We start from the raw sequence: 244,784 nt of genomic DNA, 5'->3' as shown, positions 1-244,784 counted from the left end.
CTTCCCCAAATATATCCTTGCACCCTCTGCCTCTCTCTGGTGCATGTTGCCAGTTCAGTGTATGGATTAAATCCAACCGAGTTATTAGTTGGATTCTTGTTAATTAGCCTCTCCATCTATAGGAATTAATTACAGTCAATATACATTCCTTGTGAAATGTTATTTCTTAAACTAGGCATTGCTCCAGAAGCTTTCTTGGGAAGAAATTAAATCACATTGCACCATGAAGTAAGCAAGGCAGTTATCAAAGGTAGGAGACAATGCTGTGACTTACGCTGTAAGACATGGTGTAGTGGGGAAAATGATCTTAAATCTGCTCTTGGCAGTTGGAATTTCTACATCGTGCCAGTAACACTGTAAGGATGGCAGTTTTACAATTCATGGTCAGGAAGTTCCCCTCTGTTTGAAATTGTTTTGTGGTTCCTTTTACCATTCTGATGCCTCAGAACCTTTGCCGCCTTTTGTCTTATCACTTTTCCTCTGTTTCTGTGTGAGATACTTATGGATTTGGAGACCAAGTCAGGTTCGGCATCTTGCCATGTGTTACTGATGGTCAGAAATGGAATGAGAAAGCACAACCTTAAACCCTCTCCTCATTCAGGCTGGGATGAAAATGAACTTGTAGGAGATGCAATGCTGTGTTAGTCCACTCTTAGTCTGCATGAATATATAAGTGCAGCCACTTGAACAGTCCTTTAATGAGTAAATCCACATCTCTATTAATTAAGATAATCCTATCACAGTTACATAAATAAGAACATGAAACTTCGTCAATATATATGTCATTTAAGTAACTCTTGTCTAAGTAAGATGAAGCATTTGGAGATTGCTATCTTTATTCTTTGGCACCCAAACTGTTTGGTTTGTTACTGTTTCAAGGCAAGGGTTTGCTGGGATTGCATGGTTGCATCCATTTGGTTGGGGGCAAGAGATTGCATCCCTAACTGCGTTTTTATGTTAGAGCTTGTGTGAAGACAAAAACAGTCTTGGCACTTTCTGGTGATCTTTTGGGATGTTTGGTGCATACAACTGGGAGTTCAAGCTCACTGTTTATGTGAGTGTATTCCCTGAAAGCCTGTTGCGTTTTAAGCTGATACCTTTTGTAAGAGAGGTGGTGAAAGTTGCAGCACCTCTCTTACAACTTGCAACTCTCCACTGTCAAAATTAAACAAGAGGTTTCAGGCAGTTGAGCTGATGTGGAGTTAAGTCAGTCTGGCTGGATGGTGTTCAACTGTGTGTCCATTCTTAGCTCGAGGATTCTACCAACAGCTGATCTGCAAATGTGTCTAGATCTGTAAATAATTATTGCTTTTGGATTCCAGTTCTCTAAAATCAGTTTTTAAAGGTTAGATTTTTAGATTATCAAGTGCCTCATTATTCAGGCTTAGGTTAGGAGATCTTTTGATGTATGTTGAAAGATTTTGTCTGTCCTCAAGAGACTAATTCTACAAAGTTGGGGAATGTTTTGCTCGTTGAATGGAAAATCCTGATCTTATTCTATCCTCTCTGCTTTGCTCCCAAATAAAGGTTTATATTTCACTTAGACCACAGTTTGGTATCTTTTGGCCTGTTTGGATGACTGTTAAGGACAAATGAATACTTGGCTCTGTTTCCTAGTTACACATAATTTTTCTCTGCTTTAGTATCCAATAAACTTGGTGACACAGCATGGGAAAACAAGGTGTTGTTTTACTGAAGAAATTAAATTTGACTTTTAAGTTAATTGGATGAAGACATCTTTGTGTAAACTTGTCCTCATTTTTGGACTGTTAGAAGCATATTTGGGTTTTTGTGAAGCTTAGAAAAATGGCTGAAACTACAAGATAACAATTAAAACTTTCATAGATTAAATAAGTCTCTGAACAGCTGTAGTGACCGAATTGCCTGAGCTAAGCTGGGTGCAGGAGTTAATGTAATTGGCACAAGAGAAAAGAATGATAGCTCATTCTAGCCTCTTGCAAGAAAACTTCTTAGAACAATAACAAGTGTAACAAAATTGGAGAGGAAGTTTGGTTTGGGGTTTGTTTTTTTTTTTTAGTACTGTCCTTAATAGAAGGGTGTTTCCTGAGGCTTCCTACCTCTGCTGCTCTCTGACATGGGTCACTTATTCCCGGAAAACATTTGGCTCTTTACTTTAACAACATTGCTCTTGTCAGTTATTTAAATGGGCTGTAAACATCACTGACTTGTTTCAACTTGATATGGAAGTCTCAAAAAACCAAAACAAAAGTCTACACAAAACTAGGACGTTAACTGGAATCTGAGCTACCTCAGTGTACGTACAAGCATCAGCATCCCCACAAACTCTTTTTAGACAGCTGTCATTGTTGCAGTGGTATTTCAAATATATTGACTTTACTCTTTTGCTAGTGGGCTGGGAAGTGAGATATTGATCTGATGGTAGTTACCAAACTGGGAGTTAGAGAAAAGTTGGTTATGCGGTTATGCTAACTTGCTCTTTATTTCCAGCTGCTGTTTGAAATTGCACGTTGGTGGACAAAAGAGCCAAAGAGACATGGTCAGACTGTTTCACCGCTACAGAGTGAATCAGAGCTTGCTCTCCCTCAACAACTGGAGCTACCAGAAATAGGAAAAGGAGTTTCTGAAGGAGGAATGAGGTAGAACCACCATCATGTCTTAGAGAAAACAGTTCCAAGTCAGCAGAGGGAGGCATGCTCTAGAAAGGACGAGAGTAGTCTCTCTTCCTAAGTGAACCTGGTTTTAATGGCAATATGTTCATTTGGAGCACTTCTGCCCTGACTAACTGGAAAAAACTCTGTCCAACCTCTGGCCTTGAGAGGAAATAGCTTCCATCTGTCCTCTCTAAAACAAAAGCAGTGAAGAAGCCAGTAGACTATGCAATAACAATTAGACTTGTCACTGAAGTAACTAAACTCATGCTTATCCTATGTGCTTTACTCCTCTAATACACCCTGATAGACTGCTAATTAATACTATAATGTTGTTTGACATACTGTTAAGGCTAGTAGCTAAAGCCTTTGAAATTACATATCGCTGAGAAGGGACAGGAAGAAGCTGAAGTCATCTCAGAAGACAGGTACTGCTGTCAAATTTTGCTAGCAACAGATGCTGTACCACCAAACAGTGTTTTGCTCCTCATGAAGGCCTAGTTCAGGCTGAGGAAGGTGGAGGGAAGAGAAGTCAAGGATGCTTCTACAGGGCCTGGTCAGTGAGGAGATCCCTCACAGCAGCATTTGTTCACGCAGAGGTTGTAGAGTGCTTTGTGGCCATGCTCTTTTGTGTGAAGATTTCAGGTTTTCTGGAATAGGTTTCCAGATCCTTGTTGTTCTGTCCTGTCAGAAAGGCTAGAAACAGTCTTATTCAACAAGAGGTGTTCTCAGGTAATACTGTTCCAATATTAGGATTCTAAGAACTTATCCATAACAGAAAAAATCACAAGAGTTGGCAAGGTCACATATCCTGATAGCGCTTCTTTGATTCTGTTCTGCATCTTGTCTTAGATGTAGGAGGGATGCGACTGTGTATTACTTTTTTATTGCAAACAGATTTTATACACTTGATATTGCAAGAGGAACTCCACTATTTTTGGCATGCATCAGGGTAAGATGAGTAACAACATTCACAGGAAGCTCTACTCAGTAACGCACACCAAACAATCGGCTTTGGAGTTGGATTCCTCAGCAGGCAGATAACGTGCTTAGGACAAGCTGTTTGAGTAGTGGGTATGACCGGTGAATTATGGAGTTCTGGCTTGCTTTTTGAGTGTGTGATGGTATATTCATGGAGGTTTATTGGTGGCTGGAATTCTGTACTTCAGCTTCTTTGACTATCCTTCCTAAAATGTCTTGCTATCAGAAGGTGGAAGGAAAGTCTCTTCGGAATGGTTGAAGTGGAAATAATAGACAACTCTGTCAGCCTCTGAGCTAATTGTCTTTAGTTTCTTTTAGGATGTGTCCTTTGTCCTCTCTGCTTTTATGTTATATTTCTAGGATGTGGAAAGGAAGCTTCATTTTTATTTGTATTTTTTAATTAAGGCTTTCAAGAAATCACAACATGGGAATGCTTTCATGTAGGCTGCTAAAATTGGGAAGAGGAGAATCTTGATCCTTTGATATTTAAAAGCTTTTTCACATAAACCATAATAGGTGTGGAGACATTTTACAGAGAAGAAGGTCTGGATGCTGTGGGACTGATTGATACCGAGCAATTCTAACAAGGCCTTGAAAAAGAGACCTGAAAGATAAACAAAGGGCAGTTCGGTGAGGAGAAAAGACAGCCTTCTGATAAGCAAAGGCCAGCTGAAAGGAATACAAGAGCTAGTTCGGTGGGAACAAGTACAAACTGAAAAGAAAACAAGGGAAGAGAACTATCAACATAGTTAATTTTAGTGTAACTTGGTTTCTTAGCTTATGTGGTAGTTTATCCAATAATATGTTAGTAATAGCTTTATGGACACCTACCTTTAGCCAATAATACACTGTAGATAGCCTCGTGGGCACCCAGTTATGTAACTAAAAAGGGTTTATAAAGAAACCGCTAACTCAATAAAATGTCTTTGATCCATTAGACTGACGTCTGTGTGATCAGTCCCCTCAAATAGGGACGTTCTGTTATGATTTTAAACCCTGCAGTTCAGAAGGAGTTGCTTTTTCATTTTCTGCCAACACACTTCATTCTCTGAGTTAATTTTGAGGAAGACTCAAGGCCTTTCTCAGCCTGTTTAAACCACAGAGAAAGTCTCAAAAAGGAGAAAATATAACAAGAAGCTAATAAAATATTCATCTGCAAGAGGTGGAGAGGTTTTCTCCAATACCTGACAATGGCTTTACAAAATTTTCCTACCAGTTCTGGGCCCTAGTAAATGGATTGAGTTTGCATAGTTTTGCTTTGAGATAATATTCTGAAGGTGGAAATTCAGTTTTGGGTGGCTAAAAGTGATGAACACCCTAATGATTCTCCAGGAACTGGAGATGGGAAGAAACATATATCCTCATTTGTAGGGAAGCGTCTCTGTTTCACATGACTTTTTTTTAGCGGATCTTTTATTTCCCGAACTAAGTAGAGGAATTTTTTTTTTCTTTGCAGTTTTGCTTCTTTCTCTGGTCTGTTAGTCAGAGTCTAGGACTGTAGTGACTCACTATTGATTCACCATGTGAAATAGTTTGGCATTTTTCTTTTGTTACTGTTCTTATTTAAGATTTTTCCCTTTTTCTGGAGCCTGAGTGTGCAGCATCACAACTGCAGGTGACTCTCTTGTTCAGGTGTGCTGCTCAGTGGAGCAGGTTAACTTGCTTAGTTCTGCGTCTGTTGTGGGACAGGAGAAATTGCACAAGTGGTTGTTGTAGCATGTCTGATATGGGGAGGCTGCATATCAGTATGAACAAAAACATCAATTAAAAGGCTGCAAAGTAGTTTCAAAATTATGCTGGTCTACCACCTGCATGTTACAGATTTGGTGAGACAGCTGGCATTCTAGCCCTATGGGGAGGCTTAGGATCAGATAAAGAAGCAGTTCCTTCTCTAACCTGCCCAGGTGTTTACAGAGAACAGTGCTGGAGAGCCTTGAAGGACTTTGTGATGTAAATTATTTTGAAAAACTGGAGTTTTTCTCCTAAAATACTTATGTAAGCAACATTCTCTACTCGACTTTTCAAAGTTTTGGGTTACTGTGCAGACTTGCAGTGATTGAGTGGTCTAATAGGTCCTACTGCATCTCATCACTGCTGAAGCTGTCTGCAGCTTGATCTGTCTTGTCCTTGGAAGAGTTTACAGAGCATCAAAGCTCTTCTGCATAGTTTAAAATAAACTTTAATGCCCTGTTCAGGGGAGAATTTTCAAGGAAGACAGTAATTGGATTTTAAATTTAGTTTATTTTTATCTGTGTGCAGATGGAACAAATCAAATAAAAATAACTGAAAGCAAAGCACCATCAAAAAAAATCTAGCTGGCTGGTAATCATCTAACCTTGTACTTCCAGTGTTTGTTATCCTGTTTGAAGCATCTGTTAATCTACATGAATACAGTTTGGGATATGTTGTGATTTGGGAATACTTCCCATGCACATCTTGTGATTTGTGTCTGATATTCTGAAATTAAATGAAATCCATGTGTTGAGGAGGGGATATCTTTGAGTATGAGATTTACTTGCTTCTTGTGCTTCTTGCACCCTTAGCAAGTTTGCAGACGACACTAAGCTGAGTGGAAGTGTCGATCTGCTGGAGGGCAGGGAGGCTCCAAAGGGATCTGAACAGGCTGGACCGCTGGGCAGAGTCCAATGGCATGAGGTTTAACAAGGCCAAATGCCGGGTCCTGCACTTGGGGCACAACAACCCTGTGCAGTGCTACAGACTAGGAGAAGTCTGGCTGGAAAGCTGCCTGGAGGAGAGGGACCTGGGGGTGTTGGTTGACAGCGACTGAACATGAGCCAGCAGTGGCCCAGGTGGCCAAGAAGGCCAATGGCATCTTGGCTTGGATCAGAAACGGCGTGACCAGCAGGTCCAGGGAGGTTCTTCTCCCTCTGTACTCGGCACTGGTGAGACCGCTCCTCGAATCCTGTGTTCAGTTCTGGGCCCCTCACCACAAGAAGGATGTTGAGGCTCTGGAGCGAGTCCAGAGAAGAGCAACGAAGCTGGTGAAGGGGCTGGAGAACAGGCCTTATGAGGAACGGCTGAGAGAGCTGGGGGTGTTTAGCCTGGAGAAGAGGAGGCTGAGGGGAGACCTCATTGCTCTCTCCAACTACCTGAAAGGAGGTTGTGGAGAGGAGGGAGCTGGGCTCTTCTTCCAAGTGACAGGGGACAGGACAAGAGGGAATGGCCTCAAGCTCCGCCAGGGGAGATTTAGGCTGGACATTAGGAAAAAAATTCTTCACAGAAAGGGTCATTGGGCACTGGAACAGGCTGCCCAGGGAGGCGGTTGAGTCACCTTCCCTGGAGGTGTTTAAGGGACGGGTGGGCGAGGTGCTAAGGGGCATGGATTAGTGTTTGGTAGGAATGGTTGGACTTGATGATCCGGTGGGTCTCTTCCAACCCGGTTATTCTATGATTCTATGATTGTTAGCGAGCATATCCCTTCCCTGCTGATTCAAACAAAGGCACTGGAGATAGTAACTATTGGTAAGGATTACACCACCTTAGTATAGAGAGTTGGCTAAAGGCAGAACAACTGATTGATTTGCTTCTACCTCTTTTTGTAGAGGCTGTATGGAAAATGAAAAATAGCAAAGTGTAGAATGACCTCTGCTATTTTCTATCCATTATTGCTGTTTCTCAAAAAGGTCCCAAAAAGGAATCCTTTGATGGGAGAGACAATAACCTGAGAAATGAGCACATCATGCTCAGCAAATATAAAACAAGGATGGAAAGGAGCAAGTTTCTGAAGCTCACGCTGTGTAGTTCTTCTGTTCCTGTCTCCTGTTAGGTCTGGCTGTCTCCTTTCTGCAGCCACCCTAAAGACAGCAGGGTAGAGATACTTAAGGCCTAAACGGTTCTTTAAGTGCTCTGTGCCCACTGACTCATTGTTGATAGTGATACATGTTAAGAGCCATTCAAATGTTTCAGAATGATTTCAAGAATTTATACCAAAAATCTTGGCTACTCAAAGTATAATTTTGGTGAAATGGAGAAAACCGATGCAAAATTTTGTCAGCATTTTGTGTTCTTATTTTCTGTATAACCAGCTCAAGAGGTTTTTACATATGTTTCTAGCAGATGAGATTTGAAAAAGTTTCATACATTTAAAAAGAAAAACTTGAATGTCTTAAAATAATACAGTGGTTTCCAGAATCTTTAACAAGACAGACATGCTTACCACCTTTTCAATGTTTAGAACTGCCAGCATTTCTCAAAACAGAGCCATTTTCTCCAGTATATGTGGGCAGGCATTTTTCATAGTAGGTCATACCTTAAGCTCAAACTAAGGTCCCTTTTCTTTATCTGACTGGTCACAGACTTTGCTGTTCTATTTGGCTTCTCTCTAAGAAACTTGGAAATCTTTGTTAACTTTTATTGTAACTAGGTCTTGTTTCAGGTTTTAAAGTTTTGAAGCTTTTAGAGAGAAGACTTCCAAGTCATACAAAAAAAGAAAATAATAGCTAATTTGACAGGACAGTCTAAGAGTCAAGAAACATCAGTATAGAGCAATTTATACATAATCTTGACCTGTATTTAGCATATCAGTTATTTAACTGATACAGATGACACATGTTTTCTAGTAAGAATATCAGATTCAGGTGTTGATGACCACAATTGCACTTAGGTCGTTCTCTTTCTATACCTCATGCATATTAGTATCCTATGCAAACCCAGCTGATGATGTGAAAAGGGTGTAACTTAATTCCAGAGTTCTTGGGAACAAGATATGAGTGGCTTTGCTTTGCTGCTTCTCCATCATGCAGTTCACTTGAATTCGCTTATCACAGTTTATCAGCTTTAAGGCTTTCCTGCGAAAGTGTTGTTTGCAACCACTGTCTGCTAGATAATTTGTAGTTCTTACGTAGCTGCCATGCTTTGGAGGGAAATAGTCTTGCTTGGTTTGGCTAAGTTTTGGTTAACTTAGGTCTTATAAGCTGCTTTGTGAGTTTCTGAACAGATTTTCATAGTAGGTGTTCTGGAGCCGGGGGGAACTTGTCAAATTCTTTAAAACCACGGGTCTCTTTGAACCACAGATTTAGAGCTAAGCTTCCTCTTTTTTCTTTGAATCTGAAAAGAAAATCAGACCTGTTATGGGAAATCAGACCTGACTTTTCTGTAGCTGTATTTAGATTAGTTCACATTGAATGCTCAGTGTGCACTCAGTCAGCAGACTTGACCTTTGCTATAGCCCAATAGGACTTTGGACAGGTCATCAGCCTTTCTGTTCCTTGGTTCCCTCTTTTGAAATATATTTACATCAAGTAATTAATGGCACACTTATGAAACTTAGCTCATGTTTGCAAAGCGCTTTGACTTCGATGCTAAACATTAATCTTTTTACTTCCTTGTCATAAAAGAATTAACATTATCATTCCAGCCTTAATGCTTGCGCCAGATAATGTAGATGCTGGTGAGCACCTGTATCTCTGAAGGTCACTGCAAAAAAACCTTTTGGTTTTTTTTTCATTTGCACCATAACTCTCCATCACCTTAACAACTTCCAGATACTAAGAAAAAAAAAGTCTTCTTCCTAGTTTCTAGAATTGTTTGATTTAAGTTTTGGTCATGATTTGCAATGATTCACTATTGTCCAGTATAATTAGTTCACAATAACAGTTTTGATGTTTGAAAAGAAGCCTGGTTCTTTTTCATTTTAAAAAAGAAGGGGGGGTGTGTGGAAATCAGTATTTTTAGATTCTTTAATGTCCTTCCTGCTTCAGGATGATAGTAGTAAGGAAATTATTTATCCTCAAACTGAATACATGAGTCAGTCTTAGAATGTTGAAACTATTTTAATAGTCTATTTGTATTTAGGCTAAAATAAGCATGGGACTTAAGAAAGAAAAAGAAAAGTATAAGAATAGGAAGATATTGTGAAGATTGCCTTAGATTCAGCCATAGCAGTATGATAGAATCATAGAATGGTTTGGGTTGGAAGGGACCTTAAAGATTGTCTAATTCCAGCCCCCCTGCAATGGGCAGGGACACCTCCCACCCCAAGCCCCATCCAACCTAGCCTTGAACACCTCCAGGGATGGGGCAGACACAATCCACGTTGTACAGGTAGTACAATGATGTCCTGGCTGTCTCTGCAAAACTCTCAGGTTGCACAATTATCTTGAAAAAAAATAATTGCAAAGTAAGATATTACAGTATAAAAGCAGAGTCACTGGAAAGGAACATGTGAATGCTTCATCTGCTTCAGTGGCTGTCGGGTGTCTTAGCTGCAACTGATGGGAAATGTATTTTGAAATAATGTAGAAGGGTTGGTGTAGGTGAGTAGCTTTCATACGTTCCCTTTTGGTGTTTCTGAGTCAGGACTGTGACAAACTTCCCTCCAGATATTCTGTATCTGTTCATCAGAATAACTCTGAACAATCCCACTTGATCATTCTGTTGCACAAAGTATCTGTCGAAGACCATGGAAAGCTTGATTTCTATATAGTTTTTTTGTGTGGAGCCTTGTTTTTTAGAAAACGATTTCTCAGGAAGCAACTGAACAACTGAATCATAGAATCATAGAATAACCAGGTTGGAAGAGACCCACCGGAATGGGAACAGAATGTCTATGCGTAGAAAGAAATGGAAAATACCTTTTAAAGCTTTTTGAAGTATTCCAAAATGAAGAACCAGAAGTGGCCAGCAGTCCAGGTCCTGTAAGGCCCAATTAGCAATGGGATTTAACCCAGACTCACATTACATGTTCCTTAGAATTTAAATTTAATTTAAATGTTATCCTGAGTGAATGAAGCGAATGTATCTGAGGGAAAGTAACCTGTTGATTTTTCAGTATTTTTAAGGAAACAAACACAGAAATCACCTGGTGTTAGGATGCATCTGGGTCTGGTGGCAGGATTTCCTTAGCTCCCTGGTTGATAATGAACCATTCATTCTGGCAGCTGGAATTTCTGTCCCATGACAAACCTTATTAATGTAGCTCAAGCCATGAAACACAGTGCCGCAGTCTTTCTTAATTCCTTACTGATTGTGAGCTGGATGACCAGAAGCTGATTCAAGAATTTCTCATTCTCCATTGCTCATCACACTGAAACTGAAATTGCGTTGTACGAGGTGCTGCACAGACATGAACTGAGTCAAACCCCATTACAAAGAGTTGAGTCTGCGGTCATGACTTGTGTAGGGTATGTGACTTGAGTGTAAGGTAGTGATAACGGTTCTCTATTAAAGATGAGGAAAGCATATCACAGGCTGATGGCTCAAAATTGTAGGTAAAGGCTGTGGATGACTCAAGAACTGAACCCAAAGCAAAACTTCCACTAGCGACTGCTTTGTATTTTCTGCAGTAAAAGAGATTATATGTAATATCTGATGTTAAAATACATTGTCTTCTAGAGAAGGATTCTTTTCTAGTATGTGAGGCAACTTTTCCATGTAATGCTATTCCTTAGAATAGTGTGTTATGATGAGTAAATATTTTCAGACAAGTAATAGGACAAACCCAGACTGATTTTTCAGCCAGTTTGGATGAGGATCATCTGGAATATTGCCTCAGCTGCCAGTGAGGGTTGATTGAAGAGCAGTTTCCAATTTCTTCTGTAGTCTGAAAAGTCCAGAAAAATGTTAATGTTGACACAAAACTATCATCCCTCATGATTCCACCTACAGTTCTGCAGAGCCTCATGGAAATAGCAACTGAGAAGTCTTCATACCTTTATGATCACTTATGTCTCTTTCCTGTGCAGACTGTTCATTTCATGTCGTGCAATGTATTACACACAAGGAAAAGTGCTGTGACTAAAGAGGGCTCTAGGTAAGCTTAAACCACGATTTATGATTTGGTTACATCTAAATGAACCAATTTTGGGGGACAAATGAATAAAATCTCTGATTTCAAGATTTTTTTAATGGAGAAAATGGAAATGGAGAAATGGATATTTTGATTTTTTTAATAAGGGAGTATTTAATTCAAAATGTATTAAGCAACTTTCATGCAGGGTTCCTAGCTCTGTGGCTAGCAGTTTAACCTTTTTGATTACAGGACTGAAGGGTGTAAAAAATATTTTACATCTGTTTTATTCACAGGACCTAAGTGTGTAAAATGTATTTTGCTATCTCTGTCATTCACTGAGGATTTGTTGCGTGTCACAGAGGAGCATGTTTGGAGTGATCCAGCCACATTGAAACCGCGGAGCAGTATTCCAGCTTCCATGGTGTGATTGCTGGCCTCTAACGTAAGAGCTGGGTGTAAGATTTATGTTGGGATATTAATATCAACATTTTTATTAATAGAGGCTATTTATTTGTGTTTATACTACTGCATTAACTTTAATAACCCTCTTTTTTTTGCCTTGGGGTAGTTTATCATTTAGTGTGCAAGTTTACAGCTTGCAGTAAAATCTGTACAGCTTCTTGAAGTAAAAATATTGAGTTTTTTAAGAAGTAGATTAATAAGGATGATCTACACGTGAGCACACGAACTACATACAGACTCAGGAATGTTATCTTTGTATCTCTGACCTCATTTAAGTCAATAAGAGCTGAAGTAGAAAGCCAAGTAAAGAAGTAGAGCATTACCTGCTTTAGGCATTTGGTACTGAACAATGCTGACTTCAGTGGAATGGTTCTAATTCTTATGGCAGAAGGAAGACCTGCTGGACTGTTCAATGAGCCTGTTCTGCTTGGGCAGATACTCTGGAGTCTGATTTGTTTCCCTTTTTTTCTTTCCAGCTCCGCTAGGATGTGGTTAATTCTACAAAGTTGCAGTGCGGCTACAGAGGCAATTACTGTTTGTGTGAAACTGGAGAGAAATGGGTGGTTAAGGTTGCTTCAGATGTGATTAAGTCTGAAATGTCTCAGTGGTCACATTAGAAGCACTAATTTTAAGCTCTCTTATTGGTTTAGGACATAGCCATTTGTTACATTAAAAAAAAAACACCAAAGGGTTTGTTGTCCCTCAAATGACTTTCTGTGGGAATATGAAAAGTGTTGTTCAAAGCATCAAGACAGTAATACCCGCTACAGACTCCTTGTTCTGCCAAAATAAACTAGTTAAGAAGACCCAAACCATTCTTTGAACAGAAAAAGTATTTAATTGTCCTTTTTTGTCCATCAGTGAAAAAAACCATGCCTGCAAATTCATCCAATTGGTGACTATTTCACTACTTGTGTTCCAAAGATGGGCTTTTAATGTCAAATTAGTCATGCAGAAGTTTAAATTTAAATTAAACTCAGGAGTGCATCCTTTCAATAGTTTTTTCCTTGCACAAGATAGTTTAAGAAGTCATTTTCTCCTGCCTTTACCTTGCAAGTTTCCATGTCCTTGTATACATTGATGCAACTCTTTGGGTTGTATGTGTTGCAACCAATTTTGATTAAATTAGATCTATCTAAAAGCACAAAACCAAAAAATATACCAGGAGTGGGTAGGAAAGGATGGAAGTGTCTTGTGTGGAATTGTTAGTAGGAGTATTTTTGTCATGCTTGGTCCATCAGTGAGAACAAATGAAACACCAGACACAGAATTAGCTTAAATTAATGTGTCCAGAACTAAAATACCAGAACTTATATATTTTGAAATAGCAGGTAGGGAGAAGTCTGTTTTATGCGTTCCCTGCCAGTGACCTTGGGACCTAGTGCTTGTGTCGTGGAAGCTTGCTGGTTCCCAGCACAAAATAGATGTTTCGGGCTGTTTCAGCAAAGTGCAGAATGTATATAAAAAATGTTTAAAACTGACCGACTGCATCAAACAATTGCTGTGAAGGAACGGCTTTGCATCTGCTGATTCATTGCAAACAAGAATAGTTGGTTGATATCCTTGCTTTTCTTGAGGCACCTGGGAAGGTTTGTGGAGATGTTTAAGAATCCTTCAGCTTGGAAACCTTCCTCATCCAAGTGCAGGAAACCTAAGGGTGAAGAGGCTATTGCGGAGAAATAGAAACTGAGCTCGTCCTTTGGTGATGGGCACAACAGCTCATCCAGGAGAATGGAAAGTGAAACTTAACTTCAGGGATTTCATCAAAGTTAATGATAAACAGAAATATGAGTTTTTACCCAAGTTTGAACTCAGAGTTGGCTCAACTCCTACAAGCTGTTATTCTGCTTACCTGCTCTCTGCACCTACAGCAGCTAATGACTCAAAACACAGGAGCCAACAGGTGATGAAAAGCCTGTCTGCAGACTGTGCTGCAGCTTGCCCACCGCTGAACTAAGTATGCCAGTTCAAAGCTATTTCAGTTTAAAGTTGCTTTTTTATTAAACTACCTGTGCAAATGTATTAAAACATATATTTATTCCTTTTTAATGTGATGTTTGGATTCTCGGTGAACTAGATAGAGACCTTTTATATTAGCTACTTTTGAGCCTGGATGGGTTGTGCCGATGCTAACTTGAGCTGATGCTACTAAATGGTTTCGTTTCCCCTGCCTTGCAGCCTTCAGAAGTTAATTTCACCTTTATATGACACCACATGCTGATGTGGTGATACCAAACTGTTCACTTGACACAGGTTATGGAATTAAGCCTAAATATTGTAAACACAATGAGGTTCATAATGTTCCATCTAACATAAAGAAAGCCCTACAAAGATGTCTGTAAAACCCAGTTCTGTAATCTTATGAGTACTTCAGAGAGATTAATTACTTGGCCTCCAGGTGGTGGCAGCTTCTGTTCCCCTTCTCTCCCTTGGCAGAACTAAATAAACCGCTGAATACATTTCTAAGAAGACAGTGCTAGCAGAAGAATATGAGATTGCAAGTCAAACGAATGATAAATAACTGGAAAGGTGTAAGGGACATATCAATAACAGCAAAAGTCAGGAACTGAATGTATCTAGAAAGCCAGCCCTGGGGTTTATTCATTTCCAGGACATTAGGCACATACATGCCTTTGCTTCTTTTATAGTTCCCTGCTGTTCTCACACACAGTTCCTTGAAGCCTCTGACAAGTTTGGGTAACAGGACAGGGTGTGTGTTTTTTTGCTTTGCTTTTGCTCCACTCCATCTCCACAGTGTTAAATTCCTGAATTTGGTGCAATAGAAGCAAAGACTTCATGGAAAAAAGTTTAATAATTTTTTTTTTTTTTTTTTGTGAGGAACCAGACTACTTGATATCAAGGAATTTGTTTCTTTCTGGAAGTTTTCCTACAAATGCCTGCTGTCAGATTACTGAATGAGTATCCACTCAATTGATAAATCAAATTAAACATGTCATCAGTGTAACCTCCAGAAGCTGAGAGAAGGGCATTTTTAGCTGTTGAGAGAGGTTAGATATCAGATATCTGAGATATCCAGGAGCCAGATACACTAACAATTGTTCGGTATCTTTCCCTTTTTACTAGCACAAGGCGTTTTTGGAAAATGAAAGAGCAAAGCAAAGGAAACCAACTAAAGAACTGTTACAGTTTTTTGGAAAACAACCCTTTGATTCCGCTGACATCTGTGAGTTGCTTTCTGAAGCTTTATTGCTGATCACGTTCTTACTTGAGCCATTTGGTTTTCTGCTTTCTCACTCCTACCCTTTGTTTATCTAATGTACTTTGACATGATTTCCCAGAAAGGATTTAATCCTAAAACTAAAAAGCAATTGGAGCGGTTGAGCCCTGTCACATTGGTACAGATCTGCTTGTCTTTTGCCCCTTCCCCATCCTGGGTCTGTTCTGCCTGCTTAGATGGGGCAGTACTCATACAGCACCTACTCGTGACCCATGTTAGTTTTAGGGTCTTAGACCTTCTCTACGAATCAGCGCTCAAAGTGATCAAGTGGGAAGGAGTAGGATGGAATGAAGGAGAAGATTCAAACTTCAATTTCTCTTTGTTTTCTTATAGGTTTGTGGGTATAAATTGATGATGGTGTGGAGCAGTAATGCAGTAAAAGGAGAACACCTCTGGACTCGAGGTCAAATAAGACAGGAAGTAGAATATTAGGAGAAAAAGGACGACGCCTTATTTAGTTACAGCAGCCAGAATATGCCAATTAGTGTTGGAAGTATCCTCCTATCTGTCCATTGTTCCTTGAAAAGGAGAAACAGGTATTTATGCCAAAACCAAACTCATCTGTGAGTCCAACTCACTTGGATTGTTTGATATCTTGTCTTCTAATCGCTGAAGACAGGTCACAACATTCTTGGGATGCTAACATGCATCGGGTATTCAACTTTCACCATGCAAGGGGAAGCCTCAGTAGTGCTGGGAGTAGTTAAACATATAAAATTCTCTTCTAGGAGTAGAATTCATTCACCTTCTTACCTAGAAAATGTCCATTTATGCCTTTTGTTCAGGCAGGCACCTCTTGAAGGCCTTGTTTCAGATGACCCATGTTACCAATCACGTGCCATTCTGTGACAGCACTTGTTCTTTATCAGCCTATTAAGCATAGGCTTTCAGCCAATGAAAACATCAGAGATTTGGCAAAGCATTTATAATTAGTAAGTGTTGTGGCAGAACAACAGAATCTGAGGTCTCGGAAACTATCAAGTGTGTCTGTTTCCAGCTGATAAGCTCATGGAAACAACAAACTGCAAAGTGAAGAATACCAAATCAAAGGAGGCAGTATGCAGTGTTTCGATTTACTACAGAGTATCTTGCAGCAATCCAGACTCTTTCCAGAGTCTGATAATTTGTGCCTGAAGAACTTGCAGAGAACAGTATTTTCTCCTCCTATCTTGCTTGTGTTTTACAGGCTTTACTGTGCCATCTTGTTTGTACCATTTGTCCCTGTCTTGTTCAGAAATCTTTTTGTGTTTTGAAAAGAGGTGCACTTGGGGAACACATTTTCATAATTTTGAAATAGTTTGATGTTGAGGACATGGTCACATTGTCAGGAGGGGAGGCAGAGAGAGGCTTGAAGAATGATTTCTCTAGATGTGCCTATGCAGATATTTGCTCACTCTCACCATTTATAAAGTGGAAATCTTCATTTGGCTGATGGGACTGTTCTGGCCAACCATCAGCCACTTTGTGCTCACAGGCATGGGATATCAGCATGACCGTTTTCTGTTGACCGTGTTTTTGTTTTTCACTTTCTTTGCACGCGTTTGACAAGCTTACTTTGGCATCTACCGTGTCTTGCTGCCTGTTTCCTAAGAAGTGGCTTCCAAGCTCTTGACATTCTCTGGCTAGATGTCATTTTCCCATAGCAGAAATTCTTCTCCCCTCACATCACTGTTCATTCAGTATTGAGAACTAGCCTGTACAGCTCAGACAAAAAGCTTTTCTACACCCAACTCGGAGAGTCTGAAGACAGGGCACTCCAGTGGCTTGTTCCATTAAGGCACTGCTACCCTGTTGAGCCAAGTGGATTGTCAGTGTTTGAGATTTGGTTATTTTATACTTTTTCTAGAAGGGTACAAAGAACTGAGGAAAAGCCTTTGTCTGTGTACTTGTTTACTTGCAAAGAGGTTCAATGTCTTCATTCCACGAATAAAGAATCAAGTGACAGCAGCATGATTCCATGTCAACTTCAGATGCTCTGCTGTGGGTCCTGGCAGGCCATTCTCCCTGGTGTCTGCTGTACAGCCCTGCCTCCTTCTCTCCATTTATAATATTGCTCCTGTGGTGTTGGTGAGGGATTTAATCTGCCTGAACTCAAACTAGAAGAAAAAAATTCCAAAATAATTTATTTCTTCTTGCTTTGCCAGATCTTTTTGTCATAGAGCCACATGAACTTCACTGCTGGCACAGAAGAGAGATGGGGAGGGAGGGACAGGCATAGGATCACCACATCTTGGCTAAGGTTCACTTACGCTTCTGTGAAATCTTGCTCAAAACTCTCAGCATGTCCCAGGCCACGTGTGCCAGGCATGTGCTTTCTCTGAGCTACAGTCTTTACCGCTGCTGCTGCTTTCTGCTGCCTTTTGTGACTACTGCATCAGTATCCAGTTCAAAAGAAGCCCTTCAGAGCTATGATTTATTCCTTGTCAGGACTTGGTATGTGCATCAGGCTGTAGCCTGCTTTTGTTTTTATCTGTCATACAAATATTTGCATACAAAGGGGCACGATTGCATCTGTTCTTAGTCTGCAGTATTGAGTGAAAGATGCTGACCACATCTGGGAGATTTTGCACTGGGTAGGAATCAAAACTGTGCTTGTAAGCAGTCCTCAACAGCATGATGACAATATCGTTCCCATTTGAAACAAGGTCTCAAATCACATGAAACGGATTTCTAAATGTTTGAGGGAAGGGAGAGGAGGGAAGAGGTAGGAGAAAAGCAGAAGGCCTTACTTTTGTGTCACTGTATCCAGTGTCTGTATATCCAGTGCCTGTCCAGTATACTCTTCTGCTTTTTGTTTTGTTTCAGTTTGTTCTCTGGAGCATGAGGGACAGTCTAGAGAAGGAAGATACTGTCTTGGCAGATGCGGCGTATGTGGCCCAGGGACTCAGTTCCAAGGGCGAAAATTATCATTTTTCAAATGCTCTTTTCCACACTGAAGTAACAGGCGTGACTGCGCAGTTATATTTATGCTTTTCTCTCTGAAGTCTCACAGTGCCTCCATCTGCTTCTTGCCCACAGAATCAGGGGCCAGTGCATTTGAGGTGCTAAGGGGTATGGTTTAGTGTTTGATAGGAATGGTTGGACTCGATGATCTGGTGGGTCTCTTCCACCCTGGTTGTTCTATGTTTCTATGATTCTATGAAACACGCTGAGGTGCAGACCAGCCCCAGGCTGTGCTGCCACAGCAGCAGCAAATAAGTTGGAGTGAGCACTGGGGGTGGCTGGCAGGTCATACGAATGTTTTGCAAAACTTTAAAAGCAGGAGCAGCAGCATGGGCTGAGTACAACTGTATTAGAGTAGTGTGGGTGATAGGATTATAGGCCAGGCTTTTACCCTTGTGCCCATCAACTCCACTTAGTGCTTTGTTTGTTAAAGTTGACGTGAAGCTCTTCTCCCTGGTGAGTATTTGGCCCAGTCCTAGATGTTAGGGTAACTTCATACAGAGAAAGCCCAGTTGTGATTTGTAGTGCTATTTTATTTTTAGGGCTTGAGGGAGATTGGCACGAGCACACTTGATGGGAGTGCAGCGTTGGAAAGAAAGAATTGCAGGTTTATTTAGCAGGGTAGTTTAGCAGTGGTGGCCAGTACTGTAGGCTGGATCCGACTAAGCCAGCAGAACTGTAGGCTTATTCATTTTCCTTGCCGAGCCTGTGGCTATACCACTTTAACCTTGATAGAACCAACAGCTATGTCGTAAAAATATGTCTTATGAGAATGTAAACCTCATCCTGTGGAAGAAAAACATGAACATAAGTTGTGAAAGTCTTTCTGATTTATCGAGTGTAAGCCAGAAAAGAGCAAATATTTATAATATATTGTGAGAGGAAGCGTTTCCATGCTTCAATTCTCAGTTTTAATATGCTTTGAAACAAGATGAAATCAATATCTGTATAACCTGGAATTATAAGTGAAAGACAGCAAACAGATAGCTAGAAAACAAAGGTTTTTTTCCTCTCCATAAATTTGTTGTGAATCTCTGGTAACTACAAAATTAAGCCGTCTTTTAAAGCTGTATAGTGCTTCTGGCAGTGATGCATGGGCATTTATGTAGGAATTGTTTTACCAGAAGTACAGATGGAGGAGGGAGGGATACATGAGAAAAGAAAAATCAATCCATTCTCATAAATAATATACAAAATTCTCAGCAAGATCTAAATTCAATCCACTTAAGATGTCACCAGGGTTCTAGGCCTCACTGGCCAAAGAGCTGGGAAAAGGTCTTATTTAGTTCTATTGCTGGCAGGTCTGGGTGGGTGTGATCACCCTTACTGTCCATCACAGCCTCTGGAGAGAAGACTGTTTCTCTCTCTGGATAGCTGAAAAATCAGTAAGTTGCTGCAGTAAGACCTTTGGGGAGGGCAGAGTGTTGCTCTTACCTGCTTAGTCGCAGAGAAAAAGCAGAACAGCCAGGGGGATGGACTCCAGTAATAGATTTGCTACCTTCAACTGAAAAAATACCAGACTTGTACAAACACAGAAGTTGCCTAGTTTCATTCAAGAGTTGACATGGTAGTGGTTTGACACTAAAAGAGGTTTGATGGGTCAACAGCTTTAGTGTTCAAATCAAAATTTACAGCAGACCTTGTTTACTGGAGTTGGGAGTTTATAACCTGCAAATCCAATGTTAATTGTCCCATTTTAGATCTCCCCTGCCACTTTTCCTCTGTATTTGCAGAGCAAGATAACTGAGATACAGGGTTTTTATGTAAAGGCCATATAAAATGGCAATATATTGAATTCTTTTCTGGATAACTGTCTAAATTGACTTGAGTACACTCAAATGGGAAAATGTTAAAATTTTGCTTGTCTTGGACTTCAATGCCTTTATCAGAAATTTCATCAGTTGTTCCATAGCCTCATTTATGATGTTTGTTTTAATTTCTGTCTTAATATGTTGCAAAAGCATGAGAGTTTACATATAGCAGTATAGGGAAAACCAGCATATCCTAGGCTTTCCACCAGGTGTAGTTAATGTTTCTACTGATTCTAAGACTAATTGCCTGTGATGGCAAACTAGGAGCACATGGGCTGTTTAAATGGGCATGCACGTTCAGGTGTTCCTCACTGAACCTCCTTTGAGTGGGAGCTTGTTGGGTTTTGGTGGGGAGGCTGTGATTGCTGAAGTAAGTGTGTTGCTGTCGGTGCTGCTCTCTGAGTGGTTAATCTGTTGTTTATCAACAGAAGTTATAATACAGCAAGTTGAAGTAATAGATGGTTAATTTTCCAGGGATAATTGAAAAAGAGACAGGGTTCTCTGCCTCTTGGGTGACGACTGCTGTGGGATAGCAGCTGGACCTTTAACAGCAGACCTGACAGAACTGCATCTTCCTATGAATTTATCCTGCATTTCTCAGCTATGCTACAACTCTTGCATAAACTTCTGCATAGATGTACTGCTATCTCCCTCCCTCTGTCAGTATGTAGTGGCCGACCTCTGCTGTTGACACACACGTCTGCACACATGCACTCACATGTATGCAAAAATAGCCACCCAAACACACACCTTCAGCGCTCTCCACCATCTTCACCCACCTTCATTCGGCTGGCTCACAGGGCAGGGAGCATCATGTCTTATGGTTCTTAAGAGCTGAGTTGATGCTGGCTGTTGCTTCCCAAATATGAGGTGGGCCATCTCAAATAAATCAAAGTTCAGCTGCTTGTACTGTTTCCTCTGATATTAGACAGGTAGAGAAAAATAGAGTAGTTTCCTCTCTGCTCAGAGCTGCAGGTCTTCAAAGGGCTGGAGGCAGCGGATAACTCCAGTGTTTCAAGCTTTGTAGCAAACTGGATTGGAATTGATGAACCTGTTGAAGCCTTCATGGCAGGAATAGTAGGCAGAAGAGGCAGCACAATTATATGAACTTCATTTTCTCAAAAAATCAAGACAAAATAGCCAATACATTCTGGCAAAATTCTGTTATGTGCACAAGCAGCTGCCTAATTTGAAGTGAGAGCCATTCCACTGACATTTCATGGCTGTCCCACGGACCCTCAGTTCTGCCTACACTCTGTTTCTCCTCCAGCTGTTCTTCTGCCCTTGACATTCTTTCTGATGTAAGCTAACTCTTCCCACCCCCCAAAAAAGCTAACAAACCCTCCCTTATCTTTTTCTAGAACTGAGTATGTTGCAGGTACTTTTGATGCCAAATGTTCTTCTCTTTTGAAATTAAAGCCTCTTCCGTATCTCCAGGCTGCCAGATCTTTGAATAATGGACTTCTTTTCCCCCTGTACTAGAAACTTTTTTTACAGCTATTCAAAGAGACTTTGGCAAATACGTCTCAGTCAGGCAGTAATTGAATAAAGACCCAAGTTGCTTGATGCTGTCCCTCCCTTTTCCCCTGAGCTTTTTGTATCCATTGCTTTTTGCCTATAAATAACACAGAGATAGCTAGAGGTGATATCGTCATCTGGCAGCTACCCAGTAAGGCCCTATTGGCTGTAAGTCAGTGCTGAGCTTCCTTGAGAAAAAGAAAGTCTGATGACAGTTAAAAAAAAAACAACAACAAACCAACCCCCAAAACCTCACTCTCTTGTGTTTGCTGTTTAAAGGAAAAGGAACAGAGAATGTTTAATCTTCCTGTATTAGCCAGCATGGAAAGACTTCAGTGCTGCCACTGAAAGCACTTCTCCATCCCTTTTATCACTGGAGATTATGTGGAGCTGTGGGTGGTGCTTAATGGCAGATAGACGAGTGTCAAGCAAACTGGCAGCTGAAGCGCAAAGAGCGGTTCTAGGTTTTTGCTTATGCAGTGAGCTCCAAGTGCTGGAAGAAGCAACTTCTCAGCACTCTGTGCATCTGTTTGAGTCTAAGTTTGCATTTCCCTTGACTCTGTGCTTCAGCTGCAACACCACTGTTAAAATGAAGAACCCAGCAGGATAGAGAGTTTTGTGATGTTTACTTATAGCCGTAGGATGTCTTTTATGCTATTCTAAGTCTCTGTGTTCAAAAATAATACAGCAGAAATCTTGTGTGCCTATGTACAGACCACAAAATATGCATAAGTGCCGATTTAATGGCTGAAAACATAGCAGTTCAGCTCACTGCCACTAGGTAGTTATACTTGTCCCTGCCTAGGAACTGAAATTGTGGTGCAATGATCTGTTCTGGCCAACTAGGCACCCCAAAAAAACCACTAACTACTTTTCCCCCATCTTGTCCTGTTGTTTTCTTAGACGCATTCATGCTATGTTTCTGAAAGAGCCTGACTTGGTTAGTATTACTTCACTACATATTAGGATGTGGTATTAGGATCATTTTTAAAGATTCTTGAATTCATGAGCTCCTAATTAGAGTGAAATTGTCACAATGACTTTGTGAAAATGGCCTCTTTCCACCTTAAAATTTTAAAAGATGAAGTAGCAAAGTTAATTACTACTTAGTCAGATGGATTTTACTTCTTTTCCCCTCACTTCTCTGCTTAAATATAATGCAAGGGTATTAGAACTCAATCAGGCGTAGTTGTATATAAGTTATTGAGTTTAACAATTTCTCTGGCTTCTCTTTGTTACGTAGAATCTTACCTTGAATTTTCAATTAGATATTAGCATAGATATACTAAGATTTTGGAGGAAGCAAGCAGCACAAAACTACTCCCCATTTCAGATAGAATCCCAGCCTGAAAATAACTGGTTATGTAGTTTGGACATAGCCAAGAGCTCATTGTAAATTTAGATGATTGTTTCTGTAGGCCAGGAAAGAAAGGAAAATTGAAAAAAGAAACAAAGTTAAAATCAAGCACTAAACATTAAGTTGGTCATTAGGTTGTAATCAGATTTGGGCTCAGTCAAATAATAATTCTTGTTTGAACTTTAACTCCTTGTCCACTGCCTCCTATTAAAATTCAGAACTCTGAAGCACAAATGAGGTAATAATAAGTATTTGAATTAAAATAAAATCAGTATATCCACATGGTCATTTATGGCCCAGTACCTTCAAACCCCTAATGAGCTGTGTAAAGCTCTTCTCCAATTCTCTCTCCCATGCATCTTGCTCTGAATGTGAAGGCAGCCTTATACCAACTGCAGATGTTTCCATGTAGTCAAGGACTTGAGTGCTGAGGAGGTTTTTTGATTGCAAGAGATTTCTGATTGCGTCTAACTAGAATCAAGACACAAAAGCTGCTACTGGGAAACAAGGAGACCATATAACCCATACAAGCAAACGACCGACATGAGGGTGATCCTGGCTAGCCAGAGTTATATGAGCTGCCACCTCCTCCCTCCTATCCGTATAATCTTTTGACTATACCAAACCCGTGCATACTCCAGTGTCTGCATCTTGAACGCAGTGGTAAGATGCACCTCACTTTCTCTTATTCTGTGTTTTCCCAAGGCATTTGTGGTTTGCACCAGGATGAGGGGAGAACAATCAGAACCTATGTGAGCTAGAAGGAAATAATAGAATGGGATGAGAAGTGTCTGGAGAAAGTTAGGCTCATCCTCACATCCAGCAGCTAAGCAATTTTGTGGAGATGGCTTGGACTGTTACTTGGCATTTGAGCTAGAGATTTGTGGTGTTGATGTAACTGAAGGACACTTGCAGTGTTGATGGGATATCTGGTGTGGATGAATCTATGCGCCTTAACAGTAAAAAAAATAAGTTCAGCAGAGACTTCAGTAGTGTAAAAATAGAGTTTTTAGTGATTTAGAAGTTAAATCATTGCTGCTACTTCCTCCTTTCTGGTTAATATCACCAAAATTCCCTAGGAAACGTTTCCTGAAAAGGGACTCTCCGCTTCTATTTCTGCTAATTGTTTGCATTTTATTAAATGAGCACATAATGATTTGCTTAACTGAGGCATTTGGAAACACTGCAGTAGCCTCTGATTCATCAGAAGGTGAAATTTGCTTCTCTTAATTGCTCTTGGGTAATAAAGTGTGACTGTAGGCTTTGTAACCACATCCCCAGTCCATGATAAGCAAATATGGCAAGGCCAGGGAATAATTGGAGTTTGACAGTCTTTTACTGGCATGATAAGGAAATGGATTTCTTTGTTAAAGCAGGTACAGCTCAGGGGGTTTTAATGTTTTTTTCCTTGTAGCATGATGCTGCAAGGACAATGTTGAGACATGCAAGTATGTTTGGGGAATACAAAGCCCTACCACATGGAAATTGTAAGCTAGGACCAACACTTGATTATCATAAAGAAAGGAACAAAAATAAGCCACATTTTCTGTAACTTCATAGCAAGCCAGTAGAATGAAGCCCATAACAGAGAAATATTCTCTTGTGTAAAGCAATGCCAAGATGGGAGCACTCCCTTCAGAGCTACGCAATCCTTGTCCAGAGAGGGAGAAAGAGAGACTTTACTTGTTCACTTTTGAGGCTGAGCTCAGTATAAGCATTGTGACTAGGGGAGGAGAAAGGTTCCTGTTCTTTGTAAAATAAAACAGTGTTCTGTGTACATTGCGGTCTCGCTCAGGATCCTCCTGGCTCTGAAAAGCTTCTGTGCCTCAAGGAATGTTCCTCACAGTGTGTGAGCATTCCCTGGGCTCCAGCTGTCCTTTAGAGGCTACACAGATGCTGACAAGCTGTAATTGCACCTCCAGATGTGAATGTGAGTTGGGGAGAAGAGGGAGGATTCATTTTCAGGCAGAGGTCTATTTTCTTTTTTTTTTAATTTTCCCTGTTTATTTTGAGTATTGGAAGTAAGCCAAGAGAAATCGGAGGCTAGTGCAAAGGGAATTTCTCAAATCACTTTTTAGGAGAGAGAGAAACTGCCAGAAAGACAGCTTGAGAGTACGGCACACAAGTGGGTTCGGCCTGTATAAATGTGAGATATGTGAATGTGCCCATCTCTCTTTTCAACAAAGCATTTTAGCAAAAGCTGACTAAAGGGGAACTTCTGCAACAAGATAGAAGGCAGCAAGAAGTGAGAGGGTAGTAGGATGGCAATGAATGATGAAGAGACCAAGAAGGTTAGAAAGATACTGAGCAAAGGCTTTCAGAAGATTTCCTGTAACTTCTCAAAGAAAGCTTACCCGACTCATCCAGCATCCCACAGTCTGTCTGAGCTCTGTGCTGTGCAGTGAAATACCCATGAGGAAACAGTAACTAAATACTTTCTCAATGAATTTAAATTTGAAGTGCATCTCCAGACTGGTGTTTTGGGGATAAATAATGCGTAAAACTAGAGACCCTAAGAGGTGTAACAACATCTCTCGCAGAAGATCTTATAAAACTCTTCATGCATGTGCACAGTCTATGTGGTGGGCCAAGAGCTGGGTAGCTTTGGTTCAGGCAAGCACAGAGTAGAAAGTTATCAGTCAAAACAGTTAAAAAAATTATTTGACTGTCATCTGAGACAGTTTTACTCCCCTTAACCTTCTTTCCTCATTAGATTCACTTAACCTACTCCTTATAATCTCTTGAGTAGAAACTGATGGATTCAAACGACTAAGCAAAGTCAGTGGGCAACTTGTTGCAGACTGTATCTTGTTGTAAACTTGATATTCTGTATTTCACTGAATCGTTTATCAAGAAGGAGCCTTTTACCGTGACAGAAGAGGTCTAGCTGTTTCTGTTAAAGTCTACAGAAAATTTCCCTTCTAGCTGCGATTTCAATTGTGATAAACGCTGTTACAGTATCTGAGGGAAGTCCTGTGAAATCAACAGGAGTTACTTCCTCCTGACTTGGTGGAAGCTACGGTATCTTGTTAAAGAAATCAGTGCAGACGCTGTAGTTCATGCTAAGATAAGGTTTATGTGGTTTGAAATTATCTGTGCTGACCATAGTGCATCACCACACAGCTGAACGCTGCAGAGCCTGCGCTGATGTTAGTGTTCAGGCTGCGCTGATGTTAGTGCAGCCTGAGGCTCATGAGGCTGTTCCTCTGCTGCACAGTAGCTTGATGATCCTCTGGCTGCTCTTTTATGCTCTGGCTAGTCTATTACTCTGCCTCAAAACCAGTCAGTCTGTGACCATCGTTCTGCATTTAGTCCTTTATTAAGGCATTGATTAAAGAACGAGGAGACTGTTCAGACAATTGCAAAAAGCCTTTGTTAATAAAGCACTGATCATGCAGCGCTTTTATCAGAAAGTGTCCCAAGGAGACAGGTAGGTTTTGCATCCTTAGCCAGCTGCTGCTTCCTGTCTTCCTGCTGTAAGAAATCTCTCCATTCCCAAGGACCTGGTTTTGTTGCAGAGGTGTTTCCGTGTTAAAGATATTGGCCACTGGATTAAATTCTCCCAGAAATTAGTACAGGCTTGCTACTCGAACATTTCTAGATATTTATCTGATATGTCTATTTACATATTTCTGGCTTCTCAGCCAGGCAGCACCCACGCACAATTTAAATTAGTTCATTCTAAAGGTGATTACATTTTTTGGCTCTCTAAGCTTTTGTTGGGAGTAGAACAGTTGTCTGAGAAGCTTGATAGAAAGTTTGGCACCATGGTGTATACAATCAGAATACAAACCACTTTCTATGTGGTGTAATTATGATGTGTGTCAACATTCACACGTATCTTTTCTGCTGAGATTGTGTTCTGTAGGCTTTGCCATCCTGTTTAAATACTGCCCAGATCAGGCTACCTACAGGTGCTTTTCCTTGGAATTAGAAGTGTTATGTCCTATTTATCCTGGTACGTTACAAAGCAGGTTATGCTACCAGGCAGCCTGCCATGAATGCTACAGAACAGAATAGAGAAGCAGAGGGGGTGTAACACAGCCGTTAGGATCCAAAGCTAAAATGCCACACCAAGCAAGGTCAGGGAGAGGAAAAGGCATGTGAAAACTAGAGGGTGGAAGGGAGGGTGAAAGAAGGAAGGGAGGGTGAAAGAAGGAAGGAGAGAGAAAGAGAGAAAATGAATGAATTATGAGACAGACAAGAAGCCGTTGCTGAAAAAAAATGGCTGCATATAATCGACCCTAGCGTGCAGGATGCTCAGCATTATCCAGATTGAAAGCAAATGGCAGAAGATTCATAGTGACCAAAACAAGTCCAAAACTTCATTGACTAATGGTTCAAAGAAACATTTACTGTGCCATACAAAAACATTTGGGTTCTGTCATCGTCATGCTTCAAACCAGATCAATCATTGCTGGAAACATTTGCTATATAGCAGTTATCTGGGAAATTGAAGCAACCCATGATGAACTGGTTAGCAACAGTATCTCTGACTGTCTCTGATAAGAGAGAACTCAACCTGTAACACTAGTCTGGAAGTGTATAGTGGACTTTCCACTACATCCAATTTCACTGGCTTTCTTAAAGTGGCTTTGTTTCAGGCAAGGTTTTTTAATTCCTCACATTTTTCTTATTTCTTTACAGTCCATCATACCACTGAAATTAATTCTTCTCCCTAGATAAGAAGAAATTTTACTGCAATTCAGACATCTTCCTAACACAGTAGCGTACAACAGATTCAGGAGTGCCATGTCCTACCAACTCAAGAGACTTGAACCAGTAAGTGTGTTTCTTGTTACATATTGCACTGTAAGTGGTGTGAAACACGACTCACTAGGGGTTTTTATGTACCTTGAGTGCCTGCTGGGTGCTTTCATCTTGCTAAATCAGTTGCCTTTCTGAATTCTCCTTCATCCACTTCTAATGAAAGTCATACAACACGGGAGTTTCTGGTTGTAAAACAGTCTGTTGCAGTGAGAATTAAAAGATCTCCTGGTCTGAGCCACAGCACTCACCCACAGATTTTCTGTTTGTCTTTGTCGTTAGAATGGTTTAATGCTGTACTACATAGAAAGGTGATTGTTATGGCTGGCAAAGTAAATACATACATCTATGTTTATAGGTGAATTGAAAATTAGTTTCAGTTTCTATTACTTTGTGGGTTTGGATTCTACCCTCACCAAGAATAAAATGTTTAAATACTGAATTGAAAACAGAGCTCAAATTGCTGTTCTTTTGTCTATGGACTTCTACTTGTACATGAAAATTAGCAATTTTAAGTTCAGGGAGGTGTAGTTCCACTACTTGATTCCAGGTAAGACAGAAATTTGTTCAGACTTGATGAAATTTGAGTGAAAGGATTCTTTACTTAGAACATGCTCAAATGTGATTGTTAGGCTGACAACTGCTGGTAAGCAGAGCAGGCATAGGAATGTTTATGCTTGTGTTACATGCTTAGTGATATTGTTACTGCAGGGGTTTTGAAAGGGCAGAGTTTAGATGTCTGTGAGGTATAAGCTATAAATAGATTAGTAAAATAGATTATACTTCCAGTTTACCATCAATTTGTCACCATTTTCTGTCCTAAAGAAAAGCTGGTTTCTGAAACCATGGCTACTGCAGCTACCCATACTGGTATAACTGATGCCAAAACCAGTTGTGGTCTTTGAAGAAAATAGGGATTTTTATGTCTGTATCCTCAAACTGAGGAAACAAAGAAAAGTGTTTAGTAACCTATGGGAATCAGAGATCCCTTGACTGGCTTTCCTGCAGGAGACAGTGTTTTTCTCCTCCCAGTGCAGAAACAGGAGAGATTTTTTTTTGTCCTTAACTTTTCTGCTTTAACAATCACTGCTGCCCCTTGACGCCTGCCACGATGCCACCTGCACAGCCACAACACACTCCTTTACCCTGGTGTCTTCACCCTCCACTTCCCCTTTCTCCGCTGCTTGCTCATCACATCAGAGAGCTTCTGCCTTTGTCAAATATTAATAAGAAGACCACATTTCTATTAAAACCATTGTTGGGTTTTAAGAAGTACTTGAAGCAACCATAGAAAATTCTGATCAATTCTCAGAAATGAGACTGAATTACAGAAATGCCTTCAGTGGAATCGTTTACTGGTGTGCTGCAGCATCAGTGCAGCCACCATGGCCATGCAGGGGATGTGAGGACATGGCGTAGCTGTGGGAACACCCTGCTGTATCGAGTTGCGCTGCACAAAAAACCCAAGCAGTTGTATTTTATAAGGCTCCTTCCTATGTTCTATGTCATAGTAGCTCAAATGTGTAACCTGGAACACTTAGTTTATGAATTAATCTTCTGAAGGAAAGGACAAGTATTCACAGGAGGACTTTTTTAACACCCTGCTTCCAAAAGCTGTAAAGTTCTGTGTCTAAATTTAAGTACAGCCAAGGTGTAGAGATATACAGAAACACATGAAGCATAGTGACACAGTGCTCTCCCAAACTAAATTATTTTGCTTGAAAGCAACCTCTGAAGCAAGTTTTTCAGCACAGCAATGGTTTATACACCAAAACCTGTTCTACAGTATCATGCTTCTGTGCAAGGGCTTCACCTGAAAAGAACTTGCCTTGCAGCTGGAAAATCAAAGCAGCACGATTTCAAAAGGAGAGGGGACGATAACCAGAGGGCAGTCAGCTTAAAAGAAAACCAAAAACCAGGCAAAATGTAAAATATTTCTTTGGATTTTATTGGTATTTACACAGCGCTCTTCCAAGACATTTAGATATATCCACAATGACTACTGGTTTATTGTGGTATGTGTAGGATGAGCCATAGTGTCTGTGTGTTGGTATCAAAAGTTAGTGTGGCCTGTGATTTGAGCCTTCCACCCCGAGAAACAAGGGATAAGTGACAGCTTAACTGAGGGATTTAACATGCTAGTAGAGATGAAATCCTGGGAATGGGGATCAGAGGATCTGAATAAAAGGGGTGAACCAAGGGCAGATATGGGCCTGTAACTATGAGTTCACTCTGTGATTGGCAGTGAAGGGTCTTGAGGAATAAAAGTCTGATGATTCATCAAATTACTGACTGGCCTGGAATGTGTTTGGCTTGCAATGTAACAGTAACTCAGGATGTAGTGAGAACCAGTGCATTAATCCCCTCACTACTGCCTTCTCTTCAGCAGAAAAGAAGCCAGCAATGTCAGTCTTGTTGAGAGAAGCTGCAGAGCATAAGTGACAGATTTGATTTTTGTGCTGCATCTCAAAATCTAGCTGCTAATAGAGGTCAGAGCAAAAGACTATTTGCTTTTGAAGGAACCAGCTGTGCAAGGGCTGCAGGCTCTCTCCTGTCGCATGACGGAGGGGCAGCACTGACTCAGCTCTTCTCCTGGGAGCCGGGATCATTTGCAAGAAGTGTGTCAAGCCAGCACCTGGTCTGGCTGCTCCTGTCTGGGAACTTCATCCAAGCATGAGTGCTGGAGTTATATTGGTCTGCCAGGCCAGTGAGTTGGGTTTGTGCCTGCTTTGGTCTGTTTGAATTTACTGGAGTTATTCAAGGACAAGCATCACACCGTTATACCCAGCATCAGGTTTGCAGATGGGAGAACAGGGAGGTGTGGGTAGGAGGGGAAAAAGAGCCTCCTTCCTCCATATTATCAAGCAGATAATGACCTCTCCCCCAGATACCGTAGATCAAGGACTGCTAGGATTTAATGAGGCTTCTCTTCCTCTACATTTAATAAGTCAAAGGTTTCATTCTGAGGGGTGTGCACATAAGACTATGAGTCACTTTTCCTCATCTTACTATTAAGCACTTATGAATCTCCCATACCAACAATGTACTCTGTGCTCTTCTCACTGCTTTAAAGCTTTGACCCTTCCTGGCACCTCTTCTGAGCAAGGAAAGCACTGGCCTTAACTTCCAGGCACATGGCAATTGCAGTTCCTGCCAAAGGGCAGTGTCTGGAGCAGGATACGTAAGATGGTCCTGGTTTCACTCTGATTGGCTGCACTCTGCAGGGAATGTTTCCTTTGTGGCAGATGCAGAAAAGTCAAAAAACTCCCTCCTCCAACTTCAACTTAAAAATCCAGCTCCATTTTTTTTTCCCAAATCCAAACCCAGCAAATGAAGAATTCTGGCCAACATGCTGATTTTACCCACTGGCCACAAATAACAGCATGAACAATGCACTCGTGGTCCTACGTGACACTCAGTCCCAAAAGACTGTGGCCGCTTCCTTATTTTTAACAAGCATATTTATGTGCTCCAAACCTCATCCACAGGAATGAAAACAGCATCAGCTTAAATTCAGGTGGTGTGAGCATGAATGGCTTCAGCTGGAAAAAAACCCAAACAAACAATAGAATTTGCTTAGATTTCTAAGTATGCTTTACCAGTTAGCTAAATAAATCTTTCTTGGAGGGTAAAGCGGGGGCTTCAACACTCCCCACCTCCCAAAAGAGCACAGATTGCCTGTCGCAGGAATGAAATAGGCTTGATGCCTGGTGATAGAGATCCCAGCTGTTTCAGGATTTTTCTTGGGTGGGTAGGGACTCACAAAGCAGTCATGTTTGCTCAGGGATGTATTGTATCAAGAGCAGGGAGAAGAACTTGATGTTTGTCCTGGCATAACAATGGCTTGGCATGGGCTCAGTTCTGCTCAGCGGCTTCGTTTCTGGGGCCAGCCTGTAAGCTCAGAGGAAAATAACTAATCAGCTGATCCAGCTGCTGCAGGGCGGTTTCTTTTTAAAAACTCCCATCAAGTTATAACATGTGCATGTGATTTATCTTCTAATGAAATAACATCCCCACCCTTAAATCGTAATTTAAGGACATAGAGACTCTGATGAGGTTTTATAAATAACATTCACGAAATCACTCACGTGTCATGACTGTGCTGGAAGATGTAATCCCTTCTTTTGAGAGGAAGAGGCTGAGACAGGATTGAGCGTATGTGTGCTGTCACTCCAGGGAAGTGTGATGCATAAGGGTGTTGATTTGCCGTACATTTTTTTGCATCCCAGTCACCTGAGCTGGAAGAGTTACAAAACTCGTAAGCTGAGTTCATGCCTAGCAGTTTCAAGGGCTATCTGGGCAGCTCTCTCTCTCTCTCTCTTTTTTTAAACTTATTTTGTTTTCCAATTAAATAACAATTAAAAAAAGGTAGAAATTAAGAGATAACTGACATTGCAAATTATAAATGAGTGATAATGGTGAAAGTAGGAGTGCTGGGGACATGGAGTAGTTGTCAGGGTACAACAGAGCAAAGAAGCTTGAAAAGGAGTCAAGGAACAGGAGGTTTACAACACGCTCTCTCAGTCTTGCTGAAGCCTGCCTGTACATGTGATCGGAGAAGGTACTTGTGACTCTAATCAGACCCCTATGGCAGTATGCTACAGGGCAATAATAAAATTGCTTTCAGCTAATTATCAACTGATGTCCTTTGCTGACAGAGTGCCAGTCGTGGGAGGCCCCTGAGTCGCTCGTGCCGTGTTTTGCTGACCACGTTCCAGCAGCGCTCAGGAAGATTTCCTCACAGAGCACTCACAGCTGTGCTGGTGATCGGTTGTGCTGCTCCCTGCTCATTTGTGGCCTATTTCTAGACCCAGTGCTCTTGTAACTGATGCACAACTAGGACTTCAAGGGAACTGAATTTCTCATTCCGGACTTCAGTTTTAATCCCTGTAGAAATAAAGTATTCCTCCCTCCTCTCCCAAATACAGACATGAGTTGCTGAGGATCTGCCAAGTAATATGTCAAGCTGGGAAGGGGAAGCCTGAAGGGATGTTCGTGTGTACCCACAGCAGAATGGAGCAGGCAGCTGCACTACAGGTGTTAATGGCTTTCCAAGGAAAACAAGGCATCCTCAATATCCGGAGGCACCACCTAAGGAGCAGGATGCTGGCACATCTTTGCCATGAACTCGGAAAAGTCCTTGGAAAAGTCCTTGGAAGAGAGAGCAGTGTTAGGAATAGCAGTTTCCCTTGAAAAGAAATTCAAATTCCTATAAATCATACGTTCTAACACAAAAAACTGAAGTAAACCATATGCTACCTACTCTTTTCCTTCTTCATCTCAGTCCATTGTTTTTCAGAGGCCAAGTTTGCCTCAGGCTGTGTCTTTGCTTTTTCCTTCAATCAAATTAATTCTTTATTTTCTTCTTGGAAATAGCCTCCCTCATCCTACATCCATATTTTTTTCACCTCCTTTCTCCTTTCCTACTCAAAAAGTGCAACTGAAAGAGCTGGCACCACCACACAGTGCCTGCTTCTGGGGTAGGAGAGACTAGTAGACACTGGGATATAGGAGACCAGAGGTGGGATTCCCATCCCTGGCCATTAGCTTCTTACAGCATGGAATTACATGTGTACCCTAAGCTCCCTTTCTAGTCTGTGGAGAGAAATACGCATTTTGATGGCACACATGTTCCAAAGTTTGTTATATTACGCTAGATTATGCTTTAGTTTGAGATGAAACACACCTAGACTTCTTTAGTGTCCAGATCAATCAGGGTCGTGACTATATTTAATCAATACCTCATTCTTTGAGTCTAGCACTGACCTAGTGGATGAGTTAGGCAAGTCAGTTCCCAGTCTGTAAAGTGGAATAATGTAGTGATTTTACTAAAGATTATAATCTGGTTAAGTTTTACTTTGGCTACAGCATAATTTGGCTTCGTGCAGTGCCGTTCTTCTATGTTACTTTTGCCTTTTTTTTAATCTTTGGACTGTTTTGCAATAGGAAATTGTATTATTTCTTTAATTGGCAAGGACTGGTCCAACATCTGCGGCCACAGGAATCAGAGCTGGAGTTTAAGACCCCTGTCTTTACAGGCCACGGCTTCCCTTGTCCAGAGGTCAGCCTACCCCTCTCTTCCCAAAAGGCGGCTGCTGTTTTGGGGAGAGAGAACAACAGAGGATGTTGAGTGCTTTCCTCTTTGCTTAGCGGGAATTTCCTGTTCTCTCTAGTAGAGGACATTAGTAAGGTTCACTGTGTGAAAACAGCCACCTGCGCTGTGGCAGGTAGTAGAGGTGGTAGCAAACTGGCTAGGGTTTGGCCCTTGTTCTTGTCTCCTTGCAGGAAGGTGAGGGCAGGTCAGTTGGAAGCATCAACAGGTCACATAGTGCCCGGGGTACTGCAGCTGGGCAGGAGCATCTGAACTCGGACAAAGCGCAAAGCATGGGTGAAGGGCTAAGAATGCTCAGCAGAAAGCCTGCCTGATGCAGTGACTTTGGCAACGTTATCAGGTTTCTCAGTTTCATCAGGGATTCATAACATTTACTGATATAGAATTCTCAGTCTGTTCTCAAAACCAAACAAACAAATCCTCCAAATAAAAACAAGCTTTTTTCAAGGAGAAAAAGCTGACAAATACAAATATGAAGTCTGAGACTTCAGAACAAAAAATGCTGTTTGCCAGCAGGATCTAAAATTAACTGAAGTTTCACATTTTTACTCAATCCTACCAATTTGTACGTCCAGTTTAAAGATTTTGAGAATTCCTAAGCCTCCTCTGTTCTCAGGAATACTGAGTGTTAAGATGCATCAAGGTTACCCCATGGTATTTTCTCTCGCACTGCTTGCTTTATCCCATTTTTTAATTGCATCTCAAATCTGAGGTCACCAAAAGTAGCTGTGCTTGCTTTTGCACAATTAATGAACTGCAGATTAGCACAACTCAAGCCATCCTGCTCTTTTCACCCGTGCTGACTTTTACCCAACCACCTTTATATTCTTAATTTTTTCACCGCATAGATTTACCAAATTTTTCTCTTGCCATGTAGTTCTCTGCTAGGTTGGATTCTACCATACATGGTTTTCCCCACTGGAACATGCTGGCATATAAAGGCAATGATTCTTCATCCTCCAATTTGGTTTACCAGCACCTCAGCTTACAGAAGCTGGAATGTCTGGCATGTTCAGCTCCATGATGAAATATCAGGATATCTACTGGTTTGTTTTCTTATGCACTTTTGGTAGAGGTTGTACCCAAGGCAAAGATGCTGCTCAGTCATCATTATGGTGACAGCTTTATACATACACTCACTGTGGAGGAACTTGCAGGGGCTCCCTGGTCTTTCACCTCTTCCTGAAAGGTAAGAGAGCTGCACAGGTCAAAGCACCCACAGTTAGCAGGTGCTGTGCTGTTTTAGAGGTTTGAATCTAGCTCGTGTGTGTTAGACCACAGACAAGAAATGTCCTGCACCTGTAAGACCATTAACATTTATATAAGACATGATGGTTCTGACAGTGAGCAGTGTACTGTGGGACAGCTTTTCTAAGCTCGTCAGTCAGTTAGGTCTCTGGGAATTTTTACCCTTGTTAGCCCAAAAGTTTACAACTTTTGAAGTGCATTGCTCGAAAAACCTCATGCGGTGATGGTGCAGAGAAAAAAAAATCATGAGAAAGAACATCTTCTCAATGCAAACCCATTTGGTTACATCTTCTCTCCTTTCACTTCCTTCTCATCACCTGAGCAAAACCAAACACAGAGCATCAAGGACCACAAAAGCAATTGTAGTGCAGAGAAGCTGCTTATAGGTCTCACTCATTTGGCTAGTTGTGTTCTTCCTACTGGTGCATTCAAGCTAAAGGAGATGCAGAAGATGTTCCCCATATCCTCAGATTTTTGGCAGCTGCACACACTAAAAATATAGATGAGAGAGGAGGACATAGTCTAAAAGCAGCAAGGACTGCCTAATTTTGAGGTTGCAAAGTGAGTTTTCCTTGTGTCATTTGGGAATGGGCACTGGGGCAGGCTGTGTCTGTTAGAGAGTTTTCTCTAGTTACATTTGAGGTTGGGACATATACTGGTGTAGCTGTTCTAACCAAGTAACTGCAACAGTATAAAATCAGGCTTGATTAGTCCAAAAGTTAGTATGGAAATTCATTAGTGGTGGCTGACCTTGTAGAACAGTTTGTGCTTCAACTTCCAGGTCCTGCACAGTTATCTTTCTGAATTGTCACCTTGTGAGGTTCAGAAGGCTGAAAGTCAAACGTTTAGAAGACAGGAAGAACTTAATGGATCTTTATTGTAGACAGACTTTTGATATACATTTATCTTTGAGACAACTAAAATGGTTTAAATGTTTGCTTGCCGTTTATCCCATCAATGCACAGGTTGGATTTTGTTTGTTGCTGTTTTAGGCCTGGTGAAAGGCATGGGAAAGGAATGAGATACGAAGCGATTCGGAGACAAGGCTGAGAGCAGTAAGCAGAAGAAAAAGGAATGTCCCAGCTGAACGATAACTTTGTGTTAAAGTCTCTCTCTTTTAAACCACAACCAAATCTCTGACTTGCCCTTCGTGAACTGACAGTCCTGTGATTAAAGGAGGATCTGGTACAGTTCAGAGCAATCCAATGTAGCATTCCAGAAATCCAGGAATCCATTTAATTGCGTTTTGATATTCAATATTTTCTCCACCAGGTTCATTTAGAAGTCACTTACTAATATCCAGCCTCTGTTTGAGTGCCTCTGCCCTTTTAAGCTTGGACTCCAGTGACAGAAATGTACTGTTATATTGACCTTCTTCTAGGACTCTGCAGCATGCATTCTTCTTTTATGCTAAAACAAATAAAGAATGCTTTTAGAATAATAAAATAAGAAAATGTTTATATTAAAATAAATGCAGGGGAATGGGAGCCCTTGTAGGGTTCATAGATCAGACATCTTACTGAGTATTTTCAAATTAATATCAAATTCCTTCTCATCTCAGACCAAACTGTATCTAGTAAAATGCCAAAGTAAGGTAGGGATAACAGCTTTACAATGGCTGTTTTCCTGGAAGCTGCAACTTACTTACCTGTGTACTTTATTTTTTTTACACCTTCTTTCTTACTTCCTTTGCAACCCTATTTTGATCATAATATTTTCATATTACCAGTCTCCTTTTTTTTTTCTTCTCTGTATCTATGTGCATTTACCCTGCTCTTCAAATATTAAAGCAGTGTCCTTTTAGTTATAAGTTAGCTAAAAGTACTGTATATTAGTTTCATTGACTATGTTCTATAAAAAGCTGTTATAAATATAGCTTTATCCAAAGGAAGTGTAAGCAAGCTAAGAAATTCAAATACATCAGATATAAGTATAAATATCCATACTCAGGAAGCTGTGAATAGGAATATTCACCATGTGAGTAATTTCAGTTTGTGATTTACTAGAGCTAGACTTTGCATGTTTTATGCTGAAGGTGAGCTTGATACAAACCGAAGGCCTGTGTCGTTTTGTCAGTAGGAGTGAGTGGCACGGAGAGCAACCTAGAGTGAAAATAGGAATGATATTCAACTTGCCTATGGCACAGCCGCAAAACTTCCCCTTCCCTCCAGCATGCTTCCTGCTGCTTTTTCCAATAGTTTTAACTACCAGATAAGGGTTATTCCTCTGGCACATTTACCAAAACTAGTTAACTTGAGTGCTACTGAGTTTTTTCCTTCTGGTGATGTTGAATTCTTTTTGCTTACTCTTCTTTTGCTCTTTAATCTCTCCTCCAGACCATCCATCCTTTTACTATTTACTACACCGGGTGTATTTCCTCAGGACAGGAGGGATTTCTGTAGTCAAGAGGAGTTTCAACCTGCATCTGAATGAGTTATCTGCTTACCAGATTAACACCACTTTGCATACTCGCCACATCTCACCAACAAGCTGCTTTGGCTGAATGTCTGCTGGATGGTTCATGTATCCACCTGACTGGAAAAACTTGCATGGGAGACAGGACGTGTGTGTATGTGGTATAACCTGAGGTAAATATAACTTCTGTTCCCAAAAGGGCAAGTGGCATGAGTTCTGATGGGCTCAGCACTAAGGCATTGCAGCAATACATTTCTGAATATTCCTGGTAACAGGGCTTGAATGAAATGTTTTGTCCTCTACAATCAATAGGTTATTTCCTTCTTCCTATACTCAGTCAACATATAAGTGTGTAATCCACCTTTGATCCTTGTTATCTGTTGCTAAGATGCAGATCACGTCTCAAGCTGTTGCCAATTCCTGTCATTTCTATAGTAGCATTGAATTAGCTGGTCAGGGAACAACTTAGAAGAACAATACTATCTTCTGCCACTTTTCTTCGCATCACGGATATGTTTGCTCTAGTGTGACTTTTTTGTGATTATAAAACAAAACCTTGTTCCATTACTGATTAGTTCTGCTGCTTAAGTCCAGAGTTTCCTCTCTCTTACTAGTGAAAGTATAGATCTCCAGAAATGGGTACAGGTTAACTGGAAATGGTCATTAGAACAAGAAATTTGGATATAGGAAGAAAGTAAAGTGTAAGTGAAATGTAAACTACTTCTGAATATTGATGAAGCTGGCACTTACTCAAAATGTTTGGACTTGAGGGGCACTGGTTAGAATCATTCAATGAGGTATGACTTTTGGATGTGGGCTGAAAATAGCTGAGCCTGGAGAAAGCTGTTCTCAAGTCCTGGTTAAAGACTTCAGCTTAGAACTTGCATCTTAAAAGCTTCCATCAAAAAACATTTCAGCTCAGCCCCAGTCAGACTAGGCTGCAGAATACCAGGGGTTGTTTTGTTACTTTCTATGTTGCTTTCCTCTCCTGAATGGGGTGAAATTCTCAGCATGGCAGTACTTTGCAATGAGATTATTGCTTAAACTAAAGTTTCATGTGTCTGGATGTGCTTCAAAATCTCCCTGAATTTTGAGGAAAAAATGATATTAGTAGCAATCAATGCTCTCAATAATCATCACAGCTCTAGAAAGCTGCCAGTGAGGTGGCTTTAGAGCCCTGTGTTTTGCAGAAATCAACACCAAGAAAAACGCTCACTTAGTTTACTGAGCTTTAATGGAGCTATTTTGGGACCTGGAACTCCTGCTTATGAGCCACACACTCCTGGGCTAAATCATTTTCTCACCAGATTGTTTCCAATTAATTCTGTCTCTAATGGATTGTGGGAATTGTAGAGTAACTCTGGTTTGAATGAACAGACTCCACCCAAGTGACTTATTGCTACACACACCTCTGACTTTATGTGTATTTCTGATATCAGATAGTACAATCAGCCTACATGTAGGCTAAAGAGAAATCTGCTGTTCCTTTCTCTTGTTCTCAAGCCTATTGCCTGAAATCTCTCCCATCTGCTTGGCAAAGCTAAGTTAAAGCTATGTTCTTCCTGGACACCATATCTGGAACACAGCCTTGTTTCTGTACACTTAAAGAAATATTACTACAATAGTGAAGGCACTTATGAGTCAGATTTAGCCTGCAGGACACTTGCTCCTGGTTTGCCATTTCTCCCCATAGAAGACATTGAAAGGCTAATAAAATAGCAAGTATTACCTAGGCAGCCAAGCAGCACTGTAACAGGAGTTAACCAGAGATCCAGGGTACTTGTGGCTGCCAAAGGGAGTGATGGAGGGAGGGAAGGAAGGAAATGTAGTGCAGGTAGTGTAGTCACAGCTGCTGCTGTTTGAGAGCTGGTATCTCCCAGCAGCGGTGCCAACGTTGCTGAGCGTATCTGCTTGCAAAGGAGGGAGTTGCAATCAGGAAGGAGTTGGGACAAAGGCAGTTGTAGTTCTCTGGAATGGGAGAAGACCAGGTGTGTGGAGGAAGAAGTCTTAAAATCCAAACTGACTGACACAGCTGCTGTAGGCAATAAAGAAGGGTTATAAAGAGGTCACTATGCAGCTGCAGCAAAGCTTTCACACATCCTCAGCTGGACCATTCCTATAAAACACCATTGTGCTCTATAGGGAAAAGAAAGCTCGTGTGCCACTTCTCTGACCAAGACTGATATGTATTTCTCTCTTACTTAGCAACCCTGCAGACCTGACAGAGAGAGGGCTGCATCTAAAATCTGCACTGACCTCCACAAAACCTTGGGTTTTTTTGACTTTATGTGAATCTGTTTGTATAGTCGTGAAATATCCCAAAAATTGGACAAGTTTTACCAGGATTTGGGACCCTCCTTCTATGCAAGGTTGTCTTCAGGACTCTTTACAGTACAGGTTCTTGAATGACAGCATTCTTTAGCCTGGGATTGCTGTTGAAGATTTTGGTGTATCTCTCAGTACAGAAGGCAGCCTCTTGGCCAAACTGCACACATGTAAATTTTGACTGGTTTACTCTTTATATTTTTTAGTTCTCTGCATATAAACCCAGGTTCTCTCTACACAACAGTGGAAGCCTTTGAGGGAAAAGGAAAGTTACAATGATTTCCTGTTAGAAATCTTTTAATACTAACCAAAAACAGCTTAATCACAAGCTGTGCTTTGGCAGTGTTAAAATGCAGTTATCTTTACTAAAACAGGTGAGTCAAAGGAAAGCTTTCGATCTTTGACAGATTGAAACTCCTGTCTTCAACTGCTATTTCTACTCTTGGTGCTTCACTCTGTGATTACAACAGATGAGGCAAGTGAAACTTAAGGAAATAGTCCACATTCGCTGATGGTGGGGGGAAAAGAAATAGTTAGTGGGGTGACTCTTATGGACAGGGCAGGGGTGCGGTTATGCCCTTGTATGTCCTGTGTGGACAGAGCAGAAGAGCAATTAGTTGTATTTGTATTATGATGCCACAATACACCGCAAAGCCATCACCCTATTTGTAGCATAAACATAAATATAAATATGTATGTAACATTTCAGAAAACAAATTAGCTAAATTTTCAAATGCAATCCAAATGCAATAATTTGCCATGCTACAGTCCTTTGCCTACAACCTCACCCTCCCAACCCTGTCACTGTATTTCTAAGAATATACCACTTTTGGCTTTTTCACGTGCTGTTTATACTGAGAACTCCTTAGAAGTTTTATACAGAAATCAGCTTCTCCGCAGTGCTAACTGAAACCGGGCTTGTCTCTGAGGCCATTTGATATTTCAGATAATTTGGATCGTGAGAACTATCAGTGGTAACACATTCATAGAATCATAAAATCACAGAATCACCACGTTGGAAAAGACCCACTGGATCATTGGGTCCAACCATTCCTATCGAACACTAAACCATGTCCCTCAGCACCTCATCCACCCATCCCTTAAACCCCTCCAGGGAAGGTGACTCAACCCCCTCCCTGGGCAGCCTGTTCCAGTGCCCAGTGACCCTTTCCGTGAAAAAATTTTTCCTAATGTTCAGCCTAAACCTCTTCCACTTTCAGTGCTCAGGTCTTTGAGTTCATGCTGTGTGTTTCCAGGGAGGGATCAGGCCACCCATCTGCATAGCTCCAGTTGCATCAGGGAGACTGCCCTGAATCTTCAGCGGCTGAGGCTCTGGCCCTGTCTACTAAGAATTTTTTTTAAATTATGTCCAGACTTTAGTAACACCAACTCTTCCTTGCAAACCTGATGCTTCTGAGGGAAGAGGAAGGGAGTTTCCTGAGGCCACTCATGTATCTGTTGACAAGTTTCTCAAAAAAAAGAAGTAGGATTACTATAACCCATTTACAAGCCTGTTAATAGAAAAACAGAAACTGAAATTACCCATGCAGTTCTGCAAATGAGAGGTTTGAGATTATTTTGTTTTAATCCAATGGCCATTTGACAGGAATGCAATCCACTGACCCCTAAGATCTTTGTTTATTTAGAGTCTCTAAGGTGAAGTAATTTTAAAAAAAAAACAAACAACTTTCTGAGTTTTCTTAGGCATGCCATGCCACTAACATGTCACTTGAATCACTTGATAAAAACCCAGTGTCAATCTAAAATAACGTTAAAAGTAAACAGTGAAATGCTAGAAAAAGACAGCTATCTTACTGGAAACTCTTCACCTAAGGGCTATTTCTGCTGCATAGGCTCCAAGCAGCTGCTGTACAATGACGTGATTATCTGAAAGGCTATACCTTGGAGTAAAAGGAACACTATTGATTTTCATTTTGAACAGTTACTGAAACCTAGGAGGAAGGGGAGTGAGGGATTGGTAAGGTCCAGGTAAAGTAAAAGAGAGATAATGACAACTGCAAGGAAGGCAAGTGGATGGGCAGCCAAAATGTCTGGCTGACTTTAAAGCTGCATAATTTTGTACTAGCAAACTTCGGGGAAACAGTCAGGTTTGTTTTCCAGGAAGAGATAATAATGTAGAAACCTCTTTCTTGTGGCTTTCTTTAATCACATGGAGGGATGGTGTTAAAAGCCAAACGCATACAGAGAGGCGCTCCCTTTGAACTACAAAAGCACAACACATCCCAGGCTCAGTTCACTAAGCAGGTGCTTTACTGAAAGTTACAGTCATCTCTCGTGTTGAGCTGACCTCCTGTACCTCTTTTAAAAACAACTATTTTGGCAGCCTTTGTAGTTACAGTATTGTCAGGTCAATTTGAGAGTGCAGAGAGCGTGTCACTGGAACTGACATCAATGTGCATGTGCCATGTTGCCTGTTTCTCTTCAAATGTTTTTGAGCATATTTAACGATGGCTGTGCAAATCCATTTAAAATACTTTCTCTAGCTGAGAAGTCATTTCAACAGAACTATGCCTGGGAACATTTTGTTGATGGACCATAAGTATCCTCTTTCATTTGAGATTTGTAAGTCACCGCTTGCTTCTAGTGCAGAGTGAGCTGTCACTCTTTGTACGTACGGGCACAAATGAATCCCTGCCATTTATCCCTTTGGCATTTCCTAGGGGGGCCGAGTTGTTTGGTGCTGTGTGCACTACATCTGGAGCACATTTAGAAAGCACAGGTATACCAAGTTCTGCTACAAGCAGAAGCATGGAGACGCATCTATATTTCCAGCAGGGATCTTTCTGTCACAGAATTGCATTGCTACTCTGCAGAATAATGAAAAAAATCATTTGTCCTGCCCCAGCTCTGCAAGGGCTGATGCAGTTGCATTGAGATGAGGTTAAGACCATATTGTGACAGAGCAGTTGCTTTGCTAAGTCTGAGCTAACAGGGGGAAGGAATTGCAGCTCCTTTTGTTCCCCCTCTGGCCCTCATTAAACTTATGCTATCTTCTTCAAACAGAAGGAGTAACAGAAGCACAGCACAACACACACCTCCCCACTGCTCCCCTACCTGGGGAAGAACATCTCTCTGTGAGATGCTAACAACTGCCCTGTGGGGTTGCTCTTGCAGATGCCGCTCTCTTGCCTCAGATATGTTCCAAACACTGAGAAAGCTAAAGTTTTTGGAAAATATTCTGCAGCAAGGCGAAAGGACTTATGTGCAAGAAAGTAAGAGCATACTGGCCTAAAACCTGCTGTTTTTCTTTGCAGGGAATTACCAACAGGCAGATTACAGCAATCATTTTCCAAATTAGAGTAACGAACTGCTATTTCTCTGAAGATGATCTTGGATTCCAGTAAGAAAAAAAAAAAAAAAAAAAACCAAAAAAACTCTTGTTTCCTCCTCCCCCTTTTTTTCCTTCTTTATCCCATTTTTCTAAGAACTCCAAATTTTCTTGTAACAAGTAGTGGTCTGTATGTACAAGTCATCCAGATGAAGCCTTGTAGTAGTCCCGGCACGTGCCTGCTGTTGGCCAAAAGTCCTTGATTCTTCATGCACTCAGAAAAGACTCCGTTGTTCCTTCCTGTCCTGAGGCCTAAATCTCCACAGATCTTTGGAAACTTATTTGCCTTTGCCAATGGCCTTTGGATCAGATGCTCAGGCTCTTATTCATCTGCAGCCCTTCCCCTCAGGAGAAGTTAGTTTCTGGAAAGCCGACATCTGATGGCCCTGCCCATGAAATTACAAATTCATCTGACCCGGTGCACAAGATGGAACGAGGCAATTAAAACAGGCCATTTTTCTCCAACCCCTCAATCACTTTTTGTGCAAAAGGGATTTCTTATGTTTTAGCAAAAACTCGAATCCTTTTGAAATCTCTTTCGAATTTGGTTTTGCAATCGCTGTTAACTTTCTGCAGCAACTTCAGTGGGAATTTTGCCTAAAACAGTCTGAGGAAAACTGAGGCTTTAATTCTGAATTGATTCCTAATGCAGTTCACTGTAAATCTGAAATGTTCTTGGATTAGTCAGTGGCATGTTTTTTCTCTTGGTCAGTCTTTAATTTTACTCCATAAATATTCAGCCTTAATTACAGCTATTTTGGTTTGGTGTGGGGTTAGGGTTTTCTTCCAATGAAATCTAAATTTAGCATTTAAATTTTTTACTTATCCTTTCTGGAGAATTAACGGAGAGAAAGTTTTGTACTCAACTCTTTCCTGAGCAGGCTTTTCACCTCAGTAAGGCTATTCCCTTTTTGTGACAGAAGGAGCAAAGTCAGTCACTCCACATGTTTACTTGGATCCTACCTGCCACTTTATTAATAGGCTCTGAGTGTTTTCTCTTGTCTATTTGGTACATGCTTTCAGTTCAACATTTTATTTCCAGTATGATCCTGCCAAACTCAACAGCAGGCTTCTGCTATAGCTGTTCACTGACTCTGGTCTAAATTGAGAAGTTTGCCTTTTATTGACATTCTGCATGATTGTTTTCCCAGATGTGGTAAGCAAACAGGAGCTGGTAGATCCTAGAAGCTTTCCTTGTTCTGTAATACCCAAGAACACCCAAGGGTGTTTCTTAATTACAAATGTCGATACAAATAATAGAACATCCAGTAATCCTCAAATCTGAAAAACTCTAATCTACCCCAGTCATATATTCCTGCTGCTGTTTTGCACTGATTCTGACATTTCTTGGATGCTGTTTTTGCTATTTTAACTTCTTAATGTGACGTGATTGGATTTCCACCCTCTGCCCCCTAAGATAGCAAGTTGTCTTAGCTCTGGAAGATTTCAAGAGCCACCATAAAGGATGAGGTGGCATCTCATGGCCCAGGAGCAGGGAAGGAGAAAGAGAAAGGCCAGGTTGTGGGGGAAGTTGCTGAATTGTCTCAGATGTCTGTGACACCGCACTCTTGAGTTGTTTAAAAAACATCCTGCCTGTGTTGTTTCTATCGCACAAAGTATACAGCTGGCAGCCTTCTGGTTACTGGCTCACAGGAAAGAGCTAAAATTACTGAGAAAAAAATCACTTTCAGGAATGCACAATATAGATTGGGACTGGGTTTACTTACCAGGGTTGACCAACGTGCTAGGAGAGGACACATTTTGATTTAGAGAAACTCAATGGAAGGTTATACTGGCCACACTGTTGAGGGCCAAGCTAGTTGGACTAAGTCCTTCAGGTTACATTTAACGCTTCAGTGTGAGGGCTGCATATACAGTATGGATAAACCTGTTTTTTCAGGGAATGTCTTTTACCTCCTTATCAGTTTTCATTTGGAGGATCAACCACTCAGCCCAATATATGCATTACAGGAATGTACTGAAAGCATCACAGTGTTATGTAACTCTAGGAGGGAAATGGAAATAATTTTCAGTACGGGTAGAAAGAGGAGCAGGATCTGCCGTGTATGAATGGTTAAAGGAATTACGTTACATGTCCTTGGATGAATGAGGCCCTACTTCATCTCCCATGAGTAAATGCATTTGCCCTACCAAGTAGGGGCTTCAAAGTGTGTCAAATCACCTTCTTAAGGAAAATCATGAAAATTTCATGTAGCGACATCATAATGAGTGAATGGGCACCACTTACCCAATCTTAAATGTTTCCATCATTACTTTCAAACAGCACCAGCAATGTCTGCTTTAGCTCTCACTTTCCTGACTATATCCCTGTTACCTCACCAGATATGGGAAGTCATCAGCCCATTACCTGTCTGTGTGAGCATATCTACACCACACCCACCTCCTCTCCTTTGCTTCCTCCCAGTCACTGGCAGCGTGTGTTCCAGCTGGCACAGGTGCCTGGGACTCCTGCTCTCAGAAGTTTTGTCCATGGCAGGTAGATTCAAGCTTGCCAAATGCTAGCTGGGTGGCTGTATTTACACTATTATCAAGCCAAAATGACCGACGTCTGCTGAGAGCCAGAGAAGGCTGGTTCAGAGCCAGCTCATCCTGTAGTACATAACTTCTTACAGATGCTGCTACAGACACAGGGGGAGGAAGCCTACCTGCCTCGTTCCTTAGCTGTCATCCGGTCCAGCAAGTCCATACTTGCCCCCTCCCGCTCTGAAAGGACTGGGCTGGTTTCACAACTTCTGTAACAACAATTTTGAAAGTCCCACAGGAGGAGACACACAGATAAGGAAATGCCGTGATACTTTCCTTATAGATTTCTCCTCAGGAGGAGGCAGGAAGTCCCCCTCCACTTCCTTACAGGTGAGGGCACGGCCCACTTCACATCCAGATTTTCCAGCTTTTCAGAGTGAGGGAGCCAGGATGGCCACCCTTGTCACTCTGTTCTCTCTCCGCCTTGCTTACTTGCAACCTAGTTGCAATGCAGCAATTTTACAAGACTTCTGAAGCCAGCAGAATATATGTAGTACACAACTTTCTCTGATTTCATAGGATCATAGAATGGCTTGGGTTGCAAGGGACCTTTATAAGTCATCTAGTCCAATCCTCCTGCAGTGAAGAGGGACATCTTCAACATGATCAGGTTGCTCAGAACCCCATCCAACCTTACCTTGAATGTTTCCAGACATGGGGCTTCTACCATTACTCTAGACAATCCTTTTCCTGCATTGATGAAAGACGGCAGTGGCCTTCATGGGACCCAGTCCACCAAATTCTGGCATTGAGGAAGGGCTGCTATGTGCTAGCTGGAAATAAGAAGCTGTTTCACTCTTGGGAGTATGTCTCCATGATTCACAGCCTGCAGCGGATCAGACAATTTGATTGCACAGTTATCAGTAGCAATGTATGAGGCCACAGAGCATAAATAGGCCTACGCTGAACAACATAAATGTATGATGTATTTCTGTAGTGGACTAACTAACAAGGACTTCAAAGAAGGGGCCTTATCCTCAGAATGGGAGTCTTAATAGGTCTTAAGTCATGTGGCAAAGCAGTTATCCAAATGACCATAATGAAACCTGAAGTTCCTTGTGCATTAGGAAAGGCATATATGAACTGAAGAACGAAAGGATTACAATTCTGTGAAACTGAGGAATGGCAAAAAGGAAGGGAAAACCCTCTATAACACTAACAAAAACATGTTCAAACAATACTATTCCCAGGCAAATAATCTCTCCATAAGACTTAATAATCAGGTGTGAAAATCCTGAACTGGATATGACAATGGCTTTTAGCCATGTCCTTTGAGGGTTTCAAACTAAAACAAAGGAAAGAGCAAATTCCTGAAATGAAATCTCAGTGTTACTCATACCATGTGCTAAAAGGCAGAACAGAACATCTAAACATTTGAGCACTGGCAAGCTGCTGAAGCTTAAGAGCAACCAAGTTCAAGTTTATCATTGATGAGGTGGCAAATAGAAGACTAATATCCTGATCTGCAGTCTGATTCTCCTAAATTAGGTCATAGACTTTGTCCTGTGCAAACCCAAGAGCTGGCAAGGAAGCACTTCTGCCTTTCTTGTCTAACACCTGAACTTCCTGTCAGCTATTGACATCCTGTTTCTGTTACTGTCAGAGCCACGCAAGCACCTTACAGTCAGATCTGACTGGTGCAGGGTAGGTGGCATTATTTGGTGGACCATCATACAGTGAGTAAGCCTTTCTATTGAAATCAAGGCTCTTGACAAAGAAGAATTTCTCTTGTATCAGCGTGACACACACAGTTTAGTCCTGATTTGCTGCCTCTATGATCAACAGCAAAACCCCTCCAACTTCAGTAGAGATTCCTGGAAGTATTTAGCTCTTGAAAAATGCTCCTTTTCATACTTGTTCTGTTAGGAGATGGTTGTCTTAGGTATACGGATGGTCTTGCCCTTTCACAGTGTTCCACTGTCTAACACAAGAATCCTGAGGTAGTAGTTGTATTTGCCAAGAAATATATATATTTTCCCCCCAGCAGTCTAGCAGCCAGAGCACTTGCTTTCCAAACAGATTCAGTGCTGGAAGAGGATTTGGTTTGAGTCCTTGTTGCCTCCCTCAGAGGTGAAAGTCCTGCACGAGACTTCTGTGGAGGAGGGGAGGGTGCTTTGGTCCATGGAGGCTGTACAAACAGTAGTGCATCTGTCTGTGCTGAGCAGAGGAGGTCTGCAACCTGCTGCTCTGATTTCTTCCTGCACCTGAGAAATCCTGTGACTTAGCCATTAATCCAGAACTGCTTCTAGGTTTTATTTATTTACTCAAAGTCCTTATTTCTTCTGCTATGCACACATAAGTCTCCAGATGCTTAATTGCTTTTCCGGGACTTGCTCCTGGGTTATCAGCAGCATTTCCTAAGGTGGCTGAAGCAGAGGTGACAGACTGGAGTATTCATGAAGCAGAACTAGTGCAGTTCTGTGTTCCAACTTGATCATATGTGGATATTTCTTTCAGGAAAACTAATAAAATTGGACCAGATTTGAAATGTTGAGTAGCTCATCCTCCTCCAACCTCTTAGGACTGAACCATATAGAGCAGAAAACCAGAACTGATTTGTAAAGCAGAACCTGAGTTCAGTGAAAAGCTGGTTGTTCCTCATCATTAACATTAGTAAGTACTGTTTGATGAAGATGTTTTCCCCTTCTCAGCCTTTAATTTCCTGGAGGATCTTATCTGTGAAGGTGAGATGCATACTGTAAATGTGGTGGCTCTGATGTAGTTGTTTTACAGTAAAATTGTAGTTGTTTTACAGTAAAATGTGCTGCTTTTTGTACATGCTGCATGGAACAGGCCACTGGCTTTTGTTTGGACTTGTAAGCATTATGCCTCTTTAAATGATATTAATAGCAAACAGCATTGCCACATGCAATTTAGCTGCTTAGTAGTTACCAAGAGGAGGTAGTATTTATGCCAGCTTTTTCATGGCAGTCAATTATTTTGTTAGCACAGGCAACAGTGTATCTGTATTTTGCAACTCTTCCTAGGAACTGAACTGCACTGGAGGACAGGAAATCATGGGAAGCAGGACAGACTTGAATTCAACGGAAGGAATTTGTTTTTCTTGTGTTTGGATGCTAGCGTCTCTCGAGATGGGATAACATACTGTACCATCTGTGCTTCTCATTATGCAACTAAGCAAAAGGAAGACCTGCAAAAGATTAAAGTAAAAGTGAGTAGACTGTAGTTAGTTTGAGTCGAGTTTCTTTCCCTTGATCTGTTTTGACGCAGTGACACGTAGTCTCCACAAGTCAAACCTCTAGATTCTGGAATGATTTTGCAAGGTGCTATTTTACAGAACTTCCTGAGCTGCGCTTTGGCCAAAGCTGTCCTAATCTAAATGTATAAATAAGCACCTAACTCAATAGAGAGTATTTGAAATTCAGCCACTCTTCTATGTTTTATAACTGGTAGGGCCAATCTACTTTCATAATCTGTCTGCTACATAAAGACTTTATGACTCAGACTGGAGGAGTTTCATAAATACTTTGCTCATGGTTCTTTAAAAAGATGCTGTCTTATGAAGGTGTTTAATAGGTGTCTCTCCCCCCCTCCTTTTTTTTCTCTACAATCAGCACATTATCTTAATTGCAAAATTGTGCACTTAATGTGGAATAAACTTGAATAAAAGAGCATGCATTCATTTCAGCTTGGGCACTAGAGCCTGTTATAATCGACCTGCAATAAGTTCAAGCTTTAAAGATCTGGATGAGCAGTAGCATAATGTGTATGGAGATTAATTAAGTGGCTTCTCCAAGTCCTCAGTAAGGGATTAGGCCTTTACTGTTGTCAGTGGAAACTGAGCAGTTTTAGAGCTATGCTTTATTGTGTGACGTGTCTGAATGTTGGTGTAAAAAGCTCTGAGTTAGCTGCATAATTGTTCTGCACTTGGAACTCCTTTTTGTAACAGAGATTACAGCTGGCAAGAGAACTTGTAAGAACCACCTGTATGCCCTTGCAGCTGTAATTCCCTCTGTGCACTACTTTCAAAACCAAGCTAATAAGTTATCTGGCTCTCTTACATGCATTACTTCCTTCCAAACTTTGACCATCTTCCAGGATGCTTTCCAGTCTCCTCTGACATGATACAGCCTTTCCAAATTTCACACTGAATTTTCCTTCAGAGAGAAAACGTTTTCTCTCAAGGTTAGTTTTGAACTCAATTTGGTTTCTATTGATTTCACTAGAGAGCACTGTAAGAAACCCTAAAGACTGCTGGCCATTACTTAAACCTGGCATGTGCTTGAAGCTGGGCCTGCAGTGATTTTATTGCTTTTTTGTTCCACCAATGGCCAGCATTCAAGCTAGTGGAGTTATGCATGCATTCATAAATTTACTTAAAGCCTATTTATACCAGCTTGGAGTATACCTATGGATTGTGTTTAGCAATTGCCTTTGCTGGGTTTGTATACAATATTAATAGATAATGATTTGTATGCTGTGTAACTATAGCAGACTGTATGCAGCAGTCAGCTTTTCCTTTCACTTAGATCAGAAGTTCAGGTCTGGCAGATGAACTGTGGGATTTTAAACTTTAAAGTGTTAGAAGAGATTACCCTTCCCAAGTTGCAATGTCACTGTTAAAACCTGTCTATCTGGGCTTCCCGTCCCAAAACATGTTTTGGACTGATGTGAAATGTGTTGCGTTTTAAAATCACCACCTTATTAAAACTTTATTGAAATTAGAAAGGAAATTACATATGTGGGAGAACAAGGAGAAAATAATATGGATGGCTGAGAAAGGCAGCCCTGGACCGTGTAGTCCTCACTTTTTATTTAGTTTATAGACACAGCCTTACCTGTACTCTTCACTTGTGTCTTTTAATGAGAATTTGGAAGTCCTAAGCTATTTCAGTGATTGTCATTGTATTCACCTTGGTGATGACCCTGCACATGGTTTTGTGTGCATAAATTACACTTATCGGGAAGAAAGATTAGCTAAGTTTTAGTAGTTCCAAAGCACAATAAAAATATACATGGTACAGTTTGTACAATCACATGGAAAACTCCCTCCTCATTACGCATATTTGTTTTAGAAGTAGATATAAAATAATACTTAGACGTATGAGAAAATAATCAGCAGATGCTTCTTGATACCAAGGCCTTTGTACTTCTGTTTCCCAGAGCTGAAGGCTCTTCCTAAATTCATGTGTATATTACAGTAAGTCTTCCAGGACTAGAGCATGATACCTGCTACACAGGTAGGGGAATGAAGTCATAGGGACATTTATACACTCAGAGTTTGAATCAAGACACTTTTATCCTACTGTCAGAATGATGTAGAATTTGTTGTGGTTTCAGCAGAGCAGCTGTAAAAGTACTAGACAAACTTCACAACTTCACAGTTGCTTTATTTCAGTTAGGAGCAGAGAGCAAAAAAAAATCCCAAAATTCTCTGTTAATGAAGAACCTTTGTGCTCACAGGAGCATAGAAGGAGGCAGAACTCTCTAAGAGTTATAACTGGATTTATCATTATTCTGGGAGCTACAACAGTATATTTATAACTGAGATAAAAATGATAACAGAAAGCTGAGCCTACTTTGCCTTGCTAATATTATCAAGAAGAGCGGAATGAAGGAAGCTGAGCAAATGTGGCTTGCGGCACTGTTAGCTATTTGCTTTACTTTGTTTGGCAGTCATTCCATCCTCACAGTATCTGCTCTTTTCATAGTGAAGACTACTGGGTAATTGCTTTGCTATGCACAAGCATCATCTCTGTCACTCTTGTCTTCAACAACCACATCCACAGCATGTCACTGAGGTCCAGACAGAGGGGAAATACTTTTGGCATGTGGCTAACTCCTCTGTCAGTCAGCAGCTTGTATTCTGACTCTTTGGCCTTTGCTGCTTCGCTGTATTTGAGCAGTGGTTACATGGTGGGATAGGTGGGAAAAGCTGGGTTTTTTGCACTCCCTGCTGGCTTAGGTTTCTATGATTCCACGGTAACACAAAGAGCAAATTGGGCCCAGGTCTAACAAATTTGGCTGCTCTGTTGTGAAACAGCTGTGGAGGAAAGAGTCTGAGAGAGCAACAGGTCCGAGTCCTGTAAGCATAGCAGGCAAGTCAGTGACAATGAAAAGTCTTGAACAGGACTTCTGTGCAGCTGGGAAAACATCCTGGAAACTTACTGTGCATACAGTTGTTTGCTTTCTGTGCAAAGTGTAAACTGTGTAGAGTCCCAATTAAGTCACCATTACACAGGCTCTGTCTCAAAGCTGGAATTAATGAATAAATGCATTGCTCACAAAGCTGTCAGCACGATGAATGGAGGGGTGGAAGGAGAGCCAGGGACTGAATGGGAAAGGGCTGATGCTGGATGTGAAGGAGAAGGTTCAGGAGGTGGATACGCTGTTCAATAGAGGATTAAGTATTATATAAGCTGGGTGAAGAGTATTGATGGCTAGATACCGTCAGCATGTTGCCCTAGGGGACACTTTTTTTTCTTGGCTGTTGAAAATAGCATCAGTGCTGACTGCAGCTGAAGCCTCACTTCTTGTAAATGACTTCAATCATAACAGAATTAGTGTGACCACAGCTTCACAGTGGGAAAAGGTTATGCTTGTCGTTCAAGAGGCTCCTATTGAGATTCAGTAACTCTTCACAGCTAAATTAATAAGGTTTTCTGAACACCTACAGTTCTATTAATTAGCTCTATTCCACTGCAAGTGCTTTACAGCTGCAGCATGGTATGTAAATTAACCTACTCTGAAAGCAAATGTGTTTCAGTCTTTAGAAAGCAAGGAAGCCTCAGTCTTGCTGCCTGCAGAGTCACAGGAACCTTTGCACTGGAGTCCCAGCGGGGGACTCTGCTGTGCAATTCCCACCCTGCTGTGCTCTATGGGACAGAAACCCCGAGGTCCTTGTGGGTGACAAAGCCATGCTGCAAATGGTATTATTTTAAAGCTGTCCCTTCCCCACAAACTAGAAACGCAGCAATTTCTTTAGAAAACATGGCTTTGCTTTGCTCCTAAGAATTCCTGAAATTCTTCTGTAGTCCTTCACCAGATTGACTGTTTACTTCACTTTCCAGCCACAGTCAGGAGTGATAAAGGTCAGAGGAAAGAGCTGAGCAGGAGAGGGGGAGGGTCTGGAAGCATCACGTTTTGCCTACTATTTAGAAGCAAAGATGAAAATCACTGTAATATTATGTGTTTCCATTGCATTAGGTGCAGAACACAGCAAATTACCTATTCAACCTTGTTGGTAATTTATTAAATAGAGGATGAGAATTTTGACAGCTGGAATTACCACAGAAATCTTCAGGAAACTCCTGCTGTGCCCCTTACTGGTACAGAGTCCTTAAATCAGTGCAGGCTCCTTCATTAGCACTTAAGAGTGGACAAGTCAGAGTGACATTATGAACACACATACTGTGGTTCCAATTTCTCAGTTGCTTTAGAGCAACACACAGAAAGAGGATCTGCCTGGACACTGGGGAGGAAAGAAGGGGAAAGAGAAGATACCTAGTTTAAAAATACAAGCCAGCTTTTTCTCCTCTCCTTAGGAGACCTTTTATACATATAATTCTGACCTTCTTGTCCTTATTTAGTTTTCTTTCTTCCCCTGAGCTATCCCACATTTGCATTTCATGTTAAAAACAAAATGAAGGGATTTGGGCATTTCGTGTGGGAGGATATGGATCTTTTCTGCTAAACTTACTCTAAAGCAGTAAAGGGGAAAGAGAGAGAGCAAGTAGGTTTGCTTCTGCCAGGAAGAAAATGAATTGGGCTCACTCCTTACACTTTTCATTCCATGCTCTCAGTGGGAAGACCCTTAGCATATATTTAGGCCTAGTTTTCTTTGTTTTTATCAGGGGTAATGGAGAACCTTCTAAGCCACACTGTGCCTATTCTACCACTAATGCTGCCGTGGGGCATTCATTTATATAGCAAGGCAAGAGTCGTTAGTTTGGGGCCTGAAGGGTTAAAAGATACAACTGGGCTGGGAAAAGAGGACAGGGAAAGTGATAACAATCTCTGCTGATAGCAAACCAGTTTGGCAGCCTTCACTGTAAAGCCTTTTGTTTTTTCTTTCCCAATTTAACTTCTTAAAGCTGTTGACATCCTGGCGGCAGCTTTGCTCTGCTCTTCTATCTGCTGCACAGCACAGTATTCGCTATTTCCCCAATTTATATTGTTGCAGCTGCTGTGGGAAAACGCATCATTTGGCAAGTAATTCCAGCTTTAGAATTAAGGAGAAATGCTGTCTGCTAACCTCAGTCAGGGCTAGACAAGGGAATGGGAGACTGCTAGGCAGGACTGATCCAAAGAGCATTTTTAGGGAAGCAGCACAGTAACGGGTCACGTGATTCTGCCTGCATGCTTTCTTTTTCCATTTTTCACTGTGAACGATCCTTAGTCATGCTTGAGGAGGAAACCTACTTATTCCAAGAAACACCGATGATGTAAGAGCTGATTTTCTAGAGTAAATTAAACAAATTATCCCATAAGGAACACTATATAATACTCAATGTTTCCTAGAAGTGGCTTAAGCTGTAAAAGGAATGTGAATTACAGTAGAGGGAGACCTTTTATCTTCCAAACTCTAAAGACTACTTCATTTACTGCTTACAATTGCTGTAAGCACTGTAGCTCTGTGCTGACAGAGTACATTTCTATGAAAGACTGTGCCTTCTTTGAAGTGATTTCCTTCAGCTGGTTTTCTAAGTCAGCTTTTCATGGATGTCAGGAAATGCTTTGGGAAAGGGAGAATCACTTTATCACACTGCAGGTGACATTTTGCCAAATTAGGCATGTCAAGTAATTCACAGCTCTGAGGAACACTGATTTTGCATTTTATGCGCAGTTAGAAACCCAGTGGTGCCTTCACCAATTTCCTACAAATGGTATTACAAAACAGTCTATGTATTTTAACCTTCTTTGAAAATAGTTTAGACACTAGAAATTACAGCTGCAAATTTATAGGCTTAGTCTTTAGATCCTGTCATGGAGCTGAGCCATAAATTCTTCTAACATATCAAGTCTGTGCTCTGTAGATTACTAGTAATTTAAGACAAGAAACACCTTTTTGAAGTCTAGAGATTCCTGCAGCTTTGCCATTTTGTGTGTGTCAGTTTAGAAAGAGAGGAAAAAAAAAAACAAACACAACTATCTTTCTCTCAGCACATCATAATGACAGTGTTGATGGCCTTTTAAAGCGTGAATGGTATTTCTGGACAGTTTTAGTTTTTCCTGCCAACGTTTATGTGGTTTGGTTATGTCAGAAAGCAACCTCTTCTTACTTGGAGCGTTGTAGCTTTTGATAGAAATAAGGCAAGCCAGAGCCGGTGCAGTTAGCTCAGCTAAGGGTTCAAGTTACTCTTTCAAAAACTATGTACCGCTGTAGTTTTAACACAGTGTTCCTGCTCTCATGGATTTAGAGGGAGGCTACATTCCTGGGCAGAATCATCCCAAATACATTTTCTACTCTCTTGCATCTTTCCACTTTAGTTTTTTGGGGTCTGGAATCCTCTGTCTGCTGAATTACCATTAAAACAGGCTAGCTCAGGAGTAGGACCACGTGGAGACCTGTCTGTTGTCTGCACTTACACCCTCAGTTAGCAGTTAAAGTTTGTCAGCAGGACATGTACCAGAGCCTTTAAAAAAAAAAAAAAAAACAAAAAAGGAGCTATTTTTCTTTAAAAACTTTCACAATAAAGTTTATTTTAATATCATTAAAAATATTATAAAATAATAAAATATTCTGCTTTGCAGAAAAAATGTGCCAGGGTTTTAAAACCCCAGGTTTGTGCAAACAGTTTTTGTAAACATAAGTAGTCAAGTGTTCAAGTTCCATCCCAAAATACAGTAAATCGCTACAAAAATAAGTTTGCTCACTGTCAAACATTTTTAAAAACCCAAGAAGCTGGATTCTTTACGCATGTATCACATGTCCCTATACAGGTAATGCTGTACTTATATCTGAAATGGGAAGGATTTCAGATAGTCCTTAAGAACAGGATTGAGAGGGATCTGGTTTAAGTTGTCTCTTCCAAAAGTCTTCACAATGCTTTTCCGGCAGAGCTCCTGCAGGGGCTGCACGCGGACTTTGCGCAGTGGGGTAACCAGTACCTTCCTCGGGGAGCTTAGGTAATGTTCCAGCAGCTTAAAAAGACAGTCGAAAGTCTCTTTGCTGCCATCCAGGCTGAAACGCCCAGTCTGAAAGTTTATCCGGATGCTGGTGGGCCCAGTTGCAGTCTTAACACTGATGGCAAAGAAGCAATTCTTTTGCGTGCTGTCCCTGATGAGGAAGGTGCCCTCAGGCTCAGACTTCAGCTTCTCGTGGGCAGCGTTGACAGTCAGAGGTCCCCAGTAAAAGCCACAGGCATCCAGCAGGCTGCTTGCTCGAGTGATGCTACTAAAATCCGCTTGCGAGCGAAAGGTTCGAAAGTGCGTGTTGCTCTGGGCCTGCAGAGTGCTGGGCCGGCCTGGGCCGTGGTAACCTCGAGCCTGCGAACGATCCCGTGCTGGGGGGTCAAGGAGACATCTCGGGTCCGCTGCAACTGCATTATCTGCTGACACCTTGCTGTGCGCTACCATCCTACAGCCTAGACCAGCGGATGCGGGCTTCCATAGCGTCAGTGGCTACGGCAGGGCAGCTTTCCAGCAGCTATTCTGAAACGCCAAAGAGAGACACAACGTGAGATCCCCAGAGAAAAGCAGCTCCAGTCTCTGAATGACCAAAGTCTTCCATTCACAGGCCTCCCACCCATTACAGAATAGTAAAATATTCATTTGCCAGTTTATATTGGGCAAACAACTGCACGCTTTCCAACAAGATTAGCGGTCTATCACTATGGCAAAGTCCAAAGCTCCAGAAATATTTAGCAAGGATAATTAACGGCTACAGAGAATAATGCGGTTTCCCCAGAGAAGCGTGGACCACAGTGGTCCCCACAGGACCTAGACAAAGTCAGATGACCCGACCCTCTCAATGAGAGGTTATCTTGCACACATTCCAACAGTTCTCAAGTTTTTAAGAGAGCAAAGCAACAAGGTTTTTACAACTGAGTTACCAGTTTCTCTGCACCTCCCTCTACCCCTTCCCTTATCCAAACCGAGATGCCAGAACCATCATCACTTGGTGCACTGGGTGAAGGAAACGCAAGCTCTGCAGCTGGTTATGTCTGTAACCAGGCAAGAGGGTGAGGTATATAGGTGCCGTTGTGCCTCTCAAGTGTAACTTGGAAGGAAAGGATGTAACACTGCCAATTTATACAGTAATCCTAAAACTGCTTTCCTCTCCTGTTAACCTGAGGCTCAGCCATAAAAGGCAGTTTCCCATTCCCCCCAACTTTCCCCTGGGACAGCAACACTACAGCCTCACTAGCTTACACAAATCAACCTCTATGAACCCTTAAAGCATTACTCCTCAGCCTCTATCTCTTTTTTGTATTACATGCACTTAAAGTGGCCCGTTCTAAATTGCTTCCTATTGATAGATCTTTCAGCATGAGGGACTAAATTCATCCCTCGTGTTACTTCAAAAGAATTAGCAGCGCTGCACCAGGAATGAGTTTGGCCTGAAACATCTACCTCTGACAGCGTGGTTCGATACGTCTCCGCTGGCTGCCTTGACCTTACTGGCACGCATAGATTTTAGGATTTATCCCTATAGTCAGATATAGATCTGCAGCAGCAGCTTCTCGAGAAACCTTGAAGCCTTCTCAGAAATGAATCCCTCAGCCATCTTACCCGCTAATGAGGGTTTCAAAGAAAGTGCGCAGCTCTATTCCCGTCCGCGCTAATTTAATAACTTGACGTTTGGTTTCGTTTAGGTCGTTTCACCTCCCGAAACGGCTGTAAAATCCTTTCACGCTGGCAAAGAACAGGCTGAAAGCAGCACCGGGCTTTCTTTACACGGCGGGAGGAAACCCACGGCAGTTTTTCCAATCACCGGGCCAAGATTATCGCTCGGTATTTAAAGTTAACAAAAAAAAAAAATCAGATTCCGTGGCGCGCTGAGCCCGGGCTGTGGCAGCGGCTGCGCTGCGGGGCAGGGAGGCTGCGGGGCAGGAAGGCTCCGCGCCCGCCGCGGCTCCAGCGCCGTCCCCCGCTTCTCCTCCACCGGGCGCGACGCCCGGAGCCCAAACCGGGAGGAGAACGGCCCCGCAGCGACACGACAAGGTCCGAACCCCCGAAGCCGGCGCGCTCCCCTGGGAGCCCGTCCTTACCTCGGCCGGGGCGGGGGCCGAGGCGAGCGGGGGCCCCAGCGAGCGCTGCCTGTGCTCCCGCGGCGGGCGGGCGGCCGAGCATCCCCCGCGCGGGGCCGGGCCGGGCGGCGGCGGCGCTCTGCGACCCAGCATCCCGCCGCTTTCTATTTAACGCGGCGGCCGCGGCGCCGCCGGCCCCGCCCCGGCCTGCTGCCTTCTCCGAAAACACGTGGCCGCTGCCACTTTCGCTTTCCGAATGAGTCACGCGGCGCCGAGCCGAGCCCGAGCCGAGCCCGAGCCGAGCCGAGCCCGAGCCGAGCCGAGCCGAGGCGAGCCCGCGTGCGGCTCCCGGCGCCGCCTCAGCCCCGCCGCTGGCCCTCAGCCGTTTCTCCTCCCGGCCAAATGCAGTTTTACTCCGTTTCCCCTTTGTTTTCGGTGCAGGGAGAGCGAGTGAGCGAGCGGCGAGGGACGTTTGAACGTGAAAGCAGCTGCTCACCTCAAAGCTGACAGGTCAGTGTGAGAGGAATTCGTGTCTAACTTAGACGGGGAGCAGATTTAGACCAATAACCATCTTGAAGTGAGAAAAACATTCAGAGATCACCTGCGGTCCTTCCACTGAGAGAACTGTGCGTGCACCACACTGCATTTTGAGTCCTCAGAACAGAATTTCCCTGTGTGTTTTTTTTTTTTTTTTTTACAGGGTAATCAGATTTAAAAGTAACTGTTCAAATCCCCAGCTGTATTTAACCTTGCCACAGCCAGGCCAGGAGGCTCGGAATGCTGTTCTGCTGGCCCAGAGGGAGATTTGAAACCTCAACGTCAAACCAGTGTCTTAGGTGCCCCCTTAAGCAGGGCCCAGTAAAGCCGGCTGTTTCCAGAGAGGGTGTTTCTTAAAGTAGTAACTGATACCTGTTTAAAAAGCCAAGAAACCTTTCATCTGATTATTCCTTGTTTTATGGAAGCCAAGTGCCCTAATCTGTACCTGCACAGACATGTGCAAAACCACAGAAACTTTGGGAAGAATTACACTGCCTCCTGACTCTGGAATCAATCCATGAATGCACTGGGGACACGCGGTAGGACATACAGGTTTTGCAGCCAGAGTGCTTCTTTACATCAGGAGCAGAGAGAGGATGTTTTTCCCTTTGCAGTCGACATGATGTTTTGTGGCAATGAAAAGGAAATGGTTCTGTCAAATGATTAAGGGGATGGGAGCTGGCAAGGACTTGTGAGTTATCCTTTGGGATGAAGTTGAGGGAATGTGTTTCCTGCTTTGAGACTGAATATTCTTTCCAAAATCCAGTGTGGTCCCAGACTGAATTAACCTGACAGCAATACAACACCTTACAGTGATGTGCAACCAACAGACAAGAGGTGAACCTGAAAATCTCTGATGATGCTTTAGCCACTAAAATTTACTGCTTATATGCTGCCATGAGAGAGCATAGTTGTCATGAATTTGGAGAAACGGCTCATCATTAATTTTAAGACCTGGCACAGAGATTCACTTTGTGTTCAGAATCCTGTTTCAAACAGTTTTTGAGCAACTGAGCTTGAGCTAAGTCTTGGCATGAGCAGGTGGGGGAGGGAAGCTCAGCTGCTTTTCTGTGTAAAACAAAAGCATGAGGGATGGTGGAACTGAAACTTACTTTGAATTTGAACGTGCAATAGTGAAAATGTTTTGCCACTATTTGCTTTGGTGTAGTGCAGCCCATGCAGCGAGTAGATTTGAGAGCTGTTTTGTATAAGGCGCTGTTCACGTTCAGACAGGTAGAACAAGGCCCTGCTTTGACAGCTTAAAGTCTACTTAGGCAAAGCAAAGAAAAGAGATTTGAAGTGCTTAACTGTGTCATAATAAGGTAAATCAGAGCCAAAAGCACAGTTTAGATCCTCCAACTCTTCATCTAGCCCTTGGGGCGCCCAGGCAAGCTACCTTCCTGCTACTGCACCTCTGGTTGGCGGCAGGTTGCTGCAGGTGTGCCAGGAAAGCTGTTTCACTCTCATGTAAGTTTTAATTTTGTAAGATCACAGGGAAAAAAGAAAGATCCCCCAGATGCACGTGTAGTTTGTCTGCCATGTACTGAACAGCGCAGCTGACAAAGCGTCTGTCCTAAAAGTCTTCATCATCGAGCAGGAACGTGGTAGTAGTATTTAGTTGCAAAGCCTCAGAGCTTGGCAGGACTCAAGTGGGTAAGTGAGGTCCCAGTTGCCGAAGAGAGTGATGGAGACAGCCTGCCAGCTCAAACACCAAAAGCCAAGCGTGTCGGGCTGCTCCTTATGGAGTTTGGTACCACGTCTATGTGAATCACAATGACAGTGGTCCGGGGTGCTCTGTAATGCGCCTTCAAAAGGCTTGTCCAGGCGAAGCAGACATCGGTCGTTAACGCGCAAAGGTGACTTGTACAGTGAGTGAAGATTTTGGGATAGGAAGTGCTGGGGTTTTAGACTTGAGCATTGCACAAGCTGAGCTCTTCCTGGGATATCTTATACTCCCCACTCATATTTCCTTTTACACCCCCCCCCCCCCCCCCCCATTCCCATCCTTTTTTCTCCTTTCTTACCTCCTCTACGTCTACTTAAAATGCCCATAGTCCGTGCCTGGGAAGAGCTCCATGCCAGCGGGTTTGGGTACCAGGCGGCTTCTCCTCCCAGCAGAGGGCAGTGCGTAAACCTGGAGCCGGCGCGGAGACACCGGGGCTGGAAGGCGCTGGCCGTGCAGGTGATTCTCATCAGTCACTCAGCTTAATGAGCTCGTATTGCTTATTGCATGGGGAATGAGACACTCCTTAGAGTCTGTTTGGTAAGCAAAGCCTTCCTTGTGAATGCATTTTTTGGTTTTTTTTGTTCCTCCACAAAGTACAATTTCAAGTGGAGGAACAGCTTGTGTTCTCTTTCTTCTTTGCTGATGATTTCAGAAGAGAAAGGCAAAGTCTGGGAAGAAAGAAAATGACTGAGTGACATTATCCCATACCCTCTTCTCCTTTGTTTCTTGGGGCAGGAAGGGTCATGTGAGTAAATCTCTAAAGGCTGGGATAAACAACAGACTCCACTTTTGATAAAAATAAAAGGTCTTACTCCTGTTTTGTAAACATTGGCTTGGAAAATGACAGAACATTTGGAGGAATCCCTAGGCATTTGTGCAGCAGGAGCAGGGCTAGAAACAGGGCAAAGACTAGAGGGAATCTGGGAATCTGAATGCCAGGAACACTCTGCCAGGAGGCAGCCAAGGGAAAACATGGTTCTGAAGAGTGTTTTGCAGGTAGGAGAGTACTGTATCTGTGGGGGATACGCAAGACATTTGCCTGTTTGTTTTTCTCAAAAACCGCACTCAGCCCTGCTAGCAGCAGTGTGAGGCAGGCAGAGCTTCCTTCATTTATGCTCCAAGCCTTTTCTCACCCTTTGAAACCAGCAGGAGGGAGGAGATTGTGGTAGCATGTTTGGTATTCCCCAGTATAAATTCCCTTATGGGGCACTCCACGCCCCACTGAATTCATGCTCCCTGCAGGGACAGGCCTCTGGAAAGAAAAAAAATCTAAAAATCTTGAAAGGCTTAGAAAACCAGCAGGCACTCCCCATTTCAGCTTTGTTCCTAGTTTTTGAGAACAGAAGCAGACATTGATTCTGTTATGAAGCTCGATCACTTGGCAGGCCAATGTGTCCATGGAATAGTATGTTGTTTAGAATTTGGTATAGGAAGTGAGTGACCAGTGTGGGAATTAACATGGGAATGTTAAATCAGCTCAATTGTGTCATTGTTACAGACACTTGTAAATGAGTAATAAAAAAACTTTTTTTCCAAGCCTAATAAATTGCTATTTTCTTGTAAGAACAGTTCAAGTAAATAGGGTCACATATTTTATTATTAGTGTTCTGAGGTTAATGCCTCTCTTGTGCTGTTATTGTAAATGGTAGCTTTTACATGAAAGCCCTCATTATCTAAACTGACCAAATCAGCAACATCATCTTTAGAAAAGGGGAACTGAAGCACTAAGAGATTCAGTGATTTGCTTAAAGTCACAGAGATAGTTCGCAGAAGGGCTAGGAATGGAACATAATTCAGGTCTTCAGAGCCCCATACTAGAAACTTAACCACAATACCATCCTTCCTGTTTTAGTGGGTTTTGTTTTCTTCTGCAGAATCTCAATTTTCATTTAAATGAAACCCCTGAAAATGGAATTCTTTGATTTTGCAAGTAAGTTAGATACCACACTGTTTGTGAGTCTGCTTTCAGATGTGCTGAAACCAGCAGCACTGAGAGAAGTGTGAACCTCCATCACCCACTGCAGGTATTAAGGTCAGAGTTTGACATCTCTAAATGGGACATGCCCAAAAGAGATGACTATTGCACCTAGACATTTCCTTATACATCTCCATTTCCATATTATCCATTCTATGATTTTCTACGTTAAGAGATAATAAAGTGGACAAGCTGAATACAGCTCATCCTCTTATCCTTTTAGTCATTTACTTGCAAGGAACATGGCTATAAAAAAAGACTCACTTTATAGTGATGTTAATTATCATGCTAGATACCACTGAAGAACAATATATGTGTATATGGCGCGGTTGTCACAGCATGCACAAGTAATTATGCCAAGAACAAAATTCATTTTGAGATATCACCAGTTTGTTAGCAAGCCTTAATAAGCACCGTGCTTATGCCAAGGGAAGGGCTTGCCAGTTGATACAGAATTAACAATTTCTATCTGAACTGCAATTCATGCTGTTCTGCAGGTAATGTACAAGTCAGATCCCGTCCAGCTAGGGTGGATGATAGAAAGGTGATGATAAATAGTTTTTTTCTTCTAAAAATGATTACTGTATTAGTTGCGAGAAAGTGCACGTGTGCTGGCAGGATGAAAAGCTGTGGTTTTTGGAAGTTAAGTGAATTAAGCTTAACTGCATACTAAAACTGAGTAAGTGCTGAGCCTCTCCCTCCTGTAAGTTCCTTTGAATAGTCCAAATTGTCTGAAATATATCTCTCTAAGTGCTATATACTGTTGTGCTTCAACAGTAATAAATTAGCTGTGTAAGCCCATGAGTGAAGTTTCTTTCTAAGCTGGCTATTCTGGAATTGTTTATTTTAAATTACGTTAGTTCCTTCTTCTGGGGCAGTTGATGCTGATTTCCTTGCATTCAGTCTAGATGGACCCTGTCTGATGTTCAGTGGAAGTTCTTTTGTTGATATTAACAAAGTCAAATAAAGAGTCATATTTGTCTGAGGAATTCAAATGCTGAACAGTTAACCATACAAAAGTGTGGTTTGGGTTTTCTGCATTCTAGTAGTTTAGACATCCTTCTGGGTAATTAGCCAAGCCAAAAAGAAAAGAAGGAAAGCCTCAAGCCTCAAATTGTTGGTTAAAGCGTTTTGAAGGGACAGCCTGCTTTCTGGTGTTTTTTTCATATGAATGGGAGATTTATGTTGCTTGGGGTGGGGGGGGTTGTTTGTGGATACTCTGCGATTGATGGAGGAACTTTGGATCCCTAAAAGTAACGTTGGTGCTACTTGCAGAGGCAGCAGGCTGTCGTTCATACAGGGGAACTGCTGCTATAAATACTGAACTGGATATTTTAAAGCAGAACCATATGAAGGTAGTTTGGCTTCCAGATATGCTTACTGGACCACAGAGGTTTCTGTGCTGGCTGGAGGAACTCTTGAATTTCAGAGTCAGTTGCTAATTTTACTTCAGTCTGGCTACCGCAATACCCGATTGATCCTTTCCAAATTCAGCCAGTACAGCTCTCTGCTCCCTTTCCATTGCCTCTCTCGCTGCCCCGGCAGTTCTCTCCCTTCTTCTCTCTTTCTCCAGTTCCCTGTACTCATGTCTTTTCAGATCCCAAGCCCATGAAAGGAGAATGGTAACATGGCACAGCTATGTTATAGCTATCAGCTATGGCACTGCTATCAGCTATGGCACTGAACTATGCTGTGAGGTTTGGAGCCAAGGTTACTGTTTGTACGTGCAGTTAGAGTTCTCGGCCATATCCATATAATATGGGAAGGGGATGCTGACTGTAGAGGGAGAACAGGAGAGGTCATAAATTTCGGAGGGAATTTATTTTTGCGTGGAAACCTTGAGGATACCAAGCAAAACATCAATTTATAATCCAAAAAGGCCTCCAGCATCTCTATTACTGTTTTAATGGTACCTTTACCCTCTGCTCTTATAGCTTCCCATTCTTACAGGAATTTTCTACCACTTCCTTTTGTTTTCAATGCCCGTTTAGATTGTGTCCGGCATGGTTTACGTGATTATGAATTTGCATTTGCTTCTGAAGCTGAACTGTGTTGATGCCCTTTCTGGTGCTCCCATGATTCTATCTATTCAAACCACACGCAAATGCTGAGCTTCTGCTGAAGTAATTCAAAGGTTGTGGAATCAGTTACTGATGCATTTCATTCATGAGCATAATCCACATATGAGGAGATTTTTATGGTTGGGGTGAGGTGGAGCAAATGACTCAAATGTTACCTTACCTTTGGTTTTCAGTCCACAGAAACTGATCAAAATTCATTCTTAATATGGTCAAATGGATCCAAGTCTCAGTTCTATTTCCTTGAATGTAGAGAGACTCAATAGTCCAAATTAAAAGGAAAAAAAAAGTGGGCTTGTTCTTAAAGTGAACAGAGACATATGCAGGGATGTTACAGGAGGCAGAAATAGTGCATAGGAAGCTGAGGAATCAGAAAGTGATAGCATAGCAGTATCTTGCAGCTTCTCATACAGATTGGGGTGGAAAATCTTTTTTCTTTCACAATCCACTGAGCCATTTTTAGATGACTTGGTTGGACATTTAATAGTTGAAGTCATCAAGCCTGTGTCTGAAAAAGTCACTATTAATACTCAACCCTGAGAAAGCATCTTTTGTGGTCTTTCCTACTGCATGATGTGCTGGCCTCCATGTTCCTCCAGTGTTTACCGTAATCTGCGTTAATTGACAAATCATTTTTACAGTGGCAGTTGAATCTCAAAATCATAAACCACCCAAGCCCTTATGATGATGGAATATATTAGGGTTCTGCAGTATCTAGTAGCTCCTATGCACAACAAATAGAAACTAGTGAATGTGCATCTTGTATTTGACTGTATGGATAGATCCTATATAGGTTTTATTATTGCCTTATTGCCTTGACTAGTTATGTAACTTGCATCTGCAAAGATCTAGCCAAGAAATAGCTACTATGAATATAATTTCTCAGTTTTCACATCATTGAGAAATTAGCCAGATTTCTGTTTCTCCCCTGTCCCTGGAGAAAGGACAGGTACTGATGAGTGGCTCAACAATCTGCTTCAGAATACAAATGTTAATTCCTCATTTGCCAAGAAGTAGAAAGGAAAAAAAAATCCCCATCATAATTGCTCTTGTGGAAAAATAATTGGATTTTTTTTTCTTTAGACGTTCTCCCTCTCCATATTTACTCCAAACTTCAGCCAGTTTTATGTGTGAACACAATGAGCTGTGTTCAGAACAGATTAGTTTCACCATATTCCAACTCCAGCAGAATTTCTAGGAATTAGGAGAATAAGCTGACTATTTCTGACACAAGACAAAAGACCTTTAAATGTAGAATTTTTGGCATCTGTTGTTGAAGCGGTAGATTAGAAACATCATCCGAAGATACTGATTAAGCATTCTCTAATTTTACAAAGATCTACATTAGGTAGATACAGACCTCACCACACACACTTTGGATTAATTAAGAAGAAATATTGCACTATGTAAAATTAGTGTAGCTTACCATGCAGGCCTTGATGTCCCCAGTCAGTAAGTTAGGTAATTGAGAATATGAAAGTGGGACGAGTGCCCAGCCTGGAGGATTTCCTCCTGGAGATCTGGAGACATCTCACTGAATTAGTCTTGTCGGGAGGTTTAATGTCTGTGGCGATTCACTTTTTAAGGGCAGCTTTGTCCTCTGACACTGTATCAGTTATCTTAAACTGGAAAGAAATGCTATGCTGTATTGCAATTGCTGCTCCATTTCAGTTCATAATAACATCAAAATACTGGCAAAATGTCTGATAATGAGTCTAAAGGAAGTGTTAGACTTAGTCACATACACAAATTGAATTGAGCTTGCCAAGGTGACCTTCAAAAACCTATTGAACATATGAGTAGTGACATGAAATGGCCTCAAACCACAAGTCATTCTAATAGAACTTTACTCACAGAAGAAACTTTTGGTAAGGTGGCTGGAGCTATTCTTATATGCAATCAGTTTAAATCTGTAATTCTCTTTAGTTCTTCACTCTATCTGTCCTGTTCTGGCTCTGTCTCATAGCATGACTTGGAATATGGCCTCAGTAACCTCTCAGTTTCTGTAGTAGTACCAAAACTACGTCCATGACTTTCTAGGTTTACTTCTAAACAGAATGATGTGTGTATTCCTGACACTACAGCCCCATTCAGCATAAATTTATGCAGCCTTCAGGTGGTGGCTAGTTTAGTATATATCTAAGCTGAAGTTCCATAACCAGATTTCTCTAATCACCAGCTTGAAAATTCAGCATAACTTGGTGATAACTTGTTAAGAAAAAGCAGATATAATTCTTCATATGTCAAGTGTTGGGGCTTTTTCCCTCAAGAATTTTTAAAGGCAAACAAAGGCGATGGAGTACCTGCTACAATAATACCAAGAAATACCAATAAACTGATGAATGTGAATTTAAATCCTGTGCTCTAATGATTTCCCATATAATTAGGTTTATACTCTCTCTCCCTGAGTCTATAAGGAAAGGTTAAAATACTAACGGGGAGTATGGATTTTCCAGTCAGTCAGTGAGAGCTCTGTCCCTTCCTCATGCTATACGGTGCTGTATATGCTTTGATCAGGAGGAAATCTTTTGTGAGTTTAGATTTCTTTTCTAAAAGCTTGGCAGGAGCTTCACTGTAGCCCTTCAGAAGGTTTCCAGTTATAGTAGTATATAAACACAGTGACAATAGTACGATGTCTATGATCTTAGGATGTTTATCAGGAATTTTTTTCTTTGTTGAGCAAGGTAAACATTTTGTTCTGTAGTATGTGCTCCTTCTTTAATAGGAATGTGATGGACATGCCACAGCTACAGGAGGATGCAAACCTGACTTCACAGCAGACCTCTCCATCCAAAATGCTGCTAGTGGCAGCTGGGCAGAGATCTCCAGATAGAGGCTTTTAGCAAAATGGAAAAGCAGGCTGGCACCCAGAATAAAGTAGTGGGGTCCAGACCTTGGCTTTACTCCTAAAAATAACTTATTTTTGAAGAGGTGAAAACCAAAGACATTCAATGCTCACTTCTAGGTATACTTGTGTTACAAATTTTTAATTAAGCTCAAAGGATACCACCTAGCTCCTTCCATTTTCCTCCCTCCATTCTGGCTTTTTATTCCTTGCATATTTTACCACTACTTTCTCAGCACCCCATGTTCCCCTGCACAGTCACTGACCGCTGGGCTACAGACCAGGGAAGCCCAGGGCAAGGCTGTGCACTGTGCCAGTAGAGCAAAGCCAAGGGATCCCCGTGCTGGAGGGTTCCAGGTGTCAGGGCTGGAAAAGGCAGCTTGCCTGTTTCAAGCACTAGAAAAAAAGATGTCCTCATGTCTTGCTTGCTCATGGGCCTTACTAAAAATAGCTCACCACTGATAAGTCTGCAATATATAGCGATGTGGTATTCCAGCAGTAAGTTGCGTAGCGTTCTACGCTTGTCCTCCTCTGTTTCTCAATGAAACTTGATAAAAACTTAGCCACGCACACATAAATACATCTACTCTTAGTGGCTGCATTTACTATCAAAGTTGGTAGCGTTTCCTGAAATTGGTTTCCGATCCCCCTGAAAGACTGTGGGGTTTTCTCTTTTTTTTTTTTTTTAAAGACAAATTTCAGGGAAACTGAACATTCATGAAACTCTAAAATATCACTGTGCAGATAAATTGTGGTATCAAGGGTGTAATGCATGTGACCTCCCTCCAGTTCCCTGAATTCCAGTGAATTCCCAGTTTCCATTAGTGCGTGGCAGGCAGATCGGAGTGTGGTTATTTTCTGTTCATTTTGTGCCAACGTGTGGTTGTGGTGGTGGTAGAGGGGTAGGAGGTTGTGATTTGAGGGGGAAGGGAAACACTAGACTTGAGACAGGGGAGGAGAACACACTGGGTTTTACAGTGTTGCGCTTATTGGGTTGTTTCAGGTCGCATATGAATCGTCTTCATGTGACAGACCCGCTGCAAAAAATATCAAGAATGGTGCAGCCAGCGAGGCTTTGGCAAACAGATCATCTCTTGTGATTCATGCAGCATCCTTTCTCTGCTCTGCCTATGATCATCTCTCAAATGGGTGCCTGAAAGCCAGGGCTAAAGCTGAATCTGGTTTTAAAAAATGAGCCACAGGCAGAGTTTTGCACAATATAACAAAGAAAAAGAGATCCTGTGTGTCTAAAGCTGCCAGTGTAGATTTCCAAAGCAATTGCTGCTGGACTGAACTGGATGTTCTTACTGGCTATTTAGAAACTGCATTAAGAGACTTCCCTCTCTTAATTTTGCTCATACCTTAGCTTTGAAACACTGAGAATGTCACTGGCAACTTCCCAGAAGTCCTGTGACCAGTTCTAATTTGCATAAACTTTTCTGTGGACTGGGAGGAATGGGTCCAACCAAGTTATTTTCCTGTCTTTACATCTCTTCCCTTATATCCTCACAGTTGCTTTTTTTAGGGCTTGCGAAATATGATGGCATGTTTCCGCAGGGAGAAGCAGATTTTGAAGGGTTTGTGTCGTGATGTTGAGTTCACTGCACCAAGGAGCACTCCATGAATGGCGACAAGACCTCACTGCCAGGGATTCGACAGCCATCCCCTCTGAAAACAGGCTTTTTGGTGCAGTCATGAGGCTGTGCAGACACCCCATCGCTGTTCCAGAGAATCGTTACGCCATTTCCTTTTCTATTCTCCTAATTAGCACTTTGCACTTCAGTACAGCCCACACCACAGCCTTCCTCCCGTCTTGCACACTGGTGCACACACTGATGTTATGTGGTTTACAAAGCCAAGAACTGAAAAATTGAGCAATATCAGATTTACATTTGCACATGCAACCTGAAATCTGCCCTCTTGCGCATCTGTGCACCGAGTGACGCAGGGGTGGTGGTGAAATGTGTGATCTTGAGTCTTTCACAAAACTAGGACAATTTGCAGGAAAAGACAAGGAAGGCTCTGTCCAAATGTTATGCACTGGAATTTTAAAAGAAAAAAAATTTAACATAGTTTTCTGTAGATAATTCTGTATATTACAGAGAAGAAATATATAAAAGAAACTTCACTAGCATTCCAGATTTTTTTTTTTTATACAAACTTATTGTTGTTTTAATTATGTTAATTGCCAGACAGATGTGCTGTATGGGGGAGAACAGGACTCTACCTCCAAGTGCTGAGCATAGTGATCACTTAATTGAGTTGGAATAAGCTGACATAACTGTGCTTCCCTCCGCCTTTTCTGGAGCTTTGAGCTCCTGCCTTACTTAAGACTAATGGTGAGACACCAGAATCTTGAGACACTGTTCTTCTGCCACTGTAGCTGCCTGTGCTCCTAAGGTATACAGTGACAGCATGCTAGTTTCTAAACAGATACAGTTCAGCAATGCAAAGCATGCGTGCAGGTCAGGTATGACTCAAACAAATCAGAGTGGATGGAGGAAAGGTACTTTTATACTGGAGGCAGAAGGGTAGAAAGGGCAGGGTTTCTTCCATCTGTAGTACATATGTAGAAACCTCATGAAAAACCAACACTAAATATATATGGCCTTTTGGAAAGTGTCTCTGTGCAAATGCATCCACAGCATCTACAGTGATAAAAATCATCTACTGAGCTGAGTCGAATGGCATAGTTGAAGTGGAGCTGTAAATAAAGTGGTAGGCGGTTTCCTGCTAAAACTCCCCTGCATGTCCAAGAACCCACTGTGACTCAGCCTTCGCAGTCACTGGGAACTCAGCACAGACACCCTTTTCTAGTGGGGTATTTTTACTTCTCTTTTTGCACTGTATCAAGAGGGGCTCCATTCATCCCTGGAGGAACGGAATTGACAATGTGACCCATTGGCTTTTGTTGTCTGAAGATAATGAACTTGCAGTAGACCAACGAGACTGGACTTCTGATTATCCATGATTCATGCCTGCAAAGCAGTCTGTTCTTGGGACATGTATACTTCAACTGGGCTTTTACCTGCATCACTTGATGGGCTAAAAGTTGAATTTTCATTGCTTTCATTTCATGTGGAAGAAGACTCAGAGATGACTGGCATTTTTATTTTAGAGATTATGCATGTAAATGTGCTGAATGGAAGGGAGACGGTTATGTATTTGCTTGTAATACATTCCCTAATGTACTTACTATTCCTCCAAAGAATTACTATCTTTGGAAAGATGAACTGAGCTCCAAGAAGCTATGCACTTGTTAAAACGACAGCACTAGCAATATCTAGTAGTTTTTAGGTCAGCAGCACCTGGAGTCTCACTTGCCCTAGAATATTTTATGTTTAAAGCTGGAACATGTCATCTTACTCCTCTGGGCTCGTAGTTTTGGCACCTCTTTTGTCACTAAGATGCTGCTTTCCTTGGTCCAATTTGAACCTCTACAGATAGTTCCCTCTCCATGTGAAAAGTTCTGTACGCACAAGGCTTTAAACTTGGCATCGGCAAATAATAAAACAGATTTGGGAGATTTGCAGGTTCCCATGAGCTGAGTTAGAATGGGCTTTTCTGTCCTTTTCCCCTCTTTATCCTATGCAATATTTATTCTGTTGCTTCTTTGTTTCCTTTTTCATTTCTAGCCTGCCTCCTCTCCTCCAGTTCAAAGTCCTTTTCCTTATTTTTTTTAGTTTTTAATTTATTGTACTCCCTCTGTCCTAGTCCCAGCTAATTCCTTATTGGCTTCTTCCATAATACTGCTGGAAATTTGTCCCCATCTGACCTTTCTCTGTGTGAACAAATCCCAGTATCTCAGGTTTAAAATTTACTCCACTGGCCTATTTTCTGCTTTCCAGCCTGATGTTTTCTAATTGCTTCCTGTAATTTCTGTTTAATACCTCTTTTAGTTTCAAGATGCTCTCTGTCTTTTGCTTTCTTTCTCTCTCTGATATTAAGTCTACTTCAGACAGGGTTTTTTTTCTGAGAATTAAGTCTACCTTCTCCTCCAGAGTTTTCAGTTTAGCATCTGAAGGTTATCTGTGGTTCCTTGTTAGTGAACTTCCTTTCTGGGAAGTTTAGCCTCCTTGTATTTTGACTCAAGTCGTTAACATCAAAGAAGACTATTTTTTTTTCCTTGCAAATTCCCATAACTGCCCACCTCTCTTCTCTGTTCGTTTCCTCAGCCCTCTCCAGTACCACACACAGCGGAGCCATGCGGTGCATTGCTTTATGAAAGCTGAGATGAGGTTGCTTTCCCTCAGACAAGTCCTCTTTTGCTGCTTTTATAGCTGTGCGTGGTGGAGGATTTGGTAGGGTTGGAAATCCTGCTATCTGAAAAGCAGGAGTTTTTACAAAGTGCACCTGAAGAAGAGATACCCAAGTAGCTGGTGCCACAAAGCAGCTCAGATCATTGACCAGGCCAAGGAGAACAGAGAGGTGGCATTTGGGGGCCTGACATTGGGCAGTGGACCAAAAGACAGGGGCAGTGCTGAGAGTGGCTGAGGGTTGTGAGAAAGCAGCTCTGGGGCGATTCCAGGCAGGCAGAAAGGAAAGGTCCAGGAAGGGTGTGCAGGCCAGGGTTGTGGGGTCAGGGAACAGGGTGGTCTGGTGTGGAAGGCTGGGTATTTTTATTTTGTGAGAAGAAAGATGGCTCTATAGAGAAGGGAGAAGTTTTGTGATGAGTTGGAGAAGTGGGGTAAAGGATGTGGAGGACACCAGTTCTAAGGAACAAGGGAATTTAGGGAAATGAGTGGAAGCATTGCAGAAGTGGTGTGTATGAGGGGACTCAAAGGCATCCCCCTTCCTCCCAATGGCCTGCTGTAACCTTCACAGCCCATCTTTTTCTTCTTATCAGAAATGTGATGGTACACAGTATGTCAGTACATAGTACATCCACTTCCAAATAAAAGGTTTAACAGGCATCTGATATCTACACTAAATGATATTTTTGTTTCACCAGGTGACCAGAACTCTCTTCCTCCCTCATGTACTACATTTTGGAGTATGTTAGTACATAAGGAAACTTACTGGGCCACGTGGGTGGCGGCTTTCGTACCACACAGACACAGGGCAGCTGCTGAGATCCTGCCTTCAGAGAAGAGCTCACCAGAATGACCAGCGAGACCAGTGAGTGGGCAGAGCCCAGGCTGCTGCAGAGCGCTGCACCTATCAGCATCCCTGCAAGGTGACTGCTGCTGCGCCTGCAACAGGACAGCCCACGCTCACATCAGCGAGGGAAAGTGTTGTACCCTTATTGGTCATGGTGAGTCATTTGCACCTTCTGCTACATCTGGCATGAATTTCATTTTAAGTTACTCTAGTGCACTGGAACAGGCTGCCCAGGGAGGTGGTTGAGTCACCTTCCCTGGAAGTGTTTAAGGGACGGGTGGACAAGGCACTGAGGGACATGGTTTAGTGTTTGATAGGAACAGTTGGACTCAATGATCCAGTGGGTCTCTTCCAACCTGGTGATTCTATGATTATTTTCAATATTTGCTCCACCAGAACCTGGAGCCACTAAGGTGAAAATATTTACATTTACCAGAATCTGTCATTAAAATTGGCAGCTAGTTCTCGCTAGAAATAAAAGAATCAGATTTTGAACAGCACTGAACAGTGCTATTAGAGTGCTTATGTGTGGGGTAGAACTCTATTCATCAGAAGTAATAGAGTGAATATAATTTCTTGGTATTCAAATGCACCTGCCTGCACTTTTCTTCTATATGAATGTAAACTGAGCAAGGAAATAGTATTTGGGGGACAAATCCAATTAACTGTGAAAAAGAGGAGTTTTATCTGAAGACTGTTCTAATTTTGGTAGAAATTCCTGCTGTTCTTTTGTATTGACCTAACACTGTGTGCAACTTAACCCTAAATACTAGCTTTAAATATGCTTCTGTACACCACCACCTTGGCTTTCATCCATGGTTTTGGTCTCACCCATATTGTGAGGTTGCCAGTGGCTCTTGTGGCCACCCAGATTTATGCCTACTGTTTCAAACTACAGAACGATCTCAAATAGATAACTGTGCTGTAAACTGCTGGACCACTTGGATGACATAGCCAGCCTTCCAATATACAGCTGTGTGGTGTCCTGGAAAATTTTCCACCAGAAGTTTACCTAAATGCCTTCCTGTTTTTTTATTGTACATGGTACTGAAGTAGTTTAAAGCGACAGGTTTAATAGGAACTTAGACTCAGTTTTTCAAAGGAATTAGGAGCAAAAAATTTTCCACTTGCACACTGTGCCTGCCAGATATAACTGCGAGGGCTTTCTGCTGAAATGGAAAAGCCACTCTGAGAAGCAAAGGAAACAAAGACAGCCAGAGCAATTTCAATTGTGTGTGTTTATATTTGAATGTAGTTTGTAGGAAGTTCTGAGTTTATCTATAATAGTATGCAAGTTCCTATAAAAGTGAGTTTAACTTTAGTATTACTCAATATCCAAAGAAATAATTTGGTTTTGCGTTTAGAAAACTTACTGCCAAGCCCCCTCTACTGGATGGAAAAAAACATGTTTTCATCCCTGTGTATTGAAGACATATAGTGAAAGCATTCCAGCTTATTGCTGTTCAAGTAATTACAGGTTTAGAGTTCACAAGTTCATTACTGTCTATTATTATCTATCATTATCTGTCATGAGTTGAGCTTTAGAGTTAGGATGATTGCTGCAAGTGTGTTCAAATCCCTCCATTTGAAAGAGCATTTAATCTGTTGAAAATCCATTCTGTCATCTGATTATTTTGTCATCCGAGTTATTTTCAGTAGTGTCCACCCTCTTCACCCCCACTATATCTCATATGTATTATTTACATCTTTTGTCAGTGATGTCATTTGATGCATTTAGAGTGTACTTGCATAATATGTCTATACAGGAAATAATAAAAACCTAATTCCAAGAAGCACGCATGCTTTTCCAGTGCAATTCAAGCTGCAAAGATCTGCTTTGCTTGTCCTTAAAATGTGACAAGGGAAGTTTGTTAGTTAAAAGGCAATGCTACCAACTGTTTAAACTATATTGTCATTTGTGTATGACAAAGCCTTTTGCAGGGACCAGCTTTATATTTACAGATCAGGACATAGGCCCAGCAAGGAAAGACAATCCACTAGCTTGAACACTAAATTAGGACATGGATTTAAGCCCTGCTCTGAAACAGACTGCCTGGTGACCCCACACTAATTAATTATGTGAAAAGCCATAGAAGAGGTATGCCACAACATTGAGCATTGCCCAACAAAATGTTGAAATTTCTGAGATTAAGTGTGACCTGTATTACGGTCTCTGTGGTGCACACCGAGAGCTGAGTTTCCTTGAAAGGAGATCCAAAGCAGCCAGTATGCCACGCAAGCAGCCAGTAGGGAACTGTTGCTTACAGAAGTGTCTGAAGCTTTTCCCCCTCTTGAGCTGGTTCAAAAACTGGTCTTTGAAAAATACCAGTCCTTTAAAAATGGAGCGGGCTGGGAGAGTGTTGCTGGGGCAGCTGATTAATACTCTGAGAACCTCTTCAGTATGTGGAAAAGTGTGATTTGTGTCCCTGCTAAGCAAGAGGGCAGTGAAACTTTGAGTCCTCCCTTTTCTGGAAGGTGTCCTAACTAATAAGTAGAGGACTCTTCTCACTGAGAGGGGAGGAGGAGTATTTGTTAGCCAAGAGAGACTTGGAGCTTAACAACTAGAGCACTCACCTATGAGTGGGAAACACTGGATTCTGGTGCCTCCTCTGAGCACTGTTCATATTGTACATTAAACAGTTATTAGATAAGCTACACAAGAGGTGTTTGAAGCTCAGCCAGAATTCAGTGGCTCAGCTCTCCCAAATCAGTGCTCCAATCTACAGGCGTAAAGGCAAGTCCTGTTTTTTCCTGTGGGTCAGTGGCTCTTGAATGCCATTCTATGAACTAAAGCAAGTTCACGGTAAGACCAGAGAATGTTTCCTTCTGTAGGCTTGCGGTGAGGTCATTGTTTCAAAATGAGTTTGACAAGCATGCCCTTGAGTCCCTCTATGCCAGGAAGGGATTTGAGCCTGAATTTCCCACATTTAGGCCTGCAGCCCCCACATTCCCACAAATTATCTTACTGGGAAATGCCTGGATAAAACTGGTGAGGTTGAAAAGACAATGGTAACTCTTTAAAGAAAATGTTTCTGAAGGGAATGAGAACTATTACAAAGCTCTATTATTTCATTCAGTTTGAAAAAATAGTGACAATTGTCCTGTAAAAAAAAAAAACTAGCTAGGCTGAGGGAAGGAAAAACATATTTAATTGGTGTTTTATGTTAAAGAAATACTTTTTAATGTAATTGTATTTCAGATGAAAATGTGAACCTATTAAAGTTTCCTAGAATACACTTTAAGTACAGCATGTATCCCCATAAGGTTAAACAAGTATTGAGTCTTAGCTGTAGTAGCAGGTAAGTGCTAAAATTAGTAACAGGTTTAGACTGGAAAGAAGTCTATATATCCCTGAATTCTGGGGAAGTTAGAAAACCAAGCCCTTGTTTGGAATTTATGCCCAACCTTGTCACTCAGAAGGCAGAGGGTTAAATACGAGAAGTCTCAATTTTTCTGTATGCAACGTTTTGTGATTATGCAACCTGTCCTGTCTGCTGAAATGCAGCTTGCATTGCCTCCTAGGTTTAAGTCATCTGTTGCTCTATAATGGCAGCGCAAAAAGAGTTCCCTTTCCTTCTGAATGAGAAGGGTGTATTGCAAGGTCTATGCCCACTGAAGGAAGAAGAAAGGAATTAAAAAAAAAGGAAGCAGGAAGTACTTCAGTCCCAAGCAGCGGGTAATCAGAGACCGCTCTGCAACTGGGGTAGCACTCCTTCCTCCTGAGGCATTTGGCTTAGACAAACCTCAGTTTTCTAGGTCTGCAATCTAGACATCTCATCCCACCTTCACAGGAATCTTGTGCTTCTGTGATCAGAGCTAACCAGCTTCCACAGAGGCTAAACTGTGGCCAGCCGAGCTGTAGCACTTGGTAAAAGCTGGGTACAGGAGGCAGAAGCTCCCTCCTACCCGAGTGGGACAGAGGACCGGGGCTGACCCAGGATACGATTTGCCTTTTCATGCAGAGCCTGTTAATTTCTTACCTTCTGAACAGAGCTGCAACACAAAGATACAACTTTAGAGCTATTAAGCTGAAGTGCCGTATATTCAGACATTTACAAGTAGTATAAAAGTTTGAATGAGCCAGTGAAATGAAAGCCTCTATAGAAACTTGTTCTTCAGTATGTGCCTGCAGGAGAAACGGCTACCAGGAAAGATAAAAGCATCGCTCTGAAAGCATCTGTCTGTAACTTTACTGATGAAACAACAAAGCAACAGAACGCCCTTTCCTAATCTTGTACCAGGAATTTTTTAATGGGGCTTAGTGAAAGATTATAGACCATAAACTAGAGTTCAAGATCATTGCAAAACACGCAACCTGCTTTGAACTCAAGAACAGAAACTTAAACTTTCCCCACAGTTTAAGACTAAGAACTTCATGGCACTTCTTCTCCTATGATTTTACAAGTACTCTTTATGAATGTTTTCAGTTTGCAACACTCCACAGCTGTGTGACGAAGATTGCAGAAGTACTGGTGGAGGGAGCTTAATTGTTTCACAGCTGGGAAATGCAGCCGTTACGAGGAAATGCATCTATCTATTTTACTGATCGGAGGGTGAAGGAAAAAAATTCTTTAATTACTTTCAGTTCTGTTTCCTTTGGCTAGAATTTCTGTTTTCCCCAGCCAATCATGTGTCCAGCCAGAATCCAGGAGAGTAGAATGGCATTTATGAGAAACAGAAGGGAAAGTAGCCACAAGGAAAAGGGACGTTCACTGAATAGTGCCAGCTTTGAATGAATTGTGAAACTATTTAAATTAATACTCCTGTGTCTGTGAACTCTAGGCATTTTCTTAGTTAAGACTGTTCCTCCCAGCCTTGATTTTGCAAGTTGCTTATGACCATTACTCGATGCTGGTTTTACTGGTATATGAATATACATATAGCATATATATCATTCAACTGTGCCAGCTGAAGTATTTTATGAACTGTATCCACATTACAGATGTTGAATCTAACCTACGTACCCGAGTCTTTAATTCTACCAGGCAAGGTGGAGTAGTGGAACTGGGGCAGGATTGGGGCCAGCCCAGTTGCAGTTGAAAAATGTCTGCCCTAAGGTATTAATTCCTTCATTAATATGGTTAACCAATGCTAACTAGCCTGGATGGGGGCAAAAAAGGAGCATGGAGAATATTTTTGCCATTGCTTAAGTATTTGATTTTTCAGAAAGGAGTGTAAAATGGATTGCATCAAGTGACGGCTTGAATGTAGTACTGGCTGTGCTTCAGGCTCCTTTGCCCCCCCCCTCCAGTGAATGCTGAAGGCTCTTGTCTGGAGTGAACCAACACACCACTGAGCTCCCAGCCAAAAATGAGCCAGAGGTCCCAGGAATGCAAATAAATGAGTGGTCTCTGTCAAACAGGAGGTTCAACTGTTCAGTTGTCCCTCTGCCTTAAAATCTATGAAAACAATGAAAATGAAAATACCTAACCCACATCTGCTGGGTTGTCTGTTAGTAATCGCAGTATTGTCTTTTTAGAGTCTGGATAACGTATAGTCAGAGAAGAGAGATCTGTAGATAAGAAAAAGAAACTCCTTTGTGCCTTTCACTTTCACCCTGCAGTTTCTCGTAAATGAAGCTGTAACCGGCAACTGAGGGCCAAGTACTCTGACAAGCTTTGCCTTGCAAATCCAAGGTCCTGTGCCATCCTTTTCTGTCTGTTGCCTGAAATTCGCACAGGCTCAAATTGTAGCAGAGCTACAGATCTTCAAATGCTCCTGTACAAAATGTGAAATTATTTGAATTTAAGTGCTTGGTGTTTGGAACGTCAGAGCTGCAGAGGTGGAAGCAAAACCATGCACACTTATCATACCTGCTCTGCACAGTCACTTTATGCTATGCAACATTTGCATGAATCTTAGACACCATCTACACCCAACTGGTGTCTCCTAGTTGGCTCTTAAAGTGTTGACAGTTTCTATCTTGCATAAACAAGCCCTGTTGGCTTTTGTAATAGGGTGCACTACTGCAAGTCTGGTTCTGTGGGCTTGTGAGGTTTTGGAAATAAGGCATACTAGGTTTGCATTTATCATATATTGCTGCTTTTCATGGCAAGCTGAAAGCTTCCTAAGTTTTTGGCTTCAATAGTTTTGAATCCCTGAAGAGTTTCTTTTTGGTGGTATTTGATTTTGAGTCCAGGTTTTGTAGTTTAGTTTGGAGGGCTCGCGTACATAGAGCTAAATTTAGAAACAAACATTTTTTGGCACCTAGTTTTAGCTGCCTTCAGAAAGTCAAATATATATATTTAGTATCATTCACTGGTGAGTATTTCAATTTACTCAAATAAATAAATATTTGCATAGTTGCCTTGCTGCAAACTTCATCACAACCATTAGTTCAGTAGAAAAGTCAAGTCACCCGTACATAAGAAGTTATTTTAATATTTTTTTCCCTTGAAATGCATCCTTTTCACTATTTCTTTGTATGTTCCTCTGGTTTATTCTGTTTTCCTATTTAGTTCATAACATGAAGTCTAGAGTCTCACTGGAATGAGCTGATGAAAATCTTTTATCACTAGTAGGTATATTTACCTTAACAGAAACCAGGTCTCATGAGGTACTTGTGGATCAGTTGTCAGTGATGGCTGTTCAAGACTTCGAATGTCCACAGTAAAAGTCTGACCTTCCTTCCATCAAATTCATATTTGACCCTGCATATTCTGGGCATAGTGGAAAGAGGTGGATCTTACAGACTTTCAATATAGTTTTTAATATAGGGTGCTGTATAGACTACAAACTAGGACCTGTGATTAAAATCACTTAAATCAAGAGGTGGAGGCAATTTGTGACATTTTAATGCAAAATTATATTTTAAAATGTGACATTTCCATGTGAGTCGTCCAGGTCTTTCTAAGGTGAACTGATGAGATGTCTCCCAGTTGGCTCATGTAATCTTGTGTCTTTTGATTTTTTAATAAATTAGGCTTCTGCCTAAGAATGTGAAAACATATTTCAGCAATTATATATTGAATGTTCTGATGTAAGAACAATTCTGCGAATTTACATACCATTTTTTATCTTCTCTTAGCCCTATTAAGAGAGAAACAGGCCCTGTGTAGCCTATACACTAAGGTGACTTTCATCCAGAATTAATGCTACTATACATGCCAGCATTCATTGATTCATGCCAGTAGCTGGGGGAGCGAGCTGCTAGTTGTAGGTGGTATGGCAATAAATATATTGCAAGTCTGGGCTTGTCATACTTCCATTTTTGAACCTTGCTTTACAAAACACACATCATAATGTAAGAAATAGAAAAAATGAGACTTATTTAGGCCCCAGTCCATCTAAGCACATAAAACCATGTAAGTGCTATTGCTGAGCAGCTTTAAACAAAAGTTTCACTGCCATTGATTTCCTCTTTATATTATTTTTGCTTTTTCAGTCATTCAGCTGTTCTGAATTCATGCTCTGCTTCCCTGCTGCAGAGGAGCACAAGGCCAGCTGTTCCTTCAGCTATGATTTTAGCTTTTGGTTTACTGATGTACCAATACCAGTGCCTTCCTGCTCAGCACTTCTTCCCATTTCTGCTCTTCATCCGAGTGCTACTGCCAGTGCCAGGTGGGTCGGGAGACCAGTTGCTACAAGTAGTTTCCAAACAGGATGCTAGTGCTGCTAGTGCCCTGTGTCCAGCACAGGATCCTTCTTGTGTAGCATCCCCAGGCAATCCCATGAATAAAGCTTTAGTCACAGCTTCATAGAAAATAAATGCAGCCATTTTATATGAAGATTTTCTAATCTTAGAGCAAAATATGGTTAGTTAAGGACAGTCACCACATCTGTGTCTTAGGAGATACTCTATGGGAATATGAGTGAAAAAACAATGGCTAAAGCATAGGGCATAGTGAGGGGTATTCACTTCCCATACAAATTTTCAGTGACTGGAAACCATGTGGACTGGTCTGCTTGGCTGCATGACCTGTGGCTGCCACCAAACCTGCTATCAAATGTCTGTCTCCTGAAGACTCAGCAAAACACTCCCTCACACAGCAACAGAGATGTGGGCTTTCTCCTCTCTGGCTCCCAATGAACCCTTGGAGGTTCACCTCAAACTCTTCTCTTGAAGCAGACTGATGTTAAGCTTCCAAAAGTTTTTTACTGAATGGATGAACTCTGAACTCCTTTTAATCCTGCTCTAAGATTTTATTAATTTCAAATTATTAATACCTTGACTGGTGGTGGTATAGCTGTGATGTTTTTTATTTAAACAAGATAAGGCTCCTAGGGAGAGATGGTCACTTTGATTGGACCTGAGAAATATAGAATCATAGAATAACCAGGTTGGAAGAGACCCACCGGATCATCGAGTCCAACCATTCCTATCAAACACTAAACCATGCCCCTTAGCACCTCGTCCACCCGTGCCTCAAACACCTCCAGGGAAGGTGACTCAACAACCTCCCTGGGCAGCCTCTGCCAGTGCCCAATGACCCTTTCTGTGAAGAATTTTTTCCTAATGTCCAGCCTAAATCTCCCCTGGCGGAGCTTGAGGCCATTCCCTCTTGTCCTGTCCCCCGTCACTTGGGAGAAGAGACCAGCTCCCTCCTCTCCACAACCTCCTTTCAGGTAGTTGTAGAGAGCAATGAGGTCTCCCCTCAGCCTCCTCTTCTCCAGGCTAAACACCCCCAGCTCTCTCAGCTGCTCCTCGTAAGACTTGTTCTCCAGCCCCTTCACCAGCTTTGTTGCTCTTCTCTGGACTCGCTCCAGAGCCTCAACATCCTTCTTGTGGTGAGGGGCCCAGAACTGAACACAGGATTCGAGGAGCGGTCTCACCAGTGCCAAGTACAGAGGGAGAATAACCTCCCTGGCCCTGCTGGTCACGCCGTTTCTGATCCAAGCCAAGATGCCATTGGCCTTCTTGGCCACCTGGGCCACTGCTGGCTCATGTTCAGTCGCTGTCAACCAACCCCCCCCCGGTCCCTCTCCTCCAGGCAGCTTTCTAGGCAGACTTCTCCTAGTCTGTAGCACTGCTTTGACTGTTAATAAAAGCCTCTCCCTACCAACCACCAGAAATTTATCTCATGAATCTTTGAACAGGCCTTGAATATTGCAGAACTCTGCTGATGTATGCTCTGGAATGGCTATAACTTCTCAGCCTTACTGGCCTGTATGTCTATTTCTAATATTTAACATCTCAAATTTAAAGTTTTCAAAAACAAAATGCTGCTCTTCTGGTTACTTTTCTTTAGGAAAATTATTCTGCTCTCACTCCGCTGGATGAACTGAATGCTGATGATGCTAATCAGAATATCTTCATGCAGAGCCAGCAGCTGTCAAGGTAGGACCCATGGTCTGTATTCGCCTACTCTGGTTATAGGGGCACTCCAGTCCTACTAAGTTTCTCCTAAACATGCGATTCTTTTATGAAGTGAAATGAAGTTAGAAAGGCTGAACAGCTGAAATCTCCCTAGCTACTGGCTTCCCTTCAGTCAGCATGAAGATCTAACACTTTGGATGCCATTCATATTTTCTGTTTAGAAAGAGTTCTTGCAGGAGCTTGAATAAGCTCATCTGGAAGCCAGCTTTACAGACTATTTCCAGAATAGCAAGCAATACTGGTAAAGACTATGATTGATTCCTTTTTTTTTTTTTATCATGTCATAATCCTATTCCATAGAATGCTGATTTAATGTGGTTACATACCAGCATACTTATAGCATAGCAAGGAATAAACAGGTGACACCCACCCACTTCTGCAGAATATAGCTGGAGCTCTCTAAGCATTTCCTCTAAGTATTCTTTGTAAATGAAATGACTCAGCTAAGCTGGAGAGCATTGTTTTCACAGCCGGTAGGCTACCAGCAGTAGGGGTGTGCGGTGAGTGACAGGAACTGGTTAAGTTTGCATGACAGTAATTAATAATGTCTCATGTAAGGGTTGGCTGTACAAGGCAGGGTTTCCACCCTCTCTGAAGAGGTGCCTGGGCCAGATGTTGTTTTTCCTCTGCCACACACTGGGTGCAGCTGGCAGCTTCCGGCAGCTGCAGGATGACTCTTGCCATAACCTTCTACTGATTTCACTAAGCATATGGTAACTTGCAATGTTTAGCATCTGTATTGGCTTCTCAAGAAAAAAGAGCGCGAGCAGGTGCTTTGCTAATGCTTTACTTGACATCATTTGCCACGAAATTTAGTTCATCTTACCTTAGAGTGAATTCTGTGGAGATTTGGCAGGACAGCATTATGAGAGATGCCAGACTCTTGTTGTTACAAGTCATATGACAATGTCTGTCGCTCACATGTACCCGCCTTGTCCAAGTTACTTCTAAAATGTCACTTACTCAGAGCTACCTGATAACTAAAACTTCAGCAGGCTGCACCTGGAGTTTTCCTGTTTCAGCAGATATTTGCTTGGCTCTAGGTCTTTTGAAATTGCTGGTTGAACATAATTTAGCATCTGTATGGCAGACTGATCAGTCCCAAAGCATGAATTACAAGCAGCTGAAGTTCAGGTTAGGGATGACTGACTGACTTTCAAACCATTAATTCCAACCTATTGACCCATTAATTTCAAATCATTAATTGAATTTGGTGGTGATGAGATAGCCTAAAAAAAAAACCACCCTGAAGGTTGAGCATGGTGTTCCAGACTTCATCCAGCATGTCAGTGTGTCGAGGCTGCATCTTTATGTGTATGAAACAAACACCGGGAAACAAATTAAATTTTATATTCTTGTAGTTGTTTCATGTAGTCCTTTGTGCAGGATAAGAAAATAAGCATAAACTAGAGTGGATCTCTTAAAGGTGAAGCCTGACAGTTCTTGGCTGTGTTAAAAGTTGTCCTTCAGTGAAGTTTCATATGAATAGCAGGGAAAGGAAGACAGTTTGTCTCAGATCCCCCTTCTCCCTTAGGAAGTAATGCATTTTTACAGAGTATTGTTTTCTTATCTTCCTTCTGTCATGCTTAGCTCCTGTATACGGCTTTCTTTTATTGAAGGAGGATATAAAAGATGCAATCATATCACTTTGCAGTTTACTCTGTGGCTGTGGGCAGCCACTGTCTGCAAGAGATGCTAACACAGAGCGATACCTGCCAGCAGGTTGCAGAACAGGGCCTGTGGAGAGCTGCTGTGGGCCTTTCCCCATCACACTTGAGTCCCCTGAGCTTCTGGGCTGCCATGGGCAAGTTTTTCTATAGTATCTGTTTTATGGATATTTGTGGGCCATTCAGATATTACCATTATGATCCATGTATTTATCAGCTCCATGCTTCATGGCTTTTCTTCCATTCATCTCTGGAGCCTCCAGGTAGCCCTATTTCTAAAGCAAGTATTTAGAAAATAGTAAAAAGAAAATTAAAAAAAAAATCTTAATTGCTTGGATTCCAAATCATAAAAAAAATAATTAAACCAAGACAAAACTTTTTTTTGAAATCTAGTTAGTGACTTCTCAGTACTAGGAAAGAGAAACTGAGAAATAAAACTGAAGAACCTTCTCTTACACATTAACCAATGGACTGGGAAGATCTTTTTTTAAACACTTTTGGGTAGGATGAAAGACTGTAAAATATCAGAATTGCTGGCCAAGGAGAAGTAGTATTTTTCTAATTGTGTAATATCATCCTTTTACCCAAATTAGAGAGGAGAGCAGAGAACTGCTTCCATTTTAACTAGTACTGTGAGTGAAAATGCAAGATGTCTCAGCTGTACAGAAAATTTCTAGTTGCTGATTCTTTGGGAATCTCTTTTCATGGCTGTCTAGGGTCAAATTCTTTTCTAGGTTCTGTTGACGCCACACCAATAAAACAGCGCCAGAGTAACTGAGGGCGACCTGGCTCCTGTTATGCACCAGACTATCTTATCTATGTGTAGTCTGACTTTTTTTTACTCACCTCATGTGCATGTCTGTGTGAGGAACAGCGTCCTTGAAAACCGCTTAGAAGGGCACATATTGGAGTAGCAGGCAGAAGATTGATTCCTTCTTTTTAATCCACGCAAACCAAAACTCTGCCTCATCCAGCATGCTGTCAGAAAATGTGCTCAAGTTCAACCCAGTGTAATTTGCAGCCTGTCAGCCACCAACTCATTGCCTTTCCCAACTGTGTTTCTGAGCTACCCTTAAATCAGAGGATGATCACTGTGGGATCGTCTCCAGAAAACAGTCTGTTGAGGCATCAGATGTTTTTTTCTGCATCTGCAGAACGTGTCTCCACACTGAGCTGAGCCAGTTCTTTGGTAAGACCTTTGCAGATAGTTCAGTATAACTTTGCATTTTACTGAAAGAGCCAAGATTTTGTGGTTTACGAAAACAAATCCATTTCTTCGTGCAGAGTGCCAGTGCCCTTCTTCTCATAACAGTTTCTTCACAGAAAATCTTTTAAAAGAGACCTTTCAATCTCTCCTGCAGATTACACTCTTGTAAGGGTCCTGCCTTCATCTGTAGATTTAATGGCTTAATAAGCATTAGACCCTCATATTATACCGTAACAAATAGGAATACAATACTTTTATCAATATTTGGCACAATTATTTTTTTTATGTGAAACTAAATATTGATGCTGTCAAGTGACCATAGTGTAAGGGCATAAATTACAAATATTCTTCTCTTGTGAGCCTAGCTCAAATTTTGCATTCAAATACAGTAACCATCTAATGTCTTTCTATTCCTGTAAGCCATGTGATTTGATTGCCAGACTACATGATTCTGTATTGTGCTTAGATGTCAGTGTTTTTATTGCTGTTACCAATATTATCTTTTATTCTTACTGTAAATGGTAACAAAAAATTAACTGCTTCCTTACACAATAAAAGGAACAAAGTGCCATTTACAGAATATCTCTAAACAGAAAATATCTCTTGGAAAAAAAAAAAAGATATGCTCAATAAATAATGCATAACATGATAGTTGAATAGGAAAAAGGGTCTTTTGATATATTTTGCTACTCAAAACTTATTTAAATAAAGTAATTGGCTACTTTAATGGAGAACAAATTCTGCTTTGAAGAAGAGTGACTGCAGGGGAGTCAATTCTCTATACAGTATTTACCCATTTTGCGCTTTTGTAGGTACTAGAACTTGGGAAACTGAGGAATCCATCCCCTTGGTTTTCCTGATCCTTTTCTTTTTCTTTGTTCCATCCTCCTGTTTTTCCATTATTCCTTGGCTTATTTTCTAAATGAAATGTCAACCCGCCCACCCAAAGGAAACCTCAGCATTTTAAGGATTTCAGATTGCAGCAAAGGCAATCAGCCTCTGTATTATAAACAGACAGCAAATACATTCTTACAAGCCTTAGAATTAAAGCCTCCCAGCTTAAAATTCCATATACTTTCAGTGCATTATGCTTTCTACATAAACAGACGTCCTAAGAAAATCTGCATGGGCATTTTCTTCTTTCTCACGAAACTGGAGGATCTTCATCAACTAAACATCAACACTGAACGCTCATTTCTTGCTAAGCAGTGAGGCAATACCGTGGAAAAAACCTCTTGTCTCCAGCAGCCTGGGAGGAGGCGTGGGCTGGTGATCCCTGGGCTGGGGCCAGGAGCAGGACCAGGAGGCGAGTCTCAGCACCAAGCGATTTCTGCTCAAAACAAACCATTGGGTTTCATTTTACGCTGGTAGCTGCAAGTCAAGGAGTCCCTCCTGAACAGAATTATCATAGAATCATAGAATGGTTTGGGGTGGAAGTAACCTTAAAGATAATCCAGTGCCAAGGCCGTGCCGCGGGCAGTTTTCCCACCCGCTCAGGCTGCCCAAGGCCCATCCAGCCTGGCCTTGGGCACCTCCAGGGATGGGGCAGCCACAGCTTCTCTGGGAAACCTGGGCCAGGGCCTCACCACCCTCATGGTGAAGAAATTCCCCCTTATGCGTAGTCTAGACCTGTACCCCCGCCCCACCGCCCCGAGCCTCCCCACCTCCCCGCAGCCGGCTTGAGGGCGGAGGGAGCGGGGCCTGTCACGTGACCGCGCCGGGCGGCGCCTCATCACGTCCGGGCGCCAACGCGCGGGCCCGCGGGGCGCTGGCAGCGGGGACCGCGGAGGCGCCGCCGGCGTCTGGAGCGGGGCGGGTGCCCTTCCCTTCATCTCCGCGCGCGCCGCCTCCCCCTCCCGCCCTTCCCCTCAGCGGCTCCGCGCGCCGCCCCCTCCCGCCCTTCCCCTCAGCGGCTCCGCGCGCCGCCTCCGCGCGCCTGGTCCCGGCCGCCCCTCGGCGGGCGATGGCGGCGGGGCCGCCGGTGAAGGTGCTGGCCGCTCAGCTGCGCGGGGCGGAGCGCGGCGCGGGCGGGACGTGGCTGCTGTGCCGGGCGGCGTCGGGCCGCGCGCCGCTGAGCCTGCGCGCCGTGTGGATGCAGGGAGCCGTGCTGGAGCTGCGCGGCGGCGGCGCGGCCCGCCTGCAGGACGGCAGCGGAGCCTTCACCGTGCTGGGCCTGCAGCGGGTGCCGCGGGGGCGGCGCGGGCTCGGGGCAGGTACCGCGGGGGTGAGGAGCGGTCGGGGGTGTGGGAGTCGGGCGGGACGAGAGCGTTGTTCTCTTTCGAGCCGTGTCTTTCCAGCCGCTGTTCGCTCCCGGGAGATGAGAACGCCTCGTGTTCAGCGTGAGCTGCGCTGAAAGGCGGCTCTTCCGCCGTCATCGCGGTTTGCAGCCTTTCCCCGTCTCAAATGCGAGGTCAGGGAGCTGGAGCCGCTCCGAATTAGCGAGAGATTTGACTGCTGTATAATTTTAAAATTAAACTTTAGAAAGTAATAGGATACGTGTAAGATTTCTGAGAGAATTTATCCATAGGCGTGTGAGCGGGACATACACTGTAACCAGCTCTGTCTCTCTGCACACCATTGAGGGAGAGCGCTCCCTCCCATCAAGGACGTGGAACTGGTGGAGCGGGTCCAGAGGAGGCCACAAAGGTGGAGGTGGTCGGAGGGCTGGGGCACCTCTGCTGTGAATACAGGCTGGGAGAGTCAGGGTTGTTGAGCCTGGAGAAGAGAAGGCTCCCAGGGGACCTTACAGCAGCTTCCAGTACTTAAAGGGGGCCAACAGAAAAGCTGGGGAGGGAGCGTTTATAAGGGTCTGAAATGATAGGATGAGGGGAAATGGCTTTAAAATGGAAGGGTGAAGATTTAGATTAGATGTTAGGAAGAATTTCTTCACCTTGAGAGTGGTGAGGCGCTGGCACAGGTTGCCCAGGGAAGCTGTGGCTGCCCCGTCCCTGGAGGTGTCCGAGGCCAGGCTGGGTGGGCCTTGGCCAGCCCGGACCGGTGGGAGGTGCCCCTGCCCAGGCAGGGGGTTGAAAGTGGATGGGCTTTGAGGTCCCTTCCAACCCAAACCATTCTGTGTTGCCCAGGCCTGATTAAAGAATGCTAAAACGAGTCTTAGAGAGCTTATTTGTCAGCATTTTTGGTATCGTGAGTTCCTGGGGGTGGTGGCACTTCTATTGTGTTCACTCAACGCAGTGCACTCCTGCCCAGTCTTGCTGGCGTGGGACCCCTGTATGCTGGGACACTGGTGCTCCCGTGGGCTGGAGGCAGGAGACTGATGCAGGTCCACCGGGCACCTGTGGTGGTAGGAATGGTTCTTGCCTGTGCAACATGTGTTTGAGGGCACACTGAGCCTGCGCAGCTGCAAAGGGTGTGTTCTCACATGCAGTGTCATTCATAGAAGAGCCATCCTGGGAAAGCTGTGCTGCTGCAGCAGTCACAGAAGGAGCAGCGTGTGCTGCAGCAGTGCAGTGTGAGTGACAATCAGTAAAGACTTGTGTTGTCTTCCCATGTAAGTGCCAGTAAGGACAGGGCCTGTTCTCAGTTCTCCAGTTACAGGAAACCTTTGATCAAACTGAAGTGCTGCAGAGGCGAGCTGTGAGTCTAGGAACAAGGATAGCATTTTTTCTTTTGTCTTTTTTTTGGTCTTCAGTTTTCCTTTCCTTCACCAGTACTAATAATTCATCTGGAGAAGTGCTGGACTGCAGCATCACAGGAATTGTTGTACAAGATAGCCATACTGCTATCCTTAAGTCTTCTAATTGTCCTCCCGCCACTTGCATGACAGAAGGAGGAAGTGTGTGCTGGTTTTGACTCTCGCTGTATGTGAAAAATGTAGTAAAATCTACTGTAAAAATGGCTGTACAAATGATGAAGCGTTTTTTCTGAAATTTAGTGCTGTGCAATCTTAGTTCCTTAAATTTTCTTGCAAATTTTTGCAGCCTTAATTAAAACTCTTTAGCTGCTTGTTTTTAAATATTTTGCTTTCTGAATTAAAATGAATATGAAAATACAAGACTGACTTAATTAAATTTCATGCTTGCTTGTTCTTTTAGGGATGTATGTAATGGTGATGGGTGTGGTGAAGTCCTGCAGTCCTGAGCCTGTCCTTCAAGCAATAAAGGTGACAGATCTTTCTGAAAACCCTGTACATAAGGATATGTGGAGCCTTGAAGTGGAAGATTTGCACAGAATCATCCCCTAGATACTTCTTCTGCCTAAAATAACTGGAATTGCACTTTTTTTAATCTTCTTTTGGTGCACAACAGTGGGCCATTATGTATTTGTGGCTTCAAGCAATGCCCAGGTACTCTTGGAGTAAACTGAAGAGAGAAGTCAGGCTCAGGGTTAAGTGGAGGGGTCTGTGCATATCTGATAATAATCACAACGTACATCTCTTTCGCAGTCTCTTTTTTGTACCAGCAGGTCTGGAAAACATTTGAGGCTTTCTGAGTACCACGTTTATGCTATCAGGAATACAGCGTGTTTCTATATGGGTTAGTTGCTGTTTCTGGGAACAAGTGCTTAGATAGTCATTCCTATTGCAATTTGTTCTTGGCAGCAAGACCTGCACAGAACTCGTGTGAACTTGGTACGTGGAATGGCAGCAAAATGTGTTTCAGTCCATTTAGATTGTGGTTGGAAATAACATCTTCACCTGTAGTTTCTCTTTCAGTAATAACCACTTGCAAGACAGATGTTTCTTTCTAACTGTAAGCAGAGTCTTGTACTTTAATACTTCTCTGGTTTCTGTGTTTCTGAAATACTGAAAGTGGTACAGTAAAAAGCCCGTGTATTTAAGTGATACTTAAAAATCATTTGGATGGATGGTTGCCTTGGTTCATTAAAGGTTTTACAAAGTTAATTTGAAGAACTTCTTTATCTGTGATGAACTACTGCATGTTTATTGCTAGTTATTTTATGAACAAGCATGAAAAATAGATTGCCTTTCTATTAACACTAGTAATGTGTCTTGCAGATAAGCAAGGCATACTTGCTACTACAAAAAAATGGAGATGTGACTATCTTGAAAGTTACAAATCAATGCTGAACTCAAATTATGAACAAGGTATTGAAAAGCACATGGTATGTTTATATTCTTCTAGTCTGTTCTGTGTGAATGGTGCTGTGCACAGACATTTGTTACTGGTCTAAGATGATATTCACTGTTGATGTGGTCAGGTGAGTGTCTGTCAGCCCTTAGAACACCCAGGTTCTCTTGAGCAGGGCTCCGGCTCCAACTGCAGTGACCCAGGCTCCAGCTGAACTCGGTGGGCTTCAAGTGTGTCTTAGAGGGCCTGGCTGAGTTTATGCCTGTTATGTTTATCTGGACACAAAACGTGTATTGCATAACCTGGGAACATCTCAAGAGCCATGTGGCAGCATGCCGAGCACAGTAGTTCTAGTTCACAATGTTTATGGGTGTTCAGTATTCCCCGTGCAATGCTGTATGGAGCTTCTAGGAGATCCAGTCTCTGCATCCATCACAGTGTTGCTGTTGACAGCCAGTTCTCTGTCTGTAGATCAGTACAACTTTATTCTCGTGGGTAATCAGTAAAAAGGGACCCCAGCATAAAAATGAGGTCAAATGTTTATTATTTCATAGTTCAGAACACCATTATTTCAATGTTTGCATATTATGCAAAGAGAGCTGAAGGATGTTGCAGTGTTACTAAGGAATAATTGCATTCCCAGTACTGTGTGGAAAAATATAATGCATTCTGTTTTAATCAGCAGACTTTCTATATAGAAAGTAATATATGAAACACTCTCAGACACCAGTGTCTGTAACACCAAGACTAGTTTATGGATAGCATAAGTATCAGTCACCTTTTCCTAACACAGAAACTGATTTCTGAGAAGGGGGTTCTAAAGACAAAGGGAGAATATGAAACTTGTGAACAGATACCAAGAAGGCTATTTCTCATTTAACAATGTATGCATTAGTAAGGGAAAAAGTCAACCAGCATAGCAATGAGAAAATGATTTAATGCTTTCAACTGTTTAACCATCGTACTTCTGTCTTAGCCCTCTTGCGTGTTGGGGCACTTCTCTGGAAAAAGGTCAGTTTCTCCAGAATTTTCTGAACAGCTCAGTTTCAGTTCTGGAGAAAAAAGAAGTCAGCAACTCTGCACATGTTCAAAGCCAAGATGCTGCTTTCACAAAGAAGTAATCCATTTATACCAATCTGAGCTGGAAAAGACCTTTTGTTATATTTTGAATGTATTCATGCTATGGTTCAAGGTGTGCAAAGAGGCAACAAAGAGGCAATTTTGCCACTGAATGCAAGAACTGTTTTCAAGTAACTTTTACGTCAGATTTCTTCTGGTTGATGACAGTTTTTTGTCACTGTGCTGAAATCATTCCTCCTGACCTCAGGCATTTCCAGGTGAATAGCTTTCCTTTTATACCATATATGCTTCATTATAGTCATAGTCCTAACACTAATTCATTCACACTTTTACTGTTCTCCTTACTATTGTTTCTAACTTGTCAACTTCAAGCAGTTGTTCTGTTTTCAGTGCTGAAAGGGTTCTTCCATCTTCAGGACTGGTATCTCCCATTCAGAACTGTCTTAAACTGAAAGGAAGAGATGAAACCCAGTTAAATGATTAATAAATACCTAAAGGATGGTGGGTAACAAGTGATATGTAATACAAGCTGTTACTATGCTGAATTACAAGAAATCTGTGAAGGGAAAAATAGCATCAAATACAACATCAAAATGTGGGGAAAAAAGTATTCTAGAATTTTAGACACAGTTTTATCTTAGACACACTAAATGAAATCAAGAGTTAAGGTTCTTTCTTCATGTTTGATGGTAAACTCACATTTAGGAGGAAAAGAGCAGCATTACGATTAAAGTAATAACTAGTTCAACTATCCAGTGGCACATACTTGACAAGAATGTATTTCTAGCAAGTACTGCAGTGGTAGTTATTACTGACTGAAATTGTCTCTTGTTCTCATGACCTTAGTGGCTATCGGTTACAATGTGTGACTAGCATGACCATTACAAACTCTTTCACAATACCAAACCTAATACTCCCCTACTGCAATTTGGTCTGTTACACTTCCTTCTCTTCAGTGTGTTTACATATTTAAAGACTTAACTCATGGCCTTCCTCAACTCTTCAATTTTTTTTCCACAGAGATACCTCTGGACTTTTCTCAACTGGTTCACAACATAACTAAAGCGTGGTATCCAAAGCTGGATGCCTAAAACAAGCTGAACAGAGAAGAATTATTTCTTGGCTTAAATATGTTTATTCATGCGTACATACCCAGCATGCTTTAATAGCATGTTATTGTTGTTAACTGAGCTTGTGATCCGCTGTGGTTCCAATCCCTTTCCTCAGAAATGGTGTGATGTAAACTAGCATCACTAACTGACTTTAGTCTTTTGGGTACTGAGCCATTCTAAAACTCTGTTTAAACTGAATGTTCAGGCTCCAATTAAAATAAATTTGTCTCTATTTCATATTCATATGTTGAGAAGTTTTATATAACTATTGGAGCTAAACCCATTTACAGCCTACAAGATACTACTCAGAAATTTCTTGCCCATCTGCTGCTTATGCAGTGGGTGAACTGAATATATCAGGTAGACAATGACACGTGGCTTTATTGCTGAATACGGGAGTGTATGCACCTGGTGAACTTACAGTGAGTGTTCTTTTTCTAGGCTTCTATTTTACGAGTAATACTGTCATCTACAAAGATGGCTATTCCCTTTCTTAGTGGGTGAGAATTCAGCAAATACTTGTAAATGTACTTGTAAATGTGCTGGGTTTTTTTTAAGCATGCCATAAATATGTTTGTAGTCACCAAATCACTCTTCTGAGGTGGTAGTGAATTTACAAATGCAAATGAATAGTATTTCATTACATATACTAAACCCCCTACCCTGTTTTGTCATTACCAAGCCTTAGCAAAGCATGGAGCATAAAAACTAGGAGTGTAAACTCAAGTGCTTCATCCCTACCAGAACCATAGTTGGCTCTTCTGCACGATTCTGTCATTTGCTTACAGTACCTGTTTTCATTGCAGTCTTGTAAAAATATAGTTACATATTAAGTTATTGTAATGTAGATGATGAAATAAGTTTTAGGCACATTCTTGGTCATTTCTCTTAAGACAGCAATATGTGAATAGTCAACAATATTACTCAACCGGTAAAAGTTACCATCGTTTATAAATCATTATTTATATAGCAATAAGTATTGTTCAAAGAAGGCACTGCACCCAGAATATCCAATAGAGACAGACTATAGAAAAGATACACAGTATAAACTAGTGAACGTGCAGCATACAGAAAGCACCTAAATATGCAGCAGCTGTCTCCCCTCAGTGTTAAGGTGTTTGAGATTACTACAGTTCCCCAGCACAGGCAGCTCTTTGTTCTTCAGCTACTTAGATTGCAAAAGCGCTTAGCTGGACTGCGGTGAGAGAACACATTGGAAATGGCAACTGTACAGTAGCTGATGTAACTGCAGTACTAATAGTGCAGTTGCTTTGGAGAAAACAAGAGGGGACTGAATTTTATTATTAACAATTATTTTGGGGCTGTGTGCTTAAACAGGTTGGTTTTGTTACACAAGAACTATTTCCTTGAAATTTTGCACTTACCAAATAATACAGATCCAGCTAGCAGAACACAACTCCTGTCTCTTCTAGAGCCACAACTGTCCTGATCTAGTTACTGCAGCAGTGTGCAATGCAGAAGTGTGTGCCCTTTCAGCAAAAAGTGTTAGTATCCATAACTAATGTGCACAATAACAACAAAAATGGGGAAGGATTGCAATCCCAAAAATTTCAAGCCGGCACTACTGCTCCTTTCAGGCTTTTCAGCTTTCTTTGCATTTTTAAACAGGTTCTCAGAAGACAAGTATCTGAATGAGAGCTGCATTAAAATACAAGTAGTAATAATCTTGAAGTCCTAGAGTAAGTTTAAAAAAACAGATTTCATTTAAAAAGGCTGAACAAAACCAGGTCATTGAGTATGTTCTGTATGCTTATATAATAAGTATTACTGTTCATATTAATCCAAATGCATTATTGAGACAAAAAAAAGATTGAAACAGAAGTAGTATCTGAGAAGTGGAAATCCTAGGGACGCTTCACCCCATGTTCTGCAAGTATCCTTCAGCCCTCTTCAAATAATAGCAAATTAGGAGGGAAGAAGAAAGCCATGAGAGTAGGAATTGAGTGGGTTATGGTGAGTGAACAGCAGGAAGGGAGAGACAAGGAGCAAGAATAATTTCAGGAATAGGATCATTTTGCTCATGCCCTTAGTCAGATTCATTAGCTGTATTTTCTCATGTGCTCTCGAAGAACAGATACAAGCACTGGAGCGATGCAGTCAGAACGTTCAGGATGGAATCAAACTTACCACTGAGGAGGAATTTCCACAGGGACAAAATTTCGGTTGCACAAATGAACAAAGGCTGCTGCTAAGCTGCAGGCAGCCTTCAGCTCGTGTGTTCCGCAGGCATCATGTGTACACATGCTGTAGAATGGTTCGGGGTCCACCTGGAACACAAAGGGTGGTGGTTCAGGGGTGTGGCGGGCAGGGTGCAAGCACACATCTCTTCCCAAGACACCAGTCTGGCAATACACCTGTGGGTAAACTGAAAAGGAAGCTTGATTTGTGTCTCTTTGCCCTTGCTAGGACCACTCACAAACCTTTATTCTCTTCCCAATACTGAGGGGTTGAATTGTATTTCCAAATTCTAGACCTGTATGTTGAAGAGTGGTACAAAGTCATGCCACTGTTTTGTTTTGCCGATGTCAAGCACCTTAATTTATATCTGTGGTGATAAACCTTTTTCTGTCCGGATTGTTGTTCTGATGACTTCTGAAGTTACTAAATTTCTATATCCTCGCAACAATCGTGTCCTCCTTTTGAAGTATGACATTTGGGTATTCAGATAGTTCTTTGGTGGCTGTGGTTATACTTACTACTTTGAAGCAGTTCCTAAGAACTGAATGTGATTCTTCAAAAAACACTTTACACACTTTTTGCTTCGCTGTAATTGGACATGGCTTCACTTTCTTCTGTACAAGACTGCACTTGTTCACCTGGGAAAGCAAAATTTATCAAATTAGGGGTGTGTTGTGTTTGCTTTTTTAAGCATCAGTTTAGCTTAATATTGAGAAGTACCTCACATTCTTCATAAACAAAAATGTATGTCTCAAACATTAGAGACATTCTTTCCTTTTTCCATTGTTTTTTTTATTCAAAGGATTTGGCGGGTGGCCAATAACGTAGTAAGTAGTTGTCTTAACTTTTATTATATATGACAGATTAGAGCTGTGATTTTACTAGATCTTTTTGTTGGCGAAAAAAAAATCTTCGTATCTTGCTGGGTTATTCATATTAAAACAAGAGTGCTTTAAAAAAAATCCCAAACTCCAAACTGAAGGTCCCTACAATTACAAGGATTTTGGACAAAATGTCAATGTATGCTTCTCCCTCAACACACCGGTCAAAAGCTGATGATACCAAATATTAACAGGACTAGTGATATTGCTGAAGTTTCTTTGGATTTGTTTTGCCTGAACACTGGTTTTAGTATTCTCTACCTGATCAACAACTTACTATTTTTTTAATCAGTAATTTCCTGGCAAATCTTTGAGTTTAGAAGTTCTTCAAGCAAGTATAAACTCAAGTTATTTTAATTACCAAGAAAAAATAACTGCCAGTTTATTCCTTCAGATAACCCTCCTCATCCTGCACAAGTCGGACATCTGCAGGTTGTCATTAGCCTCCACATTTTGCACAGCAGCTGGTCTAACTCTAGAACTTCACTGATGTCATTGGAAAGGTCAGTGTGTGACACAGGCTCCTGGTAGCGAGTTGCCAGTCTGGGTTTATACTTTGATACGAGGTGACTCCAGCGATGCAGAGTGACTGACTGCTTTTATTTCAGGCTTAGATACCTGGCGAAATACAACCTGATTGTGCGTTCGCTTTCTGTGTCACATATAGTCGTGTTAGAACTGGTCAGGAAGGGTTTTGGCAAGCTCTGTTTTATCAGCAGAGCTGAACACACTGCCTGTTTGAACTGGGTTATTTCCACTGTGTTATCTCTTCCTAAAACTTTAGAAAAGTTTCTAAGACTCTGCATGACCTCCTGACCTGGCACATCTCTATTTCTGGCCATTGCTTTAATGATGTATGACAACAGTACGTTATTGGCAAGTCAGACTTTTTGTTAGTTATTTTTCTGAATGAAATACGGCTGCAAACGACTCAGAGTTCAGCTGGGGCCATCTATAAATTTTCCTTGGCAGATCCAGCACTGCAAACGTGCCGTGGCCTACAAACGAAATGTACCAATCAATAGTGTAAGCACAGTCATTATGCCATCAGCCACTTAAAGAACAACATACATGGATTCTCAGCTTGTTTATGACAGTAAGATTCTTATGTATTGCTTTTAATTTATTATTTTTAGTTCAACTTCTCGGTAGTTTTGCATTAGATGGTTGCATTTTTATGAATATATAAGAAGTTTAATATTTGTAGTAACTAAGAAATTCATACCTACAGTCAGTCTTGTCATGGCCCTGCCCCATTATTAACATAAACATAGGCTGCAAACTCATTAGATACATCTCTCCAACAGCAAGGAGGAGTACAAGTTTGGGGTTTTTTTAAGTAAAGTACTGAAATAAACCTGAATATTCTGGGCATTTCTGTGCCCAGAACTCAGACATTTTCTGATGTGAAGGTAAAGGGAAGAGCCACAAAATCTTAGTAGTAATAAGATGCTGGTTTCTTTTTGTTTATAATAGATTCTCAAATTAGGCTTGAGGGTATTTAGAGGATCCTGTCACCATGGCTTGAGAGCACAGTAAGGCTCTTTCTTGGGTTTGGTCAGTTGTATTCACAAATGGCTATTGACAACTGCATGTCTTCCTATGTAGCTTATTTTCAGCTCAAAATAAATTATGTGAGTTAAGGTTAAGTCTCTGAAGCGAAGAGGTATAACATTTATTTAAGATAGTTATAATAAATCCTTCTATGCAAGTTAATAACTCAGCTAACCCAGCACTTAGTGCTGCAGGGATGAAGCACAATTTTATGAGTTACTGGTTTCTAAAGTTTTGTTCCTTGATAAGATGTAAAGCAGGAAGAACAAAAAAAATTAAGAGGCTGAACATACCCAGCTACAACAAACAGCTCTAAAGAAAACTTCAAGAGGGAAAACTGCCTGGTACAAACCGTGGCCTGACCAATCACCATGGGTATTTGCCCCAGACCAAGGACCACCTGGCTCTGCATTCCAGACAGAGGTGTCTCAAGTACATTAAAAGACACTTGGTTCCAACATCAGTTCCTTCTAATAGTGGAAGCAGCCTCCATGTTTTGGTAACCTGCATAGAGAAAAGTCCTTCAGGTTGTTACCTGCCAGCTCTGTGTGAACTCTTGCATGTTGTCAGTGAAGGAATGATTAGGAAACATCCATTCATTTCCAGCTTCATTATCATTGGTACCAAAAAGCCCCGCTGAAATACCTGGAAGGAAATTGAAATGGTGTAAAACAGTAGTTGTCACAAGGAGACATAGGAAAATTTTAGAAGCTGTCTCTGGGCTCTGATTGCTCTGGACAGCAGAGCTCAGCTGTAATGCAGAAAAGGGAAAATATGCCCAGGCATCCTATATGGATTTTTCTCAGGCCATGTTGTTATTTCATTTGTTAGCTGTTCATTTGCTTCTCCCAACCAAAGGCATCACAGCCCTTCTCTGCTGATCGCGGGAGTCTGAGGTTTAGAATATCACAGGAGATGTATTCTGAATATACCAAAAGCTCTGAAAGCTTTTAGGCCTCCCTCTTCTGTGCTCTTGCAGGTTTGGCAAGGTAAGCCTGCTACAGGACAGTGACTCTCAGGCCGGGTTTGGGGCTGGGCTGACTGGATTACAAAACCTGCTATTTCTATCTGCCTTACTGCACTGAAACAATAGTAACCTAGTAACAGCTTGCTGCTGTTACTGGAATGGTACATACTGTGCTTTACTTGCCAATAACTGACAATGCCTAGGGCCATTTCCAGAGTGTGTAAATGAAGGTGGGAAAAGCAAGTGAAAGTGCCTTTGTGGCACTACAGGTTGTGATACCTTGAAGACACAAAAAAAAACGACTAAGAGCTGACAAAAGCTGTATGATCAGTACTCACCATGGTGCCAGCCAGCCAGAGTGACAGTACAGAGATCGTACTGGAAGTCACAAGAGAGAGAAACACCTTTCTGGTTAGACACTTCTATTTTGTTGGTTTCTCTCACTGAAATACTGGTATTCTTTTCAAGGGATTGATCCAGTCCCTGGCAGTTTTCTTCCATACGGGAAATGTTATACATCTTGGCTATCTGTTTTAAAATGAAAAGGCAATGTCAAATATGTTACAATGAAAGTTCAATGACAGGCAAGCTAGTCTGGGTTTGCAGGGGGGCTGGGGTCAGCTTTGCTCAGCCCAGAGTTAGGGAATTATTCCAGGTACACTGAGGCTATGGGCCCAGTTTGTCCTCCAGCCCTCTCTAACTACCATTCTCTTGGGCATCCTAAGAGGAAAGCTGAGAAGTTCACTAAGCCTCTCTTATTTTAAATGCCCAGAGAGCAAAGAGGCGGCCCTTGAGCTAAAAGTGATTTTGTTTTGGGGAGTTATTTCCTGATTAAAAAGTGGTTACTTTCCAGCATTTACATCCGAGAGGTGTTCTGAGCTATGTTTTGAGCATTAACCTTTTGAAGACTCTTTTATTTATTTTTTTTCCCCCCTGTTGGTTGGTTCAACGTAACTTCTGTCCTGGAAAAGAAGAATGTTTGATTTTCCTCCTACCTTCAGTCTTGGGTAGATACTGATTACGGTCTGGTTCATCTCCACGTATAGTGATCTTGAGTTACTAGTTTCCTCGTTTAGTATTACAGTGAAAGAATTGTGAACAAAATCCTTGGCAAGAAGTACACTGCACTTTGAAGCCAAATCATAAATTTTTCCATCAAAAGTCATAAGATGCTTGGTTCCTATTAACATGGCTTGGTCTGGAGAATGATATTTCAGAGGAAACGATATTTCAGAGGAAACGTCAGTCAGTTTCCACACAGCTTAAAGTGCTGTTCTACTGCTTGTGTACTGCAGCACAGCCAGCCTCTGGCTGTCACACTCCTAAAATAATTTCCCAGGCTACTACTACATTTTAATTAATTACAAGTTGCTCTGTTTTTCCAGGAAAAAAAAAACAACCTAATGACTTCTTTTTCCATTATAAGCCACCTGAGTGTCCTAAAACTTTGAGAAATGTGAATTCGTATTCAAAGCTCATCTTGATTTATAGTCATGCTATTGATGGCTGTATTTGTAAGCCCCCCCGGCCCTTCCACACACATTAGACATTCCTATGCAGAAAACAGCAAAAGTATTGCCCTGCCAAACCAGAGCATCCAACCGGGTCACAGTTCAGGAAACCTTTCTGATGTAGCACTTGGGCTATTTGGTAACTAAGATCTACTTTCAGTGGCTGCCACTGTGCCTGCCTACTGGGAGGAAGCCATTAAAAATAGTTCTTTCTGGAAAAGCCATTATCTACAAGGTACAGGTGGGACTGTTAATGCCGTCTTTTAGCATTTAGCAATACATTTTCAGGCAGTATTGTCCAAAGTTTTGGTAGGGCAGAGCTTTTTCATCCTAGAATCAACAGAAGTGATGTTACCAGTTTCAAAGTATGAACAAAGACTCCATGGCAAGACCCAGGGATGACTGACGCTGAACCGCAGGGTCAACTCACCAGAGCAGGGAGACAAAGACAGATAAATGCCACCTGCTGATTTCTAGTCTCAACAGTAGGAACCATGAGTATTAAGTAAAGAAGCGTTTATTGCCTGTCACGTTTACTCAAAGTGTTGATATTAGACATACACGTATATATTACATACATAGGGGGCCTACAGGAAAGCTGGGGAGGGGCTGTTTATCAGGGTGTGCAGGGATAGGACGAGGGGGAACAGTTTTAAGCTGAAAGAAGGGAGATGAGATACTAGGAAGACATTTTTTTCCTGTGAGGGTGAGGAGGCACTGGCACAGGTTGCCCAGAGAAGTCGTGGCTGCCCCATCCCTGGAGGGGTTCAAGGCCAGGTTGGATGAGGCTTTGAACAATCTGGTCTAGTGGGAGGTGGGCTGGAACTAGATGGGCTTTAAGGTCCCTTCTGACTCGCAGTGTTCTATTATTCTATGATTCTTTGATACAAACATTGTTTTACAAGAAAATTTATAGGAAAATTATTAATGACCATCTCTATGTAAACTACTATTCTAAATACGATTTAGAACTAAGTGTAAACAGACTTAGTCACAAAACAAAGCGGCACTCTGAAAAGGCTTACGTTCAAAGGGAGTCTCCATCATCCTCCGTTTGAATCTATAATACTCTGCAACTATGTTGGTATTGTAGAGGTCTTGGAGAGGCCTCATTAGCTTTTCTTCAATGAGATAATTAGTAATATTTGCCAGATCCAGGGAGCGGTCTGCTTTAGGAAGTACTGGCAGTTTCACTGCCACTGAACAGTTCCTGGAGAATACAAACAAAACAGCACATGCCCTTATCTGCTGAGCTGATGAAACGCAGTTGTTTTGTTATTAGAAACGTGGAAGTGAAATATTCATAAGAAATGTAGTCTGGTTAGACTGACAAAACAAAGATATGCAACAGTCAAGACCTACAACACGCCGTGCCATATAAGGCCAGTTCTCACAGTTCCTGCTATTCTGTTTGCTGCCAAGACACTTCTTTTGAAGTGCAGCCTGTCGTGGTAGCTAACAGTGAACATTACAGCGTGATGCCAAGTGCCCAAAGCAAAGAATAGTCAGGAGGTTGTCTGCAACCTTACGAGCTGATACAAAGACTGACATATCCATTTAGAACACTATGCGGCAGCAGGTGTCCTGCAAAAAACACCAATTACCTGGCTGAAAAACTGTAAAGGTTGAGTAAGGGCTTCCGGAGTTTGCTCACAGCTCTAGCAAACGTGGCCTCTGCCCTCCTGAGCATCTGCTGTGTAGTCTGTTGGAAAGCCAGAAAAAGAGATTATAAGAGTCAGTACTTGATAATGAGTTTTAAAGCAACGCTCTTCATTTCAACTACAAAACCCCAAACCTACTGGTACATTATTCGCTGGACTTGCAGTCCCTCTTCTCTGTGGAAGAAAAGCAAAAGCTACATGAATGGCAGATTACTGCTGCTGCGATTTCAACCAAAACTTGTGAAACAACTCCTCCTCTAGGTGGAAAAGTACTGCTTTCAAAGCAGGTCAGATATTTAAAGAACGGCAAATTAGCTGTGCGCAAGCTTGTTCTGTAGAAAGACAACTGCACTGTTCCCATAAACAAAAATATTTTACTAGTCTTGTGCATCCGCTGTTCAAAGCCAAGATTAAATTTGTAGGTGTTATCTTTCAGATCATTAAAAATGGAGAACTGAGTTATACCAACCACATCCAAGCCTGTTTTCACAGCCTTTAATGCCACCTGGATTGGTTCCATTAGCCAAACATCTTTTACAATCCTGGGCAAAAAGGCTTGGATTTTTTTCATGTACTCTTCTGTCTTCTCTTGCCAAACTTCATCCAGTGGCTTCAAGGTGACATCGTAGTAGGCATCCTTTAAAGTTGTCAATGGCTCTGAAGCAAACAAATTACAGGAAACAAACCTTAGGTCCTATGTTATAAAGTGGCTGTTTGCTTGTTTGTTCCCCCACAGCTTCCAGCCTACGTGAAGGAGGGACACAGGCAGGAAAATGCAGCTTTGATTTCACAGCAGTTAGGCCCTCAGGACACTGTGTGTGACAGTGAATGAGGCATTTGGCTGTAACCCTGATCCACTCATACACCTTATATAATAAATACATTGAACTCTTTGCAATTCACCATCAGCGCTCTACAGCTCAACCCGCCCAAGGAATAACTGGACAGTTTGGTCACAACTGGTTTCAAACACCGTATATCAACTAAATCCCACTTTTGAGTGGGAAGAGTCTAGAGTAAGTGACGCAAAGTGAAGATTAAATCTTGTGAGAGTTGCAGATTCTCTCAGCTAATTACAGCTGATCACATTTTTCAATATGGGCCACAGTCCAGCTGACCAGTGAATTAGCAGCTGCTGGATAGAGTTGGAAAAAATAGAGCAAGTGAAATCCCATTAGTATAAGCATTCAAAACTCAAGGGTGGCTGTAAACAGCCCTTTGGGAGGAAATGCTTGCCAGCAAGCTGTTTGCAGAAATGCTTTGGCGTAGGAATTAAGGCTCTACTCTCTTCCAATTGAGCTCAGACTCCTGTGTCCACGCAAATGCCTCTTCAGTGATTTCATTAGAAAGGTGGGCACACTGAGGTTACGTACAGCTTATTGCATCAAGTCTCCTAACTCTGTAAACTAAGAGCCAAGGTCAGCACTTTTTACTAGATCACAACAGAAAAACGCGTGCTGTTCAGCACCTTTTATACTCAGTTTGCCCTGCCCGGCACTGACGTTGTCCTTACTCTCCCTGCTTTGCTTACTTTGCAATTCATTCTGCATTTGCTGGACGATGTCTTGAATTTTATCCAGGTAAAGCGGGAGCTTGCTTCTCAGCATCTGCCCGATTCCACTTTGTTTCCACACCTGGGCGACAGCTCTACCCACACTGTGGAGGAATCCTGCTACCTTTTGCAAGGCTATTGAGGGCCAGGCAGCTGCTTCAGACAGAAAATCAACTTGCTGCACCTACAGTGGTTGCCAAAAAAGAAGAAATATCAAAACACAGTGATCACAAGGAAAGCTTTGACTCTGTTCCAAGGCATTTCTGAACTCCTCAGTGTCAATGTCCCATGAAACATGCTTTTCATCTACCTATGAATTGCAGGTTAGCAGGGTTAACCACTTCAATGTTTGAGCACAACAAAACAACTGCATGCAATATAATGTTTTTTAATTAGCACTGCATGAAGATTTCATGGTCTTTTCACAGATGATGTACGTATACTTACCAATCTCTTGAATCGCCACATATATCCATCAAACTTCTTCATCTTCTCCATCAATTTGGCTTTCAGAAGGCTCCCAACTTCATTAAGTTTGTACTGCAAGATGAATAAAAATCTTGAATTTATGATTTAGAATTGGTCATAATGAGTCCAAATCACTCAAATTTTATACTAGTTTAAATGCCTATAAAGATCCAGAGTGGCCTCCCATTTTCTCAGGGGAAACACCTTATGTGTTATTCAGTGGTTAGAAACGAGAAGAGTCTACCGATGAAAAATCAAAAAACCTTCTCCAAGCAGAGAATACGTGAAACCCAATAAGAAGCAAAAGCACATTCAGGAACTCTAATCTTAGTTTTGTAACCAACATGCCAAGCACCCCTGGCACATTACTGCTGCTCTCGCTTTATTTGCTCAGCCTCCTCAGAGAACACAGTTTGGGGGAGGGGTCCTATATTTTCTATCCTTTCTAGGTAAGGATGAACATTTAATTCTTACCATGGTAATCTTTTCATACCAGAATGAAAACCAATGTTACTACAAGCTTAAAAATTGTGTAATTCCCCTTTTTGCCTGGTTACTCCCCAAAACTCACACCTGAGGCCTGTCTGGAAGATGCTCCATCAAACTGAAAGATTAAGCAATATTCTGGAAAAATTACTTCAGTTAACTGCCACTGAAGGGTCTCACCTCAGCCTTAAGAATTGGATCCCCACATCCATGAGCCAGAAAGCTCAAGCTTCCATTAGCAGCTGTTAGAGTCATTTGCCCCAAGTTTTCTTGCCTTTCACCATTGATACTGAGATAACTATTAATGGTAGCCACCTGATGTCCATCGGTGCAAGCATTGAGTTCCATTCCTTCTTCCAAATCTCCTTAAAGAATGAAAAAAGAGGGAGATCATTATTTCCCAGTCATCAGGAACAGCACTGACAGACGTTGTTTCAAAGTCAGCTTTTTAATCACTTAGGTACTTAATCAGTGTCTCAGTGTGTTAGGAGATCAAAAAACAAAAGGCAATAAAAAGGAGAAAATTAGATCAATGTCAGTGCTTGATTTCTCTCTTCTGTGTGGCTTGTGAATGATTCACAGATACAGATTTACTAGTGTAAAGAAAACACTGAATTAATGTCAATCTAAATAATTCTCTTAGTCACTGTGATTCACAGGCTTTTTTCTACCTTAGCCTTCCTCTGTTCTGATGTTTCAAAACCACTTAGACCATATGAAAGAGAGCCAGTCGCTCGCCCACCCATCACACACAAAGCTCTCCCTGCCCAAGTGCTGGTCAGCACAAGCAGAAATGGTTGACAAAGGACGCATAGAATCTGGGTTGAGAGAGTTGAGCTTAATAATTTCTACAAACTTATGATTTCAGTAACTCACAAACCAATGGTCTTAATCTCAAATACATCACAGCACCTAAAACTGATGCCATGAACCTGAGAGCAATTCCACTGCAGAAGTATGGAATGGCAAATATACGTCTGAGACGACAGCTGGGACTGTCAGCAAGAGGAGTTAGAGACAACAGTCATACCACCAAATCTATCTGGTTTGCACACAAATCTGATGTACTTGAAACGTGGATGAGTCACAACTGAAAGCACTTGCAGCAGGTTTCGTTTCAACTTCAGTCATCTAAAAGCTTAGCCCAGCTGAGCCAGCAGCCTGGTTTCCTCTCTGTTGTCAGTCAAGAACCTATTGCTGCTGAGAGAATCGCCTGCAGAGGGTGATTTCATACATCCTGTTTCATACATCTCCTTCAGCATGGGGTACACTCAGCCTCTGGAGGTGCCTTTCTCTTTCCCTTCATTAAAATTGGAATGTAATGGTTATCTTAAATGAGGCACAAAACTGTAAGATGCCTAAATCAAGATCCCCATCTATTATAACCCTCCCCTGAATAGCAATAATACAAATGTCTCTCAAACTGACTCTTGTGTAACAAGTTTCAAAGTTCAGCTTTTCATTATCTGAAAGACAATAGTGCCAGGAAACTGGGCTAGCTTGGCACTAGAGAGACGCAGCCTTTCTTACTGCCTCTTCGTCCTGATGACAGCTGTGAATCGCAGAATCATAGAACATTGCACGTGAGAAGGGACCACTAAGGATCAAGTCCAACTCCATGCTCCTTGCAGGACTACCTAAAACTAAATCATATGACTAAGAGCATCTTCTATGAAGGTACGTACCTTTCAAATACCCCGTGTAGTACTGAAAACACTCCTTTCCTTTAGAAGCAGCTACTTTGACTTTCTCTTTCTGATCAATAATCCCTTCCACCAGGATCTGGCTCTGAACAGATGAGGAAGTAGCAGTTCCTGTCAGGCCTAGCCAAATATCTTCAAAGGCTTTTAACTGCAGCCATAAAGGAAAAACATTTATTCAAAGCTACCGCACAGAATTAATGAATGTTCAGAGATGACACTCAAATATCAGTGCTTCCCACAGAAGGGTACGTGGTGAGGGGAGTGTTTCCCAATGCTTGTGCCCTTCACAGGAGTTACACTCTTAAGAGAGGCACAAATGTTAGGATGATTGGTTCAAGAATCGAATGACTGCATAGCACTAAGCTTGTGGACAAAATGGTAGCAATGAAAGAAACGTCTCTAACAGTCAATTCCCTGCCAGGCCACTAATTTGTGCCATTGATTCCAAAACAAAGAATAGAGAAAGCCCAAGTAGAGCAGCTTCTTTCATCTCCCCTCCTTCTAAAGAGAGAGGGAAAAATAATTTCATATTTGTCTTAGCCTGTTACTGATTAAATCATCGTCATCCTGTTCAGGGGTGGCCTATTGTCTCAGTTAATTACCACTGACTACTCACATTCCTTCTAATGAAGAGTTTGGATGGTGCTGACCACATTACTTTTCTGTCTCATTCTGTTGCCACCATCAGCTCCTTCGCCTTATTCATTTCACAGAAAATTAAAAGCAAGTGCAAAATAGAGGGGGAGAGAAAAAAGGAAGAGATTTGTTTCAGGATGAGCATCATATTAGCTGTTCGGTGCCTTTCTTAAAGCCACTTCGTTTTTCTGGCAAATGATGCTTTGTATGAGTCTCACATTTTGTTTCTTTTTTTTAATTTGCTATGGTGCAAAAAACCCACCGATTCCTCACCAAAGAGAGCAGTATTGCTGAAGGACGTGAGCTAAAATAGCACAGCCTCTTGAAACTTCTGCATACTCCAGTCAATACACACTTAGTGTATTTGTCACTGAGCTCCGCGGATAACTAAATGCTGGTGCTTCCTTTCTCTCTTGATCACACTGCAAGTGCATTGCTAAACTGCTCCTCTGAAAACAGAACTAAAGAAATCAGGAGCATTTTATGTTGCCTGTACTTGCCTGCTGTTTTATAAGTCACTGGCTGTACCTGATCAGTTTGGATAATAAATGGCAGTAGGCCTTTAAAATACAAAACCCAAAGCCCAGCACCACTAAAATAAAATAAAAACTCACTTCGATTTCCAAAGAATAATTCTTCACATCAGCTGTACTCCAATTTTTTACAGATACTCCAACCAATCCCTCTTCTCTCCCATGATCAGCAAGGTGGAACCTGCCCTCTGACTGCAGAATAATGTCATCTTTGTTCAGCTGGTGTTTTCCAGTGAAAACAATTACCTAAATATGAACAAAACAGGTGGTTAAAGCTTAATTCTTCCAAAGAAATGGGCTCTGCATAGAGTAGTAAGGGATTGTACAATGTCTGCAATCTCCTGAAATTACACAATGGAGCGCTGAACAAAACTTGTATTTTCAGAAACCAGAAACCTTCCACCTCACGGTGTCTTACTTCGCTATATCTTCAGTTTCTGTGCCATAACAAGTCACGTTCAGTGAATACAGCCTAAAACAAGATGAACGGCAGTAAGACAATTATATTTTTTTAAACAAGCCCATTTGTTTGGTCTTACGCTTCTCCACTACTCTAGCCAGGCATTTTGACGCGTGCCTTTGAAGAAAAGAATCCAAAATAAGACAGAGGCACCTGATTTTGAAGCGATATGCATATAATCTTTTTTTATCATTATAAACAAGCACTAACACATCTTGGCCCTGGAAAAAAGTTTTCACTGGCATCAGAATCTGGCTGCTGTTCCCCATTGCTAACAGGGTGTCACCTGCTCTGACAGTGCACGAGGAAACCAACTGAGATGTGTTTTAGTCACAGGGAACTGGGAATAGACCACGTCTACTTCAAGCTCAAACTTTTGTGTTTGTTGTGAATACCTACAGCTAACACTGGGGTCCAATGTGCACCTAAGGAAGATCATGGATGGGTCTTTGGTTTATGCATGTAATATAAAAATAAATGACAACTATAAGGTTACACTACGGCTCAAAAATCCATCATTACCAGCAAGGAAGCCATAAAACCCAGTGAACTTCGACCTACAGAGTAAGGAAAGCACTTTTATTCCTCTCCAGTTTCCTTTTTAGTCACTCATAAGCCCGTTTCAATATTCTTTAGAAACATGAAATTAAAGACCTTTGTGAGAAGAATAGGAAATAAAGAACATGGAGGAAGTGGGAATGTTTACAACTGTAATGACCTATAGAATATACTATAGTGGCAAACATGATTTTCTGCTGCAGCCCCTCAAAAGACACCGTTTATTTATGGTTCATTAAGTTACAGAAGTACAGTAATTCTCGTGAAAAGTTGCAGCTGAAGAAAACTTGAGTCTCCAAACCAGTAATTACATTTAAAGTGAAGTAGGTTCAATATGTTTATGCGACACTTACATTTGGGAGGTCACAGAACTCAAAGTTCATATAATAGTTTAGAAAAGATGAGTAGTTTGTTTCCATTTTACCCAGAATCTTCTGTTTGGTGCATGATGTCAGGAAAATATTTTCCAGAACAGCTTCTAACAGAAATTTGTCAGGATACAAGAATTGATTTCTCTGCAATGAACCAAGAAAACAAAGTTAACCTGACAACAGAGCCTTAAAACACTCCTCCATGCCCACTCACCCCAGCTCTCAACCTCATCCTGTCCCCATGCTGGCTATTTTATTCTAACAGCTTCAGGGATTTAACCTAACAATTCCACTTGACAATATTTCAGCTTACCAGCACAGTTACTGGTCCCTATCCGACAGCATCAACAGTTTCGCAAGTTTAGTGCACGAGGGAGGCCTCTAGTTTGTATGAACTCATTTTCTTTTAATTATGCTATATTCACCTTCTTTCCTATGCCACAAAATATGTAAAGGGTAAAATGAAATAATGGTATTTCACAGAAAGTGATACTCTACAGAAGCTTTCTTAACATCCACTCAAAATTACACATGAAAACTAAATAAATTCCCATCTATTAAGAACAGCTTCATAAAAATGGTGAGTTAACAGGTACAACTGCCTTCTCTTACCTCGTAAGTTAAATTGTGTTTGAATTTTTTGTCATCCCAGTTCAGATCTAGATATTCATTAAAAAACGCTGATCTTTGCTCTAGAGACCCACACGCATGCAGGTGTTTCACACTTAACACTCTTTGAAGCTGGAAGATGAAAAAAATGAAGACATGTATATTAGTAATTTTCTAACAATGCATTCAAGGTTATACTAGAGGAGCATGCTTTGTGGGCAAAAATATGCCCCTGTGCTTCAATCTCTACCAAGAAACCTAAGAGGTTGACGATTCTGTTCAGAGAGAAAACTGCATCCCAAATACGAACATATTCGGCAACATGAAACAGAATTCTTCAGAAATTTTATTTTCTTCCTCTCTGACGTGAAAGGAAGAAGTTGACTTCAAGTGAAAGACTTCATATGATATCAAGTGCAGAAAAAATTAATTCTGTCAGACTCAAAACTAGAAATTTAGTTACATCCATCCCTTCTTTGGCTCAAAGACTCATACCTGACCTGAAGAGAGTGTCATACAGCCATTCCAGGCAGTGATGTTCTTCTTTGATTTATCCTCCAGGGTTAGTTGAATGTCAGCAGGCTGCCCACCATTCCCTGTGAGCTGCAGCTGAAACCAGAAGAGAAGGATTTGTCCAGTGAACCAAGACTAGAACTAGCAGAAGAGCCTGCAGGGCAATCAGCAGAATGATCACTACCCCGTGAAGGAAAAAAAAAGAAGCACTTAAAGCTGCAACAGAACAATGTTAAAACTCCAGTGAACTCCACCTGATCTGGAAGCTCAAGGCCTTGGACAAACATGCAGGGAAACTGCACTTTTACAACTGAGGTAACAGAAGATAATAGCACTTGCTGCTCTCTACATTTTTTAAGGACAATCCCTGGTTCTGCAATTCTTTGAAATTTTAGGTACACTGACAGTAAATATGGTATCACAGCTTTGCATTTCCCGGCCCTTTCTCATGGTCTCACCTGCTGGTTGTACTTTCTGCCTCTTCTTTCAGACAGGGCATGGACCTCTAGTTGCTTCAGTGTGTAATTAAATGGATGGGCAACAGCAGCTCTGTAGCTCGTACGATCTCTTCCAAACTTCAGAGAAGATGACACTGATACCTGGTCCATATCAACAGATGTAAAAGGAACTCGTGAAGTAAAATACCTCTCCCATACTGACCTCAAACATACACCCAGTAAGATTTCCCATTACCTTTCCCTCAGACGAATTATGTGCGTGATAAAGTCCTTTTAATAGTGAGGCAAATTAATGTTCAAATAAGGACACTTTTGCTACGTGAATTTCCTATATGGCACAGCTGAAAGTATGACTGTTCTCTGTATTTTACTAAAATCACAAACCACGCTTAACTTTGATGAGGCTTAAGTTTGGTCTCATCTTCAGGCACTGTAGGCTCCACTTTTTTATTTTTAATATTCAAGGTTTTTTTTTAAATAAAACCAAAACAAAACAATAGCACTTGCAATTCTTCTGATATTTATTTCCTGTGAGCTGCTGTACCTGGTCCTTCTCGTTCCAAATAACAGTAATGCCATCCTGGTGAGTGCGTGCTGAATGCTTCACATACAAGTTGACCCTGGCATGCGATGGGAAAGGGATGGAGAGAGGATGGAGAAGTTCCACTAAAAGGGAAAAAAGCAAGTAAGTTTTCCCACCACAAAACATCACTGTTCATTTTCTGATAAAGAAAAAAGAAAATGGCATAGAACACATTCTCCCACAGGCAGCAGGACAACAGTAGGTTCCCAGAAAAAACAACAGGCACAGGGTGCTGATTTCTGGTGAATGAGGAGAAATGTAAGCAAAAACAGGAGTCTTTTCTTTACCAGCAAAACAATAATTACCTGCAATAATTAAGAGATTGACATCTATGCCCAAAGCAGCTTCCATCAAGAACAGCCAGGAAAGTAATCTTTAAATTCAGATGACCTTACACTGGGAGAGGAGCAGCTTGCATCTCTCAAACAAGTAAGGGCACTTATTTTCTCTATTGTCTGATAACACAGCCTCAACATAAGATTTAGCACCTCGAGGTGCTAAATCAACACTGGAAAAAGACTTGAGAAACCTACCCTGAATTTCATGACCTCCAGACAACTTCGGGAAGGGTCCAGCGTAAGTGCCTGTTACCTTTAACTCTTTGCCATCCCACAGGGCAATGTGCCTCAGCATACGTGTTCTGTTGCCTTTCTGGTAAACAGTCATAAACACAAGCTGCTTTGGAAGAATTTTTAACTGGAAATAAAAGAGGGGAAACCTATTAAATCCAAAGTTCTCTGAAAGTTTTTTCTCTTCTTTCCTATGTGCTCCATCTACAGGCGCAAACAAATATAAAGCCAAACAACAGCTTGTATCACTGGACACCCAACTCATCTCTAGTCGAATGTCTGCTAGTGCTGCTGGAGAAAGCAAGGGAAAACACCTCATAGCAGCTGAAGCTGTATTTGATCTCCACAGCACCAAGCATCCTGAATGCCTCATTCTGTAAACAGGGCCAGTCACAGCCTGTCTTTTGCCATCCGAGTTGATGATACCAACCTGGGACACTGTCTGTGTTATTTCAACGACGTTAGTGTAGCTGGTTCCAATGAAAGTTAGCTTGGCTGCAACACTGACATCTGTTTTCTCCGTCCTGAGGTAGAGTTTGCCTTTTGCTTCACTCATGTCATAATTTACCTTTCCAAGTCCCCATTAAATGAAGAAAAAAGAAAAGAGGGAAAAAAAAGAAAATAACTATAGTGCTCACATTCTTCACACACTATGTAATATTATGGTCCTCAGGGTCTGAGAGCTCTATGTCATTTTCCCTTATGTTCACATCACAGAAGGCACAGCTACAAAATAGCATAAACTGAATAACATATATAAGAAATTATTTCTTATGTGAACAGGAGTAACTGTGCGGCATTTGACTGACAAATAACCTCATTCACCTTCCTTGCCTATCCTTGTTGTTTATTTCTGCACTGCAACAGCCAATAAGAGCTGCTCTGTGCTCGGTCTCTTTTCTTAGTAGCCAGAAGAATTAAAAATGTTTCTGAGAGGAATCTACCAGAAGTCATAATTAATGCAGACGTACAGAAGCAGTCTCAAATGGAATAAACCCTTTCCAGTAGGCTGGGATTATTAGCATCTTTGAAAATACAAACAACCTCAAGAACAACAAAAAGGTCAGAGATACCAGAACTAGTAATAATGCAGCTCGACTCCATTAGACAAGTCTAATTGGAAGTGATGTATGTGACAGATAACTTGCAGATGGTTACCTTAGAAGATAGCTCTGCTGCCCTGGGAAAGTACTGTAGAAGGAAGGGATGAGTCTGGAGTGCTTTTATATTCAGCTCTTCACTAAAAGGAAGAAATGTTCGACAAGATTTCAGAAAATCCACTCTCTCAGAGAGCACAAGTTCATTGCAGTAACCTCTGAGTTTGCCACAGGTTTTAGATTTGTGTATAGCAGTACCTTCCACTGAACACTTACCCAGGTCACATTTTTTGATGCTTTCATGCGAAGGTAAAGGAGACCAAACAGCACTGAAAAATCTGCATTTGCATCCCAGGGACAGAATGTGGCTGACCGGATCAGAAGTTACTTTGGCTAATTTACTAACCATTAAAAATCAGATATTTTGGAGTCTGACTTTGCAAGCATTGCCATTGTTTCCGGACTTAGAATTTGCAATTATTAGAGAGCTTAACAGAACTTACAGGATCTTTCTGTGCAAAAGTCTTTTGCTAGAAACTTGGGAACTAACTTAACTATTCCAAGCCTGAAAATGTTACATCTCCTGAACACCCTCAAATGCCTATAGTTTGTTTATATACTATACCAAATATTTCTGTTCAGACACTATCACACACTTTTGAAGTAAAGAATTATTCTACTGATTTTACATTTCTTTAAAGAGCTGTGAAAGTTTTTAGAAGACACAAAAAAATGGAGAAATTAGCACAACTGACACAGCAGTACTGATAGCAGCTTAGAAAACTGAGACTCCATAATTTTACAAGGTTCAATTGTGTCAAAATGATTTAATAAGATTTAAAATTCTGTCAAGTTAAGATAGATTTTTAAGAATTTGTCTGGCTCAGCCTTAGAGTTTTCTGGATTATTTCACTGTCTGCTACTTTGATGCTGTGGGGGCAGGCAAAAAGTCCAGCATGTCCCAAATTCTGAGGTGGGGAACATCTCTGCAGCACTTCATAAACTTCCTGAGGGACACAGACAGTTTGGTGTGACTATGCACTTTATCAAAGATTTGTTATCCATTTCACCAGTGCTTTGATGAGTAAAACAGTAACTTTTCCCACAGAATCGCAGTGTCCCTATGACATTTTTAGAGTGCTCAGAATGATCCTTTTACCCTTGCTGGTCTTTTCTCCTTCTGATGGAAAAGGAGAAGTTTGTGTTTTGTTCACAGGTCAGTCCCAGTGCTCCTTCAATTTCATCTTCAGTCCAGACTTCTTTAATTGTCATCTGTGGCAGAAAAGAAATACACAAATCACACTCCATAGCTTTGACCCAGCATTTCACCTAAACTGAGCACAACTACAGAATCAGAGAATCACAGAATCGCTAGGTTGGAAAAGAGCTCTCTCGACTGACTAAAAATCAACATCTTGACTGAAGTTTATCTTCCAGACAGGCCTTCTAGATGCTTTCTAGACCTAAACTAAAAGCATCAAAATATGTCTTCCTTTTCTTCCACAGCTACTCATTTGCAGTATTGACACATATTACATTCAATGTGCCCTGGTTTAAGCCTAGAGGCACTGGCTCTTGTTTATGTCTCCTCTGCTCCTTTTTATCATATACTGTAAAGAAATTGCCTTTCCCTTTTTTTTGCTGAAACAGCTCCACAAATCTTTAACTCCAGGGCATTTTCTTCCTCCCACAGCTGCTGGCTCCTCTGCAGCTCTACCCCTCTAGGGCAGATGAGCACCATCTCCCACACTGAAATATCAAAACATGTTGTGTTTTCCAAAGTCTGCAGGAACAGTAATTTCGGAAGTTCCCATAATTACACTTACACCTTATACACTGAGGCATCTTTGTTCTTTTTTTTTCGCTCGAATCATTAGAGGATAAAGAACATTTCACTGAAGATTAAGGGGGAAGAAGCAGAGTATATATCTGATACCTTTTAATAAAATATTGGCAATAAATAATCACTTGAAACACTGATACTTAATATGCAGGTTTAATATTGATCTAATGTTTATATTTTTCAGCAAATTCTGCCTTTCATCTAGCTACATATCCTCTTATTGGAAGAGAAGGTGATGGATGACTTGGATGTGCTGCTCTGTGCATTACCCTCCAAATGAGAAGAAGGAAGTTCAACTAATACTCCTTTCTCCCAAAGGATGAAGAGATACAGCCTTTGCTGATCTTATCAAGTAGATTGGAATACAAATCTATTTCTTTTCATTCAACACTGCAACATTCTAGGTGTCTATGCTATAAATGGATTAACCAAGCCAAAGAATTCTTTAGGTCTGAAGGACAGCTGTTTTCTACCAAAATTCCTTTCTAACTTTAGTAGCTCATATCAGCAAGGAAGTGACAGTAAATGAGCGCCTTCCTGAAATGATTAATCCTGAAATCAGGCATTTTGGGTACCTGCTGACTTTCCTTGGAAACAGACTGTCAGCTGTGTACTTCAGTTAAACAAGGATTCAGATGAAGTAGGCCAAGTCACCTCTCACCCACACTTGCATAAACCTGGATTATTTTCACTGAGGCCACTGGAAATGCTCTCAATTCATGCTAGTGTAACACAGATGACATCATCAAAGCACAACAAAAGATCTACAGTTCTCTACCTGGAGAAAAAAGGGAAGTCCCAGATGATGGAGAAGTGATATTGAATGCTTCACCTCTGCCATGAATTCAAATGCACCACAGATTTGAAAGTCTGTGTCAACATCCACAGTCACAGTTATATCCTTGTTGTCATACTGGATTTCACAGACAGACTTGGCTTTGTTTTCTAAACAGCAAGAACAAAATAGTGACTTTTTGAGGGCTCATTTTTGATGAATTTCAGTGCTCCCTTTATAAAACTGATCCATCCAGTTTCTGGGTTAAGATATTCATTGTGACAGTCACCTATAAGGGATGATAAGAGCTTTGTTCTGTGGTTGGAGAAGTGCAGTTTTTTGGATGTTCTTGAGTTAACAGATTTTGCATACCCACGTACAAGCATTAAGGGACAAGTCAGCTCCCAGCAGTAATGTATTTTTACAGCTATAGCTAACTAGTTTATAAAGCCAATTGCAGCACTTGGCAAGTAGCAGCCACTTCTAGAGAAGAGCTCTGAGCTGTTTTGACCTCTAGTGATCCCCTCAGTTCCAGCTATAGCAGACCAACACTGCACAAACAACACAGCCTAAAGACCTTTCCCCCACCTTCCTACCAGATTTCACATTCGAAAAATAAATAATGACTGCAATCATACAGTAACCACTCTGGCGGCTGTCCTGAAAGCCAACTCTTGCTCTGCTGCTTTTTCAGAATAGGTGAAAGGAGATGATGCCACTAATATTAGTACTGATTCAATGCCTGGTATCCTCAATAATTCCTGCTCTTTGATGCTTTCACAGTTGTTGGGTTTTTCAACATGAATATCCTTCCATGTGGGCACTGAAGGTACTTGACCACAATGTAAACCAGCAGTTGACAGATATGCAGAAAGAATTTACATCAAGGCAAGTTTTGAGGATAGACTGGCTTAATTCAGAAGGGGTCTATTTACTAACATTCAAGAAAAAGTCCCTTTTTAGGCACTACCAGCAAATTATTTTGTAGCTGTTGAAAGAACAGTTGAAACATCCTCAAAGGGCTACTACGAAACATGAGGGCTGCAAAGAATGACAGGTACCTACCCAATTTCTGTAAACTGAGAATCAAGTTGATTGCGTTTGGGTAGCCAAATGCCTCTAGTGCCTTGCTACTATGTACACTTTGGCAAAAGATATCCACTTGGTGACCAACGAAATAGGAGTTTATGATGTACGTAATTGACGCTTCTCCAGCTGCAATGCGCATATATCTTTCTTGAGTAGCACTTCTCCCTTGAAAAAACATGTCTATCTAAAAAATGGCATTTAGATATAAGTTCTTGGAACAAGATTTAAATACTATTTAATTTTAAAACAAAAGATAAATCAAAGTAAAAGTTCTCTCCAGTTCTCTCCTATACTTATTTCAAAAATCTATCCATTAACAGAAAAATCTTAGCCTTTCATTAGTCATCTATGATTTTCCAGTATCAAGTCTGTTCAACTGAATGAATTTCAAACCACAGTAGCTTCATTGATTTATGTCAAATTCTCACTAGGTTCTCTTTCATCCCACAAACACATGACTTTTTATTTAAAGGAACCTTGAACCATACATACTGCCAATAATTAACAACAGGTAAGTACTCCAATACTTACCTGGAAAAAAGTTCTTATAGAAGTACTTTGTTAACTATAACATTGCTGTTAAAGAACAGAGGAGCAATATTCCAATTCCTGAAACTACTCTCCTTTAGAGTTACAATATCAACAATACACACTGTACTAACACTGATCAGAATGCAATAATCTGGTCCAGAAACTAGTAAAAAATTAATTTTCTACTTCAGTAGTTCAGGTTCTAGCCACCCATAGTTTTTAAATATCAGAAAATGGTCTCCATACTTTACAAAATGGTAGTTTTTATTTATGCCACAGGCTATTACATTGTAATAAAGGATAATAGTTCTAATGAAAAAAAAACAAACCTACCTGTAAAGATGTTGGTATTCTGGCTTGTAGCAGCCATGGCAAAGTCTGATGGAAATTCCCAGTTATGTTGGTACTTGTTTCGAACTCCTGGATTTGTCCTTCGAGAACCATTAGGTGAGCACCATAATGCACTTGCATACTCAAGCTTTTGATCACTTTCAGGTTCAAGACAGCCTGTGTACAACAAAGGTAAATTGTGAAAAGGCAGCTTTGAAAAATGTACAGCTCCTTTTACACTGGATTCTTTCTTTGGTTCAGGCAGTATCATCTCACAGATGTGTCAAAAAAAACCCCAAAACTTGTACAATTTAGTAACAAAATATAGTTACAGATGTCCCTTCTATTTTTAAGTTCAACATTTTATCATATATTGCCCAAAGAAGCTGTGGATGCCCCGTCCCTGGAGGTGTCAAATGTCCCAGGCCATTAATTTTGCACAAAAAATGACAGTTCACACATCCTGCAATGCACTTCCATAATAAATACTCCACCATACTTCAAATAACTATTGAAGGACAGAAGACACTGCTGCTCTCTCTGGCAACTGATTAAAGGTAAGGAAGACCCAACTTTACAAGCAGAGTGCAGATAAAGATGAGCACTGAGTCTAGAAATACTTACAAGTGTACCACCTCAGCTTTCATTCAAAACAACACAGGCACCTTAATTCAGAAGGATGCTCTATTGAAGACTAGATTGTATTTTAAAATGTTGAGAAAAATCTTTCCACTCGTACTCCAACATTAGGTAGGTTGCTTGTGGCTGTGGTTTGCTCCACCTGGGCTATATTTCATAGCAATAAGCTTTTTCTCCTGTATAAATCTTGACTTTTAAGTGAAGCAGTATTCTGAAACAACTTTGAAATCTGTGCTATGATGTTATGCAAGATGGCATAACAGAATAGGAAAGCTGATGGAGATGCCAAGGTTAACAACTGAATGAGTAAAGTTCTACCCTTCTTGACAGAAACATAAAAAATTTCAAATAACAAATGTAAAAAGTCGCATCTACACTCGCTGCCATCTGCCTTCTACAGCCACTGCTTCCATCAAGGAAGCAGGCTGGATTCACATCTGTGTGATAACTTACCTGCAGCTCAATCCTGTCTTTTATTTGCAAAGTCTGCAGTGCCTCTATGTTATGAGTCAGTTTGTAGTTAAGAGACACAACATCCAACTTCCGGACAAAGCTCAGTTCCTCTGTAATCTGCTCAGTCCAAATAAAATGTGACAAACGTTAACTGTGGCACAACTCTGATATCGAGATGGCTCTGATTAATTGTAATTGTTGTATTAACTACACATTAGAGTAAAATTAGGAAAACTATGAAAAATTTATGGTGAAAAACTTACTAGTTTTTTTAATGCCACAACTTTAACCTGTATTAGGGAATGTGCTGCACCAAGTGAAAACACCTGGTAAGAAAGGTTTGATACAGTTTGCAAATGGGAGTCACGGATGTTAAATTTGTTACTAAAAACAACGTATAGAGGCAGTGGCTGAAAAATATTGCCTTCATTTAATTAAGGCCTTTGAAACCAAATCAGCCCCTGCAGTGTTCCTATAAGGGCCTGACGCAGATCTATTTAAACAGAGAAACAATATTTACCAAATCAATTAGCTCACTTTAACCTCTATTTCATATCCTAACAATACAGACGAGGCACTTACTTGCTTGCTGTTCACACAGAAATGAATAATTCTTTTATAGATGTCGCTGGTGTTTTCTGATATCACATCAACTAACATCTTCATAGGAATGCCAAGCTCAGCAGCTCCTTGAATGTTATGGGTTAGCACGGCATCTAACTCCTGTCTATCCTGTTAATAGTTCACAGCATATATGGCAAAGCATGTATAGAATCCAACACTTGCTGCAATGGACAGCTCAAACCAGAATTTTAGAAAATCTGTCTGTCCTACTTCTAATACTAATAAAAACCAATTGCATTGAATTTAGGGAATTTACACGGGGTAAAAGAGAAAAAACAGATTAGATAAAAATCCATGTATTTCAGCTCCGAGGGAAAAAGGTGTAAATATTTCTGTCTGGTGGCAAAGAGCTCCCCCTAGCAATTTTCTTCTCTACAACACAGAATACACACACGCTACCAGTTATGGCAAGAAAGTGAACAATCACAAAGAAGAAGACATCTCTCCGTGTACTCTGCCCTCCTGCACTGATGGCAAGAGGAGCCAGACTTGTCATTGTCAACAGGACAGCAAGAGATTCACAGACTTTCTTGTGCTGCTGTCTTACTGAAGAAACAAATAGCAGCATCTCAATTAATCACTGCCTGTTATTTTGCAACATAAACCACAGTGATCACTATAAATCACTAGGTTTTCTTCTTGTACATCCCTGTAAACTTTCACGGTGAATGAAAAGTGTTATATTGGAGTACCTGTTGCACAGCTGGACTGAGATCAGCATTTGTGGGTTTGCATATCTTATCATATCTGCCATATACTATAGGGGACATGAAATAGTACAATAAAAATATGTATATACACACACACAAAAAAAAAAAGGAAAGCAAGGAAATTATTCAGGAAGTGCCACAGCCTGTATCCTGTTATCCTATACATCTGTTTTATTGTGCATTACAGGTGTCAGGTTTTAAAAGATTTTATTCTGGCATTTATTACTAAAGCTTAACTGTTTATTACTAATAGCACAGTTTAAAGTATATCACTCAGTATTTCATACATGCGGTCTAATAGTTTGCAAGATACTTACATCAGTGAGTTTTAGTATCAGGAGTGCTTGTAATTTACTTTCATCAACAGTGATCAACGTCTGTGAATCTAGGTTCACTTTATCCATCAAAACATAGCCTGAACCATCAATTTTTCCTGGCGCTCCAAGATCCTAGGCAAGCAAAGGTATATAACCCTTAGGATGTTTCCAAACTCTTGACAGCTTTTTATTGCATTTTATACATTTTGTCATTTCTATTTTGCATATGTCTGGCATATTTTTGATAAGCGAGTCGGCATAAACACAGGACAACGTGGCAACCCTTCCTGCTTAATTGAAAACTCAATTTATTTTCTCTTGGCATCACTTCTGTGGCCAAAAGCATCCATAAATCCAGTGAAAACAGCCAGTACCCATAGGTTCATCATGGCAGCTCTGTTTTTAGAAGAGGGAAGGTGAATGTCTTCCTTGTATATTCATATTTACCCTGACTTGTATATTGAATCCAGAGATCACACTATGATAACACCTCAAACTTTCAATATACCACTCTGTGTATTGGTCAGATCTGTGAGAGGCCAAGTGCTGTGACATCAGGATTTCCAACAACAATACAAGGTTTTCAGTAAGAAAGTCAGCGTGTAACCCAGCTAAATTTAGAACTGCTACTTCAGGAAATCCTGCTGCAGACTTTCTTCCCCTCTGCTTACCTGCAACAGTCTGGCCTGGGAAAACAAGCTATTAGGCTTTTCAGCAAAGAAGCTACTTTTTAGTTACCTTACTAGTTGCAGTTCAGAGTCAGGACCCTATTGTGAGATTTCCATCAAACCCTGAAGTTAACTCTCATTAATGAAACAGGAGGTGGGATTTGGTGGTGCTCAGTCAGCCACCTTAAGCGCTAAGGTTCAGCTCAGGGGCACTTAGATAGCCAGCATTTGCAAGAATTACCAGAGAAATGGCTAACCAGGGCTTTTCAAACCAGCTTGTTCCCAATGTTGCTGTTTGGATTTCAACTAAATTCTCTGAGATATTTCTCAACTGAGGTCTTACAGGAAATAACTGCTGTTTAATGCCAGCTTTTTCACTCTGCATGTTCTCCACAATGGTCATGATACATTACACATCTGCTTGTAAGCAACTGCACTTTTCTATAAAGCTGTATGAAAATTTCCTGGCCTGAAGATTATCTACTTACTTTACATATTTTAAAACTATTCCAGAAATTGGTTGTTAAACTGCTGAGAAACTGTAATTGTTGATAAAGCAAAAGACAACTTCGAATACTTATTATTTCTGGAGATTAAAACCCTGCAGATTTTGCAACTGTGCTTTTAAAAAAAAAGTATCAGGATAGTCCGAGCAAGTTCATTAACTGAAGATACTGATTCATAGAAAATTCAGAGTGAATGACTGTACACTGTACACAAGTATGATGTACACATGAAAAGAAGAGAATGTTTTTCTTATTTCTCTGCTTCTATTGAAATTATTAGACTATTTTCTTTTGACTTTGGTAGGTGCGAAGATACTGGTTTAGAGATATGAATTAAAGAGTAAAGCAAAGGAAACTTCTTTCCAATACCTGAATTGTTTGGCATTTGTTTTCTATAAATATTTTCCACTGAAGGTTCTTTTCAGGGTCAAAGTCCCCGTTCATTTGAAGCTCACAAGCACCTGTTTTCATTCCTATCCCGATCTGGTATTTTAAGTGGTTTCGTGCAGTGATGGACAGCTTATTTTCTCTTGGGATTTCCTTCATCTGAGGGAGGTCATGCCTGAATTGAATTTCCAGTGTAATCTTTGGCTTGCACTCTGCTCTTACTTCAAGATGGACAGTGTTACCTTCTGTTTCAAGGACACAGAGAAGTTCTGCTTGGCACTTGTCTTTCTGAATAGATCCTGTGAGCCGTGACTGAGTTGGAATATTGAGGTCCTATCAAGATTGAAAAAACACCTTAGGATTATACATATACTTTAAGACAAGTCAGAACTGAAGCTTTTTTATTCTCCCATTAACATACAGGAAAGGAGATTTCATGTTAACAGTATCACAGACAAAACCTACTAAAACTCCAAGCTTGTCTTGGAGTGCAACATCCAAAATGAAATGTTTCCTCTTATTCTCTCAAAATAGTTGTAAATAGACTGAAAATTCTACAATTTGCAATATTTTAAGTGGTTTTCATTCCCTCTTCACTATGTATGAAACACACTTTCCTGTCATTTTTCTTGTTATATTGCTACTTTGTAGTTGAAGAAGTTCAAACCGAGGAGTTAGAAGCAAAACACAACTATGAACATCTGGAAATAACCCCTAAATTCCCAGTAGTTGTTATTTCTAACATAGTCAGCGAGGCTAGATAGAAAAACGAAGGCAATTACACAATTTATGGTTGGACTCGATGATCCGGTGGGTCTCTTCCAACCTGGTTATTCTATGATTCTATGAATTTCTACTTCGATAAAAAAGACAGGCCTGAGCATATCTTCTTTGACAAATTCAAAGTGCTGTTGAGCCCTAGAGGGCAGTCTTGGTCTGTGAAGGTCTGTGAAGGCAGTAAAGACTGAACTAATTTCAGTCTACAGCAAACACCTACAAACAGGATACATTAGACACTTTCCTTGCCTAATCCTGTAAGACAGGTGTGTCTTTAGAGCGGCTTTCCAACGCTCAAATATTGTTATTTTAACTCAAACCCTATATGGCCTGCATTTGATCCCAAATCTCTTTAAAAGCCTCCCAGAGCTACCTGTAGAAGCTGACATTCTGTTTCTGTTTCCAATGTCCATTCAGCTTTGTTCTGAACACTGAGATCTCCTCGAGCCTTAAGTTTGCATTTGCCAGCCTGCAGCAGCAAAATTCCCTCAGTGTTGGCGTCCGTGGCTGCAGATAACAGGACAGAGTTTTCAAAAGGCAGCCCAAGCTGACTCAGCCAGGGAACTGAATGCCTGAGCAACCCTTGGAGAGTATATTCGTGTTCGCAGGAAGTGTCTATCTGCACATCAACTGTTCTGCTGTCACACTGGAGGTTCACTAACAAACCGATGTTGCAGATGTTCTGTTGAAATGAGCCCCCAAAGGCTACAATATGAGGCAATCCCATCCTCTGCAACACAAAAGATTATACTATTTAAAGCACACAAGGTAAAGCAACTGTCTTCCTAAATGGTTTCTAATTAATGCGAAAGATTTTCCTGACCCAATAGGCTTTTGGAAAGAACCATCCAGGATGGCTTGTTTCATAGTGAAATTGAAAGTTTCTCTGTAGAACAACAACAAAAAAATGGTACAGGCAAAAAAAAAAATATCCTACAACAACCTTTTCATAAGCAATGCAGAAGAAAAAGTTCATAACCCCAATGAAAACCTTCAAAATTCAAACAAAATTCAAACAGAAACGATGTGCTTTTCAGTAGATTCTAAGAGGAAAAAATGATTTTAATTAAAAAGCTATTATTAAGCAACTGTTTTATGGCAACAGCAGTAACGTTCCACTGTGTTACTCCAAATTCTCATCTTCAAACACACTCTCCTCTGCAAGTGCTCTAACTCATTGCTCTGCCAGAACAACTTTAATGACCAAAAGCGTCCTTTCCATAAATAATAGTGTCAGGAGACAGTTCTCTGTGACTCATTATGACCTCAAATACGTAGACTATAATGCCATAGAGAAAACAACCTAGGCTTACCTCTAGACTGACGCACTTGTTTCTAAAAGTAAGTGCCCATTCTGTATCTGTTTCATTGCTTGCCAGGCTCACTTCTCCACCAGCTTGTACACTGCAAAGCCCAAGGACAATACTAAGCATGCCCTTATACTTGTCATTTTTCATGGCTGAGATCCTCACTTGGTTCTCCCTGTCAATTCCCAGAGACTGAAGCAGAGGCGAAGAATGCTGGAAATCAATCTCCAAATGAGGCTGGATGTTACTGCTGGCATGGAGTTGCAGGCAGGCAAACATGTCATGAAAAGAAACATGCCCAAAGAAGATGACGGTAAAGTTGTTGGTGAACATTGACCCATTCAGTGAAATTCTTGCTGGAGTCTGAAACATTGCAGGAAAAAACTTCTGTCACATTTGTTTTCTTGTCAGACCATGTACTGTTCTTAAATGCTCATGTCACTAAAAGATAAAAATTTCCCTACTACCCTGACACCATTTTGTGTTCATCCTGATTATTTAAAAATGCCTAAACAAATGGTGAGATGGCCCAGAACATTTTAGAGTTCTATAATAAAAATAATAGACACCTCCCCGCCCAACTTCATAACTCTGTTAAAATAATTACTAATACCAGAAAACTCAACTGCTGTTGCTTTTACCATCCTGACTTCTGGTTTTACCTGAAGTAAACAGAGCTCTAGCGATGTGAGAATGTGTTTGACTTCCCTCAGACCTCAGTATGAGTGACCAGGTTGTACCCGTATTAAATGAGGGAGGAACTGAAATACATTTGTCTTTTTTAGCATTAGAACATACATGGGATCAGAGTCACTGTGATTACTGTCTTTCTAGAGACAAACAATCTTCTGTAATGTCACACATAAGAGACATTCTTAACACATTCTTGAGAACACATCAGACTATAAAGTGAATCTTTCTTGAATAGTTAAGAGCCATGGGGACTTTCACAAACAAATGGTTAGCGAGAAAGAACAGGAAACAGAGTAAAACCTAGCACACTGAGACATTCTCAGCTTGTGCCTTGCTTGCTCCCTCATCCAGTTCACATCAGGCTGGCTGCTCAGGAACAGAACACAACCATTTATACTGAGTTCAGTTCTAACTGGCCGAAGATCAGTTTGGAGGCTTCAGCTAGAAACATTAACATGATTCTTGCCTTTTGCATGGTGCTCTTATGATGTTAGTTTTCTGGTAGGTGCAAGATCTTGCATTGAGCTCCAAAGCAGCACAACTTGATTTTTTGCTGTAGGCCACAGGAATCTTGTCTTTAAAAATTGCACCTGTTTGATCCCTAAACATCCCTTACCTCTACTTGCACTCTGCACTTGGGGTACAACCGTGCACTAAGATGTACACCCGCATCACTTGAATGTGAGTTTGTTGACAATTCTGATTCAGAATAAATAAATTCACTGCCTGATGGTGAAACTGAGTTCAACCTGTACTGAGTGGACCTGTACAGTTTTTGATAGAAAAGTAATCTGATCTGTTAGAACCTGTGATAGTAAGGGAGTGAAAGTATCTGAAAGTGCGTGCAAAACTTCCAGCTAACTCAAATGCATTTCTACATCTCTGACATCTTCCAACACTTGGATACCCTTAGTACTTCTTGATAGGAAGGAAAGTATATTATTGACAGGAGAGATTATAAAGGAAGCCAATACCTCAAGATGATGAAATGCAATTGCTCCATTGCAAAGACCAGAAAGTTGTTTCTTCGCAGATTTTCCACTGCAAGCAACCTGTAGGCGTTTGATAATATTTGTTGATACAAAACACATTCAGAGCATGAAGAAAAGCACAGAGGCCTAAAATACAAAGCAGCATACTAAAAGGTTGCTTTCAGGATAAAAAGTGTAACGATACTGAAATATAGCTGTAAGACTAAAGGTTAGAGAGCAGTTTCAGAAAGATAAACAGTTCAGAAGACTCGAGAATAAATCATGCCTCTAATTCTGTATTATCATGCCAAAATATTATCAGCATAGACAAAGACAGAAGAATATCTTCCATCAGTAGGAAACTGTTACTTGCTAGACAGAACTATTTTTGATACTCTGGCTTTTGATTTCTACAGGAGATAGTGGTGTTTCTTATGTTTGGCACAGATAATACCCCTGTCAGAAATGTTCCAAATGCCATCAGCTGTGTCCCCGGCTGCAGAAAGTTCTCAGGGAGTTGGCTGCATAAGAATAGCTGCCGTTATTATTCACTCTGCAGTGAAGGTACATGCACCCACAGCCATGTGATCCACCTGCAAACCCTGCTCCAGTGAGATGGAAAAGTTGGGACTGAATGTTATTGTGCCTGGGCAAGCACTCCCTCCAGTTTAATGACATAAATGTTTTGTTAACCAACACATTTTGAAAAACTGCTCCTTTTATTGCTCAGCAAACATTTTTTAGGTTTTCTGAATGGCAAAATCTCTCTCCCTTCCGACCTGCTAACTTTCTCTCAAGAGGCAAATTCGAACATTTGAAAAGGTGCAGCTGAAAGCTACACTCAATACAACATGTAGCAGTATTTCTGCTAACCTCCAGTACACGTGGAACAATGTCAGTCAGTCCTCCCACATCATGGTGGAGTGAAAGAGAAATTTCCACAGCACTGCCAGTAGTTTTCTCTATTTCGATTTTGAGCTGTTCCATCTCCACTGTGGTTGTTATCCCTGCAGCAATCTTTGTGGTGAAATTCTATGCACAAAAGAAACCAAATCACAGAAACAAACAATAACATCCCAGCAACAACTGGCATAAAGCAGATCACAGATGTTAGTATGTCAGTGACTTGAGCCTTTCAGCATATGTTAGAACCAGCAAAATATTTGAACCCTTCTTTTATGGAAGGATGCTTTGAGATGCAAAAGAATCATGTGTTGTTTACAGACCTATAAGAGAAATGCAGATAAACAGAAGAGTGACCAAACAACGCTGTACCAGGAAACACGATCTGCAATGCTTATGTGGGCAGAGATTTTTAAACAGAAAGCCATACTAAACATTCTTCTGCTCTTTAGTGGACATTTAAAGGACGACATCAAAATTAGTTAAATCCAGTATCAGATGCAGTGCAATACCTAGGCTCACTAACACTTACCTGATGCCTACACATATTCGATCTGCTAGTCCACTTTCCGTTTACTGGGGAAAAATAAAATTGGACAAGACTCATGTTCCTATGCAGCAAAGCATTTCACTTAAATGAGAACTGAAGGTAGCATCTCATATAGTCTAGATTCAGCTCCAAGACTTCAGGTGACAGATACATAGTATGACAAGCAGCCAGAAAATGCCTTTCTTTCACATAGTAATTTAGCATATCCCAAAAACGCAGATGCTTTTGGAATAAGTTGCACAGGAATAATCTACAGTTATCAGAAATGGTTCTGCTAGAAATAAAATAATCACAGACAAACCTCTTCTTACCTCATAATAGCCAGCAGCTTCCACAACAAAAGGGATCCCACATTTCTTTATCTTTGAGATATTGTGCTTTAAACTCACGGATAGGTGGGATTTAGGAGGCTCTGTGGACAGTCTGTGACCTCCAAACACAGCACTAATCCTTTCACTGCCACTCTGTAGGGCTATAGTAACGGTGTGATTTCTTGTCCCACGGTCACACATGGCAGTAAGAATGCCATCTAAGGGCAATCCTATCGATAAGGAAGGAAGCAAAGTCAACACAGCAGTTTGAGCTTGTCATTGCAAAATAGAGAAAAGATGTATTACAGATTAAGAGAAGCCTTCTATAATTTTTCATAAGAGAGAATTTTTAAAAAGTGTAATCATCCAGTTAGCTGCACTTACTGATACTATAGTAAGAAAGGACATCATCTACCATATGAAAATCAAACTTAAAAGGACGGCCAAATCAAAATGTGGCATGCACTTTGGAAGTCAGGGGTTTTTATTTTCTTAATAATGGATATCTATGAATGGGTATTATGTCCAATTCCAGTAGTCAGCTGTTTCAAAACAGGTTTCCTCTGTCCAAAGGCACAAAGGCAATTTGCCCATCCAAGATTATTGATAACTTCAGTTCATGAAAACTGTTGGTCTTGCTTAGGAAACAACAGTTGGCATATTTTAGTCTTCAGTGTAATTTTTTCAATGTCTCAATTGTTCCCCGAGTCAAAACAGATGTAAAAATAAGCTTAGAGGAGCTGATCAGCATGCAGGAATACAGATGTACAAGAGAGAAATAATTTACTCTGAAGTAGTTCAAAGGGGGTTTAAATAGATCAATATTTTCCCAACTATGTTAAAAAGAATGTTGCTAAGATTGGATCACATTTTGTTCTGGTGTGAGCAATAGTAACTCCTCTACTTCCACTGGTCTGCATTCATTCAGATTAATTCACCTTGACACCTCAGTACACCACACCTTCAAGTCAGAGTTTTCTTCATACCTGCATTTTTAAAAAAGCTGATATTATGCGTGAACGTCCCAGTGACTCTGCGGTGCTCGTGACTCATGACACTGGAAAAATCTACAGAAAGAGCTTTCTCGTCCACCTGGAAGCTAGCTAGCCCCCTTTTCATCTCTTTACTCAGCTCCAGGTGGCCTTTCAGTTTTGCTTCCATCGGGATTGCCTGACTGCCATTCTGAAACACAGCAAAAGTGATATTGTGTACAGTGGTATTCCCAAACATATTTCTGTTCCTGAGATGGAGTCCATAGAGTGCTTTGTTGACCATCACATTGATGTTACCTGCAAAATGCAGAAAGGATTACGGTGGAGAGACAGCTTCTTCAGATAGCTGCAGACTTAGCAGACAAACACAAAGTAAAGAAGTACCATCATGAATGTTGTTTTTGCACTTCAGTAATCCATTGAGAGAAAGAAGGTGAGGTATGGCCTCCAATCCAGCAAATGTGTGTTGGACTCTTCCATTTAGGGACAAAACAAAACCAACTTTCTCCTCCCTGGCCCCCATGAAATCCACATGAAGTCTATTTTCATTTAGCTTCATCTCAGAAGATATCAAAAGTCTAAAAAGACAGAGATAAAAATTGCTAATAAGATTTTATTATTATGCTTAATTCATGATTGTCAAAACAACCCCCCTTTCACCGAAAGCAGAATCAATGACAGCAGAGTGCTCAGGACCTGTAGTCAGGTCTGGAGTATCTCCAAGTCTGGAGACTCCACAGTACCAGCTGTTCATTCAAGTTAACCCTACTCCTTGGAAAGCAATTAGGACACATCAAAATGACTTACACCAACATATGAAACACAAAGAGCAAAAGCTTGTCAATAACAGGGATAATGCATGAAAATACACTGGCTCAGCGGCTTCTGCTGCAGTTCTATAGAAGTAGTTACATTTAAATATGCATCACAGGACACTCTTCAGCTCTTCTATCAACCAAGATCCTGATTTCTCTACCTTGATGGAAATATTTTGCCCATGAGCTGGAACTGTATTGATTCTGGCTTTGTCAGGATTGTCTGATGGAGGAAAGCCCTCAATTCGACAGCTCGGGCTGTCTTCCTCTTTTCATTGTTCATATCAACCTCCAGCATCAGCACGTCCCTTCCATTGGAATGAAGATAAAGAGAGCCATTGAAATTGTTCTCACCGTAACTCTTCAGGGCCGCCTGGGCCTACACGTAGAGAAAAAGAGTAGGACATTAAGGAACTCAAATCATGATACAGGATACTGAGATATCAGTTTGAGGAATAAGACCGCAGACAACAAGTTAGACCTCAGATAAAAGGGTGGGGAGCAGAGGAGGAAAGCCCGTCACCATGCTAGAGCTTTCAACAAAAAATTCTGAACTACTTAGAATTTTAAGTATAATTTAACTTGACTTTCAGAGATTTTTGAATTTCAGCCAAAAAACAAGCCACATATTCCAACTGCATGTATCCACCTAGCCAGAACAAACCCTAACCATAAAAAGTTAACTGTTTCCCCAACAATTTACACCTCTCCACCACATTCTTTGAATTCCATATGAGCTGACCAGCTTTGTACCACACACATACATTTGTGTTCCCACAACTGAAAGTAGTTGCAAATCAATTCAGAGCACAAAGTTAAACAGCTCCCAGGTTGACACGTATTCCTAGTGCATGCAACAAGCAAGAAACTCAACACAGGCCTGAGTGAATGAACTGCAAAAGCCACTGCAAAAGCAATGAGACTGTAAAAATCAGGGAACTGACCTGTGAAGACATGTTGTTGTTGATGATGGCTTTTACACTCACATCATAGTCAAAGTATTCCAGTTTAGCCTGCCTGGAAAACAGCTCCCCACTTAGGCTCATTGCTTGTGGAAACTCAAGCTATTAGACAAAGTAAAATGTAAACATAATCACTGCATTCCTATCAGTCTCCTCATGTGATTTGATGTCTGAACTTTTAGCATGAAACGGAGGACGTGTATAAGCATGTGCGTGTAAAAAATTTCTACCGATTCCACCCAAACACACTGGAAAATAAATGCATTAAAAATGTATGAAAATGAAAAGTCAGTGTGTTTCTTACAAGACATCAGTGATACAGATTATGATTTGATCTGTTGAGACACCTAGAGTCTTTGTCAGGGCCAGGACTCTATCAAACTAGGAAGTTACCAAGTATAAAATTAACTGCAGTTCTAAAATCAATATAGTTAAAACAGCCACTGAGATATAAAAAATAAAATGCTATAATATAAATGAGAACTACCAATACCTGGAATGAATGTGTAACATCCATGTGTAAGAGATGTCTAAAATCTGCCTCACTGGATTTGTCCTGATATCTCCCTAGAAAGCTGAGAACATCTTCCTTATTGACCTTCAAGGTAGTCTCAAGTTCTTGCTTCACCTAGGTGTTAAAAATATGAACAAGAAAATTGTATCAAGTATTAACCCTGTCATTCCTACATAAGGTGAAAAATGAAAGAGTTGCGAGTGATTATGTGGTGGCTCAGAATGAAACAAAAGCAAAGCAGGAAAAAAACACTGCATTTGGTAAGAAAGATTAGTAGATACACATAGACAAGGGTGAGAACCCTGAATCCATTCTTTCCCAGTACTTATTATTATTAATATTCATGCATAATATTTTAAGTAATATAGTAAGTATTATCATAAATTACCACACGACATGTTATTAAATATTATTCTACTAAACACTGTATTACAGAGGCACCAACCACATCATTGCCCTCTGAACTTTTTGGTTGCAGCATTTACATGGTGAGGAACTAAAGACCTATAGCAAGTTCAGTCTGAAAAGACAATAAACTGGAAATAAATAGATAACAAATCTCTCCTTCTACCTGAATTTAATGGGAAATTTACTCACATTTTGATGACTTTGAGTTAAAATGCATATTTCAACATCTTTCGGGAACAATCTTTGGTTATAAGGATGAGTTAAGACAGCACAAATCTAAAAAAAGTTTGAGAGGAAACGCATGGAATGTGAGATACACACAGTAAATTACTCATTTGCTGGCTTTTTTGGTATGCCAGATTAAAGGAAATTCTGGTATAACTCACATAGGGTTTTTCAGGTTTGTAACCAAGTGTAAGAGTTTGAACTGTTTCCTCCACCCCATTTATCAAAACTTTTGTTTCCAAGGAATATTGCTTTTGCTTTTTGTCAACAGTAAATGTCTCCTGCAGAAGGAAGCTCTGCAGAATAGGCACTTTAAAAGGATGCCTGGAAAAAAGCAAGAAATGAGCAAAGCATAAAGGATCTTAATAGACAAACACAAAAAGAAATCATGCGGAGTTCAATCTAACTCCCAAATTTTCAGTTGCAGATGCCGTTAGGGTGTCATGTGCAGAAGCAAAACACATTGGACCAGGACTTCTATGAAATTACATAATTACAACTTCAAATGAAGTACACACATTTACCAGAATTTCTGGTAAAGAGCTTCCATCCGGGATTCAGTCAAATCTTGGAAGAGCATGGAACAGGGTGATACTCTAAAATTCTGGCACATGTAACATACTTTATATACCTGCGTGGCCACGACTGCATTTCAAATAGGGACAGTGTCCAAAAGCTTATGGCAGATCTGAAAATCTCACCTATCAAACATGTTTTATGCTTTCTGTAGAAACAATATCTGCATGCCAAGAATCCTATGCAACAGATGTTCAGCCACTACATAGTTCTTAGAGCAGTTTACTACTTCAGTGTAACGTTTCATGGACTTCATTAAATATTTCTGCACATTTACTTAGTTGGATGTCTTAGAAAAATGCATTAGCTTTTATAAGCAGACACTGGATTGCCTTTATACATGTTAGGATATCTGGTACAGCTCTTCATTCTACGTTTTTCCATTTTTTCCATTACTGAAAAGGTATCTCATGTTTTTTTTAGCTATCTCCAAGATGCACAGTGCCTCCTAAGGGAGCCTGTGCACTCCTGCTAACCCTACTATGCCTTAAGAAAGCTGAGATGCCCCCAGAGATAATCCAGATGTCCCAAGTCTGAGCATACATTTTTACCAAGGCCTTCAAGCTGTGTTTTGATAATGGGTAATGAAGAGAGAAATTTCAGAGACAGCCAATATCTAGAAGCAGCACACTCATTCTCACCAGGAAATGGAAACATTCCAAAATCTAAATAAGACCATTTGTTATGTGTTTTAAGAGGGATACCTTTGGCTTTGGAACAGATACATTAATCCTAAGGACTAGAAAAAAAGGCATCTGGATGGCACAGAGGGTCAGATCTGGATTTCAGAACTTCTCACCACTTTAAAGTTTGGACATCCCATAGATCCTGCTGTTTAAATGAAAGGAAGATATACAACCAATAGGGTTGTCAACAAACACATTGCCATGGCACACAAGGTCTGCTGCCTTTGACAACTTCACTCACTGTCATTTTAATAAAGGGCAAAAGCTAAACGGATGCAAATAACCATCCCATGAAGTCAGTGAGCTTGAGTAAGTTCAGACAGTCAGATGGCAGGAAGCGCAGGCTCTGCGTATGTGACACTTCCACTTCGTAAAGCCCAGAAGTGTTCCCAAGAGCATCAAGATGCACAATAAATTTAGGCCAAAACATTCTTCTGAGATAGAAATATGATAAGACTACTGAACCTGAAATGGAGGGTTCCACGTTTTTGATAGAGCATCTTCTTCTTCAGCTCTTCTATCTGACCTTCAAACTGTAGTATGATAGGCAGACTTTCATAATCTCTCCATACGATCTTCACAGAAAAGTTTTTCTTCTTAGGCTGCTCATAAATGATGAGACCAGAAAAGCAAAGGATAATTGCATCATATTCACTGCATTCATATTCAGGAATGTCAATATGGAACCCACATTGTTTAACAGGGTGCAGCAAGACTGTCATTTTATAGATCAATGCCCTTCTGCTTCAGTTTAAATCCTGATCTTCATTTACAAAGGATTAAAAGTGACATTAGTAGAAAACTGACTTCAGCAGAAGACAAATGCCCTATAAAGCATCACTTGAGCATAAAGTATTTGCAACATGAGCAAGGTTTAGCTCCAGTTCCAGTACATTTATGTACAAAAACTGATGGGATTTTCAAAGCAGGGAATATTCTGACCCAAAAAATACTTTTTGTTTTAAGGGATCCTCCAAGGAACTGATCAAATTAACTGTTCAAAGTATCTCTTTGGAGGACAAAGCCTTCCACATCTGCCATATATCTGCACCAATATGTAAGTAATCACATCTACAGCTCTCTCTCTAGCCATGTAGTCTCTCGTTGTCCTCTCCCCTGATTTTCTGTTTGTAGCTGGCCTCTCAAATATGTAAGAAGTACTCGTAACTACATCATGCATGTTTTTGTTTGCTTTCTTTTTGAATTTAGTTTTACTTTGCAAGTTTTCAGAACAGACAGAAATAGAAGCAGCCCTAGAAGTGTTTAAGTTCAGAACTAGCAGTAACTTCTCTCAGGAAGGCAGCACACACAGTGCTGAGTCAAAGAAATTGCATTTGTATTTCTTTCTTACCAATGGCAAATTCTGATAGTCTGCTGTGAAGTTAAGTTCCTGTTTTGTACTCTTTATCTTAAAGCAAAGGAGTTTGGCTTGTTCATTGTTCTCCAAATGAATCTCAGTCTTCACAAGCTGATTCCACAGAGATATCATTTCACTATAGCTATGCAGAACGTCCCTCCCAAGATGATTAAATGTGGATGCCTGAAAAATAAAAATGAACACATTAGTCTGCCTGAGTTAGGACAAAGAGAAGCCTATAGATAGAAAGAACAGCTCATCATTCAAGTACAGAAAACAGGTAGTGATTTCAAGATGCTCTCTCATAAGCCAGCACACAGCACATGAGTTTCTCAAACAAGCTACTTCACACAGCACACGCTGAACAAGCATAATTTCAGTCTTGTGTCAGTTTGGTATCCATCACAAAGCTCTAAGCTACAGGAGGCATCACGTTACTAACCTGCAGGTATGTGGTTGCTGGTGTGTAAATGCGAACTTTCCCTTCCTTTTCATTGCCTTGGTCTTTATAGAATAGTTCTGCTATGAGATTCTTAATGGAAAGAGCTTTCCCAGCTGTCAGTTCCATAGTCAACAAATAAGCAGATTGTTGAGGCTGATGTACTTTGTGAGCCATGTACAGATAGACCCATGGGGTGTCTACATTTAAACCACCTGGAAGGAACAGACATCAAAGCTCGCAGAGAAGTGAGATTTCAAGCTGCCTGGATTCTAACTCCACAACAAAGTTGGTAAGATGCTGGGTTTTTGGAGCGAGGCCAAAATGCTACTATCAAAACCTACTTTCTTCCAGTCATCAAAACTTCTGTATTGTATATAATGAAATGAATGTCCTTCACTAGCATAACATACCACATAATGTAACACATATGGAGGTTTGCTAATAAATGGAAATTTATGAATTCCAGTACCTAAATGGCATCAGGAAAGAGTTCTACTGCATGGTCTGCAATAAAATGTGAAATCTTTACTTGAACTATAAGTCCATAGCCATTATTCACATAATTACAATAATGGCCTTAAACAAAGCTGTTCTGACAGATGCCAACACAGAAATTCAGCTCTGCAAGACACACATTTTGAACAAGATTCGCGCATTATTTTGGAAACTAGTTTCTAGACAGCTCAGCGTATTTCTATCTGACAAGTTGCTGAAATATCATTAGTAAATTGTTGAAAGTTTGCTGGTTATTTATCAGATTACACTGTTCCCTCATACTGATACACCTCAGTAACTCACAATTATTTTAAGACAAACACTCAGAAAGTAATTTCCAAATTTTTAAAACTTCAGAATTAATCGAACCTTAGTTTGTTTCACTTTATCAAGAGAAAAACATCACTGAGTCAACTGTAGCAAGCCAGTTGTTTGGCATCAACAAGGATCCAAGGCAGGAGGCTTGTCTAGATAACCTCCAGGGTCTGTCTCTTCCAACTTACTTCTATAATTTTGTTACACCCATGCAAAACTACCTTACAAAATCCCAACAGCAACTTCCAATGCCTGCTTTTCTAATCACAGACTAGACATGGTTTGTGGTGCTTCACCTTCCCACTTCTTCAGGCCATTTCTGGATGCATCTTTCCACTGCAGCCCAACCACAAACGGCACGTGGTCATTATACTGCACCTCAAAGTTGGTGCTGCTCTGCAAATAAACCTGGGAGCTGTGTGAGTGCTGCAGCTGGGTTCTATAATTCACCTGCTTTTCCAGGACTTGCATGGTAAACTGAAAAACAAGTGAAGCAAATTTAAATAAAAGCAGCATGCCATATTCAGGGCTGTCTAAGCTAACATACATGTACACAGCAGCAGGAAGGTTACAGCTTGTGCCTCTGCTCTGCATGTTTGCCATTCATTTTATAGCTTTTCATGCAAGCTGATCAATTACAGATTGTGATTTTTCTAATACTCATTCGTTACATGTACTGGACATTCAAGAAGGAAAATTTTAACTAATTTTTAGACCATCTACTTTGTTAGGAAAAAAAAAAGTCCATAATTCTGGGTCAGTCTATGCTGGGACCACTGTTAAATTCTATGCTTACAGGTACTCCCTATGGAAATACAATAATAACAACCCACCTCAGAAAAGTATTATCCATTCTAAGACAATAAGAGAAAACCTGCAGCTTCTAACAAACACCACAAACATTTCCAGGAATAGTTACTGTAGCTTCTGTAAGAACTTTCTATAAATAAAATAAGGTACACCAATATAAATTATTATTTTCTTTCTTTTTGTAGCCCATAGGGTGTGCTTCAAAAGAAGACATAAACCCTCACTGAAGTTTTTAGTCATACTTTATTATTGGAAATTTTTTTACTGATCAAGGGTAGAAACCTATATATAACAAGGAAAAAAAATCCCAAACAAACCAAAACCACAGGTCTGATCTGAGACAGTTCTGCTAATGCATTGCATATGAACTTCCATATAAATGCTGTAATAATGTGAGTTATAATCTGCACTCTCCTTTCACATAGTGGGATGACAGTAACCTTCATAAATCTCTGTGAAGATTTAATATGTGCAAACACTGCAAAAAAACTCAGTCGACACTACACCCAAACTTTTCCAGTACTTGAAAAATCCATCTTCTGGTCTCTCGGTCATTTTAAATGTCAGTGACCTTTATGTGCCTGGGTTAAGACCTTGCCTAACTCAAACATCTTAGGTCTGGATTTCTGACTTTTATTATTAATATATAGCACAGAAAAAAAAGTACTAATAAATAAATTCTTCCCCAAATTTCTCAGTTTGCCTCTGAGATATTTGAAGTGAAGGTCTTACTATTCCACAAGATTACCTCCATGAAATAGTTGACTAGAGATGAACTGGAGCTGTTCTTAAATGCTTGGCTGATCAGCAATTTCTTCTTGTTGTTCTTTTCATCGTAGTGTTTCCCATAGCTCACTTCCATCTGGGAGGAAAGCCAAGATGCACTTGCTTCATGATTCAGGTGAACCTAAAGAACAAAAAAAATCCATCTTTTTCTGGCAAACCAAGCTTTCTCCTTTATTCACTGCTATTAACTGCCTGTGGAAATATTTCCAAGTAGCAAGCAAAAGTAAATCGGAACTTTTCCAAAGAAAAATCATGTTCCAACAGAAGATGTAAATTCAGTGTATAAAGCAAAGAGAAACACGATTAAAAGAACAAGACTGATCCAAAAATAACATCTTGGGTATTGTGTTTTTGTTTCATCCCCTCAAGACGTGAGTGACAGAAGGGTACTCAGCACACAAGTACACAAGTGCTTTGGTCCATGTCTCTACCTTGTGATTATAGGCTGGAGTCTGTGTACAGTGAAATTCATGCCCAATGTCAAGTTTGTACATGCCATGTGCACCTGTCTCCTCTTTAATCTTTTGCCGCGTACTACATTCATGATGAAGATTTTTTGCCTCTCCTGTTCAAGTTAAATCACAAAGTTACCCATTCAGATAAATCAGAAGTAAACTTTCAAAATGTTAATAGTATAAATCTACTGCTGGCTTCAAGGTTTCTATTTCTCAAAAACATTAAAGTGAGATTTGTCTACTTTTACAGATACATACTTGTTGATTTATCCTGTGAATCCAAAGGAAAACTTGCATTTAATTAACTTGCATCTAAGAACAGTAAGTTTGTATTTGCTAAATAAGTGATTTACATCTATGAAAACATATACAATCAACCTATAATGCTTACCATGACGGGCTACTACAAGTGTTCGATATCTTGATATAATTGTACTGAGGTTCACCTGCTTTGTCTAGTAAAATTAATACAGTTCATACACTGCAGCCAGGAGAGCATAGACAACTGTTTCCTAGAAACAGTCCCTCATACTTTTAAGCCTATGTATGCAACCATTCATTTTGTATAAACACCTGAGAATGCAAATTAATTAGGAGCAATTTTCATTGAATAAGTGATATTTAATCAAAAGTTGGACATGGTTGTGAAAGCATAATAAAAAAATGAATTATTTTTATGCAGACTCAAAGAGTTCATCCAAGTGAAAAGAGAAACTTGTCCTAGGTCTCAGATCACAGTTTGAATATCAACTAAAATCTTTCTTGTTAAGAGAGCGTCCTAATCATACAGGCAAAACACTTGCAGAAAAATGAAACAAACAATGCTTTTACTTTCCCTCTTTTTCACAGTACCTAGGAGGCCATATTTTATCCTCAAACCATGAGACCACAAGCCCTCATGTTGCTGGAGAAGACCGATGATATGAACTCCAAGAAGCCCTGGAAGGTAAGTCTCCCCTTCCAATGAGTACTGTCTCAGCTTATCACCAACCTTTTTCTCCAGAAATGCTACAAAAAAGAGAAGTGATTACGCAGTGGTAGAACATGCAGTTACTTCAGCCAGTAGAGGCAATACTACAGTGTGAAAGACAAATCCATTCAGTCTCATTCCATCTAACTGAGGAATCCCGTGATGTACTCCTTCTGTAGTAAGCAAAAAGACACAGCAGGATGTTCAGTCTCTTTCTCCAACTACATGTACAGCCAGTAGACCACATTTCGCAGACACCGCTTACAATTTAGTGAAATGCCACCAGCCAAAGCTGCTAATTCTGTATTAATTTACCTTTTAGTAAAGCCCTTACTTTCTCTCGTATTTTCCTCTTAGTACGTTTGTAAGGGAAAAAAAAAGGATTTCAAGTTTTTTAGAACAGCTCTTAAGAAACAACCTAGCTATATATACATGTTCATACTGTTTTGTACTAACAAAAATGAAAACCAGAAAATATTCTAAGAGCTGTTATTGTTTCAGTGTTTTTTTGTTAAGGGATACCTTTCATGTTACCACCTTCAACAGTAATCAAAAACAGAATTAAAATATAGCATATTTTATAATTCCTATTATTTTGAAATACGCGTTAGGACTAATTTATCAACAATAACCAATTTAGAAAGCAGTACTACTGATTTGAAAGAGAGTTTAGAAATACGTGTCCAAAATCAGGCAACCCTAATATATAAAGGCTCCAGAACTAACATTTATATGGCAAATACTTATTGTCCTCTAACCTGAAAGAAATGCAGCATCCTTCAATAAATTATTCAGGGATACTGAAAAAGCTATCTTCTTGCCAAGTTGTTTAGTGATGTTTCCTGACAGAATGACAGGACTGCTTTGCTTTATCAGCTTTACCTCCAGTTGGGTCATGTATCTCTGCTCTCCACTCAGCATCTGCAAATCTGTCATTCCCTAGAATAAACAAACAAACAAAAACCAAAACCAGTCTTTACTCTTGCTTTCTCAAAACTTAATCAGTTTGTACTGTTGCATGGCATGTTGAATTAGGCTGGGCTTACTCAGAGTCTTTACACATATACAGGTCAGAAAAACTATGTGACTCCATATGCACTTAAGGAGCCATAGTCCGCAGGAGTCAATGTGATCCTCTCTACTGACTTAACACTGGAAGCAACCCAAAGGTTTTGAGTACATCTGAATGTGGAAAAATTGCTGTAGATTACTTGCAGAAGTAAAGCTTTAAGAGTTCTTAAAACACAGCTATTTAGCACTAAGTCTATCTCAAAATGCCTAATGAAGAGAGAACTGTAATTTCTCTGATGGATTGCTCACAAAACTAAGTGTGGTTTTCATTCCCCTTCTTTTCTGTGTTTTATTTTAGTATTTACTCCAGAATGAGACCCCATGATCTGAAAACATACCTTAATGTAGTATACATCTCTGTCATCTACTATCAGCTCCAGGTGTCCAATTCGTGAATTTTTAGAAAACTCGATTCTCCCTTGGAAAAAATAAAACATTTCACTATTTCTGGACATACACCATTCAGTGATGTTTCATGAAACTGTACTCAAAGGGATAGGTGCCATTGTTGTGAACAATATATTTAAAGAATAAAACCACAACAAATATCAGAGCAAAGGAAAACAGGAACACGGCTTGCAAAGGCACTGAAGCGTTCTCAGAATACATATCTCATTTAGAAAGGATATGCTGAGAATACACACTGAGGAAAGGCAACAAAGCTGTCTCCAACAAACCAGCTTAGTTCTGAAAGTGATTTATACACTTCTACTAGACGTGTGCTAAAACCTGTAGGCACTGTTGGGCTGTGGGGACATTTCATAAGCTTTGTGTGCACTGTGCAGGTAAATCCATTTGAAAATAACCAGGACAAAAAAAAGAAAATCTGGAGGGACAAATTCTAAACATCTGGTACGGCTGAATACATAAACCAAAACATCACTTGACCAGCATGTCAAAGAAGCTGAAATATGTTGTCTGCATTATTACCATATATTTTTCAGTTTACATTTCATCATTGTGTTTCTTGATTTTGTTTTCTGTGTTACACTGTGAGCAAAATATTTGGGTTTTTTTTTGTAATGCGCAGCAATATCATAGCAGGTACTTAATTGCTACAAGTAATTTCATATCATAACTACCAGAATATGGCAAACTAAAATTCAGAAACAGTATGGCCAGTTCAGCATATGTAAGAGATTATAGAACAATCCTCTTCGTTTCTTAAGGCTTAACTTCATCTATACCAGTAGCAGCTTTCCTCTCTAACGTGAGTTTGTGAATGAGATACTGAACCTCTGACTGTGCAAAAGAGTCTTAACCAAGATGCAAAAACACTGGGAACAGCTGTTACGTGAACGGCTATCACACAACAACGTAGTTTTAGCATTATATTATTGACTGATATATATTGGTATATGTTGATTCTAATTAAGGTCTCCTAACTGACATTAACTGCTGAACTGGTTCTTACTTGAAAAACCTACCATGGATCTCGATTTTTTTCTTAGGTTGTATAAATCGGATTCTGAATTTCTTCTGTGGCATGCTAAAATTTAGGTCAATACCAACATCTCTTTTCAAGTCTGACTTTGGAGTCCCAATGAAGAAGTGAAGGACAGCTTCACTTGGGATCCACGCATTCTCCTGAAAGAAGGAAATGATAACCACATTTGCAACTGGCACAGCATTTACATCAATTTATCACACTGAGTCACATCACACAGTCATAGCCATCTTCACCACTACAATAATTTTTTATCTATCTGATTTTCAAGATTTTCAGCAAGAAATTTCTATTTTTCACAGGCTGTATTATCCATTTCCTGTCCAGAGCTTGTCTTGGGAAATGCTGTCTGAACATCTTGAATTTCAAAGCATACTGACATCCTCCTTAAATTATGATGAATCCTGCCAAATTTTATGAAAAAACAGACCACACTTCCAGTTTTTAAGCTCTATAGCTCAGGCCTAAGCGATTAGTATTTGGCAGAGCTGCCGTAAGCCCTTACACTCTGGTGTCAGCAGTGGATGTGCTATAAAGTCTCATGACCCTGCAGTGGGTGCCCTAGTGGATAGTTTCAGCCTCGCCCTGCCTACAGATATCAGATTCTCCCACAGAGAATGCCTTTCCTGTTTTTTTTTAGAGAAAGTCAGAAAAACAAAATCAAGGGAGTGTTAGCCTCTTCCAGCCTTTGCCCATGTTAAACATCTAGAAAAAGCCATTAATTCTTACCTTCCCCTGCAGAAAGTGAAAACCACTCCTTCCCCAGGCTTGTCCAAACAAACATATTAAAATAACTGCCAGCTGTTTGAAATGCCTAACTGCTGCTTTTATACAAAGTGTTTAATGTAAATTAATGCTTTGGAGTTTGAGAAGTTTTGTCACAAAGAGAAACAAGTCATTGAAGTGAGGCCAGGTTGTTTTAGTACTGGGCATCAAGTCAAAAATCCTGGTCTCTGCTCCCAGCTCTATCAGTCTTATTTAACCAAATGATTCTATGATTTATGTGCACTGTTTTGTGTATGGAAATAGTATGTACCTACTATCAGAATCGGTAATTTGTTTTCAACATATTTTCTCACTATAATGGAAATGGAAATAATAATAATGTAGCCCTCAAAAGCCAGTTAAGTTGAATTTACAGTACGGAGATATACCATTCTTTCATCAGCATAATAAACTAAAACTAAAGCAAAGTAAAGCATGCTATAATGATACCTGAGGAATATAGTTATATGCAGCTTCCAGAACGTACTGCTGCAGGCCTCTGTCTTGCTTACTTAATGTGACAGCCATTCTCAAAGGTCCAGTAAAGGGGAAAACCAAACCGCTGGCTGAGTCAGGATATGCCATTTCAGAACACAGCCGCCAGCCAATAATCTCAGCCACTGGTGGAAGAAAACAGTTGAACATTCAGTTACAACAACAAAAAAACCCATGCAAATTAATCTTTCGTTGAAGACCTTTTAGAAAAAGCAAGTAAAAAAGAAATCCTACTGAATAAAATAATGTCATGGATATTTCAGAACGATCAAGCTTTCTAAGACAAACACAACAGCTAGACTCACCTTCCTCCCTAGTGCAAGATCTGGTTTCTATGTTGTCTTGGAAAATATCTATACCTTCTGTCTCATCCACCATTGTGAAGTAGAGTTTAGAGCTAAAACCAAGAATGTCAAAGGGTCACTTAAAAACAACTATGCTAAAGTTACAGAAGTACACAAACAAAATTCTCAGTTATACGCCGTCTTCTCCCAGATGAGTAAAACGGGAAAGATTAAGTTCTGTTAAGGCCAGCCTACATTTCTACTAATTAGCATTGATTTTCATCCATTTTTCATGTTTAATCTGCCACTATCTTGAGATTCTTCTGCAGTTCTTCACAGTCAGTATCACATTTCTATGTTCTGAGCAATTTGGTATGATCAGCTTATTCCAGCTCCACTCACTTTCTGACCTCTAGACATATGTTTTCCCTCTTAGGCTATGTATGGGCATCAGTTTCATTCCAGTCTTGAAGTTCTTCCAGAACTTCACTAACCTGCTTGTACAAGAGTCAAGGTCTCTGTACTTGGTGAGAACAAGAGAGTTAATGCACTAACAGACCCTACAGTCAGTCTTCTTTTCAAATAATGCACAATACACACTTGTAATTATTTTTACTTTCGTTCTGGTCTGTCATCCATCCCAGATGACAGAAACAGAATTACATCAGCAGGTTTCCCAGAGTCCTAAGACAATGGATGGTTTAAATGCAAAGTCCAGAGTCTTTTAGGTCTTTTCTGAACTGCAAATTCTATAGTACACAGTATTTGAGGTGCGGTCTCACCAGTGCCGAGTACAGGATCAGAACACTTGATTAATATTATATTCCAAGTTACTCCAGTGTTTTGCTAAATACTACTCAGTACCCAGTTTTGCTAAATACCATCTGTAGAAGCAATGCTACCACCACTTTAATGCCCTGAACTAGATTCCTTCGACAATGACATTCGAAAAACAGCACTGACATTCACTAGGAAAAAACAGGAGAGTATGAAATATTAATTTACATCTTTTATCACAAGGCTTTGTTTTGAATGTATGTTTTCATGGTAAAACAATGTAAAATCCACAGAATAATGTCCCCTTCCTTTTCCCCTGAATGGTAGATTTTGGCTATGAGTCAACAGTTTGTTTTCTGACAAAATACATTTTTGCTCTATTATTGAGCCAGCCAGTTAAGTTCTTATTCAAGAAAGTTACGATGACTATTATTTTAGGAGGATGTCCTTGCTTAATCTTACCCGAAATTAATTATCTCCATAGATTCTTCTGGAGCGTTCAAGAAAACTTTCAGCTCTTGTCCTTTTTTTACCTGGATTCCCCCATCAAGACTTGTAGATGTCCTCATTCCTGTTAACCAGCTTAGGCCAGCTTTTCCCAGAGATCCCACAATTCCCATTTGGACAGAAAGCTGGACAAATGCACTGTTGAAAGATTCAAATATGTATTCTTCTACAAATAGCACTTTCTTTTTAAAGCACTTAATTTAAACCATAGGCTGCTCATCCTTTCCAATAAATACAGTGCTTGATGCTGTAACACAGCATATTCTAACATTGACATCATGATGACTATCTTGTTTCAGGAAATAAATGAAAAAAAATTAAATGTACACAGGCATACACTTTTAACATGAATTAAAGTATAGTTTTACTATATCTCCTAAGTGAGAGATTTGAACCCAGACTTCAGCATGAAATAGCAGGAAAGGGAAAATGAGTAGGAGGGTCATGGTGTGAGCTTATCTGTCTATACAGCACTTCATGAAGTTTAGCGAATGTACAGGTAAGGAAACACAGGGCTAAATCATCCATTGGTCTGTAGATACATAACCTGTATCTGCACACCTGATCCTCAGAAAAATCAGAAATGCCATTCCATGTAACAGGTAAAGCATTCAGAAGATCACCTGCATGCAAGTGTTTAAGAATTTGATTTAGAGATACAGAGGAATGTTCAGCTTAAAACAGTACTGGAAAAGCATAGCAATAGAGCTCAAAATCGAACAGGCTGGATAGGAAACCAGTGCTGTCCTCACAGCACAGTAATTAGTCAGCAATATAAGGCTTGAGTTCTTCAGGAATCTCTTAATTAATCACAATGGACTTCCACTAAAAACTTTCACATCAGGAATTAGTACTTGTCAACAGTTGAAGTGCCACATTTGCAGCAGTTATTACCTTGGCTTGATATAACCATTTAGAAAGAAATTTGACTGCTGTTTGAAATCTGCATTCCCTTTGATTTTTATGTTGACTGCTGCTGAGGCATTGACTGCCAGCTGAACAGGAACGCCTGAAATAGCTGGAAACTGCAGCTCTTCAGTGGCCAAACTCAGCCTTTTATTAAACTGGACCTCTTGCCCCTATGGTGGAAAAAAAGAAACAAATAAAAAATGGAAATTTATTTTGCATAATAAAGTCAGCATTCATGAATGTTTCCAGATAAAACTATCCACTGCATTTGTCTGATGTGAAAGTGTTCTTAGCTGAGCAGATTTGGGTAATAAAGTAGAAAGCAGCCTAAGCCTGCAACTGGCCAGGGTATGATTTAGGTACTAGTCCTACCCCAGCAAAAGAAAGTATTGTTTTTCATTTAAGCACGGACGGATCTGAATGAGGAAAGCAAGAGATAAGAACCATCAGACACTAGAACTTGCCTAAAGTATCAAATGCTGTTTCAACCAAATACATGCTGGTGTCTTTTAGAGTTCAATACAGAGAAACAGTAAGTAATATTTTGTATCTTTTAAATAGCTGTAAGAAAGCAGGTTTTCAAAGCATTTACTTTCAAATAGGAGAAAAGGTTCCTTTTACCTTTAGGAGTTTGACAGCCAACTCAGCTAGGTTTAAAGAATAATATTTCATTTGTTTTCTTAAATCTTCACAATTCAAGAAGCTAAGTTCATTTCCAAAGATCTTCATGCTTAGCTCACATTTCAGCGCCTCCTTTCTCACCGTTCTCTCAGTGAACTGACGTGATAACAAAACATATCAGGAAGAGAATGATATTTATACTAATTTCTTTTCAAACTCACAATAAACAATTCCTCAGTGCTGGCTATGTCATTAGTAAACAGACATTATGCTCCCTTCCATAAATATCTCAAGATCATTTAAGACCCTGTATTAGTACCCATTCTTTCCAGCTAAACTTCAGCTCCACACCACGCAAGCTGATTCTCACTGTGAACACAGGTAATGTCTAGTCCTAAGATGACTGGGCAAAAGAAGCAGTATTTGCAATACATGCCCACAAACAGATCAAGTTTTAAAAAATAAAATCTCAATTAATAGAACATTATTTAGCAGTCATGACACCCATAAATTGCTAAGAAGTAAAGATTTTATATTTTTCCTCCTTGTGAATCAATACAACAGCAACACAACATGAACATGAGCTTACATCATAAGAAGAAATTCTAAGAAAATAAGTCCCAAGAAAAGAGATGGTCTAAGACAAACTAAATAAATCATGGCCCCCAAGTTTTACAGATAATACAACAACTGCAGTCAATTCCCGCAGACTTCCTGTTACACATATAGAACTCAGCTCTCCAAATGTGGAGAAATTCACAAAGGGTCACTGTAACATCAAACTGGGAAGTCAGATCGCAAACAGTGTGACTCAGGAAGTTAACATCAAGCAGCTGTTTACACGGCTGCAGAAGTCAGTAGACAAAAAGACATCAGTATAAAGAGGGTCAGAGCTCAAAACAATGAGAGGAAGCCCAAAACACAGGCAACATATTCCCTTTGCTGAGAGTCATTGTTTTGAGACAATAAAACAATATAAAAAACTGAAGATCTGGCTCTCCATTGCTTTTTTATGCAGCTGTTAAGTTCTCAGCAAGCTGAGTGGAACAAGTTACATATGCTTCATGCAAAGGAGTCACAGCAGTTGTTCTACACTAGATGGGGCCCTAATTTTAACCGGGGGGATGTAATTAATTTTTCCAAGATCTACAGAGTCAGTTACCTTTTTGACTAATTGACTCATCTTACTGTACTTTCTACCAGGACAATTCTGATTAGCTTTTCTCAACTTTGGCTTGCTAGACTTGGTCACAAGATGATCAGCAGGGCTGTATCGCTTTGTAGTCAGCTTCCTCTGCTTGACTTTTCCTGTTGTTTCCACTGGGTTTTCTGACTTGTGATTTCTTTCATTAGTGTTTGAAAAAAAATAGTCACTGAAAGCAGCAGACTTCTGCCCAAAAATCTTCTGCATGAGATCTTCAGCATTCTCTACTCGTACACCAACCTAGGGGAAAGCATTTAGTGTTGAAAAGCCTGACAAAGAGATGCATAATCCACCTCCAGTTTTATAGGCAGAAATTAAGAAAATACATCAACTGGCAATCTTCAGGTTTTTTGTATAAAGAAAGATTTTCCACACGAGATCACAATGGTTTACAAAGTTTAGTATCCTACTGCATGCATCACACAATACTAGATACTTCAGTATTACATCTTTCCAGTAAGAATTCTTTAGTTTCTTATGCAAAGCTCAGTACAAATAAAAATTCTTTATTTGGTTATTGATTCATTATGCCATGGTGGGACAATCCGAGCTACTGCTATTTTAGCATCTTACAAACAGTATTTTGGTTGGAAAACAATAACACACCCTTTAAATGCATCTGGAATAAGAAGGTGTTTGAAAGTTTGACTAATACAACTAAAATAGTACTACTAACACATATAAATCCAGGGTATATGACGCTGAAAAAAATATTTTGTTCCCTTGCAAGTTTGAACTTGAGATCTGATGTATACATTAAATTCGTTCTTTCATATACACATTTTTGACTGCAATAAAGAGTCCGTATGCAAAACACAGCTTTCTTATGGAGGCATAGTAGAAGCACAATTAAAGACGATGAAGTTGCAGGCAGGTAATTTAAATATTCCAAGCACTGATGCTTAATGGGACTAAAACAGTGGCTTCAGTTACATATACATGACTCATGTCCTGCATTGAAGGAATGATGTACCCAAGCCATTTTGCACTATAAGTCAACCAAAGGAAACTTACTATCCTAAACAGGAGACAGACCAGTGTTTCAGAAAGCACTGACTTTTATCTTCCATTTCAATCAACAACATGAGCTGAATATAACTCACTTGTCTAGTTTATGGCACCTACAGAGCAAAGGTGGGTTTATTTTGACTAAGAACATTACACAAAGGAGTCACTAGTCTGAGTCAACTTTGCTGTAGCAGAGAAAAGCATACCTTGCTAAAGGAACTGTAATGGGAAAATAGAAAATATTTCTTTTTACTTCAATACACAAAATGTCCCTTGAGGAGAGAGATTAAAAAAAAAAAAAAAAACTTGCCTCCAGTAGATTTATAGCCTGCCCCATAAGGTGAACAGTCAAATTTGTCATGACTGATCGTGGTAGAAAAGATGCAGGAGAAAAGACCACTGATGCTTCCATATTTGCTCCTGCACCACCTGCAACAGAAAATATCAGATCTCTGTCATTTGGAGATCAGCTGTTGTCATATACTTCACACATCATTCTTTGCGAATGGCAACTCTATTGATTAACAACTTATTAAGTCAACAGGTGAAAGTATTTAACATTTTAGTATAGCAAAGACTTTAATGGACACTACTGAAAGCCTATTATCTGACTAAGAAAGGGATCAAAAGCTGACATTCACAGAAATACACTAAGAAGTTCATCAGTTCTTATCCTCCTCTCCCACAAAAGGCAAAGTTGCACAGTATCTAGCTTGCTGGAATTACATTTGATATACTCCAATTAAGGTCAGAGCAGAATCATGCCTACATTTGCATATCTGGATCCTATTAAATCATGTAAAATAAAATCCCCTGCAGCAAGATGTAAAGGATCAGAAAAGCCAGGCAGGATTTTAATAATCTATATGCTACAAAGCCATAATACTTAAAACTCCACATACCCAAGTGGAATGTGACATCGTAATATGAGGAGTACTTCCACGTCTCTCGATCAAAATCTCTGCTAAGGATTTCATCAGGAATAGAATCTCGAAGGTGCTCCTTCAACGGATCATCTGTCTCCAGGAGCTGAGAGAGATGACTCCAAACAAAGGAACCCACTTAAATAAGCAAAGAAAAGCATTTAGAAATATGAGAAAAATTAAAACAGTTTTAGAAACTGATACAGGGAGCCTTCTATTTATTTGTACCAAAATTAACCCTAAACCATTCCCGCGAACACAACAGAATTAATTCATTTTCAGTACCACTAAAATCAATCTGACACACCTATCATTACCATGGGCAACTTAATTAAATACTGCCTTATTCTTTCCACGGCAAGTGAGGGGGCATTCACTCCCTTGTTTTATCTATACTTCTCAGTTAACCTAGCAGGCACGAAGGTAAGGTTAACCTACTTATTTACTGTTTGCAAAGGATCCCCTACACCAGATTCAAAGGAATGATGAAAAAAAAAATTATACAACTGTGAACACAGATGTTAGAGGCACGCTGTGCAGCTCATATAATATTGGACTATATCTGTCCTTTCTTCAATGAAGAGATGCAACAGAATTATTTAAAAGATGGTTTTAAACACCGACTTTGGCAGTAGCACTTGTTCTGTTCTTGAAAATCACTGACCCACTGTACTGAAACATAAAAAATAAATTTAAGTCTGGAATAGACAGCAAACACATGAAAATCTTAAAATAACAGTTTAAAACTCTAAGCAGGAATAAGTAAAGCCTTCTGAAGGCGAGCAACTTTAAATACAGAGAAGTCTATTAGTCAGATACCGTACATGAACACTGGAAATATTGGTGTACTTGTATGAAAAATCTGGCAATAAAGTTTCTTTATATACAGCAAACAAATCACTCTAATACAAAGAATGTTTCTATACTGTGCTATGTGCATCAGTTCCAAAAGCTCTTCCAAAAACTCCCCCAAAAGCACATACAGCTTAGTAGTTGTCATTCAGAATTAATATTTCTGCATTGCACTGTGCTGATTCATGGTTTGGCCCTGTATACACTGCCTTGTAGGGGGCAAACGTATTCCATGTGTTCTGGAGTCTGGTTCATAAATGGAGGGGTTTTTTCCTCCTGAAGAGGAAAGGTACTAGGCTGCAGTGCAGAGGCACTGAATACTGACACAACCACATTTTTACAACAGAACTTTGTTTTTTATACTGCTTTTTCTGAACATGGCAACTAAAAACTAAAAACTAAAATCTGCTCTATGCCTACAAAAGCACTTGTTATTCAAAAGTCTATTATATAAAATATTTAGGCGTCACACCAATCAAAGACAAAGAAAGGAACAAAATTAATGAGTAATGCATTACATTGCTTAAAACATACAACATTTTGGATGGAGTTGTAGAGCTCTTTCATAAATCAGACAATTTATTTTTTCCACATGGAGCAAGGAGAGTCCCTGAGGGCACGCCTTGACAGTATTTTGCAGGCTGATGTAATTTCTACCTTTACTTTAAACAGAGGAGAACAAGTCCCCTCCAAACCCCAAGCTACATCATCAGGAATACAGTGCTGAGCTTGAACTCGTAACTGCTGCAGGATACACGGGTTGGGACATAACATCCTGATAAAATGGATACACGGCTTCAAGTTCAGAGCTGGCTAGGATCCAGACACACCAAAGTGCAGACAGAGCCTGCTTTCATCTACCTGCAACCAACCTCATGGTTACCCCTTTCATGTTGGCTGCTTCTTGACAGATTTAAAGGCAAAGGATTAGTGTAGAGGTATGCTTTGTTGGATGTGGTAAAACTATTCAGATAAAAATCCCTCTTTCACCCAAAACATGGGATTAGGTTAAACATCCGTGTGCTTTGGTTATAAAGAGCTGATAGGATTCTGTACTTCTATAGAACCTATGGTTGCATTTTATACCAGCACAAAAGCATCTCCTTCAGATAAGCTACTTCAATAAAACAAGTATTTTTAAACATATGATAGAAGGTTTTCTGCTTGGCATCAGTTCTCAGTTTAGCCTCTCATATCACTAATCTGGTTCAGATCAGACAATAATTGTTCATGGAGCTAAAGATGCAGGAAGTCTAAATCAGAACAAATTATCAGTAATTAAGACATTATATTTATGCTAACCTTTTCTCCAAATAACTGCTACGCTGTTAGCTGGCTATTATACATTTGGAGACAGAATTAACACCTCTCCGAAAATCTTTTTCACAATATTCCTAACACAACATGTCCCGGTCTCTGCATTTTGCTTTTTCCCCATATTATAAACAGTTTCTCAATGCCATTTGTTTGATATTAGGTTCTCAGTGCTCAAACTGTGATCCTTAGAGGACTTTCAGTTGACCTGAAAAATTGCTTCTGGCACAGTAATGAAGCGCCTGCCACTAGCCTTGATGCTAACTGCAGGAAGCCTTAAAGTTCCTAGGCATCTTAAATCATCTAAATGAAAATCAACAGGCTGTTCTTTGCAGTTCAAATCCCCTTAGTTTCTGTCTAATGCTATCTTTAAAATACTGTGATCAATACTAATACAAAAATTCGATGTAAAATAACTGCAGAAGGGCAGTACCAAAGAAAGAACATTGTAGTGAGTCCTTGTAATAAATATTTGGATTACATCAAGTAAATTAATAGTAAACGTGGAATTTAAAAGCATTAAAAATGGTAATTAAGAAATAGTTTACTTTATATCTGCAGTTTGCAATATTTTTTTCTGCCACTTGCTTCTTTCTCAGCTTAACAAAATGTGTTTTCCAGTTATCCATTTGTATTTCTAATGCACTAAGCATCAAAGAAGTGCATTTCCTTCTCAAGAGCATTCAACTAACAAAATCTTGCCAGTAGAGGGAACTCATTTTCTGAAGAGTGACTACAGGCTATTGTTAAAATTGCACTATCAGACTTCCAATACAAAATGTGGTGATCACACAAACATTCTTTTAAAAATGACCTATGAAGCATTAAGTAAAAATTCACATAGATTGGTACCATTACACCTGTAAAGTAAAAGTTACATTGAAGTATCATTTAGGAATGTGTAAGACTTCAGTAGTTGCTTGGCTAACCTTGACTGGATGTTTCCTTCAGCAAAGCCTTTTGTACTTGTTTAAATAACTCTTCACGTGGACATTTCATTGCTATATAATAAGCAGCAATCCTTATTTCTACATCTTCACTGGTTGCTTCATACAGCTGAACTAATACATCATTCTAAGAGAAAAAGAAAAAAAAGATAACCAAAAATAATAAAGGAAAAATCAAGTACTGTGGGTTTTCAGCCATAATCCACACGGACATAAGCTACCCAACTGAAGTAACTTTTAAGAAGGCATAAACATGACCTCAGCCACTGGATGTGCTACCTCAACTATAGCAAAGCATAGATACGACCGTTCATCAGGGTGATCCTACCAACCTCTCCAATAGCAGAGAAGCTCTGCTGGAAGACATATTTACACTTATTCCTTCTTTGCTTGCATATTTAATCACTACCCCCAAAAGCCAAAACTCTGGGACAGCACCAGGAAGCCATCAGTCACCTGCTGGCAATAAATCACCTACCCTGACAGAACAGGGAATGCGCCTGAAGGCCTGGATAGCAGCTAGGCGAATTTCGATTGGATTACTTTTCAGGGAAGCACACAAGCTCAAAACAGGAGCTAGAGAAGTTGCTGCCAGTCCTGCATTTCCAATGGCTTTTAACACCAGTTGCATCTGTAAATACAAAGCAAGATAGAATAAAAAGTTATCCATGCTTTGTCAACCACACATGAAATTTCACTGCATTAACACTTCTGTGCAAAATCCTCTGTTTAAAATTATCATTGATCTGGGGGGTTTACTGCAGCTCCTACTGTACTGGCTACACCTTGGCTTTAGTGTGAGGACAAGACTCACATGAATATGGACGGCTATTCTAACGTCGTGTAGCTTGTATGTAAAATCTGGCTTAGATCTGGCAGAAAACAAAAGCATTTTTAAAAACCTCCATTGCAATGGAAAAGCAGAAGTCATGAATTTGATGTCCAGTAGAAGTTTTTCAAGAACTTTGATATTTTGTCCCTTTTGATCACATACGTTCTGACTTCTCAGTGAGTCAACACAGAGTTCTGGACACAATAACCAATTTAAAATAAATATTTGTCAGCAGACAAGTTCCAGACCATAAAGTGAATAGAAAAGCAAAGCATTATATCATATGCTTTTGTATGACTGATACCTTGTTGAACTGTTCCGAATCTTGCACTGTACAGTTTCCTCCCAGAAATTTCCTAAGAGTGCTAATCACATCCTGCACGGCAGGTACATGATCACAAGAGGCAGCAGCTGAACAAAATCTATGTAAGAGAGCAGTTACTCCCAAGAAGCAGCTCTGGCTTGCTCCTGGTGACTTCAGCAAAGGCTGCAAACAAGCATAAGGAGGACTGAGTGTTTCAGAAAAGTCATTCTCATGATTACTGTAACATAGAAAACAAATGTATCCGAAAAATTAACATGCTAAAACTCAATCTCAGCAAGTATACATTCAAAAAACCCCAACAAGCCAACAAAAAAGGACAAACCTGCAGGGATATAGATGAAAATTCTTTCACCTTTACATAGAAATACATGGGATAAATTAATGCCAACATGGCCTCAGTTTTCTTCAGAAGAAATCATACCCTGTGTGCTTAGGAAGGAGTGCGAGAACAAATATAAACTATTTCCCAGGACCCTCAAAATAGTAAAAATCAAGCAAATCAAGCTCCAGTGGCTAAACAAGACTGTATCCTCTTTTAGAATCAAGATCAAAATAGCCTGTAGTTTTACCACACAAATTATCTGGAGAGAGATTTGCATAAAGGTGTGATAAAAAGACTGTTACTTTAAAATGTAAAAAGTATGAGCCAGCTAGATTGATGATAAATTTAAAAAAGAAAAAACGTCATCCACTCACAAGAAGAGACTCGATCATGCCTGAGGTGGGTTTAGGAAGGAACGCAAATGACCAGAAAAAATATTCTACTTTGTCTTCCTCAAGTTCTCCAGAAGATATAATTTCTGTCATTAGGACAACACATGCCTCTGTAGCACAAGATGGGAGAGCATCTATCAGGGGCTGCCTGTAACACAAGAGAAAAGTACAGGAAATCTGAAATGACCAGAATACTGAAGACAACAAACACATTGAGGGTGGGTTTCTTTCCCAGTAAATAGAAGTCCACCAGCTTAGCAAATGTCAGATTCCATAGAAATCAATATTATCCTTTGGTTTAGTGAATTTACAGAAATATGCCTCAGCCAAGATGTGATGAAGTCTATTAGTGTCTAAAGAACTCTATGCAACCAGGTTCTTAAGAAAATACTCATTTGCTTTCTCTGAAAATGTAGCCAGAATATATCCCAAGTTTGACTTCTAAAGACTGAGGCACCTTATAGCACTGAGTTTTTTATTAAGGTGGGTTTTCTTTTTAATTTCACCAATAAAAAATGAAAATATTAAAACTAACTGAATTGATTGGCTTTTACTTCCTGTGCTTTTTTAGACCTTGTCTAAGTGGAAAGATTACACCAGCATAACAGACAAGATGCATTTCAGCTCTTAAGAATCCCTCTGCAAATACTTTGTATTGTCCTCCCATATTGGTGGATGGACACTTTTACATTTACTACGAAGCAGTTAAACTAAGCTGGGTAAAAGCACTTGTGTCAGAGTAAAAAGGCAATTTGTATGGGATTCCTTTTAGCTCCTAAGTTAATAACCTTGTCCTGATTAAAATTACTCTAAAGTTAATATAGGAAGAGGCAGAGTAGTTTGGATTGCCTTCTAAAATCTAATAATATTAGCAAGACTATTTGTCAAAAGGGCTAAATAAACCTATGCCAAAACAAAATTTGCCACTTTTGCACAAAGTGAAGTTTAATATATTGTTGCAAACATTAAATCTGGCGTTAGATTAACTTCAAACAGGCTGATTACATTTTGTACTGTAACCAACTAAAAAACTTGAGAGTTTGTTTATACTTTTTGGAATGTTGATTTCAGAAGCAGCAAAAAAAATGTATTGCTTTTAATAATATTGGATTAGTATCTCTGAATGTCTCAAAACATTGGATCAGAACTATTCCTGACTGCAAAGGAGTGGAACCCTTGATCTCTAAAGCTGCAGTTCAATGATCGGTGTAAACCACCCCGTGATGAGGCTGCGGCTGAAAGATGTTGCTCCACCAGGCCCACACTCCAAGCCTAACATTTGTCTCCCCTCCCTCACTGGAGGCACAAATCCAGGTAAGCTTCTTCATAACAAATGGCAGTAGATGCTTGAAACCAGCAGCACTGATTTCCATCCAAGCCACAACTCAAATTTCCTGTTCACACCGTTCCTGCAATGGGAAGCCTGGATGCAGGATTAGGCACGGGACAGGAAAGTCTATCTTGTACCCATCTTTCATTCAGTAAGGAGAGAATATCATCCTTCTGCCACATACATAAGGTCCGCATTACACATTCTTCATTTAAAGTGCTACAAATATAAACCCAACATTGATTTAAATCATTCATCTATTTTAAATTTTTACAAAACACTTCTTTCCTTTATATATTTGAATGCAATTATTAGAGGCCTTACCAGTTGTCTCTGCATTTAAACGAAGATCTTTGCCATAGCGCTTTTAACGCCCCAAGAGAAAGACGTCTAAGCTCAAAGACAAGAGTCATGAAAAGGTCTGCAGCCTGTAAGAGAGCACAACAACTAATGCAGTATTACAGCTGTGCTGAAACCAGCTTTAGAGAACACAGCAGTAACTTTAGGGTTACTTCATTAAAAAAACTAAATATTTCAGTTGAAGCTGAATAGCTTTGTTAAATAATTTATTTGCATCTGCAGGGCTGAAAGATCAATTCAGAGCCGACCCACTCTTTTCTGTTAAGTGAAGTAGCTACCTATAGTAGATGTCACATTAGAAAACACCACTGCCACATCGCCCCTTAACTTACACAGCAGTATCAGTTTCCTACCAGCCAAAACAAATATTTTTCAGAAACTACTGCCTTGAGGTAGTTTTGGATGTGTATTGAATTACCAGCAACCATTTTTATTTTCTAAAATGTGATGCTGGAAATAAGATTCATTAAATATTGAGCTGAAGTGAACACAGAAGCCTTTCTAATTTTTATGCAGTACTAATCTTGCAGCGTCATCTTGATTCAAACCAGGCTCTATATTACCTACCCAGCCTGTCCTCTGCTGAGGAAGGAGGATCTTTTCTCCTTTTTTCAGATTATTTTTGTTTGCACATACACTATTCATCACATTGTTACCTTGGACTTAGTAGAAAGTTTTTGGAAAATGGTATTTTAAGAGCTAAATAGCATGTAAACACGTTCCACTGAGACTTGATCCAGAGTTCAAGAAGGAATAAAGGTCCCATTACTTGAAAATCAGCAGTGTTAAATACAGTAGCTTGTATGTTCACTTTAAACTAACTTTATAATGTACAGGTTTTAATCCTGGTCCATGTCATAAAGATAAATTTCAGTTCTTTATTCACTTCAGACATGAAAAGCTTAGACATAGGACTACTGTTTTGGTTCCAAAGAAAACATTTTTCTTCATCTAAAAGTCATACAAACAAAGTCTAATTCCACTAAGTCACATTTCCAGAGATCTGGGGAGAGACCTATGTTGACTTCCTGACCTTTCTTCCACAAGCTGCTTCCAAAACCCATGACAAATTGGAATAACACAGTGCCAGCATTTGATTTCAATTTAAGACTGCCAAGACATTTTCAGTAAAAAGCTGTCTTTCGGTAAGAAGATGGATTACCATGTTGTTTGATAGGCTAAGAGCATAATTTGTTAGATCCAATATAAACACTGTTTATGTTTTTGTTCTTTGCGACTTCTTTTCTTTTTAGCGATAGTGTATTAATTTCATCAAATTGAAATTTATTCTCATACAAGAAGCCCTACCTAGGTATTAATTGCAATGACATTTATGATTCTATAGCTAACATGCAGTAAGATCACACGTATTCCATTCCATCCCATCCCATCCTTACTTTTAAGAGCTATATTAAAAAGACATAACCAAACCCTGAACACAATGGAGTTAGTGAAATAGATTACACTTCATAGTCTACAAAATATTCAGAGAACTGTGCTTAATGAAATTCTTCAAAAGCTTTTGTAAAACACAGACCTTTCATGCAGTTTTACACAGGCAAATACAGTACAGGCAGCATGACTAGGGAGCAGGGGAGCCCCGCAAATTCCATAATGAGGAGTTGTGTGCGTAACTGCTGATGAGCTCAGATGCTCGTCAGCTGGAAGCTGCAGCACAGGTCAAGATAAAATTTCCAGACCGATGTATTTCCAGGTGATATAATTTTAGACTGTAGGCTGACTTCATTCTGCTTCACACCTGCTGACTAGACAAGTTCCCATCTAATAACTCAGTGCAAAACTTCACAGAGAAACAGCTATTTTTACTTCTTAATAATAAAGCAGAGAAGGACTTCTCTTCCTGGAAAAGTTGTTACTTTTACAGTCATACAGAAAATGAATACTTGCATTTGAAAAAACAAATTCACCCATGTAACTACAATGCCTTTCTTTATCTTGATAATCAGAACCTCTTCCTTACCTGGGAAAAACTCTGTTATATTCCTCAGACACACAAGTTAGAAACATGGAAGTCCTAACAGCCAACTAGGTAGTAACTAGCAATTGGAATGCTTTATGAGAAAAACAAATGGTGAGACCATGCCCTAAAGGTAAACTCTTCTGGGTCAGGCTGGGCTACAGGAGTTGAGCAGAGCGAATCTGGCATGCTCTTGTCCACACTACTTAATGCATCCATGGCCACATTCACTAGAGTTACTAATCCAGCATCAAAATCCAGACAGCAAATGTCAATGCAGCCCCCAGCAGAAGCTGTGTGACAGGCTTCCTTCTCTCAAGTGAGGGTCCTTTCTCCCCATCCCTTTGACCACTCTTTGTCAGTATGCAGCTTGTTCACTTAATGGTCCATTAGCTAATATACATCCACATTGAAATTCAACCTTGTCTCATAATAGCATTAAAAAAAAAAATAAACAAATTTGTTTCCTTGGAAATGACACAGTCTCCACACCCATTTTCTCATCCCTTCACTGTTTTCCCTGGAGTTGGGGATTTTCCCTTCCATTTATTCTTGGGGTTTTGTCCTGAAAGAAATGCATAATCTCACTTCATTCAGAGACAAACAATAAGGGGACAAACAAGCTATACACGGATAACAGCGGCTCCGTTTCCCAAGAAACGCTGTGGGCATTCCCATAACTTCTTTCCTGGCCCAAAGGACATTTTATCAGTCAGAATGAGGGATAATAAAGATCCCCTTTGAAATGTCTTGTCAGCAGAAGGAACACCCTGAAACAGTGAAAATGGCTGACAAGGAATCAAACCCTGTGCTGAGACAGGCATATGATGAATAATTCACCTCTTTTCGGCAGTGGCACAGACAGCAGCCACTTGTGCTAATCTTAGTAATTCACAAAACAAATTTCCCACACATGAAGCTAGTGGGCCTCTTTGGAGACAGACGTGACATCCCACTGTTACTGGGAAAAATTACCTACCATTCTTTCCAAGGCACTGAATTATGGCTGTTCAAAAGGAGGTGGGATTTAGGCAAAGTTTCTCAGGTCCACTGCAGTAATTGCTTTTTAAAATATTTTTCAAGCAGTACATAGCCCTCTAGTCTGTTCTTAAATGCCATTACATACTGTCCTCATATGACAGCCACAAAGAATTAAGCATTAGCGTATTCAAAGAGGCTGCTTTTATTCTATATTAGCAAGGATAATTAGAATCGTTATGTTTATGGCTCTGTTGGCTCTCTATAGCTCAAATCTTCCTAGCATGCTGCTAAAAAAGATGACAGCCTCGCTTATAACTGAGAGAGAAATCTGTCCCATATACCACCACCCTTATAGGCCACCTGCTGCTTCCTCCTCCACCCTGGGTAAAGGTCTTTGTCAGGCTGTGATACCAGGTCAGGCTATGATCATCATTTAATAGGTTGGGAGTAACCGCTGGGGCTGTAATTTACTGTAGCTGACTGAAGTGGCTTGCTTCAGTTGTGACAGTGATTCTTCTCCACCCTGTGCCTGTGCGTTAAGTCTCACGCCACATTACACAAGCACCTCAAGTGAGCTCATTTATCACAACTAAAGCTAACATAAAGGTGAATACAGAACAAATTAAATTCTCAACAGGCCTGCAGAGCTGTAATCCATCAGCACACTCTTCTCCAGTCCCTGTAAAGCCTGTACTCTACCACCCAGTACCTGGGTCCCCCCCAGGGAAGAGGCAGGCAGAACTTTAGTCCTTTGACATGGGACTTAACCTAGATAAAGGAAGGTGAAGTGATTTCTCCTAGGCTGGGTCTGAAACTTTTTGTTAACATCACTTGTACATAAATGTATTTCCAGGAGAGATCACAATCCCATTGCAGAAGAAATAACCTCGCTCCAAAGTATGAGCAATCTAACAAGACGAGAATATCCGAGGAGAGGGAATAGCAATACATCAGGAATGAGCTGACTAAACTCAACAGTGGCAAATTCATGGAAGCACAAAGGCCCAGTTCAGTGCTTTCCCCATTAGACCATATTTGTTTTCTAGTAATATCCTAACCAAGAATGACTTAAACAATAAGTGTGTTTTTCTGTTTTCAAATTTACCTTTTTCCCACATTGTTCTATGTAGGAACTTCATTACTAGCAAGAACCGCTGCACCTGGAGGATAATGGGATATGAAGTGCCCTCTCTTTTCGGTCATTGCCCGCAGTTCATCACAGGTCAGCAATGATTAAAAACCATCACCCGTTGATCCTTCTGCATTGTATATAACAGGTGTTCTTGATAATCTCCAAATTTCACAGAAGACAGGGGTATTAATTTCAAAGACAGTGACAAACACTAACTGATCCAGCTGCTGCCAGTATCAACAAAAATTACAAGACCTCAGTGAGCTAACAAGACAGATAGACGTCTTCTAATATGATGGTCACAATAAAAAAAAAAAAAAGGCCACTGCATGTTCCACATGACCAGAATATTCCACCATTTTAGCAGCATTCGCCAATGGTTTAAGTGAGAAGAGATTCCCTCTGGACCCAAGCAGCATCCCCAGAAGACATGAAGGTTATTACTAGAATTCATCAGAAGCTCACAGAACCAACCAGCAAAGATCCAGAGATAAGGATTTAATGTACAAACTGTTTTGAGGGGATGAGGCAACAGCAGAAGGACCATAAAACTCCAATAAAAATGGAAACAACAGCAGCATCTGGGGTAGTAGCCCACACTAAAGCTGTAGAAAAAGGTTTCTACAATTAAACATCAAAACCATCAGTGATAACCTAAACCAGATGCTTATTTTTGTTTGTTTTCTCACAGCAAAACAAAACTTCAGAACATTTTCTTTCAGGTTGATTTAGCACAGTTCAAAATGCTTTTCCCCTATAAGTAGGGGCCATATGATGTTTTGACTCTTCTTTTCAGTTTGATTTATTGTTTATATAGGAAAGTGACACTTGAAAGCATTTTATCTTTCTATAATTCCACATCAAAAATATTTCCAACCATGGAAGGCTTCAGTATTTCCAAAATCGCTGTTCTCCTCGTCACATCTTACCTGTGCAAGAGAACTCACAGACCACAAAGGGCCTTACAAGGAAATGGAGGTTATGTGAAAGCTTACCTCAAAACTTGCACTATGTGCTAAGCAAAGCTTCCACACCAGTTCAGTCACTTCCCCTCCAGTGACTTCCCTCTCAGTTTCTTCCCTTTCATAGAGCATGCCGGTGACATACAGACTCTCGGAGTCCACTGAAAAGACATAAGAAAAAATCAGATACCTCTCTAGTCTCAGTAAAGCCAAGGGATGAATCTGAACGCATGCAGTCAGGTTGAATGGAACAGAATAAAGGCCTAAAGACAAGCGTGACCTGAAAGAGTCAGAGAAACAGGACAAATATGATATACATGAAAACAAGTCCCACTTTCTATCAATATGCCTCTTACAATGGTCCTGCTATTTTATATTCACTGCCTTTTCCAATTTTAACTGATCACTTATCCCACACTTCAACCTCTCAAAAACTCAATAGGAGATCTAGGTGCCAAGAAAAATAAGTGGCTTGGCTCTCAGTCTCTTCCTGCAATAGAATCTTGTCATCATACATTGGGGATAACTATAAACAAAGTGTCCTGGAAACCTGGATTTTCCTTTTGAAAGGAAAATACTTAGAAGCAGACAAAAAAAAAAGTGTTTCTCAGCACTTAGTGCTCAGATTTAAAATGTTTCCTCAGGCAAGCCTCCCATTGACATCAGTAGAATCATTCTAAGAAGAAATACAGACTCATAGAATGGTTTGGGATGGAAGAGACCTTAAAGATCATCTAGTTCCCACCCCCTGCCATGGGCAGGGACACCTCCCACTGGATCAGGCTGCCCAAGCCCCATCCAGCCTGGCCTTGGACACCTCCAGGGATGGGGCAGCCACAGCTTCACTGGGCAGCCTGGGCCAGGGCCTCATCACCCTCACTGTGAAGAAATTCTTCCTAAGCACACAGAGCAAATAAGGAGCAAAACTGAAACAGTTCTCAGACACAGCATGTCCTTAGTTACACTGGGACTTGCAATTATTTAGGCTCCGTTTGTACACCAAATAAGAATTGTCCACAGACACAGGAAGGCTGATGCTCTGAATATATGGAGGTGAGGTCTGTAGAGTAGGTAAAAAGGAGTTGGCCATTACAGAAATCTGTCACTTTCGAAGGTGCATCCAGTTTTGTTATAGCAGGTCCCAGCTCTATAGAACAGACAGCTCTCAGCAGCCCAGCCTGCAAAAACATCCACTTTCACACAGTTTAATACATTAAGCGACACAACAGACGCAAAGAGTTCTCACAGGTAAGGCACATGCCCAAGATTTTTCTAGGAAATAAATTTACTTTGTTTTAGCAGAAACATGATGTTACCTTTTGTGTATAGTGTCTCTGTTTCAACTTGAAAGAGTTTCAGCGAAGACTGTGTCTGTGTCATTGCCCCATTGCCCTTCTGAGAGAACAGTGTAACAAGGTTGGAATCGGTACATTTGGCCTCCACCAGGACTCCATCCTTGATGCTCTGAACACATTCCAGTTTGGAGGACAGGAACTGATGCTCAGACTGAGAAGAACAAATACTTCAGATAAAGTCTTGATGATCTATGTCAGCCTGCCCTATCCTTTTTCTCCGAACTTCACCGAGGATTCCAGTTCTGTGATGCAGTGTGTAATCTCTTGCCTAGACCTTTGATAGTGCTCAGCCTGTGGAGGTCAATATGTTCTTCATATTCAGTCTAATTTTTCACTGAAAGTTTTCACTGAAATGCAACTGCTACTCGCTTCCTGTGTCAAGTGGTCTCAATTGACTGTATTTGCTGTGAACAATGAAAAGCTCTAAGTCTGGTTTTTAGAAATCTTCTATCTTTCCAAAGTTTTCTGCAAATAACAACATTCTTTGCATAATGTGTTTTTCTTATCCACATCTCTCTATTCTTCTCTTTCACACTCTACTTTCAGTTTACCACTATAACATATTTTAATGACAGCATTTAATCCAGGTGCCTAACAACCTCTTATATTTATACTATAATGTTCATCAGCTACAATGTAAATTTGCACTAAAAACAAATTCTGTGAAAAACAGGCATTACAGGGACAATAATATTAATTGTTTCTTTGCTAAGGATTCAAGTTTGAGCAGACACATACAACTCTAATTGCACGTAAGTGACTAATCAAAAATGTTTTCATTCACGTTATGATGCTTCAAAGAAATAAAAAGTCCTGTGAAAGAATCCGTGTAATTCCCCAACACTTACTGACACATGAGGAAGAACAACAGACTGCACAGAAGTAAAACCAGAATACCGATGAGAACAGAGGTTTAAGTCCTTTGTCTTGACAAGAACAGGGCCTCTTCGTTGATACCTGGTTGGGCATATTCCCAGGACATCCACCTAGGAACAAATGTACAGTGTTGAGTCACACATGCACAGACACAATACAAGCAGTTATTCTGGGCTATTACAATTAATTTTAATAATTTCTTTGTTGTAATAATAGTGCAACAGAGACCTATATTCTCCCTTGCAGGACACTGGCTTTGCCACAAAAGCCATGGAAAGGTAAATCATTTTAGAGACTTTGGTCAAACTTTAAAATAGCCCAAGTTTCTTGATTTGTTTAATTTCAGTGAGAATGACGCAGTGTACATCATGCTGAAGGTCAATCTAGAGACTGCTGTGCACAACAGAAGAGTGCAGCCATTGAGGTACCTCAGCTGCACTCAAACACATGGGTGATAGTGGGGTACTCTGGATCACTATTTCTGTGCAACACAGCAGAACTTGGGCTTAAGTATTCAAAAAAAAAATTGCAAAGACCTCTGAGAAGCTTGATCTTAAAGCCTCCTGAAATTAATGAGGAAAGACACAATGAATTATCATGAATAACGAGTATTGTATTTTCCCCAGAGATCAGGTAATCTGTGAGCCCTGGTGTTACAACTTCTCAGAGTACTCTGTAGTACACGGCTTTTCCTCAGGTAACCAAGTTGTGGATTCCAACCCTCAACAAGAATGTAAATTATAGGTAAATTCATGACATTCACTACAAAAAGCAATGAGATGACCATCACTGGTGGCTGACCAGTCACAAAGTGGCAACCCCCTTCATTTATTTATAAAGGGAATAGACCTAAAGCACACAAGGGCTAATAGACACCCTAGAGTATGGCTCTACTAGCAGTCTCACCTCTTCAACGACTGCAGTAGCAGTGGACACTTGTGATGTCTGCAGGACACTGAGAATGCCTCGTTTTATGTTCAGTGCCCAGGTCTTTTCACCACTCACGGGACAGAGCTTTAGAACTTTCCCATCATGGAAAGAAAAATGAAGAGGATGACGTTCTAGTATTTCCCTGTAAAGAAATAGTTTATAGTTTCTTGCTTCAAACAGTGGCTGCAAGTCTGTTCAGGATATTAGACTCAGATTTTATGAACGGAGCTTTTCCTCCACAACGGATCTGGTTTATTTTGTATCTCTGTTCTTTATAGCAAGACTTTATTCTTCACAAATTCACCCTGACTTTAAGAGCTCTTAAAAAAGAAAACCAAACAACTAAACAAAAAACCCACCAAAATTATCAAGTTAATCGCAGCATCTTCAACATAACTGTAATACTTACTTAAACCAACTCCTGGTAAATTCTTTACAAGCAATTATACTTAATGACAATGGTCGTTCTTTAATGCAAGACAGAAATTCCATTTCCTTGTTCAGGGTACCTTAAGCACTGGTAAGCATGTCTCAGTTGCAAGGTAACTGCATATTCCTCTTCAGCTGTGATATACACAAGGATAACTGCTCTCCAACCCACTCACCAACCCATGTCTTACTGCTCAGCTAGATGGTCATACTTGGGCTCTATCCCAAAGTTGTGCCCTAGACTTTGTGGTCTGTCTGCCCCCGATTGCTTCTGCTATCCTAGAGTACAGTGTTTTTCACTTTTGCAGGAGATCACTTTTTAACATTGATTTTCACTCATAATATAAAGTACTTCAATCACATATTTCCCTTTTAAGTGGCGAAATATAAGTCATCCACAGGAAGGATTCTATAGCAGCCTAATGATCAACTCCTATAGAGTCTATCAGCACATCAGCCGCGGAACTAAATGTTCATCTAATTAACCAGGTCACAAAGACAATGCACAAGGAAAACTCTTAATGCGCTAACATCTGGATAAAGTCTTCCCAGGAGAAGAGACTGTGCACTTGGGATTAGGGTTTCTGAACTCCTAGACAACTGTGGTGGCTTTTGCTGCTGTCTGTGGAAATTACATGCATGTTCAGAGGGCAAGCGGAACCATTGTATATTCACAATAGGCTGAGGCAAATACTAATAAGGTTCGCTCATCTGAATAATTATTTTCAATGTCCAAGCTCTACTGGATGCTTTCTTTACTATCTGTATTTTTTGGGCTTCTCTGCAAAGAAACTGCTTTTTCTTCTATGAAAATCCTACAAATAACTTCCTGGAAGAAGATATGCCTGTACTCCAATTTCAACCCTGATACCACTACACATACTGTGGAACACAAAGCTCTCCCTGATGAATGTATAAAGCAAGGCATTTACTCCAAACTTGCTCTTTTTGACTCTTTGAATTGAGTCAATTACCTCAGTTCTCAGTGTTGTTTAAAGGCTGAGAATCCAAGTGCGGGACAAAAAGAAGATTACAAGGCTGAGCTTAATCAGACAGCAGAATTGATTTTTTTTTTTGACCACATAAAAAGCATCAGCTCTCTGGGAAACTACCAGACCTCCACAGTTTGAAAAGAACTTTTTGTAAAGGCATCTTCACTAGATTCTGTACCTTTGCAAGTCAGAGGGAAACACACTGACATACGTTATGAATGAGCTACTAGAAGCAAAAACTTAAAAGGAAGAAAATTACATTATGTGAATAAATGCACTTTAAATACCACAGAGGAAATAAAACTCAGCACTTTGCATCGTGACAATCCTCCAAATCAAGCACTTCTGTAATGTACTTCAAAACTCAAGAATCCGTACAAGTAACAAATGCAACTCAGAGAACTATCAAGTGATCCGTGTATGCTGCTAGCCAGCTAGAGGCCTGACAATTTGTACTCAGAATAATTTGTCTACTCTCCAAATGCTTTTACATACAAAGGGATGAGAATTAGGTTTAAAAACGCCTATTTGGACCAAATGCCTCTCATTTCGCTGATGGTGCTTAAATCTTGATTCTTGCTTATTCAAAAAAACCCCCAAATAATACAGGCCAAACTAAAACTGAACAGGGTATGAAACAGAGTGATCGATGTCCAGTCAAGCTGCTGCTAAGCCATACAGCTTCAGAAAAGCCCCAAGAACTAGATCAGGTTAGAAGGTTTTCTACCTTAGACTGTCTATTTCCTTCAGAGGCTCCTCCCTGGATGCAAGATGTTTCTTAATCTGTACATCTTCTACCTAGGAACAAAGATTACAGAGCAACAAATATCACTGTCAATAGCAACTTGTGGACTTTGTCACATGAGGATGTCTACATAGAACATCATAGGCTATGAAAAGAGGTTCAGTCTTGCAAGCAACATAACCACAATAGCCACATCTCCGGGTTGCATATCTGAGATGGCTTCCAGAAATTTCTTCTGCAAATAAGTTTCACTCGTTATTAAATGCATTTCATATGGCATTGTTATATCCCTTTCATTTTCAAGCCAGAAGCAATCACCTACCCTTGGGTAAAGTAGAAGCCTGGATAAACATAAGTCCTTTCTACTCCTGTTGAGAAGCAAACTTACTACCTACCTCTGTTGACTCTCGAGACTATGCCTGGTAAAGTTCTCTATATCCAGTAGCCATTTCATAGCTTACTTTATTGAACTCAGAGGAGAAAATATATACTTAAGCTCATAATGGAATTTCCTAAAATACTTGCAATTTGGCTGGTTGTGGTAAGAAAGAACTGTTCTCAAACAGTAGATCAAAAATGGTGGCTCTCTGACCCATTTTAAGTACAGCATAGACTGCAACTGTTAATAATTTTTTATCTTAATATCATCTACTTTTTAATTTTTATAAAAACAAGCACTCAACCATGTACTATTTTGCATATCTTAGGAGGTCTTAAAGTAAGATAAAGAACTAGAAGTTACGGAATCCAGCCACTGATACTGCAAGACAGAAGAGAGTGATTCAGTCTGAAGACAGGACCCAAATTCTCGTTTTTCATGTAAAGTCACAGGATCACTGACCAGGTAATTTAATCCATATGGCCACATTAAGACTGGCATAACTATCCTATTCTTCTTCAGCCTCGTGTATATGTGTATATAGTACACACAAGTCAACCCCTCGCAGAACTCATGAATTATCCACTCTGTTAACCCGAAGGAAAACCAAGGCAGATGAGAGATGTTTATTTTCCATGCTCCCCCTGTTAAAGAACTGTAGTTCTCAAACTGCCCTACCACAGGGCTCACCCCAGGAAAAGGTCTGTAATTTGAAACTTGTCTGTTGCTCCTCTCACTGTGAGAGAAATCTCCTGTAGAGATCAGTGGAGTATGTTACAAGACTGAATTTTACCCTGGGCCAGGAATGGCATCAATCCAGTACATCATACATACAACTCAAGTTCTCTTTAAAATTTTAAAAATTATTTTAAAATTATTGCTGTAGCAATGAAAATGCTTAAAAATAGACCAAGTTCCTTTCAAAGAGCTTAGCTTCATCTCACACTTCATGTGGTGAAACACTGAAACGGTCATGCCACTTAGGAATGAAAACAATTATTTGTTTAATCTGCCCTTTAAAGTGGGCAAATACCTAATCTGAAGACATGTCGTATCAAAGCAATTCTGCAATTCTGAGATCCAGAAGCGAACTGGCTTTTAATTACTAGAAAAATAAATGTTTCAAATGTAGCAATAATCCCAAAGAAAGATCCAGTTCCACATCAACTCATCCCAATCACTCAGATGATTATAACAATACTTACTTTCAAAACCATCTGGCAATTCCCCAGTGCCTCAATGATCACTGTGCTCTCCAGAAAGATGCCACTGCTTTTATAAATACTTCCCTGAAGGAAAGTGCTGGTGACTGTTGAATACCTATAGCTGTATCTAGCTATTTTGGGGAAGTACGATGCACCGTGTTCTAAGAAACAAACAAAAAACGTTTTTTTATTCTATTAGGATCCCCTTTCCCCCTCTTTTCTTTCTACTTTTTAATCTTATGGCCACCACAATCAGCTAAACAAGGAACTGAATATTCAGGATGTTTCCTTCCCACTCGGACCTACAATTGAAACAACTGGGTTCCTGAAAGCACCCTGCATGTCAGTGATAGCTCCTGTACGGAAGCTGAAAAGAATTCCCCTCTCTCCTACCTGCATAACCTCACAACTTCCAGTGAGGCAGCAATCTAATTTCCAAGTGTAGAAAAGGGATGCAATGCATTTACAGCATGATGCTTCTCTGACACCTTTCAGAGAACAGCAAAGCAGGACCCTTGCAACAACAAAGAGGAAAAAGATCTGCTGATGCTGTCAGTGCTTTTCATGCCCATGCTGTGAGTTGCACATAGAATCATAGAATAACCAGGTTGGAAGAGACCCACCGGATCATCAAGTCCAACCATTCCTATCAAACGCTAAACCATGCATACAAACTAAATTATGTGTTTCACAAGTAAAGGACTTTGGTTCTGAAAGTCTGCATGAAAAGATCCCTGCTAAGGAAAAGAAAGCATGAGAAGACAGGAGTATTAGTATTTGTATGAAGACATTGTAATGACTGAGCAAGTCTATGGGTAGAACTGTCTTCTAGTAACTATAAAGTCAGACACCCTCTGGGGTGCTATAGAGTCTCCATCTTCCTCTAATCAAAGCAGGATCTCTTCTCAACCAGATTAGAGGAATTAACGCTGAAAGGATGAGAACGTCAGAGACATAATACCTTCAATTTCACACATTTTGGTGGCTGTGGTGTGTGAGAACCCAACATTCCCTTTTTATCACATACAAGGCCTGAACATAGTCATTTTACTTACCTACACACTCTTCAAAACAGGAAACTCCATAACTTAAACTCTCCAAGGATCCTGCAACAACAGCTAAGTTAACAGAAAAGCACTGAAAATTTGTATGCAGCTCAGGGCAGAATTGCTCCTTTTCAATTACAATGAAATAACTGAAAGCAAAACATGGCCCTCAAAAAGAAAAAAAATAATCCATGACAGTTTTTCTACCAAGGAAAAAGGGACAAGGCTTTGCTGCTGCCCCTTGTTGCACATCTATCCCACACAAATACATACACACATGCCTTAGTGTATTTATTGAGGTAGGTATGGAAATGCAATATAACATGGATTAACAGGCAAATGAACAAAAGGGGCTCTTAATCCAAGAAATACACATTTTGTACACCATACTTCTTCACATCCAGAAGGCTTTTAACGTTATTGCAGTTGGGGAAAATTTCTACAGAGCTAAGATTTTTGTTGCACCTGGCCAATTCAAGAAATAATAAGTATCATTTAAGGCAGAACAAGAGCAAGTTTTACCAACCAAGAAAAACTTTTCCAGCACCAGAACACTAAGAACACTTAAAACATCACAAGTCAGGGGCAGCAGTTGGTTAAGGCATCCTTTGACTCTGGAGAGCCTGCTCTCCAACTCAACTTTCATTCAGACATTGACTGGAAGGGCAGTGAATTCAAAGGGATGCAAAACACACACCACATGAACAGAATTGCTTCAGATTCGCATTGGCATGAACAGGAGAGACAGTTGTGGTTGCTGAATACAGAGCCTTCATTACTTATCTTCACTTTATGCACACACATCTAGAGCAAGACTCTCATTCTCGTGCTCTGATGCTGAACGACCTTCAGTAGGCCTGGCAGAATTACATTCATTAGTTATTGCAAGCACTGCTAGACAACATAATTATAAGTCCATGATAAAGTGGAAGCAAAACTCAGATTTCACACTGAAGTTAAGCAACAGTGACGTATTTAGGGTATCTATTTCCCGTGCATCGCTGTGATTGCCTCTACAAGCATGACAGCTGGGTACTCAAAGGGCTAGACTGACATAAACCATGCTACAGCACAGAAAACAAAACCACTGCAAATTGCTTTCACTCCTAGCAGATCCATAGGTACTATCCTAGAGACTGAACTACTGGTCCCAGTCTCTCGAGACATCTGCAATAAAACTGAGCTGAATTACAGGGATTTTGAGAGAGGAGCCTCATGATGGTCACGTGCGAGATGCACATTGCAGGACCTGATCCTGCACTGTTAACACTCCCCGGCACTCAACTCACAAAGTCATCCCAAGTCCTAGATACTGATAGGAACATGCACGTGGCAAAATCAGTCAGATCCCAGCTGCTTTTATGCTCTGCAATGATATATGAGGTACAGCCAAAACCGAGTATGTGATCCCATTGCACTCCAATACATGGCATTCACATGTACCAGAGTTAAAAAAAATGCTACTTTATTAATAAATTATGTATTACATTATTTAATTACTATTAGAAGCACCAAGCCATTGTTGATAGCTCTTTCTTAAAAATAACTCCCACAAGAAGCTCAGTAGTACGTATGGTGGCCCCCAACCTCGACGCTGTACTACATGCTAATGAACCTCCCTGCTAAGCAGTAACTAACATTAGTTGCTCAGCTTTCTCTCACAGGGAGACAGAAGTTAAAAGAGCCTCTTTATTATGGATCTGTGCTTTTGGATGTTTTATATATGCTACGTGCCTGAAAGAAGTGCTCTTGTCAAACTACAACATTTAAAAATCCACACTTACATTATTTATTGGAAACTTATTTCCCCTTCTCTTAATCTCTTTTTTTGAAATGTTAAAATTATTGGCAAGAGGAAAGAGGGGAATTCACTGGTTTTGTAACAAAAATAGGAAACTATTTGTTTTTTCAGCACCCACTCAAGTTAATATATATTTTTATTTCCAAGTTAGATTTCAAATTTCTGGAGAGTAGAATTACATTTTTCTTTAAGAGGTCTTACCCCACATTCACATTTTCCTCCCAACAAATACTCCTTTTTATTTTGCAGAATTATTTCTCTGTATGGAACTTCAGATTTTACCTTTAAACTATGAATAACACGCTATGTTCAAGAAAACTTGGTCTAGTGCTACAATTTCCGCGAAACTATAAAACTTTCTGGCATAGATAGACCTTCACACAAGAAATGAGAATTATCATCTGACCGTTAATTTTTATAAATATACCTATCTATACATAAAACATATGCATTAACTTTATATTCCAAACACTCTGAATTGAGAGAAGAAGAAATACACTTCTCAGTTTCCTTGCGGGGTGGAGGCTGGAGGGGAAAGTGATTCCTAAGTATTTATGAGATCAGGTAAGAAAAGGGCTATTTAGCTCACCCTGTTCCTTTAAACTGTGGAAAAAGGTAGGGTTAAGTTAACAGTTTTTAATAAAGAAATCAGTGCAACTTATTCAAGAACTTTAAAATAAATATGGTAAGACAAGCTTGGAAAATTCACCTCTTATGTTCCACCAGATTTTTTAAGATGTTGAGGACACCTCTCCAGAGCCAGATTTAAGAGCTCTCTCAGCTCCCTCACGGACACCTCGATGTTCTCTTCAGAATTTTTAGACACGCTTCTCACAGTCAGATGGGGCAGAAGGCTGAACACCCTGGGCAATCAGGCACTCGATCTTTGTTAAGGGGCCTAAATCTAGAGATTCTGATCTTTGCTTTGTCCATCTTAAATTTTAAATTTTCTCCCACAATTTCTGTTGGTTCTAGAAAGAGCAGCACTTCTCTCTTTTCAGCTGACAAGAGTAACAGCCACATCATTGACATTTCATGAGCCATTCACACTTCTCAGAATCCTTCTTCTGCCAAATACCAGAGTGAGTACAATTTTAGAACGTGATTTCAGGCGAGATGCTGAATTAACCGGCACAACCTCACAGTTTCTTTCCCTAGTGATGCCAAGGGAAGAGTCACTGTTTAGCTGCTCTCCCACCTGCCCAGAGCCCCCCAGATCACTCAGTAAAGCCAACCGCTTGCTAAAAACTACACTGAAAACCGAATCAAAGCTGCTACAAGAATTACTGAAAACGTGCAAGTTGTAACATAATTCACAGCATCTTAGAAATTTTGCTAGCGAGATCGTTCCCTAGCAGAAGTATATTGCATTGAGAGAGATTAAGTCTTAGCAGAGGAAAAAAGTTTCTTCTACTTACTCCCTGAAGCTCCTGCCACAACAGCACAGAGAAAAACGATGGCCTGGAGTCTCGTGGCCATCAAAATCATCTCCTCAGCCCAGGAGTTAACAAAACCACATCAGTTCTCCTCTCAAAGGCACCTCTGAGTAAGGGAGAAAAAGAAAATTTCCTTCACAAAGCAGGAGGCTCCCGGTTTGCAGCTCCCCTCTCGCAGGCAGAGGAGGGGCCGGCGGGGCAGGCAGAGGGGAGGGTGTGTCTGGGGAGTGAGGGGAGAGACAGGCACCCAAACAAAACAAACCAACCCCAAAAAACCCAGACAGAGAGAAGTTAACCTATCAGAAAGAATCTAATAGGATTCCCTGTTACCTGGTAGCTGCATCTCATGTTCCATTTTGCGGAAATGGACTTGCTCTGCTTTTTAAGTTGTGGCTCTAAATCACACTTGCCAAAATAATTAAATTTATATATTTTAATTTCAAGTTTTAGCCTTGCAGCTTTCCTTTTCGTAGGGAAGAAATTGTATTAATAAACAAGGAAGAAAAATATTTTAAAAAAGAATTTTATAAATCTGAGCTTGCTTGAATGTTGACTACTTCACACACCAAAGTACAAAGAAATTAAAAAACAGAACTCCACGGGGGGGTTGTCTAAAACATTTCAAATCGCTTTTTTTGATATATCACAGATTTGAGACCCTTTGTACTGAAACTTTTAAGTTAGGAATTCAATGCCTGATTTGCAGTAGACTCTGAAATATGTGCTGAAGCCAGATCTTGAAGATGAAACACAGAATAACATCAGTATCCTTTGTACCTGACTAACTTCACTTGCGTGGGTTGCAAAATGAAGAGCACAGAGACAAAAACAAGCTCAACATCTTTTAAGCATTTTTTCACTACCTCCCCTAAATGAAAGATTTCTAAAACACCAAACCATCACCCCAAACTCACGCAGGCAGAGAATCTCCTCAAGAGAGATTTCTATCCTGGTGCTGCCCTGGAGGAACACCAGGCACAGGTGCTGCACATGCAGTTGAATGGCACACAGGTGATGGACACTGGGGTTGGGCTGCGAGAAGCATTCCCTCCTTGCAGGGGATGCTGTGCTCGAGTTTGAAAATGGAATTCAATCAGCAACACCATGGAGAACACAACAGAGCCAGGATCTGCATGGGCACCTGGAAACTCAACACCGGCATCGCCAGAAAAATCTGAGCTTTGACAAACCAGTGAAGTCGGTTCGTTAAGGCCGTGAGAAACACTTATTCACTGGTAAAATATTGAAAAGGACAAAGTCTTCGAAGCAAAGGCAATAATATTTACAATTCAGTGCTGAATCAGATGCCCTTCTAAAAAAGGCATCCTGTCTCGCAAAAGCACTGGGTATATATAGTAATTTTAGATAAAGAACTGTGTAAGTCCCCAGATAATGTTTATTTAGGTTGTCCAACCATGTCTGGAGACTTCCTTCAGGTTATCTCTTCACCAAAGACAACTACATCTTACAAGTTAATTAAGCATATTAATAAATTCTTGCAGCCCTAAGACAGGTTCTCTCTTGGCTTAAACCAGCTACATCTTACAAGGTAATTAAACATAATAACAAATTCTTGCAACTCTAAGAGAGCATTTATCCTTTCAGGTTATTTCTCCATATCTGGAGATTGGCTGCATATTATGTCTTGAAACAAGACAGATTTATATTACAAGATACTTAAACATACAAACCAGCTGCAGCAAAACTTATCAATTAATTCTCAGACAAGTTAATTAAGCATATCAATAAATTCTCACAGCCCTGAGACAGATTCTGTCTTGACCTAAGACAACTACATCTTACAAGACAATTAAGCATATCAATAAATGCTTGCAAGTCTAAGAGAGCATTTATTCTTTCAGGTTATTCATATAATCTCTCTTGACATAAGACAGATTTGAATGACAAGATAATTAAACATATAAACCAGCTGCAGCAAAACTTATCCATTAATTCTCACAAGGACACACAAGTTCTTTCAGATCAACATTGTCACAAGTGTCACAAAGCTTTCATTTAACCCCTGAGCCAAAGGCAGAGGCAGTGGAGCGAGGAGGGGCCGCCCCAGAAGCAATGGGGGATGGAGGGGGACATAGGGGGAGGAAGATGAGGGGGATGTCATTGCGTTAGCCTCCAGCCTATGGGAAAGCTAGAGAGGAGGAGGGGGAAGGAGTTTAAGGTGAAAGAGGGGAGATTTATTTTAGATCTTCAGATTAGCACCACCAATACGAGGACAGGCTGAGAGTTGGGGTTGTTCAGCCTGAAGAAGAGAAGGCTCCAAGGAGACCTTATAGCAGCTTCCAGTACCTGAAGGGGCTACAAGAGAGCTGAGGAGGGACTGTTTACAAAGGCTTGTGGTGATAGGACCAGGGGCAATGGGTATAAACTGGAGTGGGGCAGATTTAGATTGGACGTAACAAGCAAATTCTTCACTATGAGAGTGGTGAGGCCCTGGCCCAGGTGGCCCAGGGAAGCTGTGGCTGCCCCATCCCTGGAGGTGTTCAAGGCCAGGTTGGATGAGGCTTTGAGCAACCTGATCCAGTGTGAGGTGTCCCTGCCCAGGGTAGAGGGTTGGAACTGGATCGGCTTTGAGTACTCTTCCAATACAAACCATTCTGTGATTCTTCACCATTTATTTTTATTTATTTATTATCCCAGCGTGAAAAAAATCTTCAGTGTTCTTTCATGAAGAGCTGGAGCACCTTGTGAAGCATGAGCCTGAGGTAACTTGTGTACCACCAGCCACCAAGACACAGAGCAAGCAAGACAGGCTCTCCCTTCCTCCCTCCCTCAAAAGTGCTTTAGAGGCTTCATGGAGCAAGAGATGGAAACAACTTTGCCCACGTCTTTGCATACCCAATACTTTTGTGAAATCCCTGTTGTCACATTCAAATTGACCATGGCTTGAGGTCCTAGAGCTGCATCTGTCATACATCCAATTAAGGCAGTAATCAAAGCTAGTGAGGGATTTTTTTGTTGTTACAAAGACCGAGATGTTGCATGAAGTATAACATCCAACAACAGGACTTCCAAAAAGCCTCCTACTTACTCTTCGTTTATTCTAGACTTGAGCAGCGCTACTTTTAGCATCTCCAAACCACACTGCCACCTGTTCAAACAGACATGAGATTTTCATTATCTTTAAAAAGTACATTCGTAACAAAAATCAGCTGTAAGTGTTAATAAGAAGCACTTCCTTTGAAACCAGTATGTTTCACCATGCACTTTTTGGTGTCCTGGTTTGAAAAAGTAGTAACACACTCACTGGAGAATGAATATGGACTGGATTCATGTCTGGCACATCACACACTAGGGTATTTACTTCAAAAAAATACATTAGAAGTCACCATAAAGATAATGAATTTGTATCACTTTGCAGGATCTTCTAAAGAAAACAGGACCATAAAGGTTAATTTCCTATAAAACACAATTCACTTGAACTATAAACACATCACATCTTTGTCACAGTACTCGCACTTCTGAATTTTTATTACTAGGATGACAGCGCATACTCCATTACTCACCTTTTGTCATTTACGAAAAATAATTAACAAAGTCTGAGTACACAAATCACAACTCATTTCTTCAAAAAAGAAGTTGTGGTTAGACTGCCAGAAGTGTTTCCACAAATGCTACAAAAAATAGCAGCTTTTTGAAACCACTCTGCTCTTGCTTAACAACTCCCTCCTGCAAGACTATCAGCTGCTTTTTACTTGTTCTAACAGCTTTTATTTTGGATCCCCTTTGCATGACAAAACAATTTTTTTTTTCCTTTTGGCTTAAGCCTCATCAGGTTTAACTGTGTTTGAACAATGCACAAGTTCTGTCAAAAACAGAACTGTAATGGAAATAACACTCTCAAAGTGTAACAGAAAGCAACATCATCCTGGAAAACTAACGATGGTGGAGGTATGAGAAGGCTTTGCCCAGATTTGTCACACAATGCTGGGGGATTTCAGATGGCCTGTGGCCCTTCCTTACTGATTTGTGGAAATAGCATGAGCTCATAAAGTCAAGTCACTTCTATATCTATCAACAGAGGAAAAGAACTATTTGTTCATAACTCAACTTGCTTATTAACAAATTAACCAAAATATTTTTAATAAAAATAATAAAAATCAATGCATGAGAACAAAATTGTTTGAGGTACTGACATTGCCTCCCTGTATTTTCTGTATCTTAGGAAAAAAAGGAAAAAGAAAAAAGTGCTCCAGACATTTAAAAAAGCAGGGTTTCCTTGCATTATTAATAGAGATTCTTTCCAACGGAACGTAACGATAGTTGATATCTGTTTTCTCCTTACCAGTCACTGTTTAGCCATATCTATGCATGTTCATTTAGTAGTACTGCATGTGAAAGTTGTATCCAAAGGAGTTTTAACTGAAGAAATATTTAAAGGGCCCGAGATGCAGGAAAACACCACATTTTCAAATGTGGCTCTGTGCTGGACTGCAGGCCAGAGAATGTCACTTACCAGAGACTTGAGTCAAGTAAGACAGAAAAATTTCACCCTGTGATTACATTTCTTAACTCAATTTTAACATTTCAGCCATGCACGTGTTTGGAAACATTCCAAATGTTATTATTTTCTGATTACAAGTACTAGATATGAAAGACAAAGTTTTTTTTTAATCAGTTTTAAAAACAAAAAGTAACTTCAACCCAATTAAACACAAAGCAAGTTATATCCTGCACTTGTCTGTCTAAAATAAGTGTAACAAAGCAAGTTGATTTGGCATATTCTGTAGATAATTCCATACACAAGAGAACACAAACGGGTTTTGTATTCAAGGAAACTGAAGTATAGAATGGGCAGCAGAAACTTTCGCAGAATGCTTACTGAGATGGAATAGCTGCCAACATTGTATGTTCTATTAAATTCCTCTTACGGACTGAGAAAGAGATGTGAATGGACTGTGCCCATAGCACAAAACAAAAAATCTCATGTAATTTTTTTTTGGTTGGTGTTCTTCTGCGTTCTGGTGCCACCACCTCAGACACTGCAGCCATCACTTCGTAGAGAAAAGAGGAGGCTAAGGGAATTACAATTTGAGGACTTATTCACCAAATGAATAACCGGAAGAATTATCCAGACCAGACTGTAATGGGTACTAAAAGAACGAAAAATCCTCCCCATCATGCCAGAAAACATCAAAGTTTGGAAACATCACATGCTTTATTGCTTCTTCCTGTTTTGCTCTGATGATAAAGTGAAAAAAAGTACATTTTCTGTGAAATCTGGCAGGCGAAATACTGCTGTGCACTCAAGCATGTGACTTGTGTAAGTTAGAATCAGTACCTGTGTCATCAGAACAGACCCTTAACAAAAGGATTACGGTGGTGCAGCAGACAGAAAACCACAAGCTAGTACTGCATCATTAAAGTAGAAAGCAACAAAACTGCTAGCTGTACCTCTACCATTCTCTTGGCAGTTAGCAGCTGCTGATGTAAATTCATACGGTACAGGAGACATATTATCAGAAATCTTTTCCAAAGGCCCAAGAAAGCTCTTAAACCACTTGCTGACTGACCCACAAGCAGCAGCAGTTTACAAAAACTAATTAACACAAGGCTAGAAGTTCTATTTTTGATCCACAGAACTCCTGGATTTCAAACATGAAGTGTTGAAAGACTTTTGAAAAGTTAACTTATACCAAGTATGTATAAAAAGCATATTTGGCAAGAACTGTAAATGAAGTATTTTTATTTGTATTTATTTAAGCTTTTTACTTTTACAGAGATTAATACAGTGTTAGCATCATAGCCTTGTTTAAACACCTGTGTTTTCTAGACAGATATCATCCAAACGCATCAAGAAGTTTTTTGGACCAAGTCTGCTGCTTATGTTATAAAATACTTTGACCTTCAGAGCCTCATTCCCAAATTTTTTGAGACCATCAACTCCAATAAACATACCCTGCTTAAGTTTCTGAAAACAGAACTTCTCTTTCTTTTAGAATCAGAGTACAAGTCTAAATAATTACCGGAGAAACTCCTTAACAAACTTATTACCTTCCTGATGAAGAAATAGTAATTAACAAACAGATCAACAAATAAAAACACAAGTCCTGTATCTGTGTTTTGCAGGTAGATTTCAAGCCTTAAGGTACGGCTGAGATTTGCTTATGATCTATCGGTTGACTTAGGTAAGTGTAAAAGGAAATTTTCCAATGCTATAATCAAGGTTCTATGACCTTTTCCTCTGAGGTGGAGAGAACACTTCACAGAATTAGAAATCAAGAGTAAAAAAAACTCAACCAAACAAAAAATGCTGAAAAAATATCTATTAAAAATTCCTGTATGAACATCTCTACTGCACAGCAGAGATGTGACCAGACTTAAAACTGGCAAGGAAATTCAGGTACTAGATTGAATCATCATTGATGCACAATAACCTGAGTTGTCCATTTGGTAAAGCAGCCTCCAAGAAGAAAGGAGCCTTTAGGTCTGGCTCTCTTTTGGCTAGGAAAGTTTTAAAGTGAATTTCAGTGCTCATGAAAAGATGCCAGCAAATCACTTTTTTTGTCAGAGAGGGGTGCCTGTCTTGAAGTCAAGAAACTCCCTACCAGTTTGTAAACAGTGCTGTTGCAAAAGCATCAACACCAAGCATGAGACTTTATCAGCCTCCATAGATGTTCTCCTCTTGGTCTGTGCCAAGACTGCGAGCAAGTGCACCAGTGTGCAGTATGACTGGGACACAATTAACTGAAGAACATCACCAACCTGTTTTGCATAAAGCAGAAAGGTAAAACATTTAGTTGCTATCAACTGGTGCTGGAGCGAATGGCCCATAAAGATTACATACACTTTTTACAGACCTAAGTCAGAAGCCCCTCAAGGAAATTCTTATTCAAACAATCTTGCAATAGACATTACTTTTGATTGGTTTCCAGTGAGAGGATGCACAGAAACAACCAGAATTCTCCAGGGAGCTTCAGAAAGGGCTTGTAGAGGTGCTAACCAACTCCATCAATCGATTATCTGTGTTTAAATACTGCTTATAAACGTTTGTAAGAACCAACAAGAGCACCACAGTTTGGACAGGTGTGATCCACATCCTTTAGGGCATCAATGCAAAAGGGAATTAAGCAGCAGCCAGCTATACACCTGCAAAGAAAAAACAACAACACTTATACTATCTGTTATATATACAAGAAGGTAAAATGTATTTCCTGCAAAAGCCATAAGTAAAACTGGTGCCATGAAGCTATAGGAAGAACATAAATGGCTACAGAGTCCATTGCTAGTGTTCTAGGGTTGCTTTAAGGTCCTAAAGGACTTAAATGCAGATATAGGCTATTAAAATCATAATGGGTCAAGTCCCAAACAGAATAAAAAAGCAACAAAGTTGAAAGCTTTTTTACTCCTTAGAGCTGTAAAAAGTCATGTTAGAAGAGAAAAATAAAGTGCAAATTGTAATCAACTTACCCCACCAGGCAGAGGCCACCACATGACAGCCAAGTCAAAGCTCCTGACTCATACGAGAGACGTGTCACTATCATCTGGTTACAGGAAGGGCAGCACATCTGAATTGGGCGGTCATAAAATACTATTGGCTGCTGTACGTACACTGTCTGAACTGTAACTGAACAGAGTAATAGGCTGTTTACCCAATGGGTAAATAAGGAAAGAGGATTGTCACGTAACACCTCCTTAACTGGAGGTACAGTAGAGTTTTTCAGGCTTACCAGGGTTAGGCACTGGTGCCGGCTGCCCCATGTATGGGGGAGGGTTCATTCCCTTCCCATGTGGTTTCGGGCCAGGTTCTGGGATAGGATAGGGGTGAGGATAGCCCACATTGATTCCTGTTGTTTCCTCATAAGAAGGTGGTGCAGATGGGACAGAGATGCCACTCGGAGCAGACATTGTATCTGAAACATAACAGAGAGAAAATTATAGCAAAAGACGTTATTTATTAAGGGCATGTGACAACTAATTAGGCTCTATTCAGATAAACAGCAAGAAGATAACTAGATTAAAGTGCACCTTTACCAGCATAAAATTTATTGACTGTTGTTTGTTCTGATAGTGTTAAATGTTAATCTTGATTTCATTGTTGCAGCTTTCTTTTCACAGGATAATTTTTACACATTTTCCAACTATCAATTCTTCCTTTACACATTAGAAGTGCTAAAACAGCTACATGGGGCAACTTTATTAGTACTAAGCTATCTGACAGTTTCTCCCAAAAGCAGTATTTTGGATTCCCTCCTGCCCCGTTCTGCTGAAAAACGAAACAGTATGATACGCCATGTAGTAGCTGCTAGCAAACATGACCCTGGTTTGTGGTGAAGCTGAAATATTTCTGTAAGTCCATTTACCTCTGCTGTGGTTTGAAATACAAAAATATTTATATGGAAGGAGAAAGAAACCCCAAACAATCAAGTACACCCAACTCAATTTAAAGTTCAAATAGGTCTACTGTTGCCATTTTTGCTGCTTACCAAAGTTTCAGTGAGTTTGTTAATGTGACTTTCCTCCACCAACAGTTATTTCATTACACAGTATAAGAATGCTAACCATTGCCTATTTCCAAGTTGAAATTATCATGATTTCAACGCAGACCTCCTCTCTTTCTTACAGCCTATCCACTTCCTGTACTCTGCCCACCAATTTCTTTGTTGAACAATCTCTCACAGCATCAATGCTGATTAAATATCTCCTTTTTACCTTCCTCCGAAGGGCCATCAGAAAGCTCTGAGAACCATTGCTGCACATTTGATGCCTTTGTATGCACCCAAGTCTTATCCCTCAGCACTATCTGGGAAGGAAAACCTGTATTTGGAATATTAATTCCATATTCTTACAGTAATATAGAAGCTATAATTAACCATAGCACTAACATGAATAAAACAAATAACAGAAATTGCACTGATCAGGAGGAAATGAAATGAAAAAAAAAAGTATGCTAAGAAGTATGCTAAGAAATAAAAATACCCAGAAAAATATAGCATTATTTTCAAAGCTTGTTGCTTTGAAAACAGCGGCTTGCTGGATATATATGCAGTGTCTTGTGGTGTAAGACACTAGACATTCTAAGCTGAACAATTCTCCCATTGTTCATATCACATCTTGGTACACCACTGCGTTGCATGGTGATATCAGAACCTAAACAGACACAACTTGGCTAACTTGAGAGTCACATGCTTCTGAAACTACTTGCAAGGTTCAGAGCCCAACTTCCTTCTCTATCTTATACAAAAATTACACCTCTTCCCAAAAAAAACTCAAAGAGGAATGTGTGGTTAAGTACAGAAACAAGCTAACACAAAGCTGAACATTAAAGATCAAAGTTCAGACCTGGTTAAACTCTCAAGACCCACCAGTGAACAATACTTTTCTCACAAGCTATGCTGTAGATTTCTACAATTTGAGAAGTATGTTGTAACTTGGCTGCCCAATATGCAGAGTCACTATGCAGAAGGACGCAGAAAAGAAGAGTGAAGAAGCCAGGAGAGTAAAATTACCCATGAAGACTTCGCTGGCTTTCTGGCCTAGAAGGTGGGAGGTGGGAGGGGTCTTAGTATAAAATCTGATTAAATTATTAAATTACCTTTGAGGAATTTATTTCCTGAGAAAATGGAAGATCACAATTGCTTTCACACCCAAATCAATACGTAGTCACAGCAGACAGCAAAGAAACAATCTACAACTGTTGTGAAATGACCTATTGCGCAATAGTTTCCCACAAAATGGGCTGAATAATCCTTTTACTTCTGAGAAAGAACGATTACTTTATCTGAAACTTATTATCTCAAAGCAGAGATAACTGTGGTGGAACTACGCATCTACAATCATCTTCTCCCAGATTACCTCATTCCATTCTGTTTATGTGTGTGGATGAAGTCCAGAACTTGTTTGCTGTTCTCAGTATATTCCAGTGCTTAAAAGCACCAGTTTAACAACCAATTGCATTAACAAGATTCATCCCAGGAAAGAATATAGCTATTTTGTGCACAGATCTGGAACTTTTCCACTGCATATTCTGAAAAACTATTTTCTCATTGCCATTTCAAGACATTTGAATAATGGCCACCCTGAGGTCAAAGCATTCAGGACTTCCAAACTAACACATGGAGTCCTACTGTTAGTGAGCTATGAAAGAACTGCCCAAGGAATCTCCTTTTTCCCTTGGTCTCCTAAAATCTAGCTTTTTGTACAGTTTAAAATCTATCTCTTCCACCTATCACTCAATAAATATAACACATTCTTCATTCAGAAGTACTGATCCCTTCAGCAGCTGGACTACAAAGAGGGATCCAGCAGATCTTCTTGAGCAGAAGCTGAATATAAGCCAACAGTGCCATGAAAATGACAGACAGGATGGAGGGATATGTAAACAAAACCAGTATCTGTATAACAGCTGAAAGTCCTGCTGCTCTGGGAAAGCCCCCATGGGAGTACAGAATCTAAGAAACAGAGAGGAGAACAGATTAAAAAAAAAAAGCACGAAGAACAATCAAAGGCTGAGAAAAAGCCAAAGAAATTGAGTTTTCTTAGTTTTCAAAGACCACAGAGAATAATGCAGAAAGACATGTAGCAAGGAAGAACAAAACCAACTCCTCTGAGAGCAAACTGTAAGGAAAATCATAAGAAAAACTTTAGCACAATAAGCTTTTCCCTATGTTTATTAATAATTTTCCAAAAAAAAGTTTGAAGAACGGTTACATATGTCAGAAATTCTGTCATTCAGCATTAAGTGGGTTAGAAAAACTCTTTACATCCCTTCCAACTCTATTTTCCATTATTTCCACACTTGCTTTTGAAAGTAAATGCAATGTCTTTTAATTTGAAACACTTGCTTTTATGTACACTGATTCAGAGGTGAGATGTTACATCGTCTGATGAAAGTAAGGTCCAATGCTGAACAAACTGCTTGCAAACCAAATCCCTGCCCCTAGAGCTCGTTGCAAGACTGCGTCTACACTTAACTGAAAACCAGCTTCCTCCACTTGAAACAAACTAACAAAAACCGAACACCCAGATGCCAAAGCAAACATGATTATAAAGAGTTTCTGGGTATCAAACTTACTATGTTATCTGAAACTTTAGTAACTGCAATAAGTTGATGTAGCAACAAGCATAAACCCAAGAATTAGACAGTAACGAAAACAAAGGAGAGGGATATTGTAGAAAGGATTTTCAGCATTTTATTTTACAAGACTTAATAGCCTGGGTTAGTAAGCAAACTGTGCGCTATACTTCACTACGCAATCTCTTAAGGCATTAAAAGACTTTGCATAGCTTCCACTGGCACTTTGTTCCCTGCAAACAGAGCAGCTTATAACTTCAATCATAATATATTTTACAGATACATTCTTATATAAAATACCACTGATAGAGGCTTGTCTGGGAAGAGGAACAAATGCAGAATTCCTGATATCAAAGAGGACATACCATATAAAAAGGGATAAAGAATCTTAAGTACTCATACAGGATAGGGAAGACTTGAATTTCAAATACCTTAACAAACTGTACCCAGCTACTTATGAAACAGCAGCAATTCACTAATCAAAAGATAAACAGGCACAAAACCTGATGACAGAAGCAGAAACTGAACCCACAAGTTTTATCTTCTTAAAGCAGACTCTCCTGTGCTGCTCCCGAATAGTTCAAAAGCAAAGACTGTTCAATGACGAGTATCTGACTGCAAGAAAAGGCCAAGGGTAAGATGGGCAACAAGGAAGTCAATACACCGAAAAGTTATCTGGAGGTAGCATAATATGCAAAACACCAGGCAACACAAAAGCTATTTCAAACCAGGATATGCAAACATTGAAAAACCAACAAGCACACTAAATGCAAGACCATGCCTTCTACACTGATAGTTTCCATTTACATCTGGAAGTTTCAGATCCAAACATAAGTAAGCAGAGAAGAACTGAGCAGTTCTAGCTTCTCTTCCCAGACTCTCACTACTCTTTTGCTGCAAGTCTTTAGAAATCCATGTGGTAAGACCAATGGCTTCAGCTGCCCATCCCATTCTGCTCTTCCCCCTCAAGGCAGAGTGGCTGGAATTGGATCTTTAATGTCACTTCCACCCAAACTGTTCTATGATCCTGTGATTCTTCATAACAAACCTCTTGTATTCCAGGTGCACAGGTGGATGCTGACTCACTGTGCCCAGCCGCACTCTGACTTTGAGCAGATGAATCACTAGGCTCCAGAGAAAAATTAATAAGGCAGCAAAAGCACCAGTTCCTTCCTCCAGATTTTTCTTTTTTTTTTTTTTTTCATTTGCTCAAGAGAAAAAGTAGCAAGTACTTAGAGCTACAAGCGATTTTCTCAGCCCAAATAATTCCCTTCGCAAGCACACATTAGAACATTGTCTCGGGGCAAAGCACCCTCCCAGTTCATTCCTTTCTGCAGAGGTCTATTGCTCTACATACAGAACGAAGTTGACACAAAGGCAAGGAAAAGGTTGGTAAAGGCCACAACATTCATGAACTACTGTATTCAAACAAAATGAGATTTGTTAGCTACACAAGCTGAGACCAGGAAGACAAGAAACAAATTCTACCAACAGAACAACGCAGGGATACCCTTCTCTCCAATGGAGAGTGCAGCACAGCTATGTGTTGCTTCTACAACTGTACTAGAGCCACATGAATTCTGGAAACCTTCTTAAACAGCTGAACCAGAAGCAGGGTCTGCATTTGCTCCCTATCCAGAACTGCTGATTTCATGCAGCGAGAAAATTTGCAGACCGTACCTCAAAAAAAAAAGCACAACACCTGGCTAAACTTTCCTTTTATCTTGCTGCTGATGGAAATTAATTAAGTGAATCAGAACTTCTAAGGTAACTTATCTGAAGAACCTATTAACCAAGTATTCATTATAAAGCCAAGAATCTTAGAGCATTCTATAATGGGCTTCAGGTCTGGCATCTGACTAAAATCATCCAAGATAAAACTTTGACCTGAAAACTGTAAGTACACTCAGAGGCAGCTACACATTACAGAAGGATTCAGCAGGGTTATATCTCACCAGCAAACTGTCCAATAATGTTTATGTAATTAATTACAATAGAGGCTATGACCTACAGCTTTTTTAAATAGGTGCATAGCGTTCCTCAGTACAACCTCCCACGACTTGGGTTTGTAAAACGTGGGGCAGTTTCTTCAGAAGGTGAACTGAAGTATCAAACAGTAAAACTTCGAGCAGATGAGGAAGACCAAGATCTTGCTCTGATCTTCTTCATCAAGATGAATACAGGCATTACAGGGAAAATAATAAAGAACATGTTTACCACAGTCCATAAGCTACACAGGTCTTACTTAATGTGCCCAGAACAACACATTGCCCTGTGATAACCTATACCTGCTGCATCTGTCAGACAATAGATACTCACACATTAATTTATGCCATTGTCTGTTCTAGGAACGGAAATGTGTTCAAGATTCCCTTTGTCCCAAGGGGCTGATTTACTGCAAGAATGCTAGGGCGCCATTGTCTGTGTCCTGCTTCCAAATGCAAAGATGCACAAAGCTACAGGGCTGCAGTCATCTTCCCCTCCTTTCCTCACACTCCCTTCATGATGCAGACCAGCCAGGGTCAGAGTCTGGCTCACAGCCGGATGTCATCACCTGGTGATAATCACTGTAACTACAAATTGTAGTTTCCACACCCAAAACTAAACTTATATTTATTACCATTTTCTCACCATAGGACACATCCTCCATCTTACGAAAATTTTTCAGTGTGTTAGCATCATGTAGTTTAAACCTGCAGCCTTTTTCTGAACACAGGATGCAAATGTGTATTCTAAGAATGCAGAGAAACACCTTTTGCCCACGGAAAAATGGCAAAAATAACTCAAGAGGGAACAAGTCAAAAGTGGAAAGGTAAGTCAAATCATTCATGCCTTACTCAACAATTACAGATGAATCATTAGGCAACAATTTTTTAAATCCTAGCTGGCTTCCTGACCTGCACAAGAGTCTTGCAGAAAGGGATTCCACAGAAGCAGACAGGTAACAGCACCTCAGGGATAACTGTCAGTGGATGATCTTTCTGCCCCTCATCAGGGAGAAAAAAAGGTCTGTGCCGTTCCTCACAATAGCACACCACATGAGCAGAAACTTATGAGCAGGAATGTTGCTCCTGAGAGACTCCTGGAAGGTGGAGGACACTGTAGAGTCAACCCTCTCTTCACACCAAACCTGAGACCGGCATCTGCTTTTGATGCAATAGTAAGTACTGCTCTTCGAAGAGTTGTACCTTACAGGACAATTTTACTTATCTGAAATCTTCCTTAGCCACTCAGGTACAGACCAAAAATGCCCTTTTTACTTATAAACAGGCTCCCCCAAAACTAAATAATTATGTCTTTATTTGCTTTGAGTCCCTCTGAAACAAACTTTAGTATAAAGAAAATACAGGCTTTACTTTAAATCAGAGTGTATGTCTGTTATAAGAAATTTTAATAAAAGATAAGCATCATAAGCTATATGAAAGTTTGAACCAAGAACATTTTCATTGTTTGGTATGAATTTACAACATTCCTGTTTTTATCAAAATAAATTTATATCCTGAAAACAGTGCAATCGCAAATGCCCTAAATCAGTCTAAGACTATTTCTACCAAATGAAACATCCAACTTGCCACTTCAGCTGCCTACAGCCATGGAGTTTGTTTTCAGCCACATCAGTTCCTTAGTCTCACCAGCATAAATACTACTGGTACAAGGGGATATGGCAACAACACTCAAGTAAGGGAACATAAGCAGATCATGAAAACAGACCAAACATCTCCGACCATCTGGTTTTACTTTCATAGAGCATCATTCCAAAACTCAGAATCAATACATATGCACTCTCAGCAAGACGAGGGATGTTTCCACTACATACATTTATTAGGATGCCTTAGAAAAGAAATACATAGTTTATTTTTATCTTCCACTATAAGGAATGTTACACCAAATTGCCTTCTAGAGAATTTTTACTGAGAGGTAAAACACACTAGCAAAGATGCCATGCCAGACAAGGCAAGGACACAAGAATAAAGTAAGCCTATATCTGGCTATCCAAGTGATGAACGCGGTGGGAATATCAGCAAGAAGGCATGCTCCTTGTAAGAGCATAAGAAGTGATTATTTTCTTAGATTTCTTAGCAGTTTTCATTTTTTCAGGGACTTTTATTGAATGGAGTATATGTTGGATGAAAAGAAACAAGACATATGTAAATCCTGTCATTCACATTTGGGTGCAAGACAGCACATCTCAAGCAGGGACATTCTAGCTTCTTCCCAGGAGGAAGGCATAGTGCTGGGCACCACTTGTTGGGAGCAGAGCAGAGGAGCTGGCAGGAAAAATGGAGCTGAAGGAAGGCTGCAAAACAGCATGGCGTGTGAGGGGCTTCAGCTGAGCAAGGGAGCAGACACCACTGAGAACAAAACCAGATGGTTGCCAGGAGCACAAGAGCCAAGCCACCGTTTCCTTGCCATTGCCACCCAACTCTGGAAGCTTGCAGCTTGTCTCAAACTCCTGGCAGACTCTTGACTCCTGCTGCTCTATATCCAGCCCAACTGCCTTCTACCAGATACAACATCCCTCACGTATTCCCACTGCCCAAGCTTATTCCAAGAAGCTATGCACCTTAATTTGAAAGACATTATCTAAGCAGGTCTCAAAGCAGAGAGTACAGCACAGCCTGCACAGGGCAGGGAGAGAAACATGGGGGGAAAAAGTCTCAGACACCAAGGAATTAAAAAAAAAAAAAAGGAGCAGATAAAAGAGGTTTGACTTACACTTGGATTGTTGCACGTTTGTTTACACACAGCAGTAAGTTGCTGGCTATAGACGACTGTGGTATCTGATCTTTTAAGTCCAGGAGAACGCCCGCTGGGAACACCAGTAGAATCTGCAGGCAACACGCACAAGGGCAAAGAACAGATTACTTGGAAGGAAACAGAAACTATGACTGGAGTTTTTTTACTAGAACAAACAAAAGGTATGGTAAAAGAGCCAGCTACTAATATGGACTTACCCCATCGGGACCAGAGCTGGCTGTAATTAATTCCGTAACAAGAACAGAAGTAGGAAACACTTCAGAATAGAAAGTTCTAACTGAACACAAACTTAAAGGGCCTTGATCAACCCCACCCAAGTAGGTCTTAAGCAGGTGGCTGATGCAAATGACCTCTGGAGATCCCTTTTCCAACCTAAATTACTCTATAATAACCCGGAAAACAGAAGTGAGGTTACTGTACTAGAAAAAGACTACAAAAGTCCAGCTCTAGTTTTACCCATACAGTAAAGACTAAATACTAAGTTACTGCAAAACTGATGCAAAAGACACCAGTCACAATGTAAACAAAACACATTTGTTTGTTTGAATAACCTCTTCATGAGGACAGTTCTCCAGAAAACTGCCTTAATTGCTGGGCTGTCTCCATTGCTGCCAGCTTGGTTCAGGTCAGAGAAGCACCGATTCATCCCCAGTGCAGAGACTGGCAGCAACAATAGCTGCTGTATGGCTGTTACACTTCTGCTCTAAGTGCTGTTGTACACCTCTGGAATGCAGACTCCGGATTGGTATCTTGACATTAAAAGGAAGCCAGGTTTTATTAGTGGACCTGACATTTTTTTTCCCCTTACTTCACAAGACATCATGAGACATATCTGAGAAAACCAGAATTTCAGACCATTTTAAGACAAACTTCATTTTCTTGTTCTTTTGAGATACCCTAGAACCTCCAGTGTATCATGGTTCCAAACGTTGTAATACGTTTAAGCCTTAAATCATAATCATCTTCTTTTCTATCTACATCATCCTTTAAGCAGTTATATATATATATTTATCTCCTATGCTCCTATCTTCTACTGTAACTTCTCAGCTACAGTTCTCAACTATTGCCTCCTGTCTGGTAAACTTCTGCTGGTCTGACAACGTCCACATTGCCTCCTCACCACTCGCATATGTATCTGTCCATGCCAACACTGGTGCCCTCCAGATCGCCCATCTTTTCCCTTCCACACAGTACCTAGGAATAATCAACTACCACCATGAGACAGCTAAGCAAGCACAGAGCTCAGTTCGGCAGCCAGTCACCCTCAGCACCTCCACAGTCGTGCGGGCCCATTCCTCTGCTGAGTCAGTAGCCAGTACTTACTTCCCCTACCATACATACCGCCAACACAACTTCTGCACACCAAAAAGAGAAAAAGTAATCCAAATTAGTTGTCGGTTCTTGCTCTGCTAAGCTATTCATTCAGTCTTTCCCTCACCATCTAAAAAATCACTCCCTTAAACCTTCAACTTCAAGGATAAGGCTCTGTGGACACACATCTCCAGGCTGCAAACCTCCAAGAAAATAAGTGTTATTTCTAAGCAACATAAACAAGGTCATTTGTAATCCACAAATGCTCTTCTCCAACCAAGCCAATTCCTGTAGTGGTTCCACAGTCATTCTTCAAAGCTTTAAAATAGGCCTCAGGTAGCATCTCTTAATTTTACACTTCTGACCAAGTCCCTCAAGTTATAAAGCCCTTTCAACAGCTAACAGACTCCTGCAGAGAACTTTAGGGGTACAAAAGACAACACACAAAGAAAAAGAATTTTGGGCTTAAGTATCCAATTAGGGCTGGAGTCACTGCATCCATACAAAGCAGAATAAGACCCAGCACACAAGCTTCCCAACAATGACATAAGCCTCTTCGCTCTCCTGGAGTGCAGAAAAGTCTCTGGAATACTGCCGATTGCCTTCCTTACACAACACAGCTTTCATCAGGATTTCAGTGACGTCTATAAACGTTTCTGTAACGAACTCATCACAAGTTTGTTCACTCTTCCAGGTTACACAGGACTAATCTGCTGATACATGAGTAAACACTACTAACACTTGTACCTTTCAGTACGCCCACGGCCTTCCCCCCAGACTATGCAGAAACGCGGAAAGTTTCATTAGAAAGGCTATTGTATACTCAGTATGTTGTTGGTTCTGGAGTAGCCACGTAGCTAGGATAAACACAGGAGCTGGTATGGAAGGGCAGATGTGGGGCAATAGGCGCAGTGTGTGCGCAGGAACAGTGATTGTGGCAACACATCACTTCCTTGAGCACAAGCACTGCTCTTTCACACTTCTCTCATACTCACACCACAGCTTTGACAGACTGGAGAGGGAATAAGACAGCAGTCAAAGATGAGTAAACTCTAAGCTTACGCAATGATATTTCTAGTATCAAATATTCCACAGCTGTATTTTTAAAAACCACTGACCTCCTGTTTTCTTCAGAAAAAGAAATTTCCCCTTGTGACTGAACTACAGAGCTGCTTATGCTGCGTGGACACTGTGCAACCAAACACGATCCTCACTTCTGCTTCACTGAAGAGCGAGTTCTAAGTCAACACCCTTCCACAGATTTTAAAATGGTCATGATCATAACTCCCAGCATGAATATGTGTAGCCTTGAGAATTAGCATTCAATACTTATATGCAAGAGCTGTTGCATTTTTCGTTTCCTACCACTGTCTAGTTGTGGACAGCTGGTTCAATTTAAAACTGACTGTTTTTTCTGCTTTTTTTCTCCCCCTCACCTTCCTGAAGCCAGATGCAAACAGGTCTCAGGTCTCTGCAGCGCCTGACAGCGTCCTTGGCATGGCAGCCACCTCTCCTGTGCCTTCCTTTCCTTTTCTCAAAGTTAAAGTTTCAGTTCTGAAGCACAGTAATATTTACCAAGTGTTACAGAGAATAGTATAAAACTACACCCAAGTATTGGTCCCCTTAAGTTATCTATCAAAACAGAAAGTCCTAAAAAAGAACAACAGTATTACAAAATAATCTCTTCAAAATACTGAGCCTAGTGGAGGTAACCACAACTTCAGCTTTTCAACTTAATTCTGTTTACGTCCCTTCTGCTTTAAATGCCAGCTTTGAAAAGAGACTTGAACTATTACTTCATACAGTCAGTGCAAACATGTGTCACGCAATCCTGGGCTCTACCTGAAGATTTGCCAGGGAACGAGAAAGAGAAGGCAATTACCCACCTCCCTGCTTTCTATTAAAAAAAAAAAGTATAAAAAAAAAAGAAAAATAATTGCTTTCTCATCCTAGCTTGACCAAGCAAATAAGTTGTTGCCCTTCCCTTACTCTTTTTCTCTTGCTAAGATTTAACATGATTGAACCCCTTAAACGATTCCTACTCAAGTCCTTTTCATTAGAAATTCCAGGTTGCTCTCCAACACCACACATAATTACAGGGGCTTCCTACACAGCAGGGTTTCTGGCATCTGGAATGAAACACAGGTTGAAGGCTAATCTTTTTTTTCTTAAAGGCTCAGGGAGGGCTTCCAGGTTTCTGGGAGCACTGGGGGTTTGGCCGTGCGGAGCAGCAGGCTGTCACAGCATTTGCTTGGGCCACCAACATGGTTACCTGCACTTTGGAGAACAACTTCCTAGCTTACCAGTCTGCTGAGGAATGTTAGAATCACAGGATACTTGGGGTTGGAAGGGACCTTAAAGCCCATCCAGTTCCAACCCCCCTGCCCTGGGCAGGGACACCTCCCACAGACCATGGTGCCCAAGCCCCATCCAGCCTGGCTTTGAACTCCCCCAGGGACGGGGCAGCCACCGCTTCCCTGGGCAACCTGGGCCAGGGACCCCCCCTCATAGCGAGGAGACTCTTCTGTACGTCCAGTCAACTCTGCTCCTCTCCAGTTCACACCCACCGCCCCCAGTCCTGTCACCACAAGCCTCTACGAACAGTCCCTCCCCAGCTTTCTTGCAGCCCCTCAGGTACTGGAAGCTCGCTAGTACCTGCTTAGAACTGCATCAATTCCTCAGGTGCTCATAAGAGAATAAAATTCATGAACAATTATAAAATACATTATCGTTACGCCCTCCGGGCGGCTTTCCCCCCGCGGGTCTCGCCCCTCTCCCCGCAGCCCGGAGCCCCCGGCTCGCCCCTTACCCGCGGCGGAGCCCGCCTGCCCTCCTCCCGGCCCGGCTGCGGCCGCCGTCCCGCAGCGCTCGCCCCGGCCCGTCCCCTCCCCTCCCTCGGCTGCCTCCTCCCCTTTCCCCGCGGGGCTGCCCGCCACGGCCCCGCGGCCACGGGAGAAAGGGGGGGCCGGGGCACAGGGGACTGAAGGGGAGCAGGGGGCAAAGGGGCAGGGGAGAAAGAGACAAAGGGGGAGCGGGGGGCAAACGGGGGAGGAGGGGCAAAGGGGGGAGCAGGGAGGGAAAGGGGGCAAAAGGGGAGCCAAGGGGACATAGGGGGGAGGAGGGGCAAAGGGAGGAGCCGGTGGCAAAGGGGGGAGCGGGGGCAAAGGGGGGAGCAGAGAAGGAAAGGGTCGGGAGCAAGAGACAAAGGGGACAAAAGGGGAGCAGGGGGCAAAGGGGGGATCAGTGGGCAAAGGGGAAAGCAGGGAGGGAAAGGGTCAGGGGAGCAAGAGACTGAGGGGAGAGCAGAGGGCAAAAGGGGCAAAAGGGGAGCCAAGGGGACATAGGGGGGAGCAGGGGCAAAGGGGGGAGCAGGGGGCAAAGAGGGGAGCAGGGAGGGAAAGGGTCGGGAACAAGAGACAAAGGGGACAAAAGGGGAGCAGGGGGCAAAGGGGGAGCAGGGGTCAAAGAGGGAGCGGGGGGCAAGAGACAAAGGGGAGCAGAGGCAAAAGGGTGCAAGGGGCAAAGGAGGAGCAGGGAGGCAGAGGGGCAAGGGTAAAGGGAGCAAAGAGGGGAGCAGGGGGCAAAGGAGGGTGAAGGGGGGCAGAGGGCACATGGAAGCCCACACTGCCTGGCACTCAGCACCTGCCTTCCCCACCACCAGCCTGGCTACCTCGCAGCCCTCACCCAGAGCTGCCGGGAAGGGCACAGGGAGCTGCAGCATGGGGAAAAAAACCTCCCCTGGGTCTGCTGCACTCCGACGGTACCAACATCAGTTGTTTTGGACAACAGCGTGTGCATGAAAACATGTAACAGGCACAGCGATTTTAACCTGTGCCCTTAGAGGCCAGTGACTGGATTCAGTCTTTGAAGATCCTAAGTCAGTCTGCCCAACACAACAGCTCAAAGGCAAGTCAGAAAATTACTGGCCAGACTCCTGAAAGAGATTCAGTAAAGACCCCTGAAAGGGATTCAACAAGGGCTGCTTCACCTGCTGTGGTTTAGGTGAACCAGTGGGCAAGTCCTGGTATTTAAGTGCTTTAATCCAGTTTAGACTGAAGGGAGTTGATAACCCCTGGGGGCTCAGCAGGGATTCTGCTGTTAGGCCTTTTGGCTGAAAGCATCTAAAATACATTCAAGTCCTGGTTTTGTGTTTGAATTCTTTCTTTTACCTCACCCTCAGTAATCTATATAAAGTTTCATTCAGTCCAAACTCATCTCAGAGCCCAGGATAGAACAAAAGGAGCTTTCCCCTCAAGTGACGATAAACCCAGCAGTGAATTCTGCAGTCACAGTGATCTACTGACTGCCCGCAGGTATGGGGACTCGGGATTTCATCAGGAGTGCGGGGGCTCTGGCAGAGTGAATAGTTAGTCTTCGGACCTGAGAGCAGAAATAGACTTAGAGGTGAATAAGTTCTTGTCATTATCAAGAAATCACATAATTTATTACGATATTTTTCTCAGGAGCAGAATATAAGTAATTTTCACTTTGATGCCCTGTCTTAATTAAAATTGAAATAATTGCTCTCTTTGTAAATAAATCCCCTTCACCAGGTGCTAAGAGCAGCTTAGAAGACACACGAGAGAAAAGACATGACTGTACATATCTCCCAGGGTGAAACAAACCTTCAGCTGAAAGCCACCTTACTCTGACTGCCATGCTCCCTCACGTTTTTTGCTTACATCTAGTCAGAGGCTGGCAGGTGCTACAGCTTTTACTCCTCCTTGGAGACCCCAATAACAGTGCTCCCTTGTGCCCACTGCTTTTTCCACAGAATGTCCAAATACAGCAGATAGTTAGCATCCATTTAGCAGTGCAAGAGCGTATTTCCTCTCAGTACCCTTTCTTCTTCGCACCTCTCTTACCATTCACCGGTTCCTCCCTTTCCAGTCCTTTGCTGGCTGACACTGGACGAAAAAAACATCAGTTTTAGCTAGCCTGTGGCTGGCCAGGCCACCGCAGCACCTGCGAGCTGTGCACAGCTTCCCCGAAGCCACCGGTGTGGTGGGACCTACAGAAGTTCTCTTCCTGCAACAGACCAAGTGACTGGGTGGGGACACAGGCAGTGCTTGAGGAAATGTGGCTAGAAATTAAGATAAGTCTTTATTACATCTGCTCCATGAGCTGTGTACCTATTACAATATTTTTGTTCTTAAGATTATAAACATAATTTGTTTCAAAAAACAGTAAGAGAAGAAAGAAGGCCGATGGCAACTGCAGAAGCTTGAAGTCAGCTGGAATGCAGTCCGCTGTAACTGAGGGAGCTCTGCTCCATCACCTGTCCAGCAGCATGATGAAGGGCACCCTGCCTGATGGGTTTGGCTGTTACGCTTTTCTCCACCCTCCTGAATCATCAGCAGAGCTGCTAATGGCATCATGGAAACAGAACTGTACACAGAATAGCCTATTTGTCATCACACTAATTGTGTGTATTGTATTACAGAACACCAGTAGATGTCAGTTTATCCCCAAAAATGAATGCATGCTTTTGCTTTTACAACAGTTAAGTTTCCATCAAAGAAACTAAACAAAGTTTAGAAGTTGATGTACATTTAAAAGCTGGTTAGCCATACTTTACATACCGTAATATGCCCTCAGTGCATAAGTCGCCCTTCACGTCACCCTGGTTTCCTCCTGCCTGGAAATCACAGGACTTGCATACACATAAATAACTTCCTTTTTTTTTGTTTTTCACGTCGTTAATACTAGATACTCAAGGAGAGTTCTGCCAGAGTGCAGTTTCAAACCAATAATCAGTGTACACACACAGATTTACAGTAGTACATCTTGCTATTACGTTATTTGATTTCTAGTGACTTTGGTCAAACTTTGCTCCTTTCAAATTGACCTGCATTTTAACCAATAATAAAATACACATGCTGTTAGTACCAGAAGTGAACATCAATAGACCATTGTACAGCTCCAGGGTACAAATGAAGATGTTCTGCTGCCTCTCCAGCTAACAGTAGCTCATCTTCAAGGGAGATCTTTGAGCAGCCAAGAAACCATGTGACATGATCTTTGAGGGTCACACTTCAAACCTCAAAGCTGAAAACATTCACATTGCTGAGATGTCCTCAAAGCACTGGTAATACTTCAGTGTCATAAACTGGGCACACAGTTTGCCCAGATAAGATTCAGTTACCCAGGCTGCTCCTCCATAGAAGAGGAGAGCCTGAAAATATGAATTTTGTCTGTCTGCTAAAAGCCCCCTGTAGACAGAAGTCAATAACTTGGATCTAGGGCTTAGAGCTTTAATAAAGACTAGGGCAGCATATCAGTTGATTTGCTAAATTTTAATTTATTTTTAAAAAAAAATCTGCCAAATGCTTCATGGGTCAAAGTAATTAGGATAGGAAAGAGCTACATTTTGACAGAATAATGTTTCCATGTAATAATTTTGTCTACTCTAAGTTAACTCAATTAACTTTAGTTCAAGAGAATCTTCTTTTGGTTCTCTTCAAGCCTGTTGGGCAGAGGAGCAATAGCTAAAGGAACCACTTAAGCCTGAATAAATTCTGTGTAGGGCGGTGGGGGTAGGGGGAAAAAATTGAACGCACTTCCCTCAGAGAACAGAGCCCTGCCTTTCAGAATTAATCTGCAAAGATAAATACACCCTGACTGACAGTATCAGCACTTAGGTTCATGTATCAAAATGAAACTATTGCTCCACACTAGTATGGAACTGATAGGGAAAAAACCCCAAATAAACCCTCATGATAGATAAATGATGACTCCAAGTCAGCTCTCAGACACATGATATCTTACAGAAAACCATCTTCTTTCTCAGTTCCCATTTTCTTTCAGTGAACTGCTCAAAAGTTTTGAGCTTTTAAATTGCTCTCGGGTCTCTCCATAGCAGCCACTCAGACACATCTGCCTGCTGCTCTCTGGTGAGGTGGTTTGGAGGCTGAGCTTTTCCTGGCAGCCGCTGTTTTCTCGTTTGAGGCTGCAGCTGTCCATTTACTGACATCTTGGTGAGTAGGAAACTCCTAACCCTAGAGCTTATCCATGTGCCAAGTAGATACATGGAGGTGGGCTTCCCTGCCTCCACGAATGGGATCAGAGCCTGCATCTCTTTCCAGTGAGGTTTAGTTTATCAAACAGCTCCTGATACTAAACATCTGCCATCCTCTTGCCATCCTTGCCCAAGTGTGTACCCTCCTCACTGTATGTGTCTTACTTAGCACAACCATTAAGGAAAAATTACTTATTTCTTCTTATTTCTTTCATCCACAAGTTGGTAATACATGGGGCAATATACTTGTGGAAGATTGGAATATTAATGGATTTGTTACATGAAACAGAATTAGCCTATCAAGTCTGAAACTGCAAATGATCCCCCAGTATTGCAATTGTTTGACAGAATTGGTAAGTTAATCCAAACTTTAATATTAATACTTCACTGTCCTTCTTTTAGTATTGCTTCCTTCTTAATTACCAAGTCCCAGCCTGTTATTTGATCATTGTAACAGCTAATAACAGCTGTCAGATTGCAAAATACTATTTCACTCTAGAGCAAAACATTTAAGTATGTAAATCATACAATCTCCCCTAGAGAGCGACATAGCAGTGTGGTGTCAAAAGCAGTAATGATAGATTTTTCCCAGAACACTTGGCACCTCATGTAAAGAATTACAAGTAGGATAACCATTGACTGCCAGTAATGGTTTACTTTGCATAAACAATCAAACCAAAATGGTTATAATAGAAGACCTTTGCATTTAAAAATTGTGGGTCTGTCCCTATTAATTCATCCATTATTTGATGGATTGTCCAATAACGCCATCAGGAAACAGAGAGAAAAATTATGTTTCTCCAGCCACTTACCCTTCAAATTCATCTTCCCACTCCCTTGACAGAGTACAGGAAGGATACGATTTTAAGAACAAAGCTGCCTGATTATATTTCTTATAGACAGAACTGAAGCATGATTTCAACTGCCATGATGTCTTTGCTGAATGAAGTGATGCCAAAATCACATTTTCTCACCCTTTCTCTGGAATAATGATACCTACTGTTTGTCCAAGTCTTGGCTGTAAATCATCTTTGCTGGCTCATGTTGTATCTGGCCACTGAAACCACCGATCCAAATTCCTATTGATTGCTTAAGGCAGTAGCTGGGCTTATTTTAATGAACAGCTTTGATCCAGCTCTGTGGATCTGAAGCTAGTAAGGAATGATACAGTAGTCTCTTGTGCATAATGTAATAGTGATATTTCACACTGCTGCCATATGGACACCAGAATTATTACAACCTTGTTGTATTACAATCCAGGCTTTCCTTAGGCCTCAAATATCAACTTCTCTGAAACTCTGTTCCCAGCAGCACTCGCCTTATGTGCAAAGCCAGATGTCACTAACTGTTTGTTTTCTTACGCTCCTCTCACTTCATGCTACAAACATTTGAACTTAGCATTAGTGGTACTTGCTGCAGTCTGGCAATTGTGACGTTACTGCTATTGAATTCTGCTTTGGTTTATAATCTCTAGTTGTTCTGATTTAAGTTACATGATTTAAGAATAGATTTGATGTAATGTTTAATGTTTCAGTTCCCCACCTCTGGCAGGACAGTTTTCATTAAAGGTCCTTTAGCGAATCTCTTAAGTCCACACATAAATTAAAAGGCCAACAGCCTCGGCTGGGAAGGTACCATTTCCTGTTCCAGAAACTTAGATGTTACACATCATACCTTGTCACTCGATAATGCTTGCAGGAAACAGCGAATCAGGAAGCTCACCATCTGGGGACAAAATCAGCACAAGCATCATAGCTACCAAGCCAAAATAATGATAGCAATGTGAGGAGTAATACCCATTTACTGAAACGATGACTAATTATGGTGAAACACAATCTCATCATTCATTGCTACACACAAATAAAGCACTTCACCAAATATCCTGGCAGCCTTAAGTGGCTTGTTACATATGGGCACCAAATGTTCAGGACACTCCTCAGCTGAAATGAGTCCTCTGTCTTTTCAGACTAATCCTTCATGACAAGCAAGGCAGTCAGTAAACAATTGACTATCCTTACAGACAAACACTAGCAGTAAAACTAAGTGAACAGAAACCCTCACACGATAGCTGAAAGCACTTTGAGATTTTGAGAGCTGGCTGATCTGCTGGAGGCATAGATTCTGCAGGTCTTGATTGTATCCACAGCTCCTCCTGAATTTGTCCTGCAGCAAAATCATGTGATCCGTGCCACATCCAGAACAGAATCTACCATAACTAAAAATAAACTGCTGCTTCACAAATTCATGGCTCAATTTAGTCCAGCTCATAAATAACTTCTCAATATCGGTCAGCAAGCACAGATCCTTATTATTACCACAAGGTGCATGACCTCATTTATCATCTTACAGATGGGTGGTGTTAGTATCGTCAAATACCTGCAACACTTGGTTTTGCTCCCAGATATTTGTTTAGCAAGTCACGAGTTTTCTTACCAGTTCTGTTCCCCACATCTGTATGTCTCAACAGCAGAGCCTTCTGACCCAGCTGCTTTGGCACTCACAGCTTTCAGTATTGCAGCAGTACCAGGCAACGTGGTGGGACAAAGCTCTTACCAGAGGCTGCTTACACCTCTGTAGCACTGGTATACATGAACAGAGGCAAACCTTTTAAATCAGCCACCTTTCCAGAATCTCTGCATGACTAAGTAACAAGAACATCTACTCTAAAGCTAGAAATGGCTCTGCCTACCTGCAGGACAGAGCTATCAGCATAATGAACGTGAAAGTTCCTCTAATCAACATGTGGTTGATACCATTTCAGCTGTCCAGCAATTCTTATTCATTAAATCAAATTTAAATTACAGTAATTTTGTAAACATAAAATTGCTTCTAACTGAGTTCAAATTAGATTTTAAATTAGGTTGATGTCTTTGAGGCTTTTTCCTAATAGAATCAAGCTGTTTTCAAGCTATTTTCAAACTAACAGCAAAAACTTCACCTCTGTAACCATCTATGTTTTACTTTTTACAGACTTGATTTTGGAAACATTTAACATAAGCTTGTCTTATTTTAAATTTTAGAAGAAACAAGCAGTGGTCTATCTCTAAAGGACTTTTATGAGACAACATCTCTTAATCTCTGATCTCTGCATGAAAAGGGAAGTGATCTTATTCAGCAAGCATCATATTTTGACAAATGTTGGAGGGCTTAGAGACTTCTGTATAAAACAGATTCTTGCTCCTTTTGGAAATTTTCAATCACTAAAGAATATCTTAATAGTTGTCACTTGCTTTCTACCAAGAAAGAAACAGACTAAGTAGCATAGATATCTTAATTTCAAACAAAAAATATTTGTACAAGCTGCTTATGTCTCTAAGAAGACTATTTTAACTTTCATTCTTGAAGGAAGAAAATTTCTAAAAATATATTCTTTTTAATATTATCAGCTTGTATCAATTATGCTACTTTGACAAATGCTTCTCAAAATTATTTCTGATTTGTTCCCAGTTCAACATAATTCTAGGTCATTGATTTAAACTTAATTAAGAAGATGACTACAAAGAATTTCACATTTGATAGTTTTAGAAGTGGTAACAAGTGATTCACATCCTGGCAACAGAAACTCAGCTTCCTCATAAGTAAGAGAACCAAGTAAACTCAAGTAACTTCAACTACAAAATCAGCATCCAAGATGAGGGATTGTTTGCATTGAGCTACAAATATGTACTGTTTTACATATGGCACAACTAAGCGATTTTATCACATGGAAACACACAAAATATCATGATCTTTAAATATTTGTCTCAAGAACTCAGATATAATGTGACTTGTCCACAAGATGGCATACACTGAGCCTAGAAAGAACTGGCAGCAAAACGTTTTACAACATCTACAGGACAAACAAGCTTCAACGTAGTTATCCTCCTTCATTTCATTATCCTTTTAGAAAAAGCACTTGAAAAAAAAATCTGTCTGTATTTTATTGCTTATATAATCTAAAAATCTGCTTTCCTCATTGCAAGCGAAGACTTCAGTTCACATAGAAAACAGTACCCGTCATCCAGGGGAACCAGGTTCTCTGAGATTTCAGGTGTCTGTAACCAAGTTAAATCATACACGAGGCAAAGGCATTGCAGGGAGAAGGATTGTAACCCTTACCAAGCATCTGGTTTTACCAGCGTCTGTTCCCCTGCCTAGGAGAAGCACAGAAGGCCAGCACAGAAGAGAAAGAGCTTAGGGCTCCAAGACTGACCAAACCCCCCAAAACTCAAAGAAAGATGGCAATGCTTCATAGGAAAATGGAACTAAGAATAGTCTAGAGGAATTTATCCCCACATATCCAGTAAGGCATCACATTCTCAGAGTTCTCACACATCACTCATGAGGTATTTTCAGCTATGTATATCTATGGTAGCTAAACCCCATGGAACTATAAATGCAGCAGTTACAACAGGTGGGAGAAGTACAGCACAACACTCACATGACAAAGTCCCTTTCTAATACTGACATCACAGTTGTATTCGCTTTTGATCATTTCATAGAAAAGAGCAAAGAATCACCAATGTGTTGATAGCTATAAATACAGATCGGAGAGCAAGGTTTACCCCGTGTCAGTACTGCTTCCTGCACCTGCTGCAGCTGAAGTTTTGAGAAGAAATCCACTGAGCGATAAGAGCGTTCAGAGCGAAAGGAGAAGGCTTCCACTAACACCAATAAGGGCTCAGCATGGTGACACTCAGAAGTTACAATGGGCAAACACAGAGTCAGCGTTTTGAGCTGTAAACTAGCCAATAGTGAGTGTGAAGAGGAAATGACACTTAAAAGGAATCTATTTTAAGGTTAACAGCTCTACAGAACATGTGAAAGCACCCAGCAGTGCTGTTAGAGAAAGAGATATGCACTAAAGACACTTTTTTGACTCTTAAACTTAAGATTGACTGAGGAAACTTGAGGCTAAACTTCATCTTACACAAAGTTAAGGCTCTTTGTGAGCGAGAAGAAATATTATTGCTTACAATTATCACTCACTCCTCCAACTCCCACTTTGCACCCTTATGCTTTATTCCAGATGATGAATTCTTTTAAGCATACATAGTCTGCTTATATGCTCGGGAAAAAAACCCAAGAATGACTGAAATCTCTCAACTACGAGTACTTGAAAATAAGAAAGCTATGTGAGGGGACAGCATTTAGGTAGAATAAAACATCAGCAGTCAGAATACCCAAGTTTAGCTTCCTTCCTCCTTCATGGTCTATACCTCCTAAATTGGTCTATACCAGAGCAGGTAATTCCACTGCGCAGTACTACTGCTAACAAAGTGAGATTAATTGTCTTTGAACAGAGCGCTCAACAAAGCTGACCTCCAGCAAATTACATGGCAAAGCCAAGTCCACAGCTGCAAGATGAGGGGAATCAATAAAATGAGAACATGGAAGTTCTTCTGTTGCAGGGGATTATTATGAGACTGTGTTTTGAGCAAATGTGATGGACAGTGCATTATTTATTAGTGTGTTTCATGACAAGCAAGAGAAGGGAAAGATCAATTTAAAAATCTCCCCAGATGCAGAGATGGGAGCTACACCAATTGTTCCTTAAAAATAAAATAAAACCCAATTCACTCCACCCTCAACCCCCCCAAACACCTTATATTATACACACTTACACTCACACATATATAAATATAACCTGCATTAATTATTCCACTTCTAAAGTGGGAGCTGCATGTCCTGTAATGTTTCTTCTCTGTTTCAAACACAGACAGATTTACACAGTGTGCAATGAAAATCCCCATCAGAAAAATTGTTTACTCAGGCACACAGAATTCACTTTGGTATTCCATCATGTTTGAAGTTACACTGCTCCATGAGATTACTGGTGGCTGTCAGCAACAATATCAGTACGCTGCCTATCCCAAGACGTTGAAAAATGAGATTAAAAGTTGCTTTAGCAAACCAGGCATTTTATTTTCTCTTCTATAAATCAGTATGCATGGACCTTTAACTGTGTATGATAATATTAACATGTCCTCTATTCATTTATTTCTGAGTTGGAATATGCCTACTTCATTCCAGAACGCCCAAATCATTCAATGTTCAGCCATTCTTGATTAGTTCAGACACTGGGTTTGGATACCCAGAGGAAAGGCAGAAATGTCAGTTACAAGAGCAGACTGGAGGAGCAATGTTAAACCAGCGTGAAATCAGCACCTAATTTCCCCATGTAAAGGAATAATGGCAATGCTACATACTTTTTAATTAAAAGTCAGCCTGTCTATATTTTTCAGATTAGTTATGAATATGAAAAATTCCTAAGAAAATGGAATTAAAATGGACAAATTGATGAAACTCCTGCAGACATATTCCATTTTCACTTTCAGTATCCTACCATAAGCATTCTAAGAAACCACAGCATATCTTTTTACTACAGTAATGAATCAACTTACAGATTCTGCATGCAAGGAATAGACCAAACTAATGTATTTATTCCAGATCTCTCAAGCCCGTTGCCACAGAATGTCTTTTGCTTTAGGATCATTGCCATTCCCAAATGCTTATGAAGCAAAAATGGTTGAGAGTGGTCCATCTCCTATTCAGAGATTATACTATATAATAAAGTGTGGGGTTTAGTCAGACTTTATTACAGATTAAATTATTAGTTTTTCTTGGGGGTAATGGAATGGATCCCATTTAATGCAAATGAATTAGTTATGGTGGAGAAAAATGGAAAAAAAAAAAGAAGTGTCTTTTAATGTAAGTTAGTAGGAATTGTGATTTCCCACCACTACACCTTGCACCTTCCCTGAAGAAAGGGCTCTGTACAGCAGATTGTGATCAGAAATTTGTTTCTCGCTGTAGCACCTTCTGACAGGGCTTATTGTTGCTACAGCATGGAAAGGTTCAGGCTTTTGATTTCTTTTCCAGTTTCACAGCCTGAATGCAAGAACTCTGTATATTTGGAATTATCATTTCAGACATTACACAAGATATATTCTTTGGGGATTATCATCAAGAATCTCCAAACACTTTGTACGCATACAGCTCAACGACATGCGTCTCTGGAAGTGGTAAAGTTACAGAGGTTTCAATCTTAGCTCTCTAGAAAAGCTCAAAGAGTCATGCTGGTTACAGTGCACCAGGAGACAACATGTAACTGCAGCTGGTGCAAGAATAAAGGACAAAAATGGAAATTCAGGAAAGACATTATGAAATTAGTATGTTCCATAGCAGATTTTAATTTTAGTAGTTCTAGCAGCATGTTGAGAGTTTGAAAGGAAGCAGTTAACTTTAAATGCTTCAGGCCTCAGTTTAAAAATCACAAGAAAAAACGAGTATACGTCTGCCAACTTCATAAGAGACGTGAATTTACTCCAAGGACTCTGCCTAATTTCCCAAATTCAGACTAATGAGATTGAGGCAGAGTTTGAGATGCCAACTGAGCCAGTTTCCATCGCATTCAGGGTTTTACAGGGAACGGAGCAATGCTGCAGAGCAGGAGACAGCTGGCATGAATCAGGAAGAATTTATTCACCTGGTATCATTTACTTCCACCCACCCTGCAGGTAGAAAATGGATGCAGATGTGATATATTGCATAGATTCAAAGATTTTTCCTTTTTTTGAGAAGAACTGACCAGTTTTGTGTTAGAGTAGGAGGGGCTGAATTTAGTCTACGAATAAACACACCGCTGTATTAACAGGCTGCTGCTGCACTATTTTAATTTAGTAGCAACAGTCCTGCATTGAAGATAGAATGTATAGTGTCCTAGTGTTAAACACTGAAGCTGCAATATCATCTTTCTGGAAATGAGGCTGTGTGTTCAACCATACATTATTATTCTGGGAACCACTGACCTGGAAAATACATTAAAAAAACCTGCTTGTCTTTGCTTCAGTACAAACACACTAGATGCTTTTAGCTGTGGTTATCTGAAGCATGTAGGAAATCTCAATGCAACTTGAAAAACTCCCTCTTTCTTCTGCAAGAGCTGCATTGAATTCTCAATTATACAGCAAAATCTAGATGGGTGATAAAAACCCTGCCAGGACTGTAACTGATAACTTTTTAGTTGCAATTCTGCTCTTTCAGCAGCTATGTGAAAGCAAACTTGGAAATACAAATGATTCATTGAAAACATTGCAGGATATATTAGTTATAGATGACATGTTTGGATTTCCAGGATAATGCAAACAGGCTTCAGGGTTAACAACTATAAATAATCACACCACCTCTTTCACTTGAATTAGATAAAATTTACATCTGAGAAATACAATAGTACAAAAAGATGCAGCTCCAGCACTTCATCTGAACAATCCATAGCAGAATCCTACCAAAAGGACTCAAGCATCAGCTTTTAGGTCTTCTTTCAGCCATTTACTTGCAACACAGGGTTCTTTTAAGTGAAAGGCCAGAATACTGCTAGCAGCTAAACCCCCAGAAGATTACTAAAGCTCATAACAGAAGTATGAGATCAGCACTAAAAGAAATGGGTGACAGTTACTGGAGAAAGCATCCTACTTGAGGAGGAAGGTAGAATCCCTCTGATTTTCTTATTTAAGAAATTTATTTCTATGAGCACCAGTGTACCTCCTGTATAGCATTATTTTTTACCTCAGTTGCTAGAGCTCTTTGTAGCTACCCACATCTATTAGTTTGCTACAAAGCAGTATTCTCTTCCATATCACCTGTGCTCCTTTTTATTTTTCAACTTTTACAAATAGATTCTTTGCAGATGATATAACCTACACTTTATTTGTGAGCTCAGTTATCTTTTTCTTCCTTCCACCTCCAACAGGATGGTAGAACCCTTTTTCACTTTAGACCCTTTATTAATTAGACAAAAGTGTATGACAGCTATTGGTAATTAGAGTATGACAATAAAAAGTGAACTTAATTCCCTTCCATCTTTTTCTTCCACCACACATGAGATATTATTCCCACTTTTAACAAGACCTTTCATCAACTCCTCATCCTTCAGTCATCTGTCCCCCACCTCATGCTCCCATGCCATCCCACCTCTGGGATGCATCTCTTCTCTGGGATGCATCCCACCTCTGGGCAGCTCTTCTATGTCCTCCATCCTGAGGCTCACAGCCCTGCCGGCTGCGGGGTCCTCGTCAGGAAAGCTGGGGGACCGTGGGGAGGCTAGACTCTGGCCCTCCGACCCTGTCCTGCTTTCCTCACAGCACCGCTCATACATTGCCATTACACAGGGCCTGCCTGATATTCCACCAGGTACTCTTTTTTCTTCAAACCATTAAATGTGTGTTTAGAGGTGAATTTATATTTCAAGGATCCCTGCTGACAACAGGATTTTTGATGGCTGCGAGTTACAGAACCTATTTGCTGCCAATTACTCTGCAGCTCTGGCACAGCAATTACTCTGACAGCTCCTCAATCATCTCTCTCAAAGTAACACTAAATGTATCAAAGTTCAATACCTGTTTTAAACCATGAAAGATTATATATAAGAAAAAAGTAAACACATGAAGGCATTCACATCGTCAGTAATACAGAATGTTATCCTCCCAGGCAATGAAAGTGGCTGAAACCCATCAGCTGCCTCTAAATAATTCAGAACACTGACCACATCTAAGCTCAGTGTGAATTTCTACTTTTGCTCTCCTCTTGAGTAAGGTAAAACTGAACATTGATTAATTCAGTGATTAATTTCAAGTAGAAATAAATAGTTTGAAGAGGGATGTAACATAGTCACAAGTGGATTTAAGCATGGTAGCACACAGTCATTTACCGATGACATTCAGTTTCAGTTTATTATGCTTTTACTTGGATTCACCCTGAACTGTGTACAAAAATCTTCCACCTTCTTTCCCTTTAGAAATTCACAGGCTAATCTATACTCTGTACACGGCATCCATACATACAGAAATCTGGAGAAGCTTTATTGTAAAGGGATGTTACAAATACATATTATTACAAATTAAGCTTTTTTTTTTTTTAAAGAAAAAAAATGGTTTTGCCAGGATTTTGAACCTTAAAATTATTACAGGTGTACCAAGCAACAACAGCAGATGAAAGAGGATTCACCAGTTTATATAAGAATGAGAATGAGAAAAGGTGTTCACCAAAAAGGAAAGTTTTATCCAAGGAGATACAAGAAAAGAGTAAGAGACTTCAGGGGAAAAAAAAATCTTAACTTTGCCTGTACAGAACACAGATTATTCTATAATTTAGGAAAGAATTTACTTATCATGCCCATGTGGATGCTTACTAAAGCCATGCCACAGTGAACAAAGTGGATAAAGCCCATGTATCAAAAGTAATGGAAGTAGCATTTCATCACAGATCTTAACATAGGCAAGCTTTACACTCTGGTGTTCAGTCCTCAAACAAAGGACTGCAGGACACATATTCCGAGTCATGAAAAGAGAGCACAGCATTCTGTGGGAATGTGGTTGTATTTCCACAAGGAAAAGCAACATAAAAACCTCTTCCTAAATTCTCAAAGGATTCTTAAAGGATGGAATATATACACCTTTTTCATAGCACCCTGCCAGCTTTCTAGCATTACTGAGTCATGAATGTTTTGTAAAGGCAATAAACATCCCCTGGTCCTCCTCTCCAGTTCCCATGTGCACCTAACTCCACCCAATATCCCAAGCTGTAGCAGAACACTGGCATCTGATCAGCCACTCCCCGGGGCAAACCCCCTCAGCTCTCCCAGAGCTGCTGGGCTAAGCAGCTCTTTAAAGTGGGTGATGTAATGGCTTGCAGCTGAAAGGTTCCCTTTGAAACAAACCCTTCTTTGCAGAGCTGTATACAGACTATTTACCTCTGTCCAATTCATCTGGAAAAGAAGAGAATACAAAAGTTCCCACTACTCTCCCATGGACTGCTTGAGTTACTGAAGTCCTGGACATCACAAAAAAGATGGACTGCATAATTTTAGGTGTTAGGTTTGCATATATTAAATTTTTTTCTTTTTAATCACAGGAAGAACTAGGGAGGAAATTTGAGAGATGAAAGGAGATGTCTTTATTAATTTTCTTTCCAGGGCGTGTAATTCCCCATCAAACATGCCTAGATAATGCCTTGCAGCCAGTAGCACCAAGACACACGCTGAGCTTTGTAGTTAATGTAAGCTGAGAACAGGGTAGCTGTATCTAGGACAAATTACTTAGCAATGTTTTAAATCACATTTTAAAACCTTCAATAAAGTGAAAACTAGGCTTTATGTATTAAAAGCCTGTTTACATAGCAGGAGGAATCGCTGTGGTCACCAGTTGTAGTAAAAATGCTAGTTTAACGCTAGTTAAAGTTAGACTAGAAAAGCAACATCCATTACATAGGTTTGCTTGGCTTTAGGAAAACTTGACAAAATTGTTTAAAACAGCTTTAAAGCGCAGAAGAATTGCCTCTCCTCATGTGTATAGCATTCAGCCAACACTTTCAAATACAAACCCAGAACACTACAGATAAATCTCATATACCTCTCCATTATGTTCCATACAACAAGACTGATGGTATACAAGTATCCCCCTTTCCAGATTTTTAATTATAAAATGAAAGCTTTCAGATGCAGTTCCTGAATATAGGAGTTAATAAATGATAAATACTCTGTGAAACAGTCCAATTAAACATTCAAAGGCAAAATGAGGAGCTTCAATTCCAAACCCTCTACCCAAGCCTAAACAGGTGAAATAACTTCTCCATGTTTTCCACTCTAAACGCCTGGTAACTGTAGGAGATTAAAATCATGGCTTTTTAAATGATGCCCTAGCAAAACCAGAAGATAGCACTACAGCCTGAACCACAGATAAATCAATTGAAGTCTTACAAGAATTATTTAAAAAAATAGGCTATTTGTATAAGGACACTTCTTAGTTACAGCCTGAAGCCATTTTTTGTTCTGCCCAAAATGTGAAGGCAGTATGACATATGATAACAACACATAATGACATCATAGGCTGAGTGGATTTTTTAATTTAGAGAAATTACTCAAGCTTTTCATAAACCAGGCTGAAGCCCTTCTGGTGTCATTCCCCATCATTAAGTTACAGCAAACAGTCCTGTATATAGTTCTGGAATAAGTACGGGCACCTGTAGAAAGTACTAGCGATTACTTATCTGCTAACATAACTCAAATGGAAACAGCATGTCTCTGTTTCCTCTTTCCAGTCAGTTCAAGTACCTGTTCAGTCAGAACTAACTACTCCCTTCTTCCACACAAATCAGCACTGACAGTACAGGACTTGCTGCAGTGATCACGCAGCACCCGCACTCGTACCTTAGGCAACAATCCAGCACGCACTGAAAATAGCAGTAACTCTTCGTTTGGTATAAGCCTTAAACATCAGTATATTTGTGTGTTTGGTTTCTTGCAGACTTTACCTTTGCTGCAGTTATTTTTAAGCACTGACATCACGCAGAGGTGTGAAACAGGCCTAAAACTGTAACATGGAACAAGTAAAGATTGTAGGAATTCAAAAATAATGCACTAGACAGGGTCATAAATTGGGAAATGAGCAAATTGTGTCTTTCTCCAGTATTAGACAGGACTGTACACATTCCTTAAGCCTCAAAGAATTTAATTCCAGAATTTGCATGAAGGGTAGAATCCAAACTACCTGGAGACACTTTGGGAACTGAAGGGAAATACATAAATGTAAGTTATTTTCCCTGTTAAAGGAGTTGCCATTCATCAACTCTCACATCATATCTGTTGCACTTGATTTCCTTAAGCATCTTCAGATTCTCTGGCAGAAAGATGGCATGGGGAAAGAGGGCAGCACAATAAAGTTGGACATCTAGAAGAAACAGGATCACTTTTAAAACCGTTCTAGTGAGAGCTTTAAGCTCTTCTACATTATATCCAAAAAGTATACTAAAGTCAGTAAAAAAAAGGTGTATTAATTTTGTTCCCTGTCTAACAAATTATATCTTCTGTTGGGCTGTAATTAAATCTGAAGTTAAATGACAAGCTTCATTCATGCTGCTAAGCTCCTAATGAGCTGCATTCCCAGCTTTCTGAATGAGGAATGAGATTCTTTTCCCACAGAAAATGCTGGGGAATGGAGGGGCAGCAGAGACAACACAGTAGTGGCAGAAGGACTGCATGAACTGCAGCACTAGCCAGGGAATGCAGAAGGCATTGGAAAAGGAACATTGTTTCCCTCACAAAAGAGGCAGTTACAATGACAGAAGACACACCAGTGAAGATTGGAGATCCTCACACCAAATGCACAGTGCTCTATTCATTCCTCTTGAGGAAATGAACTGCTTTCACCCAAGCACAAAACAAAAACTGGATTCCCTACAAGAAAAGTTTACTGCATGTCAAAGCCTACATCACTGATAAAAAAAAATTGAGGTTGATGGGTTGCAGAAACATGCAACTTCCTACATGAAATGGTAAGCAGGACTTTGCCTCCACACACCCCCACACATGGATGGAGACTGGTATGCTGTGTGCCCTCAACTCCACAGAAAACTAGCCAAATGCTACAGCAAAAGCTAAGATCTGTCACTTTCATGGTAAAATCTGTTCTTTGTAGACCTGTCTTTCAACTATATAAAATACAGCCCTAGAAGAAAGAGTTAAGGAATAATACCCCTAGAAATTACAAGTTAAAGAGGTCTCTTGCTTCACCGTTTTTTATACAGGGACTCTTCAATAAGCTAGACCGTGGTCTTCCCACGTCCATGAGCCATGTCTGCACTCACTGCTCCCATAAAACTGGGCACAGGGGTTCTAGATCCGCAAGGATTCTTACATAAGAGCTTGATTCAAGGTATGTAATGTGTTGTATCTAGGCCACGTTCTTCAGAGAAGCCCAAAATACAGACTGAACAGATAAAAACAATGACTATACTAAGCATTGGCTAAGATTTTCTGTCTCCCTCAGTTTATCACATCTTAGCTGGTCAGTTCTGAATGTACAAACAGCTTAAAAACAAATAAGCAAGGAATTTACTGAATAGTTTTGCACACGTTCTCACACTTCTTACAGTTTTCAATCAGGGGCTGCTTTATTTCTTTAACTCTACTAGGCAATTTGGAAGGAAACACACTGAAAAACTGTGTATGTTTTCACTGCAGACAGTGGAAGGGAGGCAGTGATACCTGTTGCTATGCCTCCCCTAGAAGCTCCTAAAACACGATGCCCATCAGTGTGAAGGAGCTACCATCTTCCTTCTTTCCTAATGTGTGAGTAATTTCTAACAGAGCCTACAGGACAGCAACAATCAATCCTTCAGGAAATATTTTGAAGGCAGACATATCTGATTTATAAAAACTTTCTATACCACATCATTTACACAGAGAAATGAATTAATTCGTATCGGCATTAAATTATAGGCTGTGGTAGCATTGGAACTCCTACTGAAAAATCTGCATTGTGCAGTTCAGCTGCTAATCAGATCTTCAGTTTAATAAAATTGTTTCCATTTCACGTTAATCACATTTGCAATTTGCTGCTGACAGTGTTTCTAATTGCTGTCAGTAAGGGCTTTCTGGACACTGGGGAACTGCACATTTAGTTCTTGATCTCATCCTACTTTGTGCTCCATCATACAATGGGCTGCTTAAATAATTATTTTTAAATCATCCTGTGACTATTCAGCTGGAGTTCTATATTACAGGATACAGGGACATTGGACGTCCTTTGAATATTAATGCAAAACCAGTAACTCTATTTGCTAGCAAAAATATTTATGAAAAGTGAATTTCAAAGCAATTCCAGCATGCTGACAACCTACGTGCGATCATTTAAATCACTGAAGTACCACCATAAGATTCTCAATTAAGCACTAGTGCCTAAATGCAGAGACTGTGATTGAAAAATTAGAGAAATAGCTTCAAGGTATTTCAAGATTGCATAAGTTTTGAATATATACAAATTTATAGAAGTAAATAAATAAGCACTAATTCTGTGTAAAAAGTCACTAAATTTAGAATAGTTTTCTCAAATCTTTGCATTTGTACCTCTGCAAAACTGTGGCTTGAGTTTTCCCTTTATACAAGAATTGCGTGATGAATAGAACAAACACCCCTCTTCTGATAAGGGTGCATTTGAATTCAGAAGTATTTCTTACACCTTGTGATTGAAAATGTATGATAAGAGCAGAAATTATTCATGGAATGCCACTAAGGCTTTGCTCAAAATACCAAACCTGTCCATGCCTTTCTTAGCAAACCTTACAGAAAATCTAAGTTCAGGCTTTGGATATAGAATTAGTCCTGTGTCAGCAATGAAATAACTTCTTCCTTATTTTTCCAATGGAGCCTTCAATAGTGGTTTGTCACAAGAACATAACTGGGCATGACCAGTCTTTTGAAATCGGTGAGAATGCTGAGATTTCTCTAAGATTGTTAGCCAAGTCTACTTTTACTTGTCTTGCATAAAAAATTCTAAACAAATTAGAATTTATTTATGCTAAAGCCTAAAGTTTTGCTATTAAGACATTGAATGTCCTGTGACTGACTCAAAATATTTTTTCTTGCTCATATTTGCAAATGTACCACTCCCTTCCTCTCTCAAAATACTGAAATTAAATTTGCCCTCAGCTCCATCTGTTTGGTTTCCACACATTAGAGCTGCATCTAGAACCGCAAGGGCCTTGTTTTACTCCATTGAAATCAATGCTATAACAGCAATTTAGTGCCCTAAAACAGGCCCTCAATCTTTGCTGCCTATTGAAGAGAGAAGCTAGGGAATGGGGTCTCACAGCTCCTGGCTAGCTATCCCTGTAGGAGCTCCCGCGTGACTGCTCAAGGTTTTCAACTTGATGCTGTAATGGCGAGAGCATTAGCAAAGAAATGGTAGAGACAGCCTGCCTCAGAATTTCTTCAAAATGCTTTGAAAAAAATACTTAAGAACTCATATTCCCTGCTCTTGCTGTTTGACATACTCAGTTACCGTCCTATCTTTATATTTGTGGAGATCTTTTTTTATTTTGCTATGCCAGAAGCTTCCAATGCCTCTTAATAAGTATAGGTGATGTTGACAGAGCTTCCACTCTCTCCTTTAATTTGGTTTTATCCTGACAAAGTACTTCCAGTGCCTGTCAGGAGAAAAGTCCTTACACACTGAAAACCATCAAAACATGTAGAATAGAATGCTAATACAACCAAAAAGAGAACAATTTAGTACCACCATCCATGTACCACGCAGCCATCTCCACTTGAAAAATCTAGCTCTGCAGCTCTGCTGTTCCCCCTCCCCTGCCTGTCAAGACAGTTTTAATAGACTAATGAACACCTGGCCAATCCTTCTGCCTTCTGTCCCTTCCCCCCAACACTTAAACAGTATCTGCTTTCACAGAAAATAGAATAAGCAGAGACATTCTTATGCTGTCCTGTAATGAAAATAAAATTTTGTGTATCCACCCAGCTATAACTAAACCATTTTCCTTAAGTGTCTGTAGAGATTTCAGCAGCACAGTGCATTTGTACTGTATACTGTTTATTTTTCATTTACTCACGCCTTTTGTTTTGCCTACAGCTGTCTGATAACAACACAGATGGCATTAAATTCATTGAGTATTCAGAAAAGCTTCTTTCCTCTGGGATGACAAAAGCCTCATTTCCAGTGCAAGTTTAATGCACCCTGCAGTCTGAAGAAGAGCTGTGTGCATTTCCTTGCACGTCCATAAAGACTGCAGCCAAAAGCCTGAACTCAAATTCCAGAACATGACCAAGGATGTTTGTCATGCTGTCTCCCACTTGGATTCTGTGCTTTAAAAATAAGCCATGACAGTACAGAAAGGGCATATATTTGCTCTGTTTGCAGTCAATACTTTCCTGGGAGATGAACAGTATTTTCTGTGTATGCCCCCAAGGCTTGTGAAATATTGCCATATGGGCACATAAACTTTTGAAATGGATAGAAAATCACTGTATCAAAAGGTTTCTTTACGTTAATATTCTACCTGACAACAACTATTAACCACTCCCTTTGCTATCATAGATGCACACCGACTCTACTGGACACAGGCCAGAGACATGCATGAACCATAGAATCAATTAGGATGAAAAAGACCCTTAAGATCATCAAGTCCAAATGAAGAAGCTTAGACGCACTGTGGAATATGTAAACATCTCTCTCAGTCTAAACTCTCACCTTCAGTCACATAATAAAACCATTGAAATTCAGGTGGAAGGAAAGTAAAAAAGGAAGGATTTTCTTCCCACATATGAAACCCCCAGAAATTCATTCATCCCTCTTCTGGAGAGAAATGAACAAAATACAATTGACTGTGATCACCAGGAAGAACCAGTCATGTTTCTATTCTGTGTTAACATAACAAAACCGAGGGGCAGCTACACTGCCAGGGCACAGATGTCCCAGTTACACATTAATTCACTCCTGTTTCCACTACCAGGTCCCTCTATAAGAAACCGAAATGTAAAATAAAATAAATTTCTCTCTTTACTTGGCTCCAATGTGTCGACACTGAAGACATCAGGACACTGAGTGGCTGACAGTCAGGGCTTACTTGTACATCTGTGTCTAAAGCGAAAAAATAAGCTCTATTAACATGTAAGTATTAAGGACTCGCAGTTTCCACTACAGCTGCTTGGTTTCTACTATGAACTTAACAGAGAAATGACATTTGATTGAGGCTTGGAGTGCTCATACTGCAAATATCAGTCTGATTCCCTGGCCACAGTGTCTCCCAAATACATTGGCAACATGTGACTTTTTATATAAAAAAAACCCAAATGCTAAAATAAGTAACAAAAGATTTAATGTGTTTGTATCACATTTTAAAGATAAATACAGAATCTGATATTCAATATTTCAATCTTAAGTGAAGAAGTCCCTTAAATAATATGGAGCTCCAGCTCTAAACATTACTAGTTACCTCATTTTTATTCTGACAAGCTATCTAAGCCAAAACAGATCACAGGAGTCTCTGTGACTTCAAGTATTAGTCACAGCTTTATTCAGGGAAATCACATCTTTGCTCTCTGCATGTGAGATGACCATGCCGTGCACCCATTTCGTCTGATAAAGTGGTGGTGGGTGGGTGTAACAATAGCAAATGAAAACTGCCTGAAATAACATCAAGCAAATAAGCCCATGAATCTTAAATTCTCTGCTGTTGGGTCAGAAACTGGTTTGCCTTTTGATGCTTCTTACCAGTTGGGGGATAATGATTAAGGACTTATTCCAAAGCATGTCAATATTTTGAATTAAGGCAGGTGAGCTGTTAAACATGCAGTAGGATTTACCTCGCACTCGATCCTAACACAGCAAGCACTAACTTTGCTCAGATGGCAGCCTGAGATCTTTCCTTTGATGTGAGATAATGAATAATGATACTTATTAGAGCCCTGACTGCCTTTAGACCACGAAAGATTAAGCAACAGCAGGAATTAAGACGTGTTTGCATACTCTGTTCTCTGCTAATATCCTGCCATTAGGCAACATACTAGCAATAATTCTTTGGCAGGATGAGGGTCCATTAGGATTTAATGACGATCAGTAACTGCAAATGGCAAAGCGGTTACTGCAGAAGTATGAGCAATATTTTTAGAGAAGAGGCTTTCTTTTAATGTGAGACTCTGGAAACTTCTATCTAAGCAACCTGAAATTTTGGAATGTATTTCCTTCTCCAAAAGTTTCCCAAATGCTCAGTCCTTTTTGCCTATCTGTAGCAACTTCTCCATCTGATCGGTTCTTTTCTTTCCTCATGCTTTTTTTGTTTTGGTTTGGTTTTAAATACAGGAGTTAATATCCTTGATTCAGAGTTGATCTTGGTTTACATTAATTGTCCTATAAATTAATATAATATTTTAGAGGTCTCAGTCACTGTCAGCTCCACCTCTTGCTATATTTAGTGTTTCTCTTAACCTAACAGTAGGGTTACATTAAAGCCCTTCCCTGTTTGACATTAATGACCACATTTATCTTCCTTCTAATTTCAGAGTCTTTAACAGATAAGACATAAACTGCATCTAAAGAGCTTTAACCAACCTTTCCCTTATCTTGTTTAAGACAATTACGGTTTTCCACAGAACGGTGAAAATATCAAAAGTATTTAAACAAAAAAGAGCAAAACCAGCAGAGGTAGAAATAATTATTTTAACGTTTTTGTATGCACTCATCTTCCAAATTCCTTTTTCAATATCTAGAACATTCAGGGTAATGTTACAAAAGCCTGAGGCTGCCTGAAGTTGAATTTCTTGGAAAAGAAACAAAACCAACTAAGCAATTTCTAAGGATCAAGTAAGTGAAATCAGAAGGTTTCACCCATTTTTAAATGTGCAACTTAATTTGAATTGGGCAAAAAATCAAGTGTCAAGAGATGATGTCTGGAAAAAACCAAAGGATTGGTTTCTGTTGTGTAACAGACTTCTGAAAGTCACATTCATTACCTGGACCCAGCATGCTAAATTCTGCTCCCAGTTGCCCTACTGTAATCTCAAAGTACATTCTGAAGAGTCAAACTCTGTTAATACAGATTTGTACTGTTACTTTTTATAAAGGAAAAAATTGTCCACCACTGAAGAAGAGCAAAGGAAGGATGTTTATCATCTCCTTTAGGAAAACTTTTCCAAGAGTGAGACAGACTATAAGATTCCATTTCAAATTATGATAACATTAAGAGACTGCACAAACAGGCTGCTTGCTCCAGGAAAGCTTCAGTGAAATAGTATCATGTCAGAAAAGACAGTTGGTATTCATGGGAGAGCAGAAGTGAGCAGTTTTCTCCTTGTCCCTAAGAATCTGTTGTCATCTAAGATTTATGGAAATAAATGCCTTTAGGTATTGTTTCCATTATTAGATGATGCAAACACAGTTGGGTGTATATAAGTGTAATGGCCTATATGAAGATCAGCAGCAGATATTCAGACTGATGCATTACAAAATGCAGCCTTTTATCTTGAGCTTTCAACATTGCTGCAGAGTATCTCTTAAGTAACAATGCCAGCATGGTCTAACTTTCCAGTTAGAATTCTGCTACCAAAATCACTTAATAATTGCCATCAAGAGCTGGAAAGAACTCAGCTACTCTTTCAAAAGAGTGCAAGATAGAACGCTGCTCTCATTTAATTACGTTCAGTGGCCACGTGAAGCAGCAGTTACCTGGAAGTCATGCATAGGGTATAATGATGTCATCACTTGCATGCATTTAAAGAAAAAAGGGGAAAAAACGAAGTCTGCTTCGGTTAGAACTAGTGTTAGGCCAGACCTGTTCAAACTGGCTATACTGACACAAAGAGCCAGAGCTGTGGAGGGGTAAGGGAGAACACAAATACAGAACACACTGAGCCCCCCCGGCTGCTGCCACACACTGCAGGGGCCCTGGGACAGCAGCTGGGAAGCCAGGAGCAACGTTGTCATCACCGAGGGCTCAGGCTGGGCAGCTGCGTCCTCCTTCAGCCAAAAGACACAAGGATTAAACCAACACAGCTGTGAGATACTCCCAACAATAACTAGAAAGCCAGTCTGAAGAAACTCAAAGCATAACTCAAAATCCTAAAACCTAAACAAAGACTGCAACTGGTGCAAATTATCTCTTTTCAGAAAAACTACCTCAAAACAAACACAAGAACAATTTCACGTGTACAGACATTAACTTAAATCAGATGACTACTTATTCCTTCTAGATATGACAGCTGCAGAATATAACTTTATCTTATAATTCATCTCCATCAGTGTGTGCCTGGTCTCCATTAAGGAATTATCATCCAGAATAGAAATCAGATCAAAGCAAGATTTCACATTTATCACAGAGCTGTTCAATAGTTCATATTACAAGGGCTTGATCTGTCTCCCCACGACTCCTATGCCACCTTCCAGTAGGTGGGAAAATGTGGTTTATTCCAAAATCTTAATCATACCACTTCCAACTTGGTTTGATATGAGAAAAGTTAACATAAAAGTAATAGTATAAAAGAATTTTGTTATGTCTTTTCATAACTACATAAAAAGCTTTTCCTCTGAGATTAGTCATGTAAGTGTATCTCCGGGGAGAAAAGGTTCCGCAATCAAAATTCTCTCTTCTAGGGTAAGAATTCAGATCTTTCTAATTTATTCCAATTAGGTGCTATTCATCTTTCTCTGAACAGTAGGCCGGTGAGTGCTGCACTATATTAAGCCATTCACGATCACAGAGGGGTTTAAGATTAATAGAAAAAAAATCAGCTATCATTAGTCAGTGCAACAGGAATGAGACTACCAGATTTTCTAATCATAATACTGTGATTTCTTCAGGTGAATGCCACAACCTCCGTGTGCAATACCCCAATCTAATTTTCAATCTAGAGAAGAAAAATTGAGAAGTCACAGTACTCCTTTTCATGTTTGCCACCTAATCATTGCTCACATAGCTGGAAGCCAAGTATATTTTAATTTGTAAAAATCTTGAGGTCTTTACATACATTACATTAATGAGCGACAAGATAAGAAACGCATTAGAAGTTTAGACGATGCTAGATACATCCCACTGTGAGATTGCTGGATGTGAATCAAGGTCATTCTTAGATTATTTGCAGCATGCTTTTTTTCCTTAAAAAACCGCTCAGTATTGTGGAATATACTGTCTACATTATTGACTCAATGAAACACAAACTGCCATCTGTTACGATTCATATTGCATTCCTGAGGATGATTGAGTAATTGAGAGTGATAGAGGTGTTGTCAACACTGGAGAAAAGTATAGTTTGAGCTCTAGTTAAAATATAATAAGATAGAAATTACTGAAGTTTCTGATAGAATGTATGGAAGTGTATCCTTCTGTAAAGAAACTTTTAACTTTTTTTCAGAATTAGGATTTTTACTCCTGGGGGATTTGGCAGGGCTTTGGTCTGCTCTGACAGTTATCTAGTTAAGACTTTTCACAATATTTTCTATTCTCAGTACATCCTTCTGTATTATATACATGCTCCAAAATATTTCTTCCTGAAGCACTGATACAAAGGCTGAAAAATAACCCTTGCTGTCCTTGGCTTTCTGGTAGAAGATCATTTTGGGTATTTTTTTTCTTTTTCTGTCCTGCATAAAGAAGGTGGATAGCTGTAGGCCCTATAATCTTTGCAGAAACTCCAGAATGTTGACAAAAATATAGAAAGAAGCAACATACACAAGGGGCAGAATATCTTAAAAGTGCTGAGAATGAACATCAGAACTTTGCTTTTTCAGTTAGGACATTGTGATGATACGTTGCCCGTGGCACTGGATGCGAGTGCCAGAGAGCAGAAGTCTGGTTGAATAGAAAATCCTACTTACTGCCTTGGTGGGTCAGCGTGACCGCAGTGTGTGTGTGTGTTAATTATCTGTGGTCACACCATAAACAGAATGGGATAGACGAAGACACTCTCTCTTTAGGCACTGACTGGAAAGCAGAGTGCAGGGCTTATGTTATACTCCACAGACAAGAAACTACACAGTGATAGTACCAAAAATATATTTCACACTTTCTCCTTGGTTTAAGAGACTCCAGACTTCTTGGTAGCATGGCAAAAGTAGAACAAATACACTGATTCTACTGCTTTATCCCCTCCAGTGTTAAACTTCTGATTCCTGTAGAAAGCAGGGCCAGGCAAGTCCTGGGCACCTTCTGCACACTGAACACTTTCTTGTCAAGTTCTGTGGAGCAGAAAATAAAAATCCATTCTGCTGGCTGAGACATTTTAAGCAGTGGATGAGGAAATGGAAGAGAATAAAAATAGCTTTATTATCACAGCCACTGAGAGGCTAAAGTGAAACACAGTAGGATTAAAGTTGTTATATAGATGAATTAAGAAAATTAAATCTTTTCCTCCTCCACACCCATATTTTAGGTGTTTATGTGTTTTCACTGAATATTTTAAGGTTAGTCTGGCAAGCAATGCATTTCACAGCAAAGCCAATTCTTTTACACCGGCAAAGACCAAATACACATCAATCTGGGGGCTTTTCTCCAGGAATACCACAAAAAAGCAGATTATTTCCTGTGTCACACAGACAACATGCCTGCAGTAGATTCTGCGTTGTTCCTTCCCCTTCCTCTACCCCACCCTCCTGTCTCCCCATCAAGTTTAAAGGTAGTGATAACTGTCTTCAGTCACAGATTGATTAATAACATTTCAGATCTCCTCTTTCCACATATAAATGCAGACTGTAGCTACAGTTCTGATTTGACCTGGATGATTGAGAGCTATACATCACAAATAATTTGTCAGTTCTAGTACTGTATTTTGAATACTTATCATCAAGAGAGAGTCTTCCTTCCAAATATGTAAAATTAAGTATTAACGCTTTCTAAAAATACAATTATTCAGTTTTATGTGAAAATAGCAGCATCCTTTGGGGATGCAAAAGCAAGGTTTAGTTTGGAACCAAGGCAAAATAAATGTTTACAACTGAAGAATAATAAGACAGCAGAGGTAAATCTGAGCAACAGGAAACAAGCATTTCCTTCTCTGGAAATTACAGAATTTTAGATCTAATACAATAGATCTTATTGGTGTTGACTTCTCAATACAATATCTACATCTGGAATTAAACATTACATGGAAAAAAGAGGAAAGTGGAAAAATAGCTAATCTTTGAGATATGGTGTTCAAAAAGGCAAAGTCATTATATTATCTAAAAGATGGAATTAAAAACATTTTCTTGACCAAAGAAATAGCAGAAATATAGAACTAGGCTTGAAAATTGCACTTTATTTTACTAGTTTATCTTTAGTTATGTACGAACTTCCTGAGGCCAGCACATCATTATAGAATGGTTTAATTAAAAACCTCTCATTGATTTTGTGCATGAAGCTCTACGTAACACAATATCTGTATTGGTAGAGCCAATATAGCTTGACCTACCATCTCTGCACAGGGTAGATGGAATACAACCAAAAAGCACATTAGAACAACACAGCTCAATAAATATTGGATTCTAAGTCCGATCCAGTTCCTTTCTTCCACCGAAAAGTCTAACAAAACAGAATTTTAATTAATTAAAAACAAATAAAAAGATGTATTATAAAAAGGACTGTTTTACAAATATAAATCCACTCCACTGAGGACTGAAAGATCTTCACAACTACTTGGATGTTATTGTTCCTCTGTTCACCCTGGGTTTTAATTCCTGCAGGCAGGATTATAATAACAAACAGCTGATCAATATAATGCATTTATTCAGATCTGCCAGTCACTAAGGAATAAGACTGTTCGGGAGCTCAGAATAATTTAGACGATCCACATCTTACATTACATGGTCATAAAAGCGTGTCCCCTTAGGATGCCTAAAAAGTCAGCACTTCAGTTTCAAGACATTCATAACATACAGAAGGTACATCACGCACACATTTATTCAAATTACTGATAAAGCAGTAGGAACACACCTCTCATATTTCATGCTTCTGTTACATCAGTGGATCAACAAGACGAAACCAGTAAACCTTTACTTTGTACTTTTCACTTGAAAGTTCGGAAATAAACACACTAGTATATTTTTAATAGAGCAATTTGCACATTTCTAGTTGCTGTGTAAATAAACACACTTTTTACAACACCTCACGATAACTCCAGGAAATGGGAATAGTGATGGGCAAGCTGATTTACACTAAACCCATAGGTGGCCACATACTGATTTTGTTAGAACAAGAAAACCTGTTCTGCCAATGTCTTAGCCGAGAGCTGTGCCTCCCACGGACTGAACTGGGTTTCCTTGCCATTTGCCACATCTCTAGGAGAGCCAAGTTTAAACTTCTCATTGATGCGTCAAAAGTCATTCTTTTGACAGTTATTTGTGAACAAGCCCCATTTAGGTCATACTTGCTGGAAATATTTAATAAGAGAACAATTTGATTGGATAATGTGTAAACAAGTACCCATCTAAATGGAGCAAATTGACCCCCTTTCACTTTTATTTCAGTCCCTGAGGAAGGAATATATAGTTCTAGCAAGAATATTTTATGAGCAACTATCTTTCCCCTCTGGTAATATAAACCTGCTTCCTTTTTAGTTGAACTGAATGCTTTCAAAGGTCGTGGCTTAGATCCCAGAAGCAAATTTCGTTGCCTCTTACTTTTTAATTCCTGAGGAAATCCACTAGTCTCCAGATGCTCTCCATGTTCTCTCCCCAGCATACTTAACTATTTGTTCCAACTGCATGTTAGAAGGCTTACTGGCCATCACTGTACTGCTGAGACTCAGACTCCCCGTGCAGTTCAGAACAGAGCAATGCTCATTCATCAGCTCCTTGGACATAAAAAAGAACGTAATCTCCTTTGTCTCTTGTCCTATCTCCACCTGTTTACTCATACCTACCACAGATTATGTCAGTTAAAGTAGGTTCATAAAGACTCAGCCATCAACTGATTAAGATTCATTCAAGACTTTAAGGGCTTCTTAAGTGAAGCCAGATTCATCCCTGGCACAGTTCCGTTGGATTTGCTCAAGCTACAAATGGGTTGTGGTTTAGCTGAATTGAAAAGTGTATTACTAACAAGTGTTGCAGAAAACTGTCTGTAATTAGTCCTGGCTCACACACACACATGGTACAAGGTTTGCATTATAAGGAAATTATGTATCTCCTGTTTGCTTTGGTAAAAAGACACTTTACAAGAGTCATCACATTTTTTTCCACCAAATCAACCCAGAAATTATCTGTCTTATCACTTACATTTTTGCTTAACTGTTACAGAGATCCATTGCAAAAACCAGAGGGATTAAGTTATCTACTGTTAACTGAAACTTCTGAACCTTCAGAGAACTGGTACTTAGCAAAAGGTTTTCAAGTGGATTTATATAGTATCTAATCTAGTTAATCCAACCTCACATCATCTTGATGATTTGCTTTTGTCAAATTATATGAATAGAATTAATTAAGATAATGCAGCACTCAATCTCTCATTATCATACGTTGATGTAGAAAATGTGACCACAGAAAACCTAAAGTCTTAGAAGATTCACATCAGAAGCAATCCAGATACTCTCAGACCTAGTTTATTTTTCAGGCTAAGATTTTCCTGCTCATAATTTCATACTTCAATAAATTTCTGCCTTTCTGATGATGGTGTATGTGTTGCAAAGCAGCTGCTTTTCCTAGGGCAAATCAGCTTCACCTGAAGACTTTTTTTTTCTAAATAACTTTTGCTGTTATTGTAATAAGGACAAAAAAGTCCTTCAGTATAAAAAGACTACATAGGGGAATGAAAAAAAGCATATGTATATGTAAGCATTTTTGAAGGATATGTTAAACAAAAGAGATATATTGAGCAGTTTTGTGGAAAGAAAAAGTGTGTTTGCTTTTCTATATTCATTTTTCATTCTCCTTTACACTCAAGAGATTTGATCATGACAAATTTAACCCACTTGGCTCAGTAAAAAGAAATAATATTAAATCCAGAGAAAAATCTTCTGGCTTTGAAGAGAATATTATATTCGTTGGCAGTGAATGCTTTCGTATTGGTCATCCTTTCTTTTTTTGTTAAAAGTACCCAATTTGAATGTTAGATCAGTTGGATGGTTGGCTGTCATTCAGCTGAAGATTATTGAGGCACTCCCATCCCTGTGGTGGACTGGATGACACTAGCCACTAAGAAGAAAGGTCAAGCTTAAATTCACTTACCTCCTCGGAAAAAAAAAAAAAAAAAAAAAAAAAAGAAAAAGGTAAGGGAAAGGGAAAGGAAATGCTGGTAAACAAGTTTTCCTCAATATTCCCTGTACACTGCCACTACCCTTTGGACATTCAAGCCCAGGCACTGACTTCATCCCCTCCAGCGCCACTGTTACAACCCCAGAAGAAACTTTGAAGCATTTTATGTGTATCAATAAAAGAAGGAAAACAAGTAATGAGGCCTAGAGGAATGTGTAGACTTCTCCCCTCTAACAACTCACCTCTTTTGGGGACTGACTTGCACACATAGATTTTTTTTCTGTGCAATCAATTGCTTCTAGCAGTTATTTTGTTGCTATAGGAGGTTCCACAGTTTCTCTGAGCTATGCTGATGCACAGTTAATCTGACTATTCAGCATCTCCTGTTAAGTCCATGACATTGAAATCATCTTAGTCCACGTGTTTTCATTTCTTCTACTTTCTTTGCCTGCTCCGTTGCATGCATGCACTATAGAAACCTCCCACGTACAGGGGTCTTGTTACATTCTGGACTTTTCCTGGTTTATTTGCTGAGCTTTTCCCCTAGTACATTAAAAGTATAATTAAAACTGCTCCTGCAGCCTCTTCATACCACTGACCTCCCTCAACAACACTTTTTACTCTGGTAGTTTTTAGTCTATTCAGTCAAAAACTGATTCAAAGACCACTTTCTAGTTTGCAATTTCTACCTCATGGTTCCCTCTACTGGTTCTCCTCCCTGCATTGGATCTTCATTTTCCAAAATCTTTCCTAATCTATCCCTACCTTATTTTCAACTCATATTCTAAAATTATATGATCCTATCTCTAATCTGCCAATTGTTCATATTCAGTTGTTCATCAGGCTTCACTGTTCACCTCTGCATTCTGGTGTTTTGCTTTCTCTTGTCCATCAGGAACAGGAAGGATTCACACGAAATTCTGCCATGGGATATCATCAAACATTTACTTAAAATTCTACTGTGTCTTTAAAAAACAACCAATTGATCTATATAGTTGCTGCTGCATTCAGATCACTGCCTACTACATTGGTCTTTCTTTCCTGCTCATCCTCTGCTGTCTCCTGCCATCAAGAAGAAGTTGGGGTCAGCCATCAGTTGGTTTGTACAGCACTTAGTATTCATATCTGAAACTTTGGAAGCCATCAGAAAACCAGTAAATCACGAGCACTGTTCCTATTGGTTATTAAGCGAGTACCAGCTGGGGATAGTCATATTAGTTCTCCCCAAAAAACAAAGGCCTGCTTATTTTCAGAGACAGGTTCCTGATACACATTATCTGGTTTTTAAAATAATTTTTTTTCCTCTAAACAAAATCTGCCTTCTTAATTCAAACCACAGTATTTTTGCTCAACATCTTTACAGAAACATTTCATCTAGTTTCAATAATCCTGTATGTAATTAAAACCTTAAGTACATAATATAGAGATAATTATGGAACAAAAGATCATGCTGTAATTAGACCAGCTGAAGTACTTGTCAAGTGCAAACAGAAGCATAACATCCATTTCAAACCATTTAAAGCTTTTTTAGCCTTCATAACACTGTGACCATTTTCTCATTATTTTTCCTTTTCACAAGATCTTTCTCTAAGCTAAAAACATTAGTAAACCTCAGACTACTGGGAAAGAGTATAATGAAAAAAGCTATGTGTGAAACTTTTGATACACTATTTAGTGGGACACAATAATCCTGTTATTACCCCTTGATATGGAAGAAATAAATTAACAAGAACTGATTTTGAGCAGAATCTCAAGTGAGTTTGTCATTCTGCTGTTATGACTACATCTAGGAACAGCTGACGGTGTTTGAAATAAACCTGCAAATTATGCACATAAAGGTATATTTCAGTTACAAAGAGGGAACTCAATAAGTTAAATGCTTAGTATTAAATATAGAATTATTGACAACATTAGTGTTTGGCTTGCTGGGGCCTTTTGCAGGTGCATGTAAAGAAGGCAGAGTAATAAACAGCAATATTTATAGACGGAACATGTGCCATATTGAATGGCCAGTATTTCAACCTTGACTTATTTCCTGTACAAAGGACAAGAAAGCACGATTCTCACTTCCTCCCTTGAGGTTGTCAGCACACTATTAACTTGAGAATCTTTTAAAATCAGCAATCAAATGGTTAGTCTACGACAAAACACGGAAACATCTGTCAAAATAATAACTGCAATACCCACTTTTTGAAATGCATTAGCAGACTTCTGGAAACCTATTGCATACATTATTCCTTGCTGTTCTGCATTCTTCTAAAAGACTATAGTAAGTTAGATAAATCAAAATTTCAGGGTTTGCTTGTGAATATACTAACTGGAGATAGGCCACTTGGTTGCACAGAGCTAGGTATGAAGCTCCAACATGCTAATGAGGTAAAACGCTTCACGCAACTGTGAGTGTGGCCAAAACTAAGAGATGCATAAGAATCAACAGTCACAAGTTGCAGCTAGGAAAATTTCTGTTAAATCTTAAAAAGAATTCTTCATGGTGAGTGTGAAAGACTGGAACATATTGCTAACTGGGGCTGTGCAATCTCCACCCTGGAAGAGATTCAAAACTCAACTGGACACGGCCTTGAGCAATCTGCTCTAATTTTGAAATAAGCCCTGCTTTCAGAGGTGGGTTGGACTAGACACCTTCTGAGCTGCCTTTTAACCTGAATCATTCTGGTTGTGTGTCTGTTAGGGAGTAAAGGACCCACCTCCTCCGCTTGATTTATAATCGTTTTAGAATGAAATTTGTCTTTATAATCTCTTTGTATTGTTCATTCACTCAACTAGTGATAGACTATAGACCCATCTTTTCTGTGGTCCTGTTGCCTCTTAGATGCTTTCCATTTGCACATGTTTGTAAGCCATATTTTTAAGCTACTATGACAGATTTCTTGACTTCTACCATTTACACTCATGAACAGAAGCTTAATTTCTTTTACTGGAATAACAGAGATGAGGTTATCACAAGAAAGGTGAATATGCACAGATAGTCCTAGGGGCTGTCCACACTCTGAACAAACACAAAAGTGTTACAAATCCTGTGTTTACACAAGGACTGTGTCAGCCAGCCCCAGTGAGACCAGCCTCAGGAGTATAATTTAGGTTCTTTGTCTATTTAGTCTACGCATTCTTTGCTGATATTATTGACAAGCATGGGAATTAATGCTCACTGTTACGCAGTGCTTCTTTTCTGGTTATAATTTAGTTACCTTCAATATCCTTCTAAGCAAAGGAACTGCACCCTTCCCTGCTGTATGGGCAGGCTGGCCTGTCAGAAGAGTTTGGGCAAAGGAGAGCAGGAATGAGAAGAAAGAAGGACAAAAGAACCTCTTGACCCACAGAGATGACGTTGTTAACCCCCGTATTCCACTTGAAGCTGGTGAACACTACACAGCTTTATTCCCATTATTTCCTTTCAGACACATTCCAATGCCAAACATTACCTTTCCACTGAAGAAGCAGGAGCTGAACTGTCCCACTCATGTCCATCTGTACGAAGTGCTGCCACATTATAGAGAATTCCAACACAAAAGTGCCAAGATTTCCCCTCACAAAGCTCTCCTTAGCCTGGCGCCCCAGCATGAAAGCTCCCACAAGACAGAATGCGCTAGAAATCAGCTCCATGTGTGACAGGACTTTTAACCATGCTGACACTCCATAGCTCATCCTAGCCAAAAAAGAAGGCAGCAGTGCGACGAGCAATGGTTGCTGCTTGCCTCTCACAAATCAAGCATAGCCTGACTGGGAGAATCAGCAGGATTGCTTGTTGGCAGCCTGCAGTGAAAAACGTATGTCATCCTCCTGGCTAATAACCAGAGTCACTGTCTGTCTGTTGCAATTAAGAACGAAGAGGTTTGTTTTTCACTGTTTAAAATGGTTAGGTTTCACATCCTGTGCTAGCAAGCACTCATTTTTCTTAACACTTACAGATTTTTTAAAACAAAGAAAAAAAGGTTTCAGCCTTGACAACTTATTAGAACATGTAAAGGGTGGAAACGCCTCTCCTTGAACAGTCCCTTTCATTGATTGTCAGCCTAGTCATTTAAAGCTCTTACAAGCTTACATTACCTTAGTGAGCTTAATCGGTTTGGCATAGTTAATTTTTCTGTGAGCAGGAAATAAGAGCTGACAGCCATCAAAACTACTGGGATATCTGAATCACCAATAAAGGACTGAAAAAAACAGCTCTGTTCATTGTGAAAGGCAATGACATTCTAGGGTATCATACAATGCTGCCACATTACATCCACATAGCCTCTTGTCCAGTTGAATTGGGACGCCGTTCGCTGATTTATCATCCTTGAACTGCCATATCCCACTCCAGAGCCTTGGGAAGAATTTAATTCACAGTCTCTGCCCACTGAGGGTTCAACATCAATGAAAATGCAAAAGCAAATATGAAAGAATAAAAGGGCAAGTCAGCTAAAGCTGACTCACAGATACAAAAAAGGGAATGCTAACGCTTCCTTAGGAACTGTCCATGTCAGTTCTGCCAGCGGCAATATCTTAGGCCTTTCTTCAAAAGGATGCTCTGAGTATGAAAATCCTCATGCTATTATCAATTTCTTTGGCGTTAACTGAATGCATATTGAAGCAGTTTCTTGCAAGTGCAGAATCAGATGTTGGGCTACAATCACAGGGGCACGAGATCCTCTGGCTCACTGCACACTGCTGATCCAACACAGAACAGATATCTTAAAGTTTTCTGGAAACATCGTCAGACAACTACTGTTTTTAATTTAGGTACATCCACTACTCTGCATAGTTACCAATGCAGGTAATAGAGGTATAAGTTGAGGGCCTTGGTATTTCCTTAAAATTAATAGCCTATTTAAATGTAATTATAATTTGGATTGTGAAGCTATACAGTCAGTTACTGCACAACTTTGGAATAAAAATACAAGCAGTTAGCTTGACTGGGGCCAAAATACAGAGATGAACAGTGAGGGCTGCCACACTATGCTCAAAATACACTAGCTGTAGAAATTTGCAGGATAGGTAGGTGGGTGCCTTCTCTCTTTAGAGAAGCTAGCAGATAGCATTTTTTCTGTTCCTGCAGGTGAATTTCTTCACTTACTAGATAATAGAACTGCTTCCTTTAATTTAAGAAGCAGCAGCAGCTTATGTGCTGAATTTAGCCCTCTGTAGTCTCTTCCCAGTGCCCCTTTAGGTCTGCAGTTCTCCAAGGCAGCCATGGGTTGTGTCGCAGGCAGTCAGGGATCAAGACTTCAGCACAGCTGAGTACAGAACAGTCTAGAGAATATCCAGCTACTCAGCTCCTAACATTTAAAATGAAAATACCAGTATCATGTTATTGTAGCAGTACTTAAACTCCTCATTAATTTCAAAGAACTTTAAGCTCCTTCCAGTCAGGTCATTCCAGTAACATCCATGTCAGCATTTCTATCCCAACAGCCTCCTATTTTAGAAGTTTTATAACTCACCTACCTATAAAAATACACACCAGACTCAAGAAGTACGGTCTCCTTGCCCTGGTATTACTTATGAATATAGCACAAATTTTACTTTAATCCAATTCCACATCAGTTTGCAGGTGAGTTACAGAAGCAGAAGTCTTTAAGATGACATTGAAACAGTATCGATTGTATACGTAGGGAAAAACAAGCCATGGAAAAGAACAATGAAAAGGAAAGCAATAACAAATTATTATGGAAAAGACAAAAATTGGTGGAAAGGAAACAGCTAGTAAATGAAATATTGTTCACTACATCTTCAAAAGTGGTTTTGTTTTTTTATCATGAACTAGTTTCCTTAGTATCCCCATGCAACTTGTCATTATCCTGCAAGGTGGAAGAGGTGGAGGACTTCCTGCATGCTAGGAACAGTGTGAAACATTCAGCGTTGTATTGGCAAAGCAGTTGGTTCCTGAGCCCTTGCCGTGTACTAAGGAAGCGTACCCAGAGCTTACCAAACTGCAAGTGAAGGAGGCTTTCCAGAAAGAGCCTCTCAGCTTTCTGTCTCACAAACATTTAAACCCATTGATTGCCTGTTACATTTTCGGGCAGCTGAGGATACTCTAAGAATGAGAAATCATTTTATGGAACCCAAAATGATGTAGAGAAAGTCTGTGCATCAACATGTTTTTCTAGGGGGCTAGAAAAGAAGTAAAGACCTTGCAAAATTCACAAATCACAGAAACTTGACTAAATGAGCGTGCTTGAGGTTTTGAGTGCACTTGTCCGGTATTGAGAAGGAGGAGAAATCCAGGCCTAGCATCAGGGCACCAAATAATCTGGAAACCACACCTGAAGTGAGAATAAAATAGGCAAAGAAAGTACCATTCCAACCATTGGGGTATTTTTGCTGATCTATTCAGGACAAAATAAAACAGCATAATTTTATGCTACTACAGGGAACTGTACACCCTCTGGGAACAGATGTATTAAAAGGAGCAAAACGTATCAACACAACCTTCCCCATTGTTTCTGGACATCAGCATCTACCATGACAGATCCCTGTCAATTTGATCTAAAGGGCACTTTTGATGAGGGGGAGGGGACTAGTCTCTGTAGGAGGGCCCATATAAAATTCTGCCCTATAACAGCTTTGACTACATTCCAAACATCATCTGGAATGCAGAGTTTCTATCCCCATTCTGTCCAACTCTAACATGCCATTTTCCTCATGTTCTATTTTAACCTTTCAAGGTCTAGCCTAGCCAAGCAAAACTGTGTGCTGTTCTTGTTTTCCTCCAGAGTGCAAATTGAAAATACGAAAAAACCAACCCTCATAAACACAGCAGAAACAAATCATGTTTTCAGTCTTTGCTCTGCTTTTCACATTTCATCTCCAGAAGAGCAGTCCATCTCAAGAAAATTATTTTCTCCGGTGTAAAAGGACAATTATTATCTTGTTTTACTGCATCTTAAAACATGTCAAAGAGCAGGTTTTATTTAGAAAACCTATGAATCTGTTTTTCTAGTTAAAGAAGAACATTGCTTAAGTGGAATATTACGAGATCGTTAAGAGAGATGCTGTTAACACAAAAGCCTCACTTCATACTTCCCATTTCAAACCTCTCACCCATTGTTCCTTTCTCTGTATTTATAGGACAAGGTTTAAAGTATTTACTACAGTGATTTTTTTACCCTGAAACTAAATCCGCAGAGATTTCTGGACTTGAAGCACCAAGTCCATAAGTGAATGCAGTTTAGAGTAACACACTAATGAAGATATCTTTCTTTGATCCATCACCAAAATTAACATAAACCGTTCCTTGAGCTTTCCAGTAGTCTGCTATGATGCCAGGAACATGTATTCTTCTTGAGGTCTGGGGCTCTGGGACACCCCTGCAACACAGCCTGCCTGCTGGCCCCTTGTGCCATCTTGCCAGCCAGCTCACTCAGAGATCTGCAAGCGATAGTTCCTTGGTTACAGCAGACTGAGCAGTGCTGTCTGTGTCACTTCATTGCCTGGGAAACTGGAAATGAATAGTGAGCATTTTAACTGACATTAGGAACTGCCCTACTCTTATACTGCTTTCTCCTGAAAATATATTGAATCTAAATCAAGTTTAAACATTACACATTTTCTAAAAGCTGTCATTTTGTTATCTAGTAGACAAAAAGCACTAAGAAAAAAAAATCCATTTGCTTATCATCACAAGCCTTCCTGCATTGTTCCACTATCTAGACCAGTTTATTCAAAACCATTGTCCTGAAAAGGCGGCCTCATATTGCAAAACAATGAGAGAGGCCTCATACAGAAGCAGGATACCAAGTCCTATGTATCTAATACCACACATTTAGCCACATTTCAGAACCATGTATTTTCTATTAATGACCCAGACTGCCTGTCTGGGCAAGAATTGTATGGGTCTTTCAAAAGACAAAAAATGATAGAGAGTCAATGATAACAACTCGCACCAGCTTGCTTTTTGTTTCTTCTAGAAGTCTGGAAAGGTGAGTGTCCGCACTGACAAGGAATACATCTCTACATTAACTAAGGAATGCCTTTTATTTCTGCCCCTCCACACCCTCAAATACTACCAGCTACTGATGTTAAGGGCAAACTTTAGTCCCTGATCCCGGTTCCTTTCTTGTGTTATGAATAAAAATGAAATCTCTGCAAGCCTTTGAAGAATTTCCTTCCCTCCTTTTAAACTGTTTTTCAGTCAATGGGAATTTGACAGATTAGTCAATAGATCACACTGAAAAAGTCTTCATTATGTAAAAGGCATAATAAGAGTAGAGACATATTATAGATAAAGATGATAAATATTTCACATTTGAGTTGTCAAGAAAAGCAATTTTAAGTAGAACTCCTTAGGTCTACATATAAAGAGATCCTAAGCTTACTGGAGGTGTTCTGGGATACTGTGTTGTCTAAGGCTGTGCTATAAAAGATGACAAATTAGAGGGTGATGGTTTCCCACTGCCATTAGATGTCATCTACAAACATTTATTTACAAACATCTATGTAACAAACAATTTACAAACTGCTTTGAGGATGATCTGCTGCCTTCTGCTCCAGGACAACATGCATTTTTCCCTTGAGCACAAGAAGAGAGATGAACAAGAAGTTCCCTCCCTTCATCCTCAGCTGGTGCCACTGTACCCTGAGAGGACGGCTAATGGTATCACTCGGAGCAGGGGATAAGGAACAAACTCCTCTGCCTGACAAAGGAATGAATGAAAATTCACATAGATAGGTTTGGTTTTTAACTTGCTGTAGTCATCTTCAGCTGTATCCCCTTTGGAGACTTATTTCCTAGTTTGGCATTTTGCAGTGTCCATTAAGCAAGATGATTTCAGCAGCGTTTTCTTTTCCAGCAAGTTCCCTACACAGAGGATTATCAGTACAAATGAACTGAACACACACCTTGTTTAAATACACATCGTTGTTAGTTCTGTGTTATCCTAACCTTTATGACTCAATAAATCCAGAAAGAAAGCTACCAAGTGGAATTGTCATCCCTTCCCATTTCTTATCTTTTTTTTCTTCTCATCAGTTGAAACTACACTACTTTCATATATATGAAGAGAAAGCAAACAAGTTATGTCTCCACTCCAGGAGCCTGCTCAGTGTGTTACCAGCACTTTGAGAAATGCTCTCCTCAATGGTGACATAGAGAAGAAGGAATCCCAGTTCATCTAACTGGATAATCTAACCAGTACACTTTGAAGGTCCAAGGTCCACAAACTGCTACCCTAAACTTCTTTCACTCCTTCAAAACTCAAAATTATCTCATATCCATGGCCAAGCATGTTTAAAAATGTCATTAACAACCCAATCACTGTTGATGTGGTTCAACAAATACTTGACTGTTAGTCAACTGAATGTATGGTTCCTCTATACTTCAGCTATTAGGAGCTGTTTAAAGCATAATATCCAAGTCCAGGATACAGACTCAAGTTTTTATCAGCTTAGTGCTTGTCACTTTATTTTCAAGATGTTTATATGTGGGGCATGGCAACCAGTCAAACACACTGGTTTATTGTCTGAAACTGATATCTAGTTATTCAAAATAAAATCTCTATTTTATTTTGTTATAAATTAGACTTGCCAAACACATAAATAATTCTTTGTATGGATATTATATATGCATATTAATAATAAATAAGGAAACACTATTTTCTAGTGCTTCAACTAGCTATGTCATATGCCACCTAGGTTTCTTTTTACTGACTCCATAAAAAAATACCCCAGCTTTCTAACAAAAACTACAGAGATTTACTAGCTCAAGACTCAGATTCAGGTGACAGCGTACAACACTCAGTACAGTATTATTGTACACATTCATATGAATGAAATGACTTGCTGATACGCTCCTACAGAACCAAATGCTCTTAATTTTTGGAACTGCTGAGCTCTCTTGGATCACCAGGCAGCCACTGAGATATTTAGGTGCTCAGATCTTCTAGAAACCCACTCCACTGCAATATAATGGTAAACCACAACACATCCCTGTTCTGCACAACATCAAATAAAGATAAGTGTTATTTGAACTCAGTCAGAAGAACACACATTAATCACCCTAGCCATTGCCACTTTTTACCTCTTGAAATCAAGTTATTTTCCTTCTCTGTTTCTAACATAGAGCATAAAAATAACACTGAACCATCTCACGTGCTCCTAAAAAGACTTAAAGAGAATGACGGTAATTAATTAGCTCCATAGAAAATGTATGACTGGATTTCTGCAACAAAACAGGCCTGAATGCTTGCAGAATTAGGAAAGCAAATGCTAACATAAACAGGAAAGAAATTCAAAGATCACTATTTGTGGAGGGGAAGGAAATACCACTTATTTTATTTTCATTACAGTTGTTCTAACAAAATGAAACACAAAGAAGCTGTGAAATTTGTGTATTTCTAAAATGTGCAATAGGATTCCAAATGAATAGTGCCAGATTGCTATCATGGGGAATGAACTGGTGTGCTGCTATGCCGAACAGATGTGGCAGACTGCTGACATCAAAAGAAGAAACACAGTAAAAACATGGCACTTATGTGCTGGATGAAAAATGATTAATTTATGACTCTGCAGCTTTGAACTTCCTGACTCTCTTTGAACCGTCAGTTTTCAAAATGCTTTCCAGAGTGCTGCTTTTATTTAGGCTCTCCTCTCTGCTCTGAGCACAGAAGCGCTTTGACTTTTCTCTGAAACATGGCTCTGACAGGAGGCGTGGGGACAAAAGAGAAGTAGAACTGTTCTAAAAGGTCTGCACCAGCTTGGGAAATGCCAAAATGCCACTTCAGACTGTTCTGCAACATTCTCATCTTGACAAGCCCATGAAGAAAACTCAATTCAAGAACCTTGAATTCAAACTTTTCTGTCTATCCTTCTCTTTGTGTGAATAATTATTTTTTCTCACTGCTGCTCACTAGTCTGTAGGTGTCTGTACAGCCAGTCCAAACTAAATCATTTTTTTTAAAATACCTTCTTTTCTCAGATTTATCCACTTCATAACATATAAATTCTTTGGAGGAGGGACTATATTTACAGCATAATTTGTACAATGCTTGGCACGCTGGAGTACTGAGCTGGGCAATGCCACTTTCACATTCACTTTTTACACACACTATACCTAATACTTGAGATACCAAATTTAGCTCCTTTTGAATCCCAAAGTATTTTTTTTCACTTAAATAGTGAAATTATTTGTTGAAATTGAAATTTCTAAAACATTTCACTTAGAATCTAAATATAATTTCTAAAAAAGACAGGGGATTTCTCTGTACTTTGCATTTCTAAGGCAGCTTACAAACCATTCATTCATGAATGCCTTTACCACTTTGAAGTTATATTATCTTTAGGGGAAACCGGGGATCATCATTTTAGCCTGGAGAAGAGGAGGCTGAGGGGAGACCTCATTGCTCTCTACAACTACCTGAAAAGAGGTTGTAGAGAGGAGGGTGCTGGCCTCTTCTCCCAAGTGCCAGGGGACAGGACAAGAGGGAATGGCCTCAAGCTCTGCCAGGGGAGGTTTAGGCTAGACGTTAGGAAAAAATTCTTTACAGAAAGGGTCATTGGGCACTGGAACAGGCTGCCCAGGGAGGTGGTTGATTCACCTTCCCTGGAGGTGTTTAAGGCACGGGTGGATGAGGTGCTGAGGGATATGATTTAGTGTTTGATAGGAACGGTTGGACTCGATGATCCGGTGGGTCTCTTCCAACCTGGTTATTCTGTGATTCTGTGATTCTGTGATCTAAGTTTGGACCAATGCTCTGTTTGGCTCCAGATACATACCCAAATAATTTCACTAGCAGTAACTTTGCTGAGTAGTTGTGCTGAATTTCAAAGTTAATATGCATAATCAAAGATGTTCATATCCTTTAAACGTTATATATGTTGTATGCTGAAAATAACTGGCTGTTATTTGTTTTTAAAAAGTTGGTGCTTGTATTTTTTTCCATCTATAACTTGAATGCAAATTTCACAGAAAAGGTATAAAGTTCTCAGAATTTATACTTCCTATGAGAAAGGATTTCTACTATTAGGCTATGAAATAAATGTTTAGAATTTACATGCAGGTTCCCCTGTGAAAGTCTAAGACCTTGGTATGTTTTGCACAAACCAGTGAACTTCCTTTTCCTCACTGATGATGCACATTAAAAGACTATTTACAGAGTCACATACCAACAACTCACCAATAAATCATTTGCAGAGACAAATGAGGATCTGCTTTCAGTATAAAGAGAGAAGCTACAAAAAAGGGTATTTCAGACCATGATGGTCATTTATACTTCAGGTCTTTTCTATAAAATCCCTCATTTGGATTTAAAACTGTTTATCTCCAAATTGCTGTAGCAAAATCTAAGAAGTTTCTCCCTGCTGCTTTCCTGAAGGAAGTAAAAAAACCCAGAATGCTCATATCATAATAATAATTTCAAAAAGGCAAAAAGGCAGCTAGCGCTAGTGCTGTAGTATTCTGTTGAATGGTACCTACGGCCACACAGTTCTGCTGCATTTAATCAAATCGTAATGAGAAACAGTGCCAACTAGCTTTGCTCATTCGGCATTTCCCATCATCGTTTTGTTGTTTCCTCCCCAGAGAATGGGGGATTAAATGATGAAAAAGGCTCCTGATTAATATAACACACTTGAATCTAAACTCTTTAAGCAAAAATATTAATTACTAATACATTTCATGCTCACGTGCAGATGCTCTTATAAAACACTGGTATTTAAAGCTATGAAAATTATCCTCCCAAATTAATAATTTATTTGTTTTACATGTTATAGTGGTGAAAAACTGTGGAGCACTCCGACAAGAAATCAGAAACAAGGTTAATGAATATAAATGGGCATTTTCCTAACAAAGACACAAACCCCATCCCTGAACAAAATGGGAAGATAACGAATGAAGGAACAAGTAACCTTCATTATAGTTACAATTTCATAGCTTGAAAAAAAGAGTTTTGTTTATCTTTATTTGCACAATATCCAAACAAGATGAAGAGAACAAAATCTGTAAATTGATTTGTTGTGTGAATCATTGTGCGAGGAGAGGAGCGGTGGAACAGGGCAGAAAAAAATACTATAATTAGGCCTGCAGCAACATCTGTGTTTTTTCAGTACAGATCAGACAATTTACAAACGTTCAGCACTAGGTACAGGAAACAGAAGAAAAATTTAATAGCCATATAGGTAATATTGCCTCATCAGCTTGCATAAAATTGGCAAGTTCATAAAACAGCACTGCGTAAAAATTCCATTATTTTGTCAAAAAGGTGTTCTTGCTGTTTGCTGCAGGCTCTGTTCAGTCTAAAAATGTCTCTCTGGTCATATTAACCTTCCTCACAGCTAGTTCTTACTGCAGGGAGTTGATTCCATTTAGAAGCCTTGTTAATATCACAAATAATTTAATATACAGAGAACCTCCTAAATATGCCCCATTTCCAGACCCATGTTGTCTGGTCTATCTCGAAAATATGCCTAAAGGGATACGCCATGGGAAGCTTAGACTTTTGTGTGTGTATTTTAGTGAGTAATTTGGACTGCTACAAAAATTCTCTGTGCAGTTTGTCTGATGTCAGAAATTGCAGGTGGAACACAAGAAATGAATGCAGTCTCAGCTGGCAAATTTCTTTCAAAGGTCAGATTGAACATGAATTGCACTTTGTGCAATTGCAATTCAAGTTGAATCTGACCTTTGAAAGAAGAGCTTCTACAGCTGCGACTACAACTTTCCAAACAAAACGCTGGCCAATCTCTTCAAATGCTAAGCACAGAATATAAATATTTTCCCAAGACAGGTAGTGGACTGTTGATACAATTCTCATCAATATATCAGTTCTAATTTTCACTTAAAAGTGTGTAATTATCTTGTGCACAGACTGGGAAGTTCCTAATCCAGCTCAGCAAGCATTCCTTGGCTTTGTCATTCAAAGAAGGATAATTTACTTTTATTCATTCTACATAACAGCATTTTCAATAGTACTTAAGTATAATAAGTATTTTGGTCTTCTAGACCAATTAATTTGTCAGATCTATAGTTACTCATCTACAGCTGCAGATACATACACGATGTGACTGAGGCCTGGATATTTTCTTTTCCATATCTATCACACCCTGAATATCAGGGCAAGACCTCTGCAGGATTAGATCTTATGAGCTCTCTCAATGAAAGCTTGGTCTGGCAAGTCACCATAGCAGCGAATGCACAGATCCGTCCCCTGAGACGGCAGATACCAGGCTTGTCAGCAGACTATGAAGCCACTTCAAATAACATAATACTGCAGCAGTGTTTCTACACCTTCATGATTTGACATCATGATGTTAGCTCTTTGTAGTGTCTCTTTGCACTGATTCTTTGCCCTTGATTCACTCATTACATATATGTAGTAATCTCTGCATTGGTATGGTTCGTGTGAGTCTTCTAGCTCACATACTGGGCTGTCCATAAGGAACACGTCAACAGCAGAAAACGGAGCTATCACAGAAGGCATTTCCCAGAAGAGATGAGGTCTTTGTGGGGGACCTTCCATTGAAGACCCTAATGAAAGTTTCCATTTATAATAAAAGGACTTCTGATCCAGCAACAACCAAAAAGGTTGAGCCAACATGGACTTAAGATGCCAAGTTCTTGGTCTCCAATTCTGCTATTCAGTGTATCTAGTAATTTGGTGTCCTAATTACAGCTCTTTCTCTCTCTCTCTCTTTTTTTTTTTTATAGGCTTTTCTCTGTGTATTAAAAGGGATAGGTGAAGCAAACACTGGCAGGAGGGGGAAATGAAGAATGAAAACTGCTTAGGTTCATTGGCAGGATTAAGTTACTTCAGAAATTACTGGGTAATTAAAAAGGGCAACCCTCCCCCCTCCACATTTAGTAGAAGAATACATTTAATCTGCCCTGAAAAGAGTGGAACAGTGCAGTATCAAAAATTCTCCTACAAAAGAGCTCAATTGTATCAAAAATGGCTCAACTGTACCACTTGATAAATGTGCTATAAAGAAATATAAATAAATCATTATCACTGGAATGGTGCAGCATTCCATCTAATTCTAGGGTTGACTAATTATGGTAGAACCGCATGCTGATGCACACGGAAAAGGGAGCTTGAAGGCGGAGGGCAAGTACTGTCCAGCTGGTGCCAAAACTCACTGCTTTGCCAGTTTTTAGTGCGAACATAGGATGTGCCTGGCTCAAAACTGTCCACCGCACTGCTAGCTTAGAAGTGGTGAGTTTAAGTTAAGTACCGGGTTTTAACACAGTCTGAACACAAGTGTGAGCTGTTAATGCTTTGTGGCAGCAGTGTAAAACTGTGTGGCTGCTGAGCACGAAGGCAGGAACTGCACCAAGCCCTGCTGCATAAAGCTACTGTGAAACAGAAGGTGCTATTTCCATGATAAATCCATCTGTACTCAAACATTTTAAAAAATAGACTAGCAAATTTAATCTTGACAGCTACCAGAACACGTGAAGGGCTTTTGCAATCTTGCTGTTAATCTTCTGGAAGTATGGCAGTCACTATTTTATTTAAAAACAGTGCAGGCAAGGATTCAATTTTTTTTCACCTTTCTGACACATGCACAAATGCTTGCAAGGAAAAATTCAACTTATTCCAGGGAACACAACCAGCCTGCACTGGAACAGAGGTGTTTCTGCCAGGAACTTACAGGTCTGCAGAGACGGGAACTACTGCAAAGAAAATGAACAGCCCAAAAACCAAATTAATTGCCTTTTCCAGACCACATCAACAGAACCCTACACAGATTTGGACAAGACTTTTGATCACAATCCAAGCAAATGGGACCTAAACAGACCAGCAATGGAAGCAATGTCATCACCTATTAGACTAGTAGTGACACAGAGCTGCTACCTCATCCGGAGCCATTGACTCTGCACTTGGGTCAAACTCCTTCACAGACCAAGATCTGTATCACCAGAGTAGCTTGTTCATTCCCTGTCAACAAAATGGACAAAGCACTAGCTATTGATTTGTTGTAATGCTTTTTCTTTTAAAATTTTTCATACAGAAAGGTTCTCTTCCAGCTACGGTCTAGGCCCACAACTGCCTGAAAGTAATAGTTGACCTCACTAGGACCTGCTGCTCTTACAGAAATACCTTAGTCTGAAAGCATTTATAATAAAAGATTTTAAGTATATATTCTTCATCAATAATTCGCCAGCATTACTACATTTCTTAGGTTGTTCATCTCCTATAACTCAGCACTTCAACAGTATACACAGCTCTAAAGCATGTAAGACTCATAATTACAGTTCAAATAATAAAGAAGAAATACTATTCTGCATATTTATGGGTAAACAGGAATCAGGAGACAGGTTCTGTTGCTAGATCTGGCACAGGTTTCGTATGTGTCCTAGGACAATTTGCTTACATAAAAACGTTCAAGTTTCACCAAGGGAGATGGAAACCTATAGCAGGCCTGGCTTCTAGAACTAAGCTCCTTGGTACTTTTTTCAGAAAGGTTTTGTATGTTCACACAGTTAACTAAAAACAACCTAGCTTAGGCAAATAAACACGCAGCTGAGTGGAGAACACTAACAAAAGAAAGTCTTATTCAGATATTTCCATTCAGCATGCAAAAGAAACAAGATATCCAGAAGACCAGCTTGCATGCTAATACTGCGAAGATCTACAGCAACATATTGGAAGACTCGAATTTCATCAATTTATCATGGAAAATGTGATGAAAGGCATAGAAAAAAGCTGGTGATTTAGGAATTCTTACTATAAAGTTACTTCAGACCATAAGCTTGTGTGGTATGTGAAGTAATCGCCTTGGATTTTAAGCAATAAAATGAAATATGACAGAACATGGCATGAGATGCAGAAGAGGTTGCAATGCATATACATCATTGTATACTGAGCAGTAGTCCCTGCTCAAGAGCAAGGAGTGTCATTTTTTCTGCACGGTTAAGGAGTCAGAGTTAGTTATTTAAAGCAGGAAAAGGCTGTTAAGGGAACATTGTAGCTCTGAGAAAATATTACAAGATCAGAGAAAAATGGAGATTTGGTTGACCTAGGTATCTGGGACATCTCACTAACTGTCTTGTCTGGCATCTTCCCATCACTGAATAAACACCTTCCCATTCTTGGCGCTTCTACGCTATAGAAGTCCATGGGTGACACTCCGAGTGTCAGGTTTCCCTTTACAAGTTTTTTTGGTATTAACTCAGCAGTAAGAAATAGGCTCTCTAGAATGATCTGTTTACATTTCTGCCCAGCATTGTAAAAATAGGGATATCAGTTGTGTCTAGCAGGCTTTCCAAGTGTCTTGAAATCAGCTGGAAACATGGTCTAAGTGCTGTGATAATCTTTCGTGTCACTTCCAATTTGATTCTTTTTAGAACTGGCTGTCAGAGTTTGCTCTGCCACAAGTTAAAGGTAAAACCACTGGATTCCATTGTGTCTCTAGGTAATACATTGATTTCTATTCCAAATAGTCCTTGGTTTTGTTTGTTTTAAATAATCCTAAATGGCTTGTGAATAGCTAAAGAGCTGTAAAAGAGATATCCCAAACAGTTTATTTTAAGCTTTTCAACCCTCTAAACTGTACTGTCTGCTAGTTTGGAGATCATACTCCTATTCTCTAGTGTTTCAACCCACTATCTGCATTTCACTCCTATCAGCCATCTGAACACATCATAAATCTCTCAGCTGCAGCTGTTGATCTGTATGTAGTACATAATGTCCTGTTAAACAATCAGAAAACACATGACTTGATCATATATCAGAGGAACCACAGAAAGAGCTTTTCAGGCCAGTTGGCATCACAAGAGGCTGGAATACCAGCTCCATCAAGGTTGTTAATTTAATTTTTTCTTCTACATTATTCAAGATTCACAGTCAGGTTAAATGCATTGTTGAAACACATACATGAACACCGATGGGCTGGAGGTGCTCTGCATTACCATACAGGCTTAAGTAACTAGTAATCATCTGAATAAAACACTGAAAAGCAATTTAGGCTGTTAATACAATCTAAGCCATATATATAGAGACATGCAGCTCACCTGGCTACACACTGACACCCCAGCAAACAGAATTAACCTCTTACCATTTAAAATGGAAATATGAGATACAAATAATGACACTGGTCACAGCCTTACCCAGACATCCAAGAAGAAATCTCCAAGCGAAACCATACATTAGATAAAGCAAAATTGTTCACAGCTGTAAGCGTACACAGATGTAAATTGCACCTTAGTAACACCTTTCATGCTTGAGTACCTAGAGAGTTTGTTGATTTTTTCAGTTAAAAAAAACAAACATATGTACCTAATGCCAGAAGAGTTTTTCCAGAATCACTTCATGTCTGACATCCTATGCCCTTCCCCCTCAAAGCTACCTGCAGAGGCTTTCCATAGTTACAATGGCCCAACAAGTGAAATGGAAAGAGGCTATCACGTTTGGGATAATCAGCACAAGCTGCTGGGTGTTACTTCTATGGTTTCTCAGCGCTCTGTCTTCTTAAGCATTTTTCTTGTCCTTCAGATTGCCTATTCTCTGTTTTTCCTGCTAAGATCCTCACCACAGAGCTCAACTCTTCACAAGCCTAAAGGAGTTCAGGGAATTGCCCTGTACTTATAAATAACCCACTCTCTCCAGCAGCACCATCCACTGTATGTTCTGTTATTCAATTTGTGGTATCCTACAAGCCCCAGTACAGCACGTTGTCTTTGCTAGCCCTTGGCCAGGGCCACAGGCCAACTGCTAACACGGGAACAACTACAGCATCTAACTCTGAAGAGGCCTGAGCTATCCAGACTATCCATTATTAGTGTAGCTGCAATAATGAATGATAACAGATAAACCCTACAGGGTATTCTAGTAGAGATGAGACTCTTCAAGAGGCACAAAGGCATCTAAAATGGAGAGAAAGTATTTAGCAATGGTTTAAGAGCATCTAAGGAATGGACAGGAATAAGAAAATGTCTTCATTTTATTTAAAGCATAACAGACTTCTCAATGTGATCTGATTTCTTACAGCAATTAATATCAATTTCAAACAATATGCACTCCCAGTTTTGGAATTCAGAGGCATAGGGGAAGAAGAAAGTTCAAACATTTCCTATAATGTTGCCTCCCAGGGAATAGCTGCTGACTGGAGACCTTGCCATAAGGAATACTGTATAGGTTTTCTTTTACAGAAAAAGGCAATGCTGTTTTGAAATCTTGTGCGTTCGCTGTGGGGAATCTGCAGGTCACTTTGTATTGTAAGAAAGATATCTTGTCATTAATGACTAATGACTGGTGGATAATCCTGCAGCACAGTCCCTTTATCTGACAGGACTGCACACATGGATGACTTGCAGCAAGATTACCCCAGGGTGGTTGCTAGGCGGCAAATGTAGTGCCTAGAAAATATTTGATGCTGACAGCTACTGTAAGCTGTTTTGTAGCACATTAGTTCTGCTGCAATAAAGGATTTTCTGAGCTAGAGCTATTCAGAACACAAACATCATAAAAATCACATTTACATTGAACTTTTGACGTATACAACTTAACCCGCATTTCTCAAAAGGAAGATACATAAAACCAGAATTGTCTAAAAGCTGAGTCAATAAGACATGTAGGTCACTAGATAAAAGGCTGTTCTTCTCCTTGCCTGCAGATTATAGACCTGGATCACATGCACTCACAGCTCTGCCAACCCTGAACTTTGGAGGGAGTTGGCACTGCTCAAATAAGCATCTCAGCTGACGAATTGAGGATGTAAAATTTTACTTGTGAAACAGTCAAGCACAAATGTACACTTCTTGTGCACTACTCACCATGCAGAGTTAACACCTTGAATTGCTTTGACTTCAAACCCCCTCTCCTCTAAGAACTTGCATATGTTGGTAACTACATTACAGGCCCTTTCTCTCTCTTGATTCACATGTTGAACTTTGGTATCCTTGCAGCCTTCTGACCTTCTTCAGGAGATGTGATCCTCCACACAGTGACCGGTACATCATCTACCACAGCTAACATCCATTCAACATCTTCTAAGGCCCTGTTACCCCTGTCTAAACTCGTCACAGAATACTACCAATAATTACAATGCAGTAAAAGTCACGTACTCTCACATTTGGCATTTCACATAGCATAATGCAGTTACCGCAGAGCAGAATCAGTTCAAATAATGTCCAGCTGCAGATTTTCAAAAGGATAGAGAGCACATATAATCATAAAAAGGAGATTAAAATGTTTGAGACTTGAAATTATGGAAGTAAAAGGAAGGGGGAGAGTTACAGGAATACAGAAAGAATGAAAGCCTTTACACAAACAGCATCAGTACAGCTCATGGCTCAGCTTCTATAGTCAGTAATTGCTGGTATTCAAGAAATTAACCTGAAGATCTTAACTGCAACTGAAGCAATTACTCATAATCAGACTACTACAACAGTCTTTCCTACTAACAGATAAAATAGCTACTTCATGTATTAAATATTGCCTGAGTTGAATGTTCTAATTGTTCCGACACAATGTTCCTGTGCTGTGCTTCATAGGTTGTGTGTTGCCTTCCAGGATCCTAGAGGACTAAACAACAATGTCCAGGCAAAATTTCCATGGAAACTTGCAGAAAAAAGAATGGTGACCAGAGCTACTAAGGGACTAGATGGAGCTGTCTGAATTCATTTGTCAGTTTGGGTTTAGGTTTCCAGATCATTTCCACCTTCTCTGTTTACATCACTCAAAAACTATTTAGTTGCTACATGACCTCTAGATTCCCTACTAACATCAGGCCGTTGTAATCATTAAGTGCAGTAGCAAGTGTTTTCATTAGATTTCCGTTCTTTGTAGGTATCAGCCCTACAGTGTTTTCTGTTTTTCTGTAATGGCTCACACTTCCAGCCTGAACTCTGTACTGTGATTCACTTTCAGGGGGCGAGTGTCAGATTTACTGATTTTACCATGCTGATAAATCCACCGTGATGTTACAATTATTTAGTAAAAGGAGAGCATTGTCCTTTCTCTTCACAGATTCCCAAGCTACTCTAGAGTAGTTCATGTGGCGAGCTCTTCCAGTGAGTGGCTCAATTACCCTGTCTATCAGGAAACGTTTTGCCATTAAAAAAGGTTAAAACCCCCCAACCACACACTTAATGGTTAGCAATGCCATTTTGATCCCTGCACTTCTGGAGCATCTGCAGGCTGTGAAGAAGGCTAAGCTCTTGCTGATCTAAAAATACCCAGTTTTGCAGTCCTTCAGTTTCATACTAAGAAACTAGTCAGGAGCTGATTACAGACTGTTTGTCCTACAAAAAAACAGATTGCTTTGCCAAAGTAGAAGCACATTCTCGGCCATGCGACTGCTGAAAGGAGGAAATAGGAGGGTACTAGGTTCATCAAGAAGGGGAAAAGGCTGCTACATACAGGAACATAAAATATGTGGTCTTTTTCCATGGATGAGGGAAGAACTGAAATAAAAACCTTTTGGCTCTGCCTCCAGTCTTGGAACAGGGAGTACTTTTGTTGCAGATGTCTTTGTGGAAAAGTTAAATTGAAGGAAATGCTGAACAACTTTACCAAATGTGATTTCCAAATGTATATCAAGGAATCTATTTTTCCACATAACACAGTTACCTGCAATGCCAAGCAAACACTGTTTCTGCAAAGCAAAGTTTGTTACGCTGCCAGATGAAGCACCACTTATAACATTAAACAGAATAAGAGAATTCATCATTGCTATTACTGCTGTCACATAAGAACTATCTTTTGAGAGTTTTCTTTTAAACAGAGGTTTGTATTCCTGAAGGTGGAATTAAGGCTGAAGTGAATTGATTCTACTACTTAGATACACAGTGACTCTAATCTCACACTAATCTTAAAAGTGCTTTTACGCTTTGTGAGTCATAGAAAAATATGAGTAAAGTGCAGTGTGAACACAGGAATACACACATATAATCATAAATGGATATTCAGAACTGCACAGGATAACCAGTGATGTTGTTTTGTAATGACTGTCAAACAATTTAAAACAAAATGACGTGCCTATTCCTCAGGAATATCAATTGACTTCATTCTTTCATCACCGAAGAGCAAACACTCAACATTTTCTGAATGAAATGGAACATTAGAATAGTGGCCTTGGTGGAATATGTCTGATAACTTCATGATCTTTCTTTCTTTCCTAGAAAACTAGAAATTAGTTTCCTTCACTATGGACAAATAACTCAGCCTTGGGCCTCGGAGTTTATCCATTTGCTATCTAATGCCCTAAGGCTGCAATGGCATGTCACTCAGCAGCTTTAGCTTTGCAGGCATGAAATAACTGCCCCAAGTTTAGAGGACATGATACAGCAAGCAAACACAAGCAGACAACTTTGTAATGTAATAAAGAGGTCAATTAATATGCTGTGTGCCAAACACTTAAAGGTGAAAAACAACCTCAAACTTTCAGCCAGCAGTTGGAGCTGTGGGGTCTCAGCCTCATCCATGACCGAGTACAAAAAAGAAATGCTTTCTTAAGCAAAGGCTATGGAAAACTGGTAGGGTTCCACAGCAGGAGAATGTAAGAAAAGCTTCTGAGGCATGGACAGCATGTCCTGGTACAGGAAGCAAATCTTGCTTTAGTATTACCCTGCGGGTTTTATAAAACTTTTGAAAATTAAACATTGACCTGGACAGACTCTTCATATACTTTCATTCATCTTCATATACAGATCTGGGTGAATAATTTCTCATTCCCTTCTTTCAGGTGAAATATGAAAAGGTAAAACCTACCTGTCCAAGCTGCTGGAGGGATTCAGCTCAAAACCCTTTTCTCTGTGACACATGCTCTCCAGTGGGCCTGTAAGTAAAGGTGCAAGTTGTCACTTACACCTCCTTGAACAGAGATCATGGCATTTTGTCCTCTTTAACAGTCCCTCTACAGACTTCCAAAACAGTGGTTTCCTAGGAATAGTTAAAACACAAATAAGAAAGTGTTCCAGGTGGACCAGTCTATTTCCCACTAGTCTTCCTAGGATGAAAAAGATACATTTTGCAAGAAAGTGTACAACTAAACAAAAGAAAGTTGAACAGGTATTATAGGTGTAATATATGCACCAGTCGCATATTTGTCGTCTCTCCAAGTGGGAATGGAGAGAGTGTTTTATTTTACTAGTTACCATTTCAGAAGTAACACAACACATGCCCCTAATTAAAGCAAGAAACATTGACAGTAACCATCCAAAATGTAGTTAATGGATATACAGAGAATACACTTAGAAGACACAGAGTGTAACGAACAGAAGGAAACTCCAAAAAGAGGTACATTTAAAAGAGCCACATTAACTATCTGAAAACTGATGAAAGACAAAGGCAGCATGGTGTGAGTTTGCAACAATGGAAACAATTTCTCTCTAACAAAAGAAAATACAGTCAAATTTTAATCTAACTACGGATTTCTCTGGCAGTGGTATAGTCTCTGAAGAGAAACAAAAGAAGCTCTATAATAAGCAACTATTAAAGTCAACACTGCTGGAAATGATGCTGGGGTAAAAGGAGCTCCAGCTGAGCTCAGGGTGACTGTAACAATGATAACAACTGACCCCAGAATTCTTCTGCAGATAATTCTCAGTGAAGTCAGTAAGTATATGCAATGGCTTGAAAAGTTGAGTATTGTGATATGAAAGCATCAAAGCAAGAGAATCATAAAGTCATTTATGCTGGGAAAGACATTTAAGACCAAGTCCAATCATAAACCTAATACTATTACTAACACTCCCAAGTTCACCAAAGAAGGTATGCTTTAAATGGTGGTATAAAGTGAAAAAAAATATAAATGCGTTTAAGTAAGTTATGAATATTGAGAATAAAAATTGTACTGACAAACATATTTTTTTCCTAGAAAGAGAAAATTATCTTCTATACTAACATGTTACAAGTTCACAGCTTTATGTTACCTGCACATAGCTAAGGAGCAATAGTAAATAAAGGAGAGGAAACGCTCAATTTTTGATCCCTAGCACAGCTGAAGAGCATGTTACTTGATTGCTTTAACTGAGCCTGCAGCAGGCTTCACAAGCCCTGCTAAAGGAGGATCTTTCTGTTCCCCAGCTGCAGGACTCAGGTGTCACCAGAGCCTCGCCCCTGCCGTAAGCTTCAGGCATTAACTGGGGACAGGTGAAGATGGCACCTTCAGAGAAGTTTTTCAGCAATTCTGAAGCATTAACAGCCCAGTTCTTTTTCCACGGAAAGCTGGAAATCTCCCATGCTATAAGCCTGAGCAGATCAAGCAGCCCATTTGCAAAGATAAGAAACTGATGTGCATGAATCTGCTTTGCTCTCTGTGCAATTTACTAAATAAGAGTTACAAAATCACTATTAAAAGTTTCTCAAAGGCAAAAAGTTTTCAAATTATGCCAGAAGAGATTGCTGGTCTCCTCAGAAGACTGCGCTATTACTAGATGGCTTTTACCAGTAGGCTCTATCATAATTGCATTCACGCTTTTTGTACAAAAGGGCACGACCCTTCTCACTGAAGTGGATTAGGACTCTCATACACAGCGAGTCTACATCCATGGTTGCATAAGTAAAACCGGCACCTCCGTAGAGATTCAAATATCTAAATGAGATTTAGCCATCTTATCAAAGTACTGGCCCAAAGGCCTCCTCTGCTTCTGCTCATTGACAGAAAGGTAAGTGACCACCACGGCCGATATGGCTTTGCCAGACAATCCACGCCATCAGGTGGAAGTAACGCAGGCTCAGCGCTTCGGCTTCTGCTTCCTGGACATTTTGAACTTTTAAAGGTGGGTTTAGTGCTACTTTGCCATCTCTTCTATGGTGGCTGAAGCATAAAGACCATAGAAACTGGAGCCACGCTGCACTCTTTAGATCCAAAGCTTAAACAGAACAATAATTTTACCTGAAACGATGACTTCTACATTGTTCCTTTGCTGTGGTACCCCAGGTATCCCACGCCACCATTCATTTTGGATTAAACAAAACTACATGGGGCAGGGGCTGGAACTGGGTGGGTTTTGAGGTCCCCCCCAACTCAACCCATTCTAGGACTTTCTGATCACCTTTCCGCTGCCTGGCACGCTCGGGACCGGCTCCCGGAGGGCGGCGAGCCCCGCCGGGCGCCCCCGGTACCGCCAAGGGTGCACGGAACGGGGACGGCGGCGCCCCGAGCCCCGGGGACCCGGCTGAGAGAGCGCCCGGTTCGCTCCCGCCCGGCACCGCGAGGAGGCGGCAGCAGCGCCAGAGGCCGCGGGAACAGCCCCTCACGGCCTGGGGAGGGACCGGGAGAGGGGAGAGAGGGGAAGGAGAGAGAGGGGGGAAAGGAGGGGAAAGGGGAGATAAAGAGGGGAAAGGGGGGGGAGATAAAGAGGGGAAAGGGGGGGAAGAAAAGAGGGGAAAGGGGAGGAAGAAAAGAGGGGAAAGGGGGGGAAGAAAAGAAGGGGAAGGGGGGAAGAAAAGAAGGGAAAGGGGGGGAAGAAAAGAAGGGGAAGGGGGGGAGAAAAAGAGGGGGGAAGGGGGGAGAA

At 40.3% G+C, this 244,784-nt stretch overlaps 4 protein-coding genes and 2 long non-coding RNA genes across 12 annotated transcripts; 3 read left to right on the top strand and 3 right to left on the bottom strand.

The window, feature by feature from the left end:
• The first annotated feature begins 47,884 nt into the window (after positions 1-47,884).
• LOC138727651 (uncharacterized) lies at positions 47,885-52,757 on the top strand. Its single transcript, XR_011338584.1, has 3 exons — positions 47,885-48,063; positions 48,438-48,622; positions 52,618-52,757. It is a non-coding gene; the product is annotated as an uncharacterized lncRNA (long non-coding RNA).
• A 2,322-nt stretch (positions 52,758-55,079) lies between these two features.
• SOCS1 (suppressor of cytokine signaling 1) lies at positions 55,080-57,713 on the bottom strand. 2 transcript variants are annotated; one of them, XM_069869752.1, is made up of 2 exons: positions 57,624-57,713; positions 55,080-56,064 (listed from the first exon to the last, which is right to left on the bottom strand). In XM_069869752.1, exon 2 carries the CDS (start codon positions 55,987-55,989, stop codon positions 55,366-55,368), a length of 624 nt encoding a protein of 207 aa, XP_069725853.1. In that variant the 5' UTR covers positions 55,990-56,064; positions 57,624-57,713; the 3' UTR covers positions 55,080-55,365. The 2 variants fall into 2 exon arrangements, with proteins under 2 accessions (XP_069725853.1, XP_069725852.1); XM_069869751.1 differs by having other exon boundaries at positions 57,145-57,694.
• A 213-nt stretch (positions 57,714-57,926) lies between these two features.
• Positions 57,927-73,766, top strand: LOC138727650 (uncharacterized). The gene is made up of 4 exons (XR_011338583.1): positions 57,927-58,112; positions 58,906-58,976; positions 71,715-72,017; positions 72,260-73,766. It is a non-coding gene; the product is annotated as an uncharacterized lncRNA (long non-coding RNA).
• A 12,232-nt stretch (positions 73,767-85,998) lies between these two features.
• Positions 85,999-88,914, top strand: RMI2 (RecQ mediated genome instability 2). Its single transcript, XM_069870313.1, has 2 exons — positions 85,999-86,266; positions 88,106-88,914. The coding sequence occupies exons 1-2, from the start codon at positions 86,017-86,019 to the stop codon at positions 88,252-88,254; spliced, it is 399 nt and encodes a 132-aa protein (XP_069726414.1). The 5' UTR covers positions 85,999-86,016; the 3' UTR covers positions 88,255-88,914.
• Positions 88,915-89,624: 710 nt separating this feature from the next.
• LOC138727648 (uncharacterized) lies at positions 89,625-168,832 on the bottom strand. The gene is made up of 73 exons (XM_069870312.1): positions 168,769-168,832; positions 165,559-165,609; positions 164,504-164,664; positions 162,902-162,972; positions 160,730-160,895; positions 159,796-159,933; positions 158,909-159,098; positions 157,626-157,753; positions 152,504-152,607; positions 150,832-150,997; positions 150,115-150,297; positions 149,457-149,609; positions 148,961-149,105; positions 145,845-146,003; positions 145,253-145,371; positions 143,893-144,174; positions 142,731-142,886; positions 142,095-142,279; positions 141,156-141,338; positions 139,938-140,029; positions 139,588-139,757; positions 138,353-138,512; positions 137,264-137,343; positions 136,613-136,793; positions 135,737-135,892; positions 134,861-134,994; positions 134,392-134,550; positions 133,130-133,310; positions 132,024-132,235; positions 131,576-131,764; positions 130,690-130,826; positions 129,124-129,286; positions 128,927-129,013; positions 128,309-128,443; positions 127,798-127,917; positions 127,015-127,232; positions 126,423-126,616; positions 126,033-126,335; positions 125,047-125,276; positions 124,156-124,314; positions 123,286-123,363; positions 121,625-121,981; positions 120,685-121,041; positions 119,517-119,867; positions 117,974-118,105; positions 116,905-117,054; positions 116,323-116,439; positions 115,234-115,407; positions 114,346-114,553; positions 113,284-113,450; positions 111,822-111,934; positions 110,724-110,805; positions 109,996-110,133; positions 109,530-109,692; positions 108,958-109,079; positions 108,414-108,554; positions 107,938-108,051; positions 107,446-107,574; positions 106,816-106,977; positions 105,526-105,690; positions 104,258-104,423; positions 102,753-102,937; positions 102,066-102,158; positions 101,598-101,802; positions 100,536-100,723; positions 100,010-100,107; positions 99,431-99,615; positions 97,890-98,092; positions 97,233-97,422; positions 96,463-96,572; positions 94,011-94,130; positions 93,442-93,581; positions 89,625-90,629 (listed from the first exon to the last, which is right to left on the bottom strand). The coding sequence occupies exons 1-73, from the start codon at positions 168,827-168,829 to the stop codon at positions 90,614-90,616; spliced, it is 11,580 nt and encodes a 3,859-aa protein (XP_069726413.1). The 5' UTR covers positions 168,830-168,832; the 3' UTR covers positions 89,625-90,613.
• Positions 168,833-174,473: 5,641 nt separating this feature from the next.
• Positions 174,474-244,424, bottom strand: LITAF (lipopolysaccharide induced TNF factor). Of its 6 annotated transcripts, XM_069870630.1 has the most exons (6): positions 244,163-244,424; positions 242,035-242,101; positions 184,535-184,647; positions 176,475-176,657; positions 176,215-176,371; positions 174,474-175,893 (listed from the first exon to the last, which is right to left on the bottom strand). In XM_069870630.1, the coding sequence occupies exons 4-6, from the start codon at positions 176,650-176,652 to the stop codon at positions 175,785-175,787; spliced, it is 444 nt and encodes a 147-aa protein (XP_069726731.1). In that variant the 5' UTR covers positions 176,653-176,657; positions 184,535-184,647; positions 242,035-242,101; positions 244,163-244,424; the 3' UTR covers positions 174,474-175,784. The 6 variants fall into 6 exon arrangements, with proteins under 6 accessions (XP_069726731.1, XP_069726732.1, XP_069726730.1 ...); XM_069870631.1 differs by lacking the exons at positions 242,035-242,101; positions 244,163-244,424 and adding an exon at positions 197,450-197,518; XM_069870629.1 differs by lacking the exons at positions 242,035-242,101; positions 244,163-244,424 and adding an exon at positions 188,697-188,765.
• Positions 244,425-244,784: the final 360 nt, after the last annotated feature.

This window comes from Phaenicophaeus curvirostris, chromosome 16 (assembly GCF_032191515.1).
Source record: "Phaenicophaeus curvirostris isolate KB17595 chromosome 16, BPBGC_Pcur_1.0, whole genome shotgun sequence".
Lineage (NCBI taxonomy): Eukaryota > Metazoa > Chordata > Aves > Cuculiformes > Cuculidae > Phaenicophaeus > Phaenicophaeus curvirostris.
This window is presented reverse-complemented; position numbering and strand designations above follow the sequence as displayed.

Excerpts from the sequence above, each read along its gene's own strand:
- SOCS1 (XM_069869752.1), bottom strand. The coding sequence starts at position 55,989 with ATGGTAGCGCACAGCAAGGTGTCAGCAGATAATGCAGTTGCAGCGGAC.
- RMI2 (XM_069870313.1), top strand. The coding sequence starts at position 86,017 with ATGGCGGCGGGGCCGCCGGTGAAGGTGCTGGCCGCTCAGCTGCGCGGG. Across the intron at positions 86,267-88,105 it reads GCGGCGCGGGCTCGGGGCAG|GGATGTATGTAATGGTGATG; the intron begins GTACCGCGGGGG and ends TTGTTCTTTTAG.
- LOC138727648 (XM_069870312.1), bottom strand. The coding sequence starts at position 168,829 with ATGGCCACGAGACTCCAGGCCATCGTTTTTCTCTGTGCTGTTGTGGCA. Across the intron at positions 114,554-115,233 it reads GAATACCAACATCTTTACAG|ATAGACATGTTTTTTCAAGG; the intron begins GTAGGTTTGTTT and ends GCCATTTTTTAG. Across the intron at positions 100,724-101,597 it reads AATGCAGAATGAATTGCAAA|AGCCATTGACAACTTTAAAG; the intron begins GTAAGCAAAGCA and ends TGTTTGCTTCAG.
- LITAF (XM_069870630.1), bottom strand. The coding sequence starts at position 176,652 with ATGTCTGCTCCGAGTGGCATCTCTGTCCCATCTGCACCACCTTCTTAT. Across the intron at positions 176,372-176,474 it reads GGCACCAGTGCCTAACCCTG|TTACAGTTCAGACAGTGTAC; the intron begins GTAAGCCTGAAA and ends TACTCTGTTCAG. Across the intron at positions 175,894-176,214 it reads GGTGGCCTCTGCCTGGTGGG|GTGTATAGCTGGCTGCTGCT; the intron begins GTAAGTTGATTA and ends TTTTCTTTGCAG.